Genomic DNA, 288,358 nt, shown 5'->3' on the forward strand with positions numbered 1-288,358 from the left:
CGGTGTTGCCTCGGTGGAGAGAAAGAGGGTGCCTCAACATGGAGGCACCCGCTGAAGAAAAGGTCAAATTTTCATAGAATTGAAAATGACCACAGTTACCTGATCTTAACCATTGAGAGACAGGCAGCCAACAGCTACAGCTGTAACCCCCTGGCCATGACAGGTGTGGGCGGGGGTGTCTCTCATGGGATTAATCACAGAACCATGTATAATCATGAGGCCACCTTGATGTACTGATATGCAAAGCCCGTTTTTTGACTGGAAATCCCCAATGGCATAGGAAAGGAGGCTCACAATAGCCCTCACCTGGCTTCCTGCCACTTACTTCTCTCCTATCTGTAAGCCTAAATGTTCATGAACATAATTTCACACACTGGGACTCATTTTAACTTTCATCACTTTGTGCTAATGAGGCAGTAACAATCTCAAAGTGAGGTAACCTCTAAAATGCGATCATTGCTATTTTATTGGGATCCTATGGCTGGCCACTCAAAGCGCTTGCCTGTTTCAATATGCAAATTAGAGACCAAAGTCTCATATACACCCTCTTAAATAGATTTGTAAAATCCATGCCTATACAAGTAAGAGCAGAGGAGTTCCCTGATATCCTGGCTAACTTTGATCCCCCCCCCCCAACAACACTGAAAGTGGACTTTCTAATCGTTTACCTCATTGCTGTTTTTGAGACCTTACCCTGGGTAAATTGGCCGAGCAAAGCAATGACCAAGCTTCACAAGTATTTCATTGGCTGTAAAACACTTCAGGGTATCCTGAGGATGCGAAAGCCACTATATACATGCAAGTTCTTACTTTCTATTGTATATAAAAATGATGGAGCGCTGACCAAAAAGGTTTGAGGCAGAAATATTACAAGACCTGGGAGTAACACAACAGTAAAAGAAACTTCAGCATGCCAATAAGACCACAAGTCATAGGTGCAGAAGGAGGCCATTTGGCCCATTGAGTCTGCTTTACCATTCAATGAGATCATGACAGATCTGATATGATAATCCACATCCACAGGCAAGGAATGAAACATGGGGCTGGTTTAGCACACTGGGCTAAATAGCTGGCTTGTAATGTAGAACAAGGCAGCAGCGCAGGTTCAATTCCCATACCAGCCTCCCCGAACAGGCGCCGGAATGTGGCGACTAGGGGCTTTACACAGTAACTTTGTTGAAGCCTACTTGTGACAATAAGCTATTATTATTATTATTATAAAGATAAAAAGCACATCAGTGAAAGAGCAATGTCCAAGCCTGGTTTGTATATGCTAGCAAAATTAAAGATTCCTTCTCAATCCGCAAAGAGTTGGAGACATAGAAAAGGTACTGGCTTATTGAAAGTAACAGATATGCTACGGTAAGTTAGGAGTGAGAAAATTAACTGAGGTGTGTAGATATTGTCATAAGCCACAAGACCAAGGTTCAAGTAGTCTGAATATCGAAGCCCTCAATAATATTGATGCCCTTTATTTCCAGAAGTTCCAGACATTTGCCACAATAAACACCCACAAGGGCCTTTTTCAGTATTGAAGACTGCCATTCCATATCATGTCAGACTGCACTACTTTCCATCGCACGATGGAAAACCTCCAGGGAATTCCCACGGTGATGGTTTACCTTGACGGCATCCTAGCCATTGGTACCACCTCTGAAGAATACATGTCTAGCCTGAAGGAAGTGATAAGAAGGTTTCAGGATGTGGGGGCCCATCTCAAATGTGACAAATGCACATTTCAGGCCCCAGGAGTGACCTATATAGGATTTTGCGTTGATTCAACAGGGTCACATCCACTGGAAGAGAACGTCAAGGCCATACGCGAAGTCCCAGCACCCAGAAATGTAAGTGAGCTCAAATCCTTCCTCAGCACGGTAAATTACTATGGAAGATTAATTTTGAATTTGGACATGATATTGGCACCATTACACCAACTACTAAAGAAGCATCGGTGGTGGCAAAGGAGGGAACCTCAAAAAGACGTTTTTTGAGTGGTGAAGCACGCCTTACAATCCTCAAGCCTTTTGGTTTACTTCGACCCAGGGAAACCGGTCGTGCTCACATGTGATGTGTCCCCTGATGGTGTAGGGGCAGTACCATCCCACAAGATGGTTGGAAATGTCCCATCGCCTTTGCCTCAAGGACCCTTTCAGAAGCGGAACGGAATTATGTCCCGATCGAGAAGGAGGGCTGAGCAGTCATACATCGTGTGAAGAAATTCCACCAATATGTGTACGGATGGTGATTTGACATAGTCACTGACCTCAAGCCAAAACTGGGATTTTTAAGTGTTATGGGCCAGGGTTTAGAGAACCCCAAAGTGTACCATGGAGTTCACCTGACCCACAACTTTTAATAGATTGTGGTATGGGGAGCACACAGCCCACTCTACAGGTGTGGTACAGCAGAAATGGAAAAGTATTTTTTAAAGCAAAACAATGTTTATTCTATGAACTCAAGTTAACCTTTTTAAAACATACAGTGAATATCTTAGCAACCATTAATTCAAACACAACCCCCAAAGACTACAACACTCAGTAACCCTTTCAGCTTTCCTTTTTAACATCCATACGACTTAAAAACAAAACCTTTATCAGAAGCACATCAGGTTAAAGTCACTACTGAAAACATTTATAATTCTGAATTCACCAAATGATCAACAGATAGTCTTTTGATGGCAGAGAGAACAGCAGTACATCTGCACTGTCTGGCTTCAGCTCCAACGCTGAAAACGAAACTAAAACACACCCTGCAGCCTGCTCAAAAACAAAAGTAAAAAGCTGATAGACAGTCCAGCTCCACCCACTCTCTGACAGTAGTAGTAAACACCTATTTCTTAAAGGTACTCTCACTACAGATATTTACATACACACCCATTTAAAAACACCCATTTCTTAAAGGTACTCTGACATGACACCTCCCCCCCAAGAAGAAAAAATAAACTATCAACTTCAAGATGGTTTCATTTTTCACCTTTTCATTATCCTTTAAGAAATGCACACAGTAAATATACTTTTTTCGTTTCAAAAAACAACACACGCAAACAGGTATAATAATATAGTCTATTTTTTTTCTTCTTCCTCCAACTGAAATCTTTCCTGATTGACAGTCTCTTTGAACAAGAAGGTCTGGATGATCCGTCCATTTCTCTACGCCTCGGCATTTCTCTTTAAAGTCAGATACTTTAGTTCAATCAATCGCAGAGTCCCTTGTAATTCTCCAACACAATTAGGTAATCCTGAAACGACTTTGTTAGTTAACCGTTGAAATGTGGCTGGGAGCGAGTGGAGGCGGCTTTGTGCAGGGGCACCAGTTTGGCAGCCCTGGTCACGGCTCCCCCTACCGCTGTCGCCGGCCAGGTACTCCACTAGCCCGGTAGTGGGGTGGCCCTGCAGATATGGGGCCAGTGGAGGAGGCATGTAGGGGGGGTGGGTGCGTCTGTTTGGGCTCCAATATGTGATAACCATCGATTCGCCCCCGGGTATTGGATGGAGGGTTTCGAACATGGCGGCCGGTGGAGGTGGGGAGGGTGGGCGATATGTTCCTGGAGGGGAGCTTTGTGAGTTTGAGGGGCTTGGAGGAGAAATTTGGGCTGGTAAGGGGAAATGACTTTAGGTACTTACAGATGCGGGACTTTGTACGCGAACAGGTCCCATCCTCCCCACGCCTCCCGCCAATAGGGATCCAGGACAGAATAGTCTCTAGAGGAGAAGGAGAAGAGGGTAGAGTCTCGGATATCTAAAAGGTGCTCATGAAGGGGGAAGATTCCCAGACGGAGGAACTGAAACTCAAATGGGAGGAGGAGCTTGGCAGGGAGATGGAGGACGGGCTGTGGGTGGAAGCTCTGAGTAGGGTAAACTCAACCGCAACATGTGCCAGGCTCGGCCTGATTCAATTTAAGGTCGTTCACCGGGCCCACATGATGGTAGCTCGGATGAGCAAATTATTTGGGGTAGAGGACAAGTGTGCTAGATGCGTGGGAGGACCAGCAAACCATGTTCACATGTTTTGGGCATGTCCTAGGCTTAGGGTGTACTGGGAGGGATTTGCGGGGGTCATGTCCCAGGTGCTGAAAACAAGGGTGGTGATGAGTCCAGGGGTGGCAATTTTCAGGGTTTCGGAAGACCCGGGAGTCCAGGGGGAGAAAGAGGCAGATGTTCTGGCCTTTGCTCCCCTAATAGCCCGGCGGCGGATACTGCTGGCATGGAGGGACTCAAAACCCCCGAAGACCGAACTATGGCTTTCGGACATGTCAGATTTTCTGGGTATGGAAAAAATGAAGTTCGCCTTGAGGGGATCTGTACTGGGGTTCACCCGAAGGTGGCAACCATTCATCGCCTTCTTCGCGGGAGAGTGAACGTCAGGAGGGGGAGGGGGGAGAGGGGGGAGATTAGGGTAGAGTAGGAGGGATAAATAGGCGGGTAGTGTCTAGGGGAGAGGAGCGGGCATGTGCAGTATGGTTTGATTGAAGTATTGGTTTTATATTGATGTTTGCACATTTCTGTTATCTGTAACTGTTTACAATGCCAAAAAATATCTCAATAAAATTGTTTGTTTAAAAAAAAAAATGTGGCTGGGGTGTTTTTCATGCCAAATGGCATAACTTTGAATTGGTATATACTATCAAAAGCTGAAACCTCCTTCGCCCTTTCGGATAAAGGTACCTGCCAGTAACCTTTAAGTAAATCCAGTTTGGAAATAAAGACTGATTGTCCCACTTTCTCAATGCAATCCTCCAAACGTGGGATAGGATAAGAGTCCGTCCTTGTAACTGCATTAACCTTTCTATAGTCCACACACAACCATTGGGTACCGTCTGGTTTTGGTACCATCACTATGGGTGAGCTCCATTGGCTGCAACCCATTTCAATTATGCCATTTTTAAGCATACTCTCAATCTCTTTGTTAACCTGTGCCAATTTTAAAGGGTTAAGTCTGTATGGATGTTGTTTGATTGGAACAACCTTTCCCACATATATATCATGTATAGCCATTTTCGTACTTCCCGACTTATCTCTACAAACTTGCCCACGTGATATAAATAACTCTTTCAGGTCAGTCAGTTTTTCCTCTGGAAGGTAACTCAACAATTAAAAACATCTTCATTTTCCAATTTAATTTGAGGTATGTCAAATTCACAGTCATCTGGATTTGATTTGTCACTTTGAGTTAGAATCATTAAAACCTCCTCCTTTTTCTCTCCTTCCCTTTCAAAGTACCTTTTAAGCATATTCACATGACACACTCGGCGAGTCTTCCTTCTATCTGGTGTTTTTACCACACAATTCACCTCACTTAATTTCTTTCAATCTGATAAGGTCCACAAAACCTAGCTTTTAAAGGTTCACCTACCACTGGTAACAACACGAAAACTTTATCTCCACTGGCAAAACTACGAACTTTGGATTTCTTGGCCGCTATCCGTTTCATCACATTTTGTGCAACTTTTAAATGTTGTCCAGCCAATTCACCTGCTCTATTTAATCGTTCCCTAAAATTTGACACGTAATCCAATAATGTAATTTCCGATTTCTCACTCACCAATTTTTCCTTAATCAATTTAAGTGGTCCTCTTACCTCATGACCAAACATTAGTTCAAAAGGACTAAATTTGGTTGACTCATTGGTGCATCCCTAATTGCAAACAATACTAATGGAATTCCTTTATCCAAATCCTCTGGATAATCATGACAATAAGCCCTCAACATTGTCTTTAATATCTGATGCCACCTTTCTAATGCTCCCTGTGATTCTCAATGGTACGCAGTTGATTTAAATTGTTTTATTCCTAAGCTATCCATAACTTCTTTGAATAACCTTGAGGTAAAATTTGATCCTTGATCCAATTGTATTTCTGTGGGTAGTCGATATCTAGTAAAGAATTTAAGTAACTCCTCCTCAATCTTTTTAGCTGTAATACGTACTGGAATGGCCTCTGGAAATCTAGTAGACACATCCATTATCATCAAAAGATATTGATTCCCCCTTTTTGTTTTAGGAAGCGGTCCTACGCAATCAATTAGGACCCTTGTAAAATGTTCCTCAAATGCTGGAATGGGTATTAAGGGTGCTGGTTTTGTCACTGTTTGAGGTTTCTCTATCACTTGACATGTGTGACATTATTGACAAAATGTAAATACATTTTATGTAGCCCAGGCCAATAAAAATGGTTTTGGATTTCAGCTTGAGTTTTCCTTATTCCCAAATGATCTCCCACTGGTACCTCATGTGCAACTCGCAAAACCTCCTTTCTATACCCTACCGGTTTGAATACTACTTGATGAAGTTTTCATCCGCCTGCATATGTAAAGGTCTCCATTTTCTCATCAAGACATAACTTTTACGGTAATAACACTCTGGTATACACTCCGATTCCTCTTCCGTGTATGCTTTCTGATACATCCGTTTTATTTCTATATCTTTTTGTTGTAGCTCTGCCAATTTTCCTGAACTAAAAATCTCCACCTCATCCTCCACCTGTTCTTGTTTTTTTTTTCAACCATCTGATCAAAAATCGTTTCTGACAATTGCACTTCAACGTCATCTTCACTCTTTGATTTATCCTCTTGTTTTAACTTGTGACTTTGCGACCTTGCTACTACACTATCCGGAAAAATCCCAGGACATTCGTCCTTCAGCACTTCAGTTGTCTGATTATCCACTGGCTTATCAACCACAGTAGGCATCACTCCCACCTGCGATCCAGCTATATCATTACCCAAGATAAACTGTATTCCTGGACAAGATAGTTTCTCTATTACTCCTGCTACCACTTCACCACTCTTCACTGGACTTTCCAACCCTACCTTATATAACTGAACACTGCTCCTCTTACCCTGAATTACACATATTACCACCTTTTCTGGCAACATTCTTCCCAAACTACATAACTCCTCATCTCTTACCATTAAAGATTGACTAGCTCCCTTATCTCTTAAAATTGTGACTTCCTTACCTACTCCCCCTGATACATATGAGTAAACTTTACCCACACAAGTAAAATCTTTAAAGAGATCTGGCACCTTCTTATCAATCGTCACTTGAACAGGCTGTACAATCTTTTGCACCTCCTTCGCTTCACTTGGGCTTTCCTTTACCACTTTAACAAATCCCACTGTCTTATCCTGTTTCACCACATCAGCCTTCCCAGTGCTTTTCTTCAACCACCAACACTGCGACTTTACATGGCCTACTTGATGACAGTGAAAACATTTGAAACGTTTCATTTCTTTTCCACCCTCCTGGATTTCTTTTTTAATCTGAGGTACACTGTCCTTATTATCTCCCATCAGATCATCTTTACCTTTACCGCTTGAGTATTTCTCATGTCCCCAGTTTCTATCCCTCACAGGCTGAAACTTATGTTGGAAACCAAGCTTTGATTTATGAACTAATTCATAATCATCTGCCATTTCTGCTGCTAACCTCACAGTTTTAACCCTCTGGTCTTCCACATGAGTTCTCACTACATCAGGAATTGAACTTTTAAACTCCTCCAAAAGTATAATTTCTCTGAGAGCTTCATACATTTGGTCTATTTTCAAAGCCCTTATCCACCTATCAAAATTATTCTGTTTGATCCTTTCAAACTCCAAACTCCATGTATGTTTGACCAAATTATTTCCTTAAATTTCTAAACCTATGTCTGTAGGCTTCAGGCACTAGTTCATATGCACCTAAGATGGATTTTTTCACCTCCTCATACGTCTCAGATACCTCCTCCGGTAGTGATGCAAACACTTTACTAGCCCTACCTACCAGCTTTGTTTGAATCAGTTATACCCACATGTCCTGTGGCCATTTCATTTGTTTAGCTACCTTCTCAAATGAAATGAAAAAGGCTTCCACCTCCTTCTCGTCAAACCTTGGCAATGCTTGGACATATTTAAATAGATTCCCACCAAGCCTTCGACTTTGACGCTCTTTCTCACTATCATCGAACTGTACGTTTCCCTTTATGCCTACTAATTTTAACCGACTGTCATGTTTCATGGCCATTTTCTGAAGTTCAAACTCTCTCTTTATCTTTCTCCCTGATCTGTATCTCCCTTTCTCTTTCTTTTTGTTCTGCTAGGGCTATTCTTTCTGTTTTCCTTTCTTCTCGCTCTTTTTCCTCTCTCTCTCTTTCTCTTTCTTTTTCCTCTTGCTCTCTTTCGTATTCAAGCTGCTTTAATGAAATGAAAATTGCTTATTGTCACAAGTAGGCTTCAAATGAAGTTACTGTGAAAAGCCCCTAGTCGCCACATTCCGGAGCCTGTTCGGGGAGGCTGTTACGGGAATCGAACCGTGCTGCTGGCCTGCCTTGGTCTGCTTTCAAAGCCAGCAATTTAGCCCTGTGCTAAACAGCCCCTGCTGCTAAACAGCCCCTTTCTCATGTTCCATTTCTTTAATTTGCAACTGAATTTTTGCTATTTCCAATGAGTCAAACTGTATCTCAGACAACGTTAAATGCTTAGCCACTGCCATAATGACCTCATCTTTTCGCATTCTGTCAGGTAATGTTAACTGCAATGTTTTTGCCAAATCTAACCGTCCAATTTTAGTCTCTGTCTGTAAAGTACTGAGTATGACCGTCTCCACCCACAAAAACTTCAGAGCCTCTGAAAGAGCCATTGTCCACAACACACTCCCTACTTAAACTAAAATACCACACCTGAAAAGCAACCACAATTTGCTCACTCCTCACTGTCTTTAAGTTCACTAAGCCCATCCAATAGATAGACTTTTATCCCCCTCGAGCCCCCAATTTGTTATGGGCAAGGGTTTAGAGAACCCCAAAGTGTATCATGGAGTTCACCTGACCCACAACTTTTAATAGATTGTGGTATGGGGAGCACAGGGCCCACTCTACAGGTGTGGTACAGCAGAAATTGAGAAGTATTTTTTAAAGCAAAACAATGTTTATTCTATGAACTCAAGTTAACCTTTTTTAAAACATACAGTGAACATCTTAGCAACCATTAATTCAAACACAACCCCTAAAGACTACAACACAAAGTAAACCTTTAAGTTTTCCTTCAGCTCCAACACTGAAAACGAAACTAAAACACACCCTGCAGCCTGCTCAAAAACAAAAGTAAAAAACTGACAGACAGCCCAGCTCCACCCACTCTCTGACATCACTGCAGTAGTAAACACCCATTTCTTAAAGGTACTCTCACTACAGCTATTTATATACACACCCATTTATAAACACCCATTTCTTAAAGGTACTCTCACATGACATAAGGGAAGACAAGCCGATACCGCCAATATCCTCGGCTAGGGTGCAGTGTTGGGCCTTGTTGCAGGTGACCTACAACTAAGCCGTCCAGCACTGGTCAGGCACTCATTGCCTATGCAGATGCATTGAGCTCACTCCACCTGCCGAAGAGCACCCCACCTCCATCAGTACGCCAAGAGTTTGTATTGGCCTTGAACTTCCTAGGCACCTTGTCAGTGTCAGCCAGACACATTTGTAACTGGGCCCAGAGGGACCCCATACTATCAAAAGGAAAGAGGATGATACAGACCGGGTGGCATTATGAACAATCTGAGAATTTGAGGCCCTATCTTATCCATCAGGATGATTTAACCTGCGAGGATAGTGTGATCTTGTGGAGATCATGAATTGTCGTCTCGCCAGGGGACCGCTCTTGCAGCAGCTGCATTGTTCCCCCCCGGGGCAGACAAAGATGAAGATGCTGGCAAACAAGTATATCTGGTGGCCAGGCATTGATAAAGCCATTGAAGAATTGGTACACCAGTGTCACACCTGTCCAATGCAGCAGTAACTGCCTGTGCTGACCACTCTACACCCTTGGGGGTGGCGAGGATGTCCATCTTCACCTCATTTTTATTTCTATCAATTTATTGGGTTCACATTGACTATGCGGGCCCTTTTATGGGTGGGATGTTTTTAGTTTTGGCGGATTCCCACTCCAAGTGGCTGTCTATTCAGGGGTGGGGACCATGACATCAGTGACCACAGTGTTTGCTGTGCCAAATGTTTGCTATTCATAGACCTCCTGAGTGCATTGTATCTGACAATGGCACCTTTTCTACACGTGGTGAATTCTGGGTTTTCGTTCAGGTTAATGGCATACGCCACACTCGGATGGCCCTGTACCACTATTCGTCTAATGGTTTGGCGAGAGAGCTGTTCAGACTTTCAAGAACGCAATGCAGAAACAGTCTGATAAATCGCTATGCCAACGACTTACCAATTTTTTGTTGTCATATAATTCAACCCCCCACACCACCACCGGGGCCACACCTGCTGAGCTGCTGATTGGCCATCGCCTCAGAACTCGTTTGGACCTCTTGGTGGGGAGGGTGGAGGCACGTCAGGCCTCCCAGCGAAGTCAACAGGCTTCACAGAGGGGGGACAGGTCAATCCGGGTGGGGGGCCCAGTTTGATGTGTAATTTCGCCTCAGAGCCACTTTGGCTAGCTGGACGGATTGTGCCCCAGTCAGGGCCTGCGTCAAATATGATGAATGTAAATGGAAGGACTGTCTAAAAGCACATTAAGTCCCACTGGTGTTGTTGACAGCCCTGTGAATGTTCCTGACCAGAGGGAGCTGAGGACTCCCGAATTCACCCAGCCAGCTGGACTTGTGGAGGCCGGTGAGGCCAGTTATCCTATCACTGCGGCGTTGTCTCCTGAAATGTCACTGGCCATTGACAGAAAAACAGAAAATACTGGCAATCTCAGCAGGTCTGATAGCATCTGTGGAGAGAGAATGGAGCTAACATTTCGAATCTGGATGCCTCTTTGTCAAAGCTAGATGGAACTGGGAATAGAGTCAGATTTATACTGTTGTGCGGAGGGCGGGGGGGGGGGGGGGTGGCGGGACATGGAGCAGTGGGGCAGGATAGGGGGCCAGTGATAGGTGGAGCTTGACAAATATGTCATGAACAGAAAGACAAAAGGAATGTAAATGGAGGTGATTAAGGCTAAGGAGGGTGCTGATAGTGGTACATAAAGAGATTAGAATGTGTTAACAGCAGGACAAAGGTGAGCAGTGTGTCAGAGGGCAACTAGGAACAGGGAAAGATGGTCCAAGTGGAGTGAGAGGATGGGGGACAATGGTGAGGGAAAAAATAGATCAATGGAAGAAATTAAAATAAATTGATAGAAATAAAAATGGGGTGAAGGTGGAGGAGAGAGTTCACAGTCTGAAGTTGTTGAACTGTACGGACTACTGACAGCTTGACTACCTCAAAGGTTGCCGAGCCTGCGGGCAGACTGCAGAAGTCTGGGAGGACTCCAGGTCAATTGACTCCTTGATGAGCTCTCTTTCCCCGGGGGTCTGTTGCTATGTATATAGGATCTGTGTGTAATATTTGTCTAAAATGTTATAAGGCACTTCAGGGTGGAGGCATATGGTAGTGCGACCCCTTAAAGTCGGTGGTCCTGGAGGGGGTCACATGACCAGCTCAGGGCCAATCACACGAGAGCACACAAACCCTGGCCAATAAGGGGTTTGCTTTGGGCCCTGAGAACAGGACTCCAGTCAATGGGGACCCCAGAGCCAAAGAGGCAACACTGTTTTCTGTGCCTGAATTGATACCAGCCTTTGCCTTTCATCAATAAACCCCTTTCTTACTTTTATAAGCCTCCGGTGTGTTTCTCAAGCCACCACAATCATATACCAAGAGAGACGGATTTGAGCCCTTTAGAACTGGCATTGGAAACCCAAGATTAGAATTCTACCTTGAATTTACTCCAGGACATCTTCTGTTTTATATAACTTACACGGAAAGTATATGAGAGAATTTCTTTCAGTTTTGGGGTTGTTTTATAACTGCAGCGTAGTCACTTCCAGTTCTGGGAATCAGTGTGCTTGATGTTGCTGATACATAACAATCCTCATACTGAAGTGATACAATGGCTCCAGGTTTATTGGAAGACGATGTACTGTTGAATACTGGTAGATCGTATATCCAGTAGATATTTAGAAGTAAAATGTGTCACTGTTCAAGCGTGCAGCAGGGCCATTTTTGCTGAGTTCAGTAACGTATTACTATCTCTGGGCATTTAAAAAAGAACTCCAATAGAAAATTTTCCCATTGTCCCAGTCTAGAGATTCAATTAGTACGTAGTCTTCTTGAACTAATTTATTGTAACCAAAGGCACTACACTCAACAACTGCAGGTTAATGAGGTACAAACCTAATTCCTGCAACAATGTGGATTCAACACCTTTTATGGTATAAACATATATTACTGACCTGGCAATAGCTCAAGCAACATTAAATGTTTTGGGGAAGCAATTCTACTTGTGCAGTTAGCGGAAAATCTCCAATTTGATCTTTTTTGAATAAGAGAATGTTCTGTGTCAGCACATTTTAAAACGCGTGACTTTTATTTAAACAGCAAAATACTTCTTACATTAAAAAGCAATATGGGTGGCATGGTGGTGCAGTGGCTAGCACTGCGGCCTCAAGGCGCCAAGGATTCGGGTTCGTTCCCGGCTCCGGGTCACTGTCCGTGTGGAGTTTTCACATTTTCTCCGTGTCTGCTTGGGTCTCACCCCCACAATCCAACGATGTGAAGGGTAGGTGGATTGTCCATGCTAAATTGTTCCTTAATTGGAAAAAAAATACATTAACAAGCTATTTTAAATGTAATTTTCCCCCAAGGTTTGTTTTTGTGACTCAATTTTTATTTTTTGCTTGCCTAAACATAATAGTTAATACTTAAAAGCTCAGCTAGCTCAGTTGTGGTAGTGTATCAGCCTGTATATCCGAGGGCCCAGAGTTTAAGACGATGGGTGTCCACCCCCCCCCCCCCCCCCCCCCCCCCCGCCGCGGTGTATTTTCCCGTATTGGAGGCCGGCCCGCCATTGGCAGGCAGCGGGATCTTCCAGCAGTCCCGCTGATGTCTACAGGGTTTTGCGTGCCCCGCGTCCTCCACCGCCGGGGATCACACGATGGGGGGGGGCTCGCCATCTGCAGGACCAGAGGATCCCGTGGCGGAAGGTGCTGGAAACCTTCGGCCCATGTTCACCTGCTGCCTTTAAAAGTCAAGATCCACATTTCCCACTCAAGCAGCTGTGTAAAACACAAGCAATTGGCAAAGATCTTTCCTGTTGTTGCAGCAAAACAGATATATTGCAGTAATACAAAAGCAGAATGCTGCAAGTTCTGGAAGTCTGAAACAGACACAGAAAATGCTCAGTAGGTCAGGCAGCATCTGTGGAGAGAAACAGAGTTGACCTTTCAGGCCCAGATGACATAAATATTACAGAATGGAAAGCTGACTGTCTGAGACACAGAAAGCAGATGTGGGGAGCGAAAGGGCAGTTATTCAGGATGGGACGTGGGGTCCCACAAGGATCAGTGCTGGGATTATTGGTGGTGACAATTCATATCACTAATTTAGATTTTGGAATCAAAAACTCCAAATTCCAAATTTTTAGGAGACACCAAATTGGGAGAGAAAGTTAACACTGATTACAAGAGGAAAGAAATCACAAAATGGCATTAATAAACTTGAAGAGTGGGGGGGTAATTGAGAAATGAATTTCACCATAGGCGAGTGTGAGGCACGACCTTTTGCTAAGAAAAACAAGGAGGTCACATGTTACTCGGAAAATAAGGGCAGGATTTTCTGGCCCGGCTGTGGTAGGATCTCCCATGGCAGGCGTGGCGAGCTAGCCAAAAGCCCACTGATTTCGGCGGGACCAGGTGATCATGCCGGTGGGACAGGCCAGAAAGTTCCAGCCAAAGAATCTAAACAGAATAAAGGGGCAAAGGGGTCTGAGAATTTAAATGCACGAATCACTGAAAGTTGCAACTCTGGTCAACAAGATAAGACCAAATCAAGTATTAGGCCTTATTTCTGAAAGATTGGATTCGAAAAGTAGTGCTGAACTTGCATTGGATTTTGGTTAGACAATGTGTGGAGTACTGTGTACATTTCTGGTCGCCATATTGTAAAAAGTATGCAGAAGTACTGAAGTGGCAGCAAAAAAGATCTACAAAGATGACACCAAAGGTGTGAGGTTATACCTGGCATGAAGACTTGAACAAATTGGATCTCCGTTCTTCAAAGAAGGCTGAATGGCGCTTAATCGAGGTCTTCAAAATGATAAAAGGCTTTGATGGTTTAGACACAGAGAGAGTCTTTCTATCAGGGAGGAAGAGTGAAACTGAAGGCTATCAATATAAGATGGTCACAAAAGAAAATCAAGTAAGGAATTCAGAGCAGACATCTTTGCCTAGACTGCCATGAGAATTTGGAACTTGCCGCCACAGGGAGTGGTTAAGACAAAAAACATGGATGCCTTTAAGGAGAAACTAGATAAACGGATGAGGGAGAAGGTAATAGATGGTTTTGCTGATAAGAGTAAGGTGAGGAAGGATGGGAGGAGGGTCGAGTGAAACATAAATACTGGCTTGGACCGACGGGCATGTTTCTGTGCTGTATTTTCTGCATAATTCCATGTAACCATAACTACCTTCCTGAATGCAGTGCCGTATGTGCAATTTAGATTTTGTACCGGCGCTAATCCACTGCTGCTCTATATTTTCCAAAGCTTTATGTGTTGGTGACTTACAAATCAAGAAATTGGGGGATGTGTATATGCAGATAGGTAGACAATTTTCTTTCAAAGCAAATGGATTTTTGAAGTGTCAGAAGTCAAATAATTTGAGCTAAGTTAGTTTTGATATATTTCTTTTGGGTGCTTTTATGCAGGAATAGTCTGTAGTTATTAGCAAGGTTATAGCTTACTGTAGATTTGGCCATTCTATTTATAAACCGCCCACAAGACCATGTGACCAGTCAGACTGAAATCCCCAAAATTACTTGGTTTGCAGTTTCTCGCAGTGAGATTTTCCTTTCTAATTGAAATATGTAAAATGTTCATTTTTACTGTAAATGGTGATATGTAATTAACTCACAAGAAGGCTTAAAATATGAAGTCCCCGAGAATAAATTTTCAAAATAATAGCAAAAGGCTCTAGTAAATGTGGGCGGCATGGTACTACTGTGGTTCACACTGTTTCTTCACAGCGCCAGGGTCCCAGGTTCGATTCCCGCCTTGGGTCACTGTCTGTGCGGAGTCTGCCCATTTTCCCCGTGTCTCCGGTTTCCTCCCACAAGTCCCGAAAGACGTGCTGTTAGGTGAATTGGACATTCTGAATTCTCCCGCAGTGTACCCGAACAGCCTACTTGTGACACTAATAAAGATTATTATTATTTTGATAATCTTACTATCTATAATGAATGCTGAATGGCCAACACGTTACACAGCCTGTAAGAATGTTAAGTTGCTTGTCAGGCCAGCTGTGTATGTGCAATTTTGAACGAAAACATATCGGTGATAATTTGGAAAAGTATTTTTTACAGACCCTGCCGTCTCTGCATTTGCAAGCTCTGTTGCAGAAAACGCAGCGAGATTTCTGATGGAGGAAAAGCAACTCCTAAATAATCCAGCAATGGTAACACAAATGTGCAATTAAAAAGTCAACATAGATTTCATAGAATTTACAGTGCAGAAGGAGGCCATTCGGCCCATCAAGTCTGCACCGGCTCTTGGAAAGAGCGCCCTACCCAAGGTCAACACCTCCACCCTACCCCCATAACCCAGTAACCCCACCCAACACTAAGGGCAATTTTGGACACTAAGGGCAATTTACCATGGCCAATCCACCTAACCTGCACATCTTTGGACTGTGGGAGGAAACCGGAGCACCAGGAGGAAATCCACACACACGCGGGGAGGATGTGCAGACTCTGCACAGACAGAGACCCAAGCCGGAATCGAACCTGGGACCCTGGAGCTGTGAACCTCGAGCCCGCTCCGTCGTTCAATATGACCATGGCTGATCTCATCGTCACTTTCCTGTGATGTGGTTGAGAAACTTTCCAAAGTGTAGAAAATAACTTCTTCGCAAATGTGAACAAGCAGGTAAGGAGGCGGCTCTGAATATTGACTATTTTTAGCAGGAGATGAATTCAGCCCCTTAAATGCCCCTTAAATGTGTTCTTGCTTTCAACAGTGAGTTTTAGGAAGGCAGGCAAACATGCCCATACTCTATTAAGTTTGAAAGTGAGTTAAAATATCGCTCTAATTAAATAATTAATATCTGTTCTTAGGCAGCGCATCTCTCCTGAGGGGTTTGGGTAGAAACAGTCTGACGTGTTATTTTTATTTATTTATTTTTAAATTAAATTTTTTAAAATTTAGAGTACCCAATTCATTTTTTCCATTTAAGGGGCAATGTAGCGTGTTCAATCCACCTAACCTGCACATCTTTGGGTTGTGGGGGCGAAACCCACGCAAACACGGGGAGAATGTGCAAACTCCACACGGACAGTGACCCACAGCCGGGATCGAACCTGGGACCTCGGCGCCGTGAGACTGCAGTGCTACCACTGCGCCACCGTGCTGCCCTGACGTGTTCTATTTAAAACTAGAAGTCAGTGAGTTGGAAAGAGTTTCCTGGGGTGCTGACAAGTTTGCCTTTTTAAAGCCCCACCCCCTCAACACCCAGACATAAAATTCCCTTTTGTATTTAAAGTGCAAAATGGACTTGACCCCCACAAACAGTATAAAGCCCGTTTTACAGGCAAACACTGGTGACGAAGGGCTGAACGTGGTGGGTGGCATACATGTGCTCATCACATGGTAGAAGTGCACAGCCTGCATATCAAGAAAGGCTCGTCAGTAGATACTCAGGGTGAAACAAATTTCGAGCCTTGTCTTTATGCCTCAGGGTTGGCCACCTGATTTGAAGTGAATGTTAGACTGTGACGGGCAGTGAGGTTACAGATGGTGCTTCAGTAATGAGGTGTCAACCCGGTGAAGCTGCAATACGGGAGTACAGCACAGCTACGCAGCAGAAGCAGCATGTTGTAGATAGAGATCCGTGATCCCCCAATCAACAAATCAGAACGAACCTCTGCAGTCCTGGTAATTAATTCTCCCACGGTATCTCATGGATAACCAGTCTTGAACTGCTAAATCTGTTCTGAACCATCTCATTTGACGCAGTTGTACTGCTGTGCAAGAGACTGGATGGTGCTCTGAGTGTGAAGATGGGACTTTGTCTCCAAGGTCTGTGCAATGGTTCCTCCTACCACCATGGTCAAATACATATGTGAGAGCTAGGTTGGCGAAGATGAGGCCACAAATGATTTTCTCTCATATTGGTTCTCTCACCATTGGCCACATGTCCAGTTTGTCAGCTCTATCCCTCAGGACTTTGCCAACCTATTCAATAGGGGTGCTACTGCGCCATTCTTGGAAATGGACATTGAATTCTCCACCCATTGTTCCTTTGCTGCCTTCAGGACATGCTCCAACATGGAGGAGTACTGGATGATCAACCGAAGGAAAGTGCTAAGTGGTAATCAGCAGGTGCTTTCCTTGCCTGCCTTTCACCTGATGTTATGAACCTTTGTGGGATCCGGAGTCAATGTTGAGGATATTCAGGGCAACTCCCTTCTGAATGTATACCATTGTGCCATCACCTCTGGTGGCTCTGTCCTGCCGGTGGGTCAAGACGTACCCAGGGACGGAGATGAAGAATCCTGAAACATAGGGCAGGATTCTACAGTCTCGTCCTTGGCGGAACCCATTGTGATCGAGAGCGGAAAATTTGGTGTTCCAGCCAAAACTCCATTCACCTTCAGCGGCACTGGAAAATCCCAGCCACAAACGAGGATTGAAGATTTCGGCGATCGGCTGAAAAGTATGATTTTGTGAGCATGACTGGCTCAGGCTGTTCCAATTTTTGTATAAATGTCCCCAAGCATTAGTGAAGAGGGCTTTGTGGGGTCAACTGGGCTGGGAGTGCCTTTGCTGTATTTCAATTCAACATCAAAGCTCATGTTAAAAGGAACACTTGCATTTATACAGTGCTTTCCACAACCGCTGGAATCTCAAAGTGTTTTACAGCTGATGAAGTAGTCTTTTTAGTCACTATTGTAATGCAGGACACACAGCTACTTTGCACGCAGCAAACACCCACAAACAACATGATAATAATGTAAGGGCCCTTTCTGTTGATTTCCTTTCTTCCCTTTTCTTTATTTTTGCTGCTATCATTTTGATTCATGGATGCTTAATGAACATACATCTTTAAATCAAGCAGGGGAAGTGAGGAATTCAAGAGTTACGAAACAGCCTTTGGATAATAGAACTCAGACTTTTCAGTACCCGAGAGGTCAGTGAGGCTTGGTTGGCTGTTGGCCAGTGTATGAGCCAAAAGGCTGTATTCTGCCCAGTAACTTGTGGTGATTGGGTTCTGCCTGAGTGGGATGATTTTCAGAGAGCCAGGGTAAGGAGTTGGAGTCCTGGATGCTCAGAGGAAAGAAGCTGCTCTCTTTCTCTACTCATGTTTTTTTCCAGAAAAGCTGCATAGCTGAACACAGAATCTAGTTAAAACCTTGAACCGAAAGCCTAAATTGAAGAAAGGAGTGCTGGGAAAAACCATCGAAAATGAAGACTATCTTTTAACTTTCATTATTAGTTTGGCAGCACGTTGGCGCAGAGGGCTAGCCCTGTTGCCTCACGGCGCCGAGGTCCCAGGTTCGATCACGGCTCTGGGACACTGTCTGTGTGGAGTTTGCACATTCTCCCCATGTTTGCGTGGGTTTCGCTCCCACAACCCAAATATGTGCAGGCTAGGTGGATTGGCCATGCTAAATTGCCCCTTAATTGGAAAAAATGAATTGGGTACTCTAAAAAAAATTTCAACTTTCATTATTATTTTTACACCCCTCTTTTCCCCTCTGTATTTGTTTGTCTGTATTGTGTGTGTATGTAGAGAGTGGGGATGAGTTAAAGGGGGCGGTTAAAAATTAGATAATAGTTAACCCATTGTATTTTCTGCAGATTTAATCATAGTTATTGTTATTAATAAAATTAAATGTGTTTTAATTTTACAAACTGGTTACTGTAGTTATTGGGCAGCCAAGGGCCAAAGATTTTGGGTGTTTTTCTAAGAATTATTTATTAATTTCAATTGTGTTGCGACTCTGGGTCAAGTGGGGTTGGAATTGACCATGCAGTAGCCCAGGGGGTTGTAACAATGATCAGATAATATCTTTTTTTTGATATTAATATTATTACGATCCCAGACCAGACCCCAATATTTTATTTTAATTTTGTAAGACTGTGAGGAAAGGATACCTCACTCCAGGAGTGATTTCAGATGAGGTATATTAACACAAACTTTAATACTAACACAGTATTAAAATATCTTTATCATCACACAAGAAAATGGCTTATAATTAATACTTAAACAATGCTGATCAATACAGTGTCACAATAGTCCTTCCCCAATGTCCTTTAGGGAAGGAATTCTGTTATTCCCCCCTGGTCTGGCCTACATGTGACTCCGGATCCACAGCAATGTGGTTGACCCTGAAATGTCCTCAGGGACGGGCAGTAAATGCTGGCCCAGCCAGCAACGCCCACAACCCATAAACAAATTTTTATAAACTGCTATCTTTATTTCCACTCAAACAACAAAACATTGCCGATCCCAATCCACTTTTAAATGCAGTTAGCACTCAAGAATACTTGCTGTACAGAGATGTCTTTACAGACTGCTTGAAAACATAAACCTGAGCTCTGTCAGAATGATGCAGAATCTCAGGGAACATTTCATCATAAACTGTTTTTCAGCTTGCCTTCCATCCACAGACTAGCTCTTAACCTCAACACCTGACATCTTCAGCCAATGACTCGTCCCATTAACTACATCTTACTAAACTGAACACAATGGACAGGATTCTCCGCCCCGCCGCGCCACTATTCTGTCCTGACCGGCCGGCGGGATTCTCCGTTATGCCAGCTGGTCAATGGGGTTTCTCGTTGTGGGGCAGTCTCACGACGTCGGGAAACCCCCGGGCGCCGGCATAATGGAGAATCACGCCTGCGGAGAATCCCGGCCAATGTCTCTAATTAACCATTCTGCAGGAAACCTTCTCAATATAAACAAAAATCCATCAACCCAAACTTTTACGATGTTTTAATTGCACCCCCGGCACCCAAAAAGCCGAGCTGGCTTGCATATCAGGATTTTTAAACACACTACAGCAGCAGTCATACACACATTAACTCAGGCTTTTAACCATTACTGCACCAAATACATATAATACAATATATCTGAAAATCCTACATTTATCACAATATGTCCAATTTGAATCCTAGTAATGCTTTTTCATAGCGGGTTAGTACAATTGAGCATCTTGCTCGGTCATTTCAGAGATCAGTTAAGTGTCTACCGCATTTCTGTGACTCTGGAGTCAGAGGTGGGCCAGGCCAGGTAAATGTGGCAGATTTCTTTCCCTAAAGGACAATAATGAACCAGATGGGTTTTTACGGCAAGTTGTTAGTTTCATAGTCATAGTAGTTTTTTTAAATTCCAAATTTGCTTTTCTGAAAGCATTGATAGTGTTTTAATACTATGAGTATAATATATGCAATGCTTTGGTATAAGACATATTTCCTGTAGATCATCCACAGATTCTTCCTGAAACTTGACCCCTCACCTGGAAGTTTAATGCTGGAAACAGATCTTATCGAAAAGGCAAATGGAATAATTTGAGACTATTCTCAGTGGTTTTCCAGACACGGCATTCTGCACTGCATAAATTCTCTATCCATGAACGATCATCTGCAAGGAAAACATTAATATTATATGTTAACAGCCAGAGCGATAAGTTATGCAAAAACAAAAATATACTTTTATGAACGAATTATATCAGAACGATCGACTAAACTCGAATTGGAAGAGGGCCTTTAGATACACATGGGAAACTTTCCACCTTGGCACAAAAGTACAAAAGTTTTGTTTGTACTAACAGTGCTAACTTTTAATCCTGTTAGGGATACAAAGAGCTACTTTGAGATACTTTCAGTTCCCGTCTGTCCTGCCATTAGGAATTTTACATCATGGATATACAGAGAGTCTGTTAGGCAAAAGTGTGGAAGGATGACAGCATGGAATCCCACAAAGCAATTACCATTTTTTAAACTGTAAAATAGTTCTTATATAGCATGTATAAACACTGTATATCTCTTATTTTTAAATATTGTGTAAGAAAGCAATGTGCCACCACAATGGCATTGGCCCAGATCTTCTGAGGAGCAGCAATCATTGTCGGATTGCTGCTCCATTCGAAAACTTCTCCAACTCAATGCTGATCCGCATTTCTTCCAGGGTCATCCGAGCCTGGCTTTTTCAGAAATGTGGAGTGCAATGCTCCCAGGGATGTAGTAGAATCAGGGGGAAGACAGGGCAGGCTGCCCTTTTATGGCACCAGTTACTGTTTAGTAAGTTTAAATGTCCAGTTTGAATGTTAATGAATGGGTGAGTGGATGAATGAGTGAATGGCTAGGGTGTGAGATAAGTGGATAAGTTGATACAGTAGGTGAGGTAAATCGCTAAATGGGTGATTGGGTAATTGTGTAGGGTAAGTGGGTGTGTGGTAAGGTGGGTAGGGGTAGATGCCTGAGGTGGGTAAGTGCGTAGTGGGATGAGGTGGGTGTGGGTAGTGGGTAATTGGGTGAAGTGGCAGGTGTCTGAGGATGGTAGGTGGGAGTTGGGTAGTGGATGAGGTGGGTAAATGGGGATTTTATGATTTGATATATTATTGTCACATGTATGAGTATACAGTGAAAAGTATTGTTTCTTGCATGCTGTACAAACAATGCATGCTGTACATAGGGAAGGAAGGAGAGACTGCAGAATATAATGTTACAGTTATAGCAAGGTGTAGAGAAAAGATCGACTTAATACGAGGTAGGTCCATTCAAAAGTCTGATGGCAGTAGGGAAGGAGATGTTCTTGAGTCGGTTGGTACGTGACCTCAGAGTTTGGTATCTCTTTCCTGACGGAAGAAGGTGGAAGAGAGTGTGTCCGGGGTGCGTGGGGCCTTTAATTATGCTGGCTGTCTTTCTGAGGCAGCAGGAATTATAGATAGAGTCAATGGATGGGAGGATGGTTTGCGTGATGGACTGGGCTGTATTCACCACCTTTTGTAGTTTCCTGCGGTCTTGGGCAGAGCAGGCTCCATACCAAGCTGTGATACAACCAGAAAGAATGCTTTCTATGGTGCATCTGTAGAAGTTGGTGAGGGTTGCAGCTGCCATGCCAAATTTCCTTAGTCTTCTGAGAAAGTAGTGTTGTTGGTGGGCTTTCTTAACTATAGTGTCGGCATGGGGGGACCAGGACAGACTGTTGGTGATCTGTACACCTAAAAACTTGAAGCTCTCGACCCTTTCTACTTTGTTCCCTTGATGTAGACAGGGGCATGTTGTCCACTACGCTTCCTGAAGTCGATGACAATCTCCATTGTTTTGTTGACATTGAGGGAGAGATTATTGTCATCGCACCAGTTCACCAGATTATCTATCTCATTCCTGTACTCTGTCTTGTCATTGTTTGAAATCCGACCCAGGACTAGACAGGGTAGATGCAGGGAAGATGTTAACAATGATGGGTGTGTTCAGAATCAGGGGTCACAGCCTGAGGATTCAGGGTAACCATTTCGGACAGAGATAAGGAGACATTTCTTCACACAAAAAGTGGTGAGCCTGTGGAATTCATTACCACAGGACGTAGTTGATGCCAGAACTTTGAATATATTCAAGAGGCAGCTGGATATAGCACTTGGGTAGAATGGGATCAAAGGCTATGGGGGGAAAGCAGGATTAGGCTATTGAGTTGGATGATCAGCCATGATCATGATGAATGGCGGAGCAGGATTGAAGGGCCAAAAGGCCTCCTCCTGTTCCTATCTTCTCTGTATCAATATATCTATGTAGATGGGTGATTAGGTGGTAACCAGGTGGTTTGGGGGACAGGTTTGTGAACTGACTGAGTGGTTATGGCGAGTAGTTGGGGTAGTCAGGAGAGTATTCAGATGGTCAGGGGAGTGGTCAGTGAGATAGTTAAGGGGTCAGGGGTGTCGGTGGGTGGCTGGGGAATAGTGCAGTGGTTCGGGTGGTAGGTCGGGTGGCCAGGGGTGGGAGTGGGCATCATGATTAGGGGGTCAGTTCTGTGCTTATCTGGAAGTAAGACTATATTTTAATCTGTTTGACATTTCCTGGGTAACCATCCAGGTAAGCACATTGAATTCTCCCAAGTCTGCGACACTTATTCAGATTTTGAGACATTCGTGGAGGAGCCCAGGAAATAGCACATCGGAAGGTGAAACTTCCCAGACAATTCCACACAGGTCACCATATCAGGACTTCCCCAAGGCCCAAGAATATTTGGACCATTATACTTTAGTGCCTCCAAAAAGTTATTTTTAAAAATTTAAATGGGAGAATTGAAATGCTGTTGTTACATTTGTCATTTTCCCTGTTTGGCCTGATCGTTAAAATGGAATTAGTAGAACCAACTTCAGGCCCTCCACTTAATCAAATCAAAAAAAACAAAATTGGGCCGAATGCTGGATTTTAAGTGATATAACACTTTCTTCCCCAGTGGAGATGCAAAGCATTTATATTACACATAACACTTCCAATAAAGAAGAAACTTTCGTCCACAATTTGTCACTTGCTGGTGACACTAATCTGCAAAAGTAATGGTCGTCGAGCTCAAGGTTCTTTCCCTTCTCGCAATTCGCCACCTTTTAACTTTCAGATACGCAGTTGATCAATCGCCTTTTCTCCCATTGTCAAGATCACCTAGAGTGAAGGAGCTCTGTTTCAAATTTCATTGCGTCAAAAGTTTCGCTTTTTTTTTTCTCCTTGAGAAGGTTTTCTTTCCGCATCTGTTGTGGTCCTTTCTCAGACACTGAAGCAGGCAGGCTAGCGCCTGGCTGCAAAAGACTCTCATTCAGAGCAGGATTGCTCGTCTGTGCCTCGCTGTCACACTGTCAAGCTCAATCAGTCGCCGATGAAAGTGATGCAGTGGCAAAGCTTCGCCGGCAAGACCAAGAACAAAGGCAACTCAGAGCTGAGCACAGATTTCACATCCAATTTAACTCTTTGGAAAAAGGATTTCAGGAGATACATGGCCGAGGGTTGGAAAAAATAGAGTTGGTTGAAGTATAAAGGCTAAAAGCATTATCCTGGCTTAGATAGCTACAAAGATAGGCTGATACTATTTTCTTCCATAAACCACATTAGCTGGCATTACACACTGAGCTTTTTTTTACTCGTTACTTGCAAGGAGATTTGAGAAGAATTTAACAGCGACATGAAATGACTCTTTCATGATTCCAGCTTTAACAGTGGAGTTAGTTGTACAAGGTACATGAATAGATAGCCCCTAAATCGTGTTGTCAAACAAATCTGGATTTACAGAGTTGGGCTGAGTTTACTACTTGAGGCTCAGTTAACTGAGGAAACATAGGACCTAATACCTTGCATGCCTGATAGGAAATGATTTGGACGCTTAAAAACACACACAAAGGCTTCGCTTTATCCAATAGCACCACTTGCGAGTTACATAGACATTTTATATACAGCTGCATCACCCTAGGTTAGAGAGTTAGCAAGATGCGTCTTTTGGTGATAATCCAGTATTTATTAGCACAGCTGCATGTGGCTAGTCAAAGACACAAACTATTCATGATGTATTTCAGACTTCTATTGGTGTTCCCTCTTTGAGGAATACTTTGCTCTGAAACTGACGATCAACATTCTGGGACCGTTTCGAAGCAGGACTCCTTATTTATCTTCCGCTGATACACTTGCAATATTTCTCATGTTCCCAGGGTGACGTTGCTGTTTGCCAGTAGCGTCGAAATGAGTGACACCAGTGGAAAAGCACATTGTGTTAAAAAAGCGGTCTGTCATTCCACTATCGCCCCACTTCTGCCTAACTGAGCCAAGATCAGTTTCACCCCCTTTTTTTGAGTTTTTCTATTTTGCTACAAAAGACAAGAGATGAAAATGCTGATACTCCATCCTGTCGAGAGTGATAAATTCAGTACTTCCAGCCATTTTCTTTCTCTTTTAACAGGATGTGTCAAAACCAAGTTGTGAACGCTAAGAAAAAATATGAAATGACAAAAAATATATAGTGGACTCCTGTGTGGATGAATTCTTTCAGCTAGCAAACACATTGAGTTTTACTGGCTGCTGTAGTCGTCGGATTAAAACACGTTTCTTTGTTGTGCACCAAGTTCATTTTCCAACATGACCTAAAAGGCTTGGTGGCACATGCCAGAGCGGGGCCATCCAGGCTTTAGTTGCAGATTGGGAAGTGTGTTTAAAACAAAACTGCTTTCTGTAAACAAGTTGCTTATTATAGATGGGCAGATTGACAGATACCAACATTTCATCTCTGAATACAATTATGTTAATAATTGGAAATGTTCTTATGTTAATTCTCTATAATTAAGTAAGCAATTAAAGACAAAAACAGCTCATTAGTGATTTGTGACTGCTTTGCAGATGATTGCCAAGGAAGGTCATGGTGAGTAGTTGCGCAGGACAGCTGAATGTTTGCAAACTGTTCCGCTTTTTATTAGACACACCATTGTACATGGAGAACAGCTGCAGTTACCTCTCCCAGTTTTTTTTTGCGCGGGTGGGGGGGGAGCAGGTACATTGGAAGCTAAATGTTTCAATGCAGTAAATATATACCCAGTAAGGCCGGGAGCATCAACACACAATCTGTTCACGAAGTACAGCAACACGGGGAACAATTTGTTTCAATGCTTATTGATTTAACTTGATACAAATTACCCAAATGTACAATATTTGTGAAGAAGGCATTGCTGAATAAAACATTCACCCGGTGGCACCATCAGTAGTTCTTTTTTAAATCCAGGGCTCTGCAGCATATAGAATGGTAGCTAGAATACATACCTTCTCAGAGAAATGTTGGGCGATTAATTCTTTTTTTGTGACTCTGGCTTTCAGCAATCATTGGCGATTAAGTAAGGTACAATCCCAACAGCATTCAATTGAACATTTGGACATCAGAAAACTTTTTTTGGGGGGGGGGGGGGGGTAATATATAATTACATTCAAAATAACAATTTTACTATACCAGCTCTTTCAAATGGTAAGATAAGAATGCTGGGCATAATATACAATATATTTTAATTACAGAAAACTTACACGTATGGAAATATACAAGTCATTTGGCATCATAGAGATCCCATTATTTGGTGAGAATGGAGAGGAAAGAAACATCCTAACACTTGCAACAGGATACACTGTTGAACTGTCATCATCATGATTTGGCAATGTCTGTTTTTTGGACAGTTGTCTTTGAAAAATTCATAAATTAGTGCAAGGAGATTTTGATTCCAGTTGACCTGGCATTTCCTTTCCCCCCTCCCCTTCCCAACACAGATTCCTAACCAAATTGAGACAGAAACCTAGTCGCCAGATGGACAAACAAAAGGACTCTCTGCTTGCTCTGCATTGGTTTATCAGCCTTCAACTCCAACAGGTAATCAGCTCCTTTCTGGTTACAATTTCAGCATTCGTTTTTTTCTCTCCCAATCAGTTTTTTTCTCCAAAATAAAAGAACATGAGCATAATCCATAATCGTATCAGAATTTGACTTTTTCAGTACAGACCAGGAACATTATTCATTGGAGCATAAGCAGCATTCTGTTTATTGAAGTGCTGTACATAATTTTACAAGTCCAATGAATCAACATTTGTCTTCCGATTTTAATAAATGATCGTGCAGAAATCACGTCTTTGTTTGCTTGTGTTTCTACTGTCTCTACATGAGCCATTTAATGAACATTTAAATTATTTGTCTGAATATTGATATCACCAATCTAATGTTTCATTCGGTTAATGAGAAGTTTGATCAAACAGTTCGTAAACTGATGGGCTGTCTTTGAAATTAATTCAGAAAATACAACATGATGTGACGTTGGCAAATGTCTGTTCCTTCTGGGAACAGATGTTGGACAAATTTGGCAACTAGTTTTGTTCTCTATATCTGTTGCAGTTCAAAATCCTCATGAATCTAATGTTTAAATAACATGAATAAAGATAAAGTGAAATGAATTAAACCTCAGTTTGAGCAGCAGAATAAAAATGAGCAAATTGTATTATCTCCTGCCACCTAATTTGGGTTGAATTTCCTCTGTATCTTTTTGTTTGTCGAAGGATCCTTTTTTATGAGTCTCCTTGGCCATTGACAAGGTCTTTTGAGATGAATATGAAAAGATAGATTTAAAGGTTAAGGCCAGGGTCAGCTGGATGCAGATGTTTTGAGAGAGATCGTACTTTTGGTTGTTAGTAGTTCTTTCCTTTAGTAATTCAAATGGAGGCAGTGTCACGAACAGCATTTTCTAACGGCCTTTGTTTACCTGTGCACTTGCTTATATCGACACATGCACGGTTGTAGAATCTAATATCATCTTTATGTTACTGTCTATTGGAATGTGCATCAATGTATTTGCCAGTTAGCATGCTGTTAAAACACTTAACGGTGATGCTGTAACATAATAAAGCATGAGAGGGGCAGAGACTATGGGGTTATAAAAGGAATGCTGCAAATAAGGAAAAGCTAATGCAGGATAGCGTGAAAATTAAAACATTTTTGTTTAAAAGGGGCAGAAGATTGCAGAATATGGCAAAGATTAGTAAAGGCCTTAAATTAATGAAATAATTGAGAAAAAAGCTTTTGATAAACTTTTGTTTCCAAATTAAGTGGATAGATTTATATCGGTAGAAGGGACGAATGAACTGATGTAAATAATGACATTGTGAGAAATCGTGAGGAAATCAGAGCAAGAGATTTCTGAATTTTCCAACCCCAGTGAGTGACATTCCCCAAAGTAAAATGATTTGTTTTTGTTCAGAAAGGAAGTTGTGGGTAATGTTTAAGAAACAATAATCAGACGGGAAAAAAATAACAGGCACATGGAGGGGAATGAGCAAATGAAGTATGGCCAGGATGGGTTTGTAAAAGACAGAATAGGTCTCACTAACCTAACCAAATTTTTTGATGGAGCACCAGAGAAGATAGATGAAGGGAAAGCAATGGATATTATCCATACAGATTTTTTAAAAAGCATTTGACAAAGCACCAGAGGCTGATTAATAAATAGGAGAGTCAGTGTCTGCTTGAATAAACAAATGGCTTAAGGACAGGAAACAGCAAGCTATAGTAAATGGTTGTTTTTCAAACTAGAAAGATACAGAAGTTGGAGGTATGGCAAAAAGTAAGGACGATAGCAATCAACCGCAACAGCGCATAGCGAGTCTAGTGGAATGGACAGAGAAATGTTCAGTGGAATTTAATGCAGAAATGAGAGGCACTGTATTTTGGTAGAAGGAATAGAGAGTAGCAATATATACGTAATGGCACAGTTCTAAAGAATATGCAAGATCAGAGGGATATGGGGTCCACGTGAGTAGATCTTTGAAGGTGGCGAGACATATTGAGAGAGTAGTCAGTTAAGCATAGGGGATCTTGGCCATGATATATTGAAGTGTGGAGTGCAGGGAAGTTATGCTGAACATTTATAAAGCCCTGATTAGGCCAGAACTAGAACATTGTGGCTGGCTCTGGTCACCAGCCTTCAGGAAGGCAGTGAGAATCTTTGCGAGGTGCAGAGGAGCTTTACCAGAATGGTTCCAGGGATGAGAGAATTTAGCGGCAAGCTTAGGTTGGAGAAGCTGCAGTTCTCTTTGGAGCAAAAGACACTGAGGGGAGATCCAATAGAGGTGTACGGCAGAGAAGACTCGATGGGCCAAATGGCCTAATTCTGCTCCTATATCTTATGGTCTTCTGTACCGTATTATGACAGGTTTACATGAATGGACAAAGAAAAACAGTTCTCATTGGCTGATGATACAAGGACTAGGGAACACAGATTTAAGGTTTTGGGCAAGAGATACAGGGGGGATGTGAGGAAGAACTTTATCACGCAGTGAGTGGTGATTTTAAAAAAATATAAATTTAGAATACCCAATTAATTTATTCCAACTAAGGGGCAATTTAGCGTGGCAAATGCACCTAGTCTGCTCATCTTTGGGTTGTGGGGGCAAAACCCACGCAAACACGGGGAGAATATGCAAACTCCAATCCAACTGGACATTGACCCAGAGTCAGGATCGAATCTGGGACCTCAGCGCCGTGAGGCAGCTGTGCTAACCACTGCACTACCATGCTGCCCTTGCAGTGAGTGGTAATGACCTCAAACTCAGTGCCTAAGAGGATGGTGCAAGCAGAGACAATCAATGAGCTCAAAAGGAATTTGGACCGGCACTTGAGTGGAATAAAATTGCAAGGCTATGGCGATTGACAAGGAGAAAAGTACTGACGAGAGTGCGCTACAGAGAGCCAGCATGGACTCAGTGCCATAATGATTCTATGAGAAATATGAAAGGGACAACTAACAAATAGCAATGTGAATGTTAAAGCAGAATACATGTAAAAATACATCAGTCGTTTCGGCTCAGTTTAAACAAAACTAAATACAGTTGTTAAACCCGACAGTAGGAAACAGAGGTTGCACTAGTTCTTTACATTATTAGAATCATAGGGCTGAATTTAATCACAGGCTTCAGGACTCCAATGTTGGGACAATATGGGGATCCTGAGCCTATATTTGACGGCAACGGGACCAACCCAGCAATCTTGCCAGTGTTGGACCATTCCGAGCTTGGGCAGGATGTAAATACTGCCAACCTAATCAGAGGACCAGCAGCTCTGAATCTGCAGCCCCCCGCCCCTCCGCCAGCTTAAGAGGTGGGTGCTCCTGAGGCAAATCAGGGATCAAGAGAACTCCTCTATTTTGGGGGATGTTTGGAGGGATAAGAAAGAAAATGTTAAAACTCAGAGGGTCCGAGCTGGCATGCCCTTCCAGCTGGCCCAGGGGCCAGCAGGGAGCTTGGGGGGGCTGGGGGGGGGGGGGGGGGGGGGGGTGAAGTTCCCTGCCCGGGTTCCCTATTTGGGTCATGAATCATTCAATTCCAATGCACACACCTCTCCCTCCCCATCCCCACAATCCCTGGATGGCTGCAGGGCGGACATCTCCATGAAGTTGGCAACATCCCAAACAGAGGGGGCTGGTGTCGGCCTACTTTTGGCAAAATGCCAATGCATCAGAAACATCTCCCTTAATCAGGCCTTTAGATAATTATCTAAAATGGCTGCCCGCCTAATGAAAGAGGGCAGCTGATCCACATCCAATTCTGCCACTAAAAATCGTCCCTGGCACTGGGGATGTATCAAGAAGCTGACCCAACACAACTCCCTACTATTTTTACAAACGCATCTACGAGCAGCTTACCGATTCTCACAGCGGGGCGGCAGAAAGTCGCCGTCCCCATCTTTACCTCATGGGGTAGAAAGCCCAGGTGCCATATTTATAGGGCACCCGGTAATCCAGCACTATCCCCTCCACCTTTGCCCAGCCACTGCTCCACCCTTCCCCACTAACCCTTCCTTGGTCAACCTCCACGCAACTTCCACTGCCACTGCCCAGTCTCAAGCATAGGCTGGCATTTACAGATGCTGTCCAAACAGGACAACGCACTAAGAACTCACCTTTAATCATGGAAGAAGTCAACCTCGCCAGGTACACGCCACTTATGTGGAGTCATGAATGTGAACAGTCTAATTTCTCGCAAGCAGGGAACTTAATTTGTTGGGGGAGCTTAATTTCAGTGAACTGGCCCTTTTATAACCATGCTTGCCACGCTAATGCCTACAAGAGGGCATCCCGACATTGTTTGTCCGGAAACTCGACCCGACTTTGAAGACCTGGGATGGGATACTCCCCTACCTGGCAGGGCGGGGGGTCCCAGAGGGATGGAGTGGCGTGAACCACTCCGGCATTGGGCCACCCCAAAGGTGCGGATTTCTCCGCACCTTTAGGGGCCAAGCCCTCACCTTGAGGGGCTAGCCCTGCACCGGAGTTGTTGGCGCACCTTCTGCCGGCGGGAAAGGCCTTTGGCGCCACGTCAGCCGGGGCTGAAAGGACTTCGCCGGGTGGCGGAAGTCCGTGCATGCGCCGGAGCGTCAGCGGCTGCTGACGTCATCCCCGCGCATGCGCAGGAGGTTGTCTCTTCCGCGTCAGCCATGGTGAAGACTGTGGCTGAGGTGGAGGGAAAAGAGTGCCCCCACGGCACAGGCCCGCCCGTGGATCGGTGGGCCCCGATTGCGGGCCAGGCCACCGTGGGGCACCCCCCAGGGCCAGATCGCCCCACGCCCCCCCTTAGGACCCCGGAGCCCGCCTGCGCCGCCTAGTCCCGCCGGGAAGAGAGGTGGTTTGATCCTCGCTTGCGGGACAGGCAGTCCAGCAGCAGGACTTCGACCCATCGCGGGCCGGAGAATCGGCGGGGGTGGGCCGTCGACCTGCGCGGCGTGATTCCTGCTCCCGCCGAATATCCGGTGCCGGAGAATTCAGCAACCGGCGAGGGCGGGATTCACGCCAGCCCCCGGAGATTCTCCGACCCGGCTGGGGGTCGGAGAATCTCGCCCCTGAAAACTAATTGCCAAAGTTCATCCAACCGTCAGGAAAGTGATTGTTGGCCTCCCAACAAATTAAATTCCCCTGCCTGCCAAGCTTCCTGCTATTGGCAGAACTAGGAGATTCCATATGGTCACCATTACCGAGACTAGCATCAGTTCCAGATTTAATTCCACCATAATGGAGCTGATCCAATGTCCTAGAGAATTAGCCTGGGCTTCTGGATTACTAGTCCAGAGACATTACTACTCCACCATCATCTACCCTGCATCCCTATCCTGATCTCTGTCTTCATCCCTGTGCTTCCTCCATGAGTATTCCAGCCATCCTCACCTTGCCAGCCACATGTAAACTTTCGGCAGGATAGCAAAGCCCACCCCACTCCCCCCTCCTATAACGTAGTTGAGCAAGGCACGTGGCCTGACATTGATATTTTTACTCACCGAACTGACTGTGGAAACTGCTGGTGTGGCAGCTCATGAGTCACCAGGGTTAATCCGCATGAATTCTCGGGCCTCTTGCTCTAGCAGCCAAGATGGCCAGAAAATGGTCCCAAACCAGAATCTACCCCATACGTTCCAACCATATACGACATTAGCTCTAAGCTTTAACTCACATTGAAATTAATATAAATATTCAAAACATGCCGAGATTAACATGGGCACTCCAACTTCACTGGCATTAATATATCTCCAATCTCAAGCTCTATTAAATTGGTCACATCTCCCCCCTCATACTGACAATATAAAAGTAATTTCAGTTCATTCTGCCATCAGGCGTACATTACGAAAGAGAGACGGCCAAAGATTTTTACCTGAATCTTAATGAACAGAACTTTAATTCATAAATGCTGAATTAGTAGACCAGATTTAGACCAAACTCAATGTCCTGTCATGGGCCTTTTGAAAATGGCCAAATTCCACTGGAGGTGGCACAAAATGTTTTACATGCCTTTTTAAACATGGTTGTTGAAAAGTTACATTGTTGCTCATGTATATTTTCCAATTAATCTGTAATGGGTTATTGATCTATTTAAGGGATTTGCCTTCTAAATTAAACACATTACGATTACAATGTAAATCAATGCCTGTGATGGTCAATGCATCAGGCAGGTAAACATGTTAAATTTGGAACCTTACAATAAGGATTAGTATAAATTGTTGGCTTAACCAAATAACACAACAGTGTTCCACTTGTGCTGGTCATCTGGTGTTGCCAGGTATCATTTCAGTACAGATTCCAACACCACCACTTTCACTGAATGTAAAAATTGAATGTTGAATATCACTTCAATCTATAAGTGTTATGCAAATTGGTATTTTGAATCAAATAATGTCAATCAAGTGAATGACACCAAATAAAAAGGGAAGGTTTACTGCTGTCACGTCAAAACCTGTTTCATGATTGTCAACTTATTCCAGTTTTCCAGCTGTTCTCCCTTTCTCTAAGCTTGAGGTTTCTATGTTCTATCTGCCGTTTGAATGTGTTTGGAACCTTTAATATAATACCGCAGCCCAAGGTGCTTCACATAGGGGAGGATAGGTCAAGTCAGAGAGGTGACCCGAAGTGTGGTTCATTCTTGCTATTCAAGGTGGGGAGGGAAGTAGAAAGGTCTAGACTTTAGGGAAGGAATTCCAGAAGATTGGAACTACATGGCTGATAGCTCAGTCACAAAGGCAGTAGGGACAGTCAGGCTATGAGGAATTGTATGACAAGAGATGCAGGTGGATTCATTTCTGGCTGTCTGCAGGAAGGTATCCTGTTTCTTCACCAAAGCTTCTGAGATGGCTCCATCTTATATTGGGAATCATTTGTGTGGGTATTCTGTAATTATAGATTCTATTTATGGCCAGAAACAATTGTCAATTCTATTTGAGCTGATAACTTAAAATAGAAAATCTATGAAAATGTTACCTTATTTCACTGTGGCTCAATTGGAGGTGCTCTTGCTTTTGAGTCAGAAGATTGTGTGGTCAAATCCTACTCCTAGAGACTTGAGCACAACAATCTAGGCTGACACTGCACTGCATTACTGAAAAAATGCTGCACTATAGGAGGTGTTGTCCTTTGGAATTCTCCAGCCGTTCACTGGCGACGCACCCCGCCCGCAGGTTTCCCAACAGGGTTGGGTGGCTTCAATGAGCATTACTCTTGACAGCAGCGGGAATAGAGAATCCCGCCACCAGCGAATGGCGCACTGCCGGGAAACACGCGTCATGGAGGCCAGGGAATCCCGCCGACTATCCCATGTGAGTGTAAAAGATCCCATGATGGGCAGCAGGGTGGCGTAGTGAATAGCAGTGCTGCCTCACACCGCCGAGGTCCCAGGTTTGATCCCGGCTCTGGGTCACTGTCCGTGTGGAGTTTGCACAGTCTCCCCGTGTTTGCGTGGGTTTCACCCCCACAACCCAAAGATGTGCAGGATAGGTGGATTGGTCACGCTAAATTGCCCCTTAATTGTAAAAAATGAATTGGGTACGCTAAATCCCAGGATACTGTTGTAAAGAAGAGCATGGGAGTTAACCCCAATGGCCTGGCCAATACTTACCCTTCAAACTACATCACTAAAAACAGACTAACTGACCACTATCAGATTGTTTATGGGAACTTCCTGTGACCAAATTAGTTGGTACATTTCATAGAATTTACAGTGTAGAAGGAGGCCATTTGGCCCATCGAGTCTGCACTGGCCCTTGGAAAGAGCACCCTACTTAAGCCTATACCTCCACCCTATCCCCGTAACCCAGTAATCCCATCTAACGTTTTGGACACTACGGGGCAATTTAACATGGTCAATCCACCTAACTTGCACATCTTTGGACTGATGGAGGAAACCGGAGCACCCAGAGGAAACCCACGCAGATACAGGGAGAAAGTGAAAACTCCACACAGACAGTCATCGAATCCGGAATTGAACACAGGTCCCTGGAGCTGTGTGGCAGCAGTGCTAGCCATTGTGCAACCCTGCTCCCCTTTCCTGTATTAAAACGGTGACTACACTTCACAAGTATTTCATTGGCTTTAAACACTTTGGGACACTCTGAGGTCATGACAAGTGCTTTACAAATGCAAGGTTTTTTTTTCTTCTGTCATGTTACATTGCCTTCTTGATATTGTGGTGTGGGAGAGGAGCCATAGTCAATTTTTGTAAAGCAGCATTGTCTGTTTCCATCAGGAACCCACCCCCTTACCACCAGACTAACATTCACCCTTTCCACCATTACTTGGAGAAGTGGACTGGAATTCTCTGGCCGTGGCTATTCTCTTTTCCTGCAGGCAGTGCAGCCCGACCCGTGGGTTTCCCAGCGGAATAGAGTGGCTTCAATGGAAAATCCCATTGACAAGTGGAGGGGAGTAGAGAATCCTCCCGCCAGCGAGCGGCGGCGAGAAATACAGGGCTGGGGTATCGGAGAATCCAGTCCATGGTGTTTAGAAAAGAGCGTGAAAAAGGTAATTGTGCGTCAGCAATAAGACCCTGTTGAACTCCACCTCCCCTCATAACTCCACCCCCCCCCCCTCTCCAACGTCATTGAGTGCCAGCAGGCAACCTCTGCTGCACTGCTTACACCAATTTCAGGCTGGCAACTGGTTGGCAAAATGTAAATGAGGCTGGGACTGCCAAGGAGAATGCAGGGATGGCAGCATGCATGGCCCACCCAGAAGTGCGGTAAATTACATGTTAGAAACATTAAGGCCAGGTAACAGTCGAAAGAAATGTTCAACCATGACATTGGCAGTTGACATATTAGTTCACTTCACAACTTACAGAAATTATTACAATAGAAACCTGGAAGGTCAAAGTGCAGCACCGTGGATAGAGGTCTCTGAGTATTGCTGGATTCTTCCATTCCCTTTAATACCCTTTACCTGTTTTTATCTTCACAAGAAGCTGTTGTCAGCACTGAATCAGAGGTGAATAGAGAGTGTCATGGATTACCAGCATGACTGGATACTAAATTAAATGTTTGGGATGAAAGAATGGAAAATGTGACAAGCATCGATAGAATGCATTTATAGAATTCTACAAAGATACCTTTGCAGATTAATGCAGACAAAAGGCACCAACACTAAACTGAATCATATTCCTACTGCACACTATTATATCCAGTAAACCACCCAGGATTTGAAATGCTATGCAGTCTCCAATCAAGTCTATCTACGGTGAAATAAGAGTCTAGACAACCTTAGATTATATTGTGTTACAATGACGGCATACACAGTGATGAAAGATCATATTTTATATCACAGCATCTCCCACACGAGAGGCTTGAATCAAGATCACATTGCATTGGATAATATTTCAATTACTTAAGCGGAAGTTAAATTTGACATAAAATGGATTGTTTCAAGTTTAATCCGTGTAGTACTGAGTTTCTACGATAAAGTTTTGGACATGATAACACATTCTCAGGCTTATCTTCCATTTCTATTGAGGAACCTTTGAGGGGTGATACCGTGTGTTCAGTATTTTTTTGTGAAAATGATCTGACATAGCTTTGTATTGGTACCAATATGGAACAGGGACGTGTCCTTGTTGTTTAATGGTTAGTGTGATATGTGGAACGTTGCATGGTTCATTTTCAAATCTTTGTTGCTGTTGACCGTTTAATAAACAAAATATTTCTCTGGAAACTTTTAGAAAGCACTGCAGTTTCTCCAGTACAATCTGTACAGAAAAGTTGTAAATTGTGAATATTGGAAAACCACAGCAAGATTAACCTGTACAGTTATCAGACTCAGATATTAAAGTGGTGAGATCTGTCATCAACATCTGCAGAATAACAATATGCAGAGCACATTATTTTGGGCATCTGAAAGTAATTCCTGCAATTAAGTCAAATATGTTGGTCAGAGCCAACAGTGCATGGATAAATCTTCCAACACAGAGAAATGATTATGTGCCTCAATGCAAATAGTAACATATATTTTTGATAATACAAAGCAAAGTAACAAATCAGTTCTTTCTGAATAATTAAACAAAGACTTGTGCCAATTTGCAACAGGCTTTTATTTGCAAAATAATTGCGAAGTAATTAAGATGCAGTAAATAGGACAGCAAAATCAAAACTACAGCCTTATGAGATTTTCCTAATAAACAATAACTATGCATTCATTGCCAAAATTAAAACAGTTTTGCCCTCTGGCCACGTGTTCTGTGTGGAATAGCCACTAAGATGCTGTGCATTTGCATTAAGAGGCATATTGGGTTCTCTGACTCCTACCTGAAAGTTTATTTAACGGTAACAATTAAATCTTTCATTGTCATGACTCAATTAAATGGTTTGGCCTCAGAAAATTGGGGATTGTAAAGTGAGGACGGAACATGCTTTGATCCTCCTTCCAGGGTTATTGTTTCATTAATAAATGAACATGTCATTTGTCTCACCAGAGGGAGCTCATGCCCTCCAGGCTTCTTTCGTTTTTGTTAGGGTTTTATAAAGATGAATTTCCAGTGCTCTAAAATACCATGGATTAGTAGTTAAGCTTGACAGCACTTCGGGGAGTAGTGGGCTTAAAGTGTCTCATACAGGTCTCCAAAGCACTTGTTTACTAATAGGGAAATCAACGGCCGTCTGCAGCTGCTGATACCACATTACCATTTAGAAAGACGGACATTGAGATAGCAATCCGCACAGGTTTAATAATTACTACCGTATTCCAGTTTTTTTTACATATTTGCCAAGCTAGTGGTTTAAGATTGATTCTAGCAGGGAGTTTCAACTTTTATTTTGTAATAAGTTACATCTCCAGCAAAATTACAAATGTTAACAGCTGCAATATTTGGCCTAACCTGTAACTTGAAATGTCATTAAAACAGATGAATATTATATCTGTATTGTGTGGGTTTGAAATTAGAGGTCCAATTATTACAATGTTCTTTCCATGTCTGCCGAAACTTCCCACCCTCCAAATAAGTCCCAGAAATATTTAAGGCACCAGGCAGCTCCACTGCTGATTTAGATGGTGAATGGATTACAATACTAAGCCATTAAAGTAGAAGTGCCCCAAACCTCCAAATCAAACCTTGATTTGGAATGAGTTGCCTCATTTCAGTCAGGGCGTAAAGCAACACCAATACTGCCAGTTTAGGAAAGGAACAATCAAAGTTCCTGCTCTGGACTGCTATGCAGTAATTCTGGCTGGAAAATGTATGGACGTTGGGTCGAGGGTTTGACCATGATGCCCACTGAGTTCTTATTCAAAGGGTTGTGAATCTTTAAAGTCCTCCACCCTCAAAGAGCACATGATGTCGATTCGTTGAGTATATTCAAGACAAATTTTTGAGTACTAAGGGAATTAAGGGATATGGGGATAGTGTGGCAAGGTGAAGTTGAAATAGAGGATCATCTGTGATCTTGTTGCATGACAGAGAAGAGTCGATGACCAAATGGCCCACTCCTGCTTCTACTTGTTACGTCCTTTCTCAAATGCCTGCCAACACTGATCGCAGCCAACGTGCAGAGAGCCCGTCACAGGGAAGGAAGAAGCCATTTTGAGGCCTAGTGAGTTGAGCAAGCCAGATGCTGTTCATTGGATCCAAGAAAATCCAATACTGGGCTTGGTCAGGCATAAGGCAAGTCTGGGGCAGGGTAGGGGAGGTAATGGTATTGGGACATTTCTGTTCTTTTTGGCCCCATAAAAATATTTAAACTTACTCCATTACCTTGAAACCTGTTGAAGAGCACGCAAGACATGGTGGGACCAGTTCTGCCTCCCCAGCAAAAAAAATTGGAGTTTTATTTATGACAGACATTCTCAATTTGCATATTGAAAGGGATCTACTGCCTTAAACCGGCAGATGCTTTAACCATCCATCAATAGGTCCCTCTGGAAGTGCCTCAATGAGGTAGTAAGTACATTGACTCAGTTTGAATGTTGTTGCTGTCCCTGTTGAAGTCAATTTCAGAAAGTCAACAGAGAGGCACTCTTATGCGAAGAATGACAATTTGAGCAGGATACTGGAGGACTCTCACCACCTTTGGCACTTTTGTTCAGTCAGAGTCGGAGAAAAGAGGAATTGGGAGATTTGGGAAAATTCATTTTTGAAAAGCATTTCTGACAGTTTTGATGTTCAAAAGTGAACTAGGGTGATGTTCAGTGAGTTTTTACTTAATATTTGTTCAAAAATTGATTTAGCCTCCTTTTTTAAAATGTATTCATGGGTTGCAATCATTGCTGGCAAGGTGAGCATTTGTTGCCCCTCCCTAATTACCCTTGAGAAAGTGGTGGTGAGGCTCCTTCTTTAGAATCATAATCATAGAGTTTACAGTGCAGAAGGAGGCCATTCAGCCCATCGAGTCTGCACCGGCTCTTTGAAAGAGCACTCTACCGAAGCCCACGCCTCCACCCTATCCCCATAACCCAGTAACCCTACCCAACACTAAGGGCAATTTTGGACACTAAGGGCAATTTAGCATGCCCAATCCACCTAACCTGCACACCTTTGGACTGTGGGAGGAAACCGGAGCACCCGGAGGAAACCTATGCACACACGGGGAGAACGTGCAGACTCCGCACAGACAGTGACCCAAGCCTATACACAGTGTGCAGCAGCAGATACATCCTGGTGCCATTAGGGAGGGAGTTTTAGAATTTTGACCCAGCAATAGTAAAGGAGAGGCAATATAGTTCCAAGCCAGGATAGTGTGGGGCTTTGTGGGGAACTTGCAGGTGTTCCCATTGTATATGTATGTTGCCCAATTATTATGCGCCCAGACAAGACCTCAACAGTGTCTGGATATTGGACTGAAACCCCAATAGTTTAGTTTATTTGTAAGACTGTGCAGAAAGAATGATTCACTCGAGGAGTGGTTGCATGAAGAAATAGGGCTTTGGTATTTCTAAAACAAAACTTTACTATTGATACAATATTAAACTTTTTAACTTCACACCCAAATAGAACAGCTTATAATTACCCCTTGACACTACTACTCAATTTCCCATCAAACAACAAGAAAAGAAAAATACATCTGTCAATCCAGCTTAAAAATCAGTAAGGCACAGCATTATATTTGTTTTGCAGAACAGATTCTGGGTCCTTTTAGAAACCCTTCAGACTCTGAATATCTTCAGGTAGCTGCTTCAACTCAGTTGCTTCAGCCTCTTCCTTGTCTGTGGACAAGACTGCTCTGCTTTTAAAATATTACTACTCTTTTTAAACTATCCTATTGGGAAAGGAAACTGCCTTTACTTGTGGTCTAAAGAAGCAAGGGTTACCAGGTCAAACTTCACTTCTAAAAGCCTTTCTCCAAAAAATGTATCTCTTAGCTCCACCCAACACTGACATCATCTCCCCAAGCTGAAAGACAAATAATCTCTGCAGGCTGCAAAGCCCATGAACTCCCCAGAGATTACCCCAGGCAAACCACAGTCCATTAGGCCAAACTGCAAAACACATTCCTTTGTCAATTTCATCTACTGGCTGCTAAAAGCACCCAGGACATGTAAAACAGATTTTTTAAAAAATGACCGTTGCAGTCAAACACACTCTAACCCCAGGCTTTAAACCCTTAAATTGCCCAATACATTTATAATCCAATTTTCCTAAAATTGTCCAATCATCACACAATTGAAACTACCCTATAACAAGGTCACATTACAAGTAATATATTATTCATAGACCTCTGTGAAGATTAATGCACCATATTGCCATAATAATATTGTTTATAAAGTCAGCCAGTCAAAATGTGTAGGGGGAGATTCTCCACTCCCGCGCCGGTTGGGAGAATCGCCTGGGCCACCAGAATTTCACGGGACGCCGGTCCGACGCCCTCCCGCGATTCTCCCAAGCAGCGGGAACGGCCCCGTCGAGTTCCGCGGGCCACAGGCCGGAGAATCGCCGGAGACACCCAAAATGGCGATTCTCTGGCACCCCCGCTATTCCCAGGCCCGGATGGGCCGAGCAGCCAGGCCAAAACAGCGGGTTCCCCCCGGCGCCGTCCACACCTGGTCGCTGCCGTCGGGAACAGTGCGGGAACGCTGGGGGGACGGCCTGCGGGGGGGGGGGGGGGGGGGGGGGGATCCTGCACCGGGGGTACCTCAAATGTGGCATGGCCCGCGATCGGTGCCCACCGATCGTCGGGCTGTCCTCTCTGAAGGAGGACCACCTTCCTTCCGCGGCCCCGCAAGATCCGTCTGCCATCTTCTTGCAGAGAGGTGGCAACCACGCATGCGCGGGTGACGCCAGTTATGCGGCGCCGGCCACGTCATCTATGCGGCGCCGCCTTTACGCGGCGACAAGGCCTGGCGCGTGTAGATGACGCAGTCCCGATCCTAGCCCATTGTCGGGGCCGGAATCGGTCGGGATCGTGGCCATTTCGCGCCGTCGTGAACCTCGACGGCGTTCACGACGCCGTGGGCACTTCGGCGCGGGAGTGGAGAATCCCGCCCCTAGTGTGTCACCTTTGGAAATTTGGACCAGAATTCTCAGGCCAATGGGATTTTCTTTTCCTGCCGGCAGCGCACTCCCACCTGTGGGATTCCCGGCGGTGTGAGGTGGCTTCAATGGGAAATCCCATTGACAAGCGGCGGGAAGATAGAATCCCGCCATGAAACACGTGGCTGGGGGAGCAGCCGTCCTTGTTGTCAGCTTTGAAAGATGCGAAGAATTGTAATATTTTAAATTTCTCTTCAGAATTTCATTGCATTTGGATTCCGTCAGAGAAAGAATCCTACTGGTCCACGATGATGATTAATTCACATTTTAATTCACTGCTGTGCTTTCTTTAAGATTTTTGATTTTCTTTAGCACTGGTGTTAGAATCTATCCTCATATGTAAGCTCAGTACTATCAGATATGTTGCTGTTTTGTAAAGTACAATTTACACCGTGAAGAGGGAGATTTTCTCTGTGCACTATGCACAAAAGCATAAACATGTTTAGAATTTCACCAGGCTTTACACATAGAGGAAGCGGATTCACTACTGGGGAGGGCCCCAAAGTAGTTGACTCCGGTGTGATCTTGAGCTTCCCTACAAGAATTCCTGATAGAAGCTGGGATGATGTGGATGGGCAAAGGAGCTGAATCATGTCCTTTCATGGAAGTTGGAGCAGCAGAAACAGATAATTAACTAATGGTTAGCGACTGATTGATAGCCTGGTTTTTACCTCCTGAAAACCCATTCACCGACCTCTTTTAAACTGGGCCTGTACAAAATTAGCTCTAGAGGGATTTGCAAACAGGCCATTGTTTGACCTCTGAACTCTTCGATGGAATGTGAACCCTGTGTGGGGAAAAGCGCGAACAAATGTATCATTTTAGGTGTTTGTTTTAGTCAAATGCTTAATTCACAATGCTTAGGAAGTTTCTTTTTGTTGTCCTTCTTCCTATTTTTGTTCTGCCTATTGTTAAGTTGCTGAATTAGACAGGAGTATAGTTCCACAGATGCCAGTAGCCTCCTTGTGCATCGCCTAATTCTAGAACCTTTCTGTACTGGAGTAAGGTGGTGTATTCAAGCATTCAAGGGGCCTCCTTTGAAGTGCTTCCTTTGCTAACAACATTCTTGCTTTCCGTTCGAGCTTTCTTTTGAATAGATAGCTTATGTACAATCAATTCTTTATTGAGGATTTTTTCAAGTAATATAAACCGCTACACTTTCTATTCCATCTTTATAACTGCACTCAATTTCTACGTTATTTTTATCAGTTGAAAATGTACGAACCGTTCGGCCTCATACAATTCTACTAATCTTAGCAATCAAAGAAAGGCAGAACATTTTTGCTTTCAGTTGGGTGACCATCAATCCTTGTTCCATTGGGTGATTAAAGAGAGCTGGTAGTTAAGGCATTACATCAAAATGATCTTAATTGGTGCAAGGTTTAGCCCTTTCTGTGCGGAGAGGGAAAAGGTGGAATAGTCTTTTCAAGTCACATGAAAGTTTCTGGGATGAATATACGGTAATTAGATTAATAAGTAGCTTAATTTATCAGAGCTGAGAATTTCAACAGCCACACACTGGAGCAAGAAAGATTAGTGTGATTTCAGTCCCCCAGATTGTACAGAAACTTCATTAAGCAGAGACAGAGAGCTTTTAGTTTTCCGCCAGGGTTATAAAAATGTTGACTAATCAGAAATGTCACTTTACCGCAATGAGAGTTACTAGGCAGAAGAGAGGGATGTTTTTTTCACTGTGGCCTCTTGTGACACGGTTCAGCGTACTTAGTGGTACATCACTGGGACTATAACACTGATCTTCAGTGTAGGTCCAGGGTGAAAGACGGAGCACTCTGCATTCAGATTGCTCGCTGTCGCACTGTGCTCTTTTAAAAATGTGAATTTGGGGCAGTGGGTTAGCCCTGTTGCCTCACGGCGCCGAGGTCCCAGGTTTGATCCCGGCTCTGGATCACTGTCCATGTGGAGTTTGCACATTCTCTCCGTGTCAGCATGGGTTTCGGCCCCACAACCCCAAAGATGTGTAGGGTAGGAGGATTGGCCACGTTAAATTGCCCCTTAATTGGAAAAAAATAACTGAGTACGCTACATTTAGGGAAGAAAAATGTGAATTTAAGTAAAAGAACTTGAAGTGAATCAGATTGTCCCAGAAGCATTAACGTAAAAACTGGATTCTTGGTCCCAGTGATCCTCTCCCCACATCCCCAGCAAACCTCAGCCCAATTCCCAGTGAGTCTCTCCCCACATGCCCAGCAAACCTCAGCCCTATTCCCAGTGAGTCTCTCCCCCCATCCTCACCAAACCTCACCCCTATTCCCAGTGAGTCTCTCCCCCATCCCCAACAAACCTCCCCACTATTCCCAGTGAGTCTCTCCCCAAATCCCCAGGAAACCTCCCCACTATTCCCAGTGAGTCTCTGCCCACATCCCCAGCAAATCTCACCCCTATTCCCAGTAAGTCTCTACCCCCATCCTCACCAAACCTCACCCTATTCCCAGTGAGTCTCTACCCCCAACCTCACCAAACCTCACCCCTATTCCCGGTGAGTTCCTAACCCCATCCCCAGCAAACCTCACCGCTATTCCCAGTGAGTCTCTCCCCAATCCCCAACAAACCTCCCCACTATTCCCAGTGAGTCTCTCCCCAAATCCCCAGGAAACCTCCCCACTATTCCCAGTGAGTCTCTCCCCCATCCCCAACAAACCTCCCCACTATTCCCAGTGAGTCTCTCCCCAAATCCCCAGGAAACCTCCCCAATATTCCCAGTGAGTCTCTGCCCACATCCCCAGCAAATCTCACCCCTATTCCCAGTAAGTCTCTACCCCCATCCTCACCAAACCTCACCCTATTCCCAGTGAGTCTCTACCCCCAACCTCACCAAACCTCACCCCTATTCCTGGTGAGTTCCTAACCCCATCCCCAGCAAACCTCACCGCTATTCCCAGTGAGCCTCTCCCCCCATCCCCAGCAAATCTCACCGCTATTCCCAGTGAGCCTCTCCCCACATCCCCAGCAAACCTCAGCCCTATTCCCAGTGAGCCTCTCTCCACATCCCCAGCAAACCTTATGCCTATTCCCAGTGAGCCTATCTCCACATCCCCAGGAAATCTCCCCGTATTCCCAGTGAGTCTCTACCCCCATCCCCAGCAAACCTCACCCCGATTCCCAGAGAGCCTTTACCCCCATCCTCAGCAAACCTCACCCCTATTCCCAGTGAGCCTCTCTCCACATCCCCAGCAAACCTCACACCTATTCCCAGTGAGTCACTCCCCCTACCCCCAGCAAACCTCACCCCATTCCCAGTGAGCCTCTCCCCCCATCCCCAGCAAACCTCACCCCTATTCCCAGTGAGCCTCTACCCCCATCCCCAGCAAACCTCCCCCTATTCCCAATGAGTCTCTCCCCCATCCCCAGCAAACCTCCCCCTATTCCCAATGAGTCTCTACCCCCAGCATACCTCACCGCTATTCCCAGTGAGCCTCTCCCACATCCCCAGCAAACCTCACCCCTATTCCCAGTGAGCCTCTCCCACATCCCCAGCAAATGTCACCCCTATTCCCAGTGAACCTCTCCCCCATCCCCAGCAAACTTCACCCCTATTCCCAGTGAGCCTCTCCCACATCCCAAGCAAACCTCACCCCTATTCCCAGTGAACCTATCCCCACATCCCCAGCAAACCTCACCCTATTCCCAGTGAGCCTCTCCCCCCATCCCCAGCAAACTTCACCCCTATTCCCAGTGAGCCTCTCCCACATCCCAAGCAAACCTCACCCCTATTCCCAGTGAGTCTCTCCCCCATCCCGAGCAAACCTCACCCTATTCCCAGTGAGCCTCTCCCCCCATCCCCAGCAAACTTCACCCCTATTCCCAGTGAGCCTCTCCCACATCCCAAGCAAACCTCACCCCTATTCCCAGTGAACCTATCCCCACATCCCCAGCAAACCTCACCCCTATTCCCCGTGAGCCTCTCTCCACATCCGCAGCAAACCTCACCCCATTCCCAGTGAGTCTCTCCCCCCCCTCCCCAGCAAACCTCACCCCTATTCCCAGTGAGCCTCTCCATCCATCCCCAGCAAACTTCACCTCTATTCCCAGTGAGCCTCTCTCCACATCCCCAGCAAACCTCACCCCTATTCCCAGTGAGCCTCTCCCTACATCCCCAGCAAACCTCACCCCGATTCCCAGTGAGCCTCTCCCACATCCCCAGCAAATCTCACCCCTATTCCCAATGTACCTCTCCCCACATCCCCAGCAAACCTCACCCCTATTCCCAATAAGCCTCTCCCCACATCCCCAGCAAACCTCACCCCTATTCCCAGTGAGTCTCTATCCCCATCCCCAGCAAACCTCACCCCTATTCCCAGTGAGTCTCTCCCCCCATCCCCAGCAAACTTCTCCCCTATTCCCAGTGAGCATCTCCCCGATCCCCAGCAAACCTCCCCTAATCCCAGTGAGCCTCTACCCCCATCCCCAGCAAACCTCCCCAGATCCCAGTGAGCCTCTCCCCACACCAGGGGCTGGTTTAGCACACGGCTAAATCGCTGGCTTTGAAAAGAGACCAAGGCAGGCCAGGAGCACGGTTCAATTCCCGTACCAGCATCCCCGAACAGGTGCCGGAATGTGGCGACTAGGGGCTTTTCACAGTAACTTCATTTGAAGCCTACTTGTGACAATAAGTGATTTCCATTTCATTTTTCATTTCATTTCACATCCCCAGCAAACCTCACTCCTATTCCCAGTGAGTCTCTACCGAATCCCCAGCAAACCTCACCCCTATTCCCAGTGAGCCTCTCCCCCCATCCCCAGCAAACGTCACCCCTATTCCCAATGAGCGTCTCCCCACATCCCCAGCAAACCTCACCCCTATTCACAGTGAGCCTCTCCCCCCATCCCCAGCAAACCTCACCCCTATTCCCAGTGAGTCTCTCCCACCATCCCGGGCAAACCCCACCCCTATTCCCAGTGAGCCTCTCCTCACATCCCAAGCAAACCTCACCCCTATTCCCAGTGAACCTATCCCCACATCCCCAGCAAACCTCACCCCTATTCCCAGTGAGCCTCTCTTCACATCCCCAGCAAACCTCACCCCTATTCCCAGTGAGTCTCTCCCCCCATCCCGAGCAAACCTCACCCTATTCCCAGTGAGCCTCTCCCCCCATCCCCAGCAAACTTCACCCCTATTCCCAGTGAGCCTCTCCCACATCCCAAGCAAACCTCACCCCTATTCCCAGTGAATCTATCCCCACATCCCCAGCAAACCTCACCCCTATTCCCCGTGAGCCTCTCTCCACATCCCCAGCAAACCTCACCCCATTCCCAGTGAGTCTCTCCCCCCCTCCCCAGCAAACCTCACCCTTATTCCCAGTGAGCCTCTCCATCCATCCCCAGCAAACTTCACCCCTATTCCCAGTGAGCCTCTCTCCACATCCCCAGCAAACCTCACCCCTATTCCCAGTTAGTCTCTACCCCCATCCCCAGCAAACCTCACCCCTATTCCCAGTGAGTCTCTCCCACCATCCCGGGCAAACCCCACCCCTATTCCCAGTGAGCCTCTCCTCACATCCCAAGCAAACCACACCCCTAATCCCAGTGAACCTATCCCCACATCCCCAGCAAACCTCACCCCTATTCCCAGTGAGCCTCTCTTCACATCCCCAGCAAACCTCACCCCTATTCCCAGTGAGTCTCTCCCCCCATCCCGAGCAAACCTCACCCTATTCCCAGTGAGCCTCTCCCCCCATCCCCAGCAAACTTCACCCCTATTCCCAGTGAGCTACTCCCACATCCCAAGCAAACCTCACCCCTATTCCCAGTGAACCTATCCCCACATCCCCAGCAAACCTCACCCCTATTCCCCGTGAGCCTCTCTCCACATCCCCAGCAAACCTCACCCCATTCCCAGTGAGTCTCTCACCCCCTCCCCAGCAAACCTCACCCCTATTCCCAGTGAGCCTCTCCATCCATCCCCAGCAAAATTCACCCCTATTCCCAGTGAGCCTCTCTCCACATCCCCAGCAAACCTCACCCCTATTCCCAGTGAGCCTCTCCCCAAATCCCCAGCAAACCTCACCCCGATTCCCAGTGAGCCTCTCCCACATCCCCAGCAAACATCACCCCTATTCCCAATGTGCCTTTCCCCACATCCCCAGCAAACCTCACCCCTATTCCCAGTGAGCCTCCCCCCACATCCCCAGCAAACCTCACCCCTATTCCCAGTGAGTCTCTATCCCCATCCCCAGCAAACCTCACCCCTATTCCCAGTGAGCCTCTCCCCCCATCCCCAGCAAACTTCTCCCCTATTCCCAGTGAGCATCTCCCCCATCCCCAGCAAACCTCACCCCTATTCCCACTGAGCCTCTCCCCACATCCCCAGCAAACCTCACCCCTATTCCCAGTGAGCCTCTCCCCCCATCCCCAGCAAACCTCACTACTATTCCCAGTGAGCCTGTACCCCCATCCCCAGCAAACCTCCCCCTAATCCCAGTGAGCCTCTACCCACACCAGGGGCTGGTTTAGCACACGGCTAAATCTCTGGCTTTGAAAAGAGACCAAGGCAGGACAGCAGCATGGTTCAATTCCCATACCAGACTCTCCGAACAGGCGCCGGAATGTGGCGACTAGGGGCTTTTCACAGTAACTTCATTTGAAGCCTACTTGTGACAATAAGCGATTTTCATTTCATTTTTCATTTAATTTCACATCCCCAGCAAACCTCACTCCTATTCCCAGTGAGTCTCTACCTAATCCCCAGCAAACCTCACCCCTATTCCCAGTGAGCCTCTACCCCCATCCCCAGCAAACGTCACCCCTATTCCCAATGAGCGTCTCCCCACATCCCCAGCAAACCTCACCCCTATTCACAGTGAGCCTCTCCCCCCATCCCCAGCAAACCTCACCCCTATTCCCAGTTAGTCTCTACCCCCATCCCCAGCAAACCTCATCCCTATTCCCAGTGAGTATCTCCCACCATCCCAGGCAAACCCCACCCCTATTCCCAGTGAGCCTCTCCTCACATCCCCAGCAAACCTCACCCCTATTCCCAGTGAACCTATCCCCACATCCCCAGTAAACCTCACCCCTATTCCCAGTGAGCCTCTCTTCACATCCCCAGCAAACCTCACCCCTATTTCCAGTGAGTCTCTCCCCCCATCCCGAGCAAACCTCACCCTATTCCCAGTGAGCCTCTCCCCCCATCCCCAGCAAACTTCACCCCTATTCCCAGTGAGCCTCTCCCACATCCCAAGCAAACCTCACCCCTATTCCCAGTGAACCTATCCCCACATCCCCAGCAAACCTCACCCCTATTCCCCGTGAGCCTCTCTCCACATCCCCAGCAAACCTCACCCCATTCCCAGTGAATCTCTCCCCCCCTCCCCAGCAAACCTCACCCCTATTCCCAGTGAGCCTCTCCATCCATCCCCAGCAAACTTCACCCCTATTCCCAGTGAGCCTCTCTCCACATCCCCAGCAAACCTCACCCCTATTCCCAGTGAGCCTCTCCCCACATCCCCAGCAAACCTCACCCCGATTCCCAGTGAGCCTCTCCCACATCCCCAGCAAACATCACCCCTATTCCCAATGTGCCTCTCCCCACATCCCCAGCAAACCTCACCCCTATTCCCAGTGAGCCTCTCTCCACATCCCCAGCAAACCTCACCCCATTCCCAGTGAGTCTCTCCCCCCCTCCCCAGCAAACCTCACCCCTATTCCCAGTGAGCCTCTCCATACATCCCCAGCAAACTTCACCCCTATTCCCAGTGAGCCTCTCTCCACATCCCCAGCAAACCTCACCCCTATTCCCAGTGAGCCTCTCCCCACATCCCCAGCAAACCTCACCCCGATTCCCAGTGAGCCTCTCCCACATCCCCAGCAAACATCACCCCTATTCCCAATGTGCCTCTCCCCACATCCCCAGCAAACCTCACCCCTATTCCCAGTGAGCCTCCCCCCACATCCCCAGCAAACCTCACCCCTATTCCCAGTGAGTCTCTATCCCCATCCCCAGCAAACCTCACCCCTATTCCCAGTGAGCCTCTCCCCCCCATCCCCAGCAAACTTCTCCCCTATTCCCAGTGAGCATCTTCCCCATCCCCAGCAAACCTCACCCCTATTCCCAGTGAGCCTCTCCCCACATCCCCAGCAAACCTCACCCATATTCCCAGTGAGCCTCTCCCACATCCCCAGCAAACCTCACCCCCATTCCCAGTGAGCCTCTCCCCCCATCCCCAGCAAACCTCACTACTATTCCCAGTGAGCCTCTACCCCCATCCCCAGCAAACCTCCCCTTAATCCCAGTGAGCCTCTACCCCCATCCCCAGCAAACCTCCCCAGATCCCAGTGAGCCTCTCCCCACACCAGGGGCTGGTTTAGCACACGGCTAAATCGCTGGCTTTGAAAAGAGACCAAGGCAAGCCAGCAGCACGGTTCAATTCCCGTACCAGCCTCTCCGAACAGGCGCCGGAATGTGGCGACTAGGGGCTTTTCACAGTAACTTCATTTGAAGCCTACTTGTGACAATAAGCGATTTTCATTTCATTTTTCATTTCATTTCACATCGCCAGCAAACCTCACCCCTATTCCCAGTGAGCCTCTCCCCCCATCCCCAGCAAACGTCACCCCTATTCCCAGTGAGCCTCTCTCCACATCCCCAGCAACCCTCACCCCTATTCCCAGTGAGCATCTCCCCCATCCCCAGCAAACCTCACCCCTATTCCCAGTGAGCCTCTCCCCACATCCCCACCCCTATTCCCAGTGAGCCTCACACATCCCCAGCAAACGTCACCCCTATTCCCAATGAGCGTCTCCCCACATCCCCAGCAAACCTCACCGCTATTCCCAGTGAGCCTCTCCCCCCATCCCCAGCAAACCTCACCCCTATCCCCAGTTAGTCTCGACCCCCATCCCCAGCAAACCTCACCCCTATTCCCAGTGAGTCTCTCACACCATCCAGGGCAAACCCCACCCCTATTCCCAGTGAGCCTCTCCTCACATCCCAAGCAAACCTCACCCCTATTCCCAGTGAGTCTCTCCCCCCATCCCCAGCAAACTTCACCCCTATTCCCAGTGAGCCTCTCCCACATCCCCAGCAAACCTCACCCCTATTCCCAGTGAGCCTCGCCCACATCCCCAGCAAACCTCACCCCTATTCCCAGTGAGTCTCTCACACATCCCCACCAAACCTCACCCCTATTCCCAGTGAGCCTCTCCCACATCCCCAGCAAACCTCACCCCTATTCCCAGTGAGTCTCTCACACATCCCCACCAAACCTCACCCCTATTCCCAGTGAGCCTCTCCCACATCCCCAGCAAATCTCACCCCTATTCCCAGTGAGCCTCTCCCCACATCCCCAGCAAACCTCACCCCTATTCCCAGAGAGCCTCTCCCCCCATCCCCAGCAAACCTCACCCCGATTCCCAGTGAGCCTCTCCCACATCCCCAGCAAACCTCACCCCTATTCCCAATGTGCCTCTCCCACATCCCCAGCAAACCTCACCCCTATTCCTAGTGAGTCTCAACCCTATCCCCAGCAAACCTCACCCCTATTCCCAGTGAGTCTCTACCCCATCCCCAGCAAACCTCACCCGTATTCCCAGTGAGCCTCCACCCCCATCCCCAGCAAACTTCACCCCTATTCCCAGAGAGCCTCTACCCCCATCCCCAGCAAACCTCACCCCTATTTCCACTGAGCCTCTACCCGCATCCCCAGCAAACCTCACCCCTATTCCCCGTGTCTCTACCCCCAACCCCAGGAAACCTCACCCCTATTCCCAGCGAGTCTATACCGCCTCCCGAGCAAACCTCAACCCTATTCCCAGTGAGCCTCTGCCCACATCCCCAGCAAACCTCACCACTATCCCAGTGAGTCTCTACCCCCATCTCCAATGAGTCTCTCCTCCCATCCCCAATGAGTTCTCCTCCCATCCCCAATGAGCCTCTCCCCGATCCCCAGTGAGCCTCTCCTCCCATTCCCAGTTAGACTCTCCACCGATACCCAATCAGCCTCTCCCTCCCATCCCCAGTGAGCCTATTCCTCCCATCCCCAATGAGCCTCTCCTCCCATCCCCAATGAGCCTCTCCCCTGTCCCCAATGAGCCTCTCCACCATCCCCAGTGAGCCTCTCCCCCATCCCCAGTGAGCCTCTCCCCCATCCCGAGTGAGGCTCTCTTCCAATCCCCAATGAGCCTCTGCCGTGTCCCCAATGAGCCTCTCCCGCTTCCCCAATGAGCCTCTCCTCCCATCCCCAATGAGCCTCTCCCCCATCCCCAGTGAGCGTCTCCTCCCATCCCAAATGAGCCTCTCCCCTGTCCCCAATGAGCCTCTGCCCTGTCCCCAATGAGCCTCTCCCGCTTCCCCAATGAGCCTCTCCTCCCATCCCCAATAAGCCTCTCCCCCATCCCCAGTGAGTGTCTCCTCCCATCCCCAATGTGCATCTCCTCCCATCCCCAATGAGCATCTCCTCCCATCCCCAAAGTGCCTCTCCCTCCCATCCCCAATGAGCCTCTCCCCCGTCCCCAAAGAGCCTCTCCACCATCCCCAGTGAGCCTCTCCCCCGTCCCCAATGAGCCTCTCCCCAGTCCCCAGTGAGCCTCTCCCCATCCCCAGTGAGCATCTCCCCCATCCCCAATGAGCCTCTCCCCCGTCCCCAATGAGCCTCTCCCCAGTCCCCAGTGAGCCTCTCCCCATCCCCAATGAGCATCTCCCCCATCCCCAGTGAGCGTCTCTTCCCATCCCAAATGAGCCTCTCCCCTGTCCCCAATGAGCCTCTGCCCTGTCCCCAATGAGCCTCTCCCGCTTCCCAAATGAGCCTCTCCCCCATCCCCAGTGAGCGTCTCCTCCCATCCCAATGAGCCTCTACTCCCATCCCGAGTGAGCCTCTACTCCCATCCCGAGTGAGCCTCTCTTCCAATCCCCAATGAGCCTCTCCCTCCCATCCCCAATGAGCCTCTCCTCCCATCCCCAATGCGCATCTACTCCCATCCCCAATGAGCATCTCCTCCCATCCCCAAAGTGCCTCTCCCTCCCATCCCCAATGAGCCTCTCCCCCGTCCCCAAAGAGCCTCTCCACCATCCCCAATGAGCCTCTCCCCCGTCCCCAGTGAGCCTCTCCCCAGTCCCCAGTGAGCCTCTCCCCAGTCCCCAGTGAGCCTCTCCCCAGTCCCCAGTGAGCCTCTCCCCAGTCCCCAGTGAGCATCTCCCCCATCCCCAATGAGCCTCTCCCCCAACCCAATGAGCCTCTCCCCAGTCCCCAGTGAGCCTCTCCCCATCCCCAGTGAGCATCTCCCCATCCCCAATGAGCCTCTCCCCCCATCCCCAATGAGCCTCTCCCCCCATCCCCAATGAGCCTCTCCCCCATCCCCAATGAGCCTCACCCCCCCATCCCCAATGAGCCTCTCCCCCCCCATCCCCAATGAGCCTCTCCCCCCCCATCCACAATGAGCCTCTCCCCCCATCCCCAATGAGCCTCTCCCCCCCCATCCCCAATGAGCCTCTCCCCATCCCCAATGAGCATCTCCCCCATCCCCAATGAGCCTCACCCCCCCATCCCCAATGAGCCTCTCCCCCCCCATCCCCAATGAGCCTCTCCCCCCATCCCCAAGGTGCCTCTCCCTCCCATCCCCAGTGAGCATCTCCTCCCTCCCCAATGAGCCTCTCCTCCCATTCCCAATGAGCCTCTGTCCTGTCCCCAATGAGCCTCTCCTCCCATCCCGAGTGAGCCTCTCTTTCAATCCCCAATGAGCATCTCCTCCCATCTCCAGTGAGCATCTCCTCCCATCCCCAAAGAGCCTCTCCCTCCCATCCCCACTGAGCCTCTCCTCCCATCCCCAATGAGCCTCTCCCCCATCCCCAATGAGCCTCTCCTCCCATCCCCAGTGAGCCTCTCCTGCCACCCCGAGTGAGCCTCTCTTCCAATCTCCAATGAGCCTCTCTTCCAATCACCAATGAGCCTCTCGCTCCCATCCCCAATGAGCCTCTCCCCTGTCCCCAATTAGCCTCTCCCGCTTCCCCAATGAGCATCTCCTCCCATCCCCAATGAGCCTCACCCCCCATCCCCAATGAGTCTCTCCCTCCCATCCCCAGTGAGCCTCTCCTCCCTCCCCAATGAGCCTCTGTCCTGTCCCCAATGGGCGTCTCCTCCCATCACGAGTGAGCCTCTCTTTCAATCCCCAATGAACATCTCCTCCCATCTCCAATGAGCATCTCCTCCCATCTCCAATGAGCATCTCCTCCCATCCCCAATGAGCCTCTCCCCCATCCCCAGTGAGCTTCTCCCCCATCCCCAATGAGCCTCTCCTCCCATCCCCAGTGAGCCTCTCCTGCCACCCCGAGTGAGCCTCTCTTCCAATCTCCAATGAGCCTCTCCCTCCCATCCCCAATGAGCCTCTCCCGCTTCCCCAATGAGCCTCTCCTCCCATCGCGAGTGAGTCTCTCTTCCAATCCCCAATGAGCCTCTCCCGCTTCCCCAATGAGCCTCTCCCGCTTCCCCAATGAGCCTCTCCTCCCATCCCGAGTGAGCATCTCCTCCCATCCCCAATGAGCCTCACCTCCCCATCCCCAATGAGTCTCTCCCCCCCATCCCCAATGAGCCTCTCCCCCCATCCCCAATGAGCCTCTCCCCCCCATCCCCAATGAGCCTCTCCCCCGCATCCCCAATGAGCCTCTCCCCCCCATCCCCAATGAGCCTCTCCCCCCCCATCCCCAATTAGCCTCTCCCTCCCATCCCCAATGAGCCTCTCCCCCATCCCCAATGAGCCTCTCCCCCCCCATCCCCAATGAGCCTCTCCCCCCCCACATCCCCAATGAGCCTCTCCTCCCATCCCCAATGTGCCTCTCCCCCCCCCCATCCCCAATGAGCCTCTCCCCCCCCCATCCCCAATGTGCCTCTCCCCCCCCCATCCCCAATGTGCCTCTCCCCCCCCCATCCCCAATGTGCCTCTCCCCCCCCCATCCCCAATGTGCCTCTCCCCCCCCCATCCCCAATGTGCCTCTCCCCCCCATCCCCAATGTGCCTCTCCCCCCCCCATCCCCAATGTGCCTCCCCCCCCCCATCCCCAATGTGCCTCTCCCCCCCCCCAGCCCCAATGTGCCTCTCCCCCCCCCCATCCCCAATGTGCCTCTCCCCCCATCCCCAAGGAGCCTCTCCCCCCCCAACCCCAAGGAGCCTCTCCCTCCCATCCCCAATGAGAATCTCGTCCCATCCCCAATGAACTTCTCCCTCCCATCCCCAATGAGCCTCTCCCCCATCCCCAGTGAGCCTCTCCCCCATCCCCAATGAGCCTCTCCCTCCCATCCCCAATGAGCCTCTCCACTGTCCCCAATGAGCCTCTGCCCTGTCCCCAATGAGCCTCTCCCGCTTCCCCAATGAGCATCTCCTCCCATCCCCAATGAGCCTACCCCCCATCCCCAATGAGCCTCCCCCCCCATCCCCAGTGAGCGTCTCCTCCCATCCCCAATGAGCCTCTCTTCCAATCCCCAATGAGACCCTCCTCCCATCCCGAGTGAGCCTCTCTTCCAATCCCCAAAGTGCCTCTCCCTCCCATCCCCAGTGAGACTCTCCTCCCTCCCCAATGAGCCTCTCCTCCCTCCCCAATGAGCCTCTCCTCCCATCCCCAATGAGCCTCTGTCCTGTCCCCAATGAGCCTCACCTCCCATCCCGAGTGAGCCTCTCTTTCAATCCCCAATGAGCATCTCCTCCCATCCCCAAAGAGCCTCTCCCTCCCATCCCCAATGAGCCTCTCCTCCCATCCCCAATGAGCCTCTCCCCATCCCCAATGAGCCTTTCCCCATCCCCAATGAGCCTCTCCCCCATCCCCAGCGAGCCTCTCCTCCCATCCCCAGTGAGCCTCTCCTGCCACCCCGAGTGAGTCTCTCTTCCAATCTCCAATGAGCCTCTCCCTCCCATCCCCAATGAGCCTCTCCCCTGTCCCCAATGAGCCTCTCCCGCTTCCCCAATGAGCCTCTCCTCCCATCCCGAGTGAGCCTCTCTTCCCATCCCCAATGAGCCTCTCCCTCCCATCCCCAATGAGCATCTCCTCCCATCCCCAATGAGCCTCTCTTCCAATCCCCAATGAGACCCTCCTCCCATCCCGAGTGAGCCTCTCTTCCAATCCCCAAAGTGCCTCTCCCTCCCATCCCCAGTGAGACTCTCCTCCCTCCCCAATGAGCCTCTCCTCCCTCCCCAATGAGCCTCTCCTCCCATCCCCAATGAGCCTCTGTCCTGTCCCCAATGAGCCTCTCCTCCCATCCCGAGTGAGCCTCTCTTTCAATCCCCAATGAGCATCTCCTCCCATCCCCAAAGAGCCTCTCCCTCCCATCCCCAATGAGCCTCTCCTCCCATCCCCAATGAGCCTCTCCCCATCCCCAATGAGCCTCTCCCCCATCCCCAGCGAGCCTCTCCTCCCATCCCCAGTGAGCCTCTCCTGCCACCCCGAGTGAGCCTCTCTTCCAATCTCCAATGAGCCTCTCCCTCCCATCCCCAATGAGCCTCTCCCCTGTCCCCAATGAGCCTCTCCCGCTTCCCCAATGAGCCTCTCCTCCCATCCCGAGTGAGCCTCTCTTCCCATCCCCAATGAGCCTCTCCCTCCCTTCCCCAATGAGCCTCTCCTCCCATCCCCAATGAGCATCTCCCTCCCATCCCCAATGAGCCTCTCCCCTGTCCCCAATGAGCCTCTCCCGCTTCCCCAATGAGCCTCTCCTCCCATCCCCAATGAGCCTCTCCCTCCCATCCCCAATGAGCCTCTCCCTCCCATCCCCAATGAGCCTCTCCCCATCCCCAATGAGCCTCTCCCCCATCCCCAGCGAGCCTCTCCTCCCACACCAGTGAGCCTCTCCTGCCACCCCGAGTGAGCCTCTCTTCCCATCCCCAATGAGCCTCTCCCTCCCTTCCCCAATGAGCCTCTCCTCCCATCCCCAATGAGCATCTCCCTCCCATCCCCAATGAGCCTCTCCCCTGTCCCCAATGAGCCTCTCCCGCTTCCCCAATGAGCCTCTCTTCCCATCCCCAATGAGCCTCTCCCTCCCATCCCCAATGAGCCTCTCCCTCCCATCCCCAATGAGCCTCTCCCCATCCCCAATGAGCCTCTCCCCCATCCCCAGCGAGCCTCTCCTCCCACCCCAGTGAGCCTCTCCTGCCACCCCGAGTGAGCCTCTCTTCCAATCTCCAATGAGCCTCTCCCTCCCATCCCCAATGTGCCTCTCCCCTGTCCCCAATGAGCCTCTCCCGCTTCCCCAATGAGCCTCTTCTCCCATCCCGAGTGAGCCTCTCTTCCCATCCCCAATGAGCCTCTCCCTCCCATCCCCAATGAGCCTCTCCTCCCATCCCCAATGAGCCTCTCCCCTGTCCCCAATGAGCCTCTCCCGCTTCCCCAATTAGCCTCTCCTCCCATCCCGAGTGAGCCTCTCTTCCCATCCCCAATGAGCCTCTCCCTCCCATCCCCAATGAGCCTCTCCCTCCCATCCCCAATGAGCCTCTCCCTCCCATCCCCAATGAGCCTCTCCCGCTTCCCCAATGAGCCTCTCCTCCCATCCCGAGTGAGCCTCTCTTCCCATCCCCAATGAGCCTCTCCCTCCCATCCCCAATGAGCCTCTCCTCCCATCCCCAATGAGCCTCTCCCTCCCATCCCCAATGAGCCTCTCCCCTGTCCCCAATGAGCCTCTCCCGCTTCCCCAATGAGCCTCTCCTCCCATCCCGAGTGAGCCTCTCTTCCCATCCCCAATGAGCCTCTCCCTCCCATCCCCAATGAGCCTCTCCCTCGCATCCCCAATGAGCCTCTCCCTCCCATCCCCAATGAGCCTCTCCCTCCCTTCCCCAATGAGCATCTCCCTCCCATCCCCAATGAGCCTCTCCCCTGTCCCCAATGAGCCTCTCCCGCTTCCCCAATGAGCCTCTCCTCCCATCCCGAGTGAGCCTCTCTTCCCATCCCCAATGAGCCTCTCCCTCCCATCCCCAATGAGCCTCTCCCTCCCATCCCCAATGAGCCTCTCCCCATCCCCAATGAGCCTCTCCCCCATCCCCAGCGAGCCTCTCCTCCCATCCCCAGTGAGCCTCTCCTGCCACCCCGAGTGAGCCTCTCTTCCAATCTCCAATGAGCCTCTCCCTCCCATCCCCAATGTGCCTCTCCCCTGTCCCCAATGAGCCTCTCCCGCTTCCCCAATGAGCCTCTCCCTCCCATCCCCAATGAGCCTCTCCTCCCATCCCCAATGAGCCACTCCCTCCCATCCCCAATGAGCCTCTCCCCTGTCCCCAATGAGCCTCTCCCGCTTCCCCAATGAGCCTCTCCTCCCATCACGAGTAAGCCTCTCTTCCCATCCCCAATGAGCCTCTCCCTCCCATCCCCAATGAGCCTCTCCCTCCCATCCCCAATGAGCCTCTCCCTCCCATCCCCAATGAGCCTCTCCCGCTTCCCCAATGAGCCTCTCCTCCCATCCCGAGTGAGCCTCTCTTCCCATCCCCAATGAGCCTCTCCCTCCCATCCCCAATGAGCCTCTCCCTCCCATCCCCAATGAGCCTCTCCCCCATCCCCAGCGAGCCTCTCCTCCCATCCCCAGTGAGCCTCTCCTGCCACCCCGAGTGAGCCTCTCTTCCAATCTCCAATGAGCCTCTCCCTCCCATCACCAATGAGCCTCTCCCCTGTCCCCAATGAGCCTCTCCCGCTTCCCCAATGAGCCTCTCCTCCCATCCCGAGTGAGCCTCTCTTCCCATCCCCAATGAGCCTCTCCCTCCCATCCCCAATGAGCCTCTCCTCCCATCCCCAATGAGCCTCTCCCTCCCATCCCCAATGAGCCTCTCCCCTGTCCCCAATGAGCCTCTCCCGCTTCCCCAATGAGCCTCTCCTCCCATCCCGAGTGAGCCTCTCTTCCCATCCCCAATGAGCCTCTCCCGCTTCCCCAATGAGCCTCTCTTCCCATCCCCAATGAGCCTCCCCCTCCCCCCCCATGAGCCTCCCCCTCCCCCCCCATGAGCCTCCCCCTCCCCCCCATGAGCCTCCCCCTCCCCCCCATGAGCCTCCCCCTCCCCCCCATGAGCCTCCCCCTCCCCCCCCATGAGCCTCCCCCTCATGAGCCTCCCCCTCCCCCCCCATGAGCCTCCCCCTCCCCCCCCATGAGCCTCCCCCTCCCCCCCCATGAGCCTCCCCCTCCCCCCCCATGAGCCTCCCCCTCCCCCCCCATGAGCCTCCCCCTCCCCCCCCATGAGCCTCCCCCTCCCCCCCCATGAGCCTCCCCCTCCCCCCCCATGAGCCTCCCCCTCCCCCCACATGAGCCTCCCCCTCCCCCCCATGAGCCTCCCCCCCCAATGAGCCTCCCTCCCATCCCCAATGAGCCTCTCCTCCCATCCCCAATGAGCCTCTCCTCCCATCCCCAATGAGCCTCTCCCCCCCCCAATGAGCCTCTCCCCCCCCCAATGAGCCTCTCCCCCCCCCAATGAGCCTCTCCCCCCCCCAATGAGCCTCTCCCCCCCCAATGAGCCTCTCTCTCCCCCCCCATCACCAATGAGCCTCTCTCCCCCCCCATCACCAATGAGCCTCTCTCCCCAACACCCCCCATCACCAATGAGCCTCTCTCCCCCCCCATCACCAATGAGCCTCTCTCTCCCATCACGAGTAAGCCTCTCTTCCCATCCCCAATGAGCCTCTCCCTCCCATCCCCAATGAGCCTCTCCCTCCCATCCCCAATGAGCCTCTCCCTCCCATCCCCAATGAGCCTCTCCCGCTTCCCCAATGAGCCTCTCCTCCCATCCCGAGTGAGCCTCTCTTCCCATCCCCAATGAGCCTCTCCCTCCCATCCCCAATGAGCCTCTCCCTCCCATCCCCAATGAGCCTCTCCCTCCCATCCCCAATGAGCCTCTCCCCCATCCCCAGCGAGCCTCTCCTCCCATCCCCAGTGAGCCTCTCCTGCCACCCCGAGTGAGCCTCTCTTCCAATCTCCAATGAGCCTCTCCCTCCCATCACCAATGAGCCTCTCCCCTGTCCCCAATGAGCCTCTCCCGCTTCCCCAATGAGCCTCTCCTCCCATCCCGAGTGAGCCTCTCTTCCCATCCCCAATGAGCCTCTCCCTCCCATCCCCAATGAGCCTCTCCTCCCATCCCCAATGAGCCTCTCCCTCCCATCCCCAATGAGCCTCTCCCCTGTCCCCAATGAGCCTCTCCCGCTTCCCCAATGAGCCTCTCCTCCCATCCCGAGTGAGCCTCTCTTCCCATCCCCAATGAGCCTCTCCCTCCCATCCCCAATGAGCCTCTCCCGCTTCCCCAATGAGCCTCTCTTCCCATCCCCAATGAGCCTCCCCTCCCCCCCCATGAGCCTCCCCTCCCCCCCCATGAGCCTCCCCTCCCCCCCCATGAGCCTCCCCTCCCCCCCCATGAGCCTCCCCTCCCCCCCCATGAGCCTCCCCTCCCCCCCCATGAGCCTCCCCTCCCCCCCCATGAGCCTCCCCTCCCCCCCCATGAGCCTCCCCCTCCCCCCCCATGAGCCTCCCCCTCCCCCCCCATGAGCCTCCCCCTCCCCCCCATGAGCCTCCCCCTCCCCCCCCATGAGCCTCCCCCTCCCCCCCATGAGCCTCCCCCTCCCCCCCCATGAGCCTCCCCCTCCCCCCCCATGAGCCTCCCCCTCCCCCCCCATGAGCCTCCCCCTCCCCCCCCATGAGCCTCCCCCTCCCCCCCCATGAGCCTCCCCCTCCCCCCCCATGAGCCTCCCCCTCCCCCCCCATGAGCCTCCCCCTCCCCCCCCATGAGCCTCCCCCTCCCCCCCCATGAGCCTCCCCCTCCCCCCCCATGAGCCTCCCCCTCCCCCCCCATGAGCCTCCCCCTCCCCCCCCATGAGCCTCCCCCTCCCCCCCCATGAGCCTCCCCCTCCCCCCCCATGAGCCTCCCCCTCCCCCCCCATGAGCCTCCCCCTCCCCCCCCATGAGCCTCCCCCTCCCCCCCCATGAGCCTCCCCCTCCCCCCCCATGAGCCTCCCCCTCCCCCCCCATGAGCCTCCCCCTCCCCCCCCATGAGCCTCCCCCTCCCCCCCCATGAGCCTCCCCCTCCCCCCCCATGAGCCTCCCCCTCCCCCCCCATGAGCCTCCCCCTCCCCCCCCATGAGTCTCCCCCCCCAATGAGCCTCCCTCCCATCCCCAATGAGCCTCTCCTCCCATCCCCAATGAGCCTCCCCCCCCCCAATGAGCCTCTCCCCCCCCCAATGAGCCTCTCCCCCCCCCAATGAGCCTCTCCCCCCCCCAATGAGCCTCTCCCCCCCCCAATGAGCCTCTCCCCCCCCAATGAGCCTCTCCCCCCCCAATGAGCCTCTCTCTCCCCCCCCATCACCAATGAGCCTCTCTCCCCCCCCATCACCAATGAGCCTCTCTCCCCAACACCCCCCATCACCAATGAGCCTCTCTCCCCCCCCATCACCAATGAGCCTCTCTCCCCAACACCCCCCATCACCAATGAGCCTCTCTCCCCCCCCATCACCAATGAGCCTCTCTCTCCCCCCCCCCCATCACCAATGAGCCTCTCTCTCCCCCCCCCCATCACCAATGAGCCTCTCTCTCCCCCCCCCATCACCAATGAGCCTCTCTCTCTCCCCCCGCCATCACCAATGAGCCTCTCTCTCTCCCCCCGCCATCACCAATGAGCCTCTCTCTCCCCCCCCCATCACCAATGAGCCTCTCTCTCCCCCCCCATCACCAATGAGCCTCTCTCTCCCCCCCATCACCAATGAGCCTCTCTCTCCCCCCCATCACCAATGAGCCTCTCTCTCCTCCCCCCCCCCATCACCAATGAGCCTCTCTCTCTCCCCCCCCCATCACCAATGAGCCTCTCTCTCCCCCCCCCCATCACCAATGAGCCTCTCTCTCCCCCCCCCCCCATCACCAATGAGCCTCTCTCTCCCCCCCCCATCACCAATGAGCCTCTCCCTCCCCCCCATCACCAATGAGTCTCTCCCTCCCCCCCCCATCACCAATGAGTCTCTCCCTCCCCCCCCCATCACCAATGAGCCTCTCTCTCCCCCCCCAATGAGCCTCTCTCTCCCCCCCCAATGAGCCTCTCTCTCCCCCCCCAATGAGCCTCTCTCTCTCCCCCCCCCAATGAGCCTCTCTCTCCCCCCCCCAATGAGCCTCTCTCTCCCCCCCCCAATGAGCCTCTCTCTCCCCCCCCCACCAATGAGCCTCTCTCTCCCCCCCCCACCAATAAGCCTCTCTCTCCCCCCCCCATCACCAATAAGCCTCTCTCTCCCCCCCCCATCACCAATGAGCCTCTCTCTCCCCCCCCATCACCAATGAGCCTCTCTCCCCCCCCCCCAATCACCAATGAGCCTCTCTCTCTCCCCCCCCATCACCAATGAGCCTCTCTCCCCCCCCATCACCAATGAGCCTCTCTCCCCAACACCCCCCATCACCAATGAGCCTCTCTCCCCCCCCATCACCAATGAGCCTCTCTCCCCCCCCATCACCAATGAGCCTCTCTCTCCCCCCCCCCCCCATCACCAATGAGCCTCTCTCTCCCCCCCCATCACCAATGAGCCTCTCTCTCCCCCCCCCATCACCAATGAGCCTCTCTCCCCCCCCCCCCATCACCAATGAGCCGCTCTCTCTCCCCCCGCCATCACCAATGAGCCTCTCTCTCCCCCCCCCATCACCAATGAGCCTCTCTCTCCCCCCCATCACCAATGAGCCTCTCTCTCCCCCCCATCACCAATGAGCCTCTCTCTCCCCCCCCCATCACCAATGAGCCTATCTCTCCTCCCCCCCCCATCACCAATGAGCCTCTCTCTCTCCCCCCCCCATCACCAATGAGCCTCTCTCTCCCCCCCCCCATCACCAATGAGCCTCTCTCTCCCCCCCCCCCCATCACCAATGAGCCTCTCTCCCCCCCCCCCATCACCAATGAGCCTCTCTCTCCCCCCCCCATCACCAATGAGCCTCTCTCTCGCCCCCCCCCATCACCAATGAGCCTCTCTCTCCCCCCCCCCCATCACCAATGAGCCTCTCCCTCCCCCCCCCATCACCAATGAGCCTCTCCCCCCCCCCATCACCAATGAGCCTCTCCCCCCCCATCACCAATGAGCCTCTCCCCCCCCATCACCAATGAGCCTCTCCCCCCCCCATCACCAATGAGCCTCTTCCCCCCCCCCCATCACCAATGAGCCTCTCCCCCCCCCATCACCAATGAGCCTCTCTCTCCCCCCCCATCACCAATGAGCCTCTCTCTCTCCCCCCCCATCACCAATGAGCCTCTCTCCCCCCCCCATCACCAATGAGCCTCTCTCCCCAATACCCCCCATCACCAATGAGCCTCTCTCCCCCCCCCATCACCAATGAGCCTCTCTCCCCCCCCCCCCCCCCAATGAGCCTCTCTCTCCCCCCCCCCCCCCCAATGAGCCTCTCTCCCCCCCCCCCCCCCAATGAGCCTCTCTCCCCCCCCCCCCCCAATGAGCCTCTCTCCCCCGCCCCCCCAATGAGCCTCTCTCCCCCCCCCCCCAATGAGCCTCTCTCCCCCCCCCCAATGAGCCTCTCTCCCCCCCCCCCAATGAGCCTCTCTCCCCCCCCCCCCAATGAGCCTCTCCCCCCCCCCCCCCCAATGAGCCTCTCTCCCCCCCCCCCCCCCCCCCCAATGAGCCTCTCTCTCCCCCCCCCCAAATGAGCCTCTCTCCCCCCCCCCCCCCCAATGAGCCTCTCTCCCCCCCCCCCCCCCAATGAGCCTCTCTCCCCCCCCCCCCCCCAATGAGCCTCTCTCCCCCCCCCCCCCCCAATGAGCCTCTCTCCCCCCCCCCCCCAATGAGCCTCTCTCCCCCCCCCCCCCAATGAGCCTCTCTCCCCCCCCCCCAATGAGCCTCTCTCCCCCCCCCCCCCCCCCCAATGAGCCTCTCTCCCCCCCCCCCCAATGAGCCTCTCTCCCCCCCCCCCCCAATGAGCCTCTCTCCCCCCCCCCCCAATGAGCCTCTCTCCCCCCCCCCCCCAATGAGCCTCTCTCCCCCCCCCCCCAATGAGCCTCTCTCCCCCCCCCCCCAATGAGCCTCTCTCCCCCCCCCCCCAATGAGCCTCTCTCCCCCCCCCCCAATGAGCCTCTCTCCCCCCCCCCCCAATGAGCCTCTCTCCCCCCCCCCCCAATGAGCCTCTCTCCCCCCCCCCCCAATGAGCCTCTCTCCCCCCCCCCCCAATGAGCCTCTCTCCCCCCCCCCCCCAATGAGCCTCTCTCCCCCCCCCCCCCCCCCCCCAATGAGCCTCTCTCCCCCCCCCCCCCCCCAATGAGCCTCTCTCCCCCCCCCCCCCCCCCCAATGAGCCTCTCTCCCCCCCCCCCCCCCCAATGAGCCTCTCTCCCCCCCCCCCAATGAGCCTCTCTCCCCCCCCCAATCACCAATGAGCCTCTCTCTCCCCCCCCATCGAGCCCCCCCCATCGAGCCCCTCCCCCCCATCGAGCCCCTCCCCCCCCATCGAGCCCCTCCCCCCCCATCGAGCCCCTCCCCCCCATCGAGCCCCTCCCCCCCCATCGAGCCCCTCCCCCCCCATCGAGCCCCTCCCCCCCCATCGAGCCCCTCCCCCCCCATCGAGCCGCTCCCCCCCATCGAGCCCCTCCACCCACCCATCGAGGCCCTCCCCCCCCATCGAGCCCCTCCCCCCCCATCGAGCCCCTCCCCCCCATCGAGCCCCTCCCCCCCATCGAGCCCCTCCCCCCCATCGAGCCCCTCCCCCCATCGAGCCCCTCCCCCCCATCGAGCCCCCCCCCCATCGAGCCCCCCCCCATCGAGCCCCCCCCCATCGAGCCCCTCCCCCCCATCGAGCCCCTCCCCCCCATCGAGCCCCTCCCCCCCATCGAGCCCCTCGCGCCCCATCGAGCCCCTCCCCTCCCAACGAGCCCCTCCCCCCCAATCGAGCCCCTCCCCCCCAATCGAGCCCCTCCCCCCCCCAATCGAGCCCCTCCCCCCCCATCCCCAATGAGCCCCTCCCCCCCCATCCCCAATGAGCCCCTCCCCCCCCATCCCCAATGAGCCCCTCCCCCCCCATCCCCAATGAGCCCCTCCCCCCCCATCCCCAATGAGCCCATCCCCAATGAGCCTCTCCTCTGTCCCTAATGAGCCTCTCCCCATTCCCAATCAGCCTCTCCTCCCATCCCGAGTTAGCCTCTCTTCCAATCCTCAATGAGCCTCTCTTCCAATCCCCAATGAGCCTCGTCTCCCATCCCCAGTAAGGGTCTCCTCCCATCCCCAATCCCCAGTGAGCCTCTCCTCCCATCCCCAGTGTGCCTCTCCCCACATCCCCAATGAGCCTCTCCTCCCATCCTCAATGAGCCTCTCCCCCCATCCCCAATGAGCCTCTTCCCCCCCCATCCCCAATGAGCTTCTTCCCCCCCCATCCCCAATGAGCCTCTTCCCCCCCCATCCCCAATGAGCCTCTTCCCCCCCCCATCCCCAATGAGCCTCTTCCCCCCCCATCCCCAATGAGCCTCTTCCCCCCCCATCCCCAATGAGCCTCTTCCCCCCCATCCCCAATGAGCCTCTTCCCCCCCATCCCCAATGAGCCTCTTCCCCCCCCCATCCCCAATGAGCCTCTTCCCCCCCCCATCCCCAATGAGCCTCTTCCCCCCCCCATCCCCAATGAGCCTCTTCCCCCCCCCATCCCCAATGAGCCTCTTCCCCCCCCCATCCCCAATGAGCCTCTTCCCCCCCCCATCCCCAATGAGCCTCTTCCCCCCCCCCATCCCCAATGAGCCTCTTCCCCCCCCCCCATCCCCAATGAGCCTCTTCCCCCCCCCATCCCCAATGAGCCTCTTCCCCCCCCCCATCCCCAATGAGCCTCTTCCCCCCCCCATCCCCAATGAGCCTCTTCCCCCCCCCCCATCCCCAATGAGCCTCTTCCCCCCCCCATCCCCAATGAGCCTCTTCCCCCCCCCCATCCCCAATGAGCCTCTCCCCCCCCCCCCATCCCCAATGAGCCTCTCCCCCCCCCCCCATCCCCAATGAGCCTCTTCCCCCCCCCCCATCCCCAATGAGCCTCTTCCCCCCCCCCATCCCCAATGAGCCTCTTCCCCCCCCCCATCCCCAATGAGCCTCTTCCCCCCCCCCCATCCCCAATGAGCCTCTTCCCCCCCCCCATCCCCAATGAGCCTCTTCCCCCCCCCCATCCCCAATGAGCCTCTTCCCCCCCCATCCCCAATGAGCCTCTTCCCCCCCCCATCCCCAATGAGCCTCTTCCCCCCCCCATCCCCAATGAGCCTCTACCCCCCCCATCCCCAATGAGCCTCTACCCCCCCCATCCCCAATGAGCCTCTTCCCCCCCCCATCCCCAATGAGCCTCTTCCCCCCCCCATCCCCAATGAGCCTCTTCCCCCCCCCATCCCCAATGAGCCTCTTCCCCCCCCCATCCCCAATGAGCCTCTTCCCCCCCCCATCCCCAATGAGCCTCTTCCCCCCCCCATCCCCAATGAGCCTCTTCCCCCCCCCATCCCCAATGAGCCTCTTCCCCCCCCCATCCCCAATGAGCCTCTTCCCCCCCCCATCCCCAATGAGCCTCTCCCCCCCATCCCCAATGAGCCTCTCTTTCCCCCCCATCACCAATGAGCCTCTCTTCCCCCCCCCCTAATCACCAATGAGCCTCTCTCTGCCCCCCCATCGAGCCCCACCCCATCGAGCACCTCCCCCCCATCGAGCCCCTCCCCCCCATCGAACCCCTCCCCCCCATCGAGCCCCTCCCCCCCATCGAGCCCCTCCCCCCCCATCGAGCCCCTCCCCCCCCATCGAGCCCCTCCCCCCCATCGAGCCCCTCCACCCACCCATCGAGCCCCTCCACCCCCATCGAGCCCCTCCCCCCCATCGAGCCCCTCCCCCCCATCGAGCCCCTCCCCCCCATCGAGCCCCTCCCCCCCCATCGAGCCCCTCCCCCCCCATCGAGCCCCTCCCCCCCCATCGAGCCCCTCCCCCCCCATCGAGCCCCTCCCCCCCCATCGAGCCCCTCCCCCCCCATCGAGCCCCTCCACCCCCATCGAGCCCCTCCACCCCCATCGAGCCCCTCCACCCCATCGAGCCCCTCCCCCCCCATCGAGTCCCTCCCCCCCCCAACGAGCCCCTCCCCCCCCAATCGAGCCCCTCCCCCCCCATCCCCACTGAGCCCCTCCCCCCCCATCCCCAATGAGCCCCTCCCCCCCATCCCCAATGAGCCCCTCCCCCCCATCCCCAATGAGCCCCTCCCCCCCCATCCCCAATGAGCCTCTCCCCCCCCATCCCCAATGAGCCTCTCCCCATTCCCAATCAGCCTCTCCTCCCATCCCCAATGAGCCTCTCCTCCCATCCCGAGTTAGCCTCTCTCAAAACCCTCAATGAGCCTCTCTTCCAATCCCCAATGAGCCTCGTCTCCCATCCCCAGTAAGCGTCTCCTCCCATCCCCAATCCCCAGTGAGCATCTCCTCCCATCCCCAGTGTGCCTCTCCCCACATCCCCAATGAGCCTCTCCTCCCATCCTCAATGAGCCTCTCCTCCCATCCCCAATGAGCCTCTCCCCCCATCCCCAATGAGCCCCTCCCGCATTCCCAGTGAGCTTCTCCCACATCCCCAGTGAGCCTCTCCTACCATCCCCAGTGTGCCTCTCCCCACATCCCCAATGAGCCTCTCCTCCCATCCTCAATGAGCCTCTCCTCCCATCCTCAATGAGCCTCTCCTCCCATCCCCAATGAGCCTCTACCCCCATCCCCAATGAGCCTCTCCCCATTCCCCAATGAGCCTCTTCCCCCCCATCCCCAATGAGCCTCTTCCCCCCCATCCCCAATGAGCCTCTTCCCCCCCATCCCCAATGAGCCTCTTCCCCCCCCATCCCCAATGAGCCTCTTCCCCCCCCATCCCCAATGAGCCTCTTCCCCCCCATCCCCAATGAGCCTCTTCCCCCCCATCCCCAATGAGCCTCTTCCCCCCCATCCCCAATGAGCCTCTTCCCCCCCATCCCCAATGAGCCTCTTCCCCCCCCCCATCCCCAATGAGCCTCTTCCCCCCCCCCCATCCCCAATGAGCCTCTTCCCCCCCCCCATCCCCAATGAGCCTCTTCCCCCCCCCCATCCCCAATGAGCCTCTCCCCCCCCCCCATCCCCAATGAGCCTCTCCCCCCCCCCATCCCCAATGAGCCTCTCCCCCCCCCCCATCCCCAATGAGCCTCTCTCCCCCCCCATCCCCAATGAGCCTCTCTCCCCCCCCATCCCCAATGAGCCTCTCCACCCCCCCATCCCCAATGAGCCTCTCCCCCCCCCATCCCCAATGAGCCTCTCCCCCCCCCCATCCCCAATGAGCCTCTCCCCCCCCATCCCCAATGAGCCTCTCCCCCCCCCATCCCCAATGAGCCTCTCCTCCCATCCTCAATGAGCCTCTCCTCCCATCCCCAATGAGCCTCTCCCCCATCCCCAATGAGCCTCTCCCCATTCCCCAATGAGCCTCTTCCCCCCCATCCCCAATGAGCCTCTTCCCCCCCCCATCCCCAATGAGCCTCTTCCCCCCCATCCCCAATGAGCCTCTTCCCCCCCATCCCCAATGAGCCTCTTCCCCCCCCATCCCCAATGAGCCTCTTCCCCCCCCATCCCCAATGAGCCTCTTCCCCCCCCATCCCCAATGAGCCTCTTCCCCCCCATCCCCAATGAGCCTCTTCCCCAATGAGCCTCTTCCCCCCCCATCCCCAATGAGCCTCTTCCCCCCCCCATCCCCAATGAGCCTCTTCCCCCCCCCCATCCCCAATGAGCCTCTTCCCCCCCCCATCCCCAATGAGCCTCTTCCCCCCCCATCCCCAATGAGCCTCTTCCCCCCCCATCCCCAATGAGCCTCTTCCCCCCCCATCCCCAATGAGCCTCTTCCCCCCCCCATCCCCAATGAGCCTCTCCCCCCCCCATCCCCAATGAGCCTCTCCCCCCCCCATCCCCAATGAGCCTCTCCCCCCCCATCCCCAATGAGCCTCTCCCCCCCCATCCCCAATGAGCCTCTCCCCCCCCATCCCCAATGAGCCTCTTCCCCCCCCCCATCCCCAATGAACCCCTTCCCCCCCCCCCATCCCCAATGAACCCCCCCATCCCCAATGAACCTCTCCCCCCCCATCCCCAATGAACCTCTCCCCCCCCCATCCCCAATGAACCTCTCCCCCCCCCATCCCCAATGAACCTCTCCTCCCATCCCCAATGAGCCTCTCCTCCCATCCCCAATGAACCTCTCACTCCCATCCCCAATGAGCCTCTCCCTCCCATTCCCAATGAGCCTCTCCCCCATCCCCAATGAGCCTCTCCTCCCATCCCCAATGAGCCTCTCCTCCAATCCCCAGTGAGCCTCTCCCTCCCATCCCCAATGAGCCTCTCCCCCATCCCCAGTGAGCCTCTCCCCCATCCCCAATGAGCCTCTCCCCCATCCCGAATGAACCTCTGCCCCATCCCCAGTGAGCCTCTCTTTCCCCCCCCCGTCCCCAGTGAGCCTCTCTCCCCCCACCCCCACGTCCCCAGTGAGCCTCTTCCCCCCCCCCGTCAGCCATTTCCCCCCCCCCGTCAGCCTCTTCCCCCCCCCCCGTCAGCCTCTTCCCCCCCCCCCCCCGTCAGCCTCTCCCCCCCCCCCCCCGTCAGCCTCTCCCCACCCCCGTCCCCAGTGAGCCTCTCCCCCCGTCCCCCGTCCCCAGTGATCCTCTCCCCCCCCCCCCCCGTCCCCAGTGAGCCTCTCCCTCCCCCCCCCGTCCCCAGTGAGCCTCTGCCCCCCCCGCCGTCCCCAGTGAGCCTCTCCCTCCCCCCCCCCGTCCCCAGTGAGCCTCTGCCCCCCCCCCGCCGTCCCCAGTGAGCCTCTTCCCCCCCCCCACCGTCCCCAGTGAGCCTCTTCCCCCCCCCCCCCCGTCCCCAGTGAGCCTCTTCCCCCCCCCCCCCCGTCCCCGTCCCCAGTGAGCCCCTTCCCCATCCCCACCGTCCCCAGTGAGCCTCTTCCCCCCCCCCCCAGTGAGCCTCTCCCCACCCCCCCAGTGAGCCTCTCCCCACCCCCGTCCCCAGTGAGCCTCTCCCCCCAACCCCCGTCCCCAGTGAGCCTCTTCCCCCACCCCCCAGTGAGCCTCTCCCCACCCCCGTCCCCAGTGAGCCTCTCCCCCCGTCCCCCGTCCCCAGTGAGCCTCTCCCCCCCCCGTCCCCAGTGAGCCTCTGCCCCCCCCCCGCCGTCCCCAGTGAGCCTCTTCCCCCCCCCCACCGTCCCCAGTGAGCCTCTTCCCCCCCCCCCCGTCCCCAGTGAGCCTCTTCCCCCCCCCCGTCCCCAGTGAGCCTCTCCCCCCACCCCCCGTCCCCAGTGAGCCTCTTCCCCCCCCCCCCGTCCCCAGTGAGCCTCTCCCCCCCCCCCCGTCCCCAGTGAGCCTCTCCCCATCCCCACCGTCCCCAGTGAGCCTCTCCCCCCACCCCCCGTCCCCAGTGACCCTCTCCCCCCCCCCCCCCAGTGAGCCTCTCCCCACCCCCGTCCCCAGTGAGCCTCTCCCCCCGTCCCCAGTGAGCCTCTCCCCCTCCCCGTCCCCAGTGAGCCTCTCCCCCCCCGTCCCCAGTGAGCCTCTCCCCCCGTCCCCCGTCCCCAGTGAGCCTCTACCCCCCCCCCCGTCCCCAGTGAGCCTCTCCCCCCCGTCCCCAGTGAGCCTCTCCCTCCCCCCCCCGTCCCCAGTGAGCCTCTGCCCCCCCCCCACCGTCCCCAGTGAGCCTCTTCCCCGCCCCCCCCCCCGTCCCCAGTGAGCCTCTTCCCCGCCCCCCCCCGTCCCCAGTGAGCCTCTCCCCCCCCCCGTCCCCAGTGAGCCTCTCCCCCCCGTCCCCAGTGAGCCTCTCCCTCCCCCCCCCGTCCCCAGTGAGCCTCTGCCCCCCCCCACCGTCCCCAGTGAGCCTCTTCCCCGCCCCCCCCCGTCCCCAGTGAGCCTCGCCCCATCCCCACCGTCCCCAGTGAGCCTCTCCCCCCACCCCCCGTCCCCAGTGAGCCTCTCCCCATCCCCACCGTCCCCAGTGAGCCTCTCCCCCCCCACCCCGTCCCCAGTGAGCCTCTCCCCCCACCCCCCGTCCCCAGTGAGCCTCTCCCCATCCCCACCGTCCCCAGTGAGCCTCTCCCCCCCCACCCCGTCCCCAGTGAGCCTCTTCCCCCCCCCGTCCCCAGTGAGCCTCCCCCCCCGTCCCCAGTGAGCCTCTCCCCCCCCCCCCCAGTGAGCCTCTGCCCCTCCCCCCCCCGTCCCCAGTGAGCCTCTCCCCCCGTCCCCCGTCCCCAGTGAGCCTCTCCCCCCCTCCATCCCCAGTGAGCCTCTTCCCCCCCCCGTCCCCAGTGAGCCTCTTCCCCCCCCCCCCCGTCCCCAGTGAGCCTCTCTCCCCCCCCCCGTCCCCAGTGAGCCTCTCCCCCCCCCCAGTGAGCCTCTCCCCCCCCCCAGTGAGCCTCTCCCCCCCCCCCAGTGAGCCTCTCCCCCCCCCCCAGTTAGCCTCTCCCCCCCCCCCAGTGAGCCTCTCCCCCCCCCAGTGAGCCTCTCCCCCGCCCCCCCCTCTTCCCCCCCCTCTTCCCCCCCTCTTCCCCCCCCTCTTCCCCCCCTCTTCCCCCCCGTCCCCCCCTCTTCCCCCCCCGTCCCCCCCTCTTCCCCCCCGTCCCCCTCTCCGCCCCCGTCCCCCTCTCCCCCCCATCCCCCTCTCCCCCCCGCCCGTCCCCCTCTCCCCCCCGCCCGTCCCCCTCTCCCCCCCGTCCCCCTCTCCCCCCCCGCCCCCCTCTCTCCCTCCTCTCCCCCCCCCCCCATCCCCCTCTCCCCCCCCTCTCTCTTCCCCCCCCCCCCCCCCTCTCCTCCCCCCCCCCTATACAATTTAGGAAAGAAGAGCTGGTTAGGTGGATTGGCCATGATAAATTGCCCTTCGTATCCAAAATTGCCCTTAGTGTTGGGTGGGGTTACTGGGTTATGGGGATAGGGTGGAGCTGTTGGCCTTGGGTAGGGTGCTCATTCCAAGCGCCGGTGCAGACTCGATGGGCTGAATGGCCTCCTTCTGCACTGTAAATTGTATGATAATCTAAGAAGGTAACTGAGGAAACTGGAAGACTCCAGTGGTTTTCCAGTCCCTCAAATCATACACCTCTCTACCCCCACGACAATGACATCATTGGGCGGACGCATATCCCAGATGTTTTTGAGGGAGAACAGTGACTGGAGGGATTGCTCCTCGGGGATAGGAGTTAGCCCCTCAGGAGGTGGCAGATGACGCCAGTGCGGAGGCCACAAACACCTGCGGAGACCCGCTACAATGAGGCTCATGCATCAGGTGATTGGACTGCTCAAGATGCAGTTTCAGTGGCTGGACCAGGCTAAGGAAATCCTGCAATGTCGCCCCCAGTGGTTGTCCCGCATCATTGTGGTCTGCTGCACTCTCCACAACTTGGCACTGCAGGGAAATGACTAGCTGGACCAGGAGGAGATGGGGGAGTGCCACATCTTCTCGGATGAGGAGGTGGTCGAGGAGGGTGGTCCGTGGCGAAGGAGGAGGAAGACCTTTGGGCATTGGGCAGGGCCCGCATGGGCCAAAGAGCTAGGGACACCCTGAGAGCCTCTCGTTTGGGGAAGGCCAGGACTAGGAAGTGAGGAGCTCTCCCAGGGTAGGTTCTCATGATGATGCCAGCAGTAGGTTCTCATGATGATGGCCAAGTACATGGGCAGGGCGCTAAAGCCATTGGCTAGACTATGCAGGAGAATGATGGTGACTTGCATTGAGCAAGGCTTCTCTCATCCTCAGCAATATATCTGACTCCTGCCTGACAGAGAGCTCAATGCATCGTGCCAAGGTACCGTTTTTTCCTGAGGGTTTAAGGTCTCATCTGCTACAGCCCCCTATGAGGTCAGGGGTTCTGGTGTGTTCCTCCAATCAAGCCCCGAGGTGCTTACAATTTCTTACTCTTCCTCACCCTCTTGCTCCTTCCAGGTGTACCCCCAGGATCTACAGCTGAGGTTGAGGCAGCCCGTTGCCGCCCATGCCCTGTTTGGGTGAAGCACTGGAGCTCTTGCATCACTCAGGGTGGCTATCTCCTTTCACATCTGTTGTGCTTGAGTTTGCCCTGCGGAGAGACAGAGGGGAGATTGTAGATGGGAGTCCTGCCAGTTCAGATGATTGAGGAGCGGTAAGCATAGAACTGGAGTGGGAGCGGGTATGTGAGGAGCAGAGAAGAGATTGGGGGCGGGGGTTACCATGGGGATTGGTGGGGCAGGGGGCTGGTGGGGAAGAGGCCTTGTAACAGGTGAGAAACCTGTAAGGTGGCTGGGTGCAAGGTTACCTTGGAGGTGTGAGGGATGATGACGGATGCAGAGAGAGACTGGAGGTGACAGGCATACCTGGCTGTGCGAAGAAGGTCATTCATTTTTTTGCATTTTTTTCTGTAGGGAGAAGGCACTGACTAAAGCAGTCATGGCCTCCCAGGCGGGGCTGGTCACCTTCCTGGAGGGGCGCCTGTGGGAAGCTGGGTATAGGAGGTCCTGCCTCTGCCATCCAGGAGTCTAGTGAGGGCTCCCTCTGAGAATCGTGGAGCAGGCAGCTAGGCCCTTGGTTGGATCTGGAACAAGTGCTGAGGCATGCTAGGGGTGGGGGGGGCCGGGGGCGGTGTAGGGGGGTGGTCTTTAAATGGAGCTCCCCACTGATTGCAGTGATGAAGTTTCCCCAAGGCGAGTGTATCAGCTGGAGGCTGCCAAGAGTACGGCATGATTCATGTGAAGATAAAGCTTTTGTTTAAGAGGCTCAATATTCCATAATTCCCGGAACCAGCAGATTTGCAACGCACTTTGCCGTTGTTTGGTAAAATGTCGTCCAGGCGGCATGGTAGCACAGTGGTTAGCACTGCTACCTCACAGCGCTCGGGACCAGGGTTCAATTCTCTTGGGTGACACTCTATGGAGTTAGCACGTTCTCTCTGTGTCTGTGCGGGGTTTCCTCTGGATGCTCCGGTTTCCTCCCACAGTCCAAAGATGTGCAGGTTAGATGGGGTTACGACAGGGGAGTGGGCCTCGGTAGGCTGTTCTTTCAGAAGGTAGATGCAGACCTCGAGGGGCCGAATGGCCTCCTTCTGCACTGTATGAATTGTATGGAATTCTGTTTCTCTTTCCACCTTTCTTGCCAGTCCTGCATTTTCAAAACAGCTACTGTTTGATGTGATTCTGCAATTGGGCAACATTTGCTGAATTACCTTGAGTTTGTTAATAGCTACACTAACAACCAATTGACGACAATGGGTTTCTGTGATTTTTACCAATGCTGTGGGGATCTCGGGATGGATTCTCCGTCGACGGGATCCTCCGTTTCGGCGGCAGCGCACTCACACCCACGGACATCCCAACGGTGTGAGGCTGCCCACAATGGGAAACCTAATTGGCCGGCTGCCGGAGGGGAGAAGAAAACGGGTGCAGCGGGACGGAGAATTCCGCCCCACATCTTTTCAATCCATCTGCTTATAAGTAAGCCTACTAGTTTATGATGATTGATTAAGTCAAATTTTGTTTTATTGCAAATTTGGGGGATTTTTTTTGTAGTCTTGTGTGATTTTATCCATTTTTCTATGAACACAGCACTCAACACCAATTATAACATCTGTGGTTTGAATATGCAAAGGAGAAAGTGCCGAGCACTAACTAAATGGTCTTGTATGTTAAAAAGGCTGAAATTGCCTAACACATACTCAAGGAATCCCTACAGTGCAGAAGAAGGCCATTTGGCCCATCGAGCCTGCTGACCCTCCGAAAGAGCACTCTACCCAGGTCCACTCCCCCGTCCACCCCGCCCTATCCCACACATCCCTGGACAGTAAGGGGACAATTTAGAATGGCCAATCCACCTAACCTGCACATCTTTGGACTGTAGGAGGAAACATCCTCCTCCACGGACCACCTTCCTTGACCACTTCCTCCCGGAGGAATCTCACACAGACGATGGGGAGAACATGTAAACTCCACACAGACAGACACCCAAGGCCAGAATCGAACCAGAGTCCCTGGCGCTGTGAGGCAGCTGTTACGACCCCCTACAGAGACCGAGCTTGCCTAGCATTTGCTTTCCCTTCTACAAATAGTTTACGTTTTTTGACGACTCAAGAATACAAAAGGGTCGGCAACATGCTAAATGCAGTCATGAAATTCAGTAATATGCTAAAAGCATTTACAAGACACCAAAAAAAACCAAAACCACCAGTTCTCAAGCCATTACATACCCACCACCATCTCCCAGCCCCAACGGTAGCCCCACATCGGCGGAAAGGCGCACAACTAGCAGCACAGACTACAGGAAAGGGACAAACCAATGCAGGGAATGGCGGAAGAGAGAGAGAGAGAGCTCCCTTTACAAAAACTACAGAGCAACCACAAGAAACCCAACAAACAATTAAGTACAAGACATAGCCGCCAGCACTCAAGCCGGCAGGCACACCTCCCTCCCTCCATCCTCGCCCGGCTACAGCAACAGTCATTGGAGATGTGGCCACAACCATCATAGTCCACCAAAAATGGACAGGGAGCGCATGGTTGAGGAGCACTAGTACCACAAAGAACTCACTCAACCCCCATGCACAGATGCAGGAGGGCCACAACTGGCGAGCATCAAGCCGCTAGGCACAAATAAATAAATTCCAAATAAATAAATTCAAAAACAGCTTCTTCCACCTCCTAAATGACCTCTTATGGACTGACCTCATTAACACTACAGCCCTGTATGCTCACCCGATGCCGGTGTTATGTAGTTACATTGTGTCCCTTGTGTTGCCCTATTATGTATTTTCTTTTATTTCCTTTTCTTTCCATGTACTTAATGATCTGTTGAGCTGCTCGCAGAAAAATACTTTTCACTGTACCTTGGTACACGCGACAATAAACAAAATCCAATCCAATCCATCCACGCCGGCGTGGGAACGGTGGTGTTTTACGCGAGGAAAACTAACGCAAAATGGCCACCAATTTCCCGGGCCGCTGGGGGCTAGCAGGACGGCGGTGCAGAGCACCCGGCTCTAGCTGCCGATATGCACTGGAGAATTACTGGGTCCGTGGCTGCGTATACGCATGGCGGCGGTCTTATCTCTAAATATTACATTGTTGTAGTGAGTTTATTTTGGCGGAGGCCTAAAATGGCCACCAGGACTAATATGGGGAAGAAGGTAAAATAAACCAAGTTTTATATATTACATTAAATTTAAAATTTTAAATGAACATTACATTTAGATTTATTTAATCAATATTATTTTGACTATGCATAACAGTTACTTTCTTCTGCTAAAATAAAATACATGTTTTCGGACATCTCAATGCACTTACTCTATGCTCTAATTATAAATAAAGCTGACCTGATTCAAATCGCAAGTAATCTTTGGTGGTGGTTTCAAAAAGAGGAAATACTTCAACAAGAATTGACATCTCAAAAGGTTGGGGCAAGATACAGGACACCTAATCTGTTACACACATAAAATTGTGTGGTAGTTATCACACATTAACAGGCCATTCGGCCCAACCCATTGGTGATGGAGTGTCTCCTCCATATGAGCAGTACTCCTAACCCCATGCCCCCTCATCATCTGGGTGGGCTGCATGCCTGGATGAATGATCAGTAGAATCATTCAGAGGAGTACAAAAGTAAAGGATTTGCTGGTTTCACCACATTAATAAGATCTGATTTCCCTTTAACCCTTTGTCTTCTCAAGGGAACAAAAGCTTCAATAAACTTAATTTTTTTGGAGTAAATGAAAACTTCCATTGAAAACTAGAAGTTAAAAAATATCGCCTTATTAAATACGCTCTACAAATTGACCACCACGCTATTGCCAAAGTTAAGCATTTATCTATAATATGAAAGTTCACTCATTGTCAGTGTTGTGTATATTATGATTTTAAATGGTTCAAATGAATTTACAATTGTTTAAAAAGACCTCCTTAAAAAAATGTAAATAGAAGTTGCCCACTTATCATCAATGTCAATATATCTTTGTTTGAACTTTGAAGTTAGGAAAGAAAATGTTTTGCCATTTGTGAAATAAATGCAGCTCAAAATCAACAAGAATAAAGCAGCATAATAATGAGCCAATTTTATTACTTTGCAACCATGATCTCTCCGCTTATTCAACTTGCAATTAAAAACTGCTGTTGATCAACAAAGGTGTCTCATTGAGTAATAGAAAACATGGCTCTTTACTGATAATGTTTAGCTGTAGCATTATTTACATGAAAGCAAAGCATAAAATTGTGGATTGGGTTTGAAAATTATTCTGTGAAGTTATGTTGATAACTTTAACAATCAAAGAAGATGAAGGCAGTATAGTGCATTTTTTTTATTGTCCATCTGCTTCGCACACCAATTTTTGTGTTTCAAACTCTGAGAACAATTTTAAAAGATTCATTTCAAATAATTGTAGAAACTAGACCACCAGAAACAACCTCTATACCACTAAGGATTACTTGACCTCGTATAACAGATTGTAGTCAAACTCAATGTTGATGACCAGCATTTAGAAGATGACTGTGGCCTCTGGTTAAACATAATATCCAGAAAGCATTTACCATTCAGCTCAATTAGTGGATTTGCTTTAGTTATTCAAAGGAATAACACATATTCCTTTATCCAGAAAGCAATTGGCCTCAATGCAAATGATCTACAGTCAGGAAAAAATAGCAAGGGCCCAGATTTGTGTCGGGTTGGACCAACGTGGGAGCCATTTAAAAGGGGCAGCGAAGACTGATTCCAGGAGTCCCACTCCCATTCTCAATTCCGGCAATGTTTGCGGTACGGGATATAAGGATGCAGGCAATCTGCCCGGATGCAGGCAATCTGCCCGCATGCAGCATTCATCCTTGCCGGCTCCATTGCAGAGGTGGTTAGTTCAAACCTCTCCACATCTCAATTAGACTTGATTCACATTCTCTCAGATGAATCATGAACCACTGAGGAATCACAATCCGAAGTGGGACCTTTCCCTGAAATTCTTTCATTCACAGGCTTTGGAATACAAATATTTGTTCTTTCTGTTTCAATAATTAGATGCCATATTGTAAGTTAGATATGTTTTTACTGCAGTGTTTGAATGTAGGGCTCTGTACTTCAAAGATAAGTTGACCATTCCATGGATCAGCATTGTGCAAGTGTTGATATGCATCAGATTGCTGTTTCCATTGGAAAAAGTTATGCATTCAAAACTAAGATAGTGCTTGGGATCTCAAGTCTGGCAGAGTTTCAAAAGCTACATTTTGATTGACAGTTTTAATAAGTTATTAAAATATTATCTGTCTTTGATGTGGAAGATGAGTCAATGTTAGTTTGGTTTTATAACACTTTGAATGGCTTTCATGAAAGCATGGTTTTAGTATGAGGTGTGTTTGAATGACAGTTCTATTTGATTGTTATTTATTTTTAAATGTCCATAGTTTACACAAGGGGCTAGATTCTTCGCACCCCGATCTGAAATCACGGCCGGGGCAGGGAATCCATTTTGGTGCATGAAATCAGGACCGGCGCCAGTTCCCCGATTCTCCGGGCCCCGAAAAGCAGCATACTCGGAGAGTACGCAGCGCCGCATATCACCTGCCTGCAGCCATTGCTGGAGGCCCGACCCGCCATTCTCCACCCCCAACCGGCCGAAGTCCCGACGGCATGAATCTAACATGGTCCTGCCAGTCGGGATACTGGCGTGATGGCTGTGCACTCAGTCTGTGGCCGCCCTGGTCAAGGGCAGGCCGATTGGAGGGGGGGGGGGGGCCTTAACGCGATGGGGCAATGTTTGGGCGGGTGGTCAACATTGGGCGCGCGGCCGATTGTGGGGGTCCACTTTTAATGTCTAGCTCCATGGTCTGAGTCCGCCATGGAGCACAGCGTGGCCGCTGGAAGCCGTCGCCGTGCGCATGCGCGGCCTCCGACCCTGAAGTGCGGGGACCGTATCTGCAACAAAAGCTGCTAGTTTTACGCCGGGTTCCTGCTCGCCCCCTGCAGGGCTAGGATTATGTGGCCTTTCTGGCGTGAAAGTCCACAGTTTTTATGACGGCATGTGGACATAGTCCCAAAAACAGAGAATCCAGCTCAAGGTGAGTGGCTATGGAAGATACATGGTGGTCTTGGAAAGTACATGAGACGGCATGGAGGGAGTACGAGGGAGCATAGAGGGCATGTGGATGGGTGGCGGATGATGGCTTGACATTGATTATTACAATTGGGCCAGTGTTCAAGGAAACAGAGGGAAGTGTTCCAGCCTGCCAGCCGCACTTCCGTTGTCACCTTGGACCTGCCTCTGAAAGTGGTGAGCCTGACTCCACCCGGTCTCCCAGAATGAAAATATGGAGGGCGGGGGCATTTTTCAATAAGACGGATCTACTGAGACAGCAAGTTTACCAACTCAACCTTCCCACTTTTTGGATGAAAGTCCAGCCCTCGGCCTCAGTGCTAACCACAATTTAGTAATAGCTGTTGGAAAGTGTGCATAGGTGAATGTCAGGCAAGAATGGGCTTTTGCTTAGCTGCAATGGTCCAAATTGACAGACACCAACAATAGGATAAAGGGGGGAAATTCAAAAATGACTTAATTTTTAAAAATAATAAAAATTATAGAGACACAACCTCACACCATTGGTCGTTTACTGGTTTCTGAATTATTCCAGAGGAAATTCAGACGTGAGAGCTTGTAAATGCATAAAAATACTTTTTCACTATTGCCTTTTAATGCCTCCAAATTGCACTTTAGTAATGAGCGAATTACTTGACTTAGAATAATGGTATTGCAGCCAAGAACAATTTTGCCTTTAAGCCTTCTGTAAACAAACTGCAAAAATAGATGAATCATTGTTTCCAGTATCTCTCTGCTAGAATTTAATATGGTTTTATAGGTTGCAGCAGCAGTAGTTTACAATAGTAAGCAAATTGGAAAGGTTTGTAATCCCGAATGAACAGAGTGGTTGTCACCTACAAGATCTGGAGTTTGCTGTGTAGGCATCTGTGTCTGAAATCCTGCCTAATGAATTTTTATTTGCTGAAAGGTTTAATGAGAGATGTCACCACGAGGGATAGGTTTTTTTTTACTCTTCTGTTTACTTTGGAGGAAGCTGGGGATTTCTGAAAATCCAAATCAAACTGAACTATAGTCAATATGAGACAATGCTAACTATTGCAAGAGGATCCATTATACGGTGCCTTCAGGTTATTGATCAAGGTTTCTTTCTGCACAAGTGAACAGGCAGATCCTATTCTAGATAATATGCACGTTACATATAATTGTGTACTGGAATAATACATTTTGAGGTTGTATCTTGCATCCTCTGAACAGGCAGCCACATATATAACTGTTCGGCAAAATGTTTACAACTGCCCCTTCCAAAAATATTGAATAGGAATCGTAGAGAAAAGTAAACTGTTTCAAAAAGAAAGGCAGGAATTTTGTTCCTTATGCAGAGAACGTAACCTTGACTTGTCAATACACAGCCGCTGCGTTTAGAAAGTGTAGCTAATGGTGTGATGAACTAATTGTTTTCGGAGCTGGCTTCTTATGAGTTAGCCAGTTTCGCCTTTTAATTTGTCCATTGATTAACCTATTGAAATGTTAAGTGAGTCAGTTTCCTCCTAGAGCAAACAGTAACGACATACCACATTGGCTTCATTAGTTGGAAGGAGTACTCATTTGCTCGACTAAATGTGCTGGTATTTTCAACACCTCCCTGAGCTTTTAATTAAATGAGCCAATTCCAAATGTATTTGTCTGCAGGAAAGGTTATCAGTTCTGCAGCTGACCTACAGAGGCAAGCAGCTATAATAGAAAGGCTTTTTTTCACTACGACTGCTGTACTTGATTGTATTGTAATGATAATGTAGTTGAGGCCTTGCTTTCCTCAGTGTTTTTGTTGCAGTAACTATGCAATCAGGTGCTTCCTCTGTCATCTATATGCACTCATTAAGGACTCATTTGGCTGTAATCTGCATGCAAATAGTCAAGTGTTCCTTCGGGCTAATACTACACCATGTGGATTTGTGGTATGATCAAGCAGTTGTAAAGAAGGTAGCCCCCAGCTTAATGGGGGAGGTGGGGAGGTTTATGCCAAGAAAATTGAACCTGTCAACAGAATTTAGCACCTTCATGGTGGAAAGGCCCTTCTGGGGTTTCCTTACCCAAGAGACCAACTGGTTATCAGGGAAAACGACACACTAAGCATCAATAATCACAGTTCAGTCCACAGAAAAGCCTTCAGGTGAGAACATTAGTGAAGCTACTGGAAATGAAAACTGATGGTTTAATTAATTTGGCAGGAGCAGCATTAAAGCCACAGAATTTTAAATAGAAAATAAAGGCAAATGAGAAAAATAGCAGGTAGTCGCCGGTCTCTTTTTCAATGATGCATCATTATTATACAGATTAGCAAATCAAGGAGCATTTAGGATTACATTGTAACGTACTGGGCTGGTAGCCTCTGATAGTTAAGAAAACGGGAAACAAGGAAAATACTGCAAAACGTGCAGACTGGCAGTTCGGGTTGCAAAACTGATCAAACCGTCCCATATTTTCGAACAGGTATTTTCAACAAGGTTGTGAGATGCACCCAGTGATCAGTAAGCTGGAGAGGACTAGAAATGAGTGTATTCAGCTTTTCATTCGATTTGGGCTGTATTCCAACAGTCTGACCAGACTTCACAGCCTGAATTTCCCACGGGGGAAGTTTGCCTGTTTTGGCTGACGTGGGAGGAGAAATGGTGGAGAATTTGGTTGGGGTGCTGATAGAGAAAGGCTCAAGCTGTGGTAGCACAGTCTGAAGGGAGGGTAAAACACTTCCAGGGAATAAAGGGAGGTAACAATATCTATCCAGAAGGGGGAGTGGCAAGAGTTCATTTCCTACAGTGCTCAAAGCATCTCCTGGAGAGATGGCTATGCTACCAACAGCTCCACCCATCAATGGAATATAGTGGAAATGCAACGGGGGAGAAGGGATGAAAGATTGGTTGAAGACATATGGCGGGGAATAGTGGGAAAGACTGATGTCTGATGTATTTTTGTTTTGTTCTGGGAATGTGGGAGATGCGGGTGTAATAGAATTTATCGCCTATCCCTAGCTGCCCTTCAACGACCAAAGCCATTGGGCCTAGGTGCTCCTAAAATGGGGTGAAGTCGAGGTTTCCAGGATTCTGACCCAGAGAGGACGAGGGAATGGCGATATACTTCACGTCAGGATGGCATGTGACTTGGAGTCGCTAGAGCTCCGATAATTTTGCTGCCTTTGTACTTGTAGACGGTAAGCATCTTGGGATGTTTCCGTTATGTTGAAAGCATTATGCAGCTGGAAGCCTTTTGTTGTAGAGGCAACAGAACAGGGAAAAGATGTTGGAATAAACGTGGGAAGTTGCTGCACATTATCGAGTCAATGGTACATGCTGGAGTCACAAGTGTGCTAATGATGAAGGATGAGGATATTGTGTGCAGCAAACAAGATGCTGATGAGGTGGAAACCTTTCTGAAATGTATCCAAGTATTTTGCATGCAACGGTTATCATATGTGGTGATTGATATGCAGTTAACCTGTGTTATAATTTGTATGACACAATGGGACACTATGTTGTTCATGGACATGTGAAGAACAGTTGTTATTCATGCTCATATACTCGCATATCTTACTTTATAATAGTTGTCTTCCTTTTGTAGTCTTTATTGATCTGATCATAACCTATTATGGTAGCTAATTGTAAAAGATTAAGTTGGACTGGTCTTGCAACATGTTTCAGTAATATCAATCCTAGTTTAAAACTAAGGTAAAGAGTTTAAGATCAGTCCTCTGCTTTTTCACAGATGTGTTGAAGTTTAACCACATCAAAGTGGTGGCTGACTATGCTGACAAGCTAAACAATGGTTCGTAACATTATGCAAAAGTATGTACATAGGAATAAGATCTAGTTGCAGGGGTGGGAGTAATTAATGGCCAGGCCTTACAAATATAACAAAAGTTTGGACAAACTCTGTTTCAATAAAGAGCTTCTGTACAGAGGCAGGGCAGCTCATTGGGGTTGACAAACAGATTAGCTCAGGAATTTTACTTTTCTGAGAAAACTAACTAAGCCCAGTGTAAGAGATGAAACTAGAATCTGTAGCTTTGTGGAAAGAATTTCCAAATTAAAATATGAAATGAGAAGTTTATTATTTTTCAGAGCAAGCTATATCAACAGCAAAGTTCACATTTTAGATGAAGAGTGTGTTTTAAAAAGAGTGAAGGGTTTAAAGTATCACTTTTCACAGTAACTTCATTGAAGCCTACTTGTGACAATAAGCAATTATTATTATTATTATTAATAATGGGCGGAATTCTCCGTTCCTCAGGCTAAGTGCCGGCGGCAACGGAGAATCCGCGGGTGATTCACGACGGGAAAATTGGCGCGAACCTGTCATCGATTCTAGTACCAGTGAGGGGCTAGCACCGGCGTCCCGTGGAACACCGTGGAAGCCATTCTCCGTGCAGAAAACGGCTGGAGAATCGCTGGGTCCCGCGGGGTCCACGCATTCGCAGGCCTGACGATCTCCACCTGTTGCGTCGGAAAACATCGCGTCGGCCATGCTGGAACCCTAACCCACCCGCCCCGACCCCACAGCTCACCTCCTGGCCACCCCACCACCAATCCCCCCGGCCAGCGGCCCAGATCCCGGATGAGGGTGGCGCCGCTGGACACTGTCCGCAGCCAGCACGCCAGGTTCCCGACCATTGGCCCGCGCCATCAGGAACGCGGCCCATCAGGGGTGGAGCATCGTAGGTGGGCCGGCTGATGTTGTGGTGACGGCCTTATGAGTGCGTGCAGCGCGCGTCCCGATGATGCCGATTTGGAGGGGGCGGAGTATTGTGACACGGCGTCAAACCGGTGCCTGCCACGAATCCAGCGTCGGAAGCCATTCTCCGCCCGATTGCCGATCCTGATTTCAGCGTCAGGCTGCGGAGAATCCCGCCCAATGTTTTTTAAAGTCATGTGATAATTATTGTAAACAACCCTTGCATTTGGTAGATACTGGTCTCTTGTGTTGGGTCAACCATGAATTATTGCACTTAAGCTCATTTATGTCCCCGTTATGCTATTACCACCATTAGACTTCCCACTCAAACTGTATTGGGGAAGTTTTGACTGAATATGGTCTCCCAAGGTATTTGCTGATTGCTGTGTAGACTGTTTATCTTCCGTTACCTGCCTGTTGGTTCTGCATGCCCAAACTAACTTTGCGAGGATAAAGTGGGTGTTCTACCTGGTGAAATGTTAGAACTATTTTACCTCCCAACTCCTCCCTACTATGAGTTTGCAATATCAAATGGGTATTAATGTTGTTTGCACCCTGAACCGAAAATGTCCAGTTGTCATACAGTGAAAGGAAATGAAATGTGTACAAACTGATAGCTTCACAAGAGTATTGTAGGCGTCTGTCCATTTGCCCAGAAACATCAAGCAGCTGTTTGCAAAAAGGAGCAGTTGACCTTTTTCAGGTCAGCATTTGAAGATGAAGGCCAGCCAACTGGATTGAAGAGATAAGTTCATTCCAGTAACATTGCCGTTCACCCCGAAGATCAGCTGACTCCAAGGGTTCAAAAGCTCCATTTTGTTTTGTTTTAATCCGCTGAAATAAATATGTATTAAAGAATGTTTAAAGATAATGTGGTTGATTAATCTAGATAGGTAAATGAGGCAGCACAGCATCTTTCTGATGCTATGTCCGAGCTTCCTTCGGTACAAAAGAGCTGAAGTAAACATCTCATATCCTGAAAGGCTGGAGAAATCGATGCTTCATTCAACGCAATTGATCAGCTTCAAATTAATTAGACTTTAAGGATTATGGCAGTTGATAAGATAACTTGTTAATTTTGCCATCAATAGTATTTCCCCTTAAGCAGCAAATACCCTCTTGTTCGGAAAAAAAACACCGGTGGCAATGAGGGTGAAAAGGATCAGCGTTGACCTCGTTTCACCTCCCAAGATTTAACTGAACGTGAAGCTTTGATGACAGCAGACTTTAAAAAAAAAAAAACATTATTGTCTCAATTGTAAAAAATGAGGCAATGCAGAAGACTGCAGGCACATGTGGCAGCACTTCCCTGTTGGCATGGTGGCACAAAGGGACAAAACATCATGAGTGTGCAGGTGCCATCAGCTGCTCCTGGAGACGGTGGCCTGGTATCAGCTGCACTGTGAGAATGCTGATAAGTCCCAGTGAAGAGCCCACGCTTTCCTGCTCACATCCATGAACCTGTTGAGCACCACACGTTGTTCATGAAATAAAGAGACTTAATTGAGATTTTTTTTTTTGTTGTTGTTGCACATTTTACCTGGTTAATTTCTTTCTCACTTGATCCATTGGGCGAGTGTACTGAGTTGACAGCAGGAGACTGAATGCTTGGCACTATTTTGGCAAATGTTTTCCACTGGATGTAACGCTGCCTTTCAAAGTATGAGAACAATTTTTAATTTTGAGTTTTAATTATAACGCCGGAGAACAGTGCTTATTAGAGCTCCTGCGTAGAACGGCGTCAGTTGTATATCTTCTGAGAATGATTGGCAGCATTTGCAGGAATTAATACTGTGCTCCATTCTACTGTATGGTTATTATTTTTGGGGCCTACATTTTTGTGCCTGCAGGTGACACTTTGATGAAAAGTAAAATTAATAAATCAACTGCAAACCTCGCACCTACAGTTCACTGGAGGAATTCAAAAGCAAGTATAAGAAGGGAGCTTTATGCATGCTTAGTATAAAACCACATTACAAAAGCACTTGTCAGAAATTTCTGTCAAGTTTTAACAGTTATTTTAATATATATTTTTAACCTCTTGAAAGCTTTTGTTAATCAACAAGTTTCATGCGGTTCTAGCAGGTGATTTTGCCATTAATCTCCCATCCACCACTCATAGCTTATTAATTAAGAGAAGAGAACTGCTCTAAATTTGACCCTCTCTTTCTTACAAGAAATCAATTCAGTCGACGAACATTCAATATATTCCATTGAATAGGTAGCAGTCATTGACATTGATGGCCCCAGAACTAAAAATGGCACTCACAATAGACAATTTACACCCATTCTTTGACACACAATCCTTCCAATGAGCGTTCCTTTGGCACGTTATGCAGCTGACTCATGTCTAATTTTCACTGTGTATTGTTGCAGCCTTTTAAAGCTAGTCATGGAAGACTACTCCTAGTAGATGTACAAGAAGTACGTAATTGAAATTACCTTAGAATAACCATGGTCTTCATTACGCCACAGCAGATGGTTTATTTTGGTATGATGTGGCACAGAATACTTGGAACCACAAGTAATCAGTAAATACACCATACAAAATAACTGATTCAAAATACACCAAATTAGACAACTACAATAAAGGGTGTAACATTTCAAGTTACAATAAAAATTGCTAGACTATTACAGCAGCTTGAAAATCTTGACATGTATTGATTTACTAGAAAGCACTTGCTATGTCACACCCTCTGATAGCCCAAAGACATCTGTGCTTCCATCCTTAATAGAGAAGTCATATAACACTTTCCACTGAATTACTCTGAAACACGTTTTGAATATTTTCCTAAAACATTGTTTTCTAAGGGATCTGCTCTAAATACTTTGTTGTTGACAATGTATTGATTCAAAGCATTGCACATGCTGTGGATTTCTTCAACATGCTATGTGGATTCATGCACATTTTGCCATCTCTAATAAGTTCTCTATCTGAATTGTGATGTGTCACAGTAATCAGAAGTATTAATCCTTGCAAACGAAAAGCTCTTTTAATTACTTCTTAGAAAATGACATTGGCAGAATCATAAGGATAGTCATTTTGCTCTTTCTTTTAAGGGGTGAAAAGGGATATTGATTAGGAGACCTTGGAGGAAAAGTGATTTAAAATAGTGGGGAAAAATTGAAGTACTCTGATTAACAAGCCTAGCTTATGAATCACAGAGAATGAGGAGTGGGGGCATAGGGATGTAGTATGTTGCACACCTGGTAGAATGTGGATTTATGTGAAGACTTGACCTTGGATAGAGGGAAAACCAGAGAGAGAGAGACAACCAGAGTCCCAATGTTATTTCTGACTGGCTTTTGAGCATCTTTGCAGTCGGGGAGGGAAGGCACTGTATCTGCTCGAGTACTCGGCTGGGAATGGTGAATGGCACAAGAAGATTAAAGAAAGACAATGGGAGGAAAAATATTCCAAAAATGATGGAGTGAGAGAGTAGCGCGTGTTGAATATGTGGACATATAATTATGTGAAATCTGTGATTATGTGTCAAAATATGGCCACGATATTTTACAGACAATTACTTAAGGTGCAGCTTAATGTATATAAAGGCTATGTATTCATTTGCTTTTCAATTATTGGCACACAAAGCCAGAATTAAAGGGTCATGTTAATCTTTGCGGGTTTATATTTCAAACTAGACTGCGATTCAATTTTTATTTTATGGTCCCACGTTATTGTTCTTGATTTTGTAATTATTGTGTTTCAAATGCTTTTGTGCATTCCTTTATCAGTTTATTGTATTTTTCCGAACTAACATTAATGGATTTTCTAAATACAACCACAGATGTTACATTTTTCATATTTTCATTTTCTTCATGGGCACAAGAACAAAACATGATTGTGGAAGGAGGGAATCCTACAGGTCCTTGCTAGTCTTTGCAACCGATGTACTGTACAACTATATGCTTTCTGTTGTCTTTTTCTACCCCAACAGCCTTGAACCACTTAAAGTAATTAAATGAACCCTTAGCACTTGTCATTTTCTCTTTTCAGTATGTTGCAAGATCAGATTATGTTCTTCATACATATGCAGGCCTTGGCTCTTGCCGCTCTTTCTAATGAGCTCTTACTTAATCAACAGGACAATGTCCTTCTTTTTCTTTTGTCCTCACCCGTAGGAAAAGCTGGTGTGAAACGCGTGAACAGAAGCAGCATTCCTTGCCAAAATATTAAAGTATGCTTTAGATGAATCCTGGTTGGTCATGCATTGTTCCTTAGAAATGTGTAAAACAAATTGGATTAATGGTATTCACTTAAGCAGCAAATTGTGAATAGTAATTAAGCTGACAGAAGTTAAAGCTGCATGCATGCTGATTATTGAACATTAGTTCATACTTTTCAACAACTTGTGTTTAAGGTGTTTTCTGTAACACAATGGCTGATTGATTGAATTTTAATTACCCAGTGTTTTAACCTTCAGCGGTATATCAATTCTGAGAACGCACAACTTCTTAGGCCAGTATAGGAGCCCGTGTAGATGCACGTCCTTTATATTGCAGGCAGTTTTGTTATACCAATTATCGACAATGTTTTGGTCTTACGAATGTAAGACAGAGCTAATGAATGAATGATAGCATTGCCTTTTCTCTGTATCAGAACATATTAGATGTAATTAATCAGGACATTGGGTTGCATGCAGAAGGCTCAGGTCATTCACTTAGGAGCAGCTTGATCTTAGAACAAAAGCAGATGCATATGTCCCTCGGTGTCTTTTTGGAGCCACCAGTTGAACTGGTCAGAAGTCCTCAGCTGCAGGATTTTGCCACAGGCAATTGTTTCCTTCAGTTCACTATTCCGTCGGCTTGAACCTGCTGCGCTGAAGCTGAATGTGACTGATGTTACCCAGTCACAGGGATCAGAGCTCCGTGGGTCAGACAATCTGGATTTAGGTGCAATATGGCAGAAGCTTTTAAATAGGAAGCTCCTTTTATCCCTCTGTTAGATAGGAGCTTTGTTAAGTGCGATGAACATTTTGTTATTTCAGATATCAGGGTACAGGATCTAGAACTGAAGCCTCATCTTCAAACCTGATGTTTTTTTTACACATATAACATCCAGAGCACATATTTGATTTCAAACACAATTTCCCTTCTATAAACAGATGTTATTGATATATCAGAGGTTGGCTGACATTTATTTAGCCAATCCACAGTCTGGGAATTTTAAACTTCTTGATCCTTGTGCATTGCTGAAAAAAGAGACATGATGTTGAAGTTTTTTGTTTTGCACTCCTCAGGACAGATTCACAAGAATACGAATTGTAAAGGGATTTATACTGCATGAGAAGAGAGTTCTGATTGTTTGGTAAATGGACTCTGATTGGTAGAGGCCTTGTCATAGAGAATGCACCAGGGGCAGTTACATAGAACATAATACATATTACAGTACAACACAGTACACAGGCCCTTCAGCCCATGATGTTGTGCCAACCACTTATCCTAATCTAAGATCAACCTAACCTACACCCTTCAATTTACAGCTGTCCATATGCCTGTCCAAGAGTCGCTTAAATGTCCCTAATGACTCTAACTCCACCACCTCCGCTGGCAGCGCATTCCATGCACCCACCACACTCTGTGTAAAGAACCAATCTCTGACATCTCCCCTATACCTTCCTCCAATCACCTTAACATTATGTCCCCTCGTGACAGCCATTTCCGCCCTGGGGAAAAGTCTCTGGCTATCCACTCTATCCATTCCTCTCATCACCTTGTACACCTCTATCAAGTCACCTCTCTTCCTTCTTAGCTCCCTCAACCTTTCTTCATAACACATGCCCTCCAGTCCAGGCAGCAAAACCCTGCCATGCCACTGACCCAAACCCTCGACTTTGGAGGCTCCGAGGCTCCCAGCAAAATCCATCTCTGGGCCACCGGGGAGGCAAAGGCCAAGACATCGGCCTCTCTCTCCCCCTGGACTCCCGGATCTTCCGACACTCCAAATATTGCCAACTCTGGACTCGGAGTCACCCTCCCTTCCAGGACCTCTGACATGACATCTGAAAATCCCTGCCAAAATCCCCTCAGCCTCGGACACGCCCAGAACATATGCACATGGTTCACTGGACTTCCCCCACACCTGTTCTCTACCGCCTCAAAAAAAACTACTCATCCGGGCCACAGTCGTATGAGCCCTATGGACCACCTTGAACAGGCTAAGACTGGCACACGACGAGGATGCATTAATTTTCCGCAGCGCCTTCTCCCATAACCCGACTTCCAACTCCCCTCCCAGCTCTTCCTCCCACTTCCTCTTCACCTCCCCAGTTGTGACCCTTTCCCACTATCAGTTCCTTATATATTTCCGAGACCCTCCACTCCCCAACCCCTGTTTTAGACAAAATCTTATCCTGAAGTCCCATTAGTGGGAGGCAAGGAAAGCTCGGGACCTGCCTGAGTACCTGCAGGTACCGGAACCCATTTCCCCTCTGGCAACTCAAACTCCTCCTCTAGCTCCTCCAGGCTCGAGAAAACCTCCTCAATGAAGAGATCTCCAAATTTCTCTATCCCTGCCTGCCTGAAGCCCCCGCCTAACCAGAGTTTTATAAAAGCTGCAGCAATACCTCACTGTTCTTAAACTCAATCCCACTTTTAATGAAAGCCAACACACCATAAGCCTTCTTAACAACCCTAACAACCTGGGTGGCAACTTTGAGGGATCTATGTACATGGACCCCACAATCGCTCTGTTTTTCCACACTTCCAAGAATCCTGCCTTCAACCCTGTATTCAACATTCAAATTCGACCTTCCAAAATGAATCACTTCACATTTATCTAGGTTCAACTCCATCTGCCACTTCTCAGCCCAGCTCTGCATCCTGTCAATGTCCTGTTGTAACCTGCAACAGCCCCCAACACTATCTACAACTCCACCAACCTTTGTATCATCAGCAAACTTACTAACCCACCCTTCCACTTCCTCATCCAAGTCATTTATAAAAACCACAGCGAGCCGAGGTCCCAGAGCAGATCCCTGCAGGTCGCTGCTCCTGGGGGCCTGTTGACACCGTCGTAAAACGTGATGCCGTTTACGACTGCGTCAACACTTAGCCTCAGGATCAGAGAATCCTGGCCCACGTCTCCAGTTATCCAGCTAAGTAAGCCCACCTGTTGTTTTATGATCTTACTTTTCTAACTGTTAAACCTGTAAAGCAAACATGGCCCCAGCCTTTTAAATGGAATCGATTCCAAGCTGCTTTCATTGCATTTATCCTATTTTCTACAGTTAAACTTTAATTTTCACAGAACTAAAAATTATCTTTAATATATTAACATGCACCATGAACTAGATATTCGGCATTACTGTAATTTCAGCAGTTGGAAAGATTAGGGGTGCAAGCTACCAGCCGCGTCCCATCAAAACCGGGCGCTAAACAGCCAGTAGATTCTGGTAGAGGCCTCCCCTGGGATTCCTGACAGCTGTTATGCCTCACAAATCCTAACCAGATCTCGCGAGAGGTCGTGATCTGGGTCCACCCATAATGAACGGGACCCATCTTGCATGGCTAAGTGAGTTTAAGAACCCACTTAGCCATGCTGACGCCAGATCGATTGGCTACCCGGCATGTATCAGCCTCGCCGAGGAAAGCCCAGCCGGACGCCATTCAGTACTGGTCCCCACAAACGGGAACAAGTGTAGTGGTACCTGGGGGGGGGGTCTTCCAAGCGATCGAAGGTCCCTGAGCGGTCGACCTCTGGCAGGGTGGCACCCTGGCACTGCTGGTGCCTCCTGGACTCCTTGGCACAGGCATCCTGGCAGTGCCGCCTGGGCACCCTGGCAATGCCACCTGAGTGAAAGCCTGGCACTGCCATGATGCCCAAGTGGCATTGCCAGACTGGCAGAGGCATGGCCAGGGTGCCAAGCTGGCAGTGTTAAGGTGCCAAGCTGAGATTATGCCCATGCCAGGGAGCAGGTCTGGGGGGGAGGGGTCCAGGGGTTGCATTGAGGGCGTCGAGAGATCAGGGTGCCATTTAAAATTGACGTCTCTTCCTGCACTTCCTGCAGGAAATGACGCTAAGTGCGGCCTCTGGAGGCTTTACAAAGTCAGAGTGTCATTAGATAGCGGGGTCATTCCTGACGCCACAGAGTGGACTCTGTTTTATTTTGGTTAGATTGCGCCCATGGTGTCTTCGCTAAAAGATAAGAAACAAAACATTTTGAGATGGAAAATAAAGTTTCAAAAGTGGGATGGATTTTTTAAAGGATGGTCTTGTTAAACCAACCTTATTCATTTCTTTGAAGAATTAACAGTTATTAAGTGAAAAGCAATGGATGCGGTGTACATGGAGTTTCAGAAAGGCCATTAATAAGGTGCTGCATAAGAGACGAATGATTGAAGGTCAGGGTGTGTAGAGTCAGGCATCCCATAGCAGAATGGGAGCTATGCTGAGATCACTATTAGTAAACTTATAAATAAATGATCTGGACTCCGAAATTAGACTATGAGGCTGAATTTTGTGGCCAGTGTAGAAATCCCGTTACCCGGTGTTATGTGCCAGGGTTTAGAGAACACCAAAGTATATTATGCAGTTCATCTGACCCACAACTTTTAATAGATTTTGGTTATGGGGAGCACAATGGCCCACTTTACAAGTGTGATGCAACAGAGAACCAAAAGTATTTTTAAACAAAAACAATGTTTATTCTATGAATCCAGTTAACATTTTATAAACCCACAGTAAACAGCTTACCAACTACCAACACTGATAATCCCCACAGATACAATACTCTGTAGGTAACCCTTAGTAACTTTCCTAACAGCATCTCTGAGTCAAAAAACCCTTTTGACCCCTTTGACCCATCAAAGACAGTAGGTTTACATTCTGTACAGAAACAGGTATTACTTTGAAATCATCAAGTGATCTGGAGACATTCTTTATCATGCAGAGAGAGAGATCAAACATACATCTGCTTGGTTCAAATGCAGCTCTCCAACTGAAAGTGAAACTAAAACACAGAGCCAAAACAACTTTCAGCACAAAACAAAAGTAAAAAGCAGAGCAGAGTCCAGCTCCACCCACACAATGACATCACTGCAGCCATTTGATAAAGCACACTTTTCTTAAAGGGACATTCACATGACACCGGGTCAAAAGTGAGAGCTGACCCTTGGCCAGTAAAGAGATTTTGTGTGGCATTTGGCTGCTAGAACTGCTGCCCTACTCAGGCTGCCACCCTTGCCCAGGAGCTGCCAGCCTGAGCAGAGGGCATTAGCAGTGACCATTGCTGAGATTGCAGCTGGAGGGAGAGGGCACCTCAATGGCCTGGCGACCGTGTAGAAATGCAAATGAAGTTAGGTGATGTCGGGGCTAAGGAGACAGACCCTGGCAATGGGGTGATTGGGGGTTTTGCTGAGCTCCAATGGCACCATTTCCTCCAGGATGGTCATTGCTGCTGAGGGCACCTCAGTGGGCTATGAAGAGTCCATAAATGAGGTTCGCCACCCCCTGCCCCTCCAGAACACATAGGCTTGTAGCTAATAATGCAGAGAATATATGGCAAGTGTCTATCTCAGAAGATGAGAGTGTAAGCACCATTGGCCATATCTTAGCTTGTGGTATTGATGTAAAGAAGATTAAAACATTTGCATTTTGTATGCAGTAAAATGTATTTTATGACTTTTTCACTATATCTTCCTTGGCGGAATACTTTATCATGAATATGACCCCTTGAAGTAATAAGAGACTAAAAGATACAGCTAGAAATACAAATGCCCAGAATTTCTTTGAAATTTTTCACATAATATATAGGAATGGCATTTTTGATAGGAAATTGGTGCGTAACTAATTTTTGCTGGTTTTATGCTGATACTCAAATTTCCTTGATCATTAATGCCACTTCCAAGTTACAGCTACCAAAACCTTTGCTCCTTTGCATATCTCTGTAAAGATAAAAGCACATAGGTCACTTGCATTTAGCAAAGTACTATGTTAACACAGATGTAAGGCATAAAATATAGGCACAGCACAGCCTGAAATCACCTGATATCGGTGTAATTATCTTTGATTTGAATTCTTTTTTCATACCGAGTCCTGCATTACACCAAGCCAAATTCCTCTCAGTTTCAATCCATTCAAGATATTTCAGTTCCGCCCAGCCTATGTGTTCAGGTTAAATGCTCCCTTTATTGTATAAAAACATTTCCATTGTTTGGACATCTTGTCAGTATTTCTACAGTATGCTATTTAGAAATATTCACTGTAGTTGAAAGTTATAGTGCTTAACTAGGGTAATAAAGATAACAGAGAGTTTGACTTATTTAACATTCACAATTACCTCTGTAGTTCAGAGATTATCAGTTTATTATCTTTTGCCTGAAACATACAGTACTTATTTTACTGGTTGTATCCCTGAGCTAAAGAAAGTAGTTTCAGGTCCATCAGACCATCAGGTATAGGAGTAGAATTAGGCCATTGGGCCCATTGCATCTGCTTCACCATTCAATCATGGCGGATATGTTTCTCATCTCCACTCTCCTGCATCCCCACTCTCTTGCCTTCTGCCCATTGCCCTTGATCTCTTTATTAATCAAGAACCTATCTATCTCTATCCTAAAGACACTCAGTGACTTGGCCTGCACAGCCTTCCGCGGCAAAGAGTTCCATAGGTCTATATTCTTTTGGTGAATTGTGCACTTTAGGATTCCAGCATGAAAATGTGTACGCATCATTTGTTCGGTTGTAATTTTTATACCTGAACTTACACGTTTTACTTTTGCTCCTTCGTCACACTATCAGCACTAGTTAATCAGTTGTTTTCTAATATATTGATATATTTTAGCAAAAGAGATTGCATTATGAAAGGAATCTCACTGTATCACAATTTGACATGGATCTGAATAATTTATATAGACAATAGGTTTCATACATTTACTGAGAAAATTGGCTTTGGAAAATTACACTTACCAATTCTGCAGGGCGAATTACTTTTGCTCTGCTGAATTCAAAGCATAGCATTTCATCTACTTGTTATTTTTTTATACATGCTTCTTTATCCACTACCACTTACTTGTTCTTTGCTTCTTTCTGTAGTAACAATTGCATTTGTGAAAACCTGTTGCAGCGGTTTCTTTCTACTTGCACAACTCTCTATCAGTATGGAATTTCACTTTGTTTTGGTATGCATTGCATGCGGTTAAAGTTTAAGTATCAGTATTGGGTCATCCAACTTCAATTACATGAAGTCTATATCAAGGTATAGCCTTGACTCCATGGCAACACTCCTGGCTCTAAGTCCAAAAAATGTTGGTTCAAGCGCCTCTCCAGACTTAAGCACAGAATACAGACTGGCACCTCCATGCAGCACCAAGGGACTGTTGCACTCTGAGGTATGTGAAGAATTGGGGAAAATTAAGATTTAAAAAATGAAATTGGGATAAAATGAAACAAGGAGTTGATAAGGGCAACTGTCTGAAGAGATTTTGAGATGCAAATTGGCATATCAGTGGGAAAAGCAAATGTTTACCTCTGTGACTGGAAGAGAACAATGAGCTTTCGAAGAGGTAAATTCAAAGGGGAAAGATAAGGAAATTGACACGTATATGCTAAAAGCTGACTCCACAAGGTGGATAACATTGTAGCCATGTAAAATGGCTGACTCCCGATTAGAATGGCCAAACCCCAATTTTAAAATGGCGAATGGAAGAGGCTGATGGGAAAATCAGCCAACAGGACTCAAACAGACAGCTGCAGGTAAAACAATGTATTCGCCTCTGGGGAAGCCAGACCGAATCGATACCTGCAGCCATCAACACAACAACACCCCAGCCATCTGCATATAAAGTAGCAATCCCGGGAACAATATGCTACAAATTAGTAACACAAAGCCGACCCAGACCTTTCGGCACCAGCAGGAGCTGACACAAAGAGAGGTAAACGACCACCCCTCGATCAAGGAATCGCTCCAGCATTGGAGAATATCGAACCAAGTGATTGGGACCAAGTCCAATCACTTGGAACCAGGTACAAGGTCCGCCCCGAGAGGCGGGAAGCCCCTGGGGACTATAAGAATAGGGGCCAAGTTCAAATCGACCCTTCTTCCCTTCTCCTCCTGGCTGCACCCTTCTTCACTCTCTCCAACAACAGACGAAAGAAACGTAAGTCTTACTCCAACGATCGCTACCAGATAGACACTCCTGACTATCGACCTGTACCAGCTTTGAATCCCACAGGCTCAGAACCCATACGAAAGGCCATTCATTTCCCTGACTTGGTGGGCCATTTCCAAAGTTAAGTATTGGCCTGTTAGTTGTAGGAAGTAGCTTAGAGGTAGAATTAATGTATAAGTATTAATTGCTGTGTATAATAAATGAGCGTTGATTTAACTCTTACTAAGCGGTGTGTTGGATTATTAATCATTACTCGGACTTGAACCACGTGGCGGTATCAGAAAGATACCTGGCGACTCAAGAGCAAAGGTGACAGAATAAGAGCAATTAAACTAAGGCTAAAACGAGCAACAACATCAAAGGGAAAGAATCATATATCCATTGCACAAGGACTGGGTAAAGAGAGACAGACGCAGCGCCACCACAGCCACACCCAATTTCAGAAACAATCTCCCAAAAGGAAGTAGCAGATTTCACCTTTATTGCAACTGAAGACGGTTTCCCCAAATTCCCAAAATTTGGCAAATAACCTGGGTGTGTGGTAACTAACTGCTGGAATTATCTGATAGTTATATTATATTGGCTGTTGGGTGAGAACAAAGATGTCTCAGAGTTCAGGGAACATAGGCAGGGATAACTTACTGCGTATGTATAGCCAACAATGTAATTAAGTGTTGTAGTGTATTATAGTCCTTCTTGTCGTATGTTTTGCTTTCTATTAATTTAATAAATATTTTTATTAATTGTTCACATAATGTCTGGACTATTCTTCCCGGGCTCACATATTGTTCTCATGGTATACCAAATTGAAAATATGTTTTCCAAGTTACCCTTCTAGGTTATGGGATAGTCTCGCATTTAACATCAGTGGGGTTTTTAACAATTGAGATGTTAAACCCTGGTGATCAATGCCTTTTCAAATGGATGTAAAAGGGCCCACAGCATTATTTAAACAAAAACATGGGAGATCTCCCGATCTCCTCACCAACATTTGATCCCTCAACCAACATTTAAAATGCATGATTTGGTCATTTATTTCATTGAATTTGATCTGCAAAAATTGATTAATATCCTTTGTACACTGACTGTGAAGCACTTTGAGTCATCCTGAGGTTCTGAAAGTCCATATATAAATGCAAATTTTTATTTTAACTGAGGAGGTCATTTTATCAAGAAGGAAACTGAAATTTTATATAACCTAGTTTCCAGGCGGCATATATATCAATTCCTAGAAGATCGGTACATATGCAAAGTCAGGTTTTAGGGAAGTTTTCAAGATCATTTCAATTCTAGTCTATCTTTTAAGAGAATTCATTAATTGTGAAGGAAACAATTGTAATTTTCTTAGATAATAAGAAATACTAGAGTCTATGTGACCTGGTGTATGGGTACCTGGAATCAGTACCTGTAAGACCATAAGACCATAAGACATAGGAGCAGAATTAGGCCACTTGGCCCATTGAGTCTGCTCTGCCATTCAATCATGGCTGATATTTTTCTCATCCGCATTCTCCTGCCTTCTCCTCGTAACCTCTGATACCCTTATTAATCAAGAACCTATCTATCTATGCCTTAAAGAAACTCAGTGATTTGGCCTCCACAGCCTTCTGCGGCAAAGAGATTCATCACCCTCTGGCTGAAGAAATTCCTTCTCATCTCTGTTTTAAAGGATCGTCCCTTTAGTCTGAGATGGTGTACTCTGGTTCTAGTTTTTCCTACAAGTGGGAACATCGGGTGCAATTCTCCCATCGGGAGACTAAGTCCCGATGCCGGAGTGAAAACCGGAGTGTTTCACTCCGGCGTCGGAGGCCGTTCCCAGCCCCCTATTCTCCCGCCCCCGGGGGGGGGGGGGGGCTAGGAGTGGCGCCGCGTTATTTACATGCGCCGGGCCTTGGCACCGCGTAAAAGCGGCGCCGCGTAAATTACGTGACCGGCGGCGCGTAAATGACGTCACCTGCGCATGTGCGGATTGGCCAGCGCCAACCCGCACATGCGCGGTTGCCGTCCTCCCCGCGGCCGCCCCGCAAGAAGATGGCGGATTGATCTTGCTGAGCATCGGAGGAAAGAAGCTCCTCCTTCAGAGAAGCCGGCTCACCGATTGGTGGGCACCGATAGCGGGCCAGACCCCTTTTGAGCCCCCCCCCCCGGCCGGGAACCCCCCTCGCCCCCCCACAGGCCATCCCCCCAGCATTCCCGCGCTGTTCCCGCCGGCAGCGACCAGATGTGGATGGCGCCTGCGGGAACCTGTCGTGTTGGGCATTACCAACGGCAAGCGGCGATTCTCCCAGCGGCCAGCCATGTACACGCTGCGCCGGTTTGGGGGAGTGGGTGAATCGCGTGCGGGCGTCGGGATCGCGTGGCGGGACTCGCGTGGCGCCTGGGCGATTCTCCCACCCTGCGTGGGTGGGGGGAGAATTCCGCCCATCCTCTCCACGTCCACTCTATCCAGGCCTCGCAGTATCCTGTAAGTTTCAATAAGATCCCTCTATATCCTTCTAAACTCTAACGAGTACAGACCCAGAGTCCTTAACAGTTCCTCATACGACAAGTTCTTCATTCCAGGGATCATTCTTGTGAACCTCCTCTGGACCCTTTCCAAGGCCAGCACATCCTTCCTTAGATATGGGGCCCAAAACTCCTCACAATACCCACTGGAAGGAAATTAAGATACAGATCAAGATTGCAGAGGTAAATTAGCTGCAGCAGGGAAAGAACAGTGAAGGAGCTCTATGTGTCATGCAGTTGAAAGGGACAAAACGCTGAAGACTGGAGCAGAGTTAGAGCAGAGACTGCGAATTGGACAGTCCCACTGCTATGCTTCAATTTTGTCAGAGCCAACCAGATTGCTTAATGATCTTTATTAAAGGAGACAGTGAAAGGAGTCTCTGGGGAATCTGTTCCATCAAGACCATCGTGAACCTAGCTGAGGACATGTTTTTGGTGGCGACTGTCTCTGGAAACCTCAGAAGGTGTCGAGCTACTGTTGCAGATGAGTTGAGGGCCAAATCCATTGAATGAGAAAAGTGAGAGATCCGACCAACCTGGGGCCAAGTGGAAAGACAGTGAGATGACACGTGGTGCCACATTTGTGTGGGCAGTGATGTGAATGTTTGACTCTCATGAGATAGTCTTTGTTATCTTTGCTATTTCATGTGTAAGTTATAGTTTGTACCAACCATAATTTGCCTGTTACTTCATGTATAATTCACATTAATTCTGATTCACATCTAAGTGGGTGGCACGGTAGCACAGTGGTTGGAACAGTTGCTTCACAGCTCCAGGGTCCCAGATTCGATTCCTGGCTTGGATCACTGTCTGTGCGGAGTCTGCACGTTCTCCCCGTGTCTGCGTGGGTTTCCTCCGGGTGCTCCGGTTGCCTCCCACAGTCCAAAGATGTGCGGGTTAGGTGGACTGGCCATGCTAAATTGCCCTTAGTGTCCAAACTGTTAGACCTGGGTCTGGGGAATGAGTTGGCTCAAGTGGATCAAATATCAATGGGAGAGCATTTAGAGGACACTGATCATTGTATCATAAGATTTTGGGTGGCCGTGGAATAGGACCAGGAGATCTCCAGAGCGGGGATAATTAATTGGGGGAAAGCCAACTTCGATGGGATGTGACTGCAAGAATTGCAATCAAATGTCGGTGGAAAAGACGGCAGTTGAACAATGGGCTACCTTCAAAGAGCTGGTATTGCCGCCATTGTCGAGGTATATTCCTTCAAAGGGGATAGGTGGGACAAATAAATCTGGAACGCCTTGGATGATGAAAGCGATAGATGTGAAGATGAAAAGGAGGACATACGCGTATGACAGATGCCAGGTAGAATATAGAAGGACCAGGGGGGGCGGGGGGAAGAGGTGAGGGTGAAAAAACTAGTCAGAAAAGCAAGGAGAGGCATGAGAAGAAACTGGCAGCAAACATGAAAAGGAATCCCAAGGTCTTCTATAAGCATGTAAATAACAAAAGGGTGGTCAAAGAAAGAATAAGGCTGATAGACATAAAAATGGAGACTTGAGAAGTAGTAGAGGTATTAAACAAGTACTTTGCATCTCACTTTGCAAAGGAAGAGGTTTGTATCCAAGCAGAAGTGAGAGAGGAGTTAACTTGTACACTCGAGGAATTTACGATGGAGAAGGAAGTTTTGTTGGAAAGATCATCTTTAGTTAAAGTTGATAAGGGACCAGGACTGGATGAGATGCATTCAATGGTACTGAGGGAAGTGAGAGTGGAAATTTTGGAGGCACTGGTGATTATCTTTAAGTTTTCCTTAGAAGCAAGCGTTGTGCTGGAGGACTGGAGAATTTGGAATGTTATACCCTTATTCACAAAGGGGTGCCAAGATAAAGCCGGCAACTACTGACCAGTCAGTTTGACCTCCGTGGTAGGGAAACTTCTGCAAATTATATTTGGGCTAAAATTGATAGTCACTTAGACAGGTTCAGGATAATTAAGAAAGTCAGCATGGATTCTTTAAGGAAAAATCATGTTTAATTAACTTGCTGGGGTTTTTTGAATGGTAACAGAGAAGGTTGATACGAGCAATGCTGTTGTTGTTGTATAAATGGATTTTCAAAAGGCATTTGATACAGTGCCACATAACAGACTTGTGAACAAAATTCTAGCTCATGAAATAACAAGGAAAGTAGGCGCTTGGACGAGATATTGGCTGAGTGACAGGAAAAGGAGGGTGTGATTCAGCGGACTTAGTGAAAGTCCACTGCAGGGCGTGTTCAGTGGGGTATTTCTCAGCAGTTGTGTCTCTGAGAAACAGCCTGCTATCCAACGGTTGGCACTTCCTGGATGCCCAGGAGTCAGTCACTGTCCCCGACCAAGCGAGGGTGTCCAATGACCTCCGAGATCCCTGGAATGGCCATCACTTCTGGTGGAGACCAATACTAATTGGCGCCCGGGTGAGGCCTTGCCTGTGCGGCTGGTAACTCCTGGGCTCCGGGAGAATGTGACCTCAAACTGGCCGCGCATACTTAGGTGAGCCATTATATGATTACCTGCATTGTGCCCCGGGAGTGCATGCTCCAGATTGTGCCGGGCATCGCAACTCAGCGCCTGGTGTGAAGCCCGTTTTGGGCGCCTCCCCCGTGCTTCTGGCGCAACGGGATCAGCGCTGGGCGCAACACGGTGGGAAAATCGTGCCCAAAGAGTGCCATACCTCTACAGACCACAATCCCGGTGTTCGTGGAAAAGTTTTAAACCAAAGCTCAAGGATGTTTCACTGGAGTTTGATGCTGCAGTCATTTGCACTGAAAATTGTTTCGACCTATATCATGCACAGTGTGATTCTGGATACCCTGGCTGGAGTTTAAAGAACAAGGAGCAGTAACAATGTCTTAAAACCAGGTGACTGAATTGGCATTTATAAGATTGTAAACTAAAACTGCATGTTTGTAACTAAGTTTGTCTTGTAAAGACATTGTATCATTGTTGTTACCTGTGTAACATTTAATAGGCTAGTTGTTAAAATGTTTATGAAAAGAACTTGTACTTCAAATACTATTGTAAAGAAAACTTCATAATGGTAAAGCTTTTCTTTTTTTCAAAGGGAAAGTGTGACAACATTTGACCCAGAAGCAGTACAGTAAGGAAAATTAGTAATTTCTTTAAAATTTCCATAAAATCTGTAATTGTTTTTAAGAATGTTTGAGAAAGAGGTTGCATCAATTGTAAGGGGATCAATTGTAATTTTCTTGGATTATATGAAATATTGGTCCATTTGGCCTCGTGACCCTTCACCTGGAAGCAGTGTCATCATGCCCACATATTAAAATATATGAATGTGGATGAATCTCCTGGCCCTGACCAGGTATATCCAAGAACACTGCGTGAGGTACCAGAAGACTGGAGTGTAGCAAATGTTGTGCCCTTATTTAAGAAGGGCTGCAAAGAAAAGCCTGGCAATTATAGACCAGTAAGCCTAACATCTGTGGTGGGTAAGTTACTAGAGAGGATTCTGAATAAGATATATAGGCAGTTGAAAAGTCTGATTATGAATAGTCAGCATGGCTTTGTGCATGGGAGATCATGCCTTACAAATTTGTTAGAGTTCTTTGATGAAGTGACCAGGAAGGTTGATGAGGGCAGGGTGGTAGATGCAGTCTATATGGACTTCAGTAAGGCCTTTAATAAAGTTCCACATGGTAGGCTGCTCTGGAAGGTTAGATCACATGGAATCCTGGGAGAGCTGGCAAATTGGATATACAATTGACTTGATGGTAAGAAGCAGAGGGTAATGGTGGAAGGATATTTGTCGGACTGCAGGCATGTGACTAGTGGTGTGCCTCAGGGATCAGTGCTGGGCCCATTGCTGTTTGTTATCTATATCAGTGATTTCGATGAGAATGTACAAGCCATGATCAGTAAGTTTGCAGATGACACTAAAATAGGTGGTATTGTGGACAGTGGGGAAGGTCATCAAAAATTGCAGCAGGATCTTGATCAGCTGGGGAAGTGGGCCGAGAATTGGCAAATGGAGTTCAATATAGATAAGTGTGAGGTGTTGCATTTTGGAAAGTCAAATCAAGATACGACTTTCACGGTGAATGGTAGGACTTTAGGGAGTATCGTGGAACAGGAGGACCTTAGAGTTCAGGTGCATGGTTCTCTAAAGGTGGAGTCACATTCGATAGGGCAGTGAAGAAGAAGGCTTTTGGCATGGTGGCCTTCATCAGTCAGGGCATTGAGTATAGAAGTTGGGAAGTTATGTTGCAGTTGTACAGGGCGTTGATGAGGCCGCACCTGGAGTATTGTTTCGTTTTGGACACCTTGCTATAGGAAAGATGTTGTTAAACTGGAGAGAATGCAGAAGTGATTAAGGATGTTGTCTGGACTCAAGGGACAAAGTTATAAGGAGAGATTGGACCGGACCATTCCACGCTGAGGTCCCGCCGGCTGAGAGCAGATTAGAACGGTGCTGGAGGGAATCGGGTTTTTTGCTACGGCCGCTCGGCCCATCCCGGACCGAGAATGTCGGGGCGGGGTGACGTGATTCGCGCCGTTCGCCGGGATTCGCCGGCCCGGCCCCGGGCTGAGAGAATCGCGCCCTGAGAATGAACAAGGATCTCTGTGCGTAAGACAGTTAAAAAAGAGAGCAAGCTGGGTTGGAATAGAGGTTGTGGTTTGTAAAATTTCACTGCTATGCTTAGTTTTTCCAGGCTGTTTAACAAGGTAGGAGTCAGCTAAAGGAGTCTCAAGGGAAATCTATACCATCAAAACTGTCATGAAGGCGATCCCGCCGGACTATGGCTGTTTGGATGACTATTATCACTGGAAACGTAGAAGTTGTGGAGCTTCTGTTTCAGATCCATTGAATGAGAAAATTGAGAGGTCCAATATAACCAAGTTGGAAAGGCTGTAAGATTGTAAGTGGTGCCACATTTGAGCAGAAAATGATGCAAATGCATTTTATCTCATGTCTTTGTGACATGTGGATTGGATTGGATTGGATTGGATTTGTTTATTGTCACGTGTACCAAGGTACAGTGAAAAGTATTTTACTGCGAGCAGCTCAAACAGATCATAGAATCATAGAATCATAGAAGTTTACAGCATGGAAACAGGCCCTTCGGCCCAACCAGTCCATGCCGCCCAGTTTTTACCATTAAGCTAGTCCCAGTTGCCCGCACTTGGCCCATAACCCTCTATACCCATCTTACCCATGTAACCATCTAAATGCTTTTTGAAAGACACAATTGTACCCGCTTCTACTACTACCTCTGGCAGCCCATTCCAGACACTCACTACCCTCTGAGTGAAGAAATTGCCCCTCTGGGCCCTTCTGAATCTCTCCCCTCTCACCTTAAACCTATGCCCTCTAGTTTTAGACTCCCCTACCTTTGGGAAAAGATGTTGACTATCTACCTTATCTATGCCCCTCATTATTTTATAGACCTCTATAAGATCACCCCTAAGCCTCCTACGCTCCAGGGAAAAAAGTCCCAGTCTATCCAGCCTCTCCTTATAACTCAAACCATCAAGTCCCGGCAACATCCTAGTAAATCTTTTCTGCACTCTTTCTAGTTTAATAATATCCTTTCTATAATAGGGTGACCAGAACTGCACACAGTATTCCAGGTGTGGCCGTACCAATGTCTTGTACAACTTCAACAAGACGTCCCAACTCCTATATTCAATGTTCTGACCAATGAAACCAAGCATGCCGAATGCCTTCTTCACCACCCTGTCCACCTGCGACTCCACCTTCAAGGAGCTATGAACCTGTACTCCTAGATCTCTTTGTTCTATAACTCTCCCCAACGCCATACCATTAACTGAGTAGGTCCTGGCCTGATTCGATCTGCCAAAATGCATCACCTCACATTTATCTAAATTAAACTCCATCTGCCATTCGTCGGCCCACTGGCCTAATTGATCAAGATCCCGTTGCAATCCTAGATAACCTTCTTCACTATCCACTGTGCCACCAATCTTGGTGTCATCTGCAAACTTACTAACCAATGATCAAACCTGGTATTTACTGGCGGGACCAGGCGGCGTGGGCGGGCTCCGGGGTCCTGGGGGGGGGGCGCGGGGCGATCTGACCCCGAGGGGTGCCCCCACGGTGGCCTGGCCCGCGATCGGGGCCCACCGATCCGCTGGCAGGCCTGTGCCGTGGGGGCACTCTTTCCCTTCCGCCTCCGCTACGGCCTCCACCATGGCGGAGGTGGAAGAGACTCTCCCCACTGCGCATGCGCGGGAAACTGACAGCGGCCGCTGATGCTCCCGCGCATGCGCTGGGAAACTGACAGCGGCCGCTGACGCTCCCGCGCATGCACCGCATTTCCGCGCCAGCTGGCGGGGAAACAAACGCCATTTCCGCCAGCTGGCGGGGCGGAAATCCCTCCGGCGTCGGCCTAGCCCCTCAATGTTGGGGCTAGGCCGCCAAAGATGCGGAGACTTCCGCACCTTTGGGCCGGCGCGATGCCCGTCTGATTGGCGCCGGCTTTGGCGCCAGTCGGCGGACATCCCGCCGTTGGGGGAGAATTTCGCCCCTGGTTCCTCCATGGGAATCAGAACAGTGACTAACAATGCCAGATTGGCACTCAAATTCACAATGAAGGAAGAACTAAATGTAAAAGTAGACCGCTATGGAGGTCAGCACGGTAGCATAGTGGTTAGCACTATGACTTCACAGCACCAGGGTCCCAGGTTCGATTCCCGGCTTGGGTCAGTATCTGTACGGAGTCTGCATGTTCTCCACGTGTCTGTGTGGGTTTCCTCCGGGTGCTCCGGTTGCCTCCCACAAGTCCCGAAAGACATGCTTGTTAGGTAATTTGGACATTCTGAATTCTCCCTCTGTCTACCTGAACAGATGCCTGAATGTGGCGACTAGGGGCTTTTCACAGTAACTTCAGTGTTAATGTAAGCCTACTTGTGACAATAAAGATTATTATTAGATAATGCAGACATTAATAGGTTAAATCAGAAAATACTGTCCAATTTGTGCAATAGACTGCAAGTGCATATTTTACGTTTAACATTCTGAACTAAAAATGTGTCAGGTTTTCCACATTTTCGCGACCTCTTTTCAAACTGATTCCCGGTAGGCAGGAGCTATTCTGCTGCCTCTCTGACCTTCAATACTACTTTTGGAATTTTCCACTGGAAGTGATTTGGAAGCTGAACACATCCATCCATGTTTGGGCGAGCCTATACAAGTTTTAAATGAATGAGAGGATATTACCCAATATATGTGCCATAATTAATGTCCTAACACTGCTGGACATTCGGATCATTCTGACATTTTTTGGCACCCAGCATTGCTAAAATGCGTAGGGTGGGGAGGCGGGGTCAGGGGAATGCAGCATGGGTTCAAAAATAAGAGGGCACATTGCCGAGTGCAATCAATCACAGAGAGGGAAATTTATGATACATTTTGACAAACATTGTCAGGGTGAGCCACACTGGAAGCACCACTGAGAGCCCACGCTATAAAGAAAACCTGACCCCACAACATAGACAAAACAAAATCTAAATAAGTGCATTAGTTCAATATAGAAAAAAGATAAGTGCCTTAGTGGGACGACGAGAGTACAAAACTAATTTCATGACTGGCATACAATAGGTCCCCCTCCCCCAACCCATCCCCCACCTCATACCTCCATAAAACCATAAGCTGGCATACACATATTAGTGCCGTAGAGGCATGTCACAGTCCACTGAAGTTATCACATAAGAAAAGTTTGAACATGAAATTAAGAGCAGTTTGTAAGCTATTGCTCACTGAACAGAGCAAGTATCGAGCCACTGTAAAGGCAAGCTCAGCAACTGACTGGATGATCATTGAATGTGTAAAATGCATCCTGCATACAGTGAGCCTATTTACACATCAAGTATGAGATGTATGGAAGTTAATGATAACAGTATACAGTGCGCATCACTAAAATAAGTTCTAATATTGGAAGCGGTGGCTCGGTAGAGTCAAAAGATGGTCGATTAAAGACCTGTTTGAAAAGCTATCATCGTTTGTTTATGGGCTGATTACTCACTTCAAAAAGACCAAACCAGTGACCAATTGCATTAACTCCTTCAAGAAGAAAATAGTTGAGGTTTCTACATGACAAAGCAGAACTTCTGATGTAACCTTAAATAGGGGTTAAATACGTACAGCGATGAGCAGTACAGGCAAATTCACAATAAAATGTTATAGTAAACCTACAGGGGCAACCTACGGCACGTAAATAATAAATTAATACAACGTTGACGTCATTTCAAAGGGATCTTTTTCATCAGAGCACATTCAAAAGATCCGAAGGAGCTAAAACAGAACATTTTCCATACCTCAATATATTTAAAGTTTGTATTAGCCACAAGTATGGGTAATTTATCAATAAGTCCAAAGAAAATCTGTTTATATTGTGTGTGTGTGTGTGTGTATATATATATGTTCAGTAGGAAAAGCCTTTTTCCTCTAAATTTATGATTTCAAATGTTCCTGTTTAAATAGAGAATCAGAATTTTATTGGCCTCGAATGGATTCCTTTAAAATTGTTAAAATGTATATACATAATTCTATGCACAAATCAACTGCTTGGAGAGTCCAGAGCAGATTTCACATTCAGACAAACTGGGAGGCAGATTGAGATTTGTACTCAAACAGATTGAATTTTGAAGACAGGAAGGTTTTGTGAAGGTGTATGTACCTTTAAGTAAGGATGTAATTCTGTTAGTGAATATTCAATGGAAGATATCACATTGTTGGGTCAAACATATTTTGTTTGGGGAAATTCACAGAGCCGTCTTAGGGGGAAAGATTTGTTGTGGAGTTGTCGAGGATATCTTTTATTAGATGCCAATCTATTGAAAGGTAGATAACTGACCGTCAATGCTTGGAGGTGGGCGAGGTTGCAAAAGAGAAGTCTGATGGCAGTGAATACATAAAGCGAGGAAAAAAGAGGAAGTAGTTTTCACGGAAGAATAATCATGGAATTAAATCCCCAAAACATCAGCAAAAATCTGGAATACTATGTAATGAAAATGGACCCTGACTTTTTCAATCGCTATAAATCAATGGCCATAATTAGAAATGGATGGAATTATAAAATCAAATTCCAAAATGCTTTAGAAAATCCAGGCATTTCATGTCATAAAAATGGAATTGGCCTTATTCAGCCCAGTAAAATTGTGTCAGAAAATGGAGGCGAGATCATGAGAAGTACATTATTATATATGTGGAGGGCATTTTGTGATATTGAACTACGATATACATTATAGGTGGCCCTGTAACTACATTTTATAACCTATAATTTATATCATAGTCCAGTATCACAAAATGCCCTCCAACAAAGGTCAAACCTGAGAAAAGAAAGTCATAGAGAGATTAATTTTATGCAGGATCTATGACCTCTCTGACATCATTATAGCCCACTTATCACAGCAAATATCTGAATTGGTTAACGTTTGAAAAGTAATCTCAATGACGCATATTTTGGGTTCCAAAATCATTTGTACACTGCCAGAGGGCCAATCTTTGCATTGCAGTGCTGGGTTGCTGCTAATTTGCATTAATATAACCGGTTTGTTTGCAAATGTTTCTGAATGCAATGTCAGGAAACAAGATGCTTATATTGCCCCTTCAATATAAAGGTAATCAACTCAGAGGAGTATTAAGACATATGGTGCTTTGGTCACTCAAATAGGGTTTGGGTGTTTACTTGAGCACCCCTATGGTAATTGGGAATGCTACAATTCTTAAAAAGTAGCACTGTCAATGAAAAGATCTAGTGAGGTGTGAAGAAATTTCTTGAGACTAGAAACATAATCTGGTGATCCAATTCTCCCCACTGTGTCCATTTCTGTGAAACTCCATTTGCTTTCGCCCAGTTGCCACTTGCTCCCCCACCCTACCTAACCAATCCTATAGGTTTCCCACATTGTCTTAGCCTTTTGTCTTTCTGGCTTTAAACAGAAGAGCAAGGAACAAAGTTCTAAGGGGCAGGGAGCATCAGGAGCTGGTGAAGAATGGCTGGGATGGAGGTCAGGATCCTGCCCCTACTGCCATCAGTTACTAGGGTTTGTGCTGCCCGGCTGAACACCGTTCAAAGACATTGCTGGGCTTTGTTCGACTGTGCAGGGATTAGGCCGAGCAGTCTGAGAATTTGCCTTCTAATTAAAAAGGATAAAAGATGGAAGTAGCATGAGACTAAAACGTTGCAATGTTACTTCACAGGCTGGTGCCTGGTCACAAGACTTCCCAAGAAGTAGTGAATTTCTTCAGTTTTTAGAATTGCAATTCAACCATCTTAAAAAGTGAATTCTCGTTCATTGCTGACATTAACAGCTCATTGACATAAGGCATTCCAAAGGTGAAAGTATCATTTTTTTTTAACGTGAGCAACCAGAAACCTTTATTCAGAAATAAAATGTGAGCATGTCGTAAAATCTTTAAAGTGTTTCAGCAATTTCTTGAATTAGAAACCTTCTTCAGTGAAATACTGTTAAATATGGATGTTAACCTGCCATTTCATCTCTCATTGGAATAATATTTGTCAAAAATCAAATATGATATGCTTCATTATTAGATGGTTCCAGATTCATTTAAAGTCATGTTTAATATTTCCCCAGGAGTTTTGGCTGTTCTGTAAAAGACTGTCTGAAGCACACGTATGTTTAAAAGACTTTTATTCATCTGCAAAATGTGCCATAATTCACCATCACCTGTGAGCTATGGTCCAATACAACAAATATCTCCATGAAACAGAATACGATACTGTTAGTGCCTGTTCCTCTAATTAGAACTGAAATAGGCCTAGAGATTTCTTATCTATTATGCTAAATATCCTCGTGTTTAAGCTTGTTTAGATATCAAACTGCTGGGTTTTGTGTCTTGCGTATTAGAGAGCTTGATCTAGGTTAACCCTGTCAAATCTATTTTAACATTTGTGTAAATTTAAGCAAATTGCTTCAACTTAGAGCATGTTCAGGATGTGTTCTGATTAATCTAATTCAAAGCCTTGACTCTTCCAAGTGTGCTTAGGCAAATCCATGCAAAACTCCTATATTTATGAGCAAAGAGCTCTTGACAAACACAAAAGCTCCACTTAACTGTCACAACTTTCCATTGGCAAATTAGCTTTGGAAGCAGTTCGATGTTTCTGAGAGAAGTTGCTCTACTTCTTTATAAATTAAGGTGCGTCTGACTGTATGGGATTCTTGTTTTGGCCCAGGCTTTCTCAATCCGGATGAGGAAAAGAACAACTGCCAGTGGCACTTTGTATAGGAACCAGCGCTGAGATACGAATTGGCTCTTAGCGGAAAATGTGCCTTGCGTGTTGGGGTTCTGGTGTTGTTTAAGATTCTCAGAAGCAAAATGATTAGCTCTTCATTCCTGATCTTCTCATGTTTCTTTGTGGTAATGAATAAGCAAAAGGTACACCAAAGTGTTTATATATAAAGTTTCCTTTTGATATTCAGATTTAATGTGGCGTGGAGTACCAAAGATAAATAATTTGATGAGGAAAAATAAACATTTTCAAATATAAATGTCACCAACACTGTCTCGTAACTCTTTTTGGTATTGTCTGGGTTGCATCCACACACTATTCATTTTATTATAACATTTTTATCACCGAAGACACCACTTTGGGTGAAAAGATCATTACTTCTCCACTGCAGAAACTATTATCTTAACATGTTATGTTCTGAATTTACTGGAGAAAATTTTAGATTTTTCTACATTAAAATAAATGAAAATTCTACATTAGAAAATAAATTGTTAATAATTTGAGGAATTTTGTACAACACTTTGATGAAAAAGGCAGCACACTGTGTGGTGAATGTATAATTACTGATAATTCACCAGTGCACTGTATTATGTTATGTTATGTTATTAACCTGGTGGGCTCCACCTATGGGCCATTGTGTGGCTTCACCCACAGGGGGATATGTTGGGGAATGTACGGGCTCAGCCCATGGCTCCCGCCCCTTCAGAGGAAGTACAAGAGCAGCTGACCTGCGGGGCAGCCTTCAGTATTGTACCGGTCGCAGGCAGGCACAGTTCTAAGCTGATTAAAACCACGGTTTACTTCTCCACGTGTTTTCGAGTGAATTGATGGTCGCATCACACTGAAAAAGTGCAAGTGGTCTGGGTTGTAAGGCAGCTGTTTAACAGAGTTATCAGTTTTGCATTTCATCTTCAGAGATATCTATCTGCTTTTACTAAGAAACTTTGGATGCGATTCAGCCACTGTATTGCGCCCGGCACAGGGCCTCACTTGATGGGTGAATCCCGGGAGAGTCCCAATTTTATAAATTTAGAATACCCAATTCATTTTTTTTCCAATTAAGGGGCAATTTAGCGTGGCCAATCCACCTAGCCTGCGCATCTTTTTGGGTTGTGGGGGCAAAACCCACGCAAACACGGGGAGAATGTGCAAACTCCACACGGACAGTGAACCAAAGCTGGGACCAAACCTAGGACCTCGGCGCCATGAGGCCACAGTACTAACCCACTGCGCCAACGTGCTGCCCGCCATTGGGCACATTTAAATATCCAGACACCGCATCCCCCTTTCCACAATGGACGCACCTGCGAGACCTCCATTGGATGCCAATCAGTACTGGCTTCCACAAATGTGGACCAGGTGTGATGGCACCTCGGGGGTGGGGTGGGGGAGGATTACCAGGCCATTAGACACCTGGGGGGGTTGGGCACTGGGTAGGGAAGTACCCTGGCAGTGCCACCCAGGCACCTTGACAGTGTCAACCTGGCACTGCCGGGGCACTGCCAGGGTGCCTAGTTGACAGTGCCATGTTGCCCAGGTGCCAGCTCGGCACTACCAAGGATTGGGGCCTGAAATGAGGGGTAAGGGGTGTATGAAAGGGTCCGCAGAAAGACTGGGGGGTGAAGGGGGGGTCCTGAATGGGGGAGGTGAAGGAAGGTGACCCAGCAGGTGACTGGCCTTGTCCCCATGTTTGTAGAAGGTTCCCCGTGTCTGGTGGAGTTGGTGCACTGCTTTCCCGGGGAACAGCAGGTTGAATTCCATTTGTTATTCTGTCCTCTCCACCAGTAGTTCTACAGTCAGGGCCGTGGAGTGTCGCTGATCCACCTTCAGTATGGAGTCGATCAACTATTGCCTAGCCACCCTCTCCTCCTGTCCCTGAGCGCCTTGTATGCTATTATTTCCCCCCCTTGACATTGCCTTCATGGTCCTTGGTCCTTTTGTGAAGTTAGCGTCATCCCAATTGGGAGCCTATATATTCGCTGTACAGGTTGTCCTTTTACTAAACAGTATGGCCACCTCACTTGCCCTCGTCCCGTAACATGCTTGGTAGGTCTGTCTTATCCAACTTTTTCTTACCCTCAGTTGATCCTTTTTCCTCAGGTGTGTCTCCTGGAGGAAGACTATGTTGGCCCTCACACTTTTCAGATGGGTGATAACTCTGGATCATTGCACTGGGTCGTTACGTCCCCTCACATTCCAGATGACTATTCTGGTGGGGGATTTCTATTCCCCCCCCCCCCCACTCCTGCAGGGTCAGCCATACTTACCACATGGACGTGTCCCTGCACTTGGGGTTTCCCTTTGTTTGTGGCCCATCCAAGATGGCCGTTGTTGTCTTCTTTCTTCTGGCTGCCTCCATATGCAACCTGTTGTAACCAGCATTCTACCCTCCCTCCCATACCTAACCCCCCCCTCCCCCGCTGAGTCCATCTGCCCTTTCCATTCCACATACTCCTTTACCTTCCCACTTTCCCTTTCCTCCTCACCCCGATTTGTTGTTTTGCCACTTCCTTCTGCTAGGTGCTCGCGCCCTTTTGGGAGTTGCACCCCCCCCCCCCTTACTTCTGTGCACTAGCATACTCACCAGTGTTGTGGCTCCCTCCTGGGAGCAGCCCCCCTACCCTCTGCCCATTTTATTTCCCCCCCCCCAACCTCCCTTCTCATTTCGGTATACCTCTGCCTCCCGCCCACACCTCGCCTAGATTGTGCAAATGTACAACTTAGATATTGAAGACACATTGTTAATATGTCTGCTATTGCTGTCTTCCCAGCCCATTTTTCTGGATGAACCCATTTGCGTCCTCCGGCGTGTTACAATAATGTTTCTCATGCCATACCATTACCCAGAATCTGGCCGGATACAGCATACTGAACTGCACCTCGTTCTTGAATAAAGCCACCTTGACCCCATTAACGCAGCCTGGTGCTTGGCCGGGGCGGCCTCACTGTCCTGATAGATGCGGATTGTATGTCCCTTCCATCTACAAGACCGGGTGCTTCTTGCCCAATTCAGAATTCGCTCTTTGTCCTGATATTTATAGAGTTTGGCGATAATTGTCCATGGAGGTTCTCCTGCTTTGGGCCCGGCCTCCCGCTGGGGGGCTTGGGGAAGCTTCCCCCCTATCCCGACCAGCTTTGCGAACATTTGCATGACATACTCTGTCGAATCTTTGTCCTCTGTGCCCTCAGGTAGTCCTCCAATCCTTAAGCGAGATCTGTTCTCTTGATTTTCTTGAGCGCTCTTTGGGTCATCACCAGCCTTGCAACACCTGCCTCGAGCAAGTCGATATGATCGCTGTGGTGTTTGGCCGCTTTCTCCAGTTCCTGCACTGTCATCGCATGGGCGTCCTGTCTCCGCTCCGTTCTTTCCAGGGCTTCTTTGAAGGGGGCCAGCGCAATTTCTGTGGCCATGAGGTCTTCCTTGATGAGTCCCTGTGGTTTTAGAGCTCTTGCATAAGGATGTCCATTCACTGCCCGGCCCATGAGTGTATCAGCGTTCGTTTTGGCAATCCTCCTCGGTCCACCATACTCAGCTCCGCTTTGTTAAGCGTGTCTGAGGTTTAGGTCTTCCTCTCCTGACTCTTGTTGCTTTTACTGTTTTTCCAGCTCTGTGACTGGTTTGACGGCATTTCCTCGGGTGGTTGTTAGTTTAGGACAAGGATTGGGGAGTCTGTAGTTTGGGTGTCCGATTTACGGGTTAAAAGGGCCGAATTTGAGGTTCTCAAGTGAGAGCCACCTTTTCTGCAACTGTTCAGCACATCCCCACCACTGGAAGTCTCCATGGCTCCCTAATCTATGTGGAGCCGGTCCTGCCGGTGAGTTTAGCTGCCCAGTGCCGGAACAAATTTCAAAAGTGTGGCCTCGACTGGGGAAAAACTCCCCAAAGTCCAAAAAATGGCTAAGTGCCTTTGAATAGTCTCCATCTCAGCATTGCAGCTGGCATGAAACACCCTGCCAAACACGCACAAAACCATACTTTGAAATTTTTCCAGTGAATCGCGCCCTTCATCTTTGACTTGTAATGCCAACCTTTGTTTTGCTTGCTGTTTGCTTGTTCCATTAACCTTCGTTATGTAAAGGTACAGGTTTATGAAAAATTAACTTGCTGTTTTCCATGTATCAACACATTTGGTACGACACCATCTGCCAAAACTGATAATCAAACATTTGGTTTAACAAGAACATTCCTGATCAAATAGATTCTGCAACACCTCGTAGTCCACTTTATGCAAAATTTGTGATTAATTGTTAAAGCATTTGAAAAAAATCCTTGCCCATAGTTTAAGCAATCAGGAAAGTTAGAAGGGGGAGTATGCAGTAAGTCACAGCGATTGCAAATTGAAGAATGCCAGCACTAGAGCTTAGATATTCCATGCCCCACGTGTCGAGTCAGCTACGCAAGGCAGATCTGTGGGGAGATAAACTGATCTGGGCAAGGCAGATCTGTGGCAAGATAAACTGAGCTGAGCCTGATAATATTTATGTTGCAAATAATTGGGAATGTAGGAAGGAATATCAATATTGATGAGTTAATTGCCAAAGTATTTGACACGCTAAAAATATACTTGTCAGGATTTTTTTCAACTTTGTAAATTAATAAATTTAGTAAAGTTCAACCGCATCAATAGACAAGTAGTGGGAAAACTTGCTTCTTTCTCAAATCTAACTTATTTAAAATCCAGGATCTCTCATAATTTATGGAAAAGCACAAAATCAATAAATAATGAAGAGTAACTAGGTTTTATTCACGTGAATACACAAACTGCAATCTGAATTAGCAGTGAAGATACAGGCAATTGAGTTTTGGACAATCTTGCATTTGTAGGGGTGGGAAATGGGGATCAGCCTGGAAAGTGTTGGAATGGTCAAGCCAGGAGATAGGAAAGGCATGGATGATGGTTTCATCAGCAGATGAACTGAGGCAGGGACAGAATCAGGCATGTTACACTCATGGAACTAGACTCCCCTGGCTGGTAATAAAATGGATATTTGGTCGGAAGCTCATCAGGAAGTTAAATACTTCCAAATACTGTAAAAGATCTGTTTTGGCCTTAGACAGTTGCCGGAGGGAGGGTTAGAGTCAATGACTAAGGAACAGAGTTTATGGCGGGGCTGGAAGACAATGGCTTTGGTCTTCCACAATATTTAGAAATGCAACAGATAGCTCCCACAAACGGCTATTTGATAATGACCAGATAATCTCTTTTTCTGATGTTGGTTATGGGAAATCTATTGGCTTGGACACTGAGGATAACTCCCCTGCTCTTTCTCGAAATTGTAATGCGGGATCCCTTACAGCCATCCAAGCAGGCAGATCAGCAGCTAAGTTCTCCACCTCATGCCGCTGGTAGCGGAGTTACTGATGAGGCAGAGAATCCAGCGGTGGTAAAGAAAACGGGATCAGCCGGGCACCACCTGTTTCCGATTCTACATCCCCCGTCCACCCCTGCTGGCATCAGGATCGAGGTTCATGCCACTTAACGGGCCGGGCACCGTATTAACCGCGCCCACGTGATTCTCCGGTACTCTAGGCCGGGAACCAAATGGGCGGGAATCAATACTGGTCCTGACAGACGTGTACCTGGTGCGATGGATGTCGCGGTGGGCCAAGGGAGTAGTTCTTTAAGGGAGTTGCCCCTGTTGCCAATTAATAATGATGCTCTTTAGAGTCACCAGATATCAAATGATACCACCACAAGGCTTTACCGGATATCGATCAAAGGACCACACAACCAGTTAGTCAGTTCAAGTTCAATGATGGTTTATTTACACACGAGGATTACTTCGACATGCAACACAAAACACTACAAGTTAAACTGCACCTAACAACTACAATAACCTATACTTAACTGCAGGGCAACTGGCTCTATGCAGATGGACAAGGCTTTGTCCGGATCTTACGTGGCTGGGTGGAGGAAGTGGCTCTGTTTCTGCTGGGCTCATCTGTCTGGTAGCGATTGTTGGTCTTGAACTTGTCTGTCTGTTCGTTATGCTGCACTTGGGTTTGCATAGGCCGGATCCGAGAGAGATCGAGCAAATGGCTGGGTCTCTTCTTAACCCTCTGGGATTTCGCACTCTTTGGGGCGGTCCTTAACTTGGACCCAATAATTCGACAGACTTCGATCACTGCCTCCGATTTTGGCCAATAAAGGGGCGGGTGCCTTGATGGCTGGGCTGGGCGTGTCCTTAGCGGTCATTGACCGTGGCTGTTTGGGCTCCCTGAGTAAAGGGAGTGGCGCCAATTAATCTGTATCTGTATCGGTTACCTGAGTACAGTTCTTTTGTTCTGGGGAAATGGGCCATTAGAATACAAACAAGCGGGGGTTTCAATCGCATCTAGCTATCTGGGTTCCAAATACACACACAAGTTCTGAGTCTGTCTGAGTCCTGGGTTGGCCATAATGCCCATGGTCCTTTGCAGGTGGCCATCTGAGATGGTTATATCCCGTCCTCTTGATCCTGAACGTGAAGCATGGTGGATCACACTGTTGATCCCTTATCCATCCCTGGTGTGCCGGTTACCCTTGGTCAAGGACAGGTTCTGCTTCTGTCTTTGGAGCATTTACCTTACATTTTTATTAACACATCATACATTCATAATTTCTACCGGGTCACTATAAAACATTTCACTGTTCCGCACAATTGAATATCTAACTAACATTATCTAAGCTACTCTGATGTTGCTGGCAAATATCAAAAAGAACTTATGTACAATACAAGATTTCAAAACAGTAGCATCAGATTCCTACTTAATCCATCAAAGTTAGAGAGGGATACGGTCTTTATTTTTCTCTGCGATTACAGTGTTTGTTGAGTTGGGTGAATTCCAAAGAAGGGGGCTCGGCGTGTATATAGCGGGGAGCGGGAGGCTCTTTCTCGCCATTTGCGGAGTCTAAGTGTCTGGATGACACTGCAGATTATTGCAATTACCAGAAGGGTCTCTACTGTGTATGAAAGGGGGTACCATTTGGCAATGTTTTCGCACCACGTGGGGGTTTCAGTGTCTATCTCTATGTGTGGTGTGGTGTCCGGGCTAGGGGTGTCATGTTGTGTGGTAGTGTTCGGGCCTGGTATGGTGTGGGGTACAGAGGTTTGTAACGCGTGCAGTTGTAGGAGTCCAGCGATGATCACAGTGTAGGTCATCAGTCCTCTCTTCATCTTGTCTTCTGTCTTCCGTTTTTTGTATATTCCTGGGGGTGCAAGCCTAATATGTTATCTTCGGTTAATATCTTGTTTCTTTGTCTTTCTCTCCTTAACTTCAAGTACCCATTAGAATCATCACCATGTGTGACTCCCTCATTTAAAAAAAAAATAACATATTGAGAGACAAGACATTGCCAAAAAAAATTTCTTTGTAAGTGCAGAGATTCTCGCAGCTGGTGGTCGATGCAGGGAGTGGGTGGACAATTTCTCCGCCCAGTCTTTCCTTCACTGCAACCAGTGATGGCTGAGGCTCGTCTTACTAGCCGAATTTTAGGGCGGCCAGTTTTATAGAGTCTCGTCGTCCAGGGTCCAGAGGTAGTTCGCGTGTAGCAGCATATGTGGCAACCAAGTGTGTCAAACGTGTAAATAGCAGGTGGGGAACGACCAGAGGTTCGCAGAAGGTAAAAGGATGAGTGTACAGACTATGGCAAAGGACATTATTTAAACCACAATAAAAGAGCAGAGAAGGGAAAACTAAGACCTGCCAAAGACAGTGAAAAGTGTAAAGAACCATTCCAGAGTACTCAAAGTGACGGAAACATGAGATGCGTGTGGGCCACGGCAGGGCAAGAATGGGTGGAATCCCCGGGTAGACCGGTGATCAGTGCCTTTGCTCCACTACCCGAGCTTAACTGACCGGATGCATTTTGGGTCCTCAGGCAGGGTGGAGATTAGTGCCATTATTCCCTACCTGGGTGACCTAAACGAGCGGAAAGAATTTGTAATACATGTGAGATCCAACAATTGTTCCTTTAACAACCATTGGTCAGTAAATGGCGTCGGAAGATTAACTATGACTGTATCAAGAAATTGGGTGTCAGGCCGACATTAATTAAAACCATGTAACACGAAGAAAGAAAGAAGGAAAATAAAAAGGCGGGCAGGCTCCATCAGAAAGTAGGACACCGTAATTCTTATGCGGCGTCTTTTTCCTCATCATCCGGACACCTCAGGGTTCTGTATCAAAAAGCTTTGTAAAAGGATTACCATAACCAGAGTCAGAGTCCGAATCATCACCATCTCCCGGTTGCCAGACCCGTGTCTGCCGTTTTGTACTGTGGCCGCGTGGGCCGTCGTGGAATCCAAATCGTCATGTTTAACCAGTCTACAAGAGTTGTCGCGGTGCCAAAAAGGGGTTCGTTTGTCATGAGCCGTAGGGGCGTGGCAGTGAAGGACAAGTTACTGTTGTCGGGTGGTGGCAGTGGCTCTGGCTGTGGAAGGGGGTATCGGGGGCCAAACATGTCTTGGTTGGGGTACCGGGGGCTGGAGTGACTGGGGCCGGGGAGGTTGTACCAGTGCTCAGTGATCGTGGTCAATTTGGGGAGGCTGGCGCTGTTGTCGGAGTCAAGCTCAAGGTGGAAGGTCATACCTGTGGGGCGGAGACAAGGTCGGGTCTCTGGGCATGGACGTGCTGTCAGGGCTGGGGGAGGGGTGGACTAGGTTGTCGATGGGCGGGGCGGAATCGTCTTCTATTGCCAGGGAGATGTGGTGGGAGTGGCTACATTGGGTTCCATAGACTTTGAGCTGGTTGATGTGGAACCAACCAGTTTTACCATTGGGGTACGTTATCTTGTACACAAAGGGGCTTACTTTGTCCGAAATGGAGTCGGGTCCTGCAAATTTGGGGGAGAGGAAAGAACTGGGATTATAAAGGGAAACCATTACTTGCTGACTGACTGTCGTACTCTACGGGAATGATGGTTTTGTCAAAGTAGGCTTTACTCTGCTTCCTTCTAGCACCTAGTCGGACAGCTGCAGCGAGCTGTGCTGCTTTAATATTTTCCATGACTTGTTGGACCGCTTTTTCATGGGTGAGGGCGGTGACTGTGGGGCTTGCCAAATCGAGACCTCGTAAAAATTCAATTCCTTTCATGGGCCGTCCGGTCATGAGAGTGTGGGGGGTGAAATCTGTGGAACTGGAAATGGTGTTCCGAATAAACATAAGGGCAAATGGGAGAACTGTGTCCCATGTGGTATTATTCTGTTGCACCATCTTTCTCATGGTTGCTTTTAAAGTGCGATTCATTCTCTCAACAATGCCGCTGGATTGGGGGTGACGCAATGTGAAATTTTTGTTTGATTCCAAAAATCGTTAGGACATTTTGCATGATTCTGCCGATGAAATGGGAACCTTGGTCTGACTCAATGCTGCGGGGGAGTCCCCAGCGTGTAAATATCTGTTGGGTCAAAATCCTAGCTGTGGCCTTTGCAGTGTTTGTCCGTGAGGGAAATGCTTCTACCCATTTTGTAAAGGTGTCGATTACCACCAATACGTATTTGAAACCATTTCTGCAAGGGGGGAGGGGGCCAATGTAGTCGAGTTGCAAATTTGTCCAAGAGCCTTTAACAGATCGGGTGTGTCTCAATTGTCCCTTCTTGGAGTATCTTTCAGGATTGTTCTGTGCACAGATTAAACAATTCTCAACGCAATGTATTACATCGGATTTTAAATCGGGCCACCTGCACAAAGGTCTTAAATGGGCAATGGTAGTGTCTATCCTCTGATGTCCGTGTCTGTCATGAAACTGCTAAATTATCTGGTTTCTGTCCTGGGTGGGGACCACATAAATTCAATTTTTCAAAACTATACCGTCCTGTACCGTGAGTGAGTCCTTGCATTTGTCGTAGGGGGCTGGGAAGTTACCGTCTAAAACTTGTTTGAGAGTGTCGTCTGCCTTTTGGGCCTGGAATAGATCCTAGATATTGGTGTGAGAAACTTGGACTGTGTGTATCGGTTCACTTTCGGGGGGTTGCCAAAAGTGACCATGGCGTGATCCTGACTTAGCTAAGGCGTCTGCCTTTACATTACCGGGTGGGGAGGAATGATGATGGCTTCTCACTTTAATAATACCGTACGTGCGGTCTTTAGCTGTCCTAAGAATGTGTTTCAACAATGGGGCTGAGGGTAGGGGTTTACTTTGAGATTCCCACAGGGGCAGGAATTCTGTCAAGCTATTGCACACATATAAACTGCTCGAATGTATGTCTGCGGGGGTTGGAAAGGAACCGGGATGCTGCACTACATATGCTATGGCTGCTAGTTTTGCTACTTGTGATCCTAGGTGGCCGGGCAATTTTAAAGATATTTCTTCTAATGCACGTCCCTGTGCATCTTCTACATAAATTCCACAACCAGTTATTCTCTTCTCATTTTCTATCGTGGAGGAACCGTCTACATAAATCTTTAAAGCGTTGTTTATGGGTGTGGATTCTGCGTTTTACTGCCTGCTCGTGTGTGCAGTGACTTCGGAATAAAGGGTCCTGTGTGGTGTTGGGCTGCTATGATCTGGCACTCATGTGGGGTCCCTGCATACTGAAGGTTATCTGCTAGAAATATGTGGGTCTTTGTACGTTTGCCTGTAATGTCCCTTCCTTGTAACAACAGTGTCCAGCGAGTTGCTCTGATCTGGCTGACCGAACCGTCCTTTAACCTACCATGTAATAATAGCTGCGTTGAGGTGTGCTCGGTTAAAATCGTTACTGGGTTAAGGCCTGTGATGTATGCAAAATACTATACTGCCCAAAAGACTGCAAGCAAGTGCCGTTTGCAGGCTGTAAATCCTTGCACTACGGGATCCTAAATTCGCGAGGCATAGGCTACGAGTCCTAAGCGGTCATGTCTTTCCTGTAGGAGTACTGCTGATAGGGTTCGGTCGGTGGCTGCTACTTCTATGGCATAGGGAGAGTGTGGGTCTGGAACTTGCAAAGTGGGGGCTGTGCCTAGGGCACGTTTTAATTCATCGATGGCATCTGTGTGCTGAGGAAGCCATTCCCATGGGACGTTCTTTTTAAGGAGCTCTGAGAGTGGGGCTGCTTTTGTGGCAAAACCATCTATATGGTTCCTACAATATCCAACTAATCCTAAGAATGACCGGAGTGCAGTGATATTGTGGAGCAGGGGCAATTTAACTATTGACTCAATTCGCTTCTGTTCGATCTCTCTTCCCGTGGGTGATAATGGTGCCTAAATAAAGGACCTTTTCTTTTAAGATCTGGGCTTTTTTGGGGATGACCTTGCATCCAATGGATTGCAATAGACCTAGTAATTGCGAAAGAAGCTTTACATGCTCTTCCTTTGTGTCCGTCTGTCGGAGTAAGTCATCCACATACTGTGTAAGGCATTCGGGGCGAGAAAATTTGGAAAGTCCGTTGGCCAATTGTCAGTGGAAAATGGAGGGGGAGTTGTGGAATCCTTGCGGGAGGCATGTCCACGTATATTGCTGCCCTTGAAATGTGAACGCGAACTTATATTGACAGGCCTTGTATAGCGCGATGGACCAAAAGCCATTGCTGATGTCCAGCACTGTGCAGTACTTTGCCTGTACTCCCTACTTGAGCATAGTTCTGGGACTCGTGGCAATGGTGGGGGCTGCCAAAGGGGTGACCTTGTTAAGTTCTCGGTAGTTGATTGTCAGTCGCCAAGAACCATCGGATTTTTTCACGGGCCAAATTGGGGCATTATTTGTTGAGGCTACCGGCCACATTACTCCTTGATCTAATAAGCTATTGATGACTTTTGAAATCTCACCCTCGGCTTGCTGTGGCAAACCATATTGCTTCTGTGGCTTAGGATCGGGATCTGAAATTGTGACCATTCCTGGGATCTTCCCACAATCGTGTTTGTGTTGGATGAAGGAAGCTTTATGTTTTCTGAGGACCTCTCTAATTGTCTGGTCTGTACTAATTGTTTGCGGATCAAACCAATAGTCTCCTACTGAGCAAATCCTATGTTCATAATCCCCTACTGTGAGCGTAGCGGGGGCTCATTGTTTTGGCCATTTTCCATACATATCTATTCATGGGATCAAAGGAAAGGTTGGGGGAGCTCATAAAATCGATCCCTAGAATGTGCTCGGCTCTTTGGGGCAAGTCGACTAAAATAACGGGGTGTCTGGTGCTTATTGTTCGTATCTGAATATCTACGGGGGCTGTGATGTATCCCTGCTGTGCGTGTCCAGTAAATCCACAAAGGGTGATGGTGTCTGTGGTGGGCCATTTGTCACGCTGGAACATTGTGGAGGAGTTTAAAGTGGTGTGGGACCCTCCTGTGTCCCAAAGAATTTCTACTGGATGTCCCCAGACTGTGCCTGTGACTACTAGTCTGCCTGAATTGTCCCAGAGTGCGTCGCAGATCCAAGTTGGGGCGTTCAAACACCGTCAATCTGTGGTGTTGATTGCTGAATTATCTGAACGGGTGCTAACAATATGTATGGGCCTAACATTGTTCCTAGGTGGGGGGCCTGGTTGTTGTCGGCATTCGCGGGCGTAATGTCCCATGTGTCCACAATTATAGCAACCTCGTGGTGCCTGTGGTCTGGGGTGCTGTCCTTCATGTCTACCCTCATTTATCCATGCTGAGTCCTGGTTAGTTCTAACTGGGTCTACCTGTTCCTGATCTGCCTTCCTGTGTAGGGATTGTTCCCAAGCTCTGGAGAGTGTCTTTAATACCCAAACTTCATTGTGTGTGTGGTCTGCAGGGTCGTAATTCACACAAGCCTTTTGACTTGCTTCTGTGGCGTGGGAGACTAAAGTGCGGGACCATTTAATGGTTTCGTCTCATTTAAGTATGCGCGGTTCAAATCCCCAAATACTGCCCTAAAATGGATCCAAAGGCGACCTGCAAATGCGGTCGGATGCTCTCCCTCCTTTTGCCTACAACGGTTTAAACCTTCTACCGGATCTCCCTTGTTGTACCTGATCGCATCTAAAATGGCCGTTTTCATCTCCTGTAGGGTTCCTCCTCCTACATTCTGGGATTCTGGTAAAGCTGAGCTGATGGACTGGTCAAGGCTCATTACTATAAGTTTAAATTCCTCCCTTTCGTCTAGACCGTACTAATCTTTTGCTGGTGTATTCTCGCAAAGAAATTATGCGGGTCTGTGGTGGGTTCGAATGGATCAATTTTAGCGGAGGCATCTCTCAGTTGGGTGATGGATAATGGGGTGGTGTGAACGCAATCGGGCTCCTCCCGATCCGATGATTTGCACTGTGTGGTGACCGGATTCATGGGGGTGTGTGCTGCCTGTGCAGTCAGTGGTGCGGGTGCTTTCCTTTTCAGGGCATGGGGCCTCTATTGTGATTTTCTGTGCCCTCCACATATCTCTGGGCGGTTTCATTTAGTTCTTGCCAATTGGGGGCACGTTCCTCATCTAAATTTTGTCCAAACGAATACCTAAATCCATTTTGCACTGAAAGCAGTGACTGCAACTTCTCTATTTGTTGTCTACATTTCGCGTGGTCTACTGTGCTCTGTCTTTGTTCTGTAGTGGAGTTATGGAGCACTCGTAAAGCTGCCTTTAAATCCGCGCGTTGATTCGTTAACTGTGCTACCTGCTTTTCTGTCTCTTCTCGTACCAAGACTGCGCGCTGTGTATCTTGGTAGGCTTTATCGAACTGGGCCTGAAAGCTGCTAAGGTGAACTAAACAAGATTGGTGTGCCCGTTTGACATCAGCCATCTCTTTATCTTTAGCTGCCAACTGATCCCGGAGTTGCTCAATAATCTTTTCGCTTTCACTATTGTTTCCCTCATTCTTCTCTTCTTTCTCAACTAGCTGCCTGTGGAGCATCCTCACGACTTCCTCTGTGCCTCGCAACTGTGCCAAACAGGACACTATTGCCATCGGCTTTCGCACTTTCGCTGCATTTTTCTTATGCACCTCAGTTAGGTTGTCCCACCAGGTTTGTCCTATGCTTCCTGGACCTGACCCTTCATTTGAACAAAAATCGGACCAAAGGGGCCATCCTTTCCCCTTTAAATGCCTCCTCAACTCTTCTTCCCATATGGGGCACTGTTCTGCTCTGTTGGTCACTGCGACCTCAGGTTCCTGTGGGTTCATTAAATGTTCCATTGCTTTTGTGGCCATTGCTTCTTATATCTCTTTTCCTACCGTTAATCTCTGTTTCCTATTGTTAATTTGGGACAGGGGGATAAGGCGCCGATTTGAACTGCGGGTATGGCCTGGGCTATTTTCCGGTTCACAATTCCTTCGATAGTTTTGACACAATCTAACGAGTTTACCTTATATCCCTGTTAGTACACATGCAGGTTCGTACATACTTCCGAAATTCGGTGATTTGGTCGATATGGGCTTGCACTTGTGGTTCTTTCTCTTTCACGCAATTGGATTTCAAAGTTTGTGGGTTCTCTCGGAGTGACAAAATCACTTCTAATTCGGAGTCCCATCAGAGTCGCCAATAATGTTGCCAATTAATAATGATGCTCTTTAGAGTCGCCAGATATCAAATGATACCACCACATGGCTTTACCAGATATCGATCAAAGGACCACACAACCAGTTAGTCAGTTCAAGTTCAAAGATGGTTTATTTACACACAAGGATTACTTCGACATGCAACACAACACACTACAAGTTAAACTACACCTAACAACTACAATAACCTATACTTAACTTCAGGGCAACCGGCTCTATGCAAATGGACAAGGCCTTTGTCCGGATCTTGCGTGGCTGGGTGGAAGAAGTGGCTCTGTTTCTGCTGGGCTCATCCGCCTGGTAGCGATCGTTGGTTTTGAACTTGTCTGTCTGGTCGCTATGCTACACTTGGGTTGGCATAGGTCGGATCCAAGAGAGACCGAGCTCATGGCTGTGTCTCTTCTTATCCCACTGGGATTTCGCGCACTTTGGGGTGGTCCTTAACTTGGACCCAATAATTTGACAGGCTTCGATTACTGTCTTCAATTTTGGCCAATAAAGGGGCGGGTGCCTTGCTGGCTGGGCATGTCCTGAACGGTCATTGACCGTGGCTGCTTGGGCTCCCTGAGTAAAGGGAGTGGCGCCGATTAGTCTGTATCTATATCGGTTACCTGAGTACAGTTCTTTTGTTCTGGAGAAATGGGCCATTAGAATGCAAACGAGCGGGGGTTTCGATCACGTCTAGCTATCTTGGTTGCAACTACGCACACAAGCTCTGAGTCTGTCTGAGTCCTGGGTTGGCCATAATTCCCATGGTCCTTTGCAGGTGGTCATCTGAGATGGCTACACCCCCAAAGTCCATCCGAAGCCATCCCCCCCCCACAATGCAAGTCCTGCCCACCCATCCCACCCCCACCAGACTACCCTCCCTCCAGAGACCCCTGAAGTAAGGCCCCCCCCATAGATCCCCCACAATATGGAGACTCCCCCACAGTACCCCCCCCCCATAAAAAAGACCCATGTCAGGAAGCCCCCAGAAGAGAAAAGGCGGCACAGTGGTTAGCACTGCTGCCTTACAGCGCCAGGGACCCGGGTTCAATTCCAGCCTTGGGTGACTGTGTGGACTTCTCCCCGTGTCTGCGTCGGTTTCCTACGAGTGCTCCGGTTTCCTCCCATGGTCCAAAGATGTGCAAGTTAGGTGAATTGGTCATGATAAATTGCGCCTTGGGTGTCCAAAGGTTGTGTGGGGTTAAGGGGATAGGGTGGGGGTGTAGTGGGCCTAGGTAGGGTTGTCTTTCAGCGGGTCAGTACAGGCTCGATGGGCTAAATGGCCTTCTTTTGCACTGTGGGGATTCTATGATCCTAAGCAGGAAGAGAGACTTTCGGGCGTCACAGGTGATGAGGTGCCACCCTGTTCTGCCCGCTGCCAATCAGATACACCAGTGACAGATGGGGGGCATTCAGAAGCGGTGAGGTGTTCCAGCATCTGCCCTGCGTGAGGCACCGGCATGGGCCCTATCACTTCTTCCTCCCATCGGGTGGTTGATGGCCCCCGGGTTACTCCATAGGACATAAGTGAGGCCGGAGGGGGCTCCAGAGGCTCCACCAACACCTAGCGCTGCCAGTCCAGATGGCCCACTCTCAGCTCAACCAACGTCTCGATGCCCTCAAACATGGAGACAGAGACTGGGCTACATCCCTCAGTGAGCGACTCAGTCCCTCTGCAGCTCAGTCATGTCCCTCTGTGACTGGCCCAGGTCAGTCAGCACCTGTCCAATGCTGCAAACGTCCTCAGCCAAGACCCTTGTGACTGGGTCAAGCTCTGAAGCGCTGCAGCAATATCCATGTGGGCCCGGTACATGGCTGCCTGTGACTGGGCTCCCCTGTCCTGAACTTCAGCCAATTAGCTGCAGTGTGCCCTAAGCCTTGGAAGTCATGGCCCATAACATTGACCTTTTTGACCCAAGGTTTCCACTGCGGACACTACCTGTTCATTGTTGGCCTGGGTACCACGCATTGTCGGCACTATCTCCTGCAGCTGAAGGTGGTTGGTCTCCTCAAACTGCACCTGTAGACATTGGAAAGTTGCTGACACGCCCTCCTGTAGATCCTGGCTCTTCGTTTGCATCTCCATCAGTGACGGGATCATACATTCCAGAACCGCAATACCTATCCAAACTACAGCTGGTTCCTGGGATTGGGCAGCCGCCTGACTGTCTGCTCCCTCGGGAGTCCCTATCTCCACCTGATATGCTGCAGCATGTGTGACGTGCGCACGAGAAAGTGGCCCAGGAGGGTCTTCACTAAAATGTCACCGAGGCGATGGTCGCTGCGATGATGCAGGGTGCAGGTGAATGCAGTGCCAAGAAGTCTATGTCATACCCGGACTGGGCCTCCGAGGTGTGCTGGGGTTGTGGCTGGGGGCGAGGTACCCCAGAGGGTCTGGTCTGGTCTGATGGTGATCCTGCAAGACAAAAGACAAGACACATGGTGAGATCTTGGGAAGAGTGGTGTGTGGGAGAGGGGTGACTCACTTGGTATAGGGACATCATTTTGCATTAGGGGCTCACTTGGTTGACGCATGCTGATCTCCGCCTCGGAGATAGCCCTCTCCTGCACCTCCCTGGATAATGCCATCGTCCTCTGCTCGGTGAGGGTTCTTTTGCCCATATTGCGCCGCAGCAAGCTGCTTTTCTGGCGCAGCGTGGCCATTCACTCACGTCCTTAGTCACTTTTTCCAGACCCTGGGGAGTTTCTCTCTGGACTAGCCCACACTTAGATTTATTTTCATTACTGGACAGTTGTGCACACTGGCCAGACCGACTCCTCAAAGATCAGGCCACCTTTTTGAAAGGGTGCGGCGACCTCCAATTGGGCATATGGGTCTCACCCATGGGCAATGTTATCCCCCACGCATATGGGGGTTACACAACCCCCCCCCCCCCCCCCAAGTGAAGACACCCCACTATGGGGGTTGAAGGGCCCTCCTTTTCAGGCCTTCCCTTGTCCCCTTTCGGGACGCACACCCTTCATCTTCCAGGGCCTCCTTCATACCCGCCCTGTACCCCCACCATCCGTCATACCCGCCACCCACCTTCCTTTTAAGGGCATGGCCACCTTCAGGCCCTGACGCTTGGCAGTGCCACCTCTGCACCCTGGCACTGTGGCAGTGCTCCTGCTGGCTTTGTAGTGCTACCTGGGCACTTTAGCAGTGCCAGGGTGGCAGTGCCAAGGTGCCAGCCTGGCAGTGCCAAGGGGGAGGGTCAGGGGCCACCTTGCCCTGTCCCTGATCACCCAGGAGACTCTGGTGGCAGGGGGAACCCCCCCCCCCCCCCCAGGGGGAACCCCCCCCCCCCCCCCCCCCCACGGGTGCCGTTCCGCCGGGTCCACTTTTGTGTGGACCACTACTGAATGGCGCCTGGCTGGGGACTTCCTGGGGAGGCAGGTAGATGCCGGGAGCCCGATAGATGCTGGGTCAGCACGCCTAAGTGGGTTCTAAACTTACTTCGGCATGCAAGGCTTGGTTCTGCCCATTGTGGGGTGGGATCCTGATCGCGACACCTCGTGACATTTGGGTAGGTCTCGTAAGGCAAGCTGGGATGCCCATGGGAGGCCTCTCCCAGCATTTACAGGCCATGTCGCCCTCCTGTTCGGGCACAACGCGGCTGCTCGATCGTACCCTCAGTCTCCCAAATGCAGAATTTTGCCCAGCAACTCCTAGACGGCAGTACGCCCTCCGTAGAGCATCAGACTGTCTCCCTTGATTTTTGTGCTCAGGCCCTGGAGTGGAACCCGAACACAAAACCTTGTGACTCTGAAGACAGAGCGCGACAAGCGGAGTCATGGGTTTGAAAAAAATATTTTTATTATTTTTAACAAATTCAATACAAAACAGACAAAAACACAGAGTAACAATTAAACAGTAAGAGCCCCCACCCCCTGCCTTCCCTTGCAACAATAAAACTTAGATACTCAGTCCTCCCACCAACCCTAAACCCCCCTCCTAACAGCCTCCCCTCCGGAATTCTGCCACAAGCAAAACCCTGAAAATTACCACCAATGGACAAAGCTCCAGCCAATTGTTCAGGATAACCGACATAGTCTCAAAATAGGACCTCCAGAAGTCCGCCAGCTATTAGCACGACCGGAACATATGCGCACGATGCGTCGGACCCCCCAAATCCACTCCTTCAAAAAACGGACTCATTCTAGCCTTCGTGAGGGGTGCCCGGAGCCCCACCTTCAGCTGGACGAGACTCAGACTCTCATAGGACGAGATCAAGTTCACCCTCCTCAGCCTCTCACTCCAAACCTCCTCCTCCTCCAAGATGGGTCCCAGTTCCTCTGTCCACTTTGCCTTCATACCCTCAACAGATCCCGTCTCCTCCCCCACCATCCGTGGGTATTTACCCGACGCGTTGGCCATCTCCAAACCAGAGCATGGTAAGATCCTCTCCAGCAAGGTAGAAGACTACTTCATCGGAAAGGATGAAAAGTACTTTTTGACCCAGCTATGCACATGGAGATATCTGAACCCATCAGCGTCTATAAGCCCTTATTTTTTATTTCAGTTCCCCTAGGTTAGCGAATCGACCGTCAAAAAATAAGTCTCCCACTTTCTCTAAACCTTTATCCTTCCATTCCCTAAATGTCACATCCAACCTAGCAGATTCAAATAATCAGTTTGCACAGATGCGGGTCAGCTGAGAGGCAGCCCTCAAATTAAATGTTGGCGGAGTTGCATCCAAATTTGTTTACATGGCCACTCCTTTCAAGTTAGATGAGTGTTTCATTGGTATCACCGGTAACGGAGCTGTTACCAATGCTGCTCGGCTTGCTCCCCTCACAGACTCGGCTCCCCACCGAACCAAAAGCTAATCTGAATCTCCAAATCACTTTAGCACCTTTTCAGCATTAGCTGCTCAGTAATAGTATTGAAAGTTTAGCCAGACCAAGCTCCCTAATTGTTTCTCCCACTGGAGCAATGTCCTCCTGATCCTTGGGCTCTTACCCGCCCAAATAAACCCAGTCACCAGACTCAATCTCGCTGAAAAAAGCCTTCGGTAAGAATATCAGAAGGCACTTGAATAAAAATTAAAATATTAACCGATTGCACTCGACCAGCCAGAGATAATGGGAGATCGTCCCATCTTTGCAAGTCCACATTTACCTTCTCCACCAGATTCGTATAATTCAACCTCCGGAGTTTCCCCCCAGTCCCTTGCTATCTGGACCCTCAAACACCGAAAATGACTTCCAGCAAGTTGGAACGGCACTCCCCTAAGCCCCATTCTCAGCCTTGGCACCCCAACCCAAAGTATATATTTATACCTTCCTATATTTATCTTATAGCCAGAGAAGGCCCCAAAAAGCTGCAAGATTCCTATGTTACCCCATTGATGCCTCTGGATCCCTCACATATAAAGTAAGTCGTCGGCGTACAGCGTGACCGTGCGTTCCACCCCACCTCTAATTAATCGTCCCCATGTATTCGAGGATATCAGGGCCATGGCGAGTGACTCTATTGCTAGTGCAAACAGCAAAGGAGACATCGGACATCCCTGCCTGGTACCCCGGTAGAGACGAAAGGGGTTGGAGGTAACTTTTTATTAGTGCAAACGCTGGTGAATGGGACAGTATGCAACAGCCACACCCACGCTACAAAGCCTGGCCCAAATCCAAATTTCTCTAAGAATGCAAACAGATAGTCCAACTCTACCTGGTTGAACACTTTTTCTGTGTCGAGCAAGATTATGATCTCCGCAACCCGACCCTCCCCCCAGAGTAAGCACCACATTCAACAGCCATCTCACATTCCCCGTCAATCTCCATCCCTTAACAAAACCTGTTTGGTCTTTTCCCACCACCTCCAGCAAACGAGGTTCCAGTCTTAAAAGCTAACGGCTTTGTGTCCACATTTAACAGGGAAATTGATCAATACAACCAACAGTCTAATGGATCTTCGTGCCTGTCTCAGCGTCTATGGCAAAGCGTCTCTCTCCAACGAGTCCCTGAACATCCCTAACAATAGAGGGGCTAATAGATCTATGATTTTTTAAATAGAATTCCACCAGGAATTTTTTTAATGGAATCCCCGACTGCATCAATTTCAGCACCTGCTTGATGTCATTCAACTCCAGCGGAGCTTTAAGGTCCTCCCGTAACTCCCCCTTCACCGTGGGAAAATACAACTCCACCAGCAATTCCGCCATATCTTTCCCATCCAGTGGTAACTTGGACCTGTATAAATTTTTGAAAAAGGACTTAAATACCTCATTTGCCTTCTCCTGATCTGAGACCTGAGCCCTAAACTGGGAAATCTCCCTCTCAGTCTCCTGTTTCCTCAGTTGATATGCCAGGGGCTGACTTGCTTTTTCCCCCATACTTTAGCTGCCCTCAGCTGTCATAGCGTCCTATCTGTAGAGAGCAGATTAAACTGCATATGCAGTTTTTCCTCTCCGCTAATAGTTCTGGGGATGGACTGTCCGCTTACTTACGATCTACCTCTATAATATCATCTACTAGTTTTTTTCCCGCTACCTCTTTGCCGCCGTCTCTCTATGGCCCTTGAAAGATCATTTTTCCCCTCTTTACAACCTTCAGCGCTTTCTATAGTTTAGAATCGTGTAGAGGGAGAGACCTCCCCATTGTCATTGTTCAGAATATAATCCCGGACAGCCCCTGAAATCCTTGCACAGAACCCCACGTCCGCCAAGACCCACATCAGCCACCACCCCTTTCACTGGCCCCTGCCTTCCCCCAGCTCCAGGTCCACCCTTATTGGACAGGGTCAGAAACGACCACCGCCGAGTACTCCGATTTCTTCACCCCTGCACTGGCACTTGGCTTAAGGCAAAATAGTCAATCCTGGAAAATGCATTATCTACTGAGGAGAAGAATGAGAACTCCTTTTCCCCCGGATGTCCAAACTGCCAAGGGTGTGTTCATCCTCCCCCACCCCCATTTCCTCTATAAAAGCAACTAATGCCTTAGCCACACACACCCTGGGACCAGGGACCTTGGCCTGCAACGATCTACCCTTCGGTCTCGCACACAATTCATGTCTCCTCCCAGAATAAGCTGATGGGTGTCTTGATCTGGTATCCTTGCCAGCAGTAGCATCATGAACATTGTATCATTCCAATTCGGGCCATACGCGTTCACCAAAACCACCGGTATCCCTTCTAGCACCCCTGTTGCTAGATAACATACCTTCCTCCCACATCTGCTAAAACCGTCTCCGAATGAAACCGGACTCTTTTATTGATAAGGCCCTGCTATCAAATCCCAAGTGGAAAACTTGGCTCACCCATGTCTTCCAATGCCGCACCTGATCTCGCTCGCGCATGTGGATCACCTAGAGGAAAATCACATTGACTCCCAAATTCTTTGAATGAACAAAAACCCCCGCTCTTTTGACTGGGCGCCCCAGGCCTCACACATTCCAGGTGACCATCGTTGTTGGGGGTCACTGAAGATGGCGACCTGTCCTAGCTTAATGGTGGAGCAGAGAAAGATAGCTGATCACAATTAATTTTCCCCTCCCCCAGTCAACAGATAGCTTATCGTCTCTTCTTACCGCCCCCTCCATGTCATCCAATTTCACTTCGAGGCCCTTATTCCTGTCCCTCACTATTGTCATTTCAGCCTCCAAAGAGGCAAGTCTATCCTTGTGTTGAGATAAGGGGCTGGAGTCACCGTTTTTGAGACTTAAGTGTGGAGGATCTGTGGCGTTTTACGTCAAAACAAATCGGAGCCGACCCCTCGCCAATCCTGCGATCGGTGAGGGGCTAGGAGCCGAGTAAAACTCTCGGCTGCCATCATAAAAATGGCTGCAGGATGACTGGGTTCGTGGCCAAGCGTGTGCACGATGACAACCTGCAGCGGTCGCGGCGTAAAACATGCCGCCGGCCGTGCGCGGACCCGACCTGCCAGATAGTGACCCCTGGCCAACCCCTACGGTTCCTCCAGCCCTCGCGGACCCACCCACCCCCCCTCCCCTCCCAGCCCGCAGCATGGCTACCACCCGACTGTGGCTGCGCTGGACACAGTCCGCAGCTGCCACGCCGAGTTCCCGACCGCTGAGACCACATGTTAACCGCGCTGTCGGGAACCCGGCCCATCGGGGGCGGAGCATCAGGGGAGGGTCTTCAGGTAACACGCTCAAGCCATCCCAACGGCGTGTAGCGCGCAACGCGTTGGTGCCATTTTGGAGGGGGCAGAGCATACAAAACCTGTGTCAAACAGGCGCCGCCCTCGATTTCGGGGTCAGAAGGGATTCTCTGCCCGATCGTCGATTATGTTATCGGCGCCGGGGAATGGAGAATCCCACTGAAGGTCTCCTCCATGCCTTTCAATTTCTCCACCTGCTGTCCCATCGCCTTAATCGTCTTATTAAGTTGCTCCCTGAATGGGCCCAAAGCGTCCTCCACCATAGTTTTAAATGAAGCCTTCCGTTCCTGGCCATGTTCCTGACCATCTCTCCACCAAACACTTAAAATTCTCTTGCTACCACCCCGCCATCATGTCGAGGGTGATGGGCATGGCCGCTTCCCTGCCATCTTTAATGAGTCCTTCCTCGGGCTCGTTGCTTGCAATTTCACCCCTCCGCCCCTCTTCAATGTCGATTTTGACATCACCCGATTCCCAGCTGTTTGCTCTGCCGGGCCATCGAGTCCAATCCCATAATTTCTTCACAGAATGGACAGAAAAGTGCCGGAGCCTGTGCGGGAGCGATTCAAGATGCCGCCGCTACTGAGCAATGTTTGACACTCAAACCAAATAAATTAATTTGATTTATTGTAATCTTGAGATGTAGGTTATGATTTTAGAATAGGAAATGATCTCTCCCAGTGCATGTTAAAAATAATCGCAAGTTTGAGTAATAATGTCAGTGACATAGAAATCTTGATGTCGCAATCTTGGCTTAGCTGAGATTCTTTTTTATGTAAAATGCGAGTGAAGATGGCTTTTTCTGCTATTTACAAACCTCTGATAAGGATGTCGTATACACATAACTGAAATGTGCAGTTCATGCAAGAAGAGCTTCATGAATGCCAACAAGTATCAAGCATTTACAAAGCATGTGCAAAAATTATCATTCAACAATGGAAGAATCACTCAACCATCGTAACCCAAGTGTGAATGGCACATTTGCGGTATTGAATTGGTGAAAAGAGATATAAAGAAGATTATGCATTAATCAAGAGTGAAAATGAAACTTGTTAAAAATCCGGGGTGGGATTCTCCAGCCTCCCAGCCACGTTCTTTTTGGCAGCGGGAAGCAGCGTGTCGTTGGCGGGGTTCTCTGCTCCTACCGCTGTCAATGGGAATTGCCTCCCCACACTGCCGGGAACCCCGCAGGTGTGAGTGCACTGCCGGCGAGACCAGGGAATCCCACCGCCAGCTTACGGGTGGAGAACTCCGGCACAGAATCCACTTCTTAGCACTGCTCCCCACTTGTGTGCCTTCAGACCCGGTGACAAATATTTGACTCTCTCCACAACCAATCCCATTTTCCAAATTCCATGTTCGGTCAAACACCATAAGGCCATAGAACAATTTCTATATTTCTAAGATATTACCTTTTAAAAAATGATTTAGATTCCTTTGGGACCCTACCTTTCACTCTTACATGGAGTCATAGAGTGTTCACAGCACAGAAAGTGACCTTTCGGCCATCGTGTCTGGGCTGGCCATCAAGCACCTATCTGTTCTAATCCCATTTTCCAGCACTTGGTCCATTATCTTATATCCTACGGCATTTCAGGTGCTCATCTAAATGCTCCTTAAATGTTGTGAGGGTCCTATCCATATGGGCCATAAATTTTGTTCCTCTGTCCCACGCAATGTTCTAAATTTTCTAAAATATGGTCAGTGAAAGATATGAAAGGGTATTGTCATAATATACACACAAGTATATGATGGTGCAGAGACAGACACTGACTGACACACTGAAAGACCAATCAACACACACAACACAGCAGCCAATCACCAGACAGGACACGGCCACTATATAGCAAGAGGGCACTAGTTTTCCCGCCCGTTCGGGATGCAGCCTCTGAGACAGCCAGAGCCCATGATCAGTAACACGAACATCTACCATGTTCTAGCAGTATAGTCTGGTCAGGTTAGCCTCAGGTCTCCAGTCAACCTAACATAGTGTCAACCCACAGTGCAAGTATGGTGAACAGCTCATAGCTAAATAAAATAGAGTTGTACTTCTACAAGTGTTGGTAGCCTGTCTCTCTCACTGCTCTGGTAAACGCAGTCCTCGCAGACCCAGCATACCCAACACATCATGGTACCAGTACGTGGTGTTAGAGTTTGATGGACCTACCCTGAAATAATCTGCCTTCGACCAGCGATCAGCCATCCGGTAGTATGGACAACGTCCGCCTTCTCCCGCCGCTCCGCATCACCGGCAACCTCGGTGCGAACTGGAAGATTTTTAAACAAAAGTTTCAACTGTACCTCGAAGCTATCGACCTGGAAGCTGCCTCAGATGCCAGGAAGATTGCTCTCTTTCTCTCCACAGCCGGGGACCACTCCATCCATATTTTCAACTCCCTCACATTCGCAGAAGGTGAGGACAAGTCCAAGTTCAAGACAGTCCTGCTCAAATTCGACAGCCACTGTGACATCGAAGTCAACGAACGTTTTGAACGCTCCGTCTTTCAACTGCGGCTGCAGGGTAAGGATGAACCTTTTTAATCTTTCCTCACCCATCTTCGCATCCTCGTGCAATCCTGCAATTACGGCTCCACCTCCGATTCAATGATCTGCTACCAGATCGTTTTTGGTGTACACTCAGACCCCCTACACCAGCAGCTCCTCAAAATTAAACAGCTCACCCTCGCTATGGCCATCGAAACCTGCGTTCTGCATGAGTACGCCACTAACCGATACTCGCACATTCAAGCGGCAGAGGCGGCACGGCAAGGCCCCCACGAAGCAGAGCAGGTGCAGGCTGTAAAACAGCTCCAGGGCCTGAGCCTGGATGAGGGCGGCCATTTCGTGCGCTACGACCGAGGGTACGGCGAGGCCGAAGACCGAACTGCGCAGGTGCGCACTACGTACAACCGCACCGCGCATGCGCGGTGATGCACTGAGCGTTCTGATGTCACGACGTGCGACAAATGTGGCTCCTCCCACTTAAAGCGGCAATGTCCTGCGAAATCTCGATGCTGTCTCCAGTGTGGCAAGCTTGGCCACCAAGCAGCCCTGTGCAGGTCTGCTCAAGCACCTGCCTCCCGTCGCTACCACCAGCAGTGCAGGGACGTCCGAACCGTACAACAACCGGTCACCGATTCCGACTCCGACATAGTTCCAGACCCTGACACCGAGGATCTCAAATCCCCATTCTGGGTGGGCATCATCACCAAGCACACGGTGCTTCAAAAGAAAAAGGCCATGTCCTTCCCTGTGATGAGCATTGATCCGGACGATGAGTGGTGTGCCACCCGCACGGTCAACAAATCTTTTTAAGGAAAGTCAAGAGTGAAACACCAGCGTTTTTAGGCCGGCGTGGGGACGTAGCCCCATTTTTGAGAATCCAGCCCCACCATTGTGGTGTTTAGTACTACTAGTTTCCACAGATGTGCACCTGGCATAATGGCCCTGGGGGAGTCTCCAGGCCATTGGAGACCCCCAGATGGTTGGACTCTGGGGTGGCTGGAATCCTGGCACTCCTGCCGGCACGTTGGCACTGCCAACTGGACATCCTGGCACTGCAAGACTGGCAATGCCAAGGTGCCCAGATGCCAGGTTGCCCATTCCAGGGATTGGGCCCGGGGTGCCTTGCCCTTAAGAGGTGGAGTGAGGGGGGGCTTGAAGATCTCTTTAAAGTTGTTACGTGTAGTGGGGGGGTTGGGGCTGGAGGCTGCAGTGGGGTGGCTGAGGGGGGGTTGAAATATCGGGGCAGCATTTAAAAATGGCACCTCAATCGGCGAATACTCTTCCTTCAATAACAAGCTGAGCTCGTCAGTGCAGGAAATGGGGTAGGCCAGCGAGGCGTTCCTCGCCAAGGCCAAAGGTAACAGCAAAGTTCTGTTAAATTAAAAAATGCGGTTGAGTTCAATTGGCAATACAATACAGACTAGTTGAGGCAAGAACCAGAAAGTCATGCTGGACTGTTCTGATCCTTTTTAACTACTGGTTTTAGTGATGCTGCACTTGAAAATCTCATGATTACTGTAATAGACCATTGCGGTGAGAACAGAAAGGTGGCAAATATTCAAAAGAGACACGTGTGAAGGAAATATATCACCCACAAGAGCTATTACAGTCTTCAACAAAAAAGTGAAGAAAATAAACAGATTTTACGGAAAAGCACCAAGTCTCGGACTTCTCTCAAGAGAGTAACATTGGAATGTGTTGCTAATGATACATGGGAAAAGATTATGAGAAACAGAAACCAGTAAGTATTCAAGCTGAAAATAGCAGGTTTATGCAAATCATAGGAGACAGAATGTACCACAGGTCTTTACACATCAGTCATTCTGCTCAATCCCCACTCCTCATATTTCAAAGCACATAACAGGGAGTGAAGCAGATTCGCAGATCAAAAAGTTTCAGCCAACTAACAATGAGGCAACCATTTATCTTTCTAGAAGATAGAATTTGGAAGGTATATGGGTGGCACAGTGGTTAGCACTGCTGCCTCACAGCACCAGGGATCTGGGTTCAATTCTGACCTTGGGTGACTCTGTGTGGAGTTTGCACGTTGTCCCCGTGTCTGCATGGGTTTCCTCCGGGTGCTCCAGTTTCCTCCCACAGCCCAAGAGGTGTCTGCAGGTAAGGTGGATTGGCCATGGTAAATTGTCCCTTAGTGTTCAAAGGTTAGGTGGGGTTCTGGGGATAAGGTGGGGGATTGGCCTTGGGTAAGGTGGTCTTTCGAACGGTCGGTCCAGTCTCAATGGGCTGAATGGCCTCCTTCTGCACTGTAGGGATTCTATGATTCTATGAAGGTTAAAGGAAAACATAAAATTTGCAGTAATGTAGCAACGTACAGGACTGGAAAGACCATTACTATCCATCGACTGGACCCTCTGGCTAGGAAATATCATATTGCATGATGCTTCTCATAACCTCTACCAATATCGTCTTCAAATACTCATTCCATTGATGCTTGACTTGGATGATACAATCACCACCACTTCCAGTAGTCTGTTCCATAAATTCAACATCCATTTTGTAAAGTAGTTAAATTTAAAATGGTTTTTACACACACCGTCTACAAAGTTTATTTTTATTCTTGTCTGTGGATGTATTAACTGTTCATCCTTAATTACCCTGAGAAAGTAGTAGTGGACTACCTGTAAATGAGCAAATTCACATTGAATTATAGAATCGTATAGCATGAAGAGAGGCCATTCTGTCCATCGAGTGTGCAGCAGTTCTTTCAAAGAGCAATCCAGGTAAGTCCCAAACCATAGTTCTTTCCTCATACCCTGAATGTTTTTTTCTCCTTACAGGTATACCTCCAATTCCCTGAATCTCTATCCACCACCTTATCAAATAATGTATTCCAACTTGTGTCAAAAGCTTTTTCCCAGTTGCCCTAGTTCTTTTGCCAACCACCTTAAATCTGTGCCCTGTTGTCTTTGACCTTTTGAGCTTTGGAAACTCGTTCTCTTTAGTTACTCTGCCTAAACTCTTCATGATTTTAAGCACCCCCATCAAATCCCTACTTGGCCTTCTCTGCTCTCAGAAGAAAAAGCTCAGCTTCTCCAGTCTAACCATTTAAATATAATCCTTCAATCCTGGAACTGTTCAAGCAAATCCTTCCATACCTTCTCCTCATGTGTGGTGCCCAAAATTGGACATAATAGTGTTTTATATATGTTTATCAAAACTTCTCGCCTTTTGTACACAATGCCTTTATTTATAAATGATGTGGAGATGCCGGCGTTGGACTGGGGTGAGCACAGTAAGAAGTCTTACAACACCAGGTTAAAGTCCAACAGGTTTGTTTCGATATCACTAGCTTTCGGAGCGCTGCTCCTTCCTCAGGTGAATGAAGAGGTATGTTCCAGAAACATATATATAGACAGATTCAAAGATGCCAGACAATGCTTGGAATGCAATGAAGTTATTGTGAAAATCCCCTAGTCGCCTGTTCAGGTACACCGAGGGAGGATTCAAAATGTCCAATTCACCTAACAAACATGTCTTTCGGGACTTGTAGGAGGAAACCGGAGCACCAGGAGGAAACCACGCAGACACGGGGAGAACGTGCAAACTCCACACAGATAATGACACAAGCATGAATCGAACCCGGGTTCCTGGCGTTATGAAGCAATAGGGCTAAGCACTGTGCTACCGTGCTGCCCAGTAAAACATCTCTATCCCTGTGCTTAAATCCTCTCGCCATTAAGGCCAACATACCTTTTGCCTTATTTACTGCCTGCTGTACCTGCATGTTTACTTTCAGTGACTCGCTGGTCTCGCTGAGTATCCACCTCTCAATTTACACTCATTCAAATAATAATCTGCCTTCCTATTTTTGTTACCGAAGCGGATAACCTCACATTTATCCACATTATACTGCATCTGCCATGCATATGCCCACTCACTCAGCCTGTCCAAATCCTGCTGAAGCATCTCTGCATCCTCCTCACAGCTCACCCTCCCACCTAACGTTGTATCATCTGCAAATTTGGAGATCATACATTTAGTTATCTCATCCAAATCATTAATATATAATGTGAACAGCTGGAGTCCCAGCACAGATCATGCGGTACCCCACTAGTCACTGCCTGCCAGTCAGAAAAATACCCATTTATTCCAACTTTTTGCTTCCTGTCTGCTAACCAGCTTTCTATCCATCTCAAGACTCTACTCGTAATCTTTACATAGAAAAGTTAACTTTACATAGTAATCTGCTATGTGAGACCGAGTCCAAAGCCTTCAGAAAGTCTAAATACACCACATCCACGGTTCTCCCTGGTCAACTCTATGAATTACATCTTCAAAGAATTCAAGTAGATTTGTCAAGCATGATTTTCCTTTCGTAAATCTGTGGTGACTTTGTCTGATTACACCACTGCTTCCCAAATGCTGTGCTATGATTTTTTTAAAAAAATAATTTTTATTAAGGTTTTCACAGAATATCAATAACAAAATGAAAAAGGAACCTAACAGGGTTAAATACAAAACACAGTCAAAAAACAACCCTCCATACCCCCCTCCCCCCGTACATAAATAATAAATTAACACCCCAACTTAACACAAAGCCAACATAGCAAATATATACACCCCCTTAGATCCCCCAGTGTAAATAAACATAAATAAAGTACCCCCCCCCCCTCCCCACCACGAGTTGTTGCTGCCATTGACCAATGTCTACCGTTCTGCCAGGAAGTCTAAGAACGGTTGCCACCGCCTAAAGAACCCTTGTACCGACCCTCTCAAGGCGAATTTCACCCTCTCCAACTTAATGAACCCTGCCATATCGTTGATCCAGGTTTCCACGCTTGGGGGCCTCGCATCTTTCCACTGAAGAAGAATCCTCTGCCGGGCTACCAGGGACGCAAAGGCCAGAATTCCAGCCTCTTTCGCCTCCTGCACTCCCGGCTCCTCTGCTACCCCAAATATTGCGAGCCCTCAGCCCGGTTTGACCCTGGATCCTACCACCCTCGACACCGTCCTCGCTACGCCCTTCTGAAATTCCTCCAGCGCTGGGCATGCCCAGAACATATGGGTGTGCTTTGCTGGGCTCCCTGAGCACCTAACACACCTGTCCTCACCCCCAAAAAACTGGCTCATCCTTGCCCAGGTCATGTGTGCCCTGTGCAGCACCTTAAACTGTATGAGGCTGAGCCTCGTGCACAAAGATGAAGAGTTCACCCTCCCTAGGGCATCTGCCCACGTCCCTTCCTCGATCTCCTCTCCCAACTCCTCCTCCCACTTACCTTTCACCTCCACCACTGAGGCCTTCTCCTCCTCCTGCATCACCTGGTAAGTTTCCGAGATCTTCCCCACTCACGCCCATCCCCCCCCGAGAGCATCCTGTCCTGTACTGTGGCAGCAGCCGCGGGAATTCCACCACCTGCCGTCTGGCAAACGCCCTTACCTGTAAGTACCTGAAGGCGTTCATCTTTGGGTTGTGGGGGTGAAAACCACGCAGGCATGGGGAGAATGTGCAAACTCCACATGGACAGTGACCCAGGGCCGGGATTCGAACCCGGATCTTCGGCGCCGCACTCCTAGTTCCAACCACAGTGCCACATGCCGTCCCTTAAAGCGTTACTTTAAAACAAATAATCTTTATTGTCACAAGTAGGTTTACATTAACACTGCAATGCAGTTACTGTGAAAAGCCCCGAGTCGCCACATTCCGGCACCTGTTCGGGTACACGGAGGGAGAATTCAGAATGCCCAATTCACCTAATAGCACGGGCGGGATTCTCCACTCCCCCGCCGAAGTGCCCACGCAGTCGTGAACACCGCTGAGGTTCACGACGGCGCGAAACGGCCCCGACAATGGGCTAGGATCGGGGCCGCGTCATCTACACGCGCCAGGCCTTGTCGCCGCGTAAAGGCGGCGCCGCACGGATGACGCGGCCGGCATCGCATAACTGGCGTCACCCGCGCATGCGTGGTTGCCGTCCTCTCTGAGTCCGTCACGCAAGAAGATGGCGGACGGATCTTGCGGGGCCGCGGAAGGAAGGAGGTCCTCCTTCAGAGAGGATGGCTCGACGATTGGTGGGCACGGATCGCGGGCCATGCCACATTTGAGGTACCCCCCGGTGCAGGATCCCCCCCCCCCCTCCCCGCAGGCCACCCCCCCCCCCCAGCGTTCCCGCGCTGTTCCCGATGGCAGCGACCAGGTGTGGATGGCGCCGGGGGGACCCGCCATTTTGGCCTGGCCGCTCGGCCCATCCGGGCCTCAGAATAGCGGGGGTGCCGGAGAATCGCCATTTTCGGTGTCTCCGGCGATTCTCCGGCCTGTGGCCCACGGAACTCGACGGGGCCGTTCCCGCCGCTTGGGAGAATCGCGGGAGGGCGTCGGACCGGCATCCCGGGAAATTTTGGCGGCCCAGGCGATTCTCCCAACCGGCGCAGGAGTGGAGAATCTCGCCCCACATTTTTCGGGACTTGTGTGAGGAAACCGGAGCACCCGGAGGAAACCCACGCAGACACGGAGAACGTGCAGACTCCGCACAGTCAGTGACCCAAGCGGGAATCGAACCTGGGACCCTGGCACTGTGAAGCAACAGTGCTAACCACTGTGTTACCTGCTGCTACCATTACACACAAATACCTCCAGGTTTCTCTTCTTCGAACCTCTTTAACATTAAACTGGTATGCATGTATTTTTTCCCATGATTTGTCTCACTAAAATGTAATTCCTCACAATTTTCTGCATTGAAGTTCATCTGCCATATGTCTGTCCAATCAACCAGTCTGTTTTCATCAGTGTTTACTACATTCCAGTTTTCATGTCATCTTCAAACTTCAAATTTGTGCCTTGTATCTCTAATTTCAAGTCATCAATGTGTATCAAAAGCAGCAGTGATCCTAGTATTGAGTCTTGGGGAACTCCACTGTGTACCTCCCGACAGTCCATTCACCACAAATATCCTGTGCAACTATCGGCCCTTTTATGCCATTGATTTCAACTTTTCTAATAAGCCTAATTAATCATTAATAATAATCACTAATAAGCCTCATTTTCCAATAATTTTACTTTATCAAATGGCTTTTGATAGTCCAATACACAACTGTCCTCATCTGCCTTCTCTGTTACCTCATCAAAAGCTCAATCAAGTTGGTCAAACACAATTAGCCCTTGACAAATCCATGCTGCCTCTTTATTAGCCCACACTTGTCCAACTGAACGTTAATTTTCTCTAAGATTATTATTTATAAAAGCTATCCCACCACCAGTGTTCAGCTGGCTGCCTTTTAAGTGTCAGGTGTACCAGTCTCCCCCTTTTTGAAGAAGGGTGTAAATTTGCGCTCCTCCAATCCTTTGACAGTACCCCACTATACATGGAGGATTGGATAATTATGGCCAGCACCTCCACAATTTCTACTTTTGCTTTCCTCACTAACTAAGGACACATCCCAGCCAGACAGATTGACTCATCCAGTTTATGTCCTGCCAGCCTTTCTGGTATGTCCTCTTTATCTACTTTTACCTAATTTAGTATCATGGCAACCTTCTTCTTTATTATAGCTGGAGCAAAGTCCTCTTCCTTGGCAAATACCGATGCAAAATATTCACATGGGTTGCGATTCATCGGCACGTTTGACAGGGTGTTCCTCAATGGCCGCATTGGCGAGATCGCAGCCCATATTCAACGGCACTTAGTGTCGAAGATGAGCCCCCATGTGAATCTTGCCATTATTGGCTGTCTCGCCGTTTGATTCGTCAGACTCGCCTCTCAGCGTCTTGCCGCTAACAAGGGGGAGCTGCTTTTAAATGCTCCCTCACCACTCACTCCCAGTCAACACACAAGCATGGCAGTGTGCAAACCTGCTCCTTAGTTTGGTGATGCCGACCTGGCCAGGCGTGTCGCGCCTTCGATGCGAGACGAGACATACTGTACCCCCGAGGGAGTTGAAGGCCCAGCGGGCAGGGTGAGCATTGCCTCCTAGGAGGCAGTGGTAATGAGTGTCAGTGCGAGCAGTATGATAAGGAACACCGCTGCCCAATGAGGAAGACCATCGACCTCCACCGAGCTGCAAGGGTAAATTACCATCCCTCCTGGCATCAGTTCCGCATACCACCCCTCATATTTTCAAACCCCCACCTTTCACCAGAGCAGAGACACATCTTGGTGTGTGACATTAGTGTACAGGCTTCTGGGGCACAATTTGGAGAGCTCCACACAGTTCCTGATGGACATCAGGTGGAGGCAGGAACATCCGAGGAAGACAGCAGTCAGAGGTCTGCTATATCCCAGGATCTGCTGGGTCCAAGTCAGATGCCAAGATTCTGGACAAGGTTCTCCCAGAGCTGAAGCAGAATATAAGACACAGACATAGGATTCAGGGGGTGTCACGTAGATTCCAGCGAGTGTATAACCGATTGGAGAAGTCCCAAGCATTCGGTCGCAGGAGGTGTTGCCGACCATGTGTGGCACCGAGGCCAACACTGCTAGGGTGGCGACCGCAGTGGAAAACGTGGAGTACAAGGTCAGCGTCTTGTGCGGTGGTGTCCCAGGCATGGCTCAGTCTGTGACAACCATGGCTGAGGGCCTCAACATCATGTTCCAGTCACTGAGGGACGTGTCCCAGATGCAGATGGACCTGGCGGAGGCAATCCAGAGCGTAGCCCAGTCACAGAGGAACATCGCTAAGAATGTCAACACCACGGTGCAGACTATGGGCAGCCACCAGGGCTAGCAAAGCCAGTTGACTGAGAAGTCTATGGAGCTCAATCCAGCTGCCCCTCCATCCCATGGAGACCCCCAGGGCCCTACGGGCACTGTCAGGCAGGAGGAAGCGTTGGAGGCCAGCCCGGGGCCTTCACCAAGAAGACTGTAATAACCAGCACAGGCCATACGGTGTGGGATGATTGTTTTCCCCGTGCTCCTTGAGGAATACGAGCTCCCCCGCTAGGTGCGGGTTAGCTTACCCATATTTGTGTGAAAGGTCAGAAAGTCTGGAACCGATTGGCAAGAGAGAGTACCTGGTAAGGTTCTACCGGTACTCAGGTATATAATTGTTGGGAAATAAAGGTTGTTTACCATTGCTTACTTTGGGCTCCCCGAGCCATATTAAACTGGCGATGAGGATAAACCTGGAGCCGTTGACATGTAACTTATCCAGCTGAGCCACTTCCCCGTGTTGATTTTGTTTTTCTCTTCTGAACCACACTGCAAAGTTGGGTGAGTGATGCCTTTGACCCGAGTATGAAAACCTGGAATCAGTACGCAGAGCGAATACGGTACTTCATCAGAGCCAATAATATCACTGAAAATGAGCACCCAGCCGTAATATTGCTGACGGTCTGTGGACCGCATACATTTGGAGTCATCCGGTCTCATGTTGCCGGTGGCACCCGACATGAAGACATTCAACCAGCTCAACGTATTGATGGGACACCATTGCAACCCAACCCGTTCAGCGATACAGGTTCAAAAAGGCAGAGAGATCCACCGGGGAGTCCGTTGCTGAATTTGTTTCGAGACTTCGTAAGTTCGCCGAATATGGAGTATGGCACTGTTTTAGCGGATATGCTCCGCAACCATCTGATCTGCGGGGTAATAGACAATGAAACTCAGAAGAAACTTCTGGGCGAAAGTTCCTTCAAGTTTCAACAAGTGCTACAAATCTCTCTTTCTCGAAAGTACGGCACGAGCGTTCAAGAGCTACATGTTGCCTGGCGCATCCCCCACGTGGTTCCTCTATGGCTCGGAAGGAGCGTCGCAGTGATTACAGCCTTTGGTCACGGGGCCAGACGCCGCGCCGCACACCATCCCCCAGACTCCACTGACAGCGATTCTGTCCCCTGCGTGAAGTGTGGACATTGGGCCAGACTTAGCCAGCGGCAGGAGAGCTGAAGCCCCAAACAGCCTGGTCATGATAGGTGTCGACCCCTTGGTAAGGCTTTGCGTTTGGACGGCCCGGAAGAGGCTCAGGATGAGGCCGAGATGCATCTCATTGTGTGTCGGGGCCCCAGATAGCCCTGACCCGTATTCCGGTGCAGGATGGGCATTTGCTCCGGATGGAGTTGGACACAGGAGCAGCTGTTTCGATAGTGGCGCAACACACCTTCAACCATATCAAGCAGGGAGTGAGCATCCTGTCGTTGATTGGCTCCGTAGCTCGGTCGCCCACGTATACGGGTGAACATTTGCACATGGTGGGGTCTCCGCTCACTCCAGTAATTTATGGCGGTCAGACCCTACACCTATCCCTCATCATGGTGTGGGGCAATGGCCCGAGCTTGTTGAGCTGTGATTGGCTGCGCTACTTGAACATTAATTGGCAATACGTTTTTCAAGTGGGGACGAGGGGCTTCTGCTCGGTGTTGAGCAAGTTCCCCAAAGTTTTTCAGCCGGGCCTTGCTACCTTTAAGGGGGCCGTGGCTACTATCCAAATGGACACGGAAGCCCAACCCCGATATTTTCGGGCCTGCCCGGTCCTTTACGCCATTGTCGGAAAGGTCGAGACCGAGCTTCAACAGTTGGAAAGTTTGGGGATCATCGGCCGGTGCATTCCGCCGACGGGTCAGTGCCGGTGTTCCCGGTGCTGAAGCCGGATCAGACAGTTCACCTTTGTGCTGATTACAAGTTAATGATGAACATGGCTTCTAGGTTAAACCATTACCCATTCCCCAGGATGGAGGGCCTATAGGCTATGTTGGCTGGTGGGTCGACGTTTACTAAACTCGACGTGAGTAACGCTTATTTACGGCTACGTTTGGATAAGGCTTTGTGGAAGTATATGACTATCAACATACACAAGTGTCTGTATGAATATACCCGGCTTCCATTTGGCGTGTCCTCATGTGCTGTGGAGGGAATTTTGCGTCGCTTGCCGTGCGTTGCCATCTATCTTGATCACGGGGGGCCACGGAGGAGGAGCATCTGCGGAACCTGGAGGCAGTGTTACAGAGTTTCTCTGAGTATGGAGTCCACCTGTGCAGGGCGTAATGCGTCTTTCACGCCAAGGAGGTTGTGTATTTGGGCTACCTGGTTGATTGTGAAGAGCTACACTCGGTAGCAGATAAAGTACAGGCAATAAAGATGGCCCTTGCCCCACGAGATGCCACGGAGCTCCATTCTTTTTTGGGGTCTCAAACATTTTCATCAATACGTCTATGGTCGCCATTTTGTCATCCTAACTGACCATGAGCCGCTACTCCCGCCGATAGCGTCCGTATGGATCCAGTGCTGGGCTTTACTGTTAACCCCATATGAGTACTCTTTTGAATACCGTCCAGGGACACCAATTGCAAATGCGGACACGTTGGGTCATCTTCCCCTGACAGTAGTGGCCGCTGACCCGCCCATGGCGGACGGAGTCATCGCAGTCTTGAACTTTATGGACCCGTAGCTTCCTGTGTCCGCGAGTGGACGCAGCCCAACCCTGTGCTGGCTAAGGTGTGTCAGCAGCTGTTGTATGGTGTGCAGTGGCAACAGCTTCCTGTAGAGTTGAAGGTGTTTTCCTCCAAGTTCTCAGAATTGACCGTGGAGGACGATAGCCTCCTTTGCAGCATGGGGGCCATTGTCCCTGCAAAAGGGCAGGCTTTGGTTTTGAAGGATCTTCATGCGAGGCATCCTGGAATATCCAAGATGAAGATGGTGGCCAGAAGCTATTTTGGTGGCCAGGGTTAGAGGCAGTTAGCGAGGCGTTGGCCCTGGACTGTTCATTTGTCAGGAACATCAGAATTTCCCCACGGTGGTGCCCTATTTTTCCTTGACAGTGGCCCGGTCACCCTTGGGCGTTCATGCAGATTTTGCTGGTCTTTTTTTGGGATCGATGTTTCTGATCACAGTGCACACCCGCTCAAAGTGGCTGGAGGTCCACAGGATGACGTCCATTACATATCGAGCAACCTGAGAGCGCTTGCATACTTCTTTTTCGGTCCATAGCATTACCAAAGTATTCGTTGCTGTTTATGGAGCCTCATGTACAAGCGAAGTGTTTGCCGTTTTTTGCAAAGTGCAACAGGATTGGTCATGTCGGCACCCCCCCTTATCACTCGCCGTCAAATGGTTTAGCCGAGGGAGCTGTACAGACAATAAAAAGGAGGCTGAAGAATCAGACTGTGGGCTCGATGGATACCCGGCTGGCGATATTCCTGATTTCGTACAGGACCACGCCTCACACGATGATTGGGGTGGGCCCTGTCGAGTTGTTGGATCGATGTTTTTGGTCGCGACTGTGTTTGCTGATGACAGACATTGGTACTAAGGTGCGCCGTAGCCGAGAATCGCAAAGGCCCGGCCCGATGTCAACCCCTTTGCCGCTTTGTACCTGAAGACGTGGTCTACGTTTGTAACTTTTCTGAAGGCGTCCCTGGTTCTCTGGGATCATCGTACGTCAATCGGGTCCGGTGCCTTACGAGGTTCGTATTCGTGTTCATGGCCAGCTTATACGGGGACACCTGGATCATATCTAATCCCGTCGGTCTCTTCTTCGTTAGGTACTGTGGAAGAGTTCTTCCTCGGATCCTCCAGTTCCATTGCCGGTGCGGCCTGCCCCTGTAGCAACACCTTTTTCCTGTGACGCAGACATGCCCGAGGTCCTGTCCTCAGACTCTGACATGGAGAAGCAAACATCTGGGATCTCCGACGCCGGCATTGTGGTTCCAACGCCCTCGGCCAATGATCAGCTTGGGTGTTCCTGCCGTAAACGTCGTTTGCCGGAAAAGTACACGCTGGCTGATCCTACTCTTCCGCTCAACGGCAACCTGCCAGAGCCATTTTGTCTTTGCCATCCGACTGCTGAAAACGTTGCACCAGTTTCTTCTTCTTCGACACCAATCTTTGCAAATTCGTCGTCTTCTCCTCATCATCATGCTTCGAGCGAATCTTCGGACTTTGGATGGGGAGGAATTTAATAACCAACACGGGACATATGGTATGGGGATGATTGTTTTCCCCGTGCTCCTTGGAGTATGAGCCCCTCTGCTGGGGACGGGGTAGCTTACTCGTACTTGTATAAAAGGTCAGCCAATGTGGAACCGACTGACGAGAGAGAGATTGCCTGGTGAGGTTCTACCGGTACTCGTGCATATAATTGTTGTAAAATAAATGTTTCCTTTTGCTTACTTTGGATTCCCCGAGCCTTATTAAAAAGACAACAGTGGTCTTGGGTTCTCCCGAATCTGCCCCTTCTGACATCGGTGCATCTCATTGGCAGTGGACAGAACAGGATGGCACGGCAACGCCAGTCAAACTGGTAAGTCCGCCGGGCCCTGGGGCTCCAGGCACTCCAGGGAGCAGAAAGCAGCAGGCTGTCTCCACCTCTGATGTGTCTGGGGACACACCTAGATGTAGCAGTAGACCATGGAAGATCAAGAAGAGTGAGGACTGAGTGGACCCTTGGGGGGTGGGGGATTGGGGTTGTCACAGTCTGTTGCTAGGAGGAATAGGGGGTGGGGGGGGTTGCCACAGTCTGTTGCTAGGAGGAATGGGAGGTGGGGAGGTGTTGTCACAGTCTGTTGCTAGGAGGAATGGGGGTGGGGGGGGTGTTGTCACAGTCTGTTGCTAGGAGGAATGGGGGTGGGGGGGTTGACACTGTCTGTTGCTAGGAAGAATGGGGGGTGGGGGGTGTTGTCACAGTCTGTTGCTAGGAGGAATGGCAATGTCAATAATTCACTAATAAAACATGTAACACCTGACACATGGGAATCCTCTGTGACATTAATCTTCACAGCGGGCCTGCCTGCACCCCGCCTCATGTTGCCGTCCACTCACCCTACCACCCATCTGCCAGGCACAGAGGTCCAAGATCAAACGTCCCCGATGTAGACCACGTTCAGAGGATGAGTATGGGCCCGCTGTCAGTAGGACAGGAGTCGGACTTTTGCAGAAACTGAGGAGTCCCAGAGCTTTCCTCACAGCGAGCTATCATTACTCACCTACCTTATCTATCGACCCACTGACAGTGTCGACACAGGCCCATCACCCTGCAGTGATGTTACACAAACCGTTGGAGAGTGGAACGAGGTGGTTGGGGAGGGGGTAGTGTGATGGGGAGAAGGAGATGGGAGCTTATGGGGGGGAGAAGGGGTTGGGGGAGGGGGAGGATTGGGGGTGGAGGGGATTGTGGGGTGAGGGTGGGATGGGGGAGTTGGGTGAGGATTGGGGGAGTTGGGTGAGGATTGGGGGAGAGGGATTGGGGCAATTTGGCGGTGGAAGGGGTGGGATTGGGGGAATTTTGGGAGGACGGGCAGGTTTGGGGGAAGAGGGGGGATTGGTGGGGGTGATTGGGGAGGGGTAGAGAAGGGGGATTGGGGGAATGGGTTTGGATGGGATTGAGGGGGAGATGGGGAGGGGGATATTGGAAGGATTGGGGGAGATGGGGAGGGGGGATATTGAAGGGATTCGGGGAGACAGTTGAGGGATTGAGGGGGAATTGAGGGAGAAGGGGAGGGAGATTGAGGGGGGATTGAGGGAGAAGGGGAGGGGGATTGAGGGGGGATTGGGGGACAGATGGGGGATTGGGGAGGGAGGGGGATTGGGGAAGATGGGGAATTGAGGGGGAGAGGGGGTGTTTGAGAGGGGATTGTGGGTTTGGAGATGGTGCATTGTGGGGCGGGATGGATATGGGGGGGCGGGGGATTGAGGGAAAATGAGGGAAATATGGGGGGGGGGGCTTGGGTTTTAGCTGACCCGACATAGCCTTATCCTGTGTAAAACTGGTGTGGATGAGGGTATCATGTCCTCTGGATGTGCCAGACCCATGCCTCTGCCTGTCCCCCATCCTCCAGCTCATCCTGGCGTGCCTACTCCTCAGATGAGGATGCATGTTCCCCATCCTCCTCTTCCTCCTCCTCAGCATGTCGCCCACTGCTGTGCCAGGTTGTGGAGGGCACCACAGACCACCGTAAAGCGGGAGACCCTCTGGGGAGGTGTACGGCAGGGCACCACCAGAGCGGTCCATGCATCAAAATGGAGCAGTCTGATGCACCGCTCAATGACAGCACGGGTGGCAGCATGGGCCTCATTACATCAGATCTCTGTCCTGGTCTCAGGCCTCCGCACCAAGATCATCAGCCTGCACCTCAGCGGGTATCCCTTGTCCCCCAAGTGCAACACATCGTCCTGGGGTGGTCCTCAAAGACGCTGGGATCTCCAAGTGTCCCAGGATGTAGCTGTCATGCACACTCCCTGGGAAGCATGCACAAATGTGCTTGATGCAGAGGTGGTGGTCGCACACGATCTGAACATTCAGGGAGTGGAACGCCTTCCTGTTAATAAAGGGCACTCCCTGATGCCTCGGTGTGCGCAAGGCGACATGCGTGCTATCTATTGCCCCATAGACTTGGGGCATCCCGACGATGACAGAGAATCCTGAAGCCCGGGCATCTTGGTGGGCTTGGTTCCAGTTGAAGGTGATGTAGTTAGATACCTAGGCAGAGAGGGCATCTGTGACCTCCCAGATGCACCTGTGGGCTATAGCACAGGTCCCCGCTCAAGCGCTGTAATGATCTGGTTGCATAAAGGTTCAGGGCTGCGCTGACCTTCACGGCCACCGGAAGCGGGTGTCCCCCTCCGCCAAGGAGTGCCACGTCCGCAAGGACATGGCACAAATGCCACACTGCCTCTTTGTTGAGACAGAGTCTCCTGCAGCACATGATGTCGATCAATTTTCTCGCAAGACCAATGACACCTGTACACCTTGGGCCGTCGTTGGTCTCCTCCTCGGCCTGATGGGTGGCCGGATCTTCAGGATGTGCGACACCCTCCTGCACATGGGGTGCCGCCTCCAGCCTGCGTCAACACTGCTACCACCTTCTCCGGCTGTCACCAGCACTGCAACGGCAGCCTCTGAGTCAATTGTGCTGGCAAACCTCACTCTGCACACTCGCCCCTGGCCACATTAGGAACCCTTAGATCCCAGACCCCAGACATCTGCCGTGCTCCGGTGCCCTTGCCTGATGGTGACGAGAGGACACCCAATGCTGAAGGCCTGCTCTTTAGTGTTTGATTGTCGGCTGCTGCTTCTATGGTGCTGACGCTCCTAGAGTTCAGGCACACTGTTCAGGCTTCAAGGTTCCCTTGAGATGCTATGCACTAATCATCCCCTGAGACATGGCACATGCATCCCTGAGGAGGCACTTGAGAGTTGAGAATATTTTGTTTATTAAATGGTCAACAGTAACAAAGATTTGAAAATTAACAACGTAACATTCCACGTAGCACTCTAACCATTAAATAACAAGTAAATATCACTGTTCCATATCAGAAAAATACAAAGCCATATCAGCTATTTTCACCCCCAAAAAATGAACACACAGTATCACCCCTCACAGTTTCCTCAACAGAAACATAAGCCTGAGAACGTGTCATCATTTCCAGAACTTTGTTGTAGAAATGATCTGCCCATCAATGTGTTACTTGTTCCACGTATCAGTGCCAATCTCTGACCAGGAGCTGTAGCTGTGCAGGCCCTCCAACATGGCGCAATCTTACCAGAAAAAATTCTGCCATCCACATATTCACTGGCACTAAAGGTGCAGCTGAACAGTCTTGACTTCCAGCGTTTCTAACCCTTGGTGACGTGCCAGTTACATGCAGCACTCACCACACCAGCAACAAAAGCATCAGCAATCTGCAAAAGCATTTCTTCAACGGCGTTAGCAGATGGCCCATTTGGACCAATGTTGCACACCAGGTCCCGCAGCATCTTCTTGCTTCAAACCTGATTGCCTTCTGGATTCATACGTGCCCCTGAGCCCGATGTTTCAGGACCCAGGTATTAGAAATAAATTGTCCTTCTTTCCGGCTACTAAAAAGGAAGGAAACAGCAACAGCAGCCTCCAGGCATCTGCAGCCAACAGCAAGAGCAACCAGCTATGAAGTGCTCTCACAACTAACATGCTAATTTGCTATTTGCAATAGCCTTTAGCTGTGCAGCTAGAGGCTGCTCACAGACAAAGGGAGTGAAATTGACTTCAGCATTGAAGACACAGCAAGGCTCTATCCTGGATGTGTTTGTTGGGACAGACAGGTTGCAGCTTACCCCTGTTATGGGTCTGCACAATATTTAAAGATGGCTTGACGGCCTCACAGACGCAAAGCTCCTCACCCCACCCCACCCACCCCCATGAGCTCAGGAGCGACCCCTTACCTGGAACGCTTCAGCCCCCCCAACCAAGCTCAACCACCCCAAGGGGATCCACAACACCCCCTCCTCCCGCCCACCTGTCCCCCGTCCCCCCAAGCAATGGGGCAGAAGCTCTGGTGCCCTTGAGCTGCATGCATGAAGATGGAAATAACTACTCCCCTTCTCACTTCCCCTCAACAACCATTACTCCAGCTTCACGTTTTAAAAAGGAGTACTAAACGATGCTCATGTGTTTTCTTGCTGGCGGTTGGGTGATTCCTGGGAGGCCACTGCATTCGAATTCAATCTCGCTAATGAGATTGAAATGAATGCAAATGGGAGTTCATGATATGCTGACCATTTTTGGCCAAGAGCCTGAACTCACCATCGGGCTGGGCCGGATGAATTGCAAACTGCTCCATGCCCGCCGTGAATCTCAATTTTGGCCTTTTCCGCTAATTAACCAGCGCACTGAGATCCTTTTTTTACATAGAATTTACAGTGCAGAAGGAGGCCATTCGGCCCATCGAGTCTGCACTGGCTCTTGGAAAGAACACCCTACTGAGGCCCACACCACCCAATCCCCATAACCCAGTAACCCCATTCAACCAACCCTAAGGCCAATTTTGGACACTAAGGGTAATTTAACATGGCCAATCCACCTAACCTGCACATCTTTGGACTGTGGGAGGAAACCGGAGCACCCGGAGGAAACCCACGCACACACGGGGAGAACGTGCAGACTCCGCACAGACAGTGACCCAAGCCGGGAATCGAACCTGGGACCCTGGAGCTGTGAAGCAATTATGCTAACCACTATGCTACCGTGCTGCCTTCCGCGCCATAATATCCCAAACGTGCCTTCTGACTCCACCAACAATTTTCCCTTTTAATTCCTAATTAGCCCCATTGCTTCCGACAACCTATTTATTGCCAATATGCCTATCGAAGACCTTTGATTTAATTTTGAAGTTAGGTCCCAATCTCTTCCCATACTGCCTCGTAGTTCATTTTTTATGCCTCCTCTGTGCTTCCTACATTCAGTCGGATTGTCTCCTGTACTATCAAACTGACATTTTCCTTTTGTCTCCTTTTTCGCTTCAACCTAGTCCTTCATCATACAGCGAGTTCTGGCTTTGAATTCCCCCTTGATGACAATGTACGCAGATTGTGCCCAACCTCCTCCGAAGGTCAGCCATTGCTCCATTACATCCCTGCCTGTCAATATTTGACTCTAATTTACCTGGATCACATCCCTCCTAAATACACTAAAATTTGCCCTTTTTCAGCTAAGGATTTTTATTCTAGATTTCTCATTGAATAAAAAAGTACTTCATTGGATGAGGCAACCTGCTAGCTGGACTATTGAAACCTATGGCAACACATTGCTGCTTTCTAACTTCTATGCAGTATACTGGAAATCTGGGGAAGTATATCTAGCCTCAGGCGCACAATGTATGTGGTTGGACTTGGGCTTATTTTGACAAATGACACTCAGGACATTGTGGGGAAGGGAGGAGCAAGACATTACTGGACCTTCTTTGAAAACAAGACTGGTATAACAGGAGCATCACCCAGCTCTGAAAATAAATGTCTCTAGATGTCTTTGAAAGTTTGAAATTATCAAAAATATTCAAGCATCAGGGCTTGTCACAAATACAGGGAGTAGGTGTAACCTCGTTGGTTGTAAGGAGTACTAGCTAAATTGGAATCCATGGGAATTGGGGAAAACTCTCCGCAAGTTGGAGTCACACCTGGCAATCATTTCACCTCCAGGACATCACTGCAGGAGTTCCTGAGGGTAGTGTCCTAGGCCCAAACACCTCAGTTGCTTCATCAATGACCTCCCTTCCATCATAAGGTCAGAAGTGGGGATATTTGCTGATGACTGCACAATGTTCACCACCATTCGCGACTCCTCAGATAATGAAGCAGTACATGTTCAAATGCAGCAAGGCCTGGACTATATCCAGGCTTGGGCTGACAAGTGGCAAGTTACATTCACGCCACACAAGTGCCAGGCAATGACCATCTACCCAAAAAGAGGATCTAATCACCGCCCTTTGACATTCAATGGCATTACCATCGCTGAATCCCCCACAATCAACATCCTGGGGGTTACCATTGATCCGAAAGTGAATTGGATTAGCCATATTAATACGATGGCCACCAGGGCATGTCAAAGGCTAGAAATCCTACGGCGAGTAACTCACCTCCTGACCCCCCAAAGCCTATCCACCATCTACAAGGCACAAGTCAGGAGTGTAATGGAATACTCTCCACTTGCCTGGATGAGTGCAGCTCCAACAACACCCAAGATGCTCGACACCATCCAGGACAAAGCAGTCCACTTGGTTGCTCCCCCTTACACAAGCATTCAAACCCTCCACCCCTGACATACAGTGGCAACCATGTATACCATCTACAAGATGCACTGCAGTAACTCACCAAGGTTCTTTGGACAGCACCTTCCAAATCCACGACCATTACCATCTAGAAGCACAAGAGCACCAGATACCTGGGAACCCCACCACCTGGAGGTTCCCCTCCAAGTCACTCACCACCCTGACTTGGAAATATATTGTCGTTCCTTCACTGTCACTGGGGCAACATCCTGGAACTCCCTCCCTAACAACACAGTGGGTGTATACACCTCAAGGACTGCAGCGGGTCAAGAACACAACTCACCACCACCTTCTGAAGGGCAACTTGGGATGGACAATAAATGCTGGCCTAACGAGCGACGCCCACATCCCTTAAATGAACTTTAAGAAAAAAATGATTGTGTCGTCAGCCCGCAGTGCCGGTCTCGTAACTTGTGGAATGCAAAGTAGCAGGGCAGTATGGGAAAAAACACACACAAGTTCATCATACACAAGAGCAAAACTCATCTGTCAAATGAATTAATTGCCTGTCATTCTTTTATTTTGTGAAGAAGTGTCAGTTATCCAAAAGTAAATCTAGTGTCCAGTTCTCAATGTTAAAAAATGCAGGTGGAACAAATAGAAATTCTATGAAGAATCTCCTTAACGGAGCGATAACTGGCTGAAACGTGTGATGTCCCTGAATGTGCAAGATTCCTTTTACACAGAAATTGGACATTCATGCATTTCTCCTTTTTGGCGTTATTATGCCAGCATTTTAAAAATGCTAAAGGGTTCTGGGGACAGGGCCAAACTGTTAGGAGTGGAGACAAATGCTGCAAGGGTGGGAGGCAAGGTACACAAAAAGCGGGGTCGGAGGTGTGATTACCCCATGACAAATTTCACTCTAACCACACTGTGGAACTGGGCCAGAGCACAGAGCAGCACTTACAAAAGATTAGTAGAGAAAATGGGGGTAGGGCTAGTACTGTTACTTACCCGTGTCAAATATTAAATTAAAACAACATTCAAAGTTACTGAGTTCTAAATTTAATTTGGATTTTGAATACACAATTAAATACTTTGGTCGCAAATTGTTTATTGTATTGCAATTGAGAGATGACAGTGGTACCCTTGTATTTTTCATTTACAGGGACCTTTGCTGATTTTCTATAAAACACAGCCTTCTGTTGTATGATTCAGAAACATTCTGATTGCTGACGGTAAATAATGATCCATATTTGAATAAGGATTTTTACCAATGAAATCTATAGAAAAAGAGTATAAAAATATAATGAAAAGTGATGAATACGCTTTCCACTGGTGGTTGTGTGATCACCTGGACACCTTTCAAAACACTGCAGCCAAATATTATGTTATCCTACATGTCGCACTCTAGCTTTATTCACTGAGTCTTATTTTGGAAGGGCGATAATGTCATGTGAATTTTGACTTAACTCTACCCGAATAATTTGTGATTTTATTTTCCAATTACAATGGTAAATTTTAATCATTGGAATTGTTAATATGATTGTTATATTACCACGTTCTTCCTGGCTATGATCTGTAAGGCCAGTTTTAACTGTCTGACAAAAATTGCTGTGTTATGATTTCAAGAAGGTTCGGCCAGTGACTTTGTTCAACGTCCACTATAAAGGTATGGATAGCTATGTTCAGTTAAAGGCTGTTGCCTTCAATTTCTGCCGCATTGATTTCGATGGTATCCAAGGAACAGATGCCACACGTCTATAGATTTGGTGGAAAGATTGGCAATATGTCACAGTATAAAGCAAAAACCATATGCAGGATGGATTATACATCAATGCAATCATGATAGCATCAACCAGACAGCTGTTCTGCTCTAACCCGGGATAAAGTTAGATAATAGGTCTCCAAACCAAGATGCAAGTATTACAGGAAAATTAAGAATAAATGAAAAAAGGCATTTAAAATAGTTTAGTTGACGTTACAAGTCTGCACTCTCAGTGTTTGATGTGTCAAGATAGAACGTAAGCATGAAACTAACACTTTAAACTCCCATGATTTGGGGGGAAAAAATAAAGATAAAGATGTTTTACAATAATAGATGTTTCAATGTTTTATGTGCAGACTAATTATCACTATATGACCATTTAATGAATTATCTGGCACTCTCGGCCCAATTAAGTTGATGTAACAGCATTTAGCTTATTTCCCATTTGAAAAAGCCAACGAGAGATCATTGTTAAGTACCATCTTGTGTTTGCTGGACTAAGGCCCACTTACGTCTTGCTGTTTTATATGTGTATTACTGTTGCTATGGAGCTGACTAAAACCAGTTAAGCTGCAAACAGCTCTCTGCTTGGAGTGAATGTCGTACAGTTCATGGAGTATGGCAGTTTGTGACTTTCATTGCTTAGTTTTGAACAGGAGAATCAAGCGGTGTCAGCAATCCACCTGATTACATTCCAAGTACCCATTATTGGACTTTGTATTAGTCACTTCATTTTCCACATTTCCTTGCATAGCTTACACCAGATGTTTTGGAAAGTCCAGTTGAATTGTTTCCATTAGGTCTCTTCCAAGCTGCATAGAGTAGCTTAATAATGTGGCCACAGTCCTGAAAGGGGTGGAGGGGGTCAAATAAATAGAACCCAGAGGATTTTTCGCGTAACTAGAAAAAAAAAGCTTTTCTTTTCTGCCTTGGCCTGAATCCAATTACCCGAGATGTGGCCATTCAACAAAAATAATCACTTGCATGCTGATTAATTATATAGTTTGTGTAACTATCAAAAGCCTATATTTTAGCCTGAAAAAGAGCTGCTCGTAAAAGCTTCTTATTGTTAACAGGTTAGCAAATATACCCTCGCATACTGTACACTTTGGAATGGCATAGCAAAAATATATATCAAAATAAAATCTGGCGTTTAGATACATTCTGAATGATTTGCTCCTTCCCAACCCCTATTTCACGTTTGAGCATTTTTGATTATAATACCAACAAGTAATTTCATAGCAATAGCCAAAAATATGTAGTTATTTTGAAAGATTCCATGAAATGTGACACTTAAGGGGCTTCAGTTTAGACTGCAACTGAATCAAATATTACTTGTAGAATTGAGACGACAAATTTCCAAGGTACTAAATTACTTGATTAAATTCCATGGCACACGTGATACTATTCTTAAACTTCTTTTAACCCCTATGCTCACCCCTTGCCACACAAGCATTCAAAATTGCATGCTACCCTCCCTCACACACATTTGCACACACATGCAAGCAGTGTGCAATTTGGGTAATTTAGAATTTTAGGTATTCGTATTATTTAAGATTTTAATTAGTGTAAAACTGAAAAACAGCTGGAATTATAATTGCCATTTGAGAGCAGTGGGTGTCCTTGAACGGGGTCACGTTATTATAGTCCCTACTTACACCCCCAGGACCTTTCTATTCCACTGGGGGTGTCTATCACTTGCCATAAAGTGTACATGTTTAGAAATTGCATGCAGAGTACCAGCAGTCTTGTCTGAGATTCCCCACTATCCCAGCCAAGCTTGTACTGCTCATGCATTTTCTTCATCATTTCAGTGAGTTCTGTATGTGAGCCAGCACATTCTTGAGCAAATGATCCAGTAAGCATGGTTACTGGCTCCTGAGTACAGGCTGTCTGAGTGTCAGCTCTTACCTCATAGCAGGAGTTTTTGGGTAACTGAAAACACAAGTTCAAGTTAACAGTTTGATGAGAGTTGTCGCAGTAAATGGAAGTCTTATATATGCAACTGGCGCATTGAAAGTGGAAGGTGTGCTCTTTAAGCCTGCATGTTGGAATTGTTGACAGCCTCAGGTACTCAGGCCCTCCATTGAATGACTGCTGTGTTGACTTTGTCTAATTATGGGGGAGTGGCTGCAGACCCATTGATGGACAGAGTCACACTTGGTGGGATGGTTGAGAAAGTCTGCCACAGCCATGGAGAGCGAGACAAGACAGACCAGTGACTGACACAAACATGGCTCTTCACTTGGCAAAAAATGTAGACAAATTGGCAGTGTTGCATGATGTTGCCTTGCTTTGAACTGGGACTTTGATGAAACAATTGCCAAACTGCCTGTCAGATTTGTATAGTTGATGTGCAATGCTTTTGTTGGCACAAGTGGCAGAAGTGAAGGTTATTGTAATGACCAAGTTTCTAAGATAAGGAAAAATGATACTTATTGCTAAATGCTCAAACACTCTTTCAGGAGACACTGAATCTTGTTAGATTAGATTCAAAATAACTAGCAAAAAAAGTGTTCCAAAGAATTTATTAAGAATGAAGTCTTGATTCAAACGGTTAAAAAGCCTTCTTGGAATACAGAGATGTGTATAACTGTGAGAAAATTGTGACTGAACAACACGGAAACTGATGGTGAACAGATTTGGAATAATCTGTAGCTATTAACAATTTAAGATCAATCTGTGTCTATGAACAGTTTAGGATCAATCTGTGACTATTAACAATTTAAGATCAATCTGTGTCTATGAACAGTTTAGGATCAATCTGTGACTATTAACATTTTGGGATCAATCTGCGGTTATCAAAATTTTGGGATCAATCTATGACAATGAACAATTTGGGGGCAATTTGAGTCTATGAACAGTTTGAGATCAATCTGTGTCTATAAACAAATGACAATAAATGTGTCTCTATGAATAGTTCAGGAGGATTCTTTTTCTGTGAACAATATGGATCAATGTGTTTCTAGGAACAGTTTCAAATCAATCAGTGTCTATGAGCAGTTAGGATCAATCTGTGTCAATGTTCAGGTTAAGCTCAATCTGAATCTATGAGCAATTTTAGTTAGATCTGTGACTTTGAACAGTTGAGGATCAAACGCTTAGAAGAGTTTAGGATCAATTTGTGACTATGAACAGTTTAGGATGAATCTGTGTCTTTGAGCAGTGAAGGATGAATCTATGTCTATGAACAATTTGGGATCAATCTGTGTCATTGAACAGTGAAGGGTCAATCTGTGTCTCTGAACAGTTTGGGATCAGTCATGTCTATGAACAGTTTGGGACCAATTTGTGATTATGCACAATTTATGATAAATCTGTGTCTATGGACAGTTTGAGATCAATCTCGGACTATGGACAGTTTAGGATCAATGTGCATTCATGAACATTTTAGAATCAATCTGTTTATGAACAGTTTAGGATCAATGTGTAACTGAACAGTTCAGGATCGATACTTGATTATTAACAGTTTAGGGTCGGTCTGTGTCTATGAACAGTTTTCTCTTTTGTCATTTTCTCTTAAGTTCAGCAAAGAAAAAAGGTAAGGAGATACCATAGACTTAGATGTTTTTTTACAAATATGGTGAGATGTTGCTCATACAATCTAAAATGGAGAATCGCCGAGCAGAAACTTATAGCCAAGTTCCGCACACATGAGTGCGGCCTCAACTGGGACCTGGGATTCATGTCACATTACATTCATCCCCCACCATCTGGCCTGCGAAATCCTACCAACTGTCCTGGCTTGATGTAATTCACACCTCTTTAACCTGGGGTTACCCCATCTCTGGATCTGTAAAGATTTAATCACCTGCTAATGGTCGCATTCCAAGCATTGTTTGGCATCTTTGAATTTGTCTATATATGTGTTTCTGGAACATACCTCTTCATTCACCTGAGGAAGTAGCTGCGCTCCGAAAGCTAGTGACATCGAAACAAACCTGTTGGACTTTAACCTGGTGTTGTAAGACTTCGTACTATCTCATTTAGCACAGTGATAGTGCCACACAACATGATAGAGGGTATCCTCAATGTGAAGACGGGACTTTGTCTCCACAAGGACTGTGCGGTGATCACTTCTACCGAGCCAAATGATATGAAAATGACATAAAAGGGACCAGAGTCGCAGTCAGGTAATGAATTGTCGTTGAACATACTGCCCATTGTGGGCACAATGAACCATTATTGGGTCACTCCTTTACTGAACGGATGGCCGGTGAAAATGGAGGTGGACACTGGCACAGCCATTTCATTGGTACCAGGAACTGTTTACCAAGAGAATCTATGATATATCGCTTAAAACCCTCAAAGATAACACTTAAAATAAATACCAGAGAAGTAGTGCCATTGAGGGACTGTAGCAATGTAAATGTGCAGCTAAACAGACAGACCTGGTAAACAGGGGCTGGTTTATCACAGGGCTAAATCGCTGACTTTTAAAGCAGTCCAAGGCAGGCCAGCAGCACGATTCAATTTCCGTACCAGCCTCCCCGAACAGGCACTGGAATATGGCGACTAGGGGCTTTTCACAGTAACTTCATTTGAAGCCTATTTGTGACAATAAGCGATTCCCTCATTTTCTCTGCCCACAGACCTGTCCCTGCACATTGTTAAAGGTAACTAGCCAGTCCTGATGTGGAGAACCTGTCTGGAGAGAATCAAACTAAACTGGCCCAGGGTGAATCTTATGTTGGAGTCTGAAGCCGGTGTACCAAACGTTTTAAAGAAACATGCCAGAATCTTTAATGGAGAGCTTGGAAACATGAAAAAGATCTCAATCACGCAAAATTAGTTAAGCTGGTCAAGACTGGGTTCTTCGACCCCATTAATGTAAGCAATTGGGCCACACCCATAGTACCTGTGATGAAGACAGATGGTCCAGTTTGAATATGTGGTGATTTTAAAGTCACTACTAATCCGGTGCTGTGTGCAGAGCAGTACCCTCTGCCTTTATTTGATTAATATTTTGCGGGGTTGGCTGGAGGCCAGCATTTCAGTAAAGTTGACCTTTGTCAAGCTTATCTCCAGACAAATGTGGATCCAGATTTGCAAAAATATTTAACAATCTTTACACACAAAGGGCTATTTAGATATAAAAGACTTCCATTTGGCATCACCTCCGTACCTGTGTTGTTCCAACGTGCCATGGAACAAATTCTAAGCAGACTAGAAGGAATCAAGTGCTACTTAGACAATATCTTAGTTACTGGAAAGAATGAAGAGCATCTAAAAAATTTAGATGCTACACTCCAGAGACTAGAGGATTATGGACGAGTACAGAAGGAGTACAAATCTTCTATTGAATACCTGGGGCAGGTAATAGATGCAAAGACACAGCATAAATCGCCCTTAAAAGTAGAAGCCATAACTAAGGCACCTGCACCTCAAAACGGAACTCAACTTCAATCGTTTTGGTGCTTATTAAATTATAATGGAATTTTTGTCCCTAATCTAGCAACTTTTCCCAAGCTTTTACACAACTTATTGTGTCAAAACAGGAACTGGAAATAGGTGGATTAGTGCGATAAGGGCTTCATACAACCTAAGGAGGCATTCAAAGTCAGATGCCCTGACACACTTTAAAATCACCACATATTCGTACCGAACTATCTTTCTTCCGAAGTTATCCTTGAAACTGGCTTGCGACTCATCACCGGCATGGAGCGGCACAGCGGTTAGCTCTGCTGCCTCACAGCACCAAGGACCCAGGTTCAATTCCAGCCTCATGTGACTGTGTGGAGTTTGCACTTTCTCCCCGTGTCTGCTCCGGTTTCCTCCAGCTGCTCCGGTTTCCTCCCACAGTCCAAAGATGTGCAGGTTAGGGGAATTGGCCACACTAAATTGTTCCTTAGTATCCAAAGATTAGGTGGGATACTGGGTTACAGGCACAGGGTTGGGGCATGGGCCTAGCTGGGGTGCTCTTTCGGAGGGCCGATGCAGACACGATGGGCCAAATGGCCTCCTTCTGCACTGTCAAAATTTTATGATTCTATGATTATGGGGCGGGAGCAGTGGTTTCTCAGATAATGCCCAATGGTGAAGAAAAGTCATTACTGTTTGCATCAAGATCCTTGAACAAAGCAGAAATGAACGATGCACTGATAGAGAAGGAAGTTCTGGGCATCATTTTCGAAATGGAAAGTTTTTACCAGTATTTATATGGATGAAAATTTTCTTTCCTAACAGGTCATTGACCACTGATAATGATACTGGGACTGCACACGTGTATTCCATCCCTTGCAGTGATTTGATGCACAGATGGATGTTACTGTTGTCAGCACATACATATATGATAAAGTGTCATAAATCAAATGTCCATTGGAACACTGATGGATTCTGTTGATCAAATTTTCCAAATGAGTCATCAATCAATAGTTCAAGTGGTAATATTTTCTATTTCAAATAAGTCAATAACATTCCTGTAACTGCAGGATAAGTTAAAAAGTATACCAGAAATAAGACACGACTATCAGAAGTTATGGACATGGTACTTAGGGGAGGTGGTGGCATAGTAGTATTGTCACTAGACAAGTAAACCAGAAACCCAGGGTAATGCTCCGGGGACCAAGGTTTGAATCTGTATCTATGAACAGTTTAGGATCAATCTGTGTCTATGAACAGTTTAGGATCAATGTATGTCTATGAACAGTTTGGGATCAATGTGTGTATATGAACAGTTTAGGATCAATCTGTGTCTATGAACAGTATAGGATCAATGTGTGTCTATGAACAGTTTAGGATCAATGTGTATCTATGAACAGTTTAGGATCAATCTGTCTAAACAGTTTAGGATCAATGTGTGTCTATGAACAGTTTAGGATCAATCTGTCTAAACAGTTTAGGATCAATCTGTGTCTATGAACAGTTTAGGATCAATCTGTGTCCATGAACAGTTTAGGATCAATTTGTCTCTATGAACAGTTTAGGATCAATTTGTCTCTATGAACAGTTTAGGATCTGTTATAACCTGCCTACTTACCATTGGCTGGGGACTAATGACAATCCCACAATCCTGTGGGAGTATGAGCTTCCCCAATGAGGGGGACAGAGAAAACCATTAGTAAACTCCTAGTATAAATAAAGCTGGCAGTTTAGGAACCAGCAGGAAGGAGTGTGCAGCAAGGGAAGTTGCTGCTGCTGTTATATATATATATGTTATTGTAAATAAATGTTATTACTTTGTATCCTTAAAACTCATGGTGGATTCTTCGTGGCCCTCACAAAACTGGCGACGAGGGTTAAAGTGAATAGCTGTCTACACTGCTGAAGCCACCTCCCTGGATTTTTGTTGGATACAGGTTGGAAGTTGTTTTCTATTATACCATGCCTTTGTACGGACGTTTGGATGTTTTTGATGCTGCGCTGGAAAGCTGGAACCAGTACACACAATGGATGAGTTACTATTTCCGGGCAAACAATATCACCGAAAACGAGCGCCAGGTGGTCATATTGCTCACCGCCTGCGGCCCGCATACGTTTGGGGTGATTAGGAGCCTTATGTACCCAGCTGCGCCGGACACCAAAATGTTTGATGACCTTGTGAATATAGTGGGGCAACATTTTAACCCAACCCCGTCCACGATAGTCCAGCGTTACCGGTTTAATACCGCTGAGAGGACCCCTGGAGAATCCCTTGCCGATTTTCTATCCAGGCTAAGCAGGATTGCTGTGACTATGGTGAGACCTTGTCAGAAATGTTACGCGACCGTTTGGTTTGCAGTATTAACAATGCGGCCACCCAGAGAAACTTGTTAGCTGAGCCAACATTGACTTTTCAACAGGCCATTCAAATAGTATTGTCCCGAGAGAGCGCAGAATGAGGAGCGCAGGAGCTACAGGGAATGGAAGTGCACGCCTTGGGGCGCAATCCCTTCCGTCCGAAAATGTCCCCCCGCACTCCTGCAGTACCTTGGGCGAGGCAACGTTCGGACTGACGCCAGTGGCCGTCGGACATTCCTCCCCGAAGGGAGCCTTCTCCAGAACCAATGGATGAGGAGCCATGTCCGTGTCAGATATGTAGGCGCCGACCCCGTCGCGGACGGCGGTCCTGGGGGCGCCGTCGTTCCGACCGAAACTGGGACCAGCCCAGGGGCCGTAACTGGGACCAGCCCAGGGGCCGTACCTTCCATGTGGATGAACCAGCGGCGACTACTCCCGAGGACGTGGAGACGGAGGACGACTGCCTGCAGTTGCATCGTGTGGCAGCTCCCCGTGTGGCCCCCATTAAGGTGACAGTACGGGTCAATGGCCACCCGCTTGAGATGGAGTTGGACACTGGCGCAGCGGTCTCCGTGATCGCCCAGAGGACATTCGACCGCATCAAGCAGGGTATACAGACCTTTACATTAACCGACTCACAGGCCAGGTTGGCCACCTACACGGGGGAACCACTGGACATTGCAGGAACTACAATGACCCCTGTTGTTTATGGACGCCAAGAGGGGCGTTTCCCACTATTTGTGGTGCGTGGCCATGGGCCCAGCCTGTTGGATCGGGACTGGTTGCTCCATTTGCAGTTGCAATGGCAGCACATCCTCCAAACAGTTTCTGAAGGGTTGACTGAGATGCTAGGACGATACCCAGATGTATTCCAGCCTGGTTTGGGGAAAATAAAAGGGGCCGTTGCCCGTATCCAAGTCAAACCAGGAGCCACGCCGCGCTATTTCTGAGCGCGCCCGGTGCCTTACGCCTTGCTCGAGAAGGTAGAAGGGGAGCTCACTCGTTTGGAGAGTTTGGGTATTATCAAGCCCGTCCGTTTTGCTGACTGGACAGCACCAATTGTACCTGTAATGAAGCCAGATGCCACAGTTCGCTTGTGTGGCGACTATAAACTTACAGTGAATATGGCTTCCCGACCGATATCCAATGCCTCGCATAGAGGATCTCTACGCGAAGCTTGCAGGTGGACTCTCGTTCACAAAATTAGATATGAGTCACGCCTACCTACAGTTGGAGCTGGACCCTGCCTCCCGACCATATATGACGATTAATACACACCGGGGCCTGTATGAATATACACAGTTGCCCTTTGGAGTATCCTCTGCATGCGCAATTTTTCAACGTGTTATGGAGGGCATTTTGAGAGGTTTACCACGTGTTGCTGTCTACTTAGATGACGTTTTGATTACAGGGATGTCGGAGCAGGAACATTTGGAAAATCTGGAGGCTGTCCTTAGACGCTGGAGTCCGTTTACGTCGCACAAAGTGCGTATTTCAGGCAAAGGAAGTAGTCTACCTAGGTTATCGGGTGGACCGCGAAGGTTTGCACCCCGTCGCAGAGAAGATGCGTGCAATTCAACAGGCCCCCGCCCCGACTGACACTTCGCATCTTCGTTCTTTTCTCGGTCTCGTAAACTATTACGGGAAGTTCCTCTCCAATCTGGCAACTACGCTGGCCCCTTTGCACCTTCTGCTAAAGAAAAATCACACCTGGGTTTGGGGTCAGCCAAGAAACCGCTTTCCGGCGGGTAAAGCAACAATTGTCGTTGTCTGGGTTACTAACCCACTATGATCCTGGAAAGCCTTTGCTCGTCACATGTGATGCATCCCCGTATGGTGTTGGGGCCGTCCTGTCCCACAAGATGGAGAACGGGGCCGAGCGACCAATAGCTTTCGCCTCCCGCACATTGACTGCAGCGGAGAAAAAGTACGTGCAGATCGAGAAGGAGGGCCTGGCAGTGGTTTTTGCGGTGAAACGCTTCCACCAGTACGCGTATGGCCGCCACTTCACTATCGTGACTGATCATGAGCCTCTGCTGGGACTTTTCCGAGAGGATAAGCCAATACCGCCCATTGCTCCCGCACGGATCCAGCGCTGGGCTTTGTTGCTTGCTGCATACGAGTATTCTCTGGAGCACAAACCAGGAACGCAGATAGCAAATGCCGACGCATTGAGCCAATTGTCTTTATCGACCAGTCCCATGTCGACCCCCACGACCGGTGAGGTGGTTGCAACCCTAAATTTTATGGATACCTTGCCTGTCACGGCATCACAGATCCGTGAGTGGACCCAGACGGAGCCAGTCCTGTCAAAGGTTCAGCACATAGTCCTGTATGGTGGGCAGCATAGACATCTCCCAGGCGAGTTGCGGGCATTTTCCTCCAAGCTGTCAGAATTCAGCGTGGAAGACGGCATCCTCTTGTGGGGAACGCGTGTGATTGTCCCGGAAAAAGGCCAGGAGCTGATACTAACAGACTTGCACAATGGGCATCCAGGTGTGACCAAAATGAAAATGTTGGCCCGGAGTTATGTCTGGTGGCCAGGCCTCGACACCGACATTGAGAAGGTGGCCCAAAACTGCTCCATTTGCCTGGAGCGTCAGATGCTTCCACCAGCCGTGCCCCTACATCACTGGGAATGGCCAGGGCGGCCTTGGGCACGCTTGCATGCAGATTTCGCAGGCCCTTTTCAAGGATCCATGTTCCTTCTATTAATTGACGCCCAGTCTAAATGGCTAGAGGTGCATAAGATGCAGGGGACAACGTCCTGCGCAACAATTGAAAAGATACATTTGTCTTTTAGTACGCATGGCCTCCCCGAGGTGCTGGTCACGGATAACGGCACTCCATTCACGAGTGAGGAGTTTGCGAGGTTCACGAAGATGAACGGCATATGCCATATCCGCACTGCCCCTTACCACCCGGCTTCAAATGGGTTGGCAGAGCGCGCAGTGCAGACATTCAAAAGAGGCCTAAAGAAGCAGTCTTCCGGATCAATGGACACGAGACTGGCTCGCTTTTTGTTTACGTATAGGACCACCCCCCATGCGGTGACGGGGTAGCTCCCGCAGAACTCCTAATGGGCCGGAGACTTCGCACCCGCCTTAGTATGGTTTTCCCGGACATTGGCGCAAAAGTACGCCGCACACAAGAACGGCAGGGGCAGGGATTTTCTCGGCATCGGCCGATTCGGCAGTTTGCACCTGGTGACCCAGTGTTCGTTCGGAATTTTGCTGGTGGTGCCCAGTGGGTTCCTGGTGTAATCTTTCACCCAAAGGGCCCTATATCTTACCAGGTGCAAGCCCAGGGTCGTCTCCAGCGCAAACATGTAGACCACGTTCGGTCCAGAGGACTATCCCCTCAAAAGATTCCCCGCCCCCGGAGCTCATTTCTACAGCCGCAGAGACCAGAGACAAGGGAAGGTAGTCCTCACAATCTTCCACTGGTGCCTCACACTAAGCCTGCGCAGGTTGTTACAGAACCGAATGGAGATAGAGACGCTGACATGATGGAGGCAGCAGACTCTGACTCCGAGATGGAGAAACAGGATGCATCAGAGGGGGAATCCTCGGGTCCACGGGCCGTGGATGTACAACCGTTACGCCGTTCATCACGGAAGCGCCGGTCTCCGTCTCGTTACACGCCGCCTGATCCAGCGTCACGTGCAAATGGTGTCCGGCCTGCGGCAAAACGAGTCCGACGCCCTCCTTCGCTAGGGTCTTCGGTGGATTCCTTGGACTTTGGGGGGGAGGGATGTTATAACCTGCCTACTTACCATTGGCTGGGGACTAATGACAATCCCACAATCCTGTGAGAGTATGAGCTTCCCCAATGAGGGGGGCGGAGAAACCATTAGTAAACTCCGAGTAAAAATAAAGCGGGCCAGTTTAGGAACCATCAGGAAGGAGTGTGCAGCAAGGGAAGTTGCTGCTGCTGTTTTATATATATATATATATATATATATATATACACATATATGTTATTGTAAATAAATGTAATTACTTTGTATCCTTAAAACCCGTGATGGAGTCTTCGTGGCCCTCACAAAAGGATCAATCTGTGTCCATGAACAGTTTAGGATCAATCTGTGTCTACGAACAGGTTAGGATCAATGTGTGTCCATGAACAGTTTGTGATCAATCTGTGTCTGTGAACAGTTTAGGATCAATGTGTGTCGATGAACAGTTTAGGATCAATCTGAGTTGATGGACAGTTTAGGATCAATCTGTGTCAGTTTAGGATTAATCTGAGTCTATGAACAGTTTAAGACCAATCTGTAACTATGAACAGTTTAGGATCAATTTGGGTCTAGGGACAGTTTAGCATCAATCTGTGTTTATGAACAGTTTAGGATCAATCTGTATCTATGAACAGTTCAGGAACAATCTGTATCTATGAACACTTTACGATCAACCTGAATCGAAGAACAGTTTACGATCAATCTGTGTCACTCCAAAGTTTAAATGTGTGTCTACGAACAGTTTAGGAGCAATCTGTGTCTCCGAGCAGTTTATGGTCAATGTTTGTCTATGATCAGTTTCGGATCAATCTGTGTCTATGAACAATTTAAGACCAATCTGTGTCTATTAACAGTTTAGGATGAATTGGAGTCTATGGACAGTTTAGGATCAATCTGCGTCTATGAACAGTTTAAGATCAATCTGTAACTATGAACAGTTTAGGATCAACCTGTGTCTATGAACAGTTTAGGTTTAATCTGAGTCTATGAACAGTTTAAGATCAATCTGTGTCTATGAACAGTTTAGGATCAACCTGTGTCTATGAACAGTTTAGGATCAACCTGTGTCTATGAACAGTTTAGGTTTAATCTGATTCTATGAACAGTTTAAGATCAATCTGTAACTATGAACAGTTTAGGATCAACCTGTGTCTATGAACAGTTTAGGTTTAATCTGTGTCTATGAACAGTTCAGGATCAATGTGTGTCGATGGACAGTTTAGGATCAGTCTGTGTCTATGAACAGTTTAGGATCAATCTGTGTCGATGGACAGTTTAGGACTAATCTCAGTGTATGAACAGTTTAGGGTCAACCTGAGTCTATGAACACTTTAGGATTAATCTGAGTCTATGAACAGTTTAAGATCAATCTGTGTCTATGAACAGTTTAGGATCAACCTGTGTCTATGAACAGTTTAGGTTTAATCTGAGTCTATGAACAGTTTAAGATCAATCTGTAACTATGAACAGTTTAGGATCAATTTGGGTCTCTGGACAGTTTAGGACCAATCTGTGTCTATGAACAGTTTAGGATTAATCTGTATCTATGAACAGTTTAGGATCAATCTGTATCTATGAACACTTTACGATCAACCTGTATCTAAGAACAGTTTACGATCAATCTATGTCTCTCAAATGTTTAGGATCAATGTGTGTTTATGAACAGTTTCGGATCAATTTGTGTCTATGAACAGTTTAGGAGCAATCTGTGTCTCCGAACAGTTTATGGTCAATGTTTGTCTATGATCAGTTTCGGATCAATCTGTGTCCATGAACAGTTTGTGATCAATCTGTGTCTATGAACAGTTTAGGATCAAACTGTGTCTATGAACACTTTAGGATTAATCTGAGTCTATGAACAGTTTAAGACCAATCTGTGTCTATGAACAGTTTAGGATCAATCTGCGTCTAGGAACAGTACAGGATCAATCTGTGTCTATGAACAGTTTAGGATCAATCTGTGTCTATGAACAGTTTAGGATCAATGTGTGTCTATGAACAGTTTAGGATCAATGTGTGTCTATGAACAATTTGGGATCAATCTGTGTCTATGAACAGTTTTGGATCAATCCGTGTCTATGAACAGTATAGGATCAATCTGCGTATATGAACAGTTTAGGAACAATCTGTATCTATGAACACTTTACAACCAAGCTGTGTCCATGAACAGTTTACGATCAATCTGTGTCTCTCAAACGTTTAGGATAAATCGGTGTCTACGAACAGTTTAGGAGCAATCTGTGTCTCCGAGCAGTTTATGGTCAATGTTTGTCTGTGCACAGTTTCGATCAATCTGTGTCTGTGAACAGTTTAGGATGAATCTGTGTCTATGAACAGTTTAGGATCAATCTGTATCCATGAACAGTTTAGGATCAATATGTGTCCATGAACAGTTTGTGATCAATCTGTGTCTGTGAACAGTTTAGGGTCAATGTCTGTCTATGAACAGTTTGTGATCAATCTGTGTCTGTAAACAGTTTAGGATCAATGTGTGTCTATGAACAGTTTTGGATCAATCTGTGTCGATGGACAGTTTAGGATCAATCTGTGTCTATGAACAGTTTAAGACCAATCTGTGTCTATGAACAGTTTAGGAACAATCTGTATCTATGAAAACTTTACGATCAACCTGTATCTATGAACAGTTTACGATCAATCTGTGTCTCTCAAATGTTTAGGATCAATGTGTGTTTATGAACAGTTTAGGATCAATTTGTGTCTATGAACAGTTTAGGAGCGATCAGTGTCTCCGAACGCTTTATGGTCAATGTTTGTCTATGATCAGTTTCGGATCAATCTGTGTCCATGAACAGTTTGTGATCAATCTGTGTCTATGAACAGTTTAGGATCAAACTGTGTCCATGAACAGTTTAGGATCAATCTGTGTCTATGAAAACTTTAGGATTAATCTGAGTCTATGAACAGTTTAAGACCAATCTGTGTCTATGAACAGTTTAGGATGAATTGGAGTCTGTGGACAGTTTAGGATCAATCTGTGTCTATGAACAGTTTAGGATCAATGTGTGTCTAGGAACAGAATAGGATCAATCTGTGTCTATGAACAGTTTAGGATTAATCTGAGTATATGAACAGTTTAGGAACAATCTGTATCTATGAACACTTTACGACCAACCTGTGTCCATGAACAGTTTACGATCAATCTGTGTCTCTCAAACGTTTAGGATAAATCGGTGTCTACGAACAGTTTAGGATCAATCTGTGTCTCCGAGCAGTTTATGGTCAATGTTTGTCTGTGAACAGTTTCGATCAATCTGTGTCTGTGAACAGTTTAGGATCAATCTGTGTCTATGAACAGTTTAGGATCAATCTGTATCCATGAACAGTTTAGGATCAATATGTGTCCATGAACAGTTTGTGATCAATCTGTGTCTGTGAACAGGTTAGGATCAATCTGTGTCTATGCACAGTTTGTGATCAATCTGTGTCTGTGAACAGTTTAGGATCAATGTGTGTTGATGGACAGTTTAGGATCAATCTGTGTCTATGAACAGTTTAGGATTAATCTGAGTCTGTGAACAGTTTAAGACCAATCTGTAACTATGAACAGTTTACGATCAATCTGTGTCTCTCAAAAGTTTAAATGTGTGTCTATGAACAGTTTAGGAGCAATCTCTGTCTCCGAGCAGTTGATGGTCAATGTTTGTCTATGATCAGTTTCGGATCAATCTGTGTCTATGAACACTTTGTGATCAATCTGTGTCGATGAACAGTTTAAGACCAATCTGTGTCTATGAACAGGTTAGGATCAATCTGTGTCTATGAACAGTTTGTGATCAATCTGTGTCTGTGAACAGTTTAGGATCAATGTGTGTCTATGAACAGTTTAGGATCAATCTGTGTCGATGGACAGTTTAGGATCAATCGGTGTCTATGAACAGTTTAGGATTAATCTGAGTCTATGAACAGTTTAAGATCAATCTGTAACTATGAACAGTTTAGGATCAATCTGTGTCTATGAACAGTTTAGGATCAATCTGTATCTATGAACAGTTTAGGAACAATCTGCATCTATGAACACGTTACAATCAACCTGTATCTAAGAACAGTTTACGATCAATCTGTGTCTCTCAAAAGTTTAGGATCAATGTGTGTTTATGAACAGTTTAGGATCAATTTGTGTCTCCGAGCAGTTTATGGTCAATGTTTGTCTATGAACAGTTTAGGATCAATCTGTGTCTATGAAGAGTTTAGGATTAATTTGTGTCTATGAACAGTTCAGCAGCAATCTGTGTCTCCGAACAGTTTATGGTCAATGTGTGTCTATGATCAGTTTCGGATCAATCTGTGTCCATGAACAGTTTGTGATCAATCTGTGTCTATGAACAGTTTAGGATCAAACTGAGTCCATGAACATTTTAGGATCAATGTGTGTCTATGAACACTTTAGGATTAATCTGGGTGTATGAACAGTTTAGGATCAATCTGTGTCTATGAAAACTTTAGGATTAATCTGAGTCTATGAACAGTTTAAGACCAATCTGTGTCTATGAACAGTTTAGGATGAATTGGAGTCTATGGACAGTTTAGGATCAATCTGTATCTATGAACAGTTTAGGATCAATCTGTGTCTATGAACAGTTTAGGATCAATCTGTGTCTATGAACAGTTTAGGATCAATCTGTGTCTATGAACAGTTTAGGATCAATCTGCATCTATGAACAGTTTAGGATCAATTTGTGTCTATGAACAGTTTTGGATCAATCTGTGTCTATGAACACTTTGTGATCAATCCGTGTCTATGAACAGAATAGGATCAATCTGTGTCTATGAACAGTTTAGGATCAATCTGTGTCTATGAACAGTTTCGGATCAATCTGTGTCTATGAACAGTTTCGGATCAATCTGTGTCTATGAACACTTTGTGATCAATCCGTGTCTATGAACAGAATAGGATCAATCTGTGTCTATGAACAGTTTAGGATCAATCTGTGTCTATGAACAGTTTCGGATCAATCTGTGTCTATGAACACTTTGTGATCAATCCGTGTCTATGAACAGAATAGGATCAATCTGTGTCTATGAACAGTTTAGGATCAATCTGTGTCTATGAACAGTTTAGGATCAATCTGTGTCTATGAACAGTTTAGGATCAATCTGTGTCTATGAACAGTTTAGGATTAATCTGAGTATATGAACAGTTTAGGAACAAACTGGACCTATGAACACTTTACGACCAACCTGTGTCCATGAACAGTTTACGATCAATCTGTGTCTCTCAAACGTTTAGGATAAATCGGTGTCTACGAACAGTTTAGGAGCAATCTGTGTCTCCGAGCAGTTTATGGTCAATGTTTGTCTGTGAACAATTTAGGATCAATCTGTGTCGATGGACAGTGTAGGTTTAATCTGTGTCTATGGACAGTTTCGGACCAATCTGTATCCATGAACAGATTAGGATCAATATGTGTCCATGAACAGTTTGTGATCAATCTGTGTCTGTGAACAGTTTAGGATTAATCTGTGTCGATGGACAGTTTAGGATTAATCTGAGTCTATGAACAGTTTAGGATCAATCTGTGTCTATGAACAGTTTAGGATCAATGTGTGTCTATGAACAATTTGGGATCAATCTGTGTCTATGAACAGTTTCAGATCAATGTGTGTCTATGAACAGTTTGGGATCAATCTGTGTCTATGAACAGATTGGGATCAATCTGTGTCTATGAACAATTTGGGATCAATGTGTGTCTATGAACAGTTTAGGATCAATCTGTGTCTATGAACAGTTTGGGATCAATGTGTGTCTATGTACAGTTTGGGATCAATTTGTCTCTATGAACAGTTTCGGACGAATCTATGTCTATGACCAGTTTAGGGTCAACCTGAGTATATGAAAACTTTAGGATTAATCTGAGTCTATGAACAATTTGGGATCAATCTGTGTCTATGAACAGTTTAAGATCAATCTGTGTCTATGAACAGTTTAGGATCAATCTGTGTCTATGAACAATTTGGGATCAATCTGTGTCTATGAACAATTTGGGATCAATCTGTGTCTATGAACAATTTGGGATCAATCTGTGTCTATGAACAGTTTCAGATCAGTGTGTGTCTATGAACAGTTTGGGATCAATCTGTGTCTATGAACAATTTGGGATCAATGTGTGTCTATGAACAGTTTAGATTCAATCTGTGTCTCTGGACAATTTGGGATCAATGTGTGTCTATGACCAGTTTAGGATCAATCTGTGTCTATGAACAATTTGGGATCAATGTGTGTCTATGAACAGTTTCAGATCAGTGTGTGTCTATGAACAGTTTAGGATCAATCTGTGTCCATGAACAGTTTGGGATCAATCTGTGTCTATGAACAGTTTAGGATCAATCTGTGTCTATGAACAGTTTAGGATCAATGTGTGTCTATGAACAGTTTAGGATCAATGTGTGTCTATGAACAGTATAGGATCAATCTGTGTCTATGAACAGTTTATGGTCAATCTGTGTCTATGAACAATTTGGGATCAATGTGTGTCTATGACCAGTTTAGGATCAATCTGTGTCTATGAACAGTTTAGGATGAATTGGAGTCTATGGACAGTTTAGGATCAATCTGTGTCTATGAACAGTTTAGGATCAATGTGTGTCTATGACCAGTTTAGGAACAATCTGTGTCGATGAACAGTTTAGGATCAATGTGTGTCTATGGACAGTTTAGGATCAATCTGTGTCTATGAACAGTTTAGGATCAATCTGTGTCTATGAACAGTTTATGGTCAATCTGTGTCTATGAACAGTTTAGGATCAATGTGTGTCTATGAACAGTTTAGGATCAATGTGTGTCTATGAACAGTTTAGGATCAATCTGTGTCTATGAACAGTTTAGGATCAATGTGTGTCTATGAACAGTTTAGGATCAATCTGTGTCTATGAACAGTTTCGGATGAATTGGAGTCTATGGACAGTTTATGGTCAATCTGTGTCTATGAACAGTTTAAGATCAATCTGTGTCTATGAACAGTTTAGGATCAATCTGTGTCTATGAACAGTTTAGGATCAATGTGTGTCTATGAACAGTTTAGGATCAATGTGTGTCTATGAACAGTTTAGGATCAATCTGTGTCTATGAACAGTTTAGGATCAATGTGTGTCTATGGACAGTTTAGGATCAATCTGTGTCTATGAACAGTTTAGGATCAATCTGTGTCTATGAACAGTTTAGGATCAATGTGTGTCTATGAACAATTTGGGATCAATGTGTGTCTATGAACAGTTTAGGATCAATCTGTGTCTATGAACAGTTTAGGATTAATCTGAGTATATGAACAGTTTAGGAACAATCTGGACCTATGAACACTTTACGACCAACCTGTGTCCATGAACAGTTTACGATCAATCTGTGTCTCTCAAACGTTTAGGATAAATCTGTGTCTACGAACAGTTTAGGAGCAATCTGTGTCTCCGAGCAGTTTATGGTCAATGTTTGTCTGTGAACAATTTAGGATCAATCTGTGTCGATGGACAGTGTAGGTTTAATCTGTGTCTATGGACAGTTTCGGACCAATCTGTATCCATGAACAGTTTAGGATCAATATGTGTCCATGAACAGTTTGTGATCAATCTGTGTCTGTGAACAGTTTAGGATCAATCTGTGTCTATGAACAGTTTAGGATCAATCTGTATCCATGAACAGTTTAGGATCAATATGTGTCCATGAACAGTTTGTGATCAATGTGTGTCTGTGAACAGTTTAGGATTAATCTGTGTCGATGGGCAGTTTAGGATTAATCTGAGTCTATGAACAGTTTAGGATCAATCTGTGTCTATGAACAGTTTAGGATCAATGTGTGTCTATGAACAATTTGGGATCAATCTGTGTCTATGAACAGTTTCAGATCAATGTGTGTCTATGAACAGTTTGGGATCAATCTGTGTCTATGAACAGATTGGGATCAATCTGTGTCTATGAACAATTTGGGATCAATGTGTGTCTATGAACAGTTTAGGATCAATCTGTGTCTATGAACAGTTTGGGATCAATGTGTGTCTATGTACAGTTTGGGATCAATTTGTCTCTATGAACAGTTTCGGACCAATCTATGTCTATGACCAGTTTAGGGTCAACCTGAGTATATGAAAACTTTAGGATTAATCTGAGTCTATGAACAATTTGGGATCAATCTGTGTCTATGAACAGTTTAAGATCAATCTGTGTCTATGAACAGTTTAGGATCAATCTGTGTCTATGAACAATTTGGGATCAATCTGTGTCTATGAACAATTTGGGATCAATCTGTGTCTATGAACAATTTGGGATCAATGTGTGTCTATGAACAGTTTCAGATCAGTGTGTGTCTATGAACAGTTTGGGATCAATCTGTGTCTATGAACAATTTGGGATCAATGTGTGTCTATGAACAGTTTAGATTCAATCTGTGTCTCTGGACAATTTGGGATCAATGTGTGTCTATGACCAGTTTAGGATCAATCTGTGTCTATGAACAATTTGGGATCAATGTGTGTCTATGAACAGTTTCAGATCAGTGTGTGTCTATGAACAGTTTAGGATCAATCTGTGTCCATGAACAGTTTGGGATCAATCTGTGTCTATGAACAGTTTAGGATCAATGTGTGTCTATGAACAGTTTAGGATCAATGTGTGTCTATGAACAGTATAGGATCAATCTGTGTCTATGAACAGTTTATGGTCAATCTGTGTCTATGAACAATTTGGGATCAATGTGTGTCTATGACCAGTTTAGGATCAATCTGTGTCTATGAACAGTTTAGGATGAATTGGAGTCTATGGACAGTTTAGGATCAATCTGTGTCTATGAACAGTTTAGGATCAATGTGTGTCTATGACCAGTTTAGGAACAATCTGTGTCGATGAACAGTTTAGGATCAATGTGTGTCTATGGACAGTTTAGGATCAATCTGTGTCTATGAACAGTTTAGGATCAATCTGTGTCTATGAACAGTTTATGGTCAATCTGTGTCTATGAACAGTTTAGGATCAATGTGTGTCTATGAACAGTTTAGGATCAATGTGTGTCTATGAACAGTTTAGGATCAATCTGTGTCTATGAACAGTTTAGGATCAATGTGTGTCTATGAACAGTTTAGGATCAATCTGTGTCTATGAACAGTTTCGGATGAATTGGAGTCTATGGACAGTTTATGGTCAATCTGTGTCTATGAACAGTTTAGGATCAATCTGTGTCTATGAACAGTTTAGGATCAATCTGTGTCTATGAACAGTTTAGGATCAATGTGTGTCTATGAACAGTTTAGGATCAATGTGTGTCTATGAACAGTTTAGGATCAATCTGTGTCTATGAACAGTTTAGGATCAATGTGTGTCTATGGACAGTTTAGGATCAATCTGTGTCTATGAACAGTTTAGGATCAATCTGTGTCTATGAACAGTTTAGGATCAATGTGTGTCTATGAACAATTTGGGATCAATGTGTGTCTATGAACAGTTTAGGATCAATCTGTGTCTATGAACAGTTTAGGATTAATCTGAGTATATGAACAGTTTAGGAACAATCTGGACCTATGAACACTTTACGACCAACCTGTGTCCATGAACAGTTTACGATCAATCTGTGTCTCTCAAACGTTTAGGATAAATCTGTGTCTACGAACAGTTTAGGAGCAATCTGTGTCTCCGAGCAGTTTATGGTCAATGTTTGTCTGTGAACAATTTAGGATCAATCTGTGTCGATGGACAGTGTAGGTTTAATCTGTGTCTATGGACAGTTTCGGACCAATCTGTATCCATGAACAGTTTAGGATCAATATGTGTCCATGAACAGTTTGTGATCAATCTGTGTCTGTGAACAGTTTAGGATCAATCTGTGTCTATGAACAGTTTAGGATCAATCTGTATCCATGAACAGTTTAGGATCAATATGTGTCCATGAACAGTTTGTGATCAATGTGTGTCTGTGAACAGTTTAGGATTAATCTGTGTCGATGGGCAGTTTAGGATTAATCTGAGTCTATGAACAGTTTAGGATCAATCTGTGTCTATGAACAGTTTAGGATCAATGTGTGTCTATGAACAATTTGGGATCAATCTGTGTCTATGAACAGTTTCAGATCAATGTGTGTCTATGAACAGTTTGGGATCAATCTGTGTCTATGAACAGATTGGGATCAATCTGTGTCTATGAACAATTTGGGATCAATGTGTGTCTATGAACAGTTTAGGATCAATCTGTGTCTATGAACAGTTTGGGATCAATGTGTGTCTATGTACAGTTTGGGATCAATTTGTCTCTATGAACAGTTTCGGACCAATCTATGTCTATGACCAGTTTAGGGTCAACCTGAGTATATGAAAACTTTAGGATTAATCTGAGTCTATGAACAATTTGGGATCAATCTGTGTCTATGAACAGTTTAAGATCAATCTGTGTCTATGAACAGTTTAGGATCAATCTGTGTCTATGAACAATTTGGGATCAATCTGTGTCTATGAACAATTTGGGATCAATCTGTGTCTATGAACAATTTGGGATCAATGTGTGTCTATGAACAGTTTCAGATCAGTGTGTGTCTATGAACAGTTTGGGATCAATCTGTGTCTATGAACAATTTGGGATCAATGTGTGTCTATGAACAGTTTAGATTCAATCTGTGTCTATGAACAATTTGGGATCAATGTGTGTCTATGACCAGTTTAGGATCAATCTGTGTCTATGAACAATTTGGGATCAATGTGTGTCTATGAACAGTTTCAGATCAGTGTGTGTCTATGAACAGTTTAGGATCAATCTGTGTCCATGAACAGTTTGGTATCAATCTGTGTCTATGAACAGTTTAGGATCAATCTGTGTCTATGAACAGTTTAGGATCAATGTGTGTCTATGAACAATTTGGGATCAATGTGTGTCTATGAACAGTTTCAGATCAGTGTGTGTCTATGAACAGTTTGGGATCAATCTGTGTCTATGAACAATTTGGGATCAATGTGTGTCTATGAACAGTTTAGATTCAATCTGTGTCTCTGGACAATTTGGGATCAATGTGTGTCTATGACCAGTTTAGGATCAATCTGTGTCTATGAACAATTTGGGATCAATGTGTGTCTATGAACAGTTTCAGATCAGTGTGTGTCTATGAACAGTTTAGGATCAATCTGTGTCCATGAACAGTTTGGGATCAATCTGTGTCTATGAACAGTTTAGGATCAATCTGTGTCTATGAACAGTTTAGGATCAATGTGTGTCTATGAACAGTTTAGGATCAATGTGTGTCTATGAACAGTATAGGATCAATCTGTGTCTATGAACAGTTTATGGTCAATCTGTGTCTATGAACAATTTGGGATCAATGTGTGTCTATGACCAGTTTAGGATCAATCTGTGTCTATGAACAGTTTAGGATGAATTGGAGTCTATGGACAGTTTAGGATCAATCTGTGTCTATGAACAGTTTAGGATCAATGTGTGTCTATGACCAGTTTAGGAACAATCTGTGTCGATGAACAGTTTAGGATCAATGTGTGCCTATGGACAGTTTAGGATCAATCTGTGTCTATGAACAGTTTAGGATCAATCTGTGTCTATGAACAGTTTCGGATGAATTGGAGTCTATGGACAGTTTATGGTCAATCTGTGTCTATGAACAGTTTAGGATCAGTCTGTGTCTATGAACAGTTTAGGATCAATCTGTGTCTATGAACAGTTTAGGATCAATGTGTGTCTATGAACAGTTTAGGATCAATGTGTGTCTATGAACAGTTTAGGATCAATCTGTGTCTATGAACAGTTTAGGATCAATGTGTGTCTATGGACAGTTTAGTATCAATCTGTGTCTATGAACAGTTTAGGATCAATCTGTGTCTATGAACAGTTTAGGATCAATGTGTGTCTATGAACAATTTGGGATCAATGTGTGTCTATGAACAGTTTAGGATCAATGTGTGTCTATGGACAGTTTAGGATCAATGTGTGTCTATGAACAGTTTAGGATCAATCTGTGTCTATGAACAGTTTAGGATCAATGTGTGTCTATGAACAGTTTAGGATCAATCTGTGTCTATGAACAGTTTAGGATCAATGTGTGTCTATGAACAGTTTAGGATCAATGTGTGTCTATGAACAGTTTATGGTCAATCTGTGTCTATGAACAGTTTAGGATCAATGTGTGTCTATGAACAGTATAGGATCAATCTGTGTCTATGAACAGTTTATGGTCAATCTGTGTCTATGAACAGTTTAGGATCAATGTGTGTCTATGAACAGTTTAGGATCAATGTGTGATATGAACAGTTTAGGATCAATCTGTGTCTATGAACAGTTTATGGTCAATCTATGTCTATGAACAGTTTATGATCAATCTGTGTCTGTGAACAATTTAGGATCAATCTGTGTCTATGAACAGTTTAGGATCAATCTGTAACTATGAACAGTTTAGGATCAATTTGGGTCTCGGGACAGTTTAGGATCAATCTGTGTCTATGAACAGTTTAGGATCAATCTGTATCTATGACCAGTTTAGGAACAATCTGTGTCTATGAACAGTTTAGGATCAATCTGTGTCTGTGAACAATTTAGGATCAATCTGTGTCTATGAACAGTTTAGGATCAATCTGTAACTATGAACAGTTTAGGATCAATTTGGGTCTCGGGACAGTTTAGGATCAATCTGTGTCTATGAACAGTTTAGGATCAATCTGTATCTATGACCAGTTTAGGAACAATCTGTATCTAAGATCAGTTTACGATCAATCTGACTCTCTCAGAAATTTGGGATCAATGTGTGTTTATGAACAGTTTAGGAGCAATCTGTGTCTCCGAGCAGTTTATGGTCAATGTTTGTCTATGATCAGTTTAGGATTAATCTGTGTCTATGAAGAGTTTAGGATTAATTTGTGTTTATGAACAGTTCAGCAGCAATCTGTGTCTCCGAACAGTTTATGATTAATCTGTGTCTATGAACATTTTCTGATCAATCTGTGTCGATGAACAGTTCAGGATCATTTTTTGTCTATGAACAGTTTAGGATCAATTTGTCTCTGTGAACAGTTTAGGATCAATCTGTGTCTATGAACAGTTTATGGTCAATGTGTGTCTATGCACAGTTTAGGATCAATCTGTGTCCATGAACAGTTTGTGATCAATCTCTGTCTATGAACAGTATAGGATCAATCTGTGTCGACGGACAGTTTAGCATCAATCTGTGTCTATGAACAGTTTAGGATTAATTTGAGTCTATGAACAGTTTAAGACCAATATGTAACTGGTTTAGTTACATGACTAGTTTAGGATCTATTTGGGTCAATGGACAGTTTAGGATCAATCTGTGTCAATGAACAGTTTAGGATCAGTTTGTGTCTATGAGCAGTTTAGGATCAATTTGTGCCCATGAACAGTTTAGGAGCAATCTGTGTCTCCGACTAGTTTATGATCAATGTGTGTCTATGAACAGTTTCGGATCAATCAGTGTATGATCAATTTCGGATCAATCTGTGTCTCTGAATTGTTTTCGGTCAATCTGTGTCTGAACAGTTTCGGATCAATCTGAGTCTCTGAACAGTTTGGGATCAATCTGTGTCTATGGACAGTTTAGGATCAATCTGTGTCTATGAACAGTTTAGGATCAATCTGTGTCTCTGTACAGTTTAGGATCAATCTGTGTCTATGAACATTTTCTGATCAATCTGTGTCGATGAACTGTTCAGGATCAATTTTTGTCTATGAACAGTTTGGGATCAATTTGTCTCTGTGAACAGTTTAGGATCAATCTGTGTCCATGAACAGTTTGTGATCAATCTGTGTCTATGAACAGTATAGGATCAATCTGTGTCTATGAACAGTTTAGGATTAATCTGAGTATATGAACAGTTTAGGAACAATCTGTATCTATGAACACTTTACGACCAAGCTGTGTCCATGAACAGTTTACGATCAATCTGTGTCTCTCAAACGTTTAGGATAAATCGGTGTCTACGAACAGTTTAGGAGCAATCTGTGTCTCCGAGCAGTTTATGGTCAATGTTTGTCTGTGAACAGTTTCGATCAATCTGTGTCTGTGAACAGTTTAGGATCAATCTGTGTCTATGAACAGTTTAGGATCAATCTGTGTCTGTGAACAGGTTAGGATCAATCTGTTTCGATGGACAGTTTAGCATCAATCTGTGTCTGTGAACAGTTTAGGATTAATCTGAGTCTATGAACAGTTTAAGACCAATCTGGAACTGGTTTAGTTACATGACTAATTTAGGATCTATTTGGGTCTATGAACAGTTTAGGATCAATCTGTGTCAATAAACAGTTTAGGATCAGTTTGTGTCTATTAGCAGTTTAGGATCAATTTGTGTCCATGAACAGTTTAGGAGCAATCTGTGTCTCCGAGCAGTTTATGATCAATGTGTGTCTATGAACAGTTTCGGATCAATCAGTGTATGATCAATTTCGGATCAATCTGTGTCTCTGAATTGTTTTCGGTCAATCTGTGTCTGAACAGTTTAGGATCAATTTGTGTCTATGATCAGTTTCGGATCAATCTGTGTCTATGAATAGTTTATGATCAATCTGTGTCCATGAACAGTTTAGGATCAATCTGTGTCTATGAGCAGTTTAGGACCAATCTGTGTCAATGAATAGTTTTAGGTCAATCTGTGTCTGAACAGTTTACGCTCAATCTGTGTGTAACAAAAGTTTAGGATCAATTTGCGGCTGTGAACTTTTTAGGTTCAATCTGTGTCGAAACAGTTTTGGATCAATCTGTGTCTATGAACAGTTTAGGATCAACCTGCGTCTATGAACAGTGTAGCATCAATCTATGTCTATGAACATTTTGGGATCAATCTGTGTCTATGAACTGTTTAGAATCAATCTGTGTCTATGAACATTTTGGGATCAATCTGTATCATTGAACAGTTTAGGTTCAATCTGTGTCTATGTACATTTTAGGATCCAATTGTGTCTCTGAACAGTTTAGGATCAATCTATGTCTATGAACAGTATAGGATCAATCTGTGTCTATGAACAGTGTAGCGTCAATCTATGTCTATGAACATTTTGGGATCAATCTGTGTCTATGAATAATTTAGGATCAACCTGTGTCTTACAAAAGTTTAGGATCAAATTGTGTCTATGAACAGTTTAGGATCAATCTATGTCTATGGACAGTTTCGGATCAATGTGTGTCTATGAACAGTTTAGGATCAATCTGTGTCCATGAACAGTTTGTGATCAATCTGTGCCTGTGAACAGTTTGGGATCAATTTGTGTCTATGAACAATTTAGGTTCACTCTGTGTCTATGAACAGTTTAGGATCAATCTGTGTCCATGAACAGTTTAGGATCAATCTGTGTCTATGAGCATTTTAGGAACAATCTGTGTCCATGAACAGTTTAAGATCAATCTGTGTCCATGAACAGTTTGTGATCAATCTGTGTCTATTAACAATTTACGTTCACTCTGTGTCTGTGAACAGTTTATGATCAATCTGTGTCTATGAACAGTTTAGGATCAATTTGTGTCTATGAACCATTTTGGATCACTCTGTGTCTCTGAGCATATTAAGATCAACCTATGGCTCTGAACAGTTTAGGATCAATTAGTGTCTTTGAACAGTTTCTAATTAATCTGTGTTTTGGAACAGTTTAGAATCCGTCTCTGATTGCGAAATGTTTTGTGTTCAATCTGTGATTATGAACTGCATAGCAAGTATCCGTGACAGTGACCTTTATTATACCAATCACTGATTTTGAACATTGTGGGATCAATGTATGTCTGTCAACAGTTTGGGATCGATCTGTGGGATAAGACTGTCAGAATGAAGTAAGACCCCATTTGTGAACACAGTGAAATGTATAACCAAGGAACAATGTCCATGAATCATATGGTGCAGGATGTTATGGTCCCCCGCCGGCAGGCAACGGGGTGACATGGGGAGGGGGGCGGGACAGAACACTCTTCTGCGATTCCCCCCGAACTGTTCGCCCTTGAACGGCAAGGCAGTCAATACTTAGAACAGACGTCAGATCATCTTCTTTGGTCCGGTTTCCAACAGGAATGGGTGGGGCAATAGCATCATTGGCCCCTTTTCCAGACCAGTCCAGGGGTGCATTCCTCGCTGACCGTTTGGGTGCTGGTGTGGGAAACACGGCCACCGGTAAAATTCGGCCTGTTAGAACTATTTGTGAGAATAAAAAAAGACTGTGTCACAAAAGATGCAGCAGTTATCTGTGACAATAATTAATGCAGGGGCAATCGGTGATATCACACAATAGTGGAGTAATTTGACTGTAGAAATATCTTGTGTATGAACAGTATAGCAACAGCATGTGATTACAATTCAATTTGCAACTCTGAGTTCTATGAACACGTTTTGTAGCAATGACGAACATAATTTATAATTGTGTTTATTATCAGACACATTCATGTACACTTGATTTAGGAATGATGTTATACTCAGTAATATACAATTAATCCGATCTGGAGAACACAGGAACAATCTGCAATTATCATTCTTTCAAGAATAATACGTGATAATCTAATGGGAGCCATTGGTCAACTTTAAATGAAGGGGTTGTGACCCTTGTATTCAGTCGTCATGTGACCGTAAATATATACGGCCAAACTGTAGCATTGTGCACCTAGAATTACAACATGATAAAGAGTAAATGAGGTCAATATGTGACAATGAGTATGTGGGGCCTTTCTCTGATGATGAGTTTGATCAATCTGTGAGTATTATCAAACAGCTATCTGTGGAAAAGATTATTATAGAAGCTATTTGTGAATGCAATTGAATGCATTGGAGTAATTTGTGCTTGTAGGAGTGTTCTGTAACAAGGATAATAAAAAGGACAGATCCCGACATATCCTGTGATTGAACCCCATATCAGCACTTGATGATGACCACCATAAGAAGGCTGAACATTCAGAGATTATGCCCAAACTGTCCATTCCTGGAAATCCTTCTTAGAAATTCCAGTATTCTTCGTCGCTGTAAATGTTTATAATTTGACCATAGTCACAGATTGGCTTTATTTGTTCAAATTCATAGAATGTTTGTGTATAAATGTAGTGACAGCAATCTGCAGCAGTGAACTAAATAGGAGAAATACAACTGAACTATATTTAATTATAATTGACCAAGGGATCAATCTGTGATTGAGAACAGTTCAGCCACTTTGTGTGATTACCTTCAACACTGGAGCAACTTGTCAGCAGTGAACGAGTGGTCTTGAACAAATAAAAATACTTCTCTATTGATTAAGTATTATGTTTGTTGCTGAAGAAAATTGGAATGAATTACAGCTATGAACAACAAACAATTAATCTGTGACTGATCTTTATAGGCTGAAGTCATAATTGTTGAATAAAGGATAAATCTTGGCCATGATACTCTTTTAACCAAATGTCTTGTACTTTGGAAATCAAAGTCTTTTAAAATCCCAAATTTGTTTAAAAGTGTGTTCCTTACCCTCCTTCATTGCCATTACATAATTTAATTATGGCTTTATTACATCTACATCTTTCTTATTTTACTTTTGTATGTTTTAATTGAGAAGAGAAATTTAAAGAAACTAAATTTCATTATTCCATTATTGTTGCCTAAATCATCTGTTCAGGATCTCAATCTCACCGATGGAGCAGGGGCCTAACTGATCATGATTTAGGAAATAAATAATCCAGAAACCGCTGTAAGCATTTTTAATGGACAAATGCTTAAAACTTTTATATGATATTCCTCCAGCTGCTATTTCAATAGGGCCATTATTCAATTTAAAATTAACAAATAATACGTTCATCTCCTTATGTTTCCAAGACTAATTTTTACGCTTTTAATTATTTAATTTTCTTCTGGAACACAAAGCATGTTCTCATTGGAAAAATACTGATTTACTGAACTGTTAATGCCAGTAATGCAGTTAAGAACTGTAACGTGAAAGGAATTATGAGGTTACAAAATCTGCAACTCATGAAGAGTCAGTATGATGATTGGCACATACAATTGTATCGGATACAAATTAAAAGAATGGCACAAAGCGAAGACAGTTAAAGAGACAATGTGAATCTTCAATAAAACATTACTCAGTAAAAACTTCAGGAAATGCTTCCAACGTTTAAATAAAGACAAACTTTGCTAACTGGTGATGTTTACTCAGGAATATCATATTAATCTTTAAAGTAAAGTATTTTGCTGAACATATCATCTGCATTAAGTATTGGAAATAAAATGAAACCATGGTTATTTGTAATTTCATGAAATATTTTGGAATAACAACGTGATACTGCAAGTGCAGCAACAGGGTTAACACAAAGGATTTATAAATCTAAAAAATGTCAAACTGGCAGGTTCAAAATTCCAATTTGATAAGATAGAAGGACGAAGCATCTAGTATCATGTGTGAGCAAGACAAAATATATTTTTCCAACATTTTAAAAATCTATCAAAAATAACAGTGTGAAATGTGGAGAGTGGATTTAAGAGTGCTGGAACAGGATCAAATAGAGGATGATGAAAATAGTTTTTCATAGGCCCTTCAGAAAGGGTCTGTGAAAACATTTACGCATCTCACAATTGTCTCTGAAAACTGTTGATTGTATTCTGCTGATTGAACTATATTGCGATGTATGATGTCAAATAAATGATTCAGTTTATTCAAATATTCGAAGATTAATACATTAATCGTATCCTGAAAATTGCAGCATGGGTGTAATTTTGAAACATCTTTTATGTTGCTTCACATTAACATACTCAATGTGCCTAAACAGGCTCAATTGTAGAATTGTGTTATGTCAGCCTCATAACTTGATCATCTGTAGTATATAATTTACGTGAAAATAAAACAACATTCTGTACAAAGTAAATTCAATATCAGAAAACAATGTGTTCCAGAAAATTATTTTTGCATATCATAAATGAGACAGAAAATATTATTCCAGTTTTTATTGTCTAAAATCATTTGCACATTAATTAGATGCAAATGTACTTTTCAAATCACATTCATGTTGTATCTATAAGGTTTTCTGTTTTGCTCCTATTACAATTTATGTTTTGCAGATTTTGTGAATCCCAAACTGATTACTCTGCAAACCACAGTAGACTTGAAATTATGACAAATATGCATTTTCTTCTGCTGCATTGAATAAAATGTTATTATCTGTCATAAACTCTTTTGGGGAGTAAACAGATTGATTCCCTCGGCATTTAATTGGCAAGATTAAAGATCAGCAGACTGATTGGGAACTAGGTTAGAACAATTCATGAAAAGTATTTCTTGAGGCTCACTGGTGTATGCCATGTAAAAGTTTAATTGCAGAAATATGGGTGACCCTATAATAGATACATTCAGCGGGTCGCTATAACAGAAATTGTTCTTTTCACATTTATATCCCATCTAGTGGGAGTTGAAATTGGGAAAGGGGGTACTCTTATTGTCTTGTTACGTAAAGCATACAGCTTGGAAATAGTAGATTTGTGCACTGCTAAAGGTTCATGAATATTTAAGTCACTCCAAACAGATTTCTAGCCCTGCCACAGTCATGTAAGTTTCATTTGTCTTTACTATAGGTTGTTTTGGTACTGTGACTAAGGCCAGCCATCCCTCGTTATACTTCCTGACCTGTCTACAGTCTTTGGCACACAGTTGGTCATACCATCCTCCTCCAGTTAGGTGGAAATGCACTGGTCTGATTCCATTCTTACCTATTCAGTCGTTGCCAGAGAATTATATGCAATGGCCTCGCTTCCCACTCTTGCACCACTAACCTTGTTGCCCCTCGAGGATCTGTACTTGGTCTCTCCTATTTTTCATCTGCATGCTGCCCCTGACTACATCAACCAAACACATTGCTTCGGCTTCCACACATAGGCAGCTTTCCACCAACTCTCTCAATCCTTCTTTCCCTAATAAATAATGGCAAGACCATAGCCATTGTCATCTCCCAAAGCTCCATTCCTTAGTCACCATTCTTTTACCTGGGGCAGTCCGGTAAGTATCTACGGCTGAATCTGACTTTGTAACCATGGTGTAATATTTGATCCCTGAGATGGGCTTCCAACCACATATCTGCACCTATTTCCACCTCCAAAGCATTGCCTAATTCTGCCCTTGCCCCAACTCATCCACTGTGGAACCCGTCATCCCAGCCTTTACCTTTAGCCCTGAGCATTCCGATGCACTTCTGGCTGACATCCCACATTCTACCCTCCATAAACTTATTTTTTAATTTTTCCAATTAAGGGGCAACTTAGCATTGTCAATCCACCTGTCCTCTACATCATTGGGTGAGGCCCACGTAGACAAGGGGAGAACATGCAAACTTCACATAGAGAGTGACCCGGGACCGGGATCGAAGCTGCGTCTTTGGTGCCATGAGGCAGCAGTGTTAACCACTGCCCCACCGTGTCCCCCCACCCTCCATAAACCTGAGGGCATCCAAAGCTCTGCCTGCTGGGTTCTAATTTGCACCATCTCCTGTGCATCGTGACCCCTGCACTCACTGACTCCCAGCGTGCCTCAGTTTGCAAATTCTCACTTTTGTTTTCAAATCCCTCCATAGCCACATCCCATCCTATCTCTTACAGTCCCACAACCCTCCAAGTTAGTGACATTCCTATAATTCTGGTCTCTTCTGCATGCCCCATTTTAGTACTCCACCATTGTTGGCCATGACTTCAGCTGCCAAGGTCCCAAGCTCTGGAATTCACTCCCTAAACCTCTCTGCTTCTCTACTTCACTTTCCTCCTTTAAGACAGTGTATAAAATCTACCTCTTTGCTCAAGCTTTTGCTCATCTGACCTAATATCTTCTTTTTTGGCACTTGTCATTTTTGTTAATATTGCTGTGAAGCGCCTTGGGACATTTGTATTACGCTATGAGTGCTGTACAAATGCAAGTTGTTGCTGTAAACAATAAATATATTTACATACATTTTTTGAATGCTGCATTTTCTTAGTAATCTTGATACTGTGCCTATATCTGTTAAATTGTATCTTTGAATTGAATATTTTATGTTATATATTATATTTTTTTAAGAATGAGCTGCCTTTATGTAATAAGATGAATTATGTGTATTCTCAGCATGGTATTATTTCAAATAAATTTGAAATCTTGAAGATATGTTCAGTTTTGATTTGCTGGTACTTGAAAAGGCTTCAAAAAATTGACAAATGCGCCACACATTTCCTCCCCAGTTTTAATCACCAACGAGCAATGAATGTTGAATGGTTGTATTGGCTGTAGAAGGCAAAGCCAGTTTGATGCCATGGATGAAATTGTATTAAAAACACCGAAATGCCTTCAGGTAGCCTTGGTGCATTTGAGGATTCAAAGTCGCACAACTTTTGAAAAGGCTTTGGAGATGCATGGGTTAACAAGCAAAAGGATTCTGTTAAGTAGCTACCTAATGTCCTTTCATTTCATGAACCTTGCATAGTCAAAACGAATGGAGGGGAAAGGAATCTTCTATTTCTTGTAAGAAACCTGTCACATTAATGGGTTGCATATAGAATTTGTAATGGGCGCACGAGTTTAGAAGCTGCAGATAGTAATCTGAGGCAACATCTGATATGGCAACAACTGATCGGAAAAAGACTGGTGGTTATACAACACAAGATAAAATGTAATCTCATGGAATAGTAATCTCTTAAAATAATAATATATTAAGAAATGGGTGACATGTCAAGAAGTTAAATCTAGTATTAACTTTTAAAGTATATTAACTTTTAAAGTATATAGTAAACTTTTAAATCAGAGGTTTTCAAGCCTGATTGAGGAGGGGGGGGGGGGAGGATATTTTAAAATATTCATTCAAAGGATGTCGGCTTCACTGGCTAGGCCAGCATTTATTGCCCATCCCTAATTGCCCTTGAGAAGGTGGTGGTGAGCTGCCATTTTGAACCTCTGCAGTTCATGCGGTATAGGTAACACCCACAGTACTGTCAGGGAGGGAGTTTCAGGATTTTGAGCCAGCGACAGTGAAGGCTGGGTGATCTGGTTCACAGTGGGTAGCACTGTTGCTTCACAGCTCCAGGGTCCCAAGTTTGATTCCTGGCTTGGGTCACTGTCTGTGTGGAGTCTGCATGTTCTCCCTGTATCTGCGTGGGTTTCCTCCAGGTGCACCATTTCCTTCCACAAATCCCGAAAGATGTGCTGTTAGGTGAATTGGACATTCTGAATTCTCCCCCTGTGTACCCAAACAGGCGCCGGAATGTGGCGACTGGGTCTTTTCACAGTAACTTCATAGCAGTGTTAATGTAAGCCTACTTGTGACAATAAAGATTACTTTATTATTAAGTCAGGAAGGTGAGTGACTTGGAGGGGAACTCCCAGCTGGTGGGTAAGCTTAGCCTGGACGGGGCATGAGGGCACATGGGTTTGTGCCTCAAATCACGAGATGACCATCTTAGAGTACCAAGCATTACAACAAAAACCCTTGTTCCTACATGCTACATAAATTACGGTGTGTTGGGTATTCAACATTTTTGAATGAAGGAAACATTTTAAAGGACTAATGTTAAGACAAAAGAAAAATAGAAAACGCGGGACCTTTCCTTCTTGGATGTGGAATTCATATTTATTGGTTCTTGCCCTCGAAATGCTGTTTCTTAGGAAGAGGAGAAATTCACAAGTTATGTGTGCTGTGCATACCCTCCCCCTCGGAGATTATTGTCCAGTGCGAGGAGGAGACGGCAGCAAAATGTTCGGGAACCGCTTCTGCCTTACACGACATACTGAAATATCACACCGATCAATTTCTTCAGTGTATTAAAACAATGGTGATGTAACTGTTATTGTCGATATGCTTAACATCAATTAACACTGCAGTTGGTAGTATATCATTGCATTGTCCAAGTAACTAGGAAACTTTAGCTTCGGGCCAGGGCCAAATTAAAATTGAGAACTGCAAAAATCAAAGTGATATTCTTGTATCCCACCCCTTTCCCTGGACTTTATTTAGTAGCGGTTTTGTTGCTTACACCGAAGAATTTTCTGCTGACTTTTTGCTGGAATGCTTTGAGGTGATGTGAGTAACATTGTTAGAGTGTGCAAAACATACGCATTATTTATTTACCAACAGGCAACGTCATGTATTGGCAGTCGAAGTCCAAGCTAGTTTGAAGTTACGAATTGAATTGTCTGGCATGTGATGTGTTTTATTTACTGTTTTATTCCCGTACACCTACAAACACGTGCACGCCACAAAAATGTAGGTAACATTTTATGTGAAAGGTGTTTATTTGGTGAGATACTAAACCTGACTTGTTTTCAGCTTGATTTAAGGGAGCTTTTCTTTCCGTTCCTCTGATAGCCCAGTCTACAATAACATCAATGTACAATTCAAATAGTTAGACATCCCTATTCAAATACGTACAAGGGATGCTTCCAACTTTCCTCTGTGGTCGAACGTTTTCATTGGGAATAAGAATGCATTTGTGCACTATTTTCAGGCTGTTCCTGTAATATTTAAGCCTACGTGAAATTGTGGGGGAAAGGCAGCTTCAAAATGTTTTTAGGAAGTTTGAATTTTCACACTGACATACTTCAGAAGTCTTTGCAATAAGTTGTATGTTTCACCGGTGTCTTTGCACCGAAACTTAATAACATTTTTTAAAAAGCATCACACCGCTTGGACACGTCCTGCTTCTTTCTAAAAAATGAATGCAAAGAAGTACCCTTTTAGAATATTTTGCAATAGTTTGTTTAAATGCCTGCAATTATTGGGGGTGGGGACGGGGGTTGTTAAGGAGATCTTAATTTTCTCTCCACCTGTTCCACTTAGGCACTATTACAGTGATTACAAAAGTTAATCTAGGGCAGATACTGATAAACTGAAAAGACTATTTATAACAAGTGTATACACAAGGTTGTATGTTTAAAAAAAAAGTAATGTCGGAGGAAAATGTGTTTGTAAACAGTTATGACGCCAATGGAGGCCTGTAATTAAATATTGCTCAAATTTGAATAGATCATTGTGTACAGTCGCGGTGAGAGCATTTTAAAAGACTGTCACACAATCCATGCATCGGAAATGTTAGATTGAGAATGTATTTTTGTGATAAATCAAGGGACAAGTTTAATTTTTAATGTACTAAGTTAGAGGCTCTGTTTCTGGTGAGCTTTCTCTTCTAGTTAAACAAGATTCCTGTATTTGGATTCTGTCCCGAAAAAAAATGTATTCCTTCCACCGACACAGGTCTGCAAATCATGTCAGTTAGCAATCTATTTCTAGAAATAAAAATTGTTATCCATTTGAAATTCCACGTTCGCCATTCGAATGCAGTGGAATCGTTGCATCCGCCACTTAGTTTCAACTGAACAATAAAAGTATTAAACTAAGCATCCATTTTGCCTCATATACGGTCCATGGAGGGTGGCTGATGTGCTTATTTTCGATGTGTGTGCTAAATGTTGAACTTCGTCTTAAATGAAGGTGTACTCTGAAGTCGATTGAGAGTGGCCCTCATTTGTGAACACGGTTAAGTCGTTAGATGTTGCTCATATCACTAGGGTAACACCATGTTGTAACTCTGAAGATTGGAAACGTGCATTATGTGTCAAAGCCCTCTTTCCTAACAGTCAGATATAATAGCCAAAGGCAGGATTGAGTTCACAGTGTTTTAATAATAAAGGCAATCTGATACCCTGGGGAGGACGAGTTACTAGCCTTAGCCAAATAAAATTCGGCATTGCTAGTCTGATTCGAAAGATGTATTTGGTGATATAACTTACATGCTAATCATCACCCCTGACCACTGCAATTGTTAATAAACTTTACTTTAGTTGCAATGATGATTTGATTGTCTCCAAAGAGTGACCGTAATAGATGCCAACTAAGGAAAGAGCTTTTCGAGTCTATTGTGTTTCTTGGTTTTTTTCAACTATAAGAGCCATTGATAGTCCAAGCTATTCCTGTTGGCAGATAGGATAGCAAATTCCCAGCTACAAGATCAGTAAAAGGACGCCTAAAACGTTTTGTTATGCATTAACCAACGTGCCTGGTGCCGGTGTTATGTTAAAAAGATGTGATGCACGTTATGTCCCTTTTTGCGTCATTGAAAAGTTGCTTACAGTGTTAACGTTGAAGCAAAATAATGGCCAGGAAGATAAGTTTACCTGAAGCTGTGATCCCAAGCTGCTACAATGAAGCGACCTGGGGTGGGAGGGGGGTTGGGGGAAGAGGAATTTGGCGAGGGTATGGATAACGATCATTTGCAGTGACAGAGAACATTCAGGCACCGTGAAACCGAATATAAACGATCGGGGACTTGATCAATAATTGTCTTGAGCCTAGCGCCCCCCCCCCCCCCCCCCCCCAGCCCCAGCCCCGACCTCTACTGCTATCGCGGTCTCTGCCTGCAATTCAAACTTGAACACATTATACAGACAGCTGCAAATATATACTGCAGTTTAAATGGAACACATCTTACTGTGCCGGGTGTGTCCCCCCCCCCCCCCCCCTCTGCGGGCGTTTCGTCCTATCGGTTGTGTCACTTTCATTCCCAACTTTTAACAAAACCGTACCGATTTAGATTACACCCGGTAGCAAGGAGCGCAAAGCGACGAGGACTCTTCCACTGGGCTGTGCTCTGAATTCAATTCTCTCCACTTTCAAAGGTTAAAGCAAGTAAAGCCGAGAAAGTATTTTTGTTGTTGTTTAAAAAAAAGCAATCGTAATCCCAAATGTACTCGGAATGAAATCGATCAGACACATCCAATTTTGTTCACCTTTCCAAAAAGAGTCATTCTCGAGACCAGCCGGTACCTGTGTGTGTGTGTGTTTTAGATACTATCCTATTTATCTGCTATCCCCCTCCACCCTCCCTCGTGTAATGTCTGCCATTGCATTTGTTTTCTACAATCAGATTCCGCGAGCACTTAATATGTTAAACCGGCATATTGGAGCTAATGTCTTCTCGTGTTTGATGGGCACCCTCCACCTCCGTAGTTTTGTGTGTGCGTTTGGATAAACCATGTAATCGCTTTTTGCTGCAATACTACTGAAATGCAGCAGACTTTCAGCTGAAAGCCTTCCTGAGCCCACTAGGCAGTGTTCCTCGCAAAGTGAGTTACAATCATGTCCCATCTTTAGGAGTAGGATTGCTGCCCAAGCAGCCTGCCGTGCGGTGCAGGCTGCTAAATATTTGTATCTCTGCGACGATCAAATACATTCGTGCAGGGGGGAGGGGGGAAGAGAGAACGTGGAGGGAGGGGGCGAGAAGGGGATGGAGGGGAGAAAAGAAGGTGGAGGGGAGAGAAGGGGTGTGGGGATGGGGGAGAGAGGAAGGGGATGTGGGGGTGGCGAGAAGAGGGGGGGGGGTGGAGGAGGCGGAGGGTGGAGGGGATGGAGGTGGAGGGTGGTAGAGGGAGGCGGAGAGAAGAGGGTAGAGGAGGTGGGGAGGGGGCTGGAGGAGACGGAGAGAACGGGTGCAGCGGGGAGAGAGGGGGGAGAGAAGGGCGGGAGGGGGAGAGGGAGGGGGAGAGAGGGGGTGGGGAGGAAAGAAGGGTGGATGGGAGGGGGCGAGGGGGGGGGCAGATAAGAGGTGGAGGGGAGAGAGGGGTGGAGGGGGCAGAGAAGGTGTGGGGGGGAGAGGGAAGGGAGAGAAGGGGGAAAGGAGGAGTAGCAGAGGAGGGCGGAGAGAAGGGGTGAAGGGGGAGGGGGTGCGGGAGAGAAGAGGTGAGGGGGAGGGGCTCCGGGAGAGAAGGGGTGGAGGGAGAGAGAGGGGTGGAGGGGGAGAGAGGGGGAGGGAAGGGAGAGGGTGAGAGAAGGGATGGAGGGGAGTGGGAGGGGAGAGAAGGGGTGCAGGGGAGAGAAGGGATGGAGGGGAGAGAAGGGATGGAGGGGGAGAGAGGGAGTGGAGGGGGAAGAGGGGGGTGGAGGGGAGAGAAGGGATGGAGGGGGAGAGAGGAGTGGAGGGGAGAGAAAGGATGGAGGGGGAGAGAAGGGGAGAGGGGGAGAGAAGAGATGGAGGGGAAAGGGGGGTGCTGGGGTGGAGTGAATGGGTGGAGGGGGAGAGATGGGGTGGAGGGGGAGAGATGGGGTGGAGGGGGAGAGAAGGGGTGGAGGGGAGAGAAGGGGTGGAGGGGAGAGAAGGGTGGAGGGGAGAGAAGGGGTGGAGGGGAGAGAAGGGATGGAGGGGGAGAGGAGTGGAGGGGAGAGAAAGGATGGAGGAGGAGAGAAGGGGAGAAGGGGAGAGAAGAGATGGAGGGGAGAGGGGGGGTGCTGGGGTGGAGTGAATGGGTGGTGGGGAGAGATGGGGTGGAAGGGGAGAGAAGGAGTGGAGGGGAGAGAAGGGATGGAGCGGAGAGAAGGGGTGGAGGGGAGAGAAGGGATGGAGGGGAGAGAAGGGATGGAGGGGGAGAGAAGGGAGTGGAGGGGGAAGAGAGGGGTGGAGGGGAGAGAGGGGATGTAGGAGGAGAGAAGAGATGGAGGGGAGAGAAGGGGTGGAGGGGAGAGAAGGGGTGGAGGGGAGAGAAGGGATGGAGGGGAGAGAAGGGATGGAGGGGGAGAGAAGGGAGTGGAGGGGGGAGTGAGGGGTGGAGGGGAGAGAAGGGATGGAGGGGAGAGAAGGGATGGAGGGGGAGAGAAGGGAGTGGAGGGGGAAGAGAGGGGTGGAGGGGAGAGAAGGGATGTAGGGGGAGAGAAGAGATGGAGGGGAGAGGGGGGTGCTGGGGTGGAGTGAATGGATGGTGGGGAGAGATGGGGTTGGTTGGCGTGGAGGAGGCGGGGTTAAGGGTTGGGGTAGAGATGGGATGGTGGGGGAGGGAAGAGGTGGGTGGGGGTGGAGGGGGCGGGGAGAAGGGGGTTGTGGTAACAGCACAAACGGCAACCAGCAAACAGCGGGATTTTTTTCAGGTGTTAGAAACTCTTTGTGGACGAGGCGACAGAGACCATGGGGACGAGTCCACTCAGTGTAAATACCGCATTGCTTATTAACGAAGCTATCGCGGTGTGCAGATTCTTTCCTCTGTAAATCCCTCATTTTTATCAATAACATTTTGCCTCACTAAACTGTATATATTGGAATATAAAACAATGTTCAACAAGTTGAAATAAAACAGAAAAAGGCTGTAAATACACAGCAGATCCGGCAGCATCTTTGGAGAGAGAAACAGAAAGGTCCCAACATTTCCTACTTTCTTTCCAATTTCGAGTATTCGTTGCATTTTAATTTTGATAAATAAGGTGCCGGAGCGCTCTGTTTGTTTTTTTAAATGTTTGCAGTGATCCCATCCCGGGTGTGAGTAATAAGAACAATTGAACGTCACAATACGATTTACTGATGTCCCCAATTTCCAAATCTCCTAAACTTCACCCAGATCACCGATCAACGGGGCGCGAATTCAGGCATGGGCTGGCAGGCCTTTGGAAAGCGGGCACCTCGGCCCCGAAAGAGTTCACGTCGTCAACAACAAAAAAAGGGAGAAGAGAAAGAAGTGCAGGCCCAGAAATGGAAAACTGACAATGCGGCTGAGAGTGAAATTGGCAAAAAGGTGAGGAGGCTGCAGAAAATACTCTCTCTCTCTCTCTCTCTCACACACACACACACACGCACTTGGATTTGGTTTATCGCTATTTTTTCCACTGAGCTCGTGTTTCGTTCCTTTTTGTATGTGTGTGTGTTGGCAGCTCGCTGCTGTGAAGGGATTAAATTGTATAATTTGGAAAAGAGGCATCTGTTGCAGAGCTGAGTCAGAGTCTGATCTCAACGCCGCGCTCTTCACACCACAACTTTGTCCCAGTGAAAAGCAATGGAAAAATGATTCCTGGCAGCTGATGCTCCCTCCCCCCTCCCCCCGCCCCCACCTCCGCTATTTTATATAGTAATACGGTGCAAGTCCGCGAAATCCCCTCTCACTGATTCGGTTTTATTTCATTTATTTACCTTGGCGATTTCTCGAACTATCCCTGTGAAATTCGAGGAGCTACTGCAGTTCACTGCAGGTGAGGTAGGAGTTTATTTTTAAGATTTCCCTGCGAATTAAAACCTGTCAGATGCTTGCACTGATCAACTTTAGAGGAAAAGCGCGCGCGGGGGGGGGGGGGGGGGGGGGTGGAGGGTGGGGGGACGTCTTGGAATTATTGCAAGGGGGGGGGGGGAATGATGCCGGCTTCTGATCGAATCATGTTCCATGACTTTGCCTTTCCTGTGTTTGTATTTTGGTCGCCCGTGTGGTGATAACCGATTTAGACATAAAACTATGCAGGTTTCCTTTGATTTATTCGACTCCTCCCACTTCTGTTCAGGAAGTGCGGTCTCTTTAAAGTGCATCTTGACTTCACGATGCAAAGGTGCTGGTCAGATTGTGGTCGGACCTATTCGCGAACTGAACGACCAATTTTATATCATGTCGGGCAGAAGATTAACAGCCGTAAGAGTAAATCGTCGGCTGAACCGCAATTGAGTGGGTGTAAGGCACGGGGTAAAACACCTTTTCAATCCGTATTGCCAGTTAGTTGCGATGTTCTAACATTGTTGTGTACAATATTACTAAGCTGATCCGTCTGCATGTGCACGTGTAGGACCAGCCGCTCAATACAGTATGCAGTGTTTGGTATAAAAGGCGGGTGTAGCCTAGTATTCTCTGTACATAATGCAGTAAGATATGAGTGCGTGCCCAATAATTTGCCAAATTTTTAACATGTAATCATTCAACATCATCATTTGGCGGCGAGTTTACGATTTATTCCCACAGGTTCAGATTGTCTCTCCTAGTTTTGCTTTAACGCAAACTTTCCTCGCCCACTAAGAAGTTTACCCACACCTAGAACATTAACATAAGTAGTCAATCAGATCCATTACCCATAAAGTGAACCACCGTCAGTCATGTAACTAACATAGAACCTTCTCTATCACTCATTTTTTAAACGTCCCAGAAGCGAAAATTGAATTTTCTTTAGTAGATACTATCTTTTGAACCATCTTCTGACTCAGAGTCTTGTTTAATAATGGTCACAATCTTTTGAAGCACCGCCTGACTCAAAGTCCTGTTAAAACAGGGTCACTGTTCTAATAGGTGTCACAGGAGTGTCTTCGTTTAACCTGACCATTAATCCTTGAGAGAATCCTTCACCTTTCTGCTATAATTTATCGTTTGTACATTTAAACTGACTATGCTGTTACCAATATGCAGAATCGGTGCTTTTCCCATTGAGCCTGTAGCCTAAATAAAGACCTTCGAGGTAAAAGGAAAGAAGGGCCCAGTAGATTTCAGAAGATTGGGTTTCTAGTTTTACGAAAAAATAATGTGCTCAGGATCTCAACCACGTCGAGACCTGAGGAAACAGTCCAACAACTCAAAACTTTAGAAAGATTCGAGGTTTTGTTCTCGATCTCCATAATTTCAATCGGAATTAAAGAGATAATGCATTTCAAAGAAATCTTTTCCTGCAGTACCTTCCGCGTGGCGCCAAAACCATTATATTTTGTTGAAAATAAATAAATGGGCTGGAGGTACAAATAAAAGCCTGCCAATGTGACCCGGCGCGTCTCAAATAGTGCGGAGTAAATGATGGCTTATCATGCGGGGATTCTGAAAGGTACAAGGAGATGGAAATATCTAGTATCTAACGAAGCTCCTCGATATGACACTTTGTTCTATCCCTCACGATATGGTTACACCTCTCGGTGGGAAATGCATCACACATCAAAAGCAAATGTCTATTTCAGGGGCGACTTCCAGTCACTTTGTAGCTTCTGTTAACATGTGTAACTGATTGTGAAATGGATTGCTTTGCACAACAAAATGGCTTGGCCAAAGAAATATCATAAATATATGTTAAATTTCGATAAAAGACCATAACAATCCATATGGACAATAAACAGAATTTCGTCCTTTTCCCCCTTCAACGTTTCAAACGGCTGCTGTGAAATATGATCACGGTCAGTAAATGCAGAAATGAACGGAATATTCTACCACAGCAAATCAGTTTTTAGTTCTTACAATATATACCAGCGATCCGGATAGAAGAACCTCGATTTCTCTTTATCATGTTAAGTATTTCACCATTTCCAATACTCTGCTTTCTGGCTGTCAATGTATTACTGCTCTGTGTATCTCTCTGGTTGGTATGTGATTTCTGCTCTGGTGTGTTGCGGTGCTTGTCAGAAATTGCGCACGAATATTCGAGGTAAACATTGACTTTGCCTGCAATTAACTAGCAAATCTTTCCTGAAGCCTGACTCCAGCAAAGTTTCCAATTGTGACTGCAGGAAGTTTGGTTCTATTCGATTTGCGCTTGGATCGAAAGTGGTTTTGACCAGTGTGGCGCTGTTGTGCTTTTATAGTTTGTAAAAAACAAAATAAGCGATGCCGTTCCTCCAATTTCTTCAGAATTTCACAATTTCATTAACACCGTAAAAACTCTGAAGCTACAGCCGGGGACCGGAGCGCTCCCCATGTCACTTGGAGCTGAGTTGAATTAATGCCATTGTTAGCATTCCTGTTTCCCTCAAATCCATTCCTCTTAACTTGGCAATGAGTCCATTTCAATCCATTTGTTCTTCCTTTGAATTGTTCATACCATAATATCCGGAATTGTTTGCCGAGAAGTTCCTGTTTTAACACATGTGTTGACCCTGAGAGTTGGATAGCAATGGCTGCGGTTATTGATAGTCTACGGGATTCTCCAACGGTTTATTGCGTTAAGAAAGTTGATCAAATCTGATCCTATGATTCCTTTAGAGTGGTGTTTTAAAGTACGTGTGGTTGGATTATTGCTGCACACGATAGGCCCTCTCTGGTATCATGCATGACATTTCGAAACGATATTGAGCATAATTTGGGAACACCATTTGCACAGTTGGGTTTTTGGAGATTTGGATAGGGCGACTCTCAATATCGACAAACCCTTTCACCACTTCCCTACGTATTAATCTCCCTGTTAGGGCGATCCATATTCTTCTTTTTGACATTTCCTTGTGCGGCCTCTGGTCTCCCACCTCGTGCTCCATTTGCGCCATTTCCACAAACCCCCCTCCCCCCAAAAGTTTCTCTATTTATTGACAGTGGCAACATTTAGTTACCTGTCCTCGTTCTTCAAGAATTCATCTGATTTACCACTAGCATATCTGCGAGCTTTCAATGTGCGGTTATTAAAATGTTGTTTTGTCTCATGCAATATTGGACCCCTTTGCTGTAGCTATTTATCAAACATGCACAGTGCAAGTGAGGTGTAATAAAAAGCAACACGCAATCCAGAGAGCCAGTAACAAGGCAGCGACATGAAAATGCTCTGTCCCTGAGTTAATCGACCTAGAGTGTTGCTATTCTCCGTTCTATTGCTGCTAATTTATTCTTGGTCTGATTCTGAAGTGTCTTTATTCTACACGTGTTCTAGGCCTGACTATTCCTATTTCTATAAAGGTTATTTCTACTTCAAAGCACATAAGTTGTACCATAGGGCACAGGTTAATTGTACTGATAAAACTCATTTAATTGGAGCGGAGTTATTTCAACCATTTTATTTATCTATCCAGCCATCCCTCTCTTTATCTACCACTACCTCCCAATCGGATTCACTGCAGATGTAACTCTCCCTCAATAATGATCACTGCTGTATCTGAGTTCATTCTAATGCTTGCTGTCCTTAGAGCTGGCCTGCCTTTCTAAAAAAACTGGTATTAAATTCTGTTGTCTTACCTTCTGCTGCACAGTCCCCTGTATATCTAGGAATTCTTCACACTCTGCTTCGTCACTGGTTATTCTCTGGCTCCTGTGATACTTGGAGCAGAATTTGCTTTTAAAAAAAAAAAAAATTCTGTGTCAGTTATCCTAAATTCTTCTTCTTAGCACTTCCTCACTCTTGCCATCCATGCTGATGCAACTCCGGGTTGCTCCTTGCTCTTGATGGTTGAACTCAAAATCACTAACCCGATTGCTTCCCCAGCTGTAATACCTTCATAATTATTCTCCCTCCTTCCCTCCCCTCTCTCGATAGATGTGATTTTGTGCCTTTTCTATAACCTTCAGAATTATTCTTGCTTGTCCGACTGTCTTCTCAACATAGTTCCGAATCGCCCTGTTATATGTCCTCTTTTAATTATGTTTATTTTAATCCTACGCTATTTTCGCGGTTATCTCTTGTTACTTTGGCCGTCGAAATGCGAATACTTCCAATGTGTGTTATTTATTATCCCCTCTCCACCCCCCTCCCCAACCCCCGCCCCCCTCCCTCTCTCTCTCTCTCCTCTTCGGTGGTGTTGGATTTTCACAACCATTGCTCGTGTGTTTTTTTCACTTTGGGTTACTTCTTGTCTTTCCCTTTAGAGCAGGGCTTCTCTCTCCCCCGGTTCTGCTGAGATGTGTCAATCATTCTCCCCTTGCTATTGGCTACGGAGTTTGCGTCAAAAAGTTACCAGAGAGGCGCTTCCTCAGCAAGTCTCAGAGAGAGGAGAGAGAGAGAGAGAGGCCAACGCAACTCAGCAATCTCAACCATTTTCCACTCCCCAAGCAACACATACCTGCTTTCAATAGGTTCTTTCCCCTTCTTCTCAAAAATCCGAACACTTCGTCTGATTTGCTAATGCTGGAGCAATGTTGCGGGAGCGGATTTTCCAAACCGGTCATCACGACTTCTAACCTATTTCTTTTATGTTTCTATTTCAGGGACAAAGGCCGCCAGGAGCGTGGAAGCCTGATTACTGGGGTGTTTTAACTTCGATCTGAGCACGGTAAAACAGATGATTTAAAAAACAAATCCAAATGTAACCTTGTCGACCGAGAATCTGAGTTAAGATTTTAATATCAAATTGGGGATTTGATTGCGAACTTTGCGCAAGACCGTTTTGTAGAATACTAAAGCAACAAACGCACCTCCTCCGGGGTGAAACCCGTTTGATATTAGAACAGTTTTCGATTATTCGGATTGTTGGTGAGTGTTCTTCCTGGGCCCAGCTATGGCTAGTCTGCAATCTTGCTATTTGTGCTGTGTGTGTGTTTTAAAAATACACTTTGGGAGGTTGGTGCGGGAGAAATGGCAGCTTAAGATATGCAAGTTAGGTTAAAAAAAAATCTCGGCCGTTGTGTTTTGCATTTCTGGTGGTTTCATGGACTGGCGAATAAATAAATGTATTGCATTTGTCAGTTTCCCCAATCGTGTGTGAATTGAGCCGAAACGGGTTTCTCTCTCTCTCTCTCGTGTGTGTGTGTGTGTGTATTGGGTTTGTTGCTGAATCTCTGTAAATTCCACCCCCCCACCCCCCCATCCCCAAGAATGTTCAAACACTGGGATAATTGAGGAGGCGTGGATTTCTCTCGATTTCTTTCCCCTCTTGATTTCCTTGATCTGCCCCAACAATCACATCCTCATTTGGGAAGTGCTGGGCTGCAGATGTTTATTGTCAGTGATTTCTCAGTTCAAATAAACTGGAATTAAATCGATCGCCTGCCAATTATTGACGAACACCTTTTCCCAGCAGAGAGTCGGGATCAATAGAATGAACGAAAGTTCCCCCAACAAAACCTCTCCCGTTTTCCGCTCAGATTGCAGCTTTGAATTTAAAACACTCGGAATGGTTTATTCAAAATGTGTTCGAATTTAAGATAGTAAAGATGTTTCTCTTTTTTTTAAAAGAAAAGGACCTTGCGTCTCTAACAAACTTTCCAGGCAAAAATAAAACCTAAGAGTTCAGTAATTTTGCAAAATAGAATTAACAATGACATCCTTCGCCTTAGAAGCACTTGAACGCTGTAACTAAAGTTTAATCCAGTTTGTCCTTCATTTTATTTCAATTGCCACTTGGACTTTTAGATTGAAAATAATTGCGACTAAAGCTCCTGCGGTTTCTAGATATAAAAGATCTAGTTTAAAAAATAATAGTACGCTATATTTCATCCAATTATATAAAATCAAACCAAAAATCGAGCGTTGCCTTCTAAAGTTGAAACATTTGCTAAAACAGCAGTCAGCTGGACTTTTAGTCCAGAGTTTCATTCACATACGAATATCATATTAAAGGTTTGAACTTCAAGGCCAATCATTTTTTCCTCAATTAACATCTAGTGTCTGCTTAATCTCAGACTCGCGCGGGATAACTGTTAGAACATTTTGAGCACTTTTTAAGTCTTATTATCTAGTTTCCCGATGAGTTCCAAGCGCTTGGAGGAGACCTGCCTCTTAATCCGTCGATTAAATATAATAAACGTCTTATTCCATATATCCACCGCAAGAGACTTGTTAAAATGGTTCTCGAGCGGGAAGGTCTGTCGCTAGAAGCGTCTGAAACAAAGTATCGGCCACCATGTGTAAAGAAGTAGAAAGAGAGTCACTTGCACCTCAACCTCAAAGCAGTGTGTCCTGCCTGTGTGTAAAAGTGAAACTCGTATCAAACTGCATGTGCTGAACTAGTTTCCAAAACTTGTACTCATGTTCAGAGCCACGACAGGGCATATTGAAGGCACGTTTCATAGAACTTGAACAATAACTAACATCAAAAACGATTCGCTATTTTGCATTTTATACACACGAAGGAGTGGCGAGGAAAGATTTGAAATTCTATGTCCAGTAAATAACTACCAGCCATGCTTCTAACATTTGAAATTCTAAGAGGGCAACGCTCTTTAATCTACCTGCTGCATCGAATATGAAAGTACAGGCAGGCTCACACGAGTGTCAAAGTTGCAGGGCCGGGCCCTAGAAGAGGTTAATGATGATGTATGTTTTTTTTAAAATAAACACAGTTCGACTCTATAGCTTTGTTTCATTTTCATCAAGCAGAAAATTAATCAGAACAAATGCAGCAGGGATTGGGGAGGGGGGGGGGGGGTGGAGGGAGAAAGCGTTCTTCGCCATCCCACTTTTTTTTTACAGCGTCCTGTAATTAAGGAACGTGTGCCATCCGGATTATCTCGTTAATTTATCAAGAAAACATTGATTATAATTAATTCTCGGCCGCATGCTCGGCGGGGTAATTACGATCGACCGAATGCAGAGCAACTGGTAGATGGGATTCTTTGAAAAAGAGTGACAGATTGTGGTGGGAAGCCACAGACTCGGGCCGCTCTCTATATAACACGCTGCACTTTCCTACCAGCCGCCGAGAGAAGCAATTCCTCCTCCTGTTGGAGCTTCAGACCTGCAGGTAGGGGACGGGCAGGGACAAGGGCTGCAACTTGTACATCAATCTTGTTGGACTGACTGTTCGAATCGACTGATTTTTTAGGTAAGAACTTGCACTTCAAATTGTCCAAGATCCGTTCTGCCTCTTTCTTCTTCTTGTTGCCGAATTGTTAGCGAGCGGACAACCGTTGAATGAACGAGGAAGCATTAGGTTCATCGGGCTGAAATCTTTTGACTGCCGCAAGGGTGATGTTGCCCAGGCTACAGCCTGGGGGAAACCGATACACCAGTTGCAGCTTTCAACCCGGAGGGGAGTGTTAATCGAGTAAAATATGCCCTTTTTAAGCGTTTCTAGGGATATGTAGCAGCTCAGTGTTTTAATGAATGGGTTGCCTAGTTTTTTTTCAAAAAAGGAATCAAAGTTTGTCACCTCCGCCATTTTGAAGGTGTTCACCCTTATTAAAAGCTCGTCTTGCAAAGTAAGGTCTAAAGCAGCAGTGAGACTCGGCCGCTTTATTGTCCAGCCCAGTGAAACCTTTTCAACGTCGTTCCGGTGCGGGGAATCTATGGAGTATTTTTTTCTCTGGGGCGTGTGTTCAAGGTGAGAACGTGTGACTTCCCCGGCTGAACAATCGTAGACCGAAGGCAAAGTGTAAAGTTGGTCAATCAACAAGGGACGCTGGCTCCTGGAGATGCAGTCTGGCCTCTTAGCTCGTCATTATTTAATGTTAGATTTTATTTTACTCCCATGTACAATAACAATAACGTACAATAATTTGCCGCAGATAGTTTTGTTTCCCCGGCGATTACTCTGATTGAGATTTCATGACTCATTCTCTTTGTCTCGTTCACTTTGGACACACGTCCAGCTAAAAGGCACAGTGATAGATATTGCTGTCCTCTGAAATCTAGACACCCAGTGGAAAAATACGCGTTTGCGTCTCTTTAAAATATTGCCTTCCAATGCTAACAGGTGCATTCCTAGTTTAGAAACAGCCCCCAGCTTTCCTTTGTAAAACAGCTAAAATGAATCGAAGAACTTCACCAGCGTCCGGTTGCAAATCGTGCTCAGGAACCTCTTTTTTTTCAACAGTCTGCCTTTGTTTTTTTTCTATATATAAGTTCTTTGTTATCAGTAGTTTGCCCATTGCCCCCCCCCCACCCTCCCGGGCCAGCAACCCATTGTCTCCACAAATGGTCCCAATCAAGTTTTGTTTGAGCCAATTAGCGTGATAACAGATTGGTGCTAACGAATGGGATCTATGCAAATGGCAGTGCTAACAATGCGATGTGTGCATTTGGAGCATTTGTTTGTGTGTGTGTGTGTGTGTGTATGTTGTGGAAGGCGTGCTTTGAGAATGGGTGTAGCACGTTTTCGGCACATAGTTATCTGGTCAACAACCCCCCTGGTCCAAAAGGCAGCTGGGGGTCCCCGGATGCTTTATAGAGGCAGGCTGGGATCTATTGAGGGGTCAGATACTTCCCAGTGATCAGCGATACAACAGCCTCTCTGGCTCTCTCCTCTCAATTCGCCTCTCTCTCTTTTTGTTTCTATCCCGAATAGGTTTAAACCGAGGCCTTTCTCCCAGCGTATTCGAGGAATCAAGGAGACGGACGCCGGATTTCCCTCCCGCCCCCTCCTCCCCTCCCACTTCGCTTATAGCAAATTTGCTCTCCAGACGAACTTTAGCATGATGTCGTATCTCAAGCAACCTCCATACACAGTGAATGGACTGAGCCTTACTACATCGGGCATGGATCTGCTGCACCCTTCGGTCGGGTACCCCTGTGAGTATTTGCTGCTTGTTTATCTCTCTCTCTCTCCTCCCCCCCCCCCCCCCCCCCCCACACACCTTTAAACTTCCAGTGATTCAGAGCAGACTTCGGGATCCGGAAGTTCAGAGAGTTGCCCAAGGTTTTGGGAGGTATTCTAGTTTCAATTAGAAATTTGGGTAGAATTCTGGGCAAACAGAAATGGTCTCCCTTCCCATCGCCGGAGGCCGCCCGGAAAGCGTTTGGCTGGCGGTATCTGTGCCAGTTTGAAACTTCCCCTCCTGCTCACGGCCACTTTGAGCCAATCCTCTCACTCTGCTCACTGGCAGCGGAGTAAGTTTCGTTTTGCTGGCATCGCCTCGGACTGGAAGTTTGCATTGCTCGGTGCGTTTCCAATGCAATTCGCATTTGTTAATCTTTCTGATTTCCTTCCCTCTCCTTGAAGCTACTCCCCGCAAGCAGCGGCGGGAAAGAACCACATTCACCCGGGCTCAACTGGACATCCTTGAGGCGCTGTTCGCCAAGACCCGCTATCCGGATATCTTCATGAGGGAGGAGGTGGCTCTGAAAATTAACCTGCCCGAATCCCGAGTCCAGGTGAGCGAGCCAGCAGACTGCGACCGCGTTGAATTCCGCGCGATTCCCGCTCGCCGGGGAGGGAAGTGAAGATGGAGCGAGAGAGAGGGGGGGGGGGGGGGGGTCACCGTGACTGCGTCGGGAATGGGTGTTAATCTGCCGCAGAGCTGGCCGTTGGGACCACAGTCAAAGCTTCGGAAACTTAATGAAGTTATTTAAAAACAAAACAAGAACTTCAACTTGTCATTTCCAACAGTCTAACTCATGTCATTGCACCAGAGAGCGGATAAAAAAAAGCAGGAGGAACGTTCCTTGTGGATTTCCCTTCTGGATTTAGAAATGTGCTGTCTAAAAATATTAGCAACAAAAAGTGTGTTATCAAACAAGAGTGCCGCCAATAACGTCAATGTTGGTATTATACAAAATAAACAAACGTTTATTTCATAGTTTTGCAGCAACAATTCTAAAGACTGGAAATACTTGTTAAAACATGTTTGTATGTTCACGTTGTGTTTGATTTCAGGTCAGTTTCTTGCAATTGTTTGTAACTCGTTCTCTCTTTTCTGAAGGTTTGGTTCAAAAACCGCCGGGCAAAGTGCCGCCAACAGCAGCAGCAGCAGCAGAATGGGGGGCAGCACAAAGTCCGGCCGGCCAAGAAGAAGAGCTCGCCAGCCCGGGAGCCGAGCTCGGAGAGCGGGGCGAGTGGTCAATTCACGCCGCCCTCCAGCAGCTCGGCGACGGTCATATCGAGCAGTAGCGCGCCGGTGTCCATCTGGAGCCCCGCGTCCATCTCGCCCATCGCCCCCGACTGCCTCTCCACGTCCTCGTCCTGCATGCAGCGCTCCTACCCCATGAACTACACCCAGGCCTCGGGCTACACGCAGGGATACGCCGGATCCACGTCCTACTTCGGCGGGATGGACTGCGGCTCGTACCTGTCCCCCATGCACCACCAGCTGCCCGCCCCGGGCACGGCGCTCAGTCCCATGAGCAGCAACGCGGTGACCGCAGGCCACCTCAACCAGTCTCCGGCCTCCCTCTCCGCCCAGGGCTACCCGACCGGCGGACTAGGCTTTAACTCCACCGATTGCTTGGATTATAAAGACCAAACCGCTTCGTGGAAACTCAACTTCAACGCTGACTGCTTGGATTACAAAGATCAAACATCTTCGTGGAAGTTTCAGGTTTTGTGAAGTGCTTGGGACTTCTCCACTCTCTCTCTTTGAAATGGGACAAATCATTCCATTTGTTCAACCTTTTGGAATGGAGAGCACAGAACCTGTTCTTGTAGCCAACTCTCCGGGTTCAACCTTTGGAATGGACAGGACACAATTCTTGTGATCATTCCAAATGTAACCATTTCTGTTTGAGGTTGGCCTCTAAATAAATGGACCATCAGGGGGTTGTGTGTGAATTGTGCGATTGGTTGTCACAGATGCACTACTTTATTTAAAAAAAATGTTTATAAGGGTTCCATATGTAGTCCTGAGAGACAATCAATGTGTGTCTTATATCAGTGGTACATCTGTGTTTTTATTTGTGCTAGACTCAAAAGCAAGTATGATCTGCTGTACTGTATGCAAGTGTGTGAACCGCTTGTCGCTGTTGAACTCGAGCGGTAGGGGAGGGGAGGGGGGTTGCTGGTGGTGTCCGCTGTTGTCAAATTGAGCCAAATTCTGATGGAATGAGTACCGACCCAGTGTTTGAAACGAGCGCCTTCCAGACACGAATTGAACTGTGAAACTCCCTGACTCTGGCTACAAACTTTCAGCACTGTGCCATTGGGAAACGCATTGCTTCAAATATGGCCCCTTGTGTTGACCCCGCCGAGGGTCAGGTGCTCAGAAGTTGGTTCTATTGTTTGCCGGTGTTAATAGAGTGATATTATATATGCATAAACATTAACCATAACTGGGGGTCCGGCAGATGCAGACGACTATTCCAAGTTATCCCAACACAATTTCGGGTTGACTTCCATGCCTAGATCTGACACAATATTCAATAAAATGGAAATCACGTCGCGTCATGGCACTTAATGAGTATATCCAAAACTGCACGACTTCAAGCCTGCCATTAGGGTCCATTAGTTTACCAAATAAGGCCAGTTCAGGTAATCCCAATCCCCTCCTCTACTCCCCCCCCCCCACTCCCATTATAAAACACGAGGGTGAGAATGTGCTTTTTAGCTTACAGCCAATCTGTTAGGGTGGCGAAAATTTGCACTGTACCACGTCTATTTTCATTTTTTGTTTTTCTTTTTAGAGGCACAGATATAAGCTGTTACGTTTATAAGTTTTAAAATGAGAGGAAAACAGATTCTTGTAGCAACTGATGCACAAACGATGCCTGAAATAGAGTGTGTGTATACATATATATTATATAATATATACATACTCCAACCTGCAACTTCTGAAGCTAAACGAACGCTCGGCGCTTTACCTGTCTATTTTCCTTGAAAGTTCTGAAATTTTATCGATTTTTTTATGTACAGGATACTTTTGTATTTCTTCTTAGTGTAAAAATGACGGGCCTTGATCTGGATTTCAGTCTCTCCGACCTACTTTGCTTTTTATTAGGTATTGTAAGTGTTTTCAATGTAAATGTAGGTAAGATATAAAATGATTCATAAATTGTGCTTTTTACACGTGAACCTTTGTCCATTTCACATATTTATTGTCCAACTAATTCATATAAATATTCGGTTATGTACAGTGCTTATTTTATGATAGATAAAAAAAGGTCTTGTGAAATTTCGATCATTTCTTTATAATAAATATCACTTTTGCTGCTGAACTGCTTAATAGTAGCTACCCACCCCTCCCATCCTCGCCCCGCCTATTATTCTGTTAGTCTCCTCATTTAGTGGCCGATTAAAGCGGATTTAGTGTGACCCGGCGTGTTATATTCCCCACCACGTATGACATAGATTTAAAGTTAACTTGAATTACTTGATTGTGACAGCACATATCAAGTGTCTGAATGCGAACAGCGAAGTTTGTCTGGTATAACATCGCAGGATCTGTTGTGAACACAATTGTAAGCATGGGTGTCCTTCCCGACGAGCTCCTGAAAATACAATGTTTCTTCTCTTATGGGCTAATCAACGTCAAACTCGGAATACCACTTCCAAGTTCAGGAACACATCGATTATTCCAAACATTTCCAATAATTGGGGGAAGATTGTAAATATATTCAATGGGAGCGACATACAGGCACCAGCCCCCCCCAACCCCCACCCCCAGTAATGTTTTTCTACCCTGTTTGAAATTATTTTGTTTGTGGCGGGGCGCCCGCTCACTCTCCCCCCCCAAAAGTATCATACAAATCCTCCTAGCTGAACGAATAACTTTTCATGTTCTGAATACAAGACGTCTTCACACTGCTCCTTTTTTCTAATGCATAAAACAACCTCGTGGCCAAAGAGTTCGGATATGAAGGCTATTGTTCGCAATGGACTTATTTTTCTGTCACGCATTCTACGGATAACATTCAGAGCAAATCGAACGGGTTGCAATATTTAATTAACTTAAGAACTCTTTTCTCGGTCACTTCTGTCGTCCCTAAACGAATTCAGCCCCGCCAAGGAAGTGTAACGTGCTGCGCTCGAATTCCCGACCATTGCCAACCCAATCTGTCCCATACCAGCGACGTGCCCTCGTTTTTCATTGAACCAATACCCGGCTGATCAACTGTAATCGATCATTAATTAACAAGAAGACTGAACACCAGCGACAAGGGACAACAACAATACTGCAGCGTTAAGCACTGTCCTTCATACAGTAAATAAATATTCTCTCCTTCACTTTAGAACTTTGTTTTTTTCCCCGAACCAATTTATGAATCATTCTCAATTGCAATTTCAATTTGAACTTTGCAAGCGGAAGACTTGAAAATGACGCCCGGGCTGAAACAAAGGTGGCTATTTCGTGGGAGGTTTCTGAAAAGTAATTGCCAAATACTAACTTTCGATTCACATCATTCAGTATCTAATCTCTGCATTCTGTGGGCCCCACCTACAAAACGAAACCCCTGAAAACAGTCAGAATCAGTCAACCCAATTTCAAAGACAAGAATTGCAACAGCCTTGATCCTGGGCAAATACATATAGCGTCTACTCGCCTTTGTTGATGATATGCCCCCCCCCCCTCCCCCCGGCCCCCTAAAACGATTGTGGGTTTGGTGTCATTCGAATGAAACAGTAGAAAGTTGGAGCACAGAAACAGACCCTTCGGCCCATCAAGTCTGTCTTTTTGATGTCCCCCCCTGAACCATTTCATCCAACCCTGCCCTCCAAAACTTGCCTCTTTTTCGCGCCATTGTCCATTTTCACTTTAAAAAAAAACCTAGTCTCTACTTCAGTCGCCCCTGCAACACAAAATTCGAACCGCTTTGTGGAAAGACGTCCCCCCACCCCCTCCTCTCCTCTCCTAGCACCCCTTGTGTGTTGTCTGTGAGTGCTTGCACAAGTGGATGTGTTTGGAACTGGCGCGGTGTTCGGGGATATCTTTGTCTGTGGTGAGTGCGTGGCTGTTTATGTGTGGATTTCAAATACTTTAACCCTGCCGTTTCAGCTGAGCGTGACTTCCGCTTCCCTTCTTTGATTGACATCTGCAACTGACTGCCCGGAGATAGACAACTTGCATTTATATAGCACCATAAAACGCCGCAAGAATTGCTTGAATTTGGAATTCCGAAGGAGCCAAATCTTTTCCCTTTTGATCCTATCAGCTCTTGCGCCAAAGACAGTGCGGAATTGGCGATGTCGGGGTAACATTTGGAGAAAAAAAATGATATTAAGATGAGCCGTTATCTTAATGGAATTCCGAGAATAGGCAGTTACCCGATCTAAAGACTACGATGCCTTCTGAATTGGAGGGCAGACAACAAGACCTTGCAACTTGTAAACTGACACATTCAGTAAAGACAGTGAAAATCGGCCTTCCTGCTCCTGAGCAACTTTAAACATTATTCGATATTTTATTATGCCAATCAATTTAAAGCATTTTTGGAAGGATGTAAATAATGACGCCGAAGTGTTTTTCGATGACGGGTTGGTCAGCAATGTACGGTGTCTCCATCTTGAACATACTTTTTCACTGCACAGTATATTTAAAATACGGATTTAGGCGGGAAAATCCACAGGCTGTTGATCAAAGACTACAACACTCCATACTTCATATTTCTCTCCCCAGCAATGTTGGACACCGTTTCAACTTCTTGTATTCCTTCTATTCCTTCTTCCGGCAACGGAGATGATTTTCTATTTCGCACATGTGATTACTTACACGGGTGCCACCTAGACTAAGGCGGTTAACATGTCAGACAATGATCTTTACCCCCACCCTCCCATTCTATTTATGATTTATATTCTCTTTATCCGAATCAAACCATTTAATCCACACCAAAGAGCCCATATTCTGGATGAAACTTCATTCTTTAGCATGCTTCTGTATGATTGTTGAACTAAGTTGTCCTTTTTCAATGGAATGCAGTAAACGATGCTGGAAAGCTGAAATCAGAGAAAGCATTTGCTCTGTCTGTTTGTGCAGCTGATGAATTTAGAATGAGAATTTGCATTAACAGCACCGTTCTTTTCCCCAGTCTTGACACGAATTGTCAAATCCTCTCAGTCTTTAGGTGACGTGTTATCAAAGTTTACGAACGTTTTGCGGACGATTCGTCATCACGAATAACGAAACAGAGGAAGCAATCCGACAATGGTTGGGGTGCTATCTTTTAGGTAGAGTAAATAACCTGCGACCCCAGCAGCGCTAAAGTTAACATAGTGCTCGATCACATTGAAGAGTATTATATATCTGATCTATCAGTGAAACAAAATCCATCAGGAGATGCCAGTGATCCCAGGCAGCACAGTGGAAAGCGATGAATCGGTCTGTAAAGGCACAAAAACAAAAACGACAGACAGGGTAAAACTTAAGGCAGACCAGTCCCAATTCTCTATCTTGTGACTGTGTGATGAAAATAGCCCGATTAAATTCCTATTAACACCGCGGAAATCCCAACCACTCCAAGAAACCATACATCATGGAGTCTGGAATCGCCAGCTGATCTGCAATAATACATTGATTGTGACCTATCCAATGTTGGGAGGTTAAAATTTTTGTTGAAGTGTTAGTGGTGTTGAATTGCCAAGGTGGCCTGTTAGTTGAATTGTTCACGTGTGTTGTGTACCTGGGTTATCCTGAAATAGCAGGCAAGACTGATGCAACCTCAGTAGACAACGTGCTCATGTAATTTAAGCTAGTGTTATATCCTTGCGATTATTTAGCTCATGTTTATTTTGAGGACAGCATGCTGGAGCGCTACTGTTCGATAATCTCTCCACCCGCACCTAGGTGTCATTGTTGTTCTTCAACCAGGGATCAAACAACAGCCCAGTTCCACCAATATCAGCAGCAAGGGCAGGAGCAGAATTGGAATTTCCAAGGTGAGTCCACTCCTCCCAATAGTTCAACTCATCAACAACAACAAAAACAACAACAGTACAAATCGGAGTGGACTGTCCGCGTACATTGTACCTGCCCCATTTGTAGGAACGTCACGATTAGGACATTAATATCCTTTCAGGAAACGATAACTATCAATGGAAAGCATAGAAGGCGAAAGTTAAACGGACCAGCTGTTTGCAAACTTTAAACAACAAGCAAAGCAAATCGATGGCAACAGCGAATCAAAACCGCTGGAGGAGTTCACAGCGGGTTGAGTTGAAATCGCGTTTGAAAATATGGGTTTTGTTGATTTCACCAGCTGCCAGAGTATAAAGTGAACTTCGAATACTCCTCCTCCTTCGCCTGTTTTTGTTTTAATAATGCATTTCGAAAACTGAAGACATTTTAAAGTAGACACTTCGCCCACCAATACAGTAGCAGAATGACTCCCTCCTTCATCTTTGTCACTTTAGTAGGAAAACGCTGGAATGTGTGCACAGGGCTAACTATTTAAATGGACATCTCTGGGTGTAGTGAGGCATACATCGTCCAGAACAGTCCCCAATGTGAGTGTCCTTCACTTCACACACAATGCCGATATACTTCAAACCCTGTCTAAATGTTAAAATATGCTAATTGTGAACTTTGTAAGGATGCTTGATCACATTCTGAACATTTGCTAAAATAAAAATCTCCGGTTTTGATGTTTGTGAAGCAGCCGCACTCTTGTGGACGTTTCAATGATTTGACTCACATCCGAACAAAACTTTTAATTTTTTTTAAAGCACATAATCGAAAAACCATCACCCCCCTCCCATCCAATCGCAACAACAACAAAAAACTAGCATTGGATCATGAACCTCCTTGGGAATTCCCGTTATAAGTCCCGGGAGCGTCTCGGTGCAGTGAAGTATGCGGCTGGATGTGAGTTCCTTTCAGATCACAGGCACCGAGGCGGTCCTGTTAGAGAGACAGCGCCTGCTTGCTTACTGAACCATTCGCCACAACCGGCCACCAATTGCCAATACATTCATTAAAATTACAATCCGACCTTTTGGAGAATGATTATTTGCGGCAGAAATGAATCCCAGTCACCATGGCCAGAAGAAACAAACAAATCTGGGAGAACCCCGTGAATGTCGATTACAAAATGACATCTCTGGCCACTGAAACTGACTCCCGGACTGAAACAACATGTAATCGACACATTATTCTTTTCATTCTGTAATGTTTGAAACGACGGTGTCTGGATTTTTTGCCAATACAAAAAAATATAAAAAAACAATAAACAAAAATCTCAGTCGACGTTTGGCGGGTTAATTTCTAAAACTGAAAAACAGCGACTTCAATGATCCATTGCAGATTAATAACACGGGGAAGAGCTCTCTGCCGTTCTTTAGTGTTTATAGTTTTACAAGTTCGTATATCGGACGGATAATATTTAGGCGTTTAAAATGTTCAACTGTAATCCCGAAGAAGACTAATCGCACATTCTGACACTGGCTGAATTTATTCGTGCAAAATGTTATCGAGCCGTCCGTTTTTAGAATTGATACATAATATAAATCTCGCCCAGCAAGTCACTTTATTCGTTTTGGAGGTTTAGGGATTTTTACCGATTGTTCAAATCCCAGCGCTCTTTATTTTTCTACATATGGATGCACGCTAAATTCGTAGCTTATCGAACAATTATCACTGGACACACTTTTAGAGACACTTCCAATCTGATCCGCTTCATATACCGAGTCCCTTGCAAATTTCATTCGGGCCCTGGTTTTCCGTGAACTCTCCGTGTACTTCCCAATTGTTGGAGTGGATCTTTGCCGCATTTCCCATTGATTTAAATAAGGGATGTGCAGCCGGTCCTAGTCAGATATGTTTTTTAAAAATTCAAATCCAGTGTAAATTCGATTTTTAAATGTATTTTATCCAAGTCATTGAATTGAAAATTGAGCTCCAAATATACTGGAGGGATCAATCGTTTTCACTGATAGCTGTTCCAAAAAAAAAAAAAATCACTAAAATTGCTCAGCAACTCAGCATTTCGCAACGCATTTGTATTCGGAATAAGGGGGAGATACATTTAGATTCTGAGACCAGATGATAACGACCCTCAGTCGAGTTTGCAGGTTCAAGGGGATTGGCAGGTATTGAGCGCCCTTATATTCGTATTAAACACCGTCGTTCCTTTAATGTCCTCACAGGTCGTGATTGATGCACAACATCCCACTTTCTTTAACCCGTATTTTATAAAATGATATTGGTTGGCCAAAATAAACCAGTTTGCAGGCGTGAGGTGGTGTAATTGTAATCTTATTAATAACTCCGAATTGTGACATATTTCAAACGATTTAACTGGACACTACCATTGATTATAACACACCCAACAGTATTTTACTCAACGGTAGTTTAGCATTTCAGGGAAATATGAGAATTTAATTTCAACTGAGCACCGTGAATTATATCTCTCCAAACGGTAATAGGGCGGTTTCGGGTCTGCTTCCAGAGGCAGCACCAGGAAATTTGGGAGTGCAGAGGTCTCAGACATATTGGTTGTCACACCACGTTGGGTATTGCTAATGTTAGTCACTTTCTGAAGAGCATCTTCTTGCAGATGGACCATTAATTGCGCATCCCCCATCCACAGACCCCAAATAGATGCAATTAATTTGTCACACTTAAAGCACTCTGTCTCCCATCAATCCGAATAGGGAAATGTCCCGATTTGCAATACCACCCCACTGTCTTATCATGTTTAACAGGGGTCAACATAAAATCATCAGGATATGGCAGCAGGTAGAACAGAACAGAGGTTGACTTCGTTCCCACACACGATGGCGTATTGCTGAATGCATTGCTCTGTTGTAAGATTTCTTACAATTAGAAAAAAACAACCCTTTTGGATGATCAGATCTTGGAAGAATACATGGAAGAATCTTGGAAGAAACTGACACACGCCGCATCCCCAGTATATTCACGTGCCCACTATCTGAGCTTCAAGTAAAACAAAACATTTGTTCGATGTAAATCGAAGTGACGTTCTTTGATAGCGGATTGCAAGCCTGTCTTGGGTGCATGGTGAAATATTTTCCAAGCACCCATAATGCGGGGGGGGGGGGGGTTAAAAAAAACCAGTTGCTTGGTTATTGGTTTATCGCAATTTAAATGCAATCGAGTTGGGTTTTACTTTGTTGTTTGTACCGGTGCATTTCCGATTGCCTAAATAAGCATCGAAAGTGGAAAATGCAGTTTTCTTTTCTAGAAATGCTTTGAGATTCAAGCTATTATACTTTAGCGGTTAAAATAGGAATGTGTGTGTGTGTGGGGGGGGGGGGGGGGGGGGGGTGCACTGGCTAACAAACATTCCCATTCCACTGATTGCCTGCGATTAAACACTTGTCTTTGTTCCAATTATACTGTCCCACACACAAAGCGATGGATTTATTTGAAGTATATTGTTGAAACCACCCTACTTTAAATAGAACAGCAAAAATACAGCCTAATGTAATCCTTTTGGGGGAATGCAGCAATGTATTACTATGTTTGGTCTTTAATTCGGTGTAAAATCTATATTTTGCTAACATTCTCATTGATCAGTAACGTTTCAAATGGTGTTATATTACGTTTTTCAACATTTTAAATCACCGAATTCACTGCATTACAGTTTGAGTATGCTGGACTCCGGCATTCCCCGGAGCTCAACATATCACCTTCCACGTGATTTTCGTATATTCCTGCGACATTAGACAGCACTCGACAAATGGAGACACTTATTCAGTTGTACCTGTTTTACCACTTGCTCAGTTATACAGTCAAGAGCTAATGAACAAATGATTTAACTCTGTTTATTATTAGATTGATTAATCTGGCGCCTCATCGACGAAAATAAATGTGAATTAAACGACTCACTGTAGCTACAGTACAATGGGCTCATTGCGTAGTTCGAAGTAATTTAGTAAACACCAGCTTAATTTCCTTACATCGAGCTTTAAAAAGAAATCCTGCGATCTCTCGCGAGTGATATGCGGTATGTGCGCAGTTGTGGGATTGGATGTTTCAGAGCAGTAATCTGGGAGGATTGGGAGGTTTGTTTCTACAGCATATTCCGCAGAGACACTTCATTAACCCAATTAGGCAGGTGGATGGAGAGGGGCTCCGATCATTTACACCTTGCTAATGAAGTGTGCGACTCTTAATCTCCTCCAAACAAGATACAATCATGAAATGCTGCTCCATAGAAGAGAAATTAATTAGGTGGAACTATAGGATTAGAGCACAGGCGCTCCCCAAAACCCAGCGTAACCTGCCTTATTGCTTTTTGCATTAATTCCTTAGGCGATATTTGCGAAGGAACAGGACTCCTATCCGTGAGCGGAGGTTAAGCGTTGCTTGATTTTTTTTTTAAGAAATGGACTACCTGCATAGACTTTCACGTCGATAACATATCTACCAGTCTCCAACATGCATACCAATCTTCCCCCAACAATTGTCCTAATTGTACCTTTCATTCACTTAATAATCCTACTGCAGATTCTAAACTTATATCGGATTTTTATATTCCTAACCTGTATTTGAGTTTTGCAAAAACGACAACTCTTCTCATGTTGAACTGCACCGCCAGAGTATGCAATAAAATACTTCTCCCGAGCCTCTGGTGAAGGAGTTAACATAAAGTACAAACTTTCTATAGTCTCAACAGTTAACCACATTGATTGGCAATTTCATCATTACAGAAGATGGTGTACAATTAACATTCTATTTTAGTAGTTATGTCTCAATGCTATCAACTCAAATCCATAAATAGGGAAATAGTTAACTGTTGAAGATATTGGAAGACTGTTGTCAGATTAACATACTGATTACATCAGAAAACCCATTTTCACCCTCATTTCAAACTGTGAGCAGGACCTAAATAAAAACATAAGAACATATGTATGTCTTACCATGTTTAACAGTTTAAATATTTTAGCTAATAAATAAGTTAGTTTTTTACTGTCCCTTGCTGAGTTGGTGGAAGTATTTGGTACTTTGTACTGCTACAGTATTTAAAGTTGATGAAGTCCTCAATGAATGGTATGGCATGTAGTGAATGCATTGATGCTCACTTCAAGGGCTGTACTCAGATCTCTTGCTCCCAGCCACGGAGGTGATAGTTTCTATCTCCCTTAGCCTGCAGCATGACAAGGAGAATAAGAAGAGGTGACACAGGAGAACAGGCTGCTCATCAAGGGAGAGCCATATCCAGGCAGGGACTTCAGGCAGCAACTCTCTTTTTTACTTCTTTCACAAGATGTGGGTGTCACTGGCTCGGCCAGCATTTTTATTGCTCATCACCAATTGCCCTTGAGAAGGTGATGGTGAGCTGCCCCTTGAACCCCTGCAGTCCATGTGGTGCTGTTAGGGAGGGAGTTTCAGGATTCTGACCCAGTGACAGTGATAGTTCCACATCAGGATGGTGAGTGGTTTGGAGGGGAACATGCAGGTGGTGGGTTCCCATGTATCTTGTCCTTTGAGGTAGTGGAGGTAGCGGGTCTGGAAGGTCGCCTGCAAGATAAGGCAGAAACAGTGGAAAGATGTTTTATTAAGGAAATGTTCACTGAAATCTACGACCTGCAACCTCACAGCAGGATAGAATGGCATTTCCAATGGCCCTGAAGGAATCCACAGCTAAAATTTTTTTTAACAGCAGGCACATCTACAGGGGACATCTTCAACATCTTGTAATTCACCATCCACTGCTCTGCAAGGAAGATGACTGCATGCACAGAGAGGGGAATGTATTTCCTTCTCTTACTGGAAAGAAGCAGGAGTTATGTGCAGGTGACATTGCCATGATCATACTCCATGGCTCAGGGTGCCACTGACTGCACACATGTTGCTTTGTGGGTGCTGGATTACTCTCTCAATGTGCAGTTGCTGTGTGTCCATACTCTGAATATCACACAGGTCAGTGGCAGCAGAATTCCTGATGTTTTTATTCTGTGTGGCTCCTATAGCCATCAGTATTGGAGCCATCATAAAAGACCAAATAATGGTTACTGGATATCAAGGGTTTTTGGGGAGAGTTTAAACTAATGTGGCAGGGGGATGGGAACCGATGCAGAAAGTTGGGATGTAGTAAAACAGGGGCAGAAACAAAAGGCAGTAAGGGGGAAAGTGTAAGGCAGAGAAGCCATAGTCAAAAATCAAAAAGGGCGACAGTACAAGGTACAGTGACTGAGGGGAGCTCAGTGAATAGGATCAGGAATACTAAAAGAAATAAAACGGGAAGTGAAAACATTAATGCTAAGCGATGCGGCAGGTTGTTACAGGAAGATATGGGTTCAACGACAAGGAAAAGTAGGAGAAACGTTAAGAGGAAATATAACTTAGGAGAGGTTACTGATTGAGGTGTTAAGATTCAGAGCAGAGGTAAAAAAGCCAACATAAGTGTACTTTACCGGAATGTAGTATTCGGAATAAGGTAAATGAGTTGATGGCGCAAATCATCGTGAATGACTATGATTTAGTGGCCATTACTGAAACATGGTTAAAGGATGTTCATGACTGGGAGTTAAATATCCGAGGGTATCAAAATATTCGGAAGGACAGAGTGGATGGTAAGGGAAGTGGTGTAGCTCTGTTATTTAAGGATGACATCCGGGCAACAGTAAGGGATGACATCGGTGCTATGGAGGATAAGGTTGAATCCATTTGGGTGGAAATCAGGAATAGTAAGGCGAAAAAGTCACTGATAGGGGTAGTCTATCGGCCACCAAATAGTAACATTATGGTGGGGCAGGCAATAAACAAAGAAATAACTGATGCATGTAGAAATGGTACAGCAGTTATCATGGGGGATTTTAATCTACATGTTGATTGGTTTAACCAGGTCGGTCAAGGCAGCCTTGAGGAGGAGTTTATAGAATGTATCCGCGATAGTTTCCTAGAACAGTATGTAATGGAACCTACGAGGGAACAAGCGGTCCTAGATCTGGTCCTGTGTAATGAGACAGGATTGATTCAGGATCTCATAGTTAGGGATCCTCTCGGAAGGAGCGATCACAATATGGTGGAATTTAAAATACAGATGGAGGGTGAGAAGGTAAAATCAAGCACTAGTGTTTTGTGCTTAAACAAAGGAGATTACAATGGGATGAGAGAAAAACTAGCTAAGGTAGACTGGGAGCAAAGACTGTAAGGTGAAAAAGTTGAGGAACAGTGGAGAACCTTCCAAGCGATTTTTCACAGTGCTCAGCAAAGGTTTATACCAACAAAAAGGAAGGACGGTAGAAAGAGGGAAAATCAACTGTGGATATCTAAGGAAATAAGGGAGAGTATCAAATTGAAGGCAAAAGCATACAAAGTAGCAAAGATTAGTGGGAGACTAGATGACTGGGAAATCTTTAGGGGGCAACAGAAAGCTACTAAAAAAGCTATAAAGAAGAGTAAGATAGATTATGAGAGTAAACTTGCTCAGAATATAAAAACAGATAGTAAAAGTTTCTACAAATATATAAAACATAAAAGAGTGGCAAAGGTAATTATTGGTCCTTTAGAGGATGAGAAGGGAGATTTAATAATGGGAGATGAGGAAATGGCTGAGGAACTGAACAGGTTTTTTGGGTCGGTCTTCACAGTGGAAGACACAAATAACATGCCAGTGACTGATGGAAATGAGGCTATGACAGGTGAGGACCTTGAGAAGATTGTTACCACCAAGGAGGTAGTGATGGGCAAGCTAATGGGGCTAAAGGTAGACAAGCCTCCTGGCCCTAATGGAATGCATCCCAGAGTGCTAAAAGAGATGGCTAGGGAAATTGCAAATGCACAAGTGATAATTTACCAAAATTCACTAGACTCTGGGGTGGTCCCGGTGGATAGGAAATTAGCAAACGTGACACCACTGTTTAAAAAAGGAGGTAGGGAGAAAGCGGGTAATTATAGGCCAATGAGCTTAACTTCTGTAGTAGGGAAGATGCTGGAATCCATCATCAAGGAAGAAATAGCGAGGCATCTGGATGGAAATTGTCCCATTGGGCAGACGCAGCATGGGTTCATAAAGGGCAGGTCGTGCCTAACTAATTTAGTGGAATTTTTTGAGGACATTACCAGTGCGGTAGACAACGGGGAGCCAATGGATGTGGTATATCTGGATTTCCAGAAAGCCGTTGACAAGGTGTCACACAAAAGGTTGCTGCATAAGATAAAGATGCATGGCATTAAAGGGAAAGTAGTAGCATGGATAGAGGATTGGTTAATTAATAGAAAGCAAAGAGTGGGGATTAATGGGTGTTTCTCTGGTTGGCAATCAGTAGCAAGTGGGACCCTCAGGGATCAGTGTTGGGCCCACAACTGTTCACAATTTACATAGATGATTTGAAGTTGGGGACCAAGGGCAATGTGTCCACGTTTGCAGCCGACACTAAGATAAGTGGTAAAGCAAAAAGTGCAGAGGATACTGGAAGTCTGCAGAGGGATTTGGATAGGCTAAGTGAATGGGCTAGGGTCTGGCAGGTGGAATACAATGTTGACAAATGTAAGGTTATCCATTTTGGCAGGAATAACAGCAAAAGGGATTATTATTTAAATGCTAAAATATTAAAACATGCTGCTGTGCAGAGAGACCTGGGTGTGCTAGTGCATGAGTCGCAAAATGTTGTTTTACAGGTGCAACAGGTGATTAAGAAGGCAAATGGAATTTTATCCTTCACTGCTAGAGGGATGGAGTTTAAGACTAGGGAGGTTATGCTGCAATTGTATAAGGTGTTAATGAGGCCACACCTGGAGTATTGTGTTCAGTTTTGGTCTCCTTACTTGAGAAAGGACATACTGGCACTGGAGGGTGTGCAGAGGAGATTCACTAGGTTAATCCCAGAGCTGAAGGGGTTGGATTACAAGGAGAGGTTGAGTAGACTGGGACTGTACTCGTTGGAATTTAGAAGGATGAGGGGAGATCTTATAGAAACATATAAAATTATGAAGGGAATAGATAGGATAGAAGCGGGCAAGTTGTTTCCACTGGTGGGTGAAAGCAGAACTAGGGGGCATAGCCTCAAAATAAGGGGAAGTAGATTTAGGACTGAGTTTAGGAGGAACTTCTTCACCCAAAGGGTTGTGAATCTATGGAATTCCTTGCCCAGTGAAGCAGTAGAGGCTCCTTCATTAAATGTTTTTAAGATAAAGATAGATAGTTTTTTGAAGAATAAAGGGATTAAGGGTTATGGTGTTCGGGCCGGAAAGTGGAGCTGAGTCCACAAAAGATCAGCCATGATCTCATTGAATGGCGGAGCAGGCTCGAGGGGCCAGATGGCCTACTCCTGCTCCTAGTTCTTATGTTCTTATGAACAGTTTAGGATCAATGTGTGTCTATGAACAGTTTAGGATCAATCTGTGTCTAAACAGTTTAGGATCAATCTGTGTCTATGAACAGCTTAGGATCAATCTGTGTCCATGAACAGTTTAGGATCAATTTGTCTCTATGAACAGTTTAGGATCAATTTGTCTCTATGAACAGTTTAGGATCTGTTATAACCTGCCTACTTACCATTGGCTGGGGACTAATGACAATCCCACAATCCTGTGGGAGTATGAGCTTCCCCAATGAGGGGGGCGGAGAAAACCATTAGTAAACTCCAAGTGGAGCTGAGTCCACAAAAGATCAGCCATGATCTCATTGAATGGTGGAGCAGGCTCGAGGGGCCAGGTGGCCTACTCCTGCCTCTAGTTCTTATAACAATTCTGCGGAATCCCATGTCTCGTGTCTCCAATGTACAACACGCACACTTGGGCAGCATTCATCTAACGGGAGCAATGCTGCCACACAAAATGTTATTGAGCAAACCCCTGGGGTGTTTACACATTGTTTCTGGTGCCTGGACCACATTTGAGGAGGCCTGAAGTACTCTCCACAGCAAGTCACAATTTATAATGGTCTGCTGCACCCTGCCCAATCAGCATGAGGGCACTGAACCATCAGGTGTATAGCAAGCAACTGGGTAAGAGAGCAGGAAGGGAGGGAACAACCAACACATTCTCTTCCTGATTGTCCATGATTGGCTTATTCACTGCGATACAATTGAGTCCCTAATCTCCCATTCATCAACAGTCCTATACGTTATCACCCCTTCATTATCAATTATCAAAGTGCTCTCTTGGCACAATGCCATTTCCCATTTCAAACAATCTTTTTCAAATAAATCGTACAATTTTCCAAAAAAGGTCAATTAATCACCCTTGTGCATTCCATTAGCCCCTGTCCTCTGTGCTTTTACCTGTTCTGGTGCTCTCACATAGTACTACTCCAGTGGCTGCAACATGGTTAGTGGAAGGCTGCTAACCTTTAGTAGGGGATGGTCTTGCAGATCATTCTCAGGCAGCTCTAGTCCTAGATGTCCCAGCTTTGGACTGCACTGCCTTGACATGGGTGAAGAGAGCCTGGTTGATTATTGGACCAGCAGAGTGACAGTGGTGGGAGGATGAATGCTGTTATTCATGCTGTTTGGGGCTGACTTTGCATAGCGGGCTAAACAGCTGGCTTGTAGTGCAGAACAAGGCCAGCAGTGCGGGTTTAATTCCCGTACCGGCCTCCCTGAACAGGCGCCGGAATGTGGCGACTAGGGGCTTTTCACAGTAACTTCATTGAAGCCTACCTGTGACAATAAGTGATTATTATTATTTTTCTGAGTGAGGACAGTAGGTTCATGCTCTACAATGGCCCAGGACAGTGCCTCTGTTTTTGCTGCAATGGAAGTTGAGCTATTAAGCATCTGATGCTCGCATCATGGCTGGATCCACAATTGTTCTCCTGGTGTTGCCACCACTCCCACACTGAAGTGCATGGGCTCCAGGTTCTGTGCAAAGGCCTGTGCAAGATGGGTGCCGGATTCCAGCATGCTTCTTGACAGTGAAGACTGGCTTTGTAGCAATGCACCAAACATTTCTCTGTGCATATCCATCAGCAAAGGAATCCCCTTATGCGGCACAAAAATTGTTGCCAAGTGATGATGGTCAGACAATAGATGGCCAAATGAATAATGATGGAACCTTCGAATACCTTGAGAGAGAGCCACTGCTGACGTTATCCCAAACGAAAGCCTCCTTTACCGATACAAACCCTTGTGTGTTACTATGGTCAGTAACGGTTGAGAATCACTAGCTCTGCTCATTTGTAGATAGGCTTGGGAGAGATCAATTTTACTGAATTTTTGGCCGCTTGAGTGGCCTGTAGAAAGATCTTCGATAAGTGGTAAGGGATCAGTACGTAGTATAGGGTTAATAGTCATTTTGAAATCCCCACATATTCGTACTGAACCATCCTTAAACCGGTTGATTGGGGTTGTCCAATCACTGATGGTACCAGGCTCAATGACTCCTCTCTTCAGTAACCTCTCGGGTTCTTCTGCTTTAAGTCGAATAGCATAGGGTACACCATGCATTTTCAAGCACTTAGGCATGCTCTCTACCTTTATCTTGAGTTTCACTTCCAACCCCGTCATGGATCCGAGTGGCTGCTTGAATACCTTTGCATACTTTCTCAGAAGTACTTGAAGATCATTCGTAGATTCAACAAGCAGGTTCACAATGGCCCTGTTGAGCTTAATCTTCCTTACCTAAGATCTCCCAAACAATGCTGGAAAGTTTCCTTGAACAATGTGAAGAGGCAACTCCACTATCCGCTCGTTAACTTCCACAGTCATCTTGATAAAGCCCTTCAGCGGCACAACCTCCTCAGTATATGTCCTGAAGATGGTTGTACTGGCAGATACTTCAAATTCTGACGGTATATCGATTCAGGCATAATTGATACTGCAGCGCCCATATCCACTTCCATCTTAATAATGTTTCCACTTAATTTTGGATAGACCCAAAGTTGTTGCTGGTCTCCTTGTACTGATAGAACACTGAGTTTAAAATCGTCGAGCTGACTTGACACTTAAGTCTTCAGTTTGATCACTTATCTGGTAAAAGCTCTCCCTGTGAACTTTGCAGTATTTTTCTTGGTACTCTTCTTTTGTGCTGATGAAGGTTGGCATGACCAACATGCCTTGGTAATGTAACCAACTTTATCAACATTTTTGCATTTATTCTCCTTGCTCCAACAATCTCCAGCCATATGTCCCACCTGGTTGCAGCGATGACATGGTAGGTTCTTGGTGGACCTGCTTCTCATAGACTCCATCTTTAGCTCAAACTCCAATCAGCGAAGCTTCTCCCACAGCAAGTTCCATAGTCATTGCGATTTCGTTAGAAGATTTTGGGGCAAATGTAGCTTCAGTTAATAATTTCCTTTGGATGGCTTCATTCCTGAGGCCACAAGCTAACCAGTCGCGAAGCGTGTCATCCAAAATCTGGACAAATTCATAGCTATCTTTGCTAGCTTTTGCAGTGATGCAACATATTATGATATGTTTTCCCCTTCCTCTTGTACACGACAGCGAAGCTGAATCTTTCAGCTATTAATAGTGGATGGGGAGAGAAATGTTCTTGCAAAACGGTCATTCATTCATTTTATGACTTGTCTCCAGGTTTAGCTGGGTGTACTAAATTCTGTAGCAACTTAAATGTTTTCCTCCCAACTGAGCTGAGAAAGGTCACAGGATGCATGCCTGCTGGTGTCTGATTGGTTTTAAGGAACAACTGAAACCTTTCCTCGTAAGAGTTCCATGTCTCCTCCTCCTCATCAAACGAGTCCGTGATGCCTTTACTTCCTGCCATTTTTGGATTGCAGCACCCTGATCTGTGCTGCTCATCCTTCAGTACGTCTTCCCTGCCGTTTATTTGCTCTCTGTTTAAAGCAGTCAAACTTGCAGCGCACAAGCAGACCAGCTGTTTCTGTGCCTCACAATCAGTCCCGGGCAGTAAGTTGCAGTGTCGGCAGCCCCGTAGGTTCAAGTTTGCGCTGACCGTTCCAGTGTCTCTTGTGCGGTCTCCTCAGCTCTACCCACTACAAGTGTACTGAAAACTTTGTTCCTCCATTTTGGAGTAAGCCCCCAGTAATTCGCACTTGTCCACTAGCTTTTGTTTGAAAACCCTTTTACTTGTACTAGCGCATGCTACAATTAACCAAATGATTTGTCGACACCCTATTACAAGCTATACGGTGCCTACGTATTTACTTGAGAGTTATTTTTACTTGCCACAATGATGGTTTTGCCTTGGAAGTTTCTCACGACCTCACTCTCGATGGCGTGGACATAAGAACATAACATAAGAACATAAGAACTAGGAACAGGAGTAGGCCACCTGGCCCCTCGAGCCTGCTCCGCCATTCAATGAGATCATGGCTGATCTTTGTGGACTCAGCTCCACTCTCCGGCCCGTACACCACCATATCCCCGAATCCCTTTATTCTTTAGAAAGGTATCTATCTTTTTCTTAAAAACGTTTAAAGAAGGAGCCTCAACTGCTTCACTGGGCAAGGAATTCCAGAGATTCACAACCCTTTGGGTGAAGAAGTTCCTCCTAAACTCGGTCCTAAATCTACTTCCCCTTGTTTTGAGGGTATGCCCCCTAGTTCTGTTTTCCCCGACCAGTGGAAACAACCTGCCCGCATCTATCCTATCTATTCCCTTCATAATTTTATATGTTTCAGTAAGATCCCCCCGCATCCTTCTAAACTCCAATGTGTACAGTCCCAGTCTACTCAACCTCTCGTCATAATCTAATCCCCTCAACTCTAGGATCAACCTAGTGAATCTCCTCTGCACTCCCTCCAGTGCCAATATGTCCTTTCTCAGGTAAGGAGACCAAAACGGAACACAATACTCCAGATGTGGCCTCACCAACACCTTATACAATTGCAGCATAACCTCCCTAGTCTTGAACTCCATCCCTCTAGCAATGAAAGACAAAACTCGATTAGCCTTCTTAATCACCTGTTGCACCTGCACACCAACTTTTTGCGACTCGTGCACCAGCACACCCAGGTCCCTCTGCACAGCAGCATGTTTTAACATCTTACCGTTTAAATAATAATCCATTCTGCTGTTATTCCTCCCAAAATGGATAGCCTCACACTTGGCAACATTGAATTCCATCTGCGAGACTCTAGCCCATTCACCTAATCTATCCAAATCCTTCTGCAGACTTCCGGTATCCTCTGCACTTTTTACTTTACCACTCATCTTAGTGTCGTCTGCAAACTTTGCCACATTGTACTTGGTCCCCAACTCCAAATCATCTATGTAAATTGTGAACAACTGCGGGCCCAACACTGATCCTTGAGGGACCCCACTAGTTACAGGTTGCCAACCAGAGAAACACCCATTTATCCCCACTCTCTGCTTTCTGTTAGTTAACCAATCCTCTACCCATGCTACCACTTTACCCTCAATGCCATGCATCTTTAGTTTATGCAGCAACCTTTTGTGTGGCATCTTGTCAAAAGCTCGGTTGATGATTCCTCCTTCTGGCTCACAAAATCATTGTCGAAATTTGTTTTTCTCCTATTTTTTTTAATGGCCCAGATCTCGTCGCCGGTTTCTCTTTTGTTATATTCTATGATCTAGCCACAAAGAGAAAGAATCAGAGATGGCACACATCAAGTTTGTACAACAGTTTAGGGGGCTCATTTTACAAGATGTTGCTCAAACAGGGTACAAAGGTGAACTCCATAAAGCCCGCGAAATGCTCCGATGATGTTATTGTGTAACACGTGACATTACACCAGCCAATCGTATTACTCAGATGCATAACAAACACCTGCCCTATTTCAGCATATTAGGCATAGACTCTTGTAGGCATGCGGAGAGTTGTAGTATTACGATACATTTCCAGATCTAGGCTTTTACTGCAACACAGTTTTAAAAGTCAAAATGGCATAACATTCTGAGTTGTATTTTTATTTCAAAAGTAAATGGTGTATATGCTTACTCAGTATACGTAAAACACTAATGCAGAACCATAAAGCCCCATCATTGTAATTGAGCTGGGAAATAGTAGAATTCATAATAGAATCCATAGAATCCCTACAGTGCAGAAGGAGGTCATTCACTCCATTGAGTCTGCGCCAACGTTCCGAAAGAGCACTCCATCTAGACCCACTCCACCACGCTATCTTTGTAACCCCACTGAACCTATAAATCTTTAGACACGAAGGCGCAATTTAGCATGTCTAATCCACCTAACCTGCACATCTTTGAACTATGGGAGGAAATCGGAGCACCCGGAGGAAACCCACGCAGACTTGGCGAGAAGGTGCAAACTCCACGCGTGCCTGAAGTTTTTGTTGACCAGTCGTACCACAAATATTACATCATTTATTGATACATAGGGCACAATTTAATGGCCACATTGCACCTGGCGCAGATGCATGCGCAGTGGTTAAATCACAGGAGAGGTTGAAATCAGGGTCCGCACGGAGTGCACATTCGTTCGTGATCGAACCGGCCTGCGCCCATTGGCGGGTTGTGGATCCCACCTCGATGTGGCGAGACACCAATTAAGACCAATATCCATCTCATTAATGAGAGAGAAGCCCAATCTAATGACTTTCCCGGAACTAACCGTTCCCCAGTGAGAGGTCTCGCGGGTGCCGTTTAGCACTCCTATTTAACAACAGGAATCTAGCGCAATGGCTGCTGAGGGGATTGGAGGAGGTGGGTGACCATTTTTATTTTTGGGCAAGCAGCCCATGGGCATTGGAGCTGCTGCCCAGTGCTCGGGGAGGTGGGGGTGGAAGTTCCAGGGGGGAATGGGCTGGTCAGGGGGAAGGGCACCATCAGTCGGGGGTCGCCCTGGGCAGTAACACATTGATGGACTGATCATTTCAATAACAAAGCTCTGGACATGACAACAATTTCCCAGGCGTATCCTCCTTTTTCTGTTGAGGAACCTGCAAGGGGTGATGCCGTCTCTTTGTTCTTATTGTGACAATGAGCTGATGTAGCTTTGTATTGGTACCAGTATGGAACGGTGATGTTTCCTTGTTGTTTACTGGTTAGTGTGATACGTGGAATGTTACGTAGTTGTTTTTCAAATCTTTGTTGCTGTTGACCGTTAATAAACAAAATATTCTCAAGTGCATTTTCGCCTCTCTTGACTCTATGGCCTGTAGAGAGGAAAGGGAGGCTGTACAATGTCATTCTACCAGCGCTGGAGAAGAGGAAGGGCTACGCATTTTTTCCTCTGGTGCGCTCTGCGTCAGTGTGACTGACTTTCCACTGTTGGGAGTCCACTGCTGGGAGCTGTGGGAGGGGAGAACGAGGCGGATTCATCTGACTGAGCAACCCAAGGTAGCACGGTAACATCATGGTTAGCACTGCTGTCTCACGGCGCTGAGGCCCCGGGTCACTGTCCGTGTGGAGTTTGCACATTCTCCCCGTGTTGTGTGGGTTTCACCCCCACAACCCAAAGATGTGCAGGGTAGGTGGATTGGCCACGCTAAATTGCCCCTAAATTGGAAAAAAATGAATTGGGTACCTTAAATTAAACAAAGAAAAACCCAAAATGAATGAGCAACTTGATGAAGGTGTTGCAGACGAGCTCTTGCAGCCTGCTGATGATTTTATTATACTTTTCTTTGCAAAAAGAAAGGGGGGTGGGGTGCTCAGAGAGGGACATCGGTGACAACCCAAGATGTACAGACATCGTTGGTCATTCGAGGAGATGTTGGACAGCATGTGCCACAGTCGGACACAACAAGGTGCTACTCCTTGTGGACTTGGCACCCTGTGGAGGAGGAGGATACCCGCTCCCAGTGGCCGTGAAGGTCACCACAGATTTGAATGTTTATGCATAGGGTTCATTCCAAGGCTCGAGCGGAGACATGTTCGGCATCTCACAGCCTACAACCACAAGTGCATCCATGAGGTCACCGATGCCCTGTATGCCCAGGTAGCTGACTATATATATAATGTTTTGAAATTTTTTTATTGAAGTATTTACATTTTATACACTGCACATTCAACAAGGGTATATGGGTCGGCTACAATATATAAGTCACTTCCCTCCGTATTGATCCAGCCTCTCCCCTCCCCTCCCCCTTGATCCCACCCCCACCCCTTCCATTTGCTGCTTCAGGGTCCTTTCCTGGGTCACTTATTATACAACGGGCAGTTGTATTCTGTTTACATACATGCAGTGTTTTCCTCTTCCCTTCTCCCCCTTTTGTTGCTAGGCCTTCTCCCTTCTCCTCTCCCCCCTTTAATATTTTCATAATTTCTTTGTGAGTTCAGCTTCTTGTGGCCTTGCTCTAGGCCCCCTGATTTCTGTATCATAGCTGACTATATCACCTTTGACCTAGACCAAGCCCATAAAATGCCCAGGCAGCAGAATTCTCTGCCATCGCTGGAATGCCCCAGGTCCAGGGGGTAATTGATGGCACACATGTCACCTTGCACACACCAGGGCATCAAGGAGTACCCTTCATTTGCAGGAAGGGGTTACATTCCCTGAATGTTCAACTCGTGTGCGACCATCACCTCCGGGTCACGTAGGTGTATGCATGCATCCCAGGGAATGTGTATCTCGGCGATCCCCGGTGTCTTCGAGGATCATCCCAGGGTGACGGCCTGGCTCTTGGGGGATAAGGGGTACCCACTGACGTCCAGGCTGATGATGCCAGTTCGAATGCCAGAGAACAAGATGGAGACCCGATACAATGAGGCCCATGCTGCCGCCCGTGCTGTCATTGAGCGATGCATCGGACTGCTCAAAATGTGGTTATGATTCCTGGACCGTTCTGATGGTACACTGCAGTAGACTCCCCAGAGGGTCTCCCACTTTGTAGTGGTCTGCTGTGCGCTCCACAGCAGTGGGGTAACATGCTGAAGGAGGAGAAGTGGCCTGTGGCCTCGACTGAGGAGGATGAGGAGAGGGGGGACCTGCTTTGGTAGCCAGAGGAAGGAGGGCAGGCGGTGGTGAGGGTCCAGTATGCCCAGAGGGCCACGGAGGACCTTATCCTTGCTCGGGTCTCACAGGATGAGGCTTTGTCTATCAGCTCACCCCCTCTCCCACCCCAATCCCTCCTTACTCCCCCAATCCCTCCTTCCCCATCCCTCCTTCTCCCCTTCCCTCCCAACACCACAATCACCCCCTCCCCCATTGACCACCCCACCCTCAACCCCCTGCCCAAATTCACCCCCCTCTCACACACACCCCCCTCTCGACTACCCTGGTACATCCTCCAGCACTCCAGGGTGATGGGCCTGTGTTGGCACTGTCGGCGGGTCAATATACAAGACAGGAGAGCAATGATAACCCGCTGTGAGGTAACATCTGGTACTCCTCAATCGATGCCAAAGTCTGACTCCTGTCTTTTTGCTTACAGCGTGCACACACTCATCACCTGCACGTGGTCTGCATCGGGGGCTCTTGCTTTGGGACTACTGTGTCCGGGGTTGGGGAAGCTGAGGGCAGTTGCGGGTGGGGGTGCGGGCCGGCCCACTGTGAAGAATAATGAGCCAGGCGCTTCACATGTATCTGGTATAACACGTTATAATGGTAAGTATTCAAAACCCCCATCGTCCCCAGATACAGATGGCTCCTCCCCCGCCAGTGCCCACTCAGTCATCCTCAATCATCTTCAGCTTCCGTGCTTTGTTGCTACATTTAGGTATCTCTCCAGGATGCACGTCAGAGGTGGAGGCAGTTTGCTGCTTTCCACACCCTGTAGCCTTTGATGCCCTTGGCGAATGCCCTCTGGAGGGCCTGGCATCGGAGAGGCCCTGCTGACTTAGTGGTGTCACTGGCATCGCCGTACAGGCTTGTTCTGCCCGCTTCCCTTTGAGACATGCTGGTGTTAGGAGCAGAGGTTTGGGTGAGATGGAGACTGCCGTTGTCTCCTTGGTGGAGGGCACTGGGTACAGACAGTGCCTGTAGAGACCTGGGGGTCTCCATGGGGCGGAGATGCAGCTGGCGTGAGCTCCAGAGGCCTCAGCGTCATCCGGCTCTGCTGATCCTGGTGCCCCCCTGTTGTCTGCAGCATGGCGTCAAAGCCATTGGCGATGCTCCTCAATGACTGGGCCATGTTCTGCAGTGCCTCGGCAGTGCCCACCTGCATCTGGGACATGCTTGCGAAGGCCTCAGCCATGGTCAACAGAGACTGAGCCATACCTTGGTTACCACCACTAATGACGCTGACCTCATGCATGTTGACTATTTGAAGGGGGATGGTGGCAGTGGTCAGGGGTGGTGGTAGGTGGGACTGATGCCAGAGGGCAGGTGTTAACTTACCCTTGCAGCCCAGTGGAAATCATTGGTCTTCTTCCTGCACTGGACGGCGGTCCTCCTGGTCATGCTGCCCGAACTGATGGCCGCTGCCTCGCAGGTGGCATTGGTAGCCCTGTTGCTGGTCCTCTAACCCCCTCGGGGGTATAGGGCATCCCGTCTTGCCTCCACAGCATCCAGCAGCCTGGCGAGGTTGACACCCCTGAAGCGTGGGGCAGAACTACATGGTGCCATAGTCCTGTGCAATACCTTTAATTGCTATCTTTATTCTCACTTAAACAACAAGGGAAAAACCATCTCAATTCTCAATTCACTGCAACTAGCAATTTCACAAAGGAATACTTGCTTTACAGAGATGTTCTTTGAGAAATACAGATCTCTTGATACTGCTTTAAAGGCATGACCTAACTCATATCAGACCCATCTGGCTGTATGTCTTCAGAAGCTGTTTCTCAGCTTGTTTCAGCTCCGCCTTGTTCTCAGATAAACCCACACTGCTTTAAAGATTGTTAATCTCTTTCAACAGTGTTCAATTCTGGTCGCCACACTACCAGAAGGATGTGGAGGCTTTAGAGAGGGTGCAGAAGAGATTTACCAGAATGTTGCCTGGTATGGAGGGCATTAGCTCTGAGGAGCGATTGAATAAACTCGGTTTGTTCTCACTGGAACGAAGGAGGTTGAGGGGAGACCTGATAGAGGTATACAAAATTATGAGGGGCATAGACAGAGTGGATAGTCAGAGGCTTTTCCCCAGGGTAGAGGGGTCAATTACTAGGGGGCATAGGTTTAAGGTGAGAGGGGCAAGGTTTAGAGTAGATGTACGAGGCAAGTTTTTTACGCAGAGGGTAGTGGGTGCCTGGAACTCGCTACCGGAGGAGGTGGTGGAAGCAGGGACGATAGTGACATTTAAGGGGCATCTTGACAAATACATGAATAGGATGGGAATAGAGGGATACGGACCCAGGAAGTGTAGAAGATTGTAGTTTAGTCGGGCAGCATGGTCGGCACCGGCTTGGAGGGCCGAAGGGCCTGTTCCTGTGCTGTACATTTCTTTGTTGTTCTTTGTTCTTTGAGCTGCAGAGAGCAATCTGCCTGACCCGTGGTGACAGCTTCATCCAGAACTGCAGTGACCTGCTTTTCCTACAAAATGCCTGATGCTGGCTCCACCCAATAACAACATCACCTTATCAAGCTGAAATCTAACTAACTCCACAGGGGACCCCCTGAATCAAAACAAAATTCCATTAGCCCAAGCTTTTTTGATGCTTTAATTGCACCCCTGGATCCCAACCTTTCAACTAGGATTTATTTTAAAACATGACTGCAGCAGTCAAACACACCCTCACTTAGGTTTTTAACCCGTACTACACCAAATAGCTGTAATACAATATATCTGAAATTCCAACATGTATTACAATTTATTGTCATAAGTTGTAGTTTACAATTTCCAGGTAATTCAGATTTAATGGAACTGTGCATATATAGTTTTAGCTTTAATTAATATTAGAAATTACAGATCATCAGCTTTAAAGATAGTTTATTCTATAAAATGCAGGCAGGATTTAGAGGTTGCACAAGAGATTCAACCTCAGAGCTAATGGGAAAAATTAATTTAAATATCTATGGAGGATTTACAGAGCCAGCTTTCAATAATGACATACCATCATTCTATTGCACTCTATAAGCATGATCAACCAGCCAAGATAAAGAAACTACATATACATAGCCAGGATCAGCATAGTTAGAAAGAAAATAATGATCCATTGCAAAACAAGTCATATCTCCATTGATTTGTGCTCGGTCTAATATCCCCTTTTGTATCCAGACGTGTTCTATATGCATCTGTGAAACACATTTTATCTCATCAATTCTCAGCAGATATTATAACTGAGAAGCAATAAAATAGGTATTACAAAAGTGGATTACTTTGGACATAATTAATGGAAGGTTGTTGAACATTTTATTTTTATTTACTTACAAATAGAATTGGATTTCTGGGTGTGGGGGTCATGATTCATGCTTGCTCATGCCAATTCACACCCAGCTCACCTGATCTAAATGATTGTGGGGCTAGCTGATGTGCCTCCAATGTTGCACTTTGCCCCTTAATGCTACTGGCATGGTCTGCATATGGCAGGGGGATTCAGCAGCATTGTTTGACGATGATGTAAACAGCTAGCTTGCTCATTTTTAAGGCTGGATGCATCTCAATGGGAAGCTGCAGGAAAGATTGCTGCAATAAAATTATTGCAAGGTGAATACCACAAAAGACATAATCCATAGTGGTGGAGGCATTAGTGGTGCAGGTGGACAGGAAAATTGATACCATGCTCCCACAAGGGATGTGGAGACCCTCAGAAGGAAATGGGGACAATGGAGAGGAAGGTCAACTCCCAGAGCCTGGACCTGTGAATTTAAGCAGTGCCATAAGAAGCCTAATGATCTCAGGTCAATGTCAGTCAATGTATCTTTTCATGACCTCACAACCAACCCCACCACCAGCTTCTCATACTTCTCAATGCACCAAATCTGCATAACTCACCCAGTAGTGCTTCCTAGGAGTCATGCATTTTGTCTTACCCCCACACTTCTGCTCACACTGTCAGCCTCACAACCATCTCCCACTGTTTCTCTATATCTTCAGCTATTCACCTGTGGCATACACATTACCCATTAACACAACACAACCAATGGGATTATGTCCTCCCTACTGCATGAACAGCTGGCACACAATAGCAAAGCAGAACTGGCTGGCAACAAGGATGCCTGCCTTCCCTGAGCCCTATGGAAGAGGTGGTTTTCTGCATCCAGGTGCCAACTGAGCTGGCTCTTTACCACCTGTCATCACTAAGAACATTGAGGCCGGCAACTTGATCCAGCCTTATGCCTCTTCTCCACGCCCGGCTCACCCCCATCCTGCTATCTGACACCATGAGCAAGTTACGAATGGTGTGACCATAGATCTCTTGCTGCCCATTCCTGAACCTCCCTTCCCTTACACAAGCCTTTCCCTTCTGAGTTCCTGCTTTCAGATACCCTGGAACTACCATCTGCCCAGTCACAGGAGCCCCAGGAGGAGGAACAACAGCAACACCACAGCACTAATGAAGAGGCCCCATCATATGATTGGCACTCAGAGCCACCAGCTCAGATACTGACACTGCATGTACCTCGGAAGTTGGTATAGAACTGGAAATGGCATAAAGTCAGTCATGAGGGCCTATGTGGGTTGCTGCCCAGTCAAGGATAAAGAATAGTGAGGGCAGCACGGTGGCTCAGTGGATAGCATTGCTGTCTCACGGCGCCGAGGTCCCAGGTTCGATCCTGGCTCTGGGTCACTGTCCGTGTGGATTTTGCACATTCTCCCCGTGTCTGCGTGGGTTTCACCCCCACAACCCAAAGATGTGCAGGGTAGGTGAATTGGCCATGCTAAATTGCCCCTTAATTGGAAGTAAATGAATTGGGCACTCTAAATTTAAAAAAAAAAGGATAAAGAATAGTTTGTTTGCTAGCCCATTGAAGGGTGAGACAAGTTCTACTGCAAAGAACTCAGGTGGAGAACCACAATGGGACAGTTTACAAGAAAGCACTGAATGGCCTTGTAAAACAAGATGTTGGGAGTGCATTGACTGGCCTGCTGGACAGCACCTCTCAACGTCAGGTTCTGTGGAATAGTTTGACTCCAATATGGCAGAGTACATCATGTGGAGCTTGCTTACTCTGCAGCTTTTGCTCAATCTTCCTGTCGTCCACCCAGAGACACAGGCACATCTACAACCGTACCCCTTTGTGTGGACAGATATCCTCTGCCATCTTTGGGAGGATGCAGCAACAAACTCTGGCAGATATAGCTACTGACCTAAACATCTCCAAAAACAGTCCAGAGTGCTTTCAGGCACTTTGCAACTGAAAAATTCCAAAACAAGACCTCTTCTGAAATCAGTGTGCCTGGACTTTTAAATAGCACTACTGGAAGGCCCACCTCGCAGCTTCACACTCATTTTGTCGTGAGTGAACAACATAGATACTGCCCACATATTTGTTTCCCAAATTTGGGATCCCGGTCTCACAACATCATGTTGGGCTGTATGGTATCAGGATAGTGCCAAATCCCTGTCATCTGGTGCATCTGCTCAAATCCTTAGAGATCACATGGGCCATGCAGCAAATGGCCTGAAGTGCATCCTGCCCCTCGGAAATGGAGATGGGTGCTAGTGGCGATATATGTTACTGAATTCCATGCCCTTCTGGTATGCAATTGGAGATTGATCGGGATTTCAATCTTGTTGACACGTATAGCATGAGGTACACAGACCCATATCTGCTCAATTTGTTACTTAGTTTTTTACTTATTGAAGTGGGATCAAGTTGCAGGATACATGATCATTAAATAAATTACTTCAAAGTGTGAAAACATTATGGTAAAAATTAAACCTGCAGTAAGTTTTAAATCTTAGCTGTATCATTTACCGGGCAGAAGGAGGGGGAGTACAGAATAGGAAGCAAGGGCACCATACCTGCTTGCTAAGGGATTTTAATTTAATTAATAACTCAATTTCCACATCAATCCAAAGCATCTTTTGGGCTATATTATTGATGCATCATGTCCCAGCTGGGTAGAACCCAGTTTACATTGTTTTGCTCTGGTCTGATTGGGACATCAACTGTTCTTCCCAGGAGAGATCTCTGCACATGCCTGGGCAGATAGATAGCTATTTCCCAACAGTTAGAAATGCACAGAGGACAGGAAGTGGAGAATTAAGATGTTACAGATGATTGCAAATAAACTGATGAATGAGAGAATGCAATCCCTTCCTATTCAAAAATATGCAATGGAGCACAAAGAACAACATTGGGAACTGTGCCATTCTATAAAATTGTAGAGCCCTCTCGTGCTGCTGTTGATTGGGTAGGGGAAAATCATTTTGAACAAGAAAGACACCCATTTTTTGCAGTGCCTGTATATATATATTTAAAATTTAGAGTACCCAATTCATTTTTTCTAATTAAGGGGCAATTTAGCGTGGCCAATCCACCTACCCTGCACATCTTTGGGTTGTGGGGTTGAAACTCACGCAAACATGGGGAGAATGTGCAAACTTCACACAGACAGTGACCCAGGGTCGGGATCGAACCTGGGACTTCGGCGCTGTGAGGCAGCAGTGCTAACCACTGGCCACCTTGCTGCCCTTCAGTGCATGTATATTGATAGATAATTGGATTATGTTGTTGTTATTCCTCCTTGCAACCTGAAAGGATCACCAAACAAAAATTTTAAAAGTTGTTTTGACTTGACAGCCATTGGCATCTCCTGGGCTGTGGTGACGTTTCACTGCATAGAATTACAGAATCACAAAATTGTTATGGTGCAGAAGGAGGCCATTTGATCCATTGTGTCTGCAGTGGCTCTCCAAATGAGCATCATGAGTTAGTGCCATTACCCTGCCTTTTCCCCATATGCCTGCATATTATTTATTCAAGTAATCATCCAGTATCCTCTTGAATTCCTTGATTGAACCTGCCTCCACCACACTTCTAGGCAGTCCATTTGTGACCCAAACCATCTGTTGTATGAAAAGGTTTTTTCTTACATCCATTTGCATCTTTTGCCCTCTCGTTCTCGATATTTTTACAAGGGGGAACAATTTTTCCCTGTCTACTCTGCCCAGCCCCTCATGATTTTGAGCATCTCTATCAAATCTCCTCCTAGCCTTCTTCTCTCCAAGGAGACCAGTCCTAACCTCTCCGATCTACCCTCATAACCAAAGTTTCTCATTCCTGGAACCATTCTTGTAAACCTCTTCTGCACTCTCTCCAATGCATTCACATCCTTCCTACAGTGTGGCACCCAGCAATGTATACAAAATTCAAGCTGAGGTCTAACTAGTATCTTGCATAGGTTCAGCATTACCCCCTTGCTCTTGTACTCTATGCCTATATTAATTAAACCCAGAATACTATATACGTTATTAATTGCTCTCTCCACCTGTCTTTCCACCTTCAATGATTTAGGCACATAGACACCCAGGTCCTTCTGCTCCTGCACCCTTTTTACAATTTTACCCCTTATTTTATATTGTCTCCCCATATTCTTCCTATCAAAATGCATCACCTCACACTTTTCAGCATTGAACTTCGTCTGCCATCTACCTGCCCACTCCATCAACTTGTTTATAACCTTTTGAATTTCTACACTGTCCTCTTCACAGTTTACAATGCTTCCAAGTTTTGGATCATCCGCAAACTTTGAAAATGTCCCCGAGATGATTAATGTATATCAGGAAAGACTTCCGGGTGTGGCGATGACCAGCTGAGTCGCACGTTTCGGCAGCTCCCGGTGAAACGGACTTTTGGGCTCTTTATAGGAGCCCCAACGGCAATTTTGACGGCTAAAAACACTGTGCGGTAAACCAGAAGGGAATCCCCCCTGGATACGGATGAAAAAAGGAGGAGAAAGTGGCCGGATTGCAGTGGATCCTTTAGAACAGCGGCAAGGAAGGCAAGCAAAAACCAAGATGGCGTCGGAAGGTGGCAGTTTAACATGGGGCCCTGAACAACAAGAGTTCTTGAAATGCTGTGTGGAAGAGCTCAAAAAGGAAATGAAGAAAGAGCTGTTGGCCCCGATACTACAGGCGATCGAAGGGCTAAAGGAGGAACAAAAGACCCAGGAGCGGGAGCTTCGGGTCGTGAAGGCAAAGGCAGCCGAGAATGAGGACGACATACAGGGCCTGGTGGTGAAGACGGAGACGCATGAGGCACATCAGAAACGATGTGTGGAAAGGTTGGAGGCACTGGAGAACAAAGCAAGGAGGAACAACCTGAGGATTCTTGGTCTTCCTGAAGGTGCGGAGGGAGCGGACGTCGGGGCATATGTGAGCACGATGCTGCACTCATTAATGGGAGCGGAGGCCCCGGCGGGTCCGTTGGAGGTGGAGGGAGCATACCGAGTGATGGCGCGAGGACTGAGAGCAGGAGAAATTCCCAGAGCCATAGTGGTGAGATTCCTCCGTTTTAAGGATAGAGAAATGGTCCTTAGATGGGCAAAGAAAACTCGGAGCAGTAAATGGGAGTACGCGGTGATCCGCGTTTATCAAGACTGGAGTGCGGAGGTGGCGAGAAGGAGGGCGAGCTTTAATCGGGCCAAGGCGGTGCTTCATAAAAAGAAGATAAAATTTGGAATGCTGCAACCGGCAAGACTGTGGGTCACATATCGAGGGAGGCACCACTACTTTGAGACGGCGGATGAAGCGTGGACTTTTATTGTGGAAGAAAAACTGGAATGAGCGGGTTATTAAAAAGAACGTTTGAACAAAGTGGTGGGGCGAATGTGGGGGGCGAAGAGGGGGGTTAAAAAGGGGGGAAAGAGGAGTTTTATGTACTAATCCTGCGATGTGGTAACTTTTCTCTCTTCCACAGGTGGTGATGGGGGGAGGAGGGGAGGTGGAGGAGATGGGGCGTTGGCCATTGGGGGCGGGGCCAAGGGAGCAGCGCGGGCTTGGTTCCCACGCTATGATAATCATGGCGGGAATAGAGAAGCAGGAAGGAGGGGGCGTTGCACGGTGCGAGCCGAGGTCACGGGGGGAAGCCGAGGTCGGCCAGAGTTTGCTGACTTCTGGGAGCAACATGGGGGGAGTAATTACGCTAGCGGGGGATCTAGCGGGGGGGAGGGTGGGAGGGGGGAATTACTGGGTTGCTGCTGCTGGGGAGAGGGGGGAGCTGGTATGGGAGGGGATGGGCGGGGGGGCACCGCCTGGGGGAGATACAGCTGCGTGGGAACCGGGTAAGGAGCTGGAAAAAGGGGATGGCTAATCGACAAGGGGGGGGGTAGGAAGCCCCCCAACCCGGCTGATCACGTGGAACGTGAGAGGGCTGAACGGGCCGATAAAGAGGGCACGGGTACTCGCACACCTTAAGAAACTTAAGGCAGATGTGGTTATGTTACAGGAAACGCACCTGAAACTGATAGACCAGGTTCGGCTACGCAAAGGATGGGTGGGGCAGGTGTTCCATTCGGGGCTAGATGCGACAAACAGGGGGGTGGCTATATTAGTGGGGAAGCGGGTAATGTTCGAGGCAAAGACTATAGTGGCGGATAACGGGGGCAGATACGTGATGGTGAGTGGCAAACTACAGGGGGAGACGGTGGTTTTGGTAAACGTATATGCCCCGAACTGGGATGATGCCAATTTTATGAGGCGGATGCTAGGACGCATTCCGGACCTAGAGATGGGAAAGCTGATAATGGGGGGAGATTTTAATACGGTGTTGGAACCAGGGCTGGATAGGTCGAAGTCCAGGACTGGAAGGAGGCCGGCAGCAGCCAAGGTACTTAAAGATTTTATGGAGCAGATGGGAGGTGTAGACCCGTGGAGATTTAGCAGACCTAGGAGTAAGGAGTTCTCGTTTTTCTCCTATGTCCATAAAGTCTACTCGCGAATAGACTTTTTTGTGCTGGGAAGGGCGTTGATCCCGAAGGTGAGGGGAACGGAGTATACGGCTATAGCCATTTCGGATCACGCTCCACACTGGGTAGACTTGGAGATAGGGGAGGAAACAGGAGGGCACCCACCCTGGAGAATGTACATGGGACTAATGGCAGATGAGGGTGTGTGTCTAAGGGTGAGGGGGTGCATTGAAAAGTACTTGCAACTCAATGATAATTGGGAGGTCCAGGTGGGAGTGGTCTGGGAGGCGTTGAAGGCGGTGGTTAGAGGGGGGCTGATATCAATAAGGGCACATAAAGGGAAGCAGGAGAGTAAGGAACGGGAGCGGTTGCTGCAAGAACTTTTGAGGGTGGACAGACAATATGCGGAAGCACCGGAGGAGGGACTGTACAGGGAAAGGCAAAGGCTACATGTAGAATTTGACTTGCTGACTACGGGCACTGCAGAGGCACAATGGAGGAAGGCACAGGGTGTACAGTACGAATATGGGGAGAAGGCGAGCAGGTTGCTGGCACACCAATTGAGGAAAAGGGGAGCAGCGAGGGAAATAGGGGGAGTGAGGGATGAGGAAGGAGAGATGGAGCGGGGAGGGGAGAGAGTGAATGGAGTGTTCAAGACATTTTATAAAAAATTATATGAAGCTCAACCCCCGGATGGGAGGGAGAGAATGATGGGCTTCTTGGATCGGCTGGAATTTCCCAAGGTGGAAGAGCAGGAAAGGGTGGGACTGGGAGCACAGATCGAGGTAGAAGAAGTGGTGAAAGGAATTAGGAGCATGCAGGCGGGAAAGGCCCCGGGACCGGATGGATTCCCAGTCGAATTCTATAGAAAATATGTGGACTTGCTCGCCCCGGTATTGACGAGGACCTTTAATGAGGCAAAGGAAAGGGGACAACTGCCCCCGACTATGTCTGAAGCAACGATATCGCTTCTCTTAAAGAAGGAAAAGGACCCGCTACAATGCGAGTCCTATAGACCTATTTCCCTCCTAAATGTAGATGCCAAGATCCTGGCCAAGGTAATGGCAATGAGAATAGAGGAATGTGTCCCGGGGGTGGTCCACGAGGACCAAACTGGGTTTGTGAAGGGGAGACAGCTGAACACGAATATACGGAGGCTGTTAGGGGTAATGATGATGGCCCCACCAGAGGGGGAAACGGAGATAGTAGTGGCGATGGATGCCGAGAAAGCATTTGATAGAGTGGAGTGGGATTATTTGTGGGAGGTGTTGAGGAGATTTGGTTTTGGAGAGGGGTATGTTAGATGGGTGCAGCTGTTGTATAGGGCCCCGATGGCGAGCGTGGTCACGAATGGACGGGGATCTGCATATTTTCGGCTCCATAGAGGGACAAGGCAGGGATGCCCTCTGTCCCCATTATTGTTTGCACTGGCGATTGAGCCCCTGGCGATAGCGTTGAGGGGTTCCAAGAAGTGGAGGGGAGTACTTAGAGGAGGAGAAGAACACCGTGTATCTTTGTATGCGGACGATTTGCTACTATACGTGGCAGACCCGGCGGAGGGGATGCCAGAAATAATGCGGATACTTGGGGAGTTTGGGGATCTTTCAGGGTATAAATTGAACATGGGGAAAAGTGAGTTGTTTGTGGTGCATCCAGGGGAGCAGAGTAGAGAAATAGAGGACCTACCGTTGAGGAAGGTAACAAGGGACTTTCGTTACCTGGGGATCCAGATAGCCAAGAATTGGGGCACATTGCATAGGTTAAATTTAACGCGGTTGGTGGAACAAATGGAGGAGGATTTCAAGAGATGGGATATGGTATCCCTGTCACTGGCAGGGAGGGTGCAGGCGGTTAAGATGGTGGTCCTCCCGAGATTCCTCTTTGTGTTTCAGTGCCTCCCGGTGGTGATCACGAAGGCTTTTTTAAAAAGGATTGAAAAGAGCATCATGGGTTTTGTGTGGGCCGGGAAGACCCCGAGAGTGAGGAAGGGATTCTTACAGTGTAGCAGGGATAGGGGGGGCTGGCACTACCGAGCCTAAGTGAGTATTATTGGGCCGCTAATATTTCAATGGTGAGTAAATGGATGGGAGAGGAGGAGGGAGCGGCATGGAAGAGATTAGAGAGGGCGTCCTGTAGGGGGACTAGCCTACAGGCTATGGTGACAGCCCCATTGCCGTTCTCACCGAGGAACTACACCACAAGCCCGGTGGTGGTGGCTACACTGAAGATTTGGGGACAATGGAGACGGCATAGGGGAAAGACTGGAGCCTTGGGGGGGTCCCCGATAAGAAACAACCATAGGTTTGCCCCGGGGGGAATGGATGGGGGATATGGAATGTGGCAAAGAGCAGGAATAACGCAACTGAAAGATCTGTTTGTGGATGGGAAGTTCGCGAGTCTGGGAGCGCTGACCGAGAAATATGGGTTGCCCCAAGGGAATGCATTCAGGTATATGCAACTGAGGGCTTTTGCGAGGCAACAGGTGAGGGAATTCCCGCAGCTCCCGACACAAGAGGTGCAGGACAGAGTGATCTCAAAGACATGGGTGGGGGATGGTAAGGTGTCAGATATAGATAGGGAAATGAGGGACGAAGGGGAGACTATGGTAGATGAACTAAAAGGGAAATGGGAAGAAGAGCTGGGGGAGTTGATCGAGGAGGGGCTGTGGGCAGATGTCCTAAGCACGGTCAACTCGTCGTCCTCGTGTGCCAGGCTAAGCCTGATTCAGTTTAAGGTATTACACAGGACGCATATGACTGGAGCACGGCTCAGTACATTTTTTGGGGTGGAGGATAGGTGTGCGAGGTGCTCGAGAAGCCCAGCGAATCATACCCATATGTTTTGGTCATGCCCGGCACTACAGGGGTTTTGGATGGGGGTGACAAAGGTGCTTTCAAAAGTAGTGGGGGTCCGGGTCGAACCAAGCTGGGGGTTGGCTATATTTGGGGTTGCACAAGAGCCGGGAGTGCAGGAGGCGAGAGAGGCCGATGTTTTGGCCTTTGCGTCCCTAGTAGCCCGGCGCAGGATATTGTTAATGTGGAAAGAAGCCAAGCCCCCGGGGGTGGAGACCTGGATAAATGACATGGCAGGGTTTATAAAGCTAGAGCGGATTAAGTTCGTTCTAAGGGGGTCGGCTCAAGGGTTCACCAGGCGGTGGCAACCGTTCGTCGAATACCTCGCAGAAAGATAGATGGAATGGAAAAAAGAAGGCAGCAGCAGCAGCCCAGGATCGGGGGGGGGGGGGGGGGGGGGAGGGGGGGGGGGAGGTGGGGGGGGGAGGAGGAACCAGAAGGACTCTCAGGGTTGTTAATATATACTGTATAATATGTATAGGTCGTTGCGACAGATAATTATATATTGGACTGTTAAATTATATTTTTGGAGAGTGTTACTTGTGATAAGGCAGTTGCCAATTAGGGTTAGTTTTCATTTTTGTTATTTATTATTGATTCATTTTTTGTTTATAAAATAGGTCATTGTTATTTGTGTTGTTATAATATTGTGTAAAGGGTGCACAATGTACTGTGTTGGTTGACCAAAAATTTTCAATAAAATATTTATTTAAAAAAAAAATGTATATCAGGAAAAACACTGACCCCTGAGGAACACCACTACAAACCTCCCTTCAGCCCCCCCCAAGATCTGCTGATCATTAGTCCCTGCTTCCTATTATTTAGCCAATTTTGTATCCACGTTACTACTGTCTCTTTTATTCCATGAGCTGTAACTTTTCTGAGAAGTCAGTGGTGTGACATTGTATCAAATGCCTTCTGAAAGCCCAATACACCACATCACCAACATTACCCACATCAACCATCTCTGTTGCCTCCTCAAAAAACTCCAGCAAGTTAGCTGAAGTTAGCCCATTTAGAAATCCACACTGGCTCTTCTTAATCAACCTGCATTTTTCATGTGGCTACTAATTCTATCCAGAATAATTGTTTACAGAAGCTTATCCACTACTGATGTTAAACCGACTGGCTTCTAATTGCTGGTGTCATCCTTCCAATCTTTTTTGAAAATTTGCAATTCTTCAGTCCTCTGGCACCCTCCCAAGTCCAGAGAATATTGGCAGATTCTGTCCAGGACCCCTGCAATTTCCATTCTTACTTCCTTCAATATCCTTGGAAGCATCTCATCCGGTTCGGTACCTTGTCAAGTTTCACTTCTGACAGTCTAATTGGCCAATGATAAATTGCCCTTAATGTCCAAATTGCCCTTGGTGTTGGGTGGAGGTGTTGAGTTTGGGTAGGGTGCTCTTTCCAAGAGCTGGTGCAGACTCAGGGGGCCGAATGGCCTCCTTCTGCACTGTAGATTCAATGATAATCTATGATTAATCTAGGACAAAGGTTCGGCACAACATCGTGGGCCGAAGGGCCTGTTCTGTGCTGTATTTTCTATGTTCTATGTTCTACTCAACACTTCCTCCTTATCAATATTGAACCCGTCTGGGGACAGAATTTCCTCGATTGTTATCAATGTCCTGGCAGCATCTAACACCTTGGTAAAAACGGACGCAAAGTATTCATTTAATACCTCAGCCATGCCCCCAGCCTCCAAGGATAAATGCCCTTTTTGGTCCCTAATCGGCCCTATCCCTCCTTTTAATAATAATAATCTTTATTATCACAAGTGGGCTTACATTGACACTGCAATGAAGTTACTGTGAAAAGCCCCTAGTCGCCACATTCGGTACCTGTTCGGGTACACAGAGGGATAATTCAGAATATCCAATTCACCTAACAACACATCTTTCAGGACTGTGGGAGGAAACTGGAGCCCCCGGAGGAAACCCACACAGACACAAGGGGAACATACAATTTCCGCACAGTGACCCAAGCCGGGAATTGGAACTGGGACCCTGGAGGTGTGAAGCAACAGGGCTAACCAATGTGCTACCGTGCTGCCCTTTACCACCCTTGCACTATTTATATGCCTATAGGAGACTACTGTAGGTCTACTTGCAGCACATAGAGAAGCACAATCAGCCCATCCCTACTTCCATTGGCAGTACTGCTCTGACGAATGGAGGCATATATACCCATTGCTGTGTTTCCAGTGTGGAATAAAGACACTTCCAGTGCAGCTTGACCTGACTGGCAACCCTCCATTGAAAAGCGGTGAAAAAGGGAATTGTATCATGGTGCGATTGTAACTGAGTAAAAGAAAATAGCAGCAGGACAACAATTGCCACAAAGGCTCCTGGAAACCAATTGCAGCAGCAAAGAAAATCAAAAAGGAAACCAAGAAATGGTAAAGCACGAAAAAAACCCGGAAATCAGCTTTCAAAATTCTTCAACTGAACTTTGATAAACACCTGAGTGTAAAACCGTAACTTTATTATTTTCAAAAATAAAATGTGGAGGAAGAGTCACAGGGCCGCTAATTTGTTTTAACAACAAGGAAAAAACATTTATCAAACATGAAAAAATGGGATTATAATTCCTTTACTGCCCCCCCGCCTTAGTTTAACAAATACACACAGATTTAAAGATTAACATGGATTCCAAAGTACATTTTATGCTACAATGGTCTCATGAACACAAAAAGTCCTTTTCAAGTTCACAGGATGACTGCGGTCAAATGGCACTCCGCTCTGAACCCAAGTTAGTGACTATGGTTTTCTCCTTAGAATCCCACCAAGGTGATTGTCACATGAGAGTTTCCAAACTCCACTCCCAAAACATGCTTTAAATTTTTCTCTCAGAATAATGCTATCACTTGGTGGTTTGCATTCTGAAATCCAGTCTCGGTTTTACAAATGACACTTTCGAATAAAGCTTCTGCTCCACTTTTAACAGCAAACCCAGTCCAGGATTTCACATCAACCCCATTAGGATTTTTTGGTCTTGATTGCTGTGCAAACTGCTCACAATTGCCTTAACTCTTGATTCCCAGACTATTAAAATTACATTAGATGTTTCATCTACCTCTGAAGTCTGCTGTTCCACTTTAAATCTAGTTACTCTGATTGTCTCTTCAACTCAGAACACTTTGTTTACTCTTCCTCGAATTCTTCTGAACAATACCTTGGCCTCTGTTCGCTTAATTCCAGACTTCTTAGACAGTCTTTGTGTCCCAATTCTTGGCTATTTGGACGGTATCTTGTTTCTTAGGAAGCCTTCATTTTTGCAACTCCCTTGTCCTGTCCAGCCTATCGTGGCAGAGTTGAGAACTTTTCATTTCTCAGTGGCCTGGCTCCAACTTCTCTGGCTTCCTGTTAAAACTGAAAACAAAGAAAAGCCCTTCCCTAGAAATGACCTCAATAGGAGTACAATAGAAACACAATGGGAACTTAACCAACCCCCACAACTTTGCCCAGCATGAATCTAACAATAGGTTTTACTTTTCCAGGCACAGAAATATTCAATTAAACACACTTTAAAAAATGCCGTATTTCTAATGTTTACCAATACAAATATAAATCCCTTAAAACTACCTTTGCTTTCCTAACACTACCCAACATACAGGCTGTGTTGCTGCCCAAGAAAACCGATTACCCCGGTAAGGTTTAGGCCTGACTGGACAAAGTGAGGAAAAGGTCATTGATCCTTTGTGCAATGAGGATCAGTAGCTTTGCATGACGTGTCAGAAAATTTGAATCTTTGCGGCAGAGGATTTCTGTGCTTGGGAGATAATCTGTCACAGCATCAGAGAAGATTGTATTCTTCAGAATGTGATCTTTCATGAGTTGTGCTGGATAGTTCAGGATAATATAGATATAAGAAATACTCAGGGAGATGGTACAATTCCCATGACTCATTACAGTACACAGGAAGGTAGATATGGGTGGCACAGTGGCACAGTGGTTAGCACCAGGAACCCAGGTTCAGTTCTGGCCTTGAGTGACTATGTGGAGTTTGCACGTTCTCCCCGTGTCTGAGTGGGTTTCCTCAGGGTGCTCCGGTTTCCTCCCACAGTCCAAAGATGTGCAGGTTTGGTGGGGTTATGGGGATAGTGCAGGGCAGTGGGATTGGGTAGGGTGCTCTTTCAGAGTGTTGGTGTAAACTTGATGGGCCAAATGGCCTCCTTCTGCACTGCATGGGTTCTGTGGATTTGATTCTATGGATACATTAGTAGAATGGGCAGACAAATGGCAGGTGCAATTTATTGTGAAATAACACACAGGAGAAAAAAAATGACACGGTTGGTCTTTTGAAATTCAGGGCGGAATGTTTTGATTTATTTCTAAGTGTTTCTTTAGGCGGGAAAATCGGAGGGCAGGCCGCCTGCTGCCTTTCCGGGTTTTCCCTCTGTATTTTTAACACTCAGAAAAATAAATTGAATGGGCGGGACCCATGACATCATGCTGGTGGGATGGACTCTGAATGAGTCCACTCCGCCAACAACCTTCGCTCGTGACATGGCTCCCATTACGTCATTGGTGGTGGTGGGAGGAGGGGGGGCAGGACAATCCCAATATGAAATACCGCCAGTGTAAAAGCCATTGTGGTTCTCCTGTTGGATTCTCTGGCCTTCCCGCCAACTGAAAACGGGGGTGGAAATTCCACCCCTTATCTTTCCTTTGCTCCTATTTCCACCCTCTCACATTTCGCCTGCATAAAACCTATTACATGCTGTCCCAGTTCTGCTGAAAGGTTGTTACTCAAATCATTAACTTTGTTTCTCTCTCCACAGATGCTGCCTGACCTGCTGAGGATTTCCAACTCATTCTGTATTTATTTCTGCAACAGATTTGATAGGCCAATTTTCTGCTATGTTATGCATTTTTCATTCATTCATTTATGGGCTTTGGACATTTCGGACAATGGCAGCAATAGTTATCCATTCCTAATTACCTTTGAGGTGATGGTGAGCCGCCTTCTTGAACCTTTGCATTCCACGTGGTGTAGGTACGTCCACAGTGCTGTTAAAAGCAGGGTGGGTGGGTGAGGGGCGTTGGGAAGGGAATGTGAGAGTGAAGGAATGGTGTTATAGTTCCAAGTCAGGATGATGTGTGACTTGGAGAGGAACTTGCTGGTAGCAATGTTCCCATATGCATGTTGCCATTGTTTATCTAGGCCAAAGATGTTTGGAAAGTACGACTGAAGAAGCTTTGGCAAGTTGCTACTATTTATTTTGTAAATGTTACACACTGGGGGCATGTTGGTGGAGGAAGTGAAAGTTTAGGATGGATGGATTAGTCGCCAATCAAGTGGACTATGTTCTGGATGGTGTCCAGAGACACACTAACATGTTAATATATGAATTATTGTCACAACTATATGCCGTGGTGCTTTCATTTTGGAAAGACAGTCCTATGGCTCGTGGAATATTTAGGCAGCATATGGAAGAAAAAGGACTATTTTCCTAAGTTAAGTCATGATGTGTTTGTTGCTCTGCTTAAACGGTGAAAGATCAACCTAACCATTGGATCATTGAAATGAGCTTGGATTCAGAAAACAATTCTCTTTGTGGTGACTTCAATCATCAGTCTGGATTCTTTACGCAGTCGTCTTCTCACCTCTAATTATATAGTTATCTCACGATTTTGTTTAATCCAGTAAATATCTCCATTATCCTGCAGACCATGCTACGTTTTGGATTGATACATACTGAATACATCCACAATTAGGCTCCTTAATCTGCACTGTTGGGAAACACAATTAGCTTTTGTCTCGTGTTATCATGCCATATAACTTACCTCGGGACTTGTGAAACTTGTCACACGTGCACCAGGCAACCTCCTTGCCAAATTTTATTAGGACTGAATCAACAATGGAGAGCAGAGCCCTTTTGACCGATCAGGTTCTCTGTCTTCAAGTGCAATTTGTGGTGGCCAGTGAAAGGAGTTCTGGGGCTAAAAGGCTATTCATGTTTCGATAAAGACCATATTTTGTGAAGTGAAAGTAAAGTCGCTATTGTCCCAGGTGACCATAGGCTACTTTCCCCTTTGTGGGGGAGAGCTGACTGGTGGTGATTTAACCTGAAGGTCACGACACCTCAGGTGAGGGGCAAGGTTGAGAAGGCAAGGCCTTCATAGATTTTGTATTTTAATGATGAATTACGTTCTCTGGAATACTGCAGGATCTGCCAACTCTTAACAATATCTTGGACGGGATTCTCCGTCCCGCCTCCCCCGTTTTCTGGTGCGGCACGCCCCCGCCAGCAGGGGGATTCTCCGTCCCGGCAACCAGCCAATGGGGTTTCTCATTGTGGGCAGCCCACGCCTGATGTGTTGGGTGCTCTGGATCCGTAGAACACATACAGGCCACAAACACTTAAAATAGTGCAACACTATTTTATTAAGCTAGAAACTGTTGAACATACTTTCACTGTGGGTTAACACGATGTTAGATTAAACTAAAGACCTATGCCTGTCCTAACCAGTCTATGCACTCCGCACATGGTGAAGATTTGTGCTGTAAGCTGTAAGCTCTGTCGCTCTGAGAAGCTGCATCCCGAATGAACGGGAACTCTGAAGCCCTCTGTCTTTATAGTGAGTGTGCTCTAACTGGTGATTGGCTGTGGTGTTGTGTGTGTTGATTGGTCTTGCTGTGTGTCCATCAGTGTGTGTGTATCTGCACCATGATATACTGGTGAATATTATGACATCCCCCCTATTATAAAAAAATGTATGTGTGTGGCAATAAATAATGTGTGGTGAGAATGTTCCTAACTACGTGTGGGGTGCGAAGACATATTTACAGGACTACGTACATGAGAACTAAGCTATTTACATGGGAAGGTGCCTGGTGCAGAGAAGCAGTATGCAACAAGAGTAATGAGATCAACACTATATACAAACCAGGGAAACGATCAAACAAAGCAACAAAACAATTCAGAGAGTCCATAAATTCGAAAAGTTCATAAATGTAGTTTCTGAGGTGGGCGACGAGTTCTGGTTGACCACCTCAAAGGTGGGTCGAGAGCTGCCGGTTTAGGAGTGGGCTGGACTGCGTCAAAGTCAGGGGGAGGCAGAGTGACAGGGAGCTCTGCATAGTCCATGGCAGGGTCAGCAGGAGGGCGAGGCGACACTGGAGGATCACGTGGCGAGCGTGGAACGAGACGAAGGGCGTGTCGATTGCAGCGCAGAATAGAGCCATCCGGTAGACGAACCAGGAACGAGCGGGGGGCCACCTGCCAAAGGACAACAGCAGTTGCAGACCAGCCACCATCCGGAAGATGGACGCGGACATTGTCATCTGGAGCCAGAGCAGGGAGCTCAGCTGCACGGGAGTCATGAGCCGCCTTGTGCTGTTCATGAGACAGCTGCATCCGGCGAAGGACCGGAACGTGGTTAAGGTCTGGGACATGGCTAGACAGCACCGTCGTCCTCAGGGTGCGACTCATGAGTAATTGGGCTGGCAACAGGCCAGTGGATATTGGGGCGGAGCGATAGGCCAGCAGGGCAAGGTAGAAATCGCACACAGCATCAGCCGCCTTGCATAGGAGCCGTTTGACTCTATGTACTCCCTTCTCCGCTTTGCCATTGGATTGGGGGTACAGGAGACTGGACGTCACATGGGCAAAATTGTACCACCTGGCAAAGTTGGACCATTCTTGGCTGGAGAAGGAGGGGCCATTGTCCGACATAACCGTGAGCGGGATGCCGTGTCGAGCAAAGGTTTCTTTACATGTACGAATGACTGCAGACAAGGTGATGTCGTGCAACCATATCACCTTCGGGTAATTCGAAAAGTAGTCCACGATCAGGACATAGTCTCTACCCAGCGCGTGGAACAGGTTGATGCCCACCTTGGTCCATGGTGACGTGGCCAACTCATGGGGCTGCAGGGTCTCACGTGGTTGTGCCGGCTGGAAGCACTGACAAGTGGGGCAGTTGAGCACTGCATTGGCTATGTCCTCATTAATGCCGGGCCAGTACACTGCCTCTCAGGCCTGTCGGCGGCACTTTTCCACGCCAAGGTGACCCTCGTGTAGTTGTTCCAGGACAAGCTGGCGCATGCTATGCGGGATGACAATGCGGTCCAGTTTTAGAAGAACCCTGTCTGCTACCGCCAGATCATCTCTGACATTATAGAACTGAGGGCATTGGCCCTTGAGCCACCCGTCCGTTAGGTGGCGCATGCCATGCTGTAGCAAGGGGTCAGCCGCCGTCTCGCAGCGAATTTGGACGAGGCGTTCATCCATGGCAGGTAGATTGGAGGCCGCAAATGCCACATGGGCGTCAACCTGGCAGACAAATCCCGCTGGGTCACATGGGTGTTGACTGCCCTGGAGAGAGTGTCAGAAATGATGAGGTCATTGCCTGGGGTGTATACCAGCTGGAAGTCGTATCGCCGGAGCTTGAGAAGAATACGCTGGAGGCGAGGCGTCATGTCGTTCAAGTCTTTCTGTATTATATTGACCAGCGGGCGGTGGTCGGTCTCGACAGTGAATTGAGGAAGTCCATAGACATAATCGTTAAATTTAACAACACCGGTCAGAAGGCCCAGGCACTCCTTTTCTATCTGTGCGTAGCGCTGCTCCGTGGGGGTCATCACATGTGACGCATATGCAACGGGGACCCATGATGAGGCCTCATCACGTTGAAGGAGCACTGCCCCAATGCCGGATTGACTGGCATCGGTCGAAATTTTGGTCTCCTTTGTTGGATCAAAGAAAGCTAAAACCGGGGTCGTGGTCAGTTTTGCCTTGAGTTCCCTCACGCTCGTGGGCAGGGAGCCATTGGAAGTCTGTTGTCTTCCTGACCAGGTTCCTGAGAGCCATGGTATGAGAGGCGAGGTTAGGGACGAATTTCCCTAAAAAATTGACCAAGCCCAGAAATCGGAGGACCGCCTTCTTGTCCTCTGGTGTTTTCATAGCTGTGCACCCGGCTGGACACCCAATTGGGAGATGTGGTCCCTGAGGAACTTAAGTTCTGTCTGACCAAAAGAGCATTTGGCCCTGTTGAGGCGGAGGCCATGCTCATGTATACGTCTGAATACGCGCTGGAGGCGACTAACATGCTCCTGCGGGGTGGTGGACCAAATGATTATGTCATCGACATAGATGCGAACACCTTCAATGCCTTCCATCATTTGTTCCATAATCCTATGGAACACTTCTGATGCAGAGATGATCCCAAACGGCATCCTGTTGTAACAATATCTTCCAAAGTGGGTGTTAAATGTGCAGAGTTTCCTGCTGGATTTATCGAGCTGCATTTGCCAGAATCCTTTTGAGGTGTTGCGTTTGGTAAAGAGCTTGGCGCGAACCATCTCACATGTGAGCTCTTCGCGCTTTGGAATTAGATAGTGCTCTCTCATAATATTGCGATTTAGATCCTTGGGATCAATGCAAATTCTCAATTCGCCGGAAGGCTTTTTTACACATACCATGGAACTGACCCAGTCGGCCGGTTCCGTGACTTTGGAAATCACTCCTTGGTTCTGGAGGTCCTGCAGCTGCTGCTTGAGGCGGTCATTAAGGGGTGCTGGGACCCTGCGAGGTGCGTGCACCACAGGCGTGGCATTCGGTTTTAATAAAATCTTGTAGGTGTACGGGAGCATGCCCATGCCCTCGACGACGTCGTGGTACTGGTTGATATTGGCGTCGAGCTGCGCCCTGAAGTCAGTGTCCTGAAAGGCAGATGCATCAGCAGGAGAGAGAGAGTGAACTCTCTGAACTGGGTTCAACAGCTTGCATGCCTGCGCACCAAGCAGGGAGGCTTTCGAGGAGCCCACGATTTCAACGGGAAGGATGGCTTTGCGTGACCTGTGCATCACTTCAAGTTGGCATGAGCCGCTGGCAGCAATGGCATTGCCATTATAATCTAATAGCTGGCAGGTTGATGGCAGGATGGCTGGTTTGACACGAAGGCTTTGGAGGTCAGACCGCGCAATGAGATTGGCGGAGGCACCGGTGTCCAGGCGGAATCATATTTGGGACTGGTTGACCGTAAGGGTGGCACACCACTCATCGTCTGGATCGATGTTGTATACCGATAGAGGCTGGATTCTTTGCTTCGGGGACACCCTGTTTTTTGTAATGATACCGACTCGAAAAGGCACCTTCGGGTCCTCGGTGTCAATATCGGGTAGTAGGTCCGCATCGGACTCGGTGACCGTGGGTTGAATGACCCGGACTTTCCTGCGAGGCTGGCTGGAGCGACAAGAGTTGGCAGGCTGAGCTGATCTGCATAAAGCAGCATAGTGGCCAAGTTTGCCACATCGCAGGCATCATCAGGATTTGGCAGGACATTGCCGCTTTACGTGGGCGGAGCCACAGTTGCCACACGTTGTAGCGTCAGTACGTTCGCTGTGCCACCGCGCATGCGTGGTGCGCGCCTGCGCAGTACGTTCGTCGATGTCGCCGTCCCCTCGTTCGGTGTGCTCAAGCGTGGAAGTCCACGAATAGCGCGCAAAATGGCCGCCCTCATCCAGGCTAAGGCCCTGGAGTTGCTGGATTGCTTGGACCCGTTCTGCCTCGTAGGGACCTTGCCGTGCCGTTTCAGCCGCTTGGAATACCAACTAGTGGCGTGTTCATGTAGCACGCAGGTCTCGATGGCAATCACTAGGGTGAGTTGCTTCACCTTGAGGATCTGCTGGCGTAGGGGGTCCGACTGAACACCGAAAACGATCTGGTCGCGTATCATGGAGTCGGAGGTGGTCCCGTAATTACAGGACTGCGCAAGGATGCGGAGGTGGGTGAGAAAGAACTGGAAAGGTTCATCCTTACCCTGCAAAGGCTGTTGGAATACATAGCGCTCAAAACTTTCATTCACCTCGATGTCGCAGTGACTGTCAAACTTAAGGAGGACCATCTTGAATTTTGATTTATCTTCACCATCAGCAAAGGTGAGAGAATTGAAAATGTGGATGGCATGGTCCCCGGCTGTGGATAGGAAGTGACCGATCTTCCTGGTGTCTGAGGCAACTTCCCGGTCTGTGGCTTCAAGGTAGAGCTGGAAGCGTTGTTTGAATATCTTCCAGGTGGCCCCCAGGTTACCGGGGATGCGGAGCGGCGGCGGCGGGCGGACACTGTCCATTTTGCAGGATGGCTGTATGCTGGTAGAAGGCAGATCACTTGCAGGTAGGTCTAAGAAGTTCTAACATCCCTCAACTACTGGTACCATGATGTGTTGGGTGCTCTGGATCCGTGGAACACATACAGGCCACCAACACTTAAAATAGTGCAACACTATTTTATTAAGCTAGAAACTGTTGAACATACCTTCACTGTGGGTTAACACGATGTTAGAGTCAACTAAAGACCTATGCCTGTCCTAACCAGTCTATGCACTCAGCACATGGTGAGGATCTGTGCTGTGAGCTGTAAGCTCTGTCCTTCTGAGAGGCTGCATCCCGAATGAGCGGGAACTCTGATGCCCTCTTTCTATATAGTTTGTGTGCTCTAACTGGTGATTGGCTGCGGTGTTGTGTGTGTTGATTGGTCTTGCTGTGTGTCCATCAGTGTGTGTGTCTGCACCATGATATACTGGTGTATATTATGACATCCCCCCTTTTATAAAAAAATGTATGTGTGTGGCAATAAATAATGTGTGGTGAGAATGTTCCTAACTACGTGTGGGGTGCGAAGACATATTTACAGGACTACGTACATGAGAACTAAGCTATCTACATGGGAAGGTGCCTGGTGCAGAGAAGCAGTATGCAACAAGAGTAACGAGATTAACACTATATACAAACCAGGGAAACGATCAAACAAAGCAACAAAACAATTCAGAGAGTCCATAAATTCGAAAAGTTCATAAATGTAGTTTCTGAGGTGGGCGACGAGTTCTGGTTGACCACCTCAAAGGTGGGTCGAGAGCCGCCGGTTTAGGAGTGGGCTGGACTGCGTCAAAGTCAGGGGGAGGCAGAGTGACAGGGAGCTCTGCATAGTCCATGGCAGGGTCAGCAGGAGGGCGAGGCGACACTGGAGGATCACGTGGCGAGCGTGGAACGAGACGAAGGGCGTGTCGATTGCGGCGCAGAATAGAGCCATCCGGTAGACGAACCAGGAACGAGCGGGGGGCCACCTGCCAAAGGACAACAGCAGTTGCAGACCAGCCACCATCCGGAAGATGGACGCGGACATTGTCACCTGGAGCCAGAGCAGGGAGATCAGCTGCACGGGAGTCATGAGCCGCCTTGTGCTGTGCACGAGACAGCTGCATCCGGCGAAGGACCGGAACGTGGTTGAGGTCTGGGACATGGATAGACAGCACCGTCGTCCTCAGGGTGCGACTCATGAGTAATTGGGCTGGCAACAGGCCAGTGGATATTGGGGCGGAGCGCTAGGCCAGCAAGGCAAGGTAGAAATCAGACCCAGCATCAGCCGCCTTGCATAGGAGCCGTTTGATGATCTGTACTCCCTTCTCCACTTAGCCGTTGGATTGGGGGTACAGGAGACTGGACGTCACATGGGCTTTATTAAATAAGATCAATGTTCTGATAGGTGTATATTTTTCCCAGTGAGATAGGTGGTGTATTGAAGCTTTGCAAATTATTTTGCTTCCCTTTTTGTTTGTGTTAATGACATATCGAAGCAATGTTAAGTGAGCGATATTTTATAAAAATGTAAGTCAAACACTTTGTCACATGCTGCAACATTTGGATAAAGAATTAAATGCTGATCGTTACTCTCTGAGCTGTATAGCAAGTTCAGAGCAGCGACCCTGATCATCAATGAATTTTATCTTACAAATGAGAAAACCAAACAATAGGCCTTGCTTGTATTAATTCAGGAGACCGGGTGACTTCTAGGCACATTTCTCCCAACACTGTCATTCGTGGAATTAAACAATACAATTGTCCATATCTTCCTTGGGCACTGTCGTGATGATATTGAATTTTAATGCAGAAAGATTAAAGTTGTGCACAGAAAAAAACTGCATCTAAATGTAATTTATTTACCACTGAATCACCATTTGATAAAATTAAGCTTTTCAAATTCATAACTAACACGCAGTTTAGATATTCGTGCATGTCAAACTGAACAGTCGGCCTGTCATGTTAAGGGAAACTCTGACAGAGATTAAGAAATCAAAAACTCTATATGGAACACATCATTTCCTAAAGGAGCCTTTAAATGTCAAAACAAAGTCAGGAGAAGGGGAATTCAGTCTGTTGCCAAATTAAATAATCACATGTTTGTTAAGGAAGCTATCAAATTCAAGTAAAGTAATCTATTGTTCATTGATTATATTTAATTACAATTTCTGTACATTTTAATCTTTTTTGTTGTTGAATATATCCGTAACAATAGTGATGTTCCTTTGTTGTGAACAACTTCAATATTATTTTAGGCTCAGTTTTAAAATTTACAATGAGTCATTTACAACTTGCCTTTGCCGAAAGCTGTCCCCAACCCCAGGGGCTGAATGACCTCCTTCTGTGCTGTAACCAATTTATAATTCAATAATTCCAGGTTTAGCTCATCCCTGCCAGCTAATGTTATTGCATCTATTATAACCATGGCAGAACCAAGCAGACTCCTTCCCAGTTTTTTAAAAATCCCAGTATGTCAAGTTAGATTTCTCTCCCCCACCCCAATTTACGACTGAGATATCTTGGATATGGTTGCCAATCAAAGCAGGTAAATATTTTCGCCTCTCTCCACCAAACTTCAGATAGTGCAATGAAAGAGGAAGGGGGAAGGTTACCTGGACATTTGGTTCCAAAAGGCCCTTCGGCTAGGGTCTTCCAACTTGGTCCATGGTCAGAGACAGGAGGGTATGTGAGAATGTAGAACAGTGGAGGCCTTTGCAATTGTCCGACAGGTTTGAGGTTCTTGCAACTTGTATGGACAGAATCAGGGGCCACAGGGTGGATGAGCGAACTGTTCATGGCACACTGATCATTCAAGCGGGGGGAGTGTGGTAGTATGTATTGGGGGTCATGTGGGACTGGAAGCCCTAATGTCATTGGCTGACAGATCCCGGGTCCTGGTTGGCCGTTGACCTCTAGCTCCGCCCTGAAGGCGGAGTATAAGAAGCCGGAGACTTCCCCCGCAGGCCAGTTTACTATAACCCTCCCCCCAGCCCATGTATGACCCGCCGCCGGCGCTACCGCTTTGGGTCCCGGCCAACACTCTCCACGGAGAGGAGGGAGTTTTGCGCGTCCCTAACGCCCCCCCTAACCCCCACCCCGCGCCCCACTCCTGACCCGCCGGCGCCACCTACTTGGGCCCCGACCACCGCTGCCCCCGGTGAGGGAGCTCCGCGCGGTCCTAGCGCTCGCGGTCCTAGCGCTCGCGGTCCTAGCGCTCCCCAGCCCCCCCAGCGCACCATGTGCGACCCACAGACGCCGCCATTTTGGGTCCCGGCCACCGCGAGGGGAGGAGGGGCGCCGCCATCTTGGACTGCCCCAGACCTGTACGACGCGTGGGGGCGGCCATTTTGTCCACCCCCGCCGCCATCTTGTGACCCCCCAGCCACGTGCGATGTATGGGGGTGGCCATTTTGTCCATCCCCGACGCCATCTTGGACGGCAACAACGGACCCCACTCCACTACTACAACCACGTCTCGCTTCAATTACGCTCGATCAAGCTCGGCCCCGGACACTCCAGACGACGACGACAACGGTGCTAATAAACGGCCACGAGACGCCATGCCTAGTCGACTCCGGGAGCACGGAGAGCTTTATACACCCCGACACGGTAAGACGCTGTTCCTTGACCACCTATCCCAGCGCACAAAAGATTTCCCTAGCTGCAGGATCCCACTCCGTACAGATCCAGGGATTCTGCATAGTTACCCTAACGGTGCAGGGGAGGGAGTTCAAAAACTACAAACTAAACGTCCTTCCCCAACTCTGTGCCCCCACCTTGCTGGGATTAGATTTCCAATGCAATCTACAGAACCTTACGTTCAAATTTGGCGGCCCAATACCCCCACTCACTATCTGCGGCCTCGCAACCCTCAAGATGCAACCCCCGTCCTTGTTTGCGAACCTCACCCCGGATTGCAAACCCGTCGCCACTAGGAGCAGACGGTACAGCGCCCAGGACCGGACCTTCATTCAGTCCGAAGTCCAGCGGCTACTAAAGGAGGGCATAATCCAGGCCAGCAATAGTCCCTGGAGAGCGCAGGTGGTAGTAGTGAAGACAGGGGAGAAACAAAGGATGGCCATTGACTATAGCCAGACCATCAACAGGTACACACAACTAGACGCGTACCCTCTCCCCCGCATATCCGACATGGTCAACCGGATTGCCCAATATAAAGTCTTCTCCACCGTGGACCTCAAGTCCGCCTACCATCAGCTCCCCATCCGCCCAAGTGACCGCAAGTACACAGCCTTCGAGGCAGACGGGCGATTATACCATTTCCTATGGGTCCCTTTTGGCGTCACAAACGGGGTCTCGGTCTTCCAACGGGAGATGGACCGAATGGTTGATCAACATGGGTTGCGGGCCACGTTCCCGTATCTCGACAATGTAACCATCTGCGGCCACGATCAGCAGGACCACGACGCCAACCTCCAAAAATTCCTCCAGACCGCCAAAGCCTTGAACCTCACGTACAACGAGGACAAGTGCGTTTTTAGCACCGATCGGCTAGCCATTCTGGGCTACGTAGTGCGCAATGGGATAATAGGCCCCGACCCCGAACGTATGCGCGCACTCATGGAATTTCCCCTCCCGCACTGCCCAAAAGCCCTGAAACGCTGCCTGGGGTTCTTTTCATACTACGCCCAGTGGGTCCCCCAGTACGCAGACAAGGCCCGCCCCCTAATACAGACCACGACCTTCCCTCTGTCGACAGAGGCTTCAGCCGCATCAAAGCGTATATCGCAAAGGTCACGATGCACGCCATCGACGAGTCCCTCCCCTTCCAGGTCGAGAGCGACGCCTCCGGCGTAGCTCTAGCGGCCACCCTTAACCAAGCGGGCAGACCCGTGGCCTTTTTCTCCCGGACCCTCCACGCCTCAGAAATCCGCCACTCTTCAGTAGAAAAGGAAGCCCAAGCCATAGTGGAAGCTGTGCGACATTGGAGGCATTACCTGGCCGGCAGGAGATTCACTCTCCTCACTGACCAACGCTCGGTAGCCTTCATGTTCGATAATGCACAGCGGGGCAAAATCAAAAACGACAAGATCTTAAGGTGGAGGATCGAGCTCTCCACCTTCAACTATGAGATTTTGTATCGTCCCGGAAAGCTGAACGAGCCGTCCGATGCCCTATCCCGCGGCACATGTGCCAACGCACAAATTAACCGCCTCCAAACCCTCCACGAGGACCTCTGCCACCCGGGGGTCACTCGGTTTTACCACTTCATCAAGTCCCGCAATCTCCCATACTCTTTAGGGGAGGTCCGTACAGTCACAAGGGACTGCCACATCTGCGCGGAATGCAAGCCGCATTTTTTCAGGCCGGATGGAGCGCACCTGATTAAGGCTTCCCGCCCCTTTGAACGCCTCAGTCTCGATTTCAAAGGGCCCCTCCCCTCCACCGACCGCAACGCATATTTTCTTAATGTGGTGGACGAATACTCCCGCTTCCCTTTTGCCATTCCCTATTCTGACATGACCGCGGCCACAGTCATTAACGCCCTGAACAGCATCTTCACACTGTTCGGTTACCCCGCATATGTCCACAGCGACAGGGGGTCCTCTTTCATGAGTGACGAGCTGCGCCAGTTCCTGCTCAGCAAGGGCATAGCCTCAAGCAGGACGACCAGCTACAACCCCCGGGGGAACGGGCAAGTAGAGAGGAAGAACGGCATGGTCTGGAAGGCCATCCTACTGGCCCTACGGTCCAGGGATCTCCCAGTTTCACGGTGGCAGGAGGTCCTCCCGGACGCTCTCCACTCCATCCGGTCGTTATTATGTACGAGCACTAATCAAACGCCTCATGAGCGTCTCCTTGTTTTCCCTAGGAGGTCCTCCTCTGGAACGTCGCTGCCGACCTGGCTGGCGGCCCCAGGACCCATCCTGCTCCGAAAGCATGTGCGGGCACATAAGGCGGACCCGTTGGTTGAAAGGGTTCACCTCCTCCACGCGAACCCCCAGTACGCCTACGTGGAGTACCCCGACAGGACACGGTCTCCCTGCGGGATCTGGCGCCCGCCGTCAACACGCACACCCCCCGACACCATCAACCCAACCCCCCCCTTCCTGCCACCGCCGCACCCCGCGACCGCCCCCTTCCCAGGAGGATCGGTTCCCCTCCCCTCAGCACCGACCAAGAATAAAGCCCAAGCTGAAACCGTAAGGCTCCTGGAGGCGACAACACCGGTACAAGCACCACCACCACCGGGGCCGAGGCGATCGACACGGACGACCAGACCACCCGACCGACTCGTGGCGTCGATCTAAAACTAAATATGGACTTTTCACAAGAACATTTTGCTTTTCTTCCTATACCCTCTGTAACTAGTTGCAACAGGACAAAATTGTACAATACTGTATTGCCATGTGAATGTTTTTTTTCCTCCCAGGACCAGCCCTGTAAACCCTTACCACCATACGAAGCATCACCCCGCCGGGTTCATTTTTGACAAGGGGTGAATGTGGTAGTATGTATTGGGGGTCATGTGGGACTGGAAGCCCTAATGTCATTGGCTGACAGATCCCGGGTCCTGGTTGGCCGTTGACCTCTAGCTCCGCCCTGAAGGCGGAGTATAAGAAGCCGGAGTCTACCCCCGCAGGCCAGTTTACTATCGAGCTGCGGGGGAACAGACACGCTTAATAAAGCCTCATCGACTTCACTCTATTCGTCTCACGGAGTCTTTGTGCGCTACAGGGAGTAAATAGGAATGTAGTGGTAGTAGGCGACAAAGTAGTCAAGGGGATAGACAGAGTTCTGTGTAAGAGAGAGCGAGAGTCCAGAAGACTGTGTTGCCTGCCCTGTGCCAGGGCGGGAAATCTGCTTGGGGCTGGGGAGCAATATGCAGTGAGTGGGGGAGAATCTAGATGACATGGTCCATGTCGAGGTTCCAATGGCATAGATGGAATCAGGAAAGAGGTTTTGAATAGGGGCTAAATTAAAAAGCAGAACCTCAAAGGTAATAATCACTGGATTGTTACATGAGCAAATTGGCGTAAATAAGATTGCAGAGTTCATGCATGGCTCAAATATTAGTGTGCAGGAAATGGGTTTCAATTCAATTCATGGCGCATTGGTGAATGTAGGGAATCATTTTCAATTGAACTGTGCTGAGATCACTGTTCTGGTGAGCCATATAACCTGAGTGATAGAGAGGATTTTAAACTGAATAGTGGAGATCAGGGATCATGTGAGGAAAGATGTGACAAACTAAAAGGAAAAGTCCAAGACAAAAGAGCAAGGTACCAATAGGGTAATGATAATCAGAGCATGGCAGAAAGGGACACAACATACAAACATAAGCGTTCATCAGCATATAAAGCTAGAGGTTCTTCACCGTATAAGACACAAATAACATTCCAGAAATATTTGTAAATCAAGAAGTAAAAGGAAGGAACTTAAACAAGTAAAATCACCAGGGAAAGGGTACTGTTACAGATAGGGGAGAAAGGCAAACCTGAACTCCTTTATTTTCTCGATGTCTGTTTGTAAGCAGAGAGGTTTCAATTTTTGAAATAGGCTGTGGTATGTTTCCCCAACCCCTCTTTTTGCGAGGTCAATTTTCAAAACATGACTTGCAGCAAATTCCCTTGAGGGTTAAATCAGAAGCATAGTTTATTCACATATTCAAACCCAGGGGATGGTCACAACTTCACACACACACACTTAAACACACAATACGATGACAGGAATGATGAGTTTTTACAACTAGAAGGAAGAGAACCGCAGAGATGGATAACAGTTCATGTGATTGCGAGAGTCCAGAAAGTTAGAGTTCAGAGGAGTTACAGATCAAGTGGCTTCACAGAGGAGTTACAGTTAAGTGGCTTCACAGAGGAGTTACAGTTCAAGTGGCTTCACAGAGGAGTTACAGTTAAGTGGCTTCACAGAGGAATTACAGTTTAAGTGGCTTCAACCAGCTGAAGCAGTTGATAGTGACGCAGCAAGATCAGACTGATACAGTGAGACTTGGGATAGTTCCTCCAGCTGTGTATTTTTTGGTGGCAGGAGGCAGTGCACCATTCACTGGTGATGGGATTCTCTGCTCCCGCTGCTGTCAATGGGATTTCCCATTGAAGCCACCCCCACGCCACCGGGAATCCAACGGGTGGGGGTGTACTATCAGAAGGACCAGAGAATCCAGTTCCAAGCGAATGGCCAGAGAATTCTGGCCCTAGTCTTATCGCCAGGCGATGGCAAGAATGGGGAGGCATACAGGCTGTTGGCCAGCCTGGGTCTTGCTTCGATGTTTGCAGGCTGGAGATTAAACAGGAGACTGAGTTGCAAGTGTAGAAATATAACATTAAAATCTTCCAAGGACCTGAAACATTGGTCATGTGATGTTGTCCATTAATGAGTCAGTTGCAGGCTAATAAGCAGTTTCTAAGGTTCTGGTCAAAATCCATTGTTTAACTAAGGAGATAGGTGGTGGCTATTAGCACCTCTGCAAGCATAATGTGTTTCAATGCCTTTCACTTTGATATAGGACGAGGTTGGGGAGGCAGATCAGCTGCTAGTCCCTGGTTTCGTTGATTGCAATGCATCCTCACAACGAGAGGTATGAGATTCCACAAGGATGAGAGTTGAGCTTTTGTCCTGTAATTGTTTTTGGAAATTTTCAGAAACTGTAGCTAACTTGCGAATCATGTGACTGGTAGGAGCCATCTTTTGGTTCAGCAAAGGCCATTTTTTAAATAAGCAAAAATGTAGGGCACGATTTAACCATCGCATTGCACCTGGCATAGATCTGGGTGCGCCGGTCAGATAGAAGGCAAGGCAAAATCGAGATTCGCACTGGGCGTGAAACAGTTTGTATCTAACCAGCCCACTCCCAATGTTGAATTCCGGATATCATTAATCCACATTTGCATTCATATCAATCTCATTACGGAGATTGAAGTCGAATGCGGTAGCCTCCCAGGAATTAACCGGCTCCCCAGTGAGAAAGTGAGAAAGAACATGGGTGTTGTTTAGTACTCCTTTTAAAAATATAAACCTGGAGCAATGGCTGCTGAAGGCAACTGAGGAGGAGTAGCCATTTCCATTTTCCAGTATGCAGCTCAAGGGCACTGGAGTTGCTGCCCCAGTGCCGGCAGGAGGGAGGGGGTTATCCCTCAGGGGGGTTGGCCTTGGTCAGGCGACTGAAGTGTTACAGGTTGGAAGTCACCCCTGGGCTGGGTGGATGGGGAGGGGAGGCGGGGGGGGGGGGGGGGGGGGATGGGTGAGAAGCTTTTTGTCTGTGAGGCCTTCAAGCCATCTATAAATATATAAATATTATGGATGCCCATAACGGGTACCTACGGCTGCTGCTGTCTATACTACCAAACGCTGACAGGACAGAGCCCAGCCCTTGGTAGTATGCTGAAGGTAAATTTAATTTTCATTGACTGTGAGCAGCCTCTAGTTTCACAGCTGAAGGCTATTGCGTTTTAAAAATAAATTTAGAGTACTCAATTTCCCCCCCAATTAAGGCGCAATTTAACATGGCCAATCCACCTACCCTACACATCTTTTTGGGTTGTGGTGGTGAGAATCATGCAGACATGGGAAGAATGTGCAAACTCCACAAGGACAGTGATCCTGGGCCGGGATCAAACCCGGGTCATCAGCGGCGTGAGGCAGCAGTGCTAACCACTGCACCACCAAGCCGTCCTCGTTGAAGGCTATTGCTAATGAGAACTTGGCCTTGTTAGTTGTGAGAGCACTTCAAAGCTCTCAAGTGGTGTTGTAGGGTATATTTGCTGATTGCTCCTGCTGGTAGCTGCAAATACCTGAATGCCATGTGTTTGTTTTCTGCCTCCTGTTTTGTTTCTGTGGCCTGGAGTCAGGAAAGGGAGGATGTAAGATGACCTTTTACTAGTGCTGGAGAAGGGGAAGAGTTGCTCTTTCTTTCTTCTGGTGTGCTCTCAAATGGTTTGACATTCTGGTGTTATTTTCCACTGTTGAGAGTCTATTACTGGGAGCTGCAGGAGGGGAAGAAATATGTGGATTGAACCAAATGCTGCTGCAGCTGCCTGGAGGACGTGTAGGCCCAATTGAGCAACTTGCCAAAGGTGTTGAAGCAATGCTTTTGCAGATTGCTGGTGATTTTATTGTACTGTTGACTTTTTCATGTTTAATGCCTGGAGGCTGTGTGTTTGTTTGGTGCCGCCTCTTGCTTCGGTGGAATGGAACAAGGAAAGGGAGGATGTAATATCACCTGCTCCCAGTGCTGGAGAAGGGGAAGGGGTGCTCTATTTCTCTGCTGACTTGCTTTGTGTCGGTGTGACTTTCTGGTATATCGTTACTCTACCCTCGAGTGAAATTCCACTGTTGAGAGTCTACTGCAGGGAGCTGTAGGTGAGGGACAGAGAAGCAGATTGATCAAATTGAGTAAACCTGCTGACGATGTTGAAGAAATGCTTTGCAGATTGATGGTAACTTTATTGTACTGTTTAATGTTTATGCCTGAAGGCTGTGTGTTTGTTTGATCCCCCTCTTTTCTTTCTGTGGCCTGGAGCAAGGAAAGGGAGGATGCAAGATGACTTGCTACCAGTGCTGGAAAAGGGGAAGGGGTGCCCTTTATTCTTCTGATGTGCTCTACGACAGTTTGACATTCCAGTGTGATTTTCCACTGCTGAAAGTCTACTGCTGGAAGCTGCGGGAGGGGGAGCTAGAGGCGGATTGATCAGGATACAACTGGGTGCCTGGAGGCTGTGTTGATTTGATTGAGCAAGCTGAGGAAATGTTGAAGAAATGATTTTGCAGATTGCTGGTGACTTTATTGTACTGTTGACTGTTTCATGTTTAATGCCTGGAGGCTGTGCGTATGTTTGTTGCTGCCTCTTATGCTTCTGTGGCCTGCATCAAGGAAAGGAAGTTCATAAGACGATCTGCTACCGGTGCTGGAGAAGGGGAATGGGATTTCTTTCACTCTTCTGACATACCCTGTGTCGGTGTGACTTTGCGGTGCATTGTTACGCTACTCTCATGCAACCTTTCACTGATGGGAGTCTACTGCTGGGGGCTACAGGAGGGGGAGAGAGTTATTGTATTGTTGACTGTTTAATGTTGGAGGCCATGTGTTTGTCTGCTGCAGCCTATATTGCTTCTGTGACCTGGAGCGAGGAATGGGAGGGAGGATGTGAGATGACCTGCTACCAGCGCTGGGGAAGGAGAAAATGTGCTCTTGCTCTTCTGACGTGCTCTTCTTTGGTGCAACATTCCTGTGTAGTGTTTCGTTACCCCCGAGTGACTTTCCACTGGAGCAAGTCTCCTGCTGGAGCTGTTGGAGGGGGAGAGAATGGCAGGTCAAATTGCATGCTGGTGACCTCATTGTACTATTGACTTTCATGTTTAAAGCGTGTTTGGTTTTCTTTTTATAAATGCTCTGTTGTAGTTTTGTGTTTGTACCGATATTTTGCAGCGAAAAGGTGTGGCGTGGTGCCTTTTTCTTGTTGGTCAATGGTCTGTGTGATACATCGACTGTCGAGTAGTTTGTTTTCACCTTTTTATATGAAGATACTGTTGACTATTTCTGTCACCTCTTTTGCTTCTGTGGCCTGGAACTAGGAAAGGGAGGAAGTAAGATGACCTGCTACCAGTGCTGGAGAGGGGGGGAAGGGATTCTCCTTCTCTTTGCTGGCATGCTCTGTGTATGTGTGACTTTCCAGTGTGATTTTCCACTGTTAAGGGTCGACTGCTGGGAGCTGCGAAAGGGGGAGAGAGAGACGGATTGATCTGAATGGGCAACTTGATGAAATCGTTGAAGAAGGTCACAACAGCCCTGAACCTTTGTGTAACCGGTTCAATCCAGGGCTCACATGGGGATTTGTGCGGCATTTGACAAGTGCATCCGTGAGGCCACAGATGACCTGTCTGCTTGGGCAGCAGACTTTATCAAATTTGACCTGGACCAGGCCCACCAAGATGCCTGGGTTGCAGGATTCACCACCATTGCCAGGATGCCCATGTCCAGGGGGGAAATTGATGGCAGGCATGTTGCCTTGTGCGCACTGCGGCATCTTTCCTTCCCACTCCATTCCCCCCTCCCCCTGTCCCTCCTTCCCCTAATCTCTCTACTCCCCTCCAATCCCCAATTTCCCCATTCCCCTCCATCCCAACCAGTCTCCGCCCCCCCCCCCCCCACCCCCAGCATCACCGACGCCCAACAACCCCGCTCCCCTCCCCAACTACCTTGTTCCACCCTCCAAGGCTCTGTGTACCATTACCCATGGTGATGGGCCTGTGTCGGCACTGTCAGCAGCTCACTATGCAAGGCAGGAGGAGAGTGATGATCACTCACTCTGAGGAAAGCTCTGGTACTCCTCAGTTTATGCCAAAGTCTGACTCCTGTCTTTCTGCTGACAGTGCGCTCACCCCCATCCTCTGAATGGGGTCAGCATTGGGGGCATTTGATCTTGGACCACTGCACCCGGAGGGCAGGAGGTGTGGGGGGGCGGAGGGTAACAGGGGATGGGGGTACAGGCAGGCCCACTGTGAAGATTACCGTGACAGAGGCTTGTATTAGGTGTAACATGTTTGAATTGTGAACATTTGACATTTCCATTCCCCCTAGCTACAGATCGTACTCCCCAACCACTCTCCCCTACCACCCCCCCACCATGCCCAAACAGTAATCCTCTCCTTGATCTTTCACGGTCTACTGCTGCGTCTAGGTGTGTCTCCAGGATGTACATCAGAGGTGGAGGCAGCCTGATGTCGAGGCCCTCATCCATGGTCGTCACAGACTGAGCCAATGCCTTGGGCGCCAGTACTCAAGGTGCGGATTGCCACCCCAGCAATGTCGGCCTCAGTGCCACACATTGTTGGCATCATCTCCTGCGCCCATAGCCTTTGGGATACTTCCAATCAGCTATGCACGTGCTGGAAGGCCGCTGACATTCCCTCCTGAATGTAATGGCTGTGTTCTATCATCTGCATCAGCTCTGGGAAAACCTTATCCTAAGCCTTGGCATCTGACTGGGACCCAGCTGAGTCCTGGGATCCAGCAGACCTCTGACTGCTGTCTCCCTTGAATGTCCCTGCCTTTACCTGATGTGCATCAGCAACTGTGTGGCCTCACCAGATTGTGTCCCAGAAGTCTGTCCACTAATGCCACCCACTGTTATGGGCCAGGGTTCAGAAAACTCCAAAGAAAATCAGGGAGTTCACCTGACCTACAACTGTTTATCGATTTTGGTTAGGGGGAGCACAAGGTGGTATTCAACAGAGGCCTTAATCACTTTTAATCAAAAACAAAGTATATTCTACGAATTCAGTTAACATTTTTATAAACACACACAGTAAGCATTTTTATCAACTACAAACACAAATACCCCTCACAGCTACAGTACTTTATATATAACCCTTAATAAATTCCCTCTTTAAGCTGTTTCAATTTAATAACAACATCCCATAAAACCAGGAAACCCTTTTACCAAAACAGTAGGTTTGAATGCCCTCCAGAAAACAGTTAACACTTTTAAGTTATCAAGTGGGCAGCACGGCAGCATAGTGGTTTGCACAGTTGCTTCACAGCTCCAGGGTCCCAGGTTCGATTCCCGGCATGGGTCACTGTCTGTGTGGAGTCTGCACATTCCCCCCGTGTGTGCGTGCGTTTCCTCCCGGTGCTCCGGTTTCCTCCCACAGTCCAAAGATGTGCGGGCTAGGTGGATTGGCCATGATAAATTAGTGTCTAAAAAGGATAATTGGGGTTACTGGGTTAAGGGAGTGGGTGGGGGGGTTGGGGAGGGTGAGTGATAGTGAGGAGGGGGGGGTTCGGGAGGGTGAGTGATGGCGAGGAGAGGGCGGGGGGGGGGGGGAGGTTGTGGAGTGTGCGTGCCCGGGAGGAGAGGGGGCAGGTTGGGGAGGGTGCGTGCCGGGGAGGAGAGGGGGTTGGGGAGGGCGAGTGATGGTGAGGAGGGGGGGGGGGGGGAGGTTGGGGAGTGTGCGTGATGGAGGGGGAGGGGGAGGTTGTGGAGTGTGCGTGCCGGGGAGGAGGGGGTGGGTTGGGGTGGGCGCGTGCCGGGGTGGGGGGGGGGGGAAGGTTGGGGAGGGTGCGTGCCGGGGAGGAGAGGGGGGTTGGGGAGGGTGAGTGATAGAGAGGAGGGGGGGGGGGGTTGGGGAGGGTGAGTGATGGAGAGGAGAGGGCGGGGGGGGGGGAGTTTGGGGAGTGTGCGTGCCGTGGAGGAAGGGAGGAGTGGGGTTGGGGTGGGTGAATACCGGGGAGGAGAGGGGGGTGTTGGGGAGGGTGCGTGCTGGGGAGGAAGGGCGGGGGTTGGGGAGGGTGCGTGCCCGGGTTTGGGGGGGGGGGGTTGGGGAGGGTGCATGCTGGTGAGGAGGGGGGGTTGGGGAGGGTGCGTGCCCGGGTGGGGGAGGGGGTTGGGGAGGGCACGTGCCGGGGAGGAGGGGGGGGTTGGGGTGAGCGTGTGCCGGGGTGGGGGGGTGGATTGGGGAGGGTGCATGCCGGGGAGTAGAGGGGGGGTTGGGGAGGGCGAGTGATGGGGAGGAGGGGGGGGGTTGGGGAGGGTGAGTGATGGAGAGGAGGGGGGGGGGAGGTTGGGGAGTGTGCGTGCCGGGGAAGAGGGGGGTGGGGGTTGGAGAGGGTGAGTGATGGAGAGGAGGGGGGGGGGAGTTGGGGAGTGTGCGTGCCGTGGAGGAGGGAGGGGGGGGTTGGGGAGGGTGAGTGTCGGGGAGGAGGGGGGGGGGATGGGGTTGGGGAGGGTGAGTGCCGGGGAGGAGGGGGGGCGGGGGTTGTGGAGTGTGCGTGCCGGGGAGGAGGGGGGGGGTTGGGGTGGGTGCGTGCCGGGGTGGGGGGGGGGCGGAGGTTGGGAATGGTGCGTGCCGGGGAGGAGAGGGGGGTTGGGGAGGGTGAGTGATAGAGAGGAGGGGGGGGGGTTAGGGAGGGTGAGTGATGGAGAGGAGAGGGCGGGGGGGGGCGGAATTTGGGGAGTGTGCGTGCCGTGGAGGAAGGGAGGAGTGGGGATGGGGTGGGTGAGTGCCGGGGAGGAGAGGGGGGTGTTGGGGAGGTTGCATGCCGGGGAGGAAGGGCGGGGGTTGTGGAGGGTGCGTGCCCGGGTTGGGGGGGGGGGGTTGGGGAGAGTGCGTGCTGGTGAGGAGGGGGGGTGGTTGGGGAGGGCATGTGCCGGGGAGAAGGAGGGGGGTTGGGGAGGGCGAGTGATGGGGAGGAGGGGGGGGGGGGGTTGGGGAGGGTGAGTGATGGAGAGGGGGGGGGGGGGTTGGGGAGTGTGAGTGATGGAGAGGTGGGGGGGGGGAGGTTGGGGAGTGTGCGTGCCGGGGAGGAGGGGTGTGGGGGTTCGAGAGCGTGAGTCATGGAGAGGAGAGGAGGGGGGAGTTGGGGAGTGTGCGTACCGTGGAGGAGGGAAGGGGGGGTTGGGGAGGGTGCGTGCCGGGGAGGAGGGGTGGGGGGGTGTTGGGGAAGGTGCGTGCCGGGGAGGGGGGGGTGGGTTTGGGGAGGGTGAGTGATGGAGAGGAGGGGGGGGGAGGTTGTGGAGTGTGCGTGCCGGGGAAGAGGGGGGTGGGGGTTGGAGAGGGTGAGTGATGGAGAGGAGGGGGGGGGGAGTTGGGGTGTGTGCGTGCCGTGGAGGAGGGGAGGGGGGGTGTTTGGGGAGGGAGAGTGTCGGGGAGGAGGGGGGGGGATTGGGTTGGGGAGGGTGAGTGCCGGGGAGGAGGGGGGGGGCGGGGGTTGGGGAGGGTGAGTGCCGGGGAGGAGGAGGGGTGGGGGCGGGTTGGAGAGGGTACGTTCCGGGGTGGAGGGGGAGGTGTCCGCCTGGCCATGTGTCAGCTGGCAACAGTCGCGACCATGCAGCGCATGGCACCTGGCTGCGGGGGTGGGGGATGATATGGGCAATGGTGACATGTTGTCTGTCACCCCCACCCCCCACCCCCGGCAGGCCGTTATGTTTGGTCATCACCCAGCGATGTTGGCCGCCGTGGCGGGAGCCGCACTTTTACATGTTGCCCTGGGGGAGCTGGAGCAGGAGCGTGCCAAGGAGGGGGTGGAGGCTGCCGATGAGGAGCGTGCCGCAGGGAGGCAGGTGGCAGCCGCCCAGGCTGGAGGGCCGCCCGCACGACAGGAGGAGGAGGAATACGAGGTGGTGGTGGTGCCAGGGCAACGGAGACGCTCGATGAGGCCCCATGTGTACCGGCCTCGCTCGTTGTACCAGGACCTCATGGACCGGGCATGCAGGAGGAGACTCCAGATGAGCCGGGAAACCGTTGCCCATATCTGCCACCTGATGGCACACCTGGCACCGCGTGGCACTGGGGGAGGACACCCTCTCCCCGTGGCCGTCAAGGTTACGGTGGCCCTGAACATCTATGCCATGGGGTCATTCCAGGCGCCGAGTGGGGACCTGTCTGGCATCTCGCAGGCATCGGTGCACCGGTGCATCCGTGCGGTGACAGACGCCCTATATGCCATTGCGGACCGCCACATCCAGTTCTTTGTGCACCGGGATGCCCGGGCAGCGGGCTTCGCTGCCATGGCCAGGATGCCCATGGTCCAGGGGGCGATCGATGGGATGCACGTCGCCGTACGGCCACCTGCGGATAACAGGGCCGTGTTCACGAATAGGAAGGGGACCTATTCCATTAACGTGCAGGTGGTCTGTGACCACCGCATGAGGATCCTGCACGTGTGCGCCTGGTACCCGGGCAGTGTACATGACTCATTCGTATTGGTGCAATCTTTCATCCCCACCATGTTCGAGGGGCGCCCCACCCGGCTGATGGGCTGGGTGCTGGGCGACAGGGGTTACCCTTTGCGGTCGTGGCTGATGACGCCTCTACAGAGGCCGCAGACTGACGTGGAGAACCGCTACAATGATGCCCATGCAGCGACCAGGGATGCTTTCGGCTGCTGAAGAGGCATTTCAGGTGCCTGGACCGCTCTGGAGGGGCCTCCAGTACCCGTCAGATAGGGTCGGCCACATCGTTGTGGTCTGCTGCGTCCTGCACAACATAGCCCAGCAGAGGGGCGATGTGCTGCATGCAGAGGAGGGGGAAGGGGAGGAACAGCAAGACGAGGCGCTGACCTCCCCAGATTAGGAGGATGGGAGCAATTGTCAGGACAGACGGGGTGGACATGGGCGGGAGGCTGCCCACCGTTACCGGCTGGGCCAGCGGGCACGGGACAGGCTGATAGCCGCCCGGTTCATGGACTAGGGGGGCATGGGAATCACCGGGTATGGGCACAGACTTCACACCACGGCACCAGCCTACCACCCTCACCCCACCCACCCAACACCAACCACCCTCACCCCGTCCACCCAACACCAACCACCCTCACCCCGTCCACCCAACACCAACCACCCTCACCCCGTCCACCCAACACCAACCACCCTCACCCCGTCCATCCAACACCAACCACCCTCACCCCGTCCACCCAACACCAACCACCCTCACCCCGTCCACCCAACACCAACCACCCTCACCCCGTCCACCCAACACCAACCACCCTCACCCCGTCCACCCAACACCAACCACCCTCACCCCGTCCACCCAACACCAACCACCCTCACCCCGTCCACCCAACACCAACCACCCTCACCCCGTCCACCCAACACCAACCACCCTCACCCCACCCTCACCCCACCCACCCACCACCAACCACCCTCACCCCACCCGCATGCACACCACCCCTCCATTGCACATCCACCTGCGGCACAATGGGCCGGGCTCACATGGTCACCAGTGGAAGCGGGTCTATTGCAGGCCCTGGAGGATGATGACAACCTGCCCTGCGATGAGCTCTGGGCTCTACGTCGTTGGACAATGTCTGACACTTGGCTACAGTACCACCCTCCACCCGGACCGTCCCTGCATGCAGCCGTGACACTGCAGCGCACGGTCCCGTCGTCTGCCCGGGGAGATGGCGAGGCCGACTCGGGGGGAGGGGGGGGGGCACACTCACCTGAGGCCGACCTTCTATCACCCCTCACACACACTGGTGCTCACCTCACACCACACTCGCGCACGCATCGGGCATAGCACAAAGGCAGCTTCTGTAGGTGTGAAAGTGATTTTAATAACAAACAGTTCAGACACGTGCCCTTGCCCCAGAACTAATCTGTGCCCTGCACCCATGCCAACGTACTCAGTGTCTAATTTTTTTGCTTTACAGGCCCTATGACTACGTCTAGGTGGTTCCCCAGACGGTGCAGCAGAACTGGAGGTGGACTCCTGTGATTCCTGCCCTGTGACTAGGGACTCCTTTGGCGGTCATTTCCTGGGGCGGCCCGGCCTAGATGGGCCAGGCTGCGGCTCGGGCGACTGGGATGGCGAGCTGCCAGCCTGTCCTGCCCGTTGCCACCAGATGCACCTAGGACGGAGGGGGGGGGGGGGGGGGGGTGAAGTCCGAGGTGTCGCGCTGTTCCGTGACCTCCCCTACAGGGGGACCCGGGACGTGCCCCAGCTCCTCCTCCTCCCTTGGGGTGCCCGATGGCCCCCGGGCCTCTACATGGGTCGGGGATGCGAACGGACCGAGCACCCGACACCCCCCCCGACACCTGGCGCTGCCAGTCCTGGAGGCCCGCCCTGGTATCAACAAGGGTCTGCAAGTTTGCAGCCAAGGAGGTCAGGGAGTTGGCCATCCCTGTCTGTGTCTGGGCGACGCCGGCCAGCACCTGGGCAATGCCGGCTGGAGAAATCGCGACGTTTCGGGGGGCACGAACGCCGGAGTGATTCACCCCGTTTATGACGCCGGGTTCGGGCCATCGCGCCGCTTCATGGAGAATCCCACCCCACTTCTTTCGGGACTTGTGGGAGGAAACCGGAGCACCCGGAGGAAACCCACGCAGACACAGGGAGAACGTGCAGATTCCGCACAGCCAGTGACCCAAGCCGGGAATCGAACCCGGGAACCTGGCGCTGTGAAGCAACAGTGCTAACCACTGTGCTACCGTGCTGCCCACCTTACAAAATGGAAATCATACCTGGGTGACACTCTGGAACAACAGCTTGGTAATCGGATCCAACCCGGATCATACTGTCATGCAGGCTTAGCTGAATCTAGCGAATCAGACGGCGAGACCAGCTTTGGATCCCAGTTACCAGTGGCATACAGCAGGGATCAGTTCTGGGTCCTCTGCTGTTTGTGATTTTCATGAATGACTTGGATGAGGGCGTTGAAGGGTGGGTCAGTAAATTTGCAGATGATACGAAGATTGGTGGAGTTGTGGATAGTAAGGAGGGCTGTTGTCGGCTGCAAAGAGACATAGATAGGATGCAGAGCTGGGCTGAGAAGTGGCAGATGGAGTTTAACCCTGAAAAGTGTGCGGTTGTCCATTTTGGAAGGACAAATATGAATGCGGAATACAGGGTTAACGGTAGAGTTCTTGGCAATGTGGAGGAGCAGAGAGATCTTGGGGTCTTCATACATCTTTGAAAGTTGCCACTCCAGTGGATAGAGCTGTGAAGAAGGCCTATGGTGTGCTAGCGTTCATTAACAGAGGGATTGAATTTAAGAGCCGTGAGGTGATGATGCAGCTGTACAAAACTTTGGTAATGCCACATTTGGAGGACTGTGTACAGTTCTGGTCGCCTCATTTTAGGAAGGATGTGGAAGCTTTGGAAAAGGTGCAAAGGAGATTTACCAGGATGTTGCCTGGAATGGAGAGTAGGTCTTACGAGGAAAGGTTGAGGGTGCTAGGCCTTTTCTCATTAGAACGGAGAAGGATGAGGGGCGACTTGATAGAGGTTTATAAGATGATCAGGGGAATAGATAGAGTAGACAGTCAGAGACTTTTTCCCCGGGTGGAACAAACCATTACAAGGGGACATAAATTTAAGGTGGAAGATATAGGGGGGATGTCAGATGTAGGTTCTTTACCCAGAGAGTAGTGGGGGCATGGAATGCACTGCCTGTGGAAGTAGTTGAGTCGGAAACATTAGGGACCTTCAAGCAGCTATTGGATAGGTACATGGATTACGGTAAAATGATATAGTGTAGATTTATTTGTTCTTAAGGGCAGCACGGTAGCATTGTGGATAGCACAATTGCTTCACAGCTCCAGGGTCCCGTGTTCGATTCCGGCTTGGGTCACTGTCTGTGCGGAGTCTGCACATCCTCCCCGTGTCTGCGTGGGTTTCCTCCGGGTGCTCCGGTTTCCTCCCACAGTCCAAAAGTGTGCAGGTTAGGTGGATTGGCCATGATAAATTGCCCTTCGTGTCCAAATTTGCCCTTGGTGTTGGGTGGAGGTGTTGAGTTTGGGTAGGGTGCTCTTTCCAAGAGCCGGTGCAGACTCAAAGGGCCGAATGGCCCCCTTCTGCACTGTAAATTCAATGATAATCTATGATTAATCTAGGACAAAGGTTCGGCACAACATCGTGGGCCGAAGGGTCTGTTCTGTGCTGTAATTTCTATGTTCTATGTTCTATGAGACACCTCATGGCGTCTCATTTCCGGCATTAATTGCCGTTGAATACTGGCTGTGATTTTGCCAATGCGACTGTCAAGAAACACCCCACAAATCGTGCCCAAAATTATACTGAGAAATGTTTCCATTAAATTGCAGCCGTAAGGATTAATTTAAACAGTTGTCTCTTTCATTGCATTTGATTAATTTGTTAGAAGAACAGGAAGTAGAGTAGGCACAAATGTGTAATTTACGGGTTGGCAAACTGTAACTAGTGCATTGCTATAGGGATCAGTGCTGGGGCCTCAATTATTTACAATATATGTAAATGATTTAGATGAAGGGACTGAATGTATGGTTGCTAAACCTGCTGATGAAACACAGATAGTTAAGAGAGCAAGTTGTGAACAGGACAAAGTGTCTGTAACAGATAGAAGTATATTAAGTGGAAGGGCAAAGGGCCGCACGGTGGCACAGTGGTTAGCACAGCTGCCTCACGGTGCTGAAGTCCCAGGATCGATCCCGGCTCTGGGTCACTGTCCGTGTGGAGTTTGCACATCCTCCCTGTGTTTGCGTGGGTTTCGCCCCCACAACCCAAAGATGTGCTGGGTAGGTGGATTGGCCATGCTAAATTGCCCCTAATTGGAAAAAATGAATTGGACACTCTTAATTTATTTTTTAAAAAAGTGAATGGGCAAATATACGGTAGATGGAATATAATGTGGGAAAATGTGAACTTGTCCACTTTGGCAGGATGAGTAGGAAAGCAGTATATTATTTAAATGGAGATAGAATGCAGAGCTCTGCAGTACAGAGGGATCTGGATGTCCTGGTGCATGAATCACAAAACATTACTGTGCAGGTACAACAAGTGTTGTGTAGTACTGTAGTTGTGTAGTACAACAGGTATTGTGTGATGTGTTATGTACTCTGGGATAACACAGGCTGCAACTGGATGCAGCTTAACCAAAAAATACTCCAAACCTTGAAGTTAGTTCAATCTGATTTATTGAAATCAGTTCTCTGTGAGTTCGACTCTCTGTTAACCTAAGTGTGGTTACTCTGTCTGACTGAACCAGACTAGCTCTTAGCCACGTGCTGGAGGTGTGATACTGTACATACACCCTGACTCACTCTGTAGATGTTCATCAGTGGAAAGAGGCGGAGTGTGGGTTGACAGGTCGCACAGTTGAGGACCATGTTCGAGATGTCCTGGCTAATACCGGGCCAGTAGACCGCCTGCCTGGCTCTGCGTCTGCACTTCTCGATGCCCAGGTGTCTCTCGTGGATTTGGCGGAGCAGAATGACAATCCGGTCCAGCTTGAGGAGGATACCATCAATCACCGTCAGGTCGTCCTTTACATTGTAAAATTGAGGGCACTGCCCTTTCTGCCAGCTATTGGTGAGGTGGTGCATGACACGCTGCAAATGGGGGTCTTTGGCTGTCTCCTCGCGGATACAGACCACCTTCTCATCAGACGCCGGGAGGGTGCTAGTACACAGCTGCACCTGTGATTCAATCTGCCGGATGATTTCCAGCGGTTCATTGGGCAATGTGATGGAGCAGGACAATGCATCAGCGATGATGAGCTCATTGCCAAGCATGTACACTGAGTCAAAGTCGTATCTTCTGAGTTTGAGGAGGATGCGCTGCAACCGAGGTGTCATGTCGTTCAGGTCCTTGTGGATAATGTGGACCAGAGGCCTATGATCCGTCTCGACAGTGAATGTCGGCAGGCCGTAGACATAGTCGTGAAACTTGAGAATGCCAGTGAGACGACAAAGGCATTCCTTCTCTATTTGCGCATTCCTTGTTTCAGTGGGCATCATTGCCCTCGATGCATAGGCTACCGGTGCCCAGGATGAAATGTCATTGCGTTGAAGCAGCACCGCACCGATGCCATCCTGGCTCGCATCTGTCGAGATCTTCGTCTCCCTGTCTGGGTCAAAAAATGTCAAGACAGTTGCAGTGGTGAGCTTGGCTTTCAGCTCCATTCACTCTGCCTGATGTGCTGCCTTCCACTCAAAGGCAGTGGGCTTTTTCACCAGGTTTCGTAGGGCCTTGGTGTGTGAGGCCAGGTTTGGGATGAACTTGCCCAGAAAATTGACTATGCCCAGGAAGCGCAACACCACCTTCTTGTCTTCAGGGACCTTCATGGCTTCGATAGTCTTGACCTTGTCTGTATCCGGACACACGAGGATGTCGTCAATGCCGGCCTGAAGATCCACATTGGAGGATGTCGTTGTGTAAACCCGCTGCACGAGGTTCAGCTGCTTGCAGGCATGCGCGCCAAGAAGGGATGCCCTGTCAGGTTTGACAATTTCAAAACGTAACCGTGCACGGGTGCTCCGGTTGGAGACGAGTAGATGGCAGGATCCCAGTGCCGTGATGGCATTTCCGTTGTATTCCAGGAGCCTGCAAGCTGCTGGAAGGACTTTGGGGGGCTTCTTGGTGCGTTTGAAATCTGCCTGTAAGAGGAGGTTGGCTGAAGCACCTCTGTCCAGCTTAAACTGGACAGGGCAGTGGTTGACCTGCATCACCACACGCCATTCGTCCGCAGACTCCACAGCGAGGATGGATTGAATTTGTGATGAGTTGGATGTGGCATATTCACATTTGGTAATGATGCCCACACAGTAGGCGGAGTCCAGGCATTCTTCCTCTGGATCCGTTGTGCTGCCAGGATCAGAATCCTGTAATCGTTGTTGCACACTCTGAATGCGCCGTCGTCGGAATTGGGAGCGCTGGCCCCTGACTGGTGGTGCAGACCTGCACAAGGCTGCATAGTGTCCAGACTTCCCGCAGCTTAAACATCGCCTGCCTCTTGCAGGGCAGTGTTTCTTTAAGTGGGCGTTGCCACAGTTCGAGCATGTCATGCGTTGGCGTCCTGACGCTCTGTGCGTCGTTGCACATGCGCAGTGCGGGTGTCGGCCACTTTGTTGTCCCGTTCGCATCGCGCATGCGTGGGGCCCCGGGGAAACATGCAAAATGTCCGCTTTCATCAATGCTTTGGCGCTGCATCTGGGAGATGGCCTGTACACTCTCTGCCTCGTGGGAGGAAAGTTTCTCATTTTCATCCGATTTGTACTGGGCATATCGATTTTTGGCATGCTCATGCACTGTGCATGTTTCAATCGCGACTGACAGGGTCATATGCTTGATTTTCAGTAGCTGCTCGCTCAGAGGATCAGAGTGAACTCCGAAAACGATTTGGTCTCTGATCATGGAGTCAGCAATATCACCAAAGTTGCAGGACAGCGCTAGCAGGCGGAGGTTAGTTAAGAAGGAGTTGAAAGATTCATCTTTACCTTGTGGGCGTTGTTTGAATATGTAGCGCTCGAAGATTTCATTGGTGTCCACTTCACAGTGACTGTCAAACTTGTCCAGGATGGTCTGAAACTTTGTTTTGTCCTGGCCTTCGGTGAAGTGAAAAGAGTTGAAGAGTGTGATGGCTTGATCACCCGCTGTTGAGAGGAGAAGCGCGATCTTCCTTGCATCAGACGCACCCACGAGGTCTGAAGCTTCGATGTACAGCAGAAACCTTTGCTTGAATGTCCGCCAGTTGGTACTGAGATTGCCGGAGGTTCTGAGCTAGTGAGGAGCCTGAATCTTCTCCATGGTGCCGGGATACATTCGCTGGTCGTCACAGAACGGACTGAGGTAAACCACCTAGATTAAGCAGTCTCCTGGTAGTGTGTCGTGTTATGTACTCTGGGATAACACAGGCTGTAACTGGATGCAGCTTTAACCAAAAGATTTATTGAACCAGTAGCACAGTTAGCACAGTTCTCTATGAGTTTGACTCTCTGCTAACCTAAGTGTAGTTACTCTATCTGATTGAACCAGACTAGCTCTTAGCCACGTGCTGGAGGTGTGATACTGTAAATACACCCTGACTCACTCAGTAGATGTTCATCAGTGGAAAGAGGCGGAGTGTGAGTGCCTCATACCTTTTATAGTGAGGTACCACCCCTGAGTGTCCTGCCTGCTCATTGGTCATGTCCTGTTCTCTGTATTCATTAGCTGCCTGTCTGTGTCTGTCTGTATATCATTATCTTCATGTCTGCATATCATGACACTGTGCAGGTACAACAAGTGACTAGGAAGGCAAATGGAATGTTGCCACTGAATATAATGAAATGGAATATAAAAGTAGGGAAGTTTTGGTTCAGTTATATATGGCATTGGCGAAACCACATCTGGAGCACTGAACACTTTTGGTCTCCTTATTTTTTTATGATGAAAAAAATAATTCAATTAAGGGGCAATTTAAGTGGCCAATGCACCTACCCTGCACATCTTTGGGTTGTGTGGGTGAGATGCACGCAGACATGGGGAGAATGCGTAAACTCCACACGGCCATTGACCTGTGGCCAAAATCGAACCCACGTCCTCGGCGCCGTGAGGCAGCGCCCACCGTGCCGCCGTTTTGGTCTCCTTATGTAAGAAAGGATATAAGTGCATTAGAAACGGTTCAGGGAAGGCTTGTTTGACAGCTTTCCTGAGGTAAGCGAGTTTTCCTATGAGGAATGTTTTTTCAGCTGGGTCTATATCCACTGGAATTTAAAAGAAAAAGAGGTAATCTCATTGAAACGTAAAAGATCCTGAAAGGACTTGACAGAGTGGATGCTGATAGGGTGGTTCCCCTTGTCGGAGAGCTAGAACTAGGGACACTGTTTGAAAACAAGGGGGCTCCCATTTAAGATGGAGGGCAGGAGATTTTGTTTTCTCTCAGAAGGTTGTTAGTCTGTGGAATTCTCATCCCAAAGAGTGTAGTAGAGGCAGCATCATTGAATAATTTTAAGGCCGAATTACATTCTTGATTGAGAAGGGAGTCAAAGGCTATTTTCTTAAATATAAATTCAGATTACATAATTCTTTTTTTATTCCAATTAAGGGGCAATTTAACGTGGCCAATCATCCTAGCCTGCACACCGTTTCGGGTTGTAGGGGTGAGGCCCATGTGGGAGTCAAAGGCATGGGGGTAGACAAGAAAGTATAGTTGAGGCCACAATTCGATCAGTCACATTTAGTCTTATCAAATGGCGGAAGAAACTTGAGGGACCGAATGACTCATTCGTCCTCCTAAATTGTATGTTTATATGTATGTCAGATGGGACAGATGCTATTGGCGGGATGTTCCATGCAAACAACCGTGTGTTTCGCGGTGTTGGGAGCGGCCCATCATTGGCCGGCAGCGGGTTCTTCTGGTCCCGCCCTTTTCAATGGGGTTTCCAATTGAATGTACTCCTCATCGCTGGGAAACCCGAGGTGGGAGTGCTCCGTCGGTGGGACTAGAAGTTTGTGCCGGCATGAACGGCCAGGCTCCGGCCTATGACTTAGCTCAGTACACCGAGACCAATACTGCCTGGAATATCATCTCTCGTCAAGTGAAGTTTGAAAGACAATTGTAGAGCATCTTTATAATTAAACCTGTCACCTACTCATTTTTGAAAGTTAAGCTACTCATGCTGAATGCTGGCTTTGTTAACATTGCCTAACATTGTTAATCCAAATGGCAGAATTTTAGACACATATCATTTGTCTTGCTTTCTATTTAAAGCTGACATCTTCATCCTAGCCAGGATGTTCACACTTGACGAACATGATTGGAATATTGTCACAAGTGTATTCCTCTCTTTGCTAAAAAGAAGGGATATTTTTAGCAATGGCATCTTGAATAAAATCTAGTCATAACTTATGTGTCAGCTAATGTTAAAACATGAATAAAATAGCTCATCTTGGGCTGAATTCTCCACTTTGCTGCCATTGCCGCAGTATGTGATTTCAACGTGCCCCTTTAGTGCTACTTACAGGCTCCCGGCTGTTCAACACTCCTGCCTGCTCATGGTGTCCTGTAAACGTTCAGGGAGGCTCTGGTCATGTGGAACCCAGCAAGACTGCCTCTCTGGAAACCTCATCCCCCAGCAAAATCACCAATGCGATAGGTGTGGTCATGCTTAATCACTGGCCCCCCAGGTGCTGTCACTCCTCAGTGCACTCATCAGAAGTGCAGCCCCACTGCTGGGGTTGCACGGGAATAGAGGAGCTCACCCCAAACAGAGGACACATGCACCGTGGCCTCTGGCACCTCCCTGGCACACACACCCTCTCAGAGTAGAAACCTCACAAATGACACTATCAGCTAAACCCACTGATGAGGACCACAAGCTGACTCCAAGCACTGCCTGTCCACCATGCCCCTGATTCTATCCATCCTGCCCCTGACCATGAAAGCTGACCAACTCTCTGTCACAACCTGTGTGTTAAACCCAGGCTTCACATAACACTGCAGCTAAGGTCCCAGAAAATGCACACTTCCCTCACCAACACTCATCTGTAGGACCTGCCCACACACAAGCCTCTAAGCATGGAGGCAATTGATGGCATTTGGTGACCTTCTCCACCGCATAACCAGTTGCCACCCTGCTAACATAAGGCACGCCCAGTGAAGCGGCCCACAGTAGATTCCACAGGGGGAAACAGGGCATGGTCCACAGAGCCTATTGCTGACATGGGTTCCGCAGCCACCAGTACCCCAGGGATGGGTGGTGAGGACAGATGATTCCCACGTCACAAACCTGTTGCTTTTCACTAATGGGAACAGGGGTGCAGTACAGACAATCACATAGAGGGCGCTGGGTGAGGTGTGGGGTGGGGGTGGGAGGGGGACCATGTGGTGGGTGGCTGTTATAACCCGCCCAAGGCCACGGGGTCTGCATCATCAGGTTCCCCGTGGTCACACCTGAGTATGATCTCCCCAGATGAGGGGGCAGAGCTACACCCTTAACCTAGTGGATGTTGGGACATAAATACTCCGGCCTGAGTGTGGGTCAGGTGCGGGAGACCCTTCGGGGAGTAGGAGAGTATGGAGTAGGTGAATAGATGTTTTTCTAATCCTTCATCGCTTCCTCGTGGTCGCTCGCCTGGAACTGTACAGTGGCGATTCCATACAACTCAGGGTCGCCATGTAACCTGGTGTCTTTGGATGGTCAAGGGAATACTCATCTTTCTAACATTCTCTGTCTCTTTTCTCCTCTGCAGAGATTTCTCCCCTGCAGAAAATGAATTTTGGAGTTGAGCCAGCTAGATGCACAGAGGCTGTGGAGCAGGGCCTGCTCAGGGAGGACTATTATCTCAAAGAGAGGTAAGTCATTCCTATCACTAAGTGCATTCTAATCACTCACGCGTGTGATTGCAGTGCACTTACTTTTCTTTGATGTGGTTGATGTTTGTAAACATTGGGATTTCAGCACTTAGAGTCACTCATCCATGAGGGGTATCCCACCACAAATGCAAATATATTCAACTGGATTAGTGCTAAATTTGGTGAATTGTAAAGCAATCTAGCCCTGATGGATTAGATTGAAAGATTAGCAGGTGAAACAGTAAAAGAGCAATGGGAGACCTTCAAATAGGAGATGGTTCAGGTACAGAATAGACACATCCCTACAAAGGGGCAAGGAGGGGCATCCAAAGATAGAACTTCCTCAGTAACAAAAGTTATAGACAATAAACTAAAACTGAAAAAGGAGCCTTACAATAAATATCAAGTTCATAATAGTGGAGATCCAAGGAAAATACAGGAAAAGTAAATAGAGGAAAAGTGAGTGTATGGTAACAGATTACTGGATAACATTAAAAAGGGAACCCAAAAATATTTTATAAACCAATAGTAAAACGGCATTCCAGAACGTGAAGGGTTTTGCTATTGTAAATATGAAGAAACTATTTGCAATGACAAAAGGGTCCGTGATGAGTGGACACAGTTTGAAGATAATTGGCAAATGGACCAGAAGCGACATGAGGTAAACAAAAATGACACAGCAAGTTGTTGTGATCTGGAATACCTCACCTGAAAGAGTGAGGAAAACAGGTTGAACGATAACTTTCAAAAGGGAATCAGATAAATCCTTGAAGTGGAAAAATATGGAAATAAAGCAAGGGATGAGACTAACTGGATAACTCTTTTTAGAGCTGTCCCAGGCTCGATGGTATGAATGGCCTTCTCGGTGTTTTACCATTCTGTGATTCTATTAAGTGGAGATATGTGGGGCCTGTGCTGAGAAGTGCTCTTGTGTGGTCATTTTATTTCATCTGTATTACTTCCTCTTTCCAAGGTCTTTGTACTGGCACTGTCTCTTTCAGGCACTTCCACCTGGGCCTGCTAAATGGTAGCTTTGGAGACACCTTTTCTCCCTTTTTGTTCTGAATTCCTCCAGTGCAACGTCCAAGAAACATCTAAAAATCACATTGGTGATGTCCTGGGCCGGGATGGGGGAGATGGTGTTGGTGCGGGACAACTCTTTGATTCATCTGTCTTCTAAAAAAAAAGGAGTTCCATATCCATTCAAAGGTGAACTCAAGCAGGCTATGTAACCTTGCTTTAAAGAGTGCAACCTTAACTTTACGTAGAGTCAGGACTTGTGGCATTGTATTGGCCGGCTAACAGATTTCTCATGTGATCAGGAAGCCAGCCCATCAATCGTATTAAAATAAATCCGGCAAGTTTAAATGGGTTGAATCAGTTGCCAAAATCATTGCCGGGGGGGGGGGGGGGGGGGGGGGAGCAGTGGCTCGGTGACCAGGCCAACCTCTCCTCCCGCCACATGGAAAATTTGCAAACAAAGTTAAAATTGGTGCACAAATATTGTGAACTGTTAACTTTGAGAGGGGCTTAGGAAAAAGTACATTTCAAGTACATATAAGCACAAGCACCTCTTAAATTAGTCTTGTTTTTTGTCTTTGTAATTCCTCAGACATGTAAATTTTCAGTAATAAAGATACAATTAAAACAGTGGCTTTACGGAAGTTATTTGTGTAAACTGTAATGTCGCAAATATGCAGCAGCAGAGCCAATTGCTTAGCCAAAAGATTGCAGTTTAATTTAACACAACAGCGACTATGGACCCGCATAACTGCCAAGGTTACTAGAATGTTAATATCTGTGCAAATAATCGTTAAAACGTTAACTAGCCTTTTGGTTTAATCACAAACCATTTATTTAAAGGATTTTGATATGATAATCAATTTCCGACAAAGTGGCAAACCTCTGATAAAATGCTGAATTTGGTAAAGAACTAATATTTCTTCAATGATTATATGCGTTTAATGTTTTAATTATAGCTCGTGGTACAGTACATTTGTAATGGTTCAGAGGAGAGGTCAAATGCAGAAAATTAATTAGTTTTTCAAACAATATTTTTTAATTATGAGTGATCTGCAGCCCATGTTTACACGAGAAGCTCCCAGCTGTCAGGTGCTCATTGTCTGTCACAGAAACTCTCACTAAGCCATGCTGGGGCTAAGACAGGATTAGAAATGATGAACCGACGTGTTCTGTAAATCTTCTCAGTTGTGAGCCTGTAAGGTGGAACTGGTACATTTGATTGGCAGCATGCTCCACTCGGCCAGTTTGGTCTGCCATTGGCTTAATTCAACAGGCCTCTGCGGTTGTATTGAACGTCACCTGCTGTGCCCAGCACGTGCCCAGCCATCAATTTCCTCACTCACCCCTTGTTGTGGTGCAGGTGCTCAAGCTGAGAGGGGAGGCCGACCAGTCATCTGGATGGCACGTGCAACATTTAGGGCATATGGCACCCTAGTTGTGTGTTGAGAAGGATAACTGACGCTAAGCAGAGTCATCACCAACAGATGGGAAGAAGCAATGTATTCAATATTCAGGCAGATGTCCCTCATTCCACCTGTCTTATAACTGGGGCAATGTACACTCAAAAATTATAATCATCCAGACAGAGAGCATAATTGCAAATAACAAAGTAACAAGTGTTTAAGATGCCAGTAATGATTGCATAAAATGTGCTTCTTCAGTCAAAGCTGATTGCACTATATAATGGTTTGACTTTACAATACATAGAAAAAAATCCCAGATAATAACTGCTTAAACTAATCAGCTCTATTGTGCAAGTGATTGTTGAGGCAATATAAATACTATTTTTGAAGCACAGAATTCCAGAAGGTGATAACAAAGGAAAGAATTTAGAATTAAATCAAATTGACGTTGAATTGATGTAGAATTGGATTTTTCTTCATTTTGTTTCCCCACAAGACAAATACTCATAAAAGATCTATAGCAGAGGACAATGCAACAAATTAGAAAGTAATGAAATCATATTTGTTTAAATACAAATACTGAAAAGTTATTTTAAATTATATTTGTACATTATCCTACACAAAAAAATTACTTATTTTCCTTTGGATATTCCAATATACTTATTAATAGCTTTCATATCTCGTAGACTTGGAGGCACATTTTTCTCGAAAGTAATGGCATCTGATATCACTATTAAAATAAATATATTTATTAAGATTAACTGAAAATTTTACCTGTATCTTTTCTACATATTTAAAATGCTCCAAATCAAACTGCCAGTGTTTGCAATCAAATTTAACATTAAAAAATGTTATGCAGCTGAAACAATGTAAAACACAACCTTTCCAATGATTTTATGAAGCACAGCGGTGATTTAAAACGCTGGCTGGAAGATTGGTATATTTTTCTGACGAACACCAAAATAAAGAATATTGTTACTTTAATATGAATGTGACAGCTGAAAAAAAAGACATATGGATGAAATGGGGGTTACCCCCAGCTCAGCAGCTCAGAGCTTGCAAGATTAATTACAGATATTAACACTGCTGTTCTTCACGTTCTCACCATCAAGAAGCTTCAAGCTTCCAAATGACCTGGCTGCAACAATAAGACCCTCTTTAGCCCATTAACTAATTGATAAAATGGGAGTGTTTGGAATGAGTTGGAACTTGCAATTAGTGGTGCCCAATTTAGTAGCTGTTGGTCGATGACAAGGCTAGGCTGGGCTGGCTTTGGGATGCTGCAGGCACCTTTGCTGGAAGGAGCATATTTAAATATATAATAATTGAGAAATAGTGGAAGGAAAAGAAAGAGATGGAAGTGAAGGGTGTCATGGTTGTTTACTCCAGGGGCTTGTAGGACAACAAGAGCTAATAACTAAAAGCACTCTCATTCTTGTGTGGCACACTAGACAAGAGACAAGGGTCCCAGATGGATTGCCAGAGCTTAGGCTGGGATTATGATGAGACAGTGGGTAATTATTGAGTTGCAGTGCCGGAGCTGTGATTAGTGTCTGCAAGCTTTTCACTTCCTTCAGAAGAAGGATTGTTGCTGCCTATGTTACCCTGTATCCCGACATAGCACAGAACAGCACATTTCAATTTGACAGGATCAGTTCTTCCTTTTGATTACAATCTGTTGCCTGCATGTTGCTGCAAATTAATCACTCATCCTTCTATAGCTGCTCTATAATTTTATTTCTAATATTAAACAAATAAATGTATATTACAGTGCTGCAGTGTGCAAGGCCAGAGCATTCATTAAATTCCACCATACATTTCCTCCATAATAATGAGGTTAGCCCTTTCAGACCTCAATTTCAATTGCACAATGCAACGTACAAATCAGCTTCATTATTTTAGACCTGAAAATCTGTTTAAAAAAAACTTTTCAGCCAGTGCTGAATATTTCAAATCTTTGATTTGTCATTTACAGTGAATAAGAATACAAAATTAGTAATTTGTTTTTATCATGTTCTTCCACAGGTGGGTTTATCTCAGTTTGCATTTTGTTTGAAGAATTGGTATTATTCTGCATGAACATCTCAGCCTTGCATTGTGTACGAGAAGTTGCAAATTAGTTCAATCTTTCAGAGCAGCAACGATGAGCTCTCCAAAATGAAACGTGTCTTTTCACAGAAAAATTCTATGAGCTCAGTAATGCACTAGTAGGAAGAGCTTTGCAAATACAAAAGTGAAGCAATATACGGGCATCAATGAAGTAAAGGACGATGAAGCATTTACTTTTGGATAGAATGTTTTGCTTAATACAATTCAAATCCCGTTGGCCTCTTTCAGTCGTACTATAGAAGGTTCTTTGAATAGGAAATTCCCATGCACACACGCCAAAGTTGAGGAAGGGGCCAATACAGTTGTGTCATATGCTCTGGGTGGTGTGACTTTTGTATTTATGGATGTAGGAACGTTTTAGATTAATAACACTAAAAGCAGACTTCAGTCTAGCATAAACTTCAAAGTTAAAAAGTCATGGGGGTTGTCTTGGCCAAAGGGTGAAAACAGATCCTAAATGCATACAGTGCTCATACGATGTGCCAATTTGAAACTGGTTTCAGCAGGCAATTTTGGTCCTAATTACTGACTGCCATAATTTGAACTTGCCTGAAGGTGCTAACACAGGGGCAGCTGCAATTTTAGACTTAAGGAGTGACTGGATGCAATTTTCGAGCAGCAGTGTACGTGAGCTCCACTCACCCACCTCCACTTAAGACAAGGAGGGGGCTGGCTGAAAATCAGCAGCACATTTCAGGATGGCTCAGAGATCAATTGGGAAGGTATAATGAAGGAGATCCAGAGGAGAAAAGATGCCCTTTACCCTTAGGATGGAAGTAGGTCTCCTTGCCCCTTCTGTCCTTTTCTCCTCCTTAACCTCCTCTTCTGGTTCCTGACCTTGAGCCTCTGACACAACTGCTGATGGTAACAGCTGCCCTCTCGCAATCACTGGATTGTGGAGTATGCAGCTAGTCACTATGCAACTAAAGCTGTCCTAACCCTCGCTCCCTCACTTATATATCAACTGGTGCTACCCTGCCTGGTCTCATTTTCTCCTCCAATTCTTCATCCAGACCTAACAAGATGCCAATGATCAAACACTCCCTTTCTCCTGGTGACTCCTAAATGTGTTCAGTAAGGTAGTGAAGTAAGCACTTACTCTTTTGAAGTGATACCCTTGAAAAATTTTTGGAATAAATGTAGATGGAACAAGGGTTGAATCTTGACAAAGTGTCCCAAAGAGTCTCCCAATGTCTTCCAAAAGTCAGGGCACCACGGTGGCGCAGTGGTTAGCACTGCAGTCTCACAGCGCCGAGGTCCCAGGTTCGATCCTGGCTCTGGGTCACTGTCCGTGTGGAGTTTGCACATTCTCCCCATGTTTGTGTGGGTTTCGCCCCCACAACACAAAGATGTGCAAGGTAGGTGGATTGAACATGCTAAATTGCCCCTTAAATTGGAAAAAAATGAATTGCGTACTCTAAATTTAAAAGAAGAAAAAATGTATTCCAGAAGTCCGCTTCAAATTTCCAACAGAAAATGAACACTAACAAGATGATATACCTTTAAGTAGTGTTCAAAATCCTCGGCAATGACTTCTTTACTCCCAGTCAGCTGGGCGCTGTTAGGAGAGGGCATTGGGTCAAGTGCTAACCACCAAAATGCTATGCAGCCTCTTTACTGAGTGCGAACAGGCAACTTAAGGGGCAATCTGTTGAGCAACCCTCTGGGCAGCATTTCCAAATGCAAGCTTCAAGCTATTTACCAAGAAAGATGGCTTCTTGTACGAAATGTGGGTTAAATTGATATTTCAGCTAAGATTCCTTCTTAGCCATCTCAGCAACTCTTTAGCTCCTGAAGTTTCTGGGGAATATCAATCCCCATCATTCTTATATTTACTGCTTTAAAAAAAATTTAGAGTACCCACACGGACAGTGACCCAGAATCGAACCTGGGACCTCGGTGTCGTGATGCAGCAGGGCTAACCCACTACGCACCGTGCTACCCCTATACTTACCGTTGTTGACTGAAACTGTCTTTTTACAAGACGATGAATGTGGTGAATGTATTCACCTAAAGTATGAACAGTCTGTATAATGCTGTGACCTATGAACTGGGAATGATAATACGATCTACTTCCAGGTACTGTACTGGAACCCCAGTGGGACCGGGGGATATATAGACCGGCCACCTGTGGGTGGCACTCATTTGTACAACAGATACTGGCAGGCGAGTTCATGGATAATAAAGCCTAGTATTCACTGGTCTCATAGTGAATTGACGGTACAACAATGAACCAGCAACTTTACACAATGACGCAAAAATTCCAAACTAACAGTCAGATTGCCTTGTGACCATTTTCCAGTCTTGAACATTCTCTGTTTGAGAGACTAAAAATAAAACTGGAATTGAACTGGAGAAATAAATATGAAAATACAAGCATTTAATTCATGGAAATATTATTGTCATAATTCCAGGAGGTGCAGAATGAAAGGCCAAACTGGTTTATTTTAAACTGAAAACGAAGACTCATAAAACAAACATCCCAGCACAGAACTATCGGGAACTGCCGGTCCAGGTCTGGGAGCTTCATTTAGAGGTCCTGCTAACGAGCACCAGGTGGGCGGACCTCCGCCCATTCACCACAGGTACTCGTATTCTACGAAGCTAACGGGGAGATCAATCAGCGATTCCCCTTGGTCCTTATGAGGGTTATCACAAATACATTGAGAAATATTTTATTATAAATTACCATTAGCGATAGAATAATGGGAACAACGCAAATACTGGGTACAAATTTAAATTTGCAGTTACATTGCGCCTTAAATGTAGAGAAATGCCCCAAATTGCTTCTCCATGGCATAAGGAAAAAATAGATGCCAAGAGAAAGGAGGTGTAATACAAAGCTTGATCAAAGAGATGGGTTTTAAGGAGGCTCTTAATTGAAAAAGAGGGAGATGAAGAAGAGAAAGAGTTTAAGAATGGAAATCAGCAGAATGGGGTCGAACCAGCTGAAGACAAGGCAATAAATCGGGGTGCAAAGTGAGGCACGCGGTACAAATGGGCAGAAAGAGAGAAATGCAGAAATCAATGAGGGAGGGTGTTGTAGGACTGAAAAGGATAGATATAAACCCAAAGATGAAGGGCGCATTCTCTGTTTCTGAGACTAAGGGCTGGATTCTTCCATTTTGTGGCTATGTCCGCAGGATCCGTCTGGTCTTCCGACCAAAAGGTTGGCGCCGCCCCGCACCGATCCTCCGCTCGGTGGGGGGCTAGCAGCTGCACTGTGTAAGGCCCCCGGCTTTACCTGTGGATACGGCCACAGAATGGCCGGGTCTGTGGCCGTGCATGCAGATGGTGGTGGCCTGCGGTGGCCACGCCGTACAACATAGCACGGCCGCGCGCGGACCTGGCCTGCCAAAATATGCCCCCTGTAACTCCCCTCGCCACCGCTGGGCCACCCCTTACCAATCCCCCCAGCCCCCGCTGAAGCCTCCCCCGGCCAGTGGAAAGGCTGTCCCCTGACTGTGGTGGCACTGGACACAGTCTGCAGCCGCCAAGTGAGGTCCCTGAAAGTTGGGAGAACACACGCCATTTGGCGTCGGGGACTCGACCCATCGGGGGCGGAGCATCGGGGGAGGGCCTCAGATGACGTCCTGAGGCCGTCTCGACGGCGTGCGGCGTAATCCTCGAATATGCCATTTTTGTGGGAAAGAAGCATTGGAAAAACAGCGCCGCTCCCAATTCCAGAGAAGAAACGCATTCTCAGACCGAGCGCCAAACGTGATTTCGGGGTCGGCGATCGGAGAATCCAGCCCTAAGTGTTGACGCCAAGTGCAGAATTTGTGGATTTACACAGCAGCAAAACTGGCGCTGCACCTGGACCGATTGCGTTACTGTGGAGGGGCTAGCACTGGTTTCGCGTGGAACGCAATCGATTCCAATGAAAAACGGTGTGGATTTGCCGGGTCCATGATTGACACTCAGGAGGCTGACAAGCTGCAGCTGCACATACACATAACAATCCCCACACACACTCATCCCAGCCAACAAGATGGCACTGGTTGTGCTAGAGCGCGCCCATACAGCTCATGCATTGGCTGGGGCCAGAGGGCACCTGGGGGGGTGGCCTAGGC

At 47.4% G+C, this 288,358-nt stretch overlaps 1 protein-coding gene and 1 long non-coding RNA gene across 10 annotated transcripts; one reads left to right on the plus strand and one right to left on the minus strand.

Annotated features, from left to right (window-relative positions):
• Nucleotides 1-12,345: 12,345 nt before the first annotated feature.
• LOC140400139 (uncharacterized) lies at nucleotides 12,346-199,006 on the minus strand. Its single transcript, XR_011938061.1, has 4 exons — nucleotides 198,537-199,006; nucleotides 20,495-20,619; nucleotides 13,996-14,113; nucleotides 12,346-12,568 (listed from the first exon to the last, which is right to left on the minus strand). It is a non-coding gene; the product is annotated as an uncharacterized lncRNA (long non-coding RNA).
• Nucleotides 194,207-206,953, plus strand: otx2b (orthodenticle homeobox 2b). 9 transcript variants are annotated; one of them, XM_072489592.1, is made up of 6 exons: nucleotides 194,207-194,387; nucleotides 199,503-199,567; nucleotides 201,706-202,057; nucleotides 203,519-203,742; nucleotides 204,173-204,324; nucleotides 204,873-206,953. In XM_072489592.1, exons 4-6 carry the CDS (start codon nucleotides 203,646-203,648, stop codon nucleotides 205,494-205,496), a joined length of 873 nt encoding a protein of 290 aa, XP_072345693.1. In that variant the 5' UTR covers nucleotides 194,207-194,387; nucleotides 199,503-199,567; nucleotides 201,706-202,057; nucleotides 203,519-203,645; the 3' UTR covers nucleotides 205,497-206,953. The 9 variants fall into 9 exon arrangements, with proteins under 9 accessions (XP_072345693.1, XP_072345674.1, XP_072345682.1 ...); XM_072489560.1 differs by lacking the exon at nucleotides 194,207-194,387 and adding an exon at nucleotides 199,143-199,370; XM_072489588.1 differs by lacking the exon at nucleotides 194,207-194,387 and adding an exon at nucleotides 199,143-199,370 and having other exon boundaries at nucleotides 201,706-201,976.
• The last annotated feature ends 81,405 nt before the right edge of the window (nucleotides 206,954-288,358 follow it).

The sequence above is a fragment of the Scyliorhinus torazame genome, chromosome 2 (genome assembly GCF_047496885.1).
Source record: "Scyliorhinus torazame isolate Kashiwa2021f chromosome 2, sScyTor2.1, whole genome shotgun sequence".
Lineage (NCBI taxonomy): Eukaryota > Metazoa > Chordata > Chondrichthyes > Carcharhiniformes > Scyliorhinidae > Scyliorhinus > Scyliorhinus torazame.

Excerpts from the sequence above, each read along its gene's own strand:
- otx2b (XM_072489592.1), top strand. The coding sequence starts at position 203,646 with ATGATGTCGTATCTCAAGCAACCTCCATACACAGTGAATGGACTGAGC. Across the intron at positions 203,743-204,172 it reads CCCTTCGGTCGGGTACCCCT|CTACTCCCCGCAAGCAGCGG; the intron begins GTGAGTATTTGC and ends CTCTCCTTGAAG. Across the intron at positions 204,325-204,872 it reads TGCCCGAATCCCGAGTCCAG|GTTTGGTTCAAAAACCGCCG; the intron begins GTGAGCGAGCCA and ends TCTTTTCTGAAG.